Genomic DNA, 280,047 nt, shown 5'->3' with positions numbered 1-280,047 from the left:
TGTGTGTATTTATGTCAAGACCGGCTCACAAGTACGCTAAACCAAACAAAGCACCGTTCCCTCCTTCCTCCTTTCGGTATCAAGACTTTTGCTTCTGCCTCTGCATAGTTCCCGACAACTGACAAGGTGGTTTGCACAAGCTGTGGTATTCACTTCCTCTTGAGTTGGGGAGATTAAAGTGGAAACTCTTGTTTTACAAAACCAGCACAGTGTGTTTCTCTTTATTTGTGCAGGCATGCATGAGTGCATCTGGGTGTTAGAGTTAATTATATGGAATTCCCCGAGCTGCCGGACACGGGAGAGGGCCCCAAAATGTAGGTCAAGAGGCACACACACTGCTTCCCTTGTTACATAATCAAACATACACACAGTTGTGTAGCTCCCATACAAAATGAAACACCTCTAATCTCCGGTCTTTATGTTTTATCAGGTGTGGTGGTAAAATGACTGTGGCGACTCTCTGCAGTGATTGGCTGAATACTGCAGGTAATCGCCTGGCCTGGATTACCTTGTAAGGACAGGTACACCGTCAAATCCCTCCTTCCGTGTAGCTCCTCCTCCTCCATATTTATTTTGCCATGACTCTCTCCCTCGCTCTCTTTTTTTTTTTTTTACATTCCTCTAATTTACTCTGCTCATTTTATTCGCTTGCAACCCCCCCTGCTGTTTTTTTACACACTCTTCTCTCATAAAGAGGGCTATTAGGACAATAAGAGGAGGGGAGAAAGGACAAAAGAGAGACTGAAGGTCCGCCTTTCTTGGCTTATCTGATTGTAAATTGATAACCTGGAACATACCAAGCGTCGTAGCAAGTTATACAAGGATTAGGAGACATATTGTGTGTGTGTATGTAAAAGAAAACAGTGTGTCACCATATGCCTCACGTTTTTTTTCCTGCTTTGTTTTTCCTCCCGTTTCTTTGGTAACAGAAGTAAAAGTGGGTCAGTCAGTGTTTTTACATGTAAAAGTTGGGCTGGTGCCGGGTTTTCATGTACACAATAAAAAACGTTTCTTGAATTGTGCATTCAAAAAAACACTTATACAAACTCTGATCATAGGATTTTTTATGAATTATTCAAGTTGAAATGGCACACATAAGCCCAGCTGGTGTTGTTCATTATAAGTCGGCCAAGCGGTGGGAATGATGGTGTTTTTATGAATTAAAGTTATACTTTATTTGACTTGTAACAGAGTCCATACAAGTGGGTGCTACATGACTTTAACTATAAATGTAACTGTTGGTTCCAGACTTGACCATTATAAGTGAATTTCCGCAAAGAAGGCTTTCTTATTTACAAATGGAATATTTTCATAGTTAGAGCACAGAAAATCTGTTTACAACCTTCTAAATACGGTTTTAACATTGTTAGAGCCCTCTAGACATGAAACAACACCCCCAGAGTCACCTTTACACTCATATTCCCCAACATAGTAGACATAATAAGAAAAAAAGAGAAATATATAAAAGTAATGCTACTAAATGTGTTGCGGTTGTGTGAATGGAGGGTGGACAGGAAGTGATGTCAAGGGTTCAGAGTTGAGTTTTAGCCGGGCGGGGGTTACGGCCACAACAGTAGCCTGTGTTGGGGATTATTGTGCCTGTTGTGAGATCATTGAAACTTGCAATCATACGGTAGTTTGTTGCTGCGGCCATCAAGTCTGGTGCTCGTGTGTCTCACCAAACTTTCCAGTAACAGTACCGACAACAAGTGACCATTGTGGAATACTACATATCATCTTTGAATGCGTCTTCTGAATGCCTTATATTTGTATTTTACTTCAGGTAGCCATTTTTATGCTTGGAATGACTTAATTTAGGCAAAAATATGTAACATGTGCTTAAATATGCATATTTTTTGACTAACAACAGGCCATCTCTAAATACAAAACAGCATGATTTATTAATTCATACAGTATATTTTTGAAAACACGAGATAGAGCGAAGCCGCAAAATTCGAAGCACCAAGTGGTGAGGGACGACTGTACATCATAGTATCTCACAAATGTCACATTTCACCAAGCATTTGTTTGACAGTATACCTTTTCAAGGGATAATACTATAGAAATGAAACTTGGATATACTTAAGAGTAGTCAGCGTACAGCTTGAATAGCAGTAAAGCTTTACTATCCACTGAAAGTGACTCAACACACAGCCATTATTGTCTAAATAGTTGAGAAGGCTCAAGTGCTGCTGGCAGTGGTGAGCTGCGGTTAAGGGTGACATTGTGAAGCAGAGCATGATTGCGTATTGTCCCTTGAGAAGATATAGTTCAATTTTTGCTGCGTTGTCTGTTTTTACTGCATTTATAAGGCCGCCACTTTCCGCTCTTAAAGTGATTGCGCGTCCCATACTTTTTCTTTTAACAGCGTGTGTGTTGGCAGATGGTGCGTGTCCGTCACACACATGCTCTTTTACCATTAAAAGGTTCACAGTCATCAATTATTCACACCAGCAGAACAAAAGAACACTTTCAAATCAATGAACTTGGAGCCTAAACAACAAAAATGTTGCATACGTGTTGAAATGATTGCTTATTGGTAAGGATTTGTCAGTAATTTGCATACATGCATGTCTCCCATCAAGTCGTTGAGAGGTTCCAAAGGGGGTCTTTGGAATAAGACGCTGGCACAGCCCCCCAGCTGCTGCTTAGGTTCTTAAAGGGAGCTCTCTTTGTCGCACAAGGGCGCACAATTAGCATCTTTATTACCCGGAAAGAGAAACACGGATTAGATGAATGGAATATGCAGGGGCAGAGAGGATGTGTCCATTCCAAACTGGTAATGACCTTCACCAACACCTGCCAGTATGTGTCTACTCACAGATGTGGCGTGAAATCCATTCTCCACACAGACGCTGGAAGCGGTGCAGTTTGCAGTTGTCGCCAGTAGGTGGCAGGCTGGGGCTCCCGGAGGCTGCTTGGAAGAAAAAGGAAAAGCATGCAAGTCATTAACTCTCATGCAGACAAGCACGTGCCCATTGTTAAGTTGGAGTATATGCAAATAACTGCACTGCATCATACTGGCAGGTGTTCCTATATTAAATTAATACCTACTGTATCTGACGCTGTCATTCAAAATTATTTTATTTGTAAAAGCAGAATACACATGAAATTACATAAAACACTGAATATGATTTTCCTTTTATGTGCTGTGCAGATGTTTCCAAATCCAGCAATGAAAGGAAGCAGCAACAGGGTGCACAAGACGAGCAAGGAAACAGGGAAGGAAGCGGGAATATTCATGCCGAGCACCGCCGTGTTCAATCATGCGGAGAGGATGTGATGTCACAAGCAGGAAGTAAGGTATTTTTAGCGGCATCCTGATCATGTTTCAGAAGTAGCAGTGTTTGTTTGCCTTTGGGACCTTTGGAGGAAAAGCAGTGTCGCATTTCACCTGCAAAATGCTCACTCATCATGCGCACAAAAAATGTGTGTGTGTAAACACATGACAAACACACACACACTGATGATCACGCACGGCCTCGTGTCCGACTCATGCCTCACGTCTCTGGTGACTGACCTACATCTCGCTGTCAGCTGCAGGCCACGGCAGCCGTGCACACTTCATAATGTGTTAAACAGAGGGGAACAGCCATGTAGTGGCTGCCTTGCTTGTTGCCATGACAATAAGCCTAAACTGGGGGCACTGCCAAAGCACACATATACATGCATGGGCACGCATAGCTACATGGTGATCTTTGACCTGACTGCTGTCGGGGAGTGAGTGTTGAGGTGACACAGTTGCTCGGGCTTCCAGCTCTTTGTTAGAGGAGAGCAGGCCTGCAGCTGTGTGTGCACACACTCGCAAGCTGAACGCACATTCCTTTGTGATTACACTCTGACCAACACGCTTGTATGGCCACCACAATTTTAATCAAGTTTTTACGAGGACTATTTACCACATTTCTCTGTTGAAAGTTATATACATACTTCAGTCGTCCCACACGGTGAAGCAGCAAAATAAGTTAAATTCTCAAATTTGTTGATAATAGCAAACAGAGCAGATACTGCAGGCCTTAGTAGTTAAAGATCAGCATCAAATTGTGCTGCTATAGATACTAGGCTGGAAGATTACTGCAGAAACAGCATTATAAGCACTACTGTCAATGGAATCACCACTCTGTATTATTGCATTATGCATTCACTGATAAATTACATTAATAAGTAAAAAAAAAGCCCTTTTTAATGTTTGGTGGGGAAAAACTTCATCTGGATCTGCACCTGAATGAAATAAAATTATTTTAGACCCTTCTAGGCTCAAATCTCCATTGTTCTGCTCACTAATGGAAAAAAATTGCATTGAAAAAAGGTGGGAATTTGAGATTCATCTTCAATAAAATGCAATAAGATGATATAGAGTAAACTAGTACAGGTAGCTACATCGCTGATCACGTCACACATTTGCCCCGCCACTTGTTGCCAGGCAGAATTTGTGGAGCACGGTCGTTTTTGTTTGTTTTTAAAACAAACCGGATGCTGATATTGGCATGGACAATGACTCAAAAAAACACTTTTTTCAAACCAATCTCTGCGTCACCCCAGACCACTGGTATATATGTGAGTGACAGGAAGAAAAGCTGTGACTCACTTGGCAGGGTGTCTGCAGCTTTCAACCAGGCAAATGTAAGACTTTATTTTAAGACTAGAATGAATACAATTTTAGACCCATTTCACATCCATTCTGGCAAAAAAAGTGCAACAAACATGAAGGGAAATCAGAATTCGACCAGCTGGTTGTCTGAAGTTTATGAATGTTTTTGAAATAAAAGTAACGTTAATACATTTGAAGACATTTTATGAGATTTTCAGAGAATTGTAAACATTTTCCGTCCTTACATTAAAATGATTGGATTTTAGACTTTTTAAGGCCTGCTAGGGACGCTTTTTCAGATTTATTTCTAAGGGGAAAACATTGTCTTATATTCAGGTCTTTAGTGTATGCTTTGTGTTAAATGGCCTATTTTATTGTTGACAGGCAGTGAACAAGACAGCTGCCAACTTGGTCATGGTCTGACATGGAACTGGTGCCCCTAGTTAGTCGCTCCCGGTCATAAAATGTCTGGTTCCATTTCAAACGGTCTGACGGCTGCCCAGATTGATTTCTATGTTAAAGAATGTCTCTCTATCTTCTCGCTTTTGCGGAAACATGAGCCTTCCAACATCAGGGCGGGAAGAGAGGCCAAGTGGTGCCATGAAATGAGTCAATACAATCAATAGAAACACCAACTGTGATCAGGGATTATCTTGGAAAAACTCAGTTCATCGTCTCTGCAATCCTTGCTTTCAGCCGTTATTTCCATCTCAGATGTATTTTTTTTTATTGTCCTACATTTTCCATACGGTTATTAGAGACGATACTAAGATTACCAAGCACAGAAAACCCAATGATCTGCGTTGGCAGACACTGTAAGACACAATGGTTGGAATCTAAGTTGTGACTGCTGCAGGCTCAGCGGTGTGTGCGTGTGAGGAAAGAGGATGCTGCCTGCTCAGCTTTCCTCCCCTGCTGCAGTGCTGCGCCCTCTATGGGTGTTGTAAGCACTGCAAGTCCGCTCGTGTTTTTGTGCTGCTTAATCACTGCAGCAGGCCAGCTGCCCGGGTTTTGGGCTGCAGCATCTCTAGTCTGCACAGCATTTCACCACAATAACAGCTACACCAAACACTAAGCCTTCCCAAAGACACTTTTGATTGACACTGTCAGAATAGCCTTGATTTCACAATATGTGCAGTATATTATTGTGGTTGTAGTTTGCAGTAGTGTAGAACTGCGCTATCATCTCACAGAACTGGCTATGAAGCATGTGTTGAAGTTTAAAACAAACAATATGGACAAAAGACGCACCCTGAATCTGTATTATTGTATGCTTCCAACCCTGCGGTATATACCGATATGGGGAGGGCTCTTTCCTGTCCCAGCATAACCCAAGCAAGGTCCATGAAGGCATGCTGGGATGATTACAGTATGTTGTGTAGAGCCGTGTGACCTCTGTTGAAAAAACAACAAAAACATGCAGACTCTCCAATATCTTGGTGAAAGTCTTACCCAAAGGGCGGAGGATGCAATGAGGGGACCAACCTTATCTTTGCTCCCATCCTTGGACTGTAAAGACCAGCTGTCCTAATACTTTTACCCATGCAGAGTTTGATTTATATGAGTCATTTTGGAACGAGACAGCAGCCTTCATCGGAATTTCCTCTTGGTTTGCGTGTAATCCTCTGGATAGAGGGGGGAGAATTCTTTTATGGTTTGTTCCTTGGCCCGTATTCCACTGAAGTCCAGTTCCAGATTCAATAAAAAGCGGTTTAACCAAAAAATAGCACTACAGCCCTGGAAAATGAACGACTGGTTGTTGACATGGAATTAATCTTTGTGTTTCTCCTGATGGTTAATATCGACAATGTAAAGCGGTCCTCTGCATAGTAACAAGGATCTCAGTCCTGCGCTGGCAGCACATCTGTACTTTCACTTGGACACAAATAAGGCTACTTCTTTTGCACGTGCGTTCCACTGCACGCTCCTGCTCCGAGAAGATGCCCGCAGTGATCTGTTTGGCCTCTTTGTTTTGACAGAGCCAGATCTCTGCTGCTGCCTCTGCCTCTATGTGCGTGCTGAACGCCATGAATAGAGCTTTTTGTGTGTGGGTGCGCACACACCCAATGCTCACGGCTTGAGAGTTCAATCTGACCAGCGAGTGGAGATGATGATATTATTATAAGAGGCTGGAAAACAGTTTGAAATGCTAACAATCCTTTGCACGCTAAATGGTTAAGCACCATTGCATCTCTGAGCCTTGTGGGGTACACCTTGTGGTCAGGCGGTGCCCTTAAAGGTGCTTTTTTGTACCTTGAGACTTTTACTGCAGATTTAAATCTAGTGCTTATAAGCCTAGCTTTTCCTGAATCATACCTAAAGGCCTAAACCAGTGCTTGTCAACTGGCAATGTGGGGGCCAAATTCGGCCCTCCGATGACATCATATCGGTTCACAAATTCAGTTCAAAACTTGGGTGCAAGATTTTTTTTTTGCAGCAGAGTCCTAAAAATACCAGAGCACGCCTGTGAAATGGATCTTTGACTCGTTTTTGGGGGGTTTTTTTGCAGCCGGTCCTTAAAAATAGCAGAGTCCTCCTTTGACTAACCTTTTTTGCAGTACAACCTTAAAAGCAGCAGAGCACTCCTCTCATATACTGTAGAGGATCTTTGAGTGTGTTTTTGCAGTAAGTACTTCATAACAGCAGAGTGCTCTAGTCATACAGATGATCTTTGACTAGCCTGTTGGTGGTAAGTCCTTAAAAACAGCAGAGCACTGCAATCATACAGTATATAAGATCTCTGACTTGCGTTTTTTCCCAATACGTAGCAGAGAGCTCGACATGCATTATAGGCACAATAAGAATATTAGTGAAGGGGTCCTTAGCTTTCTGACAATGTGGTCCTCAGAACAATTCCTTTGAAACGCTCTGGCCTAGACTGCAGTGCAGTTACATATTCATGTAGTATTTCATATCACGTATATCAGTATTTTGCTTTGGGCAACGGGAGACTTTGATGAAAAGTATAAGTGCAGAAGGAGAGTTGACAGTTCCGCTGCAGTTCTCCAACGACCACGGGGGGGGGGGGGGGGGGGGGGGGTGTCCTCTGTGACGTCACTGATGCTTATATAGGCTGCAGCTGTGGCGGCGGGATCGCGCTGATGAGGCAGGCAGAGGACCGGCGGCGCGCGCTCCCTAAACAAAGAGAAGCACGCTTGGCATCAGAGCATCCCACCCTTTCACGTCCACGTCCTTTATAGAACCGCCCCCCCCCCCGGCCCAAACCTCGAACCCCCCTCTCACACGGAACCGGTCCGAGGCCCGCTCGCACGCAGAACCACCATGACAAGTAACGGTGCCACCAACGGAACCAGCGACATGCTGCAGATCCAGTTCGGCCTCATCAACTGCGGGAACAAATACCTCACGGCGGAGATGTTCGGCTTCAAAATCAACGCCTCTGCCACCAGCATGAAAAAGAAGCAGATCTGGACCCTGGAGCAGAGCGGCGACGACGCCAGCGGGAATGTGTTCTTCCTCAAGTCACATCTGGGTCGCTACATCGCCACGGACAAGGACGGCAACGTGACCGGGGACAGCGAGACTGCAGGCCCCGAGTGCCGCTTCATCATCACGGCGCACGACGACGGCCGCTGGTCCCTGCAGTCCGAAACCTTCGGGCGCTACCTGGGCGGCACCGAGGACAGGATCATTTGCTTCGCCCAGACGGCGTCCGTGGCGGAGAAATGGAGCGTGCACATCGCCATGCATCCGCAGGTGAACATCTTCAGCCTGACGCGCAAGCGGTACGCGCACCTGAGCTCCAAGGTGGACGAGATCGCCATCGACAGGGACGTGCCTTGGGGTGTGGACTCCATGATTACGCTGGTGTTCCGAGAGCAGCGCTACCACCTGCAGACCTCCGACAACCGCTTCCTTAGGAACGACGGCGCCCTGGTGGCCACCACGGACAAGAGCACCGGCTACACGCTGGAGTTCAGATCCGGGAAGGTGGCGTTCAGGGACTGCGGCGGCAAGTATCTGGCGCCGTCCGGGCCCTCCGGCACCATGAAGTCCGGCAAGAGCGCCCGCGTGGGCAAGGATGAGCTCTTCCAGCTCGAGCAGAGCCACCCGCAGGTGGTCCTCACTGCTGCCAACGAGAGGAACGTCTCCACCCGACAAGGTGGGTGCATGTTTTCTGGTGCTACCGTGCTGGTATGTTAATATGATAACGTGATGGCATGTGCTGCAACACATGCTCATCCCTGGAAGACACTACCACTACACACACACACACAAAACAATGTAAACCACCCTATTGTGCATCATAAACCCCACTAAGCTCATAGCAAGAGTCCATATTCTGTGCAGAGGAGGATGTATAGTTCTCCAATTTTCCGGTAGACTGCAGTGGAAAGGATCCAACAAAGCATCCTTTAGGCCTGCATGTGCCCGCATTGACATGTAAACCAGCCTTGAAGTAAGAAGCCCACTCGCTGTTTGATTGCTTCAACGTTTACACCACAATGAAGGAAGATCTTTCAGGCCTATGCTGCACATGCAAAGCCAGATCCGTCTTTTGGGTCCAATCATAAACGCACAACAAAAAAAACTAACATTGAAATACATGAACACTGCTTGTAGGAACACACCTGACCCAGGTTAGATGAGTGTGATGGTTGGTATCAGACAAAAGCTCCTTCCTCCCTCCTCCATCACACCTCTTGCATATTTTCCCCTCATCCTGTCCCTCCCCCATCCTCTTCCTGCCATCAGGCATGCCTGCTGTGGGTTAAATGTCATTACCACGTGGTTACCAAATCCCCACTTAAATCAGCTCCAAAACAATTAACTTAATAGCACTATAAAATCTGTATTTAGTGCGTGGTCACATGATCTTTGTGAGGATACAGTCCTCACTCTTGTGGTTTGGCTTCTCTTCTCTTCCTTTTTTTTTTTTTTTTTTTTTTTTTTTCCTTTTCAGGTCCTATCTCCCCATGACACTCTAAGCCCCGTTGTGTTTACTTGTCAATGGATCTTTTATTTATCCGCTTTTTTTTTTTTTAAACCACATCGGCAGTTTCTCTGAAAGCGGCGTCCACCACAAAATGGAGGGTGGAAACTGTTAGATGCATAAAACCTCCTAGCACAGCTGTACGAGCTACAATGCTAACATTACAGTCACATTTTAATGGGCTATCATGCTATGTTGGACTGTTTGCTGGAGGAAAAATCCAAATAATCAAACTTATAGTTCATGAACAGTTGGTAGGCTTTATTTTAAGATCTGTAGTGGAGCCTGCCTTTTTTATTTATGAATTTTTTAAAATAAAACAAAGCTGTCTCGTTTTTGAAGTTGTGGGCGTATACACTGGGCGGGCTTCAGACAAAGGATTTATTTCCTTCAAATCAGGAAAATCCGCAACTTCAAAAGTGGCTTTCTTCACTCGAGTGGCGTAAACGAGTGAAGGCGATGATGGATAGTTCTCCTGTTTGGTGCTCATAGAGGCCCTAAGGAGACACTTTACTGTTAGAACATTTTGCATTATAGGGGACTTTTTAATTTATATAAAAAAAAAAAATGTTTTCAGACTGACAGCTGCTCATAGTGGACCACAGCCAAGATGGCGGTGGAAGTGGCCTCTGGCTTCCATTAGCGGAAGCGGGTGGTTTTGATGTTGGTCCAAAAGCTTCTCAGTGCTATCACAACTGTTGATTTTTGTGCTGCTGATCAAGTTCACACCCTTTTTAAGGCAGAAAATCCAGTTGAGCCTCAATTTATTAAGCGTGCCAGAAGTGCCCAAGTGTGAATGTTGGCCTTTGTCGAGCTTCTACCCATCATTTCTATCACCATTTGTCATGGCTATCCCTCTTTTAAATGACACAATTTCTCTTATGTAGTTGATTTGCAGTTAACAATTACAAACAAAACAATATGCTTTCGAAAGAGTGCGGTAATACATTTGCATCACAAAAAAGCCTACTCAAAAAAAATCCGACTTCACAATCTCTCGGCGTTACTTTCTCTCCCATCGTATCACTGCGCACTGTCGCCTGCCCATTGTGTATGTGTTTCTCAGCGGTCTTCATCTGTGCATGTAAACACTGGAACACATACACAGCTATGGACAGGCGGCAGCACGCAGTGATAAGACGGGACAGAAAGTAACGCTGAGCAATTGTGAGGTCTGATTTTTTTTTTTTTTTTTTTACTGGAGGCATTTTTCTGATGCAAATGTATTACTCTTTAGAACGCATACTGTTTTGAGAAGTCAAACGCTTTACCGAAGTGGCCCCACCAACTAACCAGAACTGTGTTGCTCATTACCGAAATCCGACCACAACTCTGCTCAAGTGTACGTCACTGTTGATGCCCTACACTGCTGATGGGGATGTCAAACAACTTCATGTCCAAAAATCCCAACTATCCCTTTAATGGAAAAGTGACACTGTATGAGAACATTATGGCACTGGGGCATTTTCTTAAGACAAGACAATGTCTCGCATACAGCAGTCACACAAATGAGACAAGTTCCGATAAGATGTTGGTGTTTTGTTTTGTTTTTTTTTTTTTTTTTTTTTTTTTTGAGGTCACTGTTGGGGCTGCTGGCTCACCATGTCTGTAGTTCATCCCAAATGTGTTTGATGGGGTTGAGGTCACGGTTCTCTGCAGATTTTTCCACACCAAAATCCTTCAAGCATCCCTTTATGGACCCTGAAACATAAAAAGGGGCCTTGGTAAGCTGAAGAATGAAGATTCAAACGGGAACAAGAGGTCTAGTCCAACTCCTGATTAATTCACGTAATCTATTTTAAAAGCGTCTGTGTACCTGTGTCCAATATCGCGCGCGCGTGTGTATAGGTGTAATGGCAGAGCCTGTATTTCACTATTACTTTTGTGTGCATGTTGACTGCAACCCAGCTGTTTCCTGTCATTAGTGCTTGTGTCCCATCCATCCTTGCAATGCAGATGGTCCCAAATTCCCAGAGAGGCCGTTTATGGACTGGGATGTTGTGATTTGAGTCCGTTAGCCTGCAGTTCAGTGGCTTTTCAGAGTGCCAAGACGGCAGGCCGAGAGCATCTTTCAAGAGGTCATCATTTCCTGTGTACGTCTGCGTTATGTGACCGCTGACTGGTCGTCTTGGCCTCTGGCTCCACTTGAGCATTAACAGGGAGAGGTCAGCTTTTGTAATCTGGGAATATATTTGGTCACATTGCAGTGCATTTATAAAGTTCCCCTGCTATGCAAAGTTTAGACTTTATTAGGGGTGTAACAGTCGTTGTGGTGAAGGTGAAAGCTTCTCTACACGTCTTAAAGCAAAGACTGGATCTCTGCCAACTACAGTCGTCCCTCGTTTATCGCGGCTAGTTGGTTCTAATTTCTGCGAGTTAGGATTCAATATTAACAAATGGAATATTTTCATAGATAGCACATAGAAAACCTGTGACTTTGTAAATATGGGTATTAACATTATTAGAGCCCTGTAGACATGAAATAACACCCCATAGTCACTTTTACACTCATGTTATGCTTTTACATCAGTGCAGGGACATCAGACAGCTGCTGCTAGCATAGCAAGCTACCGAGCTAACTAGTTAGCCTCTCCAATGAACAAAGAAGCCAAAAACTTACTGCTTCCACACAGAATGAGAGGAGAACCTTTTTGTCGCTCGGTCTCAGCCGTGGCATATCCGTCTCGACCGTGGCATGTCGGCTGGTCTCTGCTGGCTCAGTAGCCAGTCCGCATGCAGTGTGAAAGGTAATGTAACCTAACGTCATGTCTCATAACATTACTGATGCCTGGTGACCACAATACTACATAGAACTTGTCTTTCAATATTTTTGACTGACAAACCATACCATAGTCAACCACGAAACAGCGATCATTCATTCATTCATTAAAAAAAACAACACAATATAGTGAGGGAGTGACATTCAAACCGTGGCATTGCAATTCATGATTGAGATGTATTATTAGATATTACACTCATTTGCTTTATCACCTCTAAGACTAAGCTAAAGTGTACAGTGTCTATGTGGAGTGTCTCCTAGTTGTCAAACGGGAGTTAAGCATGTTTTTTAAAAAGTCAACGGTTGCCTTCTGGCTGGCAAACAAAAGGAAGATTTGCTTGGGGGCGATATTTGCTAACTGGGTTTAAAGGGTGGGCTGTGTCTGTTTGGTTTGGAACATGTATGCCCTGAGGTCATGTGGTCCAGGAGGTCAATGCATCCAGTCTACATAAAATGCCAAATGGGAGAGATGATGGAATGATGATGAATTGAGCCTGAGACTGTAATTAGATTGTTACTCATTTAACAGTACAGTGTACTTTCTATTGGGGTGGTTGTTCAGTGACGTAGCACTGCACATCATCATACCGACAGCTGTTTTTACATTTTGTCTTTCTGGTGTGGTTAACCATAATATTAGATCTATCATCGACAGTGCACACCCAAGTCAGGTTTGCTTTGCTGTGTGTTGTGAGGAGGCCATGGGCAGCTGTGGATCCGGGTGTGGTTTGCCAAAAGAGCCCTGACACCACTTCTGTGTCCGTCATCACCTCCCACTGCAGGACACACGTTGGACGATAAACTATGTCCAGGCACAGAAAAGAAGGGTGGTGTTCCCCAACTGTGTGTGTGTGTGTGTGTGTGTGTGTGTGTGTGTCGGTAAGCATCGGTTTGGCTTCCAGTCTGCAGAAATGCCCTTCACACTCTACATGGATAAAAAAATCAATTTCCTTTTTTTGTCATTTGGCTGCAGAAGTGTCAAGCATTACATGCTTCCTTCAGCTTGTTTTTTTTTTTTTTTTTTAAGGCAGGACTAGCTGGTCTCAAAACAAAAGGCCGACGATCTGGTGTCTCCCCATTTGTGCCCCAGCTGTCCGCCTCCTCAGTCAGGCCGGCTGAACAATGGCAGACACACACTGGCGATGGAACTGGGTACAATCGTGTGTGTTCACAGCAGACCTTTGGTGCTGGCTCACATTAAACTGCTGCCAACAATCTGTGCCGGCCTTCATCAGATGGGATGAGTTGGGTGGGGTGGACAGAAAGATGGCAGAGGGTGTTTTCTGTGTGTGAGTGTGTGTGTGTGTGTGTGTGGTTTGGGAGGGTTCTGCATGTGTGGTCACTTTTGGTGTGGTGTGCAGATCTGTTCCTGCTTCCTTCGGTGTATACTTGTGATCAGTGTACACGTATCTGGGTTTTGCGCGCACACACACTCACTGATATCTGCAGCCATGGACTCCATGGGTCATGGCTTTGTTTCCACTGGCGTCGCTCTTATGTTTTGTCTATGTTAGTGTTGTATATTTCACAGCGTGTATTTTCCTTGTGATATAACCTTTTTTTTTCAGGGCTTCTTTGTGTGTGTGTGTTTGGAAAAACGACAATTTTCCCACACCCCAAACACACCATCCCACTTTAGCTTAGGCCACAGTTGAATGTTGAATTTAGTGTGGTGTGTTTTAGGAAAAATGTGCTAACTTTACTTGGGAATCGTGGAAAATTGGACAAAGTGCTGTGTGTATGAATTAATTTGTACATTAGTTTATTTGCATTTTAGTTTTAAGATTCTGTCAATGAGAGCTCAGTTCCTTGACTTAGGAGCAACTGAACGTTTTTGCAGTTGGGCAAATTTTGGGACTCGGCTCATTTGCTGTATAGAAGATATACTGTACTCCCGCTCTTCACCCTCGGGACCGATTTTGGTCTCATTGACTCCCGTTGTAATCAAATTTAACGTTGGAAAAATATGCTCCAAAATAATAATGCAATTGTTGACCTACTCAAGACTGGATTTTTGGAAAATATGGTAGAATTTTTTTGGGGGGGGGGGGGGGGGGGGGTGATGTGTGTGTGTGTGGGGGGGGGGGGGGAACTACTGCTATATCTCACTTTTATGAGATGGAAGTGTAACTTAAAGAGGCAAAAAGGGTTAATAGCACTGCTCTAGTCATATAGAGGATCTTTGATCCTCAATGCACTCAGACTGATGTGCTCGTCCCATCTACTGTAGCTGTCCCTCATGTTTGAAGCACCGCTTTTTTTTTTTTTTTTTTTTTTTACCTCCGCTTTATGGATTAAACCCTCTCAAGTTGTACACAAGACACAAATCTTGTCCTTTGCCGCACTGATGGGTGCTTTAAATACACGCACCCGCTAATATATGAGGTCTCCTCTGCTACTGTGCTGACTGCGTCGGCCCTACCAGGAAACTGTGAGGATTAGAGCGTAGTGTCTTGACTTAAAGGTGGAGGATGGTAGATTTTTTTTTCCTTCCTCTCCTCCCTGCTTCAACCCCTCTTTGTCTGTTGTTGCTAGTTCTCATCTTCTCTGCGCATGTGGTTTCCATTAAGCCCCCTTATGTTTTCCCTCTCAATCATCCGTGCGTGTGTGTGTGTGTGTGTGCGCGCGCGTGTGTGTGCATTCCCACATATCTGCAGAAACTCAATATGTTGGCAGAGGCCAGAGGTCTCAAGTTTTGGAGTTGATTTTAGAGTGTGCCCGACCAACGAGGAGTAATGTGTCACGCTCCCATTTTCAATTCTTTTTTCTCCTAAAACCAAAATGAGAGCAGTTATTCTTCAGCGTTTGCTACCTTACATAACTCAGCAGATGCCTGCCTGGTTCCTTTCGCATAGGGAGCTTCAAGGCAGTTTTTCATTAGGCGGGGCCGTATAAAATGTATTTCATATTTTAAGCACTATATCTCTCTCCCTGTCCTTTTTCTGCTGGAATAAATGATTTAGCGACACTAATTTGCCCAGAGATGAAGATAAATAGTACATCAGTTTAGTTTAAAGCACCACTCTTGTGGGCCGCAGCTCTTTTTTTTTTTTTTTTAATACTGGCCCAGGGCATATTTAAAAATATGAAAAATTGACGAAAAATTGGCAAAAACGCCGAAAAACATAGTGACCAAAAGTTGAAACGTTGATGCTAATAACACAAAAGTGACATGTTTTCTTCTAATATTTATAACTTCTTAGCATACTGGATCTGTTTTAGCCTGTGTTACAAAATAAATATCAAAATGCCGACCCTGAATTTGCCGATTTAGACAGCCATGCGCTCATAATGACACACTGCAGCATTCCACTTAGTTTAGAGCCGCAACAACTGATGACTGAGATCATCACTCATCAAGTCAGTCGACAGCTATTTAATGTCCGTAAATGCAACTCATGTTCTTGCCTGTGCTATTTGCTTGCTACGCTGCCACGGGGCAGCTTCTGGGTGACTTTGTCAAGCTTGAGCGGGAGGGCAAGGACATCGAGTGCGGACTTGTCCGTCCGACACACAGCTGCAGATATCTGCTGACGAGCACGCCATAGAGAGGGCAGTGTCCCACCGCTGCAGCTCACGTTGTGTTGTAAACAGTCGCCTTTGAATACGACATATTTGAGAAGTTCGAGTTGAAAGAAATTCAGCAGTTTGGGTCGGCGCTTGCCATTGAGGGGGTGATGGTGGGTCCCGCAGCCAAACCGGTTGAGAACCAACGCTCTAATTTCAGCCTTTCAAATGTGAATATTTTTAAATTTCCATAGTCATCCGTGAAAGCAGACCTATTATCTTTTGTGTTTTAGGCTAAACAAGATATTCACATGCAAGCTTTGACTTTGGGAATCTTTTTGTCTCTTTTGGTCCATGTTATGGACCAAACCACTAACTGTTGGTGTTTGGTTCATATTGATTTGGTCTGTCTAGGGCCTAACCGATTACTGGAATAATCAAAACGACAAGTTTAAGATTAATAGACAAAAAAAAACATTAGTTGCAGCCCTTGTTTAGGTTAAACTCTTAAAAATGACCCCAAGTGAGGCCGTTTGGGGTTGAAATGAGGTTCCTGGACATCTGCGGGTCCAGCATGACTTTCTTGTTTTGTTCTGTATGACCTGTCATTCCAATGTATTCAGCGTGGCCTGATAGCCAGTGGTAGGCTCGTAGAGGAGAACGATGGCAAAAAGAAGCGCTTGGAGCTTGCAGGCGGGTGTCATGCATGGAAAGCGGTGAGGAAAGCGAGCACATGATTACATTGGCTTGTACTCAAACACACATTTCTTTCTGCACTCAATTACACAACACTGTCCATGTTTCTCTCTCTCAATCAGGCCCGCAGGCTAACGGTCAACTATGACCTCATCATGCACAATAGCATGCATTGTGCTCTATGAACTGTGTGTGTGTGTGTGTGTGTGTGTGTGTGTGTGTGTGTGTGTGTGTGTACAGTTGTGTATGGTCCTGTCGACTGACATTGTTTACTTCTCTGTAGCTCTTTGTGGGACTGCTGTGGTGTTAATGAGGTCAGGAGTTGTGTACATTCATGGTGGAGTGTATGCAGTGTGTACGTGGAATCCTTCACTAATCCAAGCTGTCTGATGTTGCTCATTTAGAACGTCTGATCCTGACCAGACAATTAGTCTGTGTGTGTGTGTGTGTGTGTGTGTGTGTCTGAATCTTCCCCATTTTGCAGCCTTTGCATTGTAGCTGACCCCTTCTAAAAATCCGTCCCTCCCCCACTGTATCCCCAGGTATGGACCTGTCTGCCAATCAGGACGAGGAAGGTGACCAGGAAGTCTTCCAAGTGGAGATCTGCCGTGAGAACAGGAAGTGTGCTTTCCGGACCGCCGCTGGGAAGTACTGGACCCTCACTGCCAACGGAGGCCTGCAGTGCACCGCCTCCTCCAAGTACGTCTTGTCACACCTGTTTCACTCTGTCACAACCCCCCCAGCATAAGGATAACGGGGAACCTCCATCGCTGATGGCTATTTGATCCTTTTAGAGTGTGTTTGTGTTTATGAGGTGGGGGTCCAATGTCATGCCTGGGCGCAGGGGTCAAGGCTTTGGCATGTTGTGGGAGAGTGAATGCATTTGTGCGCCAGCTCAACCTGTGCAGAGTGATTTTCTTTCATGTCCAGCCAGAATGCTGGCTCTTAACCCTTAACCCTTGACCTTTGGGCGAGTGCCTTCTGGGGTCTTCTACTTGGGGTTCTAGAAAGGAATTAGGAGTAGGTGATTTTTGAAATTTGAAAGACGAGTCGTGTGTAGTATTCTGGTCACTACTAGACGTCAGTAATGTTACATTGATGAGACATGACCTGAATTAAATCAGCCATGGATGAAGAGTCCCACATGACAAGGTTCTCCCATTTGCTGTGGAAGTGGTACATTTTTGGCTTCTTAATTTGCCTTTCTTCCCCACTCAATTCCAAACCTATGAAGTTGAGAATTAATAAATTGCCTTTTTTTTTTTTTTGTAATAATAAATAAATAAATAAATTGTCCTCCCGGTGGAACTGGAGGTGGTGGCTGGAGACCGGGAAGTCTGGTCTTCCCTACTGAGACTGCTGCCCCCATGACCCGTACACGGAAAAGCAGAAGAAAACGGATGGATGGGTAAATAAATTGGAGGCTAACTAGTTAGTTCGGCAGATTGCTATGCTAAAAGCAGCGGCCGTCTCTTGTGCCACTTCAGAGATCCATTAGCCTGCGCATAGTCTGTGCGCAATGTGATGTAAACAAAGCTAGCAGTATTGTCTGAGTGTACGTCAGATTGTTAGACTGGCTGTCCTGGATATCAGTCAAGTGACAAACACCATAGTGGGGCGGGGGGGATGATGGCCAATCTTTTTTTTAATGCCATGTGATCGACCCACATTACGTTGAAGACACTTTCCCAATGCTAACGATGAGTTATTTGTCTACTATATTCAGCAATACGAGTATAAAGGTGACTATAGGTGTTATTTGTCTACAGGGGCTCTAATGTTAAAAACCAGGAGGTCATAAACAGATTTTCTATGCGCCAACTATGAAAATATTCCATGTATTAATTTAGAACCCTGTTTTTAAATGTTAATTCCGTGAGAGGGCGCTCTATGCTGGAAGCATGAAGAATTCAATGGGTTCAGTGATGTGGAATGAGATCGGGAGCTTGGTGAACTGGCTTACTGGTAACTTGCTTGTTGGACTCGCTGGCTTGTTTTTATTAAGCCTATTCAGCCTCCCAGGCATGTTCTTTATGCTATAGTGTTGCTGAATCACTGCTAATGTGTCCTATTGTCCAGTGCGACCAATCTTTACGGTACTAATCTTTATGTTGGGAAACCATTGGGAATACATTAGATTTTAGTGTCAATCAGCAAATGGCTTATATCAGCTTCACAATGCGAGTAACATTGCCCCTCATTTCTTAATGGTTGCATTAATCAGGCATACGCAGACATCCTGTATCTGAAGTGAAACAGCATTCCACAACAGATGGTGTTCGACCTTTTGAGGTTCCATTACTTACCTCTCCAAGGTGTTGTCATCTTGAGATAAGACAAAAGAGACAACCGCCTCCCCGCAGCCACATTCCATCAATGCACTCGCCAGCTTTTGTTCTCTTGTTGCCGTCCACACTTGGACCACAATTTCCTCTCTTGTGTTGCATCTCTGAGAGGAAAACACACACAGTGAGTGTTTAAGTTGCTTCAGGTACGTGAATCCCTCGTGCGCGACTTGAGCCACTGAGCCCAAGTGGAGGGGAAATGAAATCAGATGCTTGATTCAACTCCATAATCTTGTCCCTGCGTGCGTGTGTGTGTGTGTGTGTGTGTGTGTACGCTTGCCGCTCATGCAGGTGCCACATGAACGCTTCCTTTTTAAAAAAAAAAAAAAAAAAAAAAAATTTAAATGGTCTCTTTGTAGGTCAGCTAATTGCTACTTCGACATTGAGTGGCGTGGGAAGAGGCTGACTCTGCGGGCCGCCAACGGGAAATACGTCGCCGCCAAGAAAAACGGCCAGCTCGCAGCTACCATCGACTCCGCCGGTCAGTTTGAGTCCTTCATGCAGTGATTTCCAATACACAGTGCAGGAATAACATCCTGGATTCTTGTCGTTTCCATTAGTTTTTTTTTTTTTTTTGTACACATGATCCACTTATCCCTAAATTGAAATACCTTGCACGTGTAGCGCATGAATTTGTCCATTAGCGCTTTACATCATTGCAGAGCACAGATGTTGGCTGAAGAAGGACGGACCATTGACTCTACAAGACCAGATCAGAAGATGCGCTAGATTTGAATAAAGCAGAATTTGATGCTGAGAGATGACTGACAAAAAGTGTTGTTGGCTATTCTTAGGTGTTTAACAATATTTTATTTGATTGCTATTAATAATTGTATTTTTTGTTTTATTTATTTATTTAATCTAAAAAATGATTCCTTTAAAAATATTGATTGTGGTCGTAGCAGGCTGTGGTGTAAAACCACATATGCTTTCTATTCTTTACCAACTAAGGTCCTCAAAGCAGTATTTAATACAAACACCTACAATGAAGTGTTCATTTACCCGTCGCAGGCGAGTCTGAGGAGTTCATCATGAAGCTCATCAACCGTCCCATCATCGTGCTGCGCGGCGAGCACGGCTTCATCGGCTGCAGGAAGGTGACTGGGACCCTGGACTCCAACCGCTCCTCCTACGACTACTTCACGCTGGAGTTCAGAGATGGCGCCTACAGCCTGCAAGGTCGGTGTGGCTCACGGTGACCTCCGTACTGTATGTGCATGTCAGCAGTAGTCGGAGCGCAGTACAGCACACTTGTTGGATCAGCTGCAGGCATAAAAGGGATTACATCTGTTATACAGTGGGATACGCAGTATGGATGGGCTCTAAAAAGGAGGATTTGATTTGGTTAATTATCGCCACCAAAGAGGGATATGTTTTTTGTTTTTTTTTAAATTACCTTTCGTTTGTTAGCAGGATTATGCAAATGACTTACTTTTTAGCGAGGCGGGGCATGGTGCCAAGAAGAACCCTAAAATGCTGGTCCTCAATCCACTTGAGTGAGATTATTTTTATACAGTGCAACGTTTTAGATTCAGTTTGTGCAGATTCGCACAATATCAATCAAATGCCTCAACGGTTTGGAACAGCGGTACTGCTAAGGCTGATGAACAGCTGCATGTCTTGAAATGGGAGAACGGACTGGGGGGGGAAAGACAAGTTAGTAACATCAACTAGAATAAAACAAATTTTTTTTTTTTTTTCAAATTCTGACCAAAAATCTCCAAATTTGCAGGGGTGGCAACGCTGAATTGCAAATGTGAGGGCACCCACTGTAGAGGATTATGCCGTTTTTTATTTTCAGGTGGAGGGAACACTTTTATATGGTGACTCAAAGTCACTAAATATATAACTTAATTTCTTCCTAAACATGTTTTTGGGTCCATCCGTTGTTTGTAGTGTAGTAGCTTTAAAGGAGAATCACATAAGACTTTTATTTGACAAACATTTACAGCAGGGGTCACCAACGTGGTGCCAGGTAGCCCCCACGACCACATGAGGTGCCCGCAAGCCTGCTTTTCATTCAGGTGTTCAGTTAATAATGAAAGAACAGTAGATGAAATGCATTGTGAAATACAACATGTGAGTTGTGGACACCAGCATTTTGTTCATGTTCTGGTAAAACAAGCATATTCACTTTGTTTGGGTTTAAAATAAGCTCTGAAAATAAATGTTACAAAAATGAGTTAGTAAAAGTAGCTCTCACAAGGAAAAACCTTGGTGACCCCTGATTTACAGTCTAAGGCAGGGGGAATGGACATTGAAAATACAGTAACAATATAATTATTTTTTCATATATTTTTTCTAAAGAAATAAATGCTTTTTAATCTATATTTGCAGCAAATGTAATAATAATCTACCAAACACTACTACTGCATACGAGTATCATTTGCAAGTATGCATTTGTTGCCGCAGTCAGGAAGTCGCTACCGCCACCGGGACGTGCAATGTGCCAGCCCGGTCTGTCGTTGAGCCGTGCAAAATGTTTTTATTGTGGGTCATCTGTTGAAGTGAAATGTACATTTAAATGTCTAATTAGCTGCCCTATTTGTAGATGTTCCAAATCGGCATGCTAATCGCTAGCGCGTATATGGGGTTTCCATTGCAAATTAGCATCGAGCTAGCGCATTAGTTTGAATGCATTTGCATTTGCGTTTGTTGAATGTCAAAGATAAATTGCAGCTCCTGTAAGTCATAATTGAGATGCTTTGTTTTCTGCATGTCCTGTTTTCATAGTAAAAGCTATGACGTGGAACTCCACTGGAGACTTCCGGTGATGTCGCAAGTAGATTATGACGTATAACGGAGAAGCTGGTGTGTTCAGTTTGGTTTGCTGTCTTGTCTGCAGACTCCACCGGTAAATACTGGATGGTCGGGAACGAGCAGGCCGTGGTGAGCAGCAGCGACACGCCCGTCGACTTCCTTTTTGAGTTCTGCGACTACAACAAGCTGGCCGTGCGCCACGCCGCCGATGGCAAGTACCTCCGCGGCGACCACGCCGGCGTGCTGAAGGCCAACGCCGACGACCTGGAGACGGCCACACTGTGGGAATACTGAGGGGAAAGAAGCGGTGGGTGGGTGGGCGGGGGGTAGATGCACAACAGCACCACCCACCATCACCCCGTCGACCTTATACACCTTATGTGGCGTCTTGTATGACTTCATATGTTGAACTGCACAGAGAGGATGGTTCGTTCTCTGCCTCCCTATCCTTCCTTCCTATCCCTCCCTTTCCCAGCTGCCAACCTTTATGTTGCCATAGTTACAGGGCTGTGCACTTTTCCTCCACCCCCCAACCACCTCGCTCACACTTTGGCTCGCTGCTCGACCCCCACCCCGTCCCCAGTTATCGCTCACTCCCTTGTCGCCTTAGCACCGACTGGACTTCTTCTCCTCTTTCTGCTGGTGTCTCTTGTATATTGATTGGTGTTCTGATGGCGTTCTACTTGATCCCCAAAAACCACACTTGTCACCTGCTTCCAGGAGGCGGCTCAAGTGGAAACCAATCTGGAAGCGTCTATGAAAACCAGATTTCTGTTGATGACATGTAAACTAGCTTCCTGTGTTGTCCTCTTGCCGTGTTCCGATTGGTCGGTGGGGAGATTGCTTGCTTGTTTGGGACCAAACGGGATGTAGGCAGTCAATGCCCCTACCCCCGCCTATTGTCCCCTGAACAGTTACATTTAAAAAAAACAAACAATTTTGGGCTTGGAAGGATGTAAATCTGTCAAAAGTCCGAGGCACAGACATTATTATCATGGCGAAGTACAAGTATGAAGTAGGAAAGCCTAAAAATGAGTTTTTCTGAAAGCTGCTTTTTGGATGAGTTGAGCCAACATGAGTGTCGTGATTATGTATGTAGACCAAGCCTTGTGATTAAACTGGATTCAACCACCGTGTCATCTCACACAAAGCTGATACAACTGGAACATGGTGCTACTAAAGTGTGTGTGTGTGTGTGTGTGCTGTTCGGACCAACTGATGGTTAGGGTTTTTTTTTTTCTGTCCAGCCAAACCCAGTGAAGCATCTCACCCTTCACAAAAGCACTTGAGAGCCTTGTCAATAACCAAATCTGCTGCTTCTTGACTTATTTTCCGTTAACTCGTCATATCTGCCTTTTAAAACGAGATACGACGACATATTGTTTGTTTTATTGGCTCGTCAGTGAAGAAGCGGATCGGGAAAAACAAGGAGCGGTTCCCTGATGATTAGCAGCTTTTTCTGTTGTACAGTCTTGACTGTCCGCCTGCTTTCCCCCATCAGCACCTCCTTGGTTTCAAATCATTACAGTGCTATGAAATAACACGTGATTGTAGCCAGCTCTCTCTTTTTTTTTTTTTTTTTTTTGTTAAAGGTTGAGAATCTCAAATAACCGAATGGTTATCCATGGAGACGGCGTCTCCATGGATAACCACCACCCAGGCTTGGACAAACGGATGTGGAATGGCAAACGTGTGGTAATGACTGTGCCTTACGCTTACGTTTTGGGCAGTAAGATAATGGATGAAAAAAAAAAATTAAAGGTTAAAATCCACATCTTTGCTTTGTATAACTGGAACTTCCTTTTGTATAATTTTTTGTATAATTTGTTTGATATTGTGGATTCATCTCTTTCTCTCTCTTGTGCCATTGGTTCACCTGAAATCCAACAACCAATAAAACTGGGATTTGGAACAATGTGTGTGTGTGTGTTTTAATTGTAATTGCATATTGTAATCAATCTAAACAGTCCCTTAATTAAAATGTCCCAATACACAATATCACTAGAAAAGCACTTGGAGAGCGCAGACCTCCGCCAGGCGCCTACATTGACTTTATCTTCCCTGACCATGAAAACGTACCATTCGTAATCAGATTCATTATGATTGTTCAGTAGTTATTCAACAAAAATGTCATTTTCTGAAATGGCGGTTTTCTTCTGTCTATAGCTCCACAGCTTTTAAAGATGCAGCAAATCCATTGGCACACTCCACCGTGTCTTGGTTATAGATTACGGTGTTTGTTCACTTCTCCCATGTCCCATTTCCCACAATTCCTGAAAATTTCATCCAAATCCGTTGTGAACTTTTCAGGTTATTTTGAACACAAATAGATGCCGGCAAAAACATAACTTCCTTAGCGGAGGTAATAAATGAAGATGAAATACTACTCACTCTTTGATGGCAAAGTTTAAGAGGAGCATCCTTGACTCTTCTTGAAGGCGAGATCTTTTTTCCGTCACACCAAATGTGCCAAAAAGTTACCTAGCGTCGTTAATCCATTCCAGGAAGCCAAAAATGTTAACACAAAACACGTTTTTATAGTTTTACATGCAAAAACACTAAATGCATATACATGAGGAATGAAAAGGAATAAATGAGCACACGTATTTCATTCCTCTGACTGTTCCTCTGTACTGTAGCCGTTTTGTATCCTTGTTCAAACATATTGCTCCTGTCGTATTTTCCTCCTTCCTTCCTCCCTCCGTAATGGCGGCCTACAGCCGCACCTACTTGTTCCTTTTCTGCGTCCTGGGTGCGACCGCAGGTGCCTTTGACGACATTGTGGGTGTTGTCGGGGATAAAACATCAAACAATTGTGTAAATTTGGCAAGCCGAACGCATTCTGTACTGCACAGGACAGCATGGAGGCGATTGATTGACAATGGGCTACAGTCCCTTAGCCAACCAGGATGCAGAACACAATGCGTGGATTCTCCCTTAGCCAATCAGGACGCAGAACACAATACACTTTCATAAAACGTAAACATATCGTAAAAAAAGTCTGCGACTCAGCGAGTCCATGAAAGGTGAACCGCGATGTAGCGAGGGAACACTATTACGAGTTTTTTCACGTAAATTTCCGACTTTATTCTCAAAATCTCAGATGATTATTTGTTTTCAATGTGGCCCTACTGCTGTGTGGTAAACGTGTAATTGTGAAAACTATAAACATTGTTTGCACAATCTATTCCTTCAAAACACCATTGGTAACATATGCTAGCCGGCGGTGGTGGTCTTATATTTTGTGGCTTGAAAGAAATGTCATTTCATTTCACTCAGGGCATTTCAGTTCAGATGTTCCCCGGAAAAAAGCGATGATGGGATTTTTGTGTAAATAATCGACATAATTAACGATTCCTGGCGTAATCGCACCGCAAAAGATTTCCGACCGCATGGACCTGCGCTATGTTCTGCCCCAGCAACACACATGTGGCAACGCGCTACTTTTTTCCCTGTCTTCTGAATAGCGCCTTTGTGTTGAAAGATGAACCCAGCACGCACGCACACACACACACACACACACACACCAGTCATGATGGTAATGTAATGATGCCGCCTCCAGAGCAGGTCTCTAATCCATTTCCCTCCCATCAGCTCACAGATCCCTGAGGGACACCCGACATGGCAAAACAAAGACACACCACCTCTTCTGGCTGCCTGCTTTTTCTACACCCCCCCCCCCATCTCCTCTACATTCTCCCTCCCTTCCTCCAAACTTTGCCTGAAAAGATGAGTCACAGCAAAATATGACCCAGTTTGTGGCTAAAGTGGACTCGTCCCTCCCGCGATGGGGGAGGGCGTTGGGAAGCTTTCTGCGAAATGGCCGCCATCTCCACCACCCCCCGTCCGCCCAAACTCATCCCCCTTGTCACCATGGCAACACCAGCTTGAGCCTGTTGTCCGTCTGGAGCAAAAAGACGAGAGGAGGCATGGCAACAGATGAGTAGTCGTCACATCCACCAAAACAATGTTCAGTGAGGTGTGGGAGACACTTATAGTCGTTATATAGTCGATAAAATATCAACTTGCTTTGCTCTCCAGTAGCAGGGCAGGCAGGCAGTAGGTCAGTGGGTCAGCCACTAATCTCTTCAGGGGGTGGAATGAATCCCACAATTCCCAAATCAATGAATTAAATGCCCTATTTAAAGGAGAAACACAAATTCTATTCACAGAGAGGAAATAGCGGCAGTCAGCGTCAGCATTGTTTCCCCTCCATAGAAGAGTGTGTTTTTACTGTCATTGATGCAAAACAATGCTTCAGCTCACAAGTCATGAAAAAAGGCACATTACAGTACAGCAAATACTGCAGACTATTTAAGACACGTGGTTTTTGTGTTTAGTAATTGTCTTTTTGGTTAGAGAATATGTTTATTTTTCATGCAATGTCTTTTGCAGCGTCGAGCGCCAAACGAATAATTCTTTCATCCGTCATCTTTTTGACAGTTTCGATGATTTTTTTTTTATGAAATGTGAAGCATTAGGCGTTACTTTTAAGAAAAGTACAGTGAAAAAATACGTGACAACATATTTCAATCTACTAATTTAATTTCTATTACCTTACACTCTTCTGCACTCCGTATGTATGCTGGTGGCCCCGTCTCCACCCACCCAGACAAAGAGACTATATGACTGACAAAAGGGCTCGCTCCATTCATGCCGTTGTTCTGTGGAACAAACATGCCAAGGTGATGAAAGCAATGCACAGAGTGAACTCTCTTCCTGCCTTTTTGGAGCCGGACAATGAGGAAAACAGACACGCATGCTCGTGGCAATATATTGAGGCTGGCAAAATCAATCATTATTTTCATCTGCAACATGACGTGGATCATAAGCATTCACCGCTGTTTTGCCTTGTTTTCAACTATTTCATGTCTTTATGCAACACACCACGCACACTCACATTTAGAGCTAATCGTTTGAACGACGTTCACGGTTATTGGCCTCCATTCCTGTTGACCTGGGCTTTGGTGTAACATATTCCCTTTCTGGTTTGTACGATAATTGTTTTCTGTGCCAAATACAATAACTGGATACATTTGGTGGCATAATGGACCCAAAAGCTAAGATGAGGCCACAGGCTGAGGCAAAAAAAAAAAAAAAGAAGATTAATTCAAAATGCATTCACAATACAGGAGGTAATGAATAACAGGAAGCATTAGAATAGCAGCACAAACATTTACACAACAATGAGCCAAGAAAGATGGGAACTAAGTACACTAACAACGGGAGGAAGGCGAAAACGTGGCGGACAACGGGTGAAAACAATAATTCAATATTAAACAGCACACAAACTAGAAAAAAACCAAAGAGCAAACCCTTACAATATCACTATGACATAATAATATATGTATACATAAGTCTTCTTGAGGCATACACGTGATGACTATACCTTTAAATTACAGCAGTTGACATCCTACTAGCATCTTTGGCATCTTGCACCTCCCATGCTACGTTAGCATTAGCATCAGTGCTAATGTTCACGTTCGAGCTGTTTATAGTGCTTGTACGAATTTCTAAAGCACACTAAAATTAGAAAATGTTTTTTTTTTATGATAAGGCGTTACAAGACAGACATTTATGTTCGCTTTTTAGCACTTACCATATTCTGACCATGTCTTTGTTGGTCAGCTGCCGCTGACTACACTTCTCAACTGTGGGGGGAGCCCTCGAGCAAAGTGTGTATTAGCCCTGTATAAGAGGACCATTAAAATACTTTAACATTTAAAATTGCAAATATTTTATTATATTTTAACATAAAATTATAATTATATTGATAATGATTATCAATATAACTTACTTCATTAATTATGTGCTATTATTTATATTTCATAATTGTAATAATACAGAATACGAAATATTTATGTATGTACTATGCACACACATTTTTTTTACTATTAAATATCACTTATATTGTAGCTTCATTAGTATCATTCGCTTTCTTTTCTGATTGGCTGAGAGAAATCACATGATTCTACTGCATTTAGAATTAAATGACATGGTTTATGGACGGCTAAAACTAGACTGTTATTGTTACAATGATGAAAAGACAATAAACTATCATTTTGACAAAGTGAACCTGAGACATGTTTACAGTAACAGGAAGTCAATTTCACGTTCAAGTGAATTAAAGAGACAGTCCTGTTTAACTTCATTTTAAAATGTAATTCAATTCCACCTTAAGCGGTAGCCTGTATCCGACCAGCAGTCCAAATGACATACATAAATAAATATGTATCACATGGGCTCCAAAAAAATGCATAATATGAGTGAAAAACGCAAACAAACATTGTTTGGGGCGGGGGCAGGGGCGCAGCTGTGAAAGCGCACACACTCTTTAAAAACACACGTTGACTCCTACAACATACACAAACAATAACACACACACAATGTGTGCAGCAGGAATAGTCTGGGGAACACACGCTGCCAGACACCACATGTCCCTGTGGACACACACACACACACACACACACACGTACACACACTGATGTGAATGGTGTGAAGGGCACGTCACATGAGGTGTTATACAATATACATAAAAGTCAAGGGAAGTTGGAGCAGGGCGACAGGAAGTGTCACGTCTGCCTGATAGATTGTATATTTGTACATGGCACCACTCTTCTATCATCACGCATTTATTCACGCTGTGTGCGTGTGTGTGCAGAGTTTTGAATAGGAGACTGTGACGTCACCATCGACCTTCCACTTGGTGTTATGTCTCCAATCACTAAAGGTCAGTGCACGTGGTCAATACACATACTTATTTTATTTTATAGAAGAACGTGGGCTCTCATCCAGTCAGGGATCCAAACTGATGAGTCATTGGAACGGATTTCACCCATTTATTCTGGAAAATGGATGATAATGGAAAACGTACACTGGAATATGTGGAAATAATATCAGATATTATGTTAATGACATTTAATTTAAATTCAATATGCTAATTATTATATATTTTAAATGAAATTAATGTTAATGAGAGTAGCCTTAAATTTCCTATTTGTATTCCATTATTCTTATTACATATATATATATATACACACACATATGTCAATGACATTTAATGTTAATAAATTAAATATACAAGCTTTTTTCAAATTAAATGATGAAATGTTAATGACATTATTAAATATATTTTTCTTTCATTTCCAAAGCATTTTATTATTATTAGTATATATTAAGAAGGATCAATTATAATTACTATTACTAAGAATAATCAAATTAATAAATTAATGAAAAAAAACAATTTGGAAATTGTTTTATTTCCAAGATTATTTTATTATTCTGATTATATGAATAGGAATGATAAGATACAAATCATTACTAATAAAATGTATTAATAAGAATAATCAAATAAAAAAAGGGAAATTAGGATCAATTAGGACATTTGTGTTTAGAATGATCCTATAAACGAGAAAGTGAATGATCTCTCCAACGTGCCAATTCTTTGGGCTTTGAACGAGGTAAGACATGAGCAGATAATGCCGTTCTAATACTCCTTTAAGACTAATCCCGAGAATAGCGGTATAATGGGATTAATCAAATGCTGATTTGTGCAAAAAATCATGATTAAAATGTGTAGTTTGGAACGGAAGAAAAAGCAAAATAGAAAAAGGCACAAACCTTATATAGTGCCAATTATACAGTATAACTGCATGGCTGTTATGTAATGTCATCCGTTTAACAGCATATCAATCCTTGTTGTTTGTGCTAAACTGTGCGGCATTTGACCCTTCGAAAAAAAAGTGCTTCTGAAATATCATGTGATGAGATCACATGCACAGCCAGGAAATGGTATGTAATGATTTGTTTCATTTGAGTATTTTTTTTAAATTTTTTACAGCTGATCAAAGGAGACTTTAGCGTACTGTACCTAAGAAGCGTCTCCTCTAGCAGCCATGACTAAATCCATGAGGATGCCCTGGGCTACAAGCAGCTTTACTCTGCTGCTTGTATTGTCTCCATGCGAACACAGGACGCTAAAGTGATTAGTCACACTCGTAGCACACTTGCTTGAACAAAGCAACCCACTCTGAGGCTGTCGCTAATCCATGATTGGTTTAAAGCATCCTCCCTTGTCATGTGATTGGGGGCTCACTTATCATGAGTCAGCTCTTCCACCAGGGAGATTGAGAACATGAACAAAACAAAAATTTATTAGAAAAGGGCATGGCTTCGCACACGTTTCATAAACGTACAGAAGGGAATGCTCAACTCTTTGCAGTACAGAAAACATCCGCAATAACAACAGTACTAACAACTGTTTCTAAGTCTCTTAACTTGCTCTTTTTTTTTGTTTGAAAGGAAGGGGGCAAAAGGGCGAAAAGAGGGAGAGCCCCCCCCATTCAGTGTGAGAAGGCCAGGTGTTTCTTCATGTGAACGAGTGATCATGTGTGACATGAGAGCTAAATATCATTAGAAAACAACATAGGATGCGAAGGACAGCTCTGAAACAGCCCCGTGTGTGTGTGTGTGTGTGTGTGTGTGTGTGTGTTAAAAGCGTCTGTAGTAGCGGTGGGCGGGCCCGTAGTGCATGGGCAGGTCCATCATCTCCATGTTCCGCGGCTGAGGAGGGTTGCCGTGGCGATTGTTATTGTGATGGTGGTGGTGATGATGATGATGGTAGTGTTGGTCGTTGTTGTTATTCAAAGGCGGGATGTGCGGCAGGGGCGGCACGTAAGGCGCCGGGGGTATAAACAGGGGCAGAGCTTGGAAAGGGCCTTGCGGGGGCACAAAGAGAGGAGCCTGTACCGCTTGGGGGTGAGGGGGCACCAGGGGCGGCGGAGGCGGGTTTTCGGGGGGCGGACCCACACGTGGACGCTTGGCCTCTTTGACGGGGGCCTCTACAGGAGGGCCCAGCCTCTTACCCAAATTATCTGAGGGAGGGGGGAAAAAGGAAAAGTTGAGTTGGGCCGCAGTGCCTACAAGAGGCAAATGAAATGAATGGGAAAAATGATGACCTGCAAACTTCTTATTCAGCTGCACTTCTCCTTCCTTCTGGATCTCCTGAATGATGCGCTCGTCATCTTTCTGCAGGAACACACACACAAACTGCCAGTTAGCCAGGTGGTTTCATGTAGTCTTTTTTAGTTGTTTTATATGTTGATCTATTCCAGGAGTCTTTATAGTTTGAATGCGTTCTTTTGGAATAAGTGCGGTAAAAAGGTCTGCAGCTCCGGAGAAGTATCGGGGGTGGGGTGGGGTGGGGGTGCTAATTGCTGCTTGTGGTTGCCAGAGGTACAGTAGCCAGGTCACTGTGGGCTTTCACAGGGCCAGATGGTTGGGGTCGAAAGCGTGTCCTGAGCATATTTTAGATGCTGGGAGCGGATGGGCACTAACTGAAGGTATTTTGGTTTGTAGTTGGGGTCGTGTTGTGTGTGTGTGTGTGTGTGTACCGTGGGATCCGTCCACAAGGAACACTTGCGGCAATGGCGACAGGGGGCGCCCGGGGAACGGGCGTGCTGGCAGAAGTGGTTGTATCCAGTGATGGGCTCACGGCAGAGGTAGCACATGAAGCTCCCACAGCGGCACGACATGCGGTTGCAGCCCTCTGACTTGACCAGGCCCGTGCCACACTTGACACACTTCCTGACACGGGCGGCCGTCATGCGCTCCTCACTGAAGAACAAGAAAGGGTAGTGGGCTTACTGGTTATTGGGTTAAGTTAGTTGAAAGGAATTATAACATTTATAACCATACAGCATTTTGCACCAGCAGAGGGGGTGCAACTGATTCATGCACAGCAAAATTGCTGCCTAAATAAGCTGCAGTAGACTAGAAAACACAAACTTATACAGCAGGAAAGCAAAGCTTGGTGCCGGAAACATTTTGCACCAGCAGAGAGGCTGCAACTGACTTAAGCTCAATTGTTTTCTGCCTAAACGGGCAGTTTTGGAATACAAAACAGGAAAGGGGGAGAACAAAACACTTTATACCAGCAGTAAAGGATTCAGTCCCAAATAGTCTGCTGCCTAAACAGGCTGTAGTAGAAGCAGAAACAGAAGATATCCAACAGGAGAACAAAGTCTGATGCTGAAAACGCAGGTACAATAGATTCAGGCCCAACTAGTTTGCTGCCTAAATAGGCTGCAGTGACATACAAAACACACAAAGTTGTACAGCAGGAGAGCAAAGTTTGGGCTTCAGACTCTGCTGTCTTTCCATTGTTTCAACCAAGGCAGTAAAGGCCTAATTTTTCAGTGTAATGACATTTGAATAATCAGGTCAATGCACTGATCTATCCAGCAGGCCACTTCCTGTCTCTGTCAGCACCAGGAAGTAGGAAGATGTGTTCAGTGGCTCCAAACAGGAAGTATTGGCCTAGCAGGCTCGCAGGAAGCAGCCGGCCTCTTTGCTTCCCAGAGGGTTGTCCGGGGAAACCAGAGCACAACATCCTCTCCGGTGTATGATGATGAAGAGTGGAAAGACAGCCCAGATATTTTTCTGTGCACATTATGGACTTACAAGAGCACCCTCATGCGGATCTCGTCTCTCTCCAGGACTTGCTCGCAGGTCTTCCCTGCATGAAGCTTCCATTGCACGTGACATTTCCGACAGCTTTCCTACACACAAGACAATCGTTTGGTTAGAATCTCCCAGAAACGTTTATTCGTTTGTTGTCAAATCAGAGAAATAGACGCGCCTGCACTGCAGACACAGCAAGGTGTGGCCCTGCGTGCATGTGTGTGTGTGTGTGTGTGTGTGTTGCTCTTGACTGACTGCCTGGTTGCCTAGAAACTGTGAATCCATCCTGTGAGCTTCAGCTAACACACGTATAGCGTTGTCTCACACACACACACACACACACACACACACACACACACACACACACACGCTGCAGCTCGTGTTAATCCTCAACTAAGTGGACGCTGCATCAATATTTGAGTCATCACTCATCTAACATTGAAGATTGGCCAGGAGCAGGAAGAGGAGGAGGGGCGGGCATGGCAGTGGGATCGCAGAGTTGCGTGCATGTGGTCTTTCACACAAGGTCAGACAGAGGATAAAGAAAATGGCAGATTTAGATGAAGAGAAGAGACTGGTGGAAGTCCACTGGTTCACCCTTTATGAGCCAGTTTCATGCGGAAGCCCCCTTTTTGGGTTGGAAAAGACATTTGAATGGGCTTTTCGTGAAGGAAGAATGCTTTAAGATTTTGAGACATTTTGCACATTACGTACAGGCAACATAAAAAAGGTGACAGTGTGCAGAAATGGGCCTTCATGCCACAAGAAGCCGACAAAGCGAGAGTGTGGTGAACCACCGCCCCCTACCGTTCACCACTGGTGACTTGCTCTACCCCTGCCCTCAACACACACATACTGTAGGAAATAACTCTTCTTTTACTATCCACATCCCTTCTTTCTAGCCTCAGCTTGTGCTCCTCCCTTGCATCCCTTCCCTCCTGTGCTAACCTGTCATTACACGCCACCCCCCTGGGGTTGCTTCATTCATAGCATGCCTCTCTTCCTCCATTTCTTTTGTCTCGGGGCTGCAGCATTCACATTCCCTTATAAGGCGGTACGAGCCCTTTTGCAGAGGCTCCGACAAGGGGTGGGGGCCGCATTGTGTTGCGTTTTCGGGTGGGAGGTGCCTTTTGCTGCCGTCGAGAATAACCGCCGACATGACGCTAGATTTGAAGAGTTAAGCACAATATTAAGCACGCAGATGACTTTCCACTGGCCTGCCATGGAGGACTCATAATGCACGCCAGGAACAAGCATGTTCTGATATTCTCATATTTAACCACATGTGGAATACATTAGCGTGTGAGGGATGTAGGAGGAGGAGAATGTGGGTCATACTTGATGTGAACCACATTTGAAATGGAGGAGGAAGTGCTTTCAGCCAATAAGCAGACAGTGTGAGGGGCGTGGAGAGAACAGCATGCCAATGAGGCGGCATGGGGGGGGGGGGAGTAGAGTGGTGGGTGGGCTTATGGAAGTGTGTCAATTACATAATAAGGCCCCGCCCTCGTCATATATGTATTGATTCAAAAACTGGGAAAGTACTTAATAAAACATACATTTATTTTACATATCCGAAGAGAAAGACGGACCCTAACTTTGTTCTTCAAAGCTCAATTTGTTCCTTTTAGACAAACCGTATGAGGTTGACATGATGGCGTCTTAATAGCTGATCAAAATTTGCAGCCGTTGCGTGCACAAGCACTGAGGGTGTCTGCATTAGCGTGAAATAAAATGCAGCTGTGTGCATGTGCCCACGCTGTACACTCACAAAGAGCTCCACATAGAGGCTCGTTGGCGGAATTGCATGAGAATGAACTGACTCCAGTTCAATTTGATTACATTTTGATTGATGTAGTGTTTGTTCAGCTTCTTGTAAATATATTCATGGGGGGGGTAAGTTCCTCCCTTTGGCACTCACGTCCGCCACACATCCGTGACACTGCTGACCTTATCACCGTCAAGACTAACTTAAAAACTCACTTGTTCCGCACTGCCTTTAACAGATAACACTTTAAACTAGGGACGCTCTGATCTGGGTTTTATGCTGCCGACTCCGATACCGATCACTCAGGACTGAAATCGTCTGATACCGCTATCGATCACATAGATTAATGATACATTTTTCTATTTATTTATGATGAGTGCTATTGGCCAGGGTTAACGTATAAAGGCAAAAAGTCAGGACAATTCCAAGGATACTTGAATTCTCTCAGAATTCCTGGCTGCACCCCTGCTACTGGCTATCTGATATGAAAACCGGAACCATAAAATCACCTTAATTTACACAAAAACATATCAGACTTCCTTTTTCAAGGGAACTTATATCACCAGTGAAACTTCCAGAGGATGAGACGCCTTCTTTAAGAAGACTTGGGATGTGAGAGTACACTGGTGGAGCTCCTGCAGGACTTCCGGGTACGTGAGAGAGCACGCGGTGAACCCGGTGTCTTCCACCGCGGTGGAAGGCCGGTCATCTTGTCCCACGAATTCAATTAATTTTGGGGTTATTAGTTTAGCCTTTTGACTTTCACGCACATACGGGCGAGTGTCCGCGTGGCTGCCTTAGCTGGTGTTTGACTGATGATCACACCGTGAGCCTCGAAAACTCACCATACTACGTCAAGTGTTTGTTGTTCGTATATAAAACTGAAGCTTTTTAACGTGCTACCCCCGCAAGATAGTTTTCGTGGCATGTGTTGGCAGGTAAGTTCAGACAAGATCGTTTTGGTTTTGACAAGCCTGCTCACTGTGAAGGAAAAAAGCGGGAGGAGGAAGCTGCCCAAGATGTTAGTTAGGGCAAGACACTACACTGCACAAAGGGATCACTGCGGCTTCCAATAGTACTAGCCACAGGTGATCGGCATTGAAAGGCATTTGTTTTTTTGTTTTCACTTTCTACTGTTATTTTTGTATTTTGTAAATAGGTGTATTTGTTTGCTTTTACCATGTAAACCATCTGAGTTTTTGAAAAGTGCTTGATAAATAAAACGTATTTTTCTTAATACTACTACTATTATTATTATTATTATTATTAATATAACTATATTGATGTCAAATCTTATTTGACCTGAATTACACTTGAAATTTGCCAAGACTGGTGTGTGAAATTTAACATACGAAACTCCCTTTGTCCAAAAGCTAGTGAGTAATGGAGTGTTGAGTGTTGAGTCAAACATTGCAATTCTGGAAGGTCAGAGACATCTGCACACATATGGGAGGACTGTGTGTGTATTTGGCATTGTTTCATCCCGATAAAGGAGATTTCTAGACTAATTCATTTTGTTTTGCCCCCCCTTTCCCAGCATTCCTCAGACAGTGGGAGGAGACACAGTGATAAGAGGTGGTGGCCGCTCCAGGAGGGGCCATTTGCTCCCCCACATCAGTCCCTCCTCTCAAACATCATGCTTGACCTCCTCACCCAGCACCCAGCATGATTCCTGCTGGTCCACACACTGTAAGGCTACACCATTCGCTCACAATGGAAACAACAAATTGATGATGAGCTCCAACTGAATTTGGACCTCAATTATTGTAAACACATCACGGAAGTGCAGGACTGACCTTGCGGCAGCGAGGGTTGGGGCAGCTGAAGAGAGACATTTCTTTGTCCAGCAAGGCCGGGAAGTTACAAGAGGGACATCTGGGTGAGGGGTGAAAGTGTCAGCATGTTACTAGAAGCACTCAAAAGCATGTATATAATAAAAAAAAATAGAACATCCACTCTTCTAGTTAACAACACAGTTGTACTCCAAATTCCTTTGTGGCAATAAACCAACCAATGAAAATGTAACTAGCTCAGCACATCTAATACTACATACGGTCAGTCATTTTCTTGAATTGGCCATCTATTGAAAGTTTGTACAGCCATGGCCAAAAATGTGGCGAGTGGCTTAAATCTTGGGCTTCAATTTCTGTGATCCCCGGAAAAATTGTTGTTATTAAGTAAATAAAGCACATCAATGAAGTCAGTCCCAAAATGTTGGCCATTTTTGGCCAGAATGTATAGTCATGGCCAACCATGACTATACATTCTGCAAACAAAGTGTAGCTCCTACACTCAATATTCATGTAACTAAAAAAAGGAACACCCTTGCATACCACGCATGCATTAAGTTAAAGGAAAAACTGCACTTTCTAAATGTTTTTCCCCATCAATGTAACATTACTGACACCTAGTGACCAGTGTAGAATACTACATATCATTGCAACGTCTTTGAATGCGTCTTCTGAATGCCTTGTATTTGTAATTGGTTCATTCAGCCATTTTTATGCTTGAAAATGCTTAATTTAGGCAACAAACACGTATAATTTGCTTAAACATGCATATTTTTAACAAATAATGGGTCGTAGTCAAGCAATAAACAGCATGATTGATTAATTTATATATTTTTGAAAAATCGTGGAGCGAAGCTGCAAAATTCAAAGCGCAAAGTGGTGAGGTATTACTGTACATCTCAAGTGGAGCTGTGCGATATATTACATTTGTGTTTGGGTCCACACACATCGTATTTCCTATACTGCATCTATTAGAGCTCGAGCCCATGAACACGCGACGACCAACCACTTCACTCTTACCTCACTAGTTCATCAGCGCAGGTGGCCGCAATGGCCTCCTCCGCCTGCCTCTCGTAATATTTGCAAAGGATGTTCTCTGGCAGGACCTTCTCCAGTTCGGCCACCGGGTAGGAGCACGTGCAGCCCGCCTCCATGCAGCTCAGCTGTGACTGCAAAACGTGCAAACAGAAGTACATGCTGTCACCAAATTCCTAAATTAAAGTTGATTTTCTGGACACAATACCGGTGGTCCTCTATTTTAACCACTTTGTTGTATATATTTGGGTAAAGTGGACTCTGCCAACTATTGCTTCATTGAGTGCACTGCTACTTTCAAACAAAAACAACAACATGTCATACCTTCCCGGTGCCAAACACAGCCTCCTGAGCATATTTGACGAGGCACTCTTTACAGAACAGGTGTCCGTCTGAACACTGCGTCATTTTCTCAAAGGCAAACTCCCCATAGCAGCAGCCGCACTCTATCAGCTGACCATCCTGGATGAAAAAAAGAAGAAGCTTGAATTCAGGAATTTTCATACGTCCCAAGAAATGCCTGAAAAATCCTGTGGCTCATGATTTGGAGAGTGAAATAAACCTACCTTCTTATATTCATCTTCATTGACTTGCAGTGCGAGAAGGAAATCCTCATGCTGCAAAGACAAAGGAGTCATTTGATGACCTCGACGCTCCTCGCTTGGAAACAAATGAGTGTCAGTGAGCACAGTGCACCTCTGCCCATTCCTTGGCCTTCTGCTGAAAGAACATGACCTCCTTTTTTAAAGAATCCTCCAGATTGCTGTACGTCCTGCAGTAGCGGCGGTCATTCTCCAAGAAGTACATCCTCTTGTCAAATTTCAGCTGGCCTGCAGCACAGCGGGGGATGACACATTAAAGCACACTTCTTAAATTCTGTGGTCTACACTCAACACAAGTAGAAATCCTGATGTTGTCCCCACGGTGTATCTCAGAAGAGCTCTTCAACCAAAGTAGCTGACGCTTTATGAGTGGAGAGGCGTGCATGTGTACTCATAAAAGTCTTTTTTTTTTTTTTTTTTAACTATCCTCTCACCGTGTTCAAAATGGAAATCAATGAAGCAGCGCTCATATGATGATCCTTTCCGTCGTCTCTTTCCTGAGGGGTCGCCTGAATCTTGCCACTTCTTCACTGCTTCAAATAAGGCCTGGTGGGAGACGTTAAGTGGAATCATGAATCATGATTCAATGGAATCATAATCATTTTATTAAAAACTGCCATTAGTTTCTTAAATTAGCCTAAAATGGCAAAGTTACACAAACTTATATTCCTAATATTCTTAACAAAGAAACATATTTGTCCACCAGAGGGTGCTATTTTTCCCGAGTCAAAGCAAGCAGCAAAATTCCATACCTTTTACAGTTTTTAAAAGCGTGCCTTGCTATAGACGTGAGTGTGAAGTGTGTGCGAGTGGTTTTTTTTTTCTTTATTTACCGTATTTTCCGGACAATTAGCCGCACTTTTTATTCAGCGTTTGCCTGGTCCTGCGACTTGTACTCCGGAGCGACTTTATTACTATAACTTGCCTTTCAAGATGAAATGTTTGTTCTTGGTCTCTGATTTTAGAACATAAATTTCCCCCCCAAAAATGTGACTTATAGCCCACTGCGATTTATATATGTTTTTTTTCCTTCTTCAGTGTGTATTTTGGGCTGCAGCGACTCATAGTCCAGAAAATACGGTAGTTTTTTTTTTTGTTTAGTTTTTTTTATCTGGTGTTATGCAAAAAAATAATGCCTTAAAATCAATGTTGCTGCCAGTCATTAACAGATGACAAGGCCTAATATTAACAATAATAAAAATAAGCATATTTTGTTAACAAAACTGATTTATGTAAATATTCAGTCGCAGGGCATATATAGACAAACAACCTTTCATGCTCACTTTCATACCTGGACAATTTTAGCGTTGCCAATTAACCTGAAATGCATATATTTGGAATGTGGGACGGAATCTGACTACCCGGAGAAAACCCACGCACGCAAGAGGAGAACATGCAAACTCCACACAGAGATGTCCAACAGAGATTCAAACCCAGACCTTCCAGATCTCCTGACTGTGTGACCAGCATGCTAACCACTAGGCCACCTTGCAGCCTTGCAGAAGTAGTTTTTAATGAGTTACGCGTTAGAAGTGGGGAAAAAAAGTTTTTGGAAAGCTGGTATTTTTTGTCATTAGGACCTTGAGTGTGATGTTTTTGTATCTGACGAGGGAAAATAAATGCATGAAAATCATTGCTGTTGTCCATCACCACCCCATAATAAGCATACCATATACTCCTTCAAAGTGACCGAGTTGTAAACAGTTTTGAAATATTTAAAAACTCCAAAATATAATATTTGATATTTTTCAATTTTTGACTTGTTTACAGTCAGGGAAAAAAAAATCCAACTACAGTATTTTTACACTCGTTTTTAAGAAGGTGCCATTTTTTGTCATTAGGGACAACCAGGATGTTTGAAGGACTATTTATATTACAAAATATGTGAAGTAAAACAGAAGTTTAAAACAAGGTCAAGGATAGGCCAGGCCATCTTACGGGTAATAAAAAAAAACTCAGATTAAGTATTGCATAAAAATAGAAAAATTGTCAAAAAGTTCAGTATTATAAACTACTGGTTCACGCTTGAAAAAACATCCTGATCCTTGAATTGGTCTTTTAGTCGGAATTGAACTCATGATATCAAATTACTGTTTATTTATAAGAGGTAAAGGAACAAGAGTGTCTGTGAATGAACGTCAGTACCTTGCGTGTGATTGCATAATGTCCCTTCAGGACACTGAGAGCCCATTTGATGTCCTGACAGCTGATCATCCGGAAATCCGCCATGAGCAAGTCTGCTGCCTGCATCATGACCACTGGACCCACAGTTCCCAGCATGGTGTAATCAAACAGGTCCTCTGTTAACTGAAAAGGCCCATAAGAGGTTACTGTCTAAACATATTAACAGGGTGTGACTTAAGTGCTTGAAAAGTATGTGTTACTTCTGTGTCAGTGTCTCCAGACTCCAGTAGGATGCTGGTGGGCGCTATTGCACCTGCCGCAGCCTCCGTCTTTGGGTACTCTGGGTTCTCCAACAGCAGGTTACATATACTACAAATATAGCAGAGGAAAGGTGTAGGTAAACAAGACGTGCACAGTTACTTAGGTGCCCTGATTGGTCTGTCTGATAGTGCTAGTATTAAGATGAATATGGTAAAGGATTGTTTGCTTAACAAAGTTACAATTGCAAAAAAACACACAAACCATCATGAAATAAAACCAGTGACAATGTTCTCCTAAACGGGTGTTTAGGATATTAAGACAGCAGGAAATCAATCCAAAAAAGATGCTTCTCACGCATTCAAATCTTTCAGGTTATTAGTTTGGATGAGTTCTGCTACATAGGCTTCTTGGACGTCTGGGAAGAGATCCAACTTGAGAGAGAAAGACAGAGAGAAAAAGCAAAACATAAAAGCACAGCACATGTGGAGAATTGCGAAAACAATGAAAGAGGTGCACATTACTACTTACGACACCAGCGATGAGGGTCCTGACGTGGAGTTGCATCTCCGGCCTCTCTCGTGGCACAGAGGGACCGGGTCTTGCATCTTCTATTGTGGGAATGTCCTCTGGAACAGGAGGGACCGCAACCAGACCAGGGGCTGGGTTGATCCTTTCTGGGTTTGGGCCTGCAGTTTCTATTCTGTTGTGGGGACCTGAAGATGCGGGAGCTGGAAGAGCAGGAGGATTGAAGTTCGTGTGGGCGCTGGAGGCGCCACCTTGTGGCCAGGGATTGAAACCAGCCTTCCCGGCTGCCTGACTCCCTAACATGATCCGATGACCTACCACTGGAGGTCCCAGTCTCTCTGGGGCCGCAGCTATTAGCACAGCAGAGTGAATTGCCATCTGAGGGCCCTGGGGGGGCTGGACTAGAGTCTGGGTCGGGGCCTGGGCGAGGGGTTTGGGTTCAATCTGAATAAGATTGCCCTGCGTGGGATATAAGACGGGCTGCGTCCTGACTGTGGGCCGGCTCTGCTGCTGAGCCTGCGTTATCAGAGCGGAGGCCCGGATGCTGGGTTGTTGTGGAAGGATGAAGAGGTTCATGCTCTTCACCTGAACAGGCTGGGGCACTAACGCTGTGTTCCTACTTGGCTGAAGCTCTGTAGATGTGCTGGGCCGGGGCTGCGTCTGTGAGGGACCCTGTGCAGATGAAGTACTTGCCTGAGGATTGTCTTGCATGCTGGTAAAAGCCTTGTCTTGATTCACTGTGGAGGAGCCAGGCAGTGTTTTTCCAACTGTGAGGCTAGAAGTACTTGGCTGGGGCTCATCCACTGGATGTCCCGCAGAGCCCTCCAGTGCAGGTCCAGATGTGCTAGGCTCAACTTGTGCTTGTGCATGTCCTCCAAATGTGACAGCTGGTAGGGAGGTAGATTGAGCTTTGCCCTCCGCCTTTACCTCTAACAGTTTAACATCGTTTTGCTGCTGTGTTGCGCCCTCCTTCTTGACTGCCGTGTGGAAGGCAGCATCTCTGGAGGTAGAGGGGAGCGGGCCTGGGTCTCCCTTCGGTGCTCCAGAAGCTGCACTACGTTGACCACCAACTTCAATGAGGTTTCGCGACGCCCCGCTCCACTTCGCTGCCGGCCGTATAACAAGTCGGCGTGCGGGAACTCGCTGCTACAGGGACAAAGCGGAGATTGTGTCATCACACGGCACCGCTTAATGTGCCTCGCATCCTCTTTGTTCCAGCTATGTGCCGTCTGTCTGGATGTGGTGCTGAGAATGCACGCTGGAGGATCCCTACCGTGACTGGCTGAAATCATGGCTCAAAATACATTCAGGAAAAATACAGGCGGTCCTCACGTTACGACGCAGGAAACTACAACTAGTGATGTGCATGCGGCGGATGAATACGATTAGATGTGGTTCTTTTTCATTAACTCTTGCCCTTCATGACGTCTCCCAAGCGTAAAGCATACTCTTCCGGTGGCAATGGGTCAAACAAAAAGAAAGTGCAAGTGAAAAGTGAAGCAAAATTCAATATCGTAAAATGCTCAGAAAGCGGGGAAATGACGACCAATATTGGCCAGTGGTTCCCAAAGTTTTTACAGTCGCATCCCCTTTCACACATTTGACCTGAAGCCATGCACCCCCACTCCTGGACACATAAAAAACATAAACCTACTTTATCTTAATTATCTTAGAATATTGAACATAGTTAATTGGGTAATTCATTTTAGAGTAATTCCAGGTAAAAAATGTGTATCTCACATGAGCACTAATACATTTTTTATCCCAGTTTGATGTTGGCATCCGTCCATTTGAATGGACTTTTTTTTTGTCTATTCACGATGGCTACGGTTTAAGTCTGCATAATATTTGAATAAAAAAATTGAAGGGGAAAGTTTAACAATCATAATAAAGCAGTATCCAAAGTACAAAAACACATACAACCAACGATAAAGCCTCATTTTAGGGGAATGGCCACGCACGGTGACAGGTTTTCACCGCTGCGCTGTGCGGAGATTGGAACACCAATATAAATGAGCTCTTCAAGATGAAACACTCTTAATGCACAAAATAATCATCAAACCTACTTACTGTATTTGTTCACATGACGCACACAGCGCAATGAACAACTTCAAGATCAGTCTCCTTTCTGCTCCGTACTCCCGTTACAATTGGTGTACCCCTGGAGATACGTGTACCAAACTTTGGGAAACTAGGGGCTAAACTGTTCGACTCACGCGACCATCAAGATGGTATGCTATGTGAAAGGATCTGCTCCGATAAAATGTGACAGTGGTAACTAAGCAGCGTAGTGGTCTCTTTATTGACATTTCCCCCTCTCGATTAGCCTGTCTCTCCCTCCGTCGCAACGCCCCTTCCAGATGATGTGTGGAAGCGTGCAGGCCAGTCGTTGACCAGTGAGAGCCACGACTAGCGATAGTGCTAATAACACAAGAAGATGGAGACTCTCTTCCTTTGTTTCCCGGTGAAATACGTAAACCAGGGGTGTCCAAAGTGCAGGCCAGGGCCATTTGCGCACCACCGCTCGTTTTTGTACGTGCCCGTGGCACATTGTAAAAATAAAATAAACACAAGCAAAAATGGAAATAATACAGCAAAAAGGTATAATGTAAGAAGAAAATGCAGAAATGCTGATACTAAAAACTAATGTATAACATGTCTAAATAAATGTGTACATTTTTTTTTTTACCATTTAAAAAAAATTTACACACACATGCGTCATGGCCAATTGCGCAAATTAGATGATGACATCATCTGGAGCGGTGGTTCTCAACTGGTTTGCCTGCGGGACCCACCATCACCCCTCAATGACGAGCGGCAAAAGAAATTGCGGAAATGTTTTCACCTCACGTCTCAAATATCTTATATTTCAAGGGACTGTTTGCAACACAGCATGAGCTGCTGCAGTGACACTCTGCCCTCTCTTCACGGCACGTTCTTCTCCAGCAGGTATCTGCAGCTGTGTGTCGACGAAAGGCAAGTTATGTCCCACTCGACATCCTTTACAAAGTCGCCCATAAACAAGCATGCACCTCGTGGTGCCGCCGTGAGTGACTAGCACAGACATCGGGTCATTACATGATATATTTTTTGCCCACTGAAAACAGCTCTGCAACCCACTTTTTGAGAACCAATGATGTCGATCCCCCAACAACCCTCCGCCACATATACATTGCAGTCCTGTAGGAACGACTTATATAGTGTCTTTCTTACCTCCAGTATGCTGACATCATCTTCGGCGGCAGCGTCTGGCACTAAAACCGGACTGACAGGTACCAAAGGCACAGGCTCCTCATCAGAGTCATCGGAAATGGTGATCAGCTCTCTCTGACGGCCTCTGGTGCCTTCAAATCAAACGCATTGATATGTGTTCAAACAGCTAAATAAACCAAATCTGTTTTTTTATAATAATAATAATTTTTGCAGTCAGCCTCCTCTCAGAAAATGCCCTACACTTTGTTGGTATTGTTTGAATCTACCTTGGCTTCGGTGGACGTTGAAGCTTGCCAGGAGAATAACATCGTCATCGCTGCACCCATCTGCCATGATGATACACAACTCACCAGCCCCCCAGATCGGCTTGCAGAGGTCACTGTTTAGTTGACACCATCTGACCCAGTAAAACATACAGTACCATTAAAAATAAAATAATCCAGTGATTATTCTATAAAGTGGCTAGCCTTTGGAATAGCACCACTACTCATCATTTTAGATCAAATAATTTCAAATGCTTACAGACAGCTGATGAATCCTTCAGAGAAAGCACACATCTCATTTAAATGGAATTATTAAGACTAGTGTTGCTTGGACAAAAACTCCGCAAGACCAAGCAGCCCGAACACATGTTCAGCAATGCTCCATTATCACTACCCCTCTGAAAGGTTGATCTTAAAAACGAAACCACAAAGATGGTGAAGTACTAAATCAAATCGTTGATCACAGTGTTGACAGTAGCGCTACCGTTCTATTACCAGAGCGCATAGCAAGCCGTCGTTAAATTCAAACATGATTTTAAAAAGTAACTGATCATTTCCGAGTATATATAAACTGAAAGAAAAAATGCGAGGGTGGCCGCGAAGCTAACGTTGATTAGCACGGCTAGCTAGCCAGCTAGCCAGCAGGTTAACTTGTTAGGGGGACTTCTGATTTAGTCGCCAGTGCCTAAAACCAGGCATATTTAACATGGGATCAATGTTTTGGACAGAAATACGCCAGAAGATTGACAATACCGTTGCTTTTTGTTGGAGTGCCCGTACAAAGCGTCTTCTTTGTGAACTGATACGAGCTTCCGCGAAGAACCAAACAAGCTGCCAAAACAAGAGCATAGGCAGGTTCGTGACGTCATGCGCACAAAGCCTGTGTCACGCTCGCGGCGCGTTGGGAAATGTAGTTCTTCGCATTGACATGTAGTTGTCCGCATTTAAACGTGCTTCTGCCTCTCACGTCTTTTTACACGGTCTGCTGAATTCTTATGTTCCAAAATGACTTTAATCAGTGGTCCTCAACTGGTGGGTCGGCTCCGGAAAAGTGGATCGTGGATCCATTCTGGGTGACATTAACATTTGTAATATACAAGCAATGTTTGCGATGTCTGACTTGTTTTGGGGGTTTTTTTACTTGAAATTGAGCAATAATTTAGTCATCTGTGGTCATTCCTGTCTAGTATAGATTCATTGCACAGTTGTAAGTGAAATATGTGATGTTGTGGTCTCATTTAGTACAATTTTAAAATTTCTGCATTATTTGTGTGCATGCAGTTATGTTCTTCCCCATTTTCTTGACAAAATGACTTCAAAAATTCCTCTAAAATGCACGTTGAACATGTAATTCCGGGCATTCAAAAGATGACATTGGCGATTTTACAAAACTAATACATCTGCGGGCCGCACGGTGGTCTAGTGGTTAGCATGTTGGCCAACACAGTAACAGCTTGGAGTAACAGCTGGGTTCGATTCTCCCCTGGGCATTTCTGTGTGGAGTTTGCATGTTCTCCCCGTGTGCGCGTGGGTTTTCTCCGGGTACTCCGGCTTCCTCCCACATTCCAAAAACATGCAGGTGAGGTTAATTGGCGACTCGAAATTGTCCATAGGTGTGAATGGTTGTTTGTCTATATGTGCCCTGCCATTGGCTGGCGACCAGTCCAGAGTGTACCCCGCCTGTCGCCCGAAGTCAGCTGGGATAGGCTCCAGCATGCGCCCGCGACCCTAATGAGGAAGAAGCGGTATAGAAAATGGATGGATGGATGGAAATACATCTGCTTTTATTACATTAATCAGTGGTCCTTTAAGTCAAACCGACTTAAATAAAAGTAGTAATAAAAAATGACTTAAAAGTGTAGAAAACGACTAAAAATAAATACAAATAAAAATAACTTCAATAAATACATAAAAGAAAACAACTATTTAAAAATGACTTGAATAACAGTGTAAAAAATAATTAAAAACAAATAAAAACTAAAACAACAAAAAAATCACTTAAATAAAAGTGAGTAAATGACCACTGGAAAATGTGGGTCACAGGTTGAGACCAGTTGAGAACCCCTGCTTTAAATGACTAATTTCAAGGACTTTGTTTCTGGTCGAAATCATATCCATGTAACCCTAAACAATGAATATATCTGAGGTTAACAGGGGTCGTGCAAGCGAGTCCATCCGTGTGTTTAATAGGTGAACACAACATACATGCGATTGCTATTTGTTTGCATTGCATTGAGGATGGACCATGTAAAAATACATTTAAAACATGCGCATGTAAATACTTACCATTTTTAAGTGTGACAGGATAGGTACCTATTTCTAGATTAATATAACCCATCTACCGTATTTCTATACCGGGAGACAAGAGGGGTACGCCGTGGACTCGTTGCCAGCCAATCACAGGGCACATATGGGGATATGGGAGGAAGCTGGACACATTTTCCAACCCAAAACTCACGACTGCTAGCCTTTCTTAAATAGCTGTTCATTTAAAAACCTGTAATAAATAAATGAATCATGCAAATGCAAGGATTTTTATTTTCAATTTAATTTTTTAATATAATCTTATTTACACTGTATTTTTCATAAATGTTTTAGTACATAGTGAGTTTCAATAGTCTTGCATCCATTACACAGTGAACTCAGAACCTAAAAAAAATGCAGATTGAAATGATACTGCTTAACAGTCTTCAATCTCAAAAGGAAAGCCCGTTATTTTTCCACGTTTCTCATTCAAGAGTGTGTTTTGATTTCATTCACATCCGTGGAGGACTAATAACGATAAAGAGCGTTTGTTCATTCATGGCTGCTTTGAGGTTAATGCTTACTGGACAAAAGAGGAACCATTCAGGCTGTGGAGAAAAAAAAAGAAACAGATTGACAGAGAAACGCTGGGGTTGCCAAAAAGGCAACATTAGTAAAGTTTAAATTGAAGCATGAGCATAAGGCTTGAGATTTTATTCTATGCGTCACATAAAAATTCCTTCACCTCAGCTCATGTTGAAAAATAACCGTGACCTCTCCGTGGCGGGAAAGTTGAAAATCGGGGCTTTGCAAGGTTGATCCCTTGTACCTCAAACATAACATGGCAGGCATTCAAGACACAAATAGTTCACATACACTCACAAGAATATTTGCATCATTATGTACGTAAAAAAAAAAAAAAAAAGTCAAGAAATGAATCAAAAACCACTTTGTGGATTACTTGAATTGGAAGTGAATTGACCTGTTAACTCTGGGAGAGGGGATGAACAGATTAGTGTGAGCTCTTTGCAGAGCATATAGCAGCTTGGTCAGTAATCACTTAGTAATAAATAATAAAAACATGGATCAGAGTGGTCGCAGGTACAAAAACGGCAGAGACAAAAAGTAATCAGAGAGGAGCAGGCTCATTTGTTCCTTTTTTGTTTTGTTTTTTTTTACAGCGTAACCATGCCACGCTCATCCGCTCTCACATGCGCGCGTACGCAGACACATTCGGAACAACGCGACAGTGGTCAAAAGTGAACGCAGGAGTACACACAAGTCAGTCAGTCAGCCTCCGCCTTGTTCTCCACCCACACATCATCGCACCGTGTCTGTTTGCAGACTCATACAGTAAGATTGTCCACTAGTTGGCTGTAGACATTCTGAGGAGTTGACATCATAGCTTGTTAAAATCAAACGATAAAAATGCTTCTTCAAAACATTTGAAAAATTGTTTTAAAATATTTTTTGTTTTTTTCCCCTCCTCTCTCTCTTCTCATTTGACTTCCTTGCTGTGCTTCCTCTGTCACTCCCACCGGTTGGGTCGGCGACGGGACGTCTGTGTTCGTGTCGTGCTTGGCCGCCCTCCATAAGCTGTGCATACTCCACGTTCGGTGCATGAGTGTGTACGTCTCAAAAAAAGTCAAAAGAGTTGAATGCAAGTGCAAGCACAAGTGTGGACTGGATTTTTTTTGTTTTTTTTGGTCGCGGTGGTCTTTTCACTCCACAGCAAAGCCACAGGTCTCCTCCACAGCCGTCAGCAGTTTCTCGTAAAGTTTCTCGTAAGACTCGTAGGGGGGGATGTCTATTCTGTTAAAACTAGAGACAGGGAGGAAGGGTTAGTGATACTAAGCTGGACCCCTTCTGCAAATACAGTGTGAATGTGTCGTTACCACGTGTGCGCCTTGGGCAGGTTGTCAGTGTTGGCATCTATCAAATGAATGGTGAAAAGTCTTGGTCCTGCAGAACCTGTAGAGCCTTACACAAATACATTCTAGTTATCACTGCTCTACTCTGCTACACAGAACAACATTCCAAGTATTGTAATTAGCACTTATCGTGCTTACAGTGAAAGTGTTTTGTTTACATCACTGAAATATGTATCAAGACATAACGGTATAACACGTGGCACCTTGATGTGGAACAGCCAAAGTCGAACGCCCCAAAAGCCCCCGCCACTTCGGGCTTTGAATTTAGTGGCTTCACTCTGTCACGGTTCTTCAAAAATGCATTAATTAATTAACATTCATTGCAGGCTTGAATGACCTAACAGGCACAATAATCCCTAAAACGGGCAGCTGTTGCAGCTGTAACCCATGCCAAGCTAAAACTCCACTCTGAAACCAGATGTTACTTCCTGTCAGCCCCCCCACTCAGTTCCCCTAGCACCGGAACACGTTTACAGCAACTCACATGAGCTTGAGTTTTATTTATTCTTAAATGGCTCATTTTCCCTTAATATGCGACTATAGGGGTGTTATTTCATGTCTGGAGGGCTCTAATAATGTTAAAAAACTAAACTGTGTTTAGAAGGTCTTGAACATGTTTTCTCGGCTCCAACTAGAAAAATATTCAACTTATAAATAAGGACTCCACATGTTTTGCATTTTCTTTGGTCTTTTTTGTGTTTCTTGTGATGCTAAAGAGGGAAAGTGTGATGATAACCATAGATCCAGACACGGAGCTCACTGCAACATGGGAAAGACTCTTCCCGCTTCGCACAATATGAGCAATGGTTGTCTTGCTGCTACTTGTGTGACAGTTATGTTACTTTACACACTGTCTGTCCATTTAATACAAGGTTTTATGAAGCTGGTAATTAGAGCCCAGCACAAAATGATTCATGTCACATGATTTGATCTGTGAATCTGTTTAGACACCAAATAAACCGACATCACAGAATGGGTTCTGTCCAAATTTGGGTGTTCCACTTCATATTATCGTAGGATGCGTAATCTTTTCAATACTACATGAGAATGTTGGATATTTGAGAAAAGGATGTGTGTGTGTGTGTGTGTGTGTGTGAGTGTGTGTGTGTGGCCTATTGAACCAGTGCATGACCCACCCTGCAGTGCTTTGAAGCCTTGTAACGGCACCCTGGTGGAGCCTGTGACAAACTGCAGAAGGCGTCCTCTCCTCTCCTCGCTGAAGGCCTCCACTGCCTGCCAGAACCACCGCACCACGTTGCTCTCGCTTGTGCAGTGCTTCAGGCGCGTGTTGCTCTTCCAGTCGACCAGGTCGATCTTTCCCAATCCGCCGATGATCAACTGGATTGCACGCAGCAGGGAGAAGAGGGGAAAAGCATATGCGAGGTCATTATACATATAAATGAGGAGGAGTGGAAGTTGCTGCCTTTGTTGTACCTCCAGCTCTTTATGGTCGAAAGGCTTGAGGAGATGCTGGGGGATCAGCTCACTGAATCCCTTCTGGAGAGCCAGAAACTGGGCTTCAATTCCACGCATAAACCTCCAGTTCACATAAAGCCTAAGGAGAACAACAAACATCCATTTTACTACGCACAGCTCTTTCTACTGCGCCTCATGATCACCTTCATTGACAGACGCATGTCCTACTTTCATTACCTCACGTATTCCTTCTTGTTCTCCTCAGTCACAGGGATGTTACGACCATTAGGTTTGAGTTCATGCTGGAGGAACTTCCCAAAGGCGTTATGCTCCACGCAGAATGTGTGGTCCAGGACTGAGGTGATGTCGTTCTCTCTGCACACAAAGTAATGATGGCAATTAGCATTAGCGGAGTAACAACGTACAGTGCATCCGGATTCACAGGGATTCACTTTTTCTACATTTTGTTATGCGACAGCCTTATTTGAAAAAGGCACACATTCTTTTATTCCTCCTCAAAATTCTGCACGCAACAGCCCATAATATAAAAATATTTTTTTTAAGTTCGCAAATTTACTATAAATAAATACAAAATCAGGGGTACATAAGTATTCATAACCTTTGTTCAAAAGTTTGTTGATGCCATTTCCAAACATTAAAAAAATGAAAATACAGTCAAACCTGTCTTAGTGGCCACCTTTATAGAACGGCCACCTGCCTATAGCAGCCACTGAAAAATCCCCCGCAGCAAATTTACATGTTATAGACCCTGTGTATAGCAGTCACCTGTCCAGCGCGGCCAGCGGCCACCCATTTTGTCTCCCTTGGTCAATATCTGACCGCATATAGCGGCCAAATTACCAACTCAAGTAGAAGCTTCATGCACGAAAAAGTTTCGTTTTTCAATCAATGAAGCCGTCGTGTGTAGACTTTAATTACTGAGTCCTAGCTCAGTCACAATCATTCACAAGATCCACACAAACTGTCAGTTGTTCCACATAAAAAAACGTCTTCTTTTGAGCTTGCTATTTCCTGGTCAAACATGTAATTTTGAGAGCATTTGCACCAAAACATTACCAAAACAAAGTAGGCTGGGAACAGGACGTGCTCCCAGCGAAGCTACAATAAAAAAAACATACGCGAGCATGCATGCGGCAGCGGGAGTAAAACTGAGTTGGGTTGGACTTAATTGAAGTACTTTAGAATGTACTCACGTTATTTTTGATCAATCCTCATCCACAAATCCATCAAAGTCCTCATCTTCTGTATTGGACACAAACAAAGCCATCTTCTTTTCCGTTCGCTACTCGTCTGTTAACTTGTCAGTGTTATTCAGCTCCGAAGCAAAGAAGGAAACTTCTCCTGTTGCTTCTGCCAACTTTATTTATTGAACGCGGCCACCAGACAGCAGCTCAGAACACACACACATCTCTAAGCATCGTCTCTCCTTCCTGCTTGCCCACAAGGCAAAGGTTAAACAAGCCCCACTACGTAGCTGTCCAGGCAATGCCTGTAAGAAATGACACCGTTTATTTCCTGGTGTGCACTGGTCAATACTGTAATGCCGCTTGTTGTGGGGAAGGAGAGACTCACGTCGCCGATGCACTTTAATGGCTTTATTAACAGCGGAGAACACTGCAGGACTTTACATCCTCGCCAACATAAACACACTTCCCAACTCTCTCCAAACTCACAGCTAGCGCTGAGCCTAGCTCTCCTGCTCGGGACGCCCACAGTCACTTCCCGTCACTTCCTGATGAACTAAAGCTGTAATGACACTCTGCCGTATAAAAAGTAAAATATTAAAAACAAGCGTAAGACATTACTAGCACAGCTTTGTTCTGTGGGTGGTGGATATATTCTATCAGTTATTATTAAGCCTCTAGCATCCTTTTAGTAAGTAAAAACCTTGGCTATGATTGCACTACATTGTCATGTAGACCTACAAAGTACACTTGGAAGAACAAGAGGTGAATAAATGTATTGCAACTGATGTGAAACTGATGAGGGGTAGGATTAAATAAGCTTTGCTTCTTCCTACTCCTTTTTGGACATGCAAAATTGTGAATTGTACTATGTGATGTGCTACTGTTTGACTCATGCATGTTCAGGATTAAAACCATGAACCATGAACCATGATAATGACAAGCCTAGTAGTGCTGTACAACTTTTATCTGCAGTGCCCTCTACTGGTCAACATTATTATTATTATTTTCCCCTTTTTTTTCTTTTTTTCCCCTCTACTGGTCAACATTCAAACTGGACGTCAACCTGTCTATAGAGGCCACCTGTCTATAGCGGCCACTTTTGCAGACTCCCTCTAGTGGCCACTATAGACAAGTTTGACTGTATGTCATTATGGTGTGTAAAATGTTGCGAAGAAAAACAAGTGTTGAGTAATCCCTCACCACGGTTTTTCAAAAATATATGAATCAGTCAGAAAATATGCATATATAAGCAAATTATATATATTTTGCCTAAATGAAGCATTTTCAAGCATAAGAATGTCTAAATGTAATAAAATAAAGATATATGACATTCAGAAGACCCATTTAAAGACTGTAAGGGTATGTAGTGTTCTACACTGGTCACTAGGTGTCAGTAATGTTACTGTAATGTAATGTAAGACTTGATTGCTAAAACAACAGGCTTTTATTGCAAGTTTGAATGACCTCACAGCAGGCACAACAGTCCCTAACAGGCTACTGTTGCAGCCGTAACCCACGCCAAGCTACAACTCAACGCCAAACCCCCAACGTCACTTCCTGTCCGACCCTTCCTGTCAACTCCCCTAACACCAAAACATGAGCACAAGTCTTATTTATGTCTTAAATGGCTTATTTTCCCTTATTATGTCTCCTATATTGGATAATATGAGCGTTAAGGTGACTATAGGGTGTTATTTCATGTGTAGAGGGCTCTAATAATGTTAAAAACACATTTAGAAGGTCTTAATCAGGTTTTCTATGCTGTAACTATGAAAATACTGGATTTATAAATAAGAAATCCTACTCCCGGAAATTCACTTGTCATGGTCGGGTCTGGAACCAACTAACGGCGATAAATGAGAGATTCCATTTTGGAATAACGCTGCAGCATGACAAAATGTGAAAAAAGATTCACTGTACACATTAAATATATGTTTCGGTGCCTTTACTTACAATATCCAGACGAGACTCTTGTGCAGTTCTGGGTCGGTGGTCTCCAGGTCATTGAGCTGAATGGGTTTGCCCAGCAGCTGTTTGTAGAAGGGCAGCGTGAAACTCCCGTTGATGTAGTGACCATGAAAAACTGCCAGCCCCATTACACGGCCCACAAAGTGGAAATATGATAGGTGATCCTGAAATATGGGCCGACACATATACAGCGTGCGAGTTTTAAATACTCTCACCTTAGTAGGGTGAACTACAAAGTGCTTTATGTGAGTACTTACAGGGTTAATGGAGGAGTCAGGGTTGATTTGTAATGTGTAGATATTGTCTGTGGAGTACTGGAACAGGCCGTAATAGGGGTTCAGCATTTCATGACACAGCAGGTACAGCCACTCCCTTTAGAGAACCACCACAATGTTAATAAAAACTAAGAAAAAAAACCACACAAAAATCAAGCAAGTCTCCGTGCTTTTTTTTTTTTTTTTTGTAAAAAAGGTATCATTTCTGCTAAATATGCCCATAAAAAAGCATAAGGATTTTTCCCCCTCATTTGTAACTGTTGCATGAAGTAATATAGATATAAAATAAATAAATAGTGTGAAAAATAGACAAACACCTGGCTACACCACCATAGTCCAGGCCCTCCTCTCCTCTGAACTTCACCATCAGACGCTTCTTCAGGTCTTTTGGCCTCATCTTCATTATTTGCCGATACGACTCCTGAAGCAACACACATGCACCACCCTTTATTGCAACTAAAACATTTTAGATCAGTGTTTCCCAGGTTCTGTGAATGACAAAAGTGTGTCATTTGAGTTACAGTCAATAAGATGCCCACAGAGGAGTTTATAATGCGCAAGTACGTGTACACAGCATGTTTGTTCATGCACAAGCACAGGTGTGCAATGTAGATGTGTCACATAATTAACGATCCTGCCAATTATTGAGAACAGTCGGAGAATGACACGAAATAAGCAAAGTTGCAGCAATACAGTACTGCATTATGAAGTGATGGCAGATGCAAACATTCTGAAGCAAGGATAACTTCAGCAGAGTTTGCGTCCAGGCCAGTGGAGGACACCGGAAGGAAGGACAGGTATTTAGAAAGTCATAGCACTGGCACTGTCTGAATGCACGGTAATCAACGCGGTGCATGTGCGCCCCATCACTAACTAAAGAAGCCCAACGGCGCCCACCTCAAAGATCTCCTCACGAGACACCTCGATGCGACAGTGTCCTGCTTGGGGCTGCTGCAGGGAGAGCTCGTGGCGGAGCAGCTTCAGTTTGTGGACCAAATCTCTCTCGTAGCGTGCCGCCACGTCCCCGTCTCCACCGACACTGCCACCCACTCCTCCACCTCCGCCCTCTTCAACCCCCACATCCATCTGGGGCGGTTGGGAGGATTCCTTCACTTGGGATTGCTGGCTGTTAGGTGGGAAGATGCGGAAGAGGACACAACATGGCCAGGTTAAAAAGGCATAAAAGTGTACATAGATATATACATTGAATTACCGGATTTTCCACACTTTTCGTTTTTGGTGAACTTGCTTGTTGGACTCGCTGGCTTGTTATGTCAATTGCTGCGTTACGTTAACATACCGGACACGTATTCAAGCCTGTTGTTCTGTGTGCTAATGTTGAATAACTTGTCTGTTCTTGGTCTTCAATTTCTAAATAAATGCGACTTGTAGCCCAGTGCAACTTATAGTCAGGAAAATGGACATGTGCACCAGTTAGATCAACTCTCAGGCCACATTTCCATAAAATCACACATTTAGTAGGTCATGTTCAGATCCAGTCTGCATTGGAGCAGTGAGATTAACAACAGATTAGTGTTAAAACTACAGATTTTTTCCCCATGTGTTGGGGGTGTCTGTGAACCAGGTGCAGTCTGAGCCTTGCTATGGGGGGATTTGCAGAAGTATTAAGAGCACATGTGCATTCTGGTACCTGATGATGGTGTGTAGACGCGGGTCTGTGAACTGTGTGGTTCTGTTGTTGTGGTCCACAAAGTATATCCGTCCCGACACTGTGCTTCGGACCTCCCAGCCCACTGGCAACGGGCCAAGCTCCTCACAGCTTACGCTGGCCAGGTCCCTGCACCAGTAACAAGGAATCACACATGCGTCCAAACATCATTTCGGCCTTCAACCTTCCATACTCTTTTTTCTTATCTTTTATACTGACCTTATCCCAGGGATTGATATTTCTCTTTGTATTATATTTTTGTTCATTTTTCTTCTCTTCCAGAGTTACATACTGTACTGACCTACTGTCTTTTACTCCATGAGCTTTATGTAGGGTTCATCTAATGTTACGGAGTTACACAACTGATATTCATACCGTGGTATCCGAGGGTCGTGCCAGGTGCTGACACCCGTCTGTGTGTGTAGGAAGTACACCTGGCCCTGAACTGTTGTTCGTTGCTCTGTTTAAACAGAAACAAACAAGAGAATATTGTGAGTGGAAAAGTCACCTGGTTGTAGAGTGACATGAGATAGGACTTTAACTGACCATATCCTTCTGGCAGGTCCGGGGGTTGGTGCCCGTGAGGTCTGTTCTGAGGGGTGTGGCCATGGCCTCTGGAATCCTGCCCTCGGATTCGCTGGTTCTGAAGGCGGCTCTCTTGACTGGGTGAGTCGAGACGGCAGTTTCCGCCACCCGCAGCGCCAGTGGGGTCGGAGTAAGGCAGCGGTTCTTCACTAAAACATCCCTCTAACACAGGACTACACACACACACACACACACACTTTTAATTACGTGTCACATCCTGCAAAATAGCAAAGGGGGGAATGTATGACACACACACAAAAAAAAAAACTGGCTCACATCACATTTAATCAAAGATGTGCTTGAATAAAATACAGTAATCACTCATTTATTGTGGTGATTGGTTCCACACCAATCAATCTCTATTCAGAAATTGAATAGAAAACCTGTTTACGACCTAAATAGTGTTTTTAACATTAGAGCCCTCTAGACATAAAATAACACCCTATAGTCACTTTTAGTACCCAATACAGTAGACATTATAAGAGAACATAAGACATATGAGACATGCTGTAAATAGGATTCATGCTCATGTGTGTTGCTGTAAACGTGTTACGATGCTGAGGTGGACAGGAAGTGACGCCGGGGGTTCAGAGTTGAGTTTTATCTTGCTGTACCGTGGGTTACGGCAGTAGCCCGTGGTAAGGATTATTGTGGCTATTGTGAGATCATTCAAACCCGCAATAAAAGATTTTTGTTCCGGTGATCAGGTCTGGTGCTTGGGTGTCTCACAGAACATTACAGTAGCATTACCGTGTAGAATACTACATATCATCACAGCATCTTTGAATGAACACATTAAGGCTTAAATTACCATGAACTAATAAATGGGAACATTTTCTAAAAAATAAAAAATAATATTTGTACTCCAGTGTATCCTGGAATTTATATATATTTTCCACCATAAATGTCACTTTTTGATGTTGGGAGCATAAATGTCTAGTGACACACTCACCCGTCATTTTCCAACAGACCTCTACAGTCCACCACTGGTCCTCCGCTACCTATGCGGTCTCGTGTCTGCAGGCTCACTGGGAAATTACACATGTGATGTAAAGGTCAGACCATTAAAATCAATGTTTTGGGGTGACTGTACACACACAGTCAGAGAGACACACCAAGCGTGTTTGTGTCCAGCCTTACCTACAATCTGCCCCCGCACTGCGTCACTGTCTGAGGGGTTCAGTTTACATAGATCTAGCCGCTGGTCTGGAGGGAGACCCCCCCCCCCCAAAAAAGGTACACCTTGTATGTTTTCTTGCTTTCTTTAAACAAATGTGTGCATTATCAGAATCATCAAGAGGTGAGAGAGCGTCTTACATCCTGTGTCTTTTAGTCTGCTGATGGCATTTGAAAGAAGTCTAATGCACCCCAAGAAGCCTGCCCCCTGCCGTTTATGGATCTTCTTGTGATTCCATATACTGATGGTAATTGAGTCTGCCTTGCCGATGTAGCTGAAAAAAAAAACAACACACAACAAGAAAAAGAAAAAAAGAAAAACAAAACATCAACGTCATTAAATTGTGTCATACACCAAAAAAGCAACATGCCAATATTAGCATCATAACTTCAGCATGTTCATGGAAGCGTGACACTGATTCAGACATTTGTCAACTGCAGGCCCAATACCCATGACTGACTAGTGACATAGTGGCAGAGGATCACGTGTTTTGCTAAGCAGAACTAGTAGGAGTGAAAGGGGTGATGGAAACTTACAGGTCATAGTGCTGATTCCATTTGGGGTCCAGTGTGCTCTTGACTGTGTCTGTTGAGTGGCATTGACCTGATCCGTCTACCACAACCTTGGCAAAAGGATCGGGCAGGCCTGCACGCACACAATTCAGAAGTGAGCGCATTAACCAAAACAAAACAAAACATAGTTGCAGAGAAGATGTACTTCAAAGAATTTACCGTAATGACCCAAATATAAGACGACACTGAATGTTTTTGGGAAAAATACATAGTTTTTTTTCGCATCAGGTTTTCAATTACGGTCAAATAACATCTGGTAGATAGCTGTAGTATATATTTATTAGTGGTTACTTGTTTGATGACTATGCTTCACTGATCACCATTATCTCAAAAAATGGCATCACTCATAATTTGTCGTTTGCCAACTTGTCCGACCTTTGAGACAAATTTCTTCAAGCTGGTCTCCAGGTCATTGGTGTCTGTGTGACGACTCCAACTACCTTGTGGAGAAGCCGTTTGGCAGCATCTGTTGGTTTGCAACTGCCCGATAAGGTCAGCTGACCAATAGTAATGACCGATATTGGCATAAAAATGAGATATCATTCATATCGTTTTTACACATTGCTAACGCGCAGGCTACGGGATCACTGCAGGGACACAAGGGTCAGCAACGGCTGCATAGCATGCTAACGAGCTAGCCTCCAATTTATTTATTCTAAACTTAAGAAAGGCTTTTAAATGGAGTGGGGAAGAAAGACAAGGTAAGAAGTCAAAGACGTACCACTTCCACAAGGAATAGGATGAGAACGTCAGTCTATCGAGTCGGCCGTGCCATGGCTGACCACACGCAGTGTGATGGTAATGTAATGTAATGTCACGTCTCATCAATGTTTTGTGTCATTGCTGACACCTAGTGGGCAGAATACTATGTATAACCTGTATTTGAATATTTTTAATAGTAAACCACAAAACAGTGACCATTTATTATTTAATAATTTAAAAAAAACACTAATAGTGAGGGAGCGATATTCGAACCGCGATGTAGCGAGGGATGACTGTATCTGTAAAGAGGCAATATCGAGCATCTCTAAAGGCGGTCCATCTTTTTCCCCAGACTTTTTTCTGTTTTATATTCAGGTCAGAATGGCAATTTAATCGTCTCATCTCGACACATGAGCGAGCATAGCAAAAGTCGACGCAAAACAAAAGAGCAACTTACGAAAGAAGTCTTTCTTTGCGAGGTTCTTGGCACATAATACTGTGGGGGGGGAAACAGAACATAAGGAACATGGTGTGCACAGACAATTGCAAATGATTTTATAATACGTAGGTTGCCACAATGCATGCTGCTACTTATAAAAGAATGAATGTTAAAACCTAATGTAGGGTAAGTTATGCGGCATGAACAGAGCAAAGACATGCATGGCCACCCACAGTGAGAGTGGGAGAACGCATTCATTTAAATCATATACTGTACCAAGTCATTCTTTTTCATATGAGACAGTTGTTGGCAGATGAACTGCTGCTCTATTAACTGGACCATGCCATGGGGGGATTGGTGGTGATGACGTGGCACGCAGCAATCTCATCACCTATTGATTGACAGGCTGGTACTGATTGATTTGTTACACCCGCAATGGTATCCCGGCTCTGTGTTCCAAATAAAAATGTGGACTGGTTTGGTTTTGGCCCAGACGGCCGTTGAGGAAGTCAGTCAGTCTGCCACAGGTTTCGGATGTGGCGACTGTGGTGGCAGAGATATGTCTGCTGTGTCCTCATCTACTTCCTGTGAATAAGCCGTGGAGAATGGCGACGAGATGTCCTTCCCTTTTCCCTTGACTCACACATTCCACAGTGAGACATCACCGCTGGAGAAGCACAACTATGAGACGGATAGAATCACATTTCTTTATCACTCCCGGATCCGCTCGCATACTTCCTCTGTCAGTGCTTTACTACCCCCACCGCCCCCTTTTACTCTTCTGGCCAGAAACAAGAGAACGGCACTCTTTCTTTTTTTAAGTCTTTTGTCCAGTTCTTTCATGGCACTGAATGTGTCACAGCATTTCTCAGCATTTCAGGAAATTCCTCGTTCTGCCAAGGTCATGCCTGGTGAAGACACACACACACACACACACACACATACACACACACACACAGCAGCGGCTCAGCTGGTTCTCCACTTCCCCACTGCTGCTTTTCCTTTTTGGCATTTAAGCCTACTCTTTTTTTAGAGAACCTGAGAACCGGAGGAAGCCCACAAGAGAATTCTTTTCATCCGGTCTTGGGGGAACGAGCACAAACAGCACAGGATTGAAAAAGTGAGCTGCTGCTGTCTCGAGGAACTCCAAAGTCACTGCATGCTTTTTAAAAAAAAGAGTAATAGATTCCCATCTCCTGGGTTTTACACTTAAAGCCTTCAAAAGGTCTTTCATACAGCTACTTTTTAGGGCACAATGACAGTCACCTCAGACTGAACCACAAATGATAAAATTAAGAAATTTAGTCACGATTATTTTCTTAGTTGTTTAATGAGGGAATCGAATAGACCCTATACAGACCAAATCAATGTGAAGCAAACACAAACAGTTCGTGGTTTGGTCCGAAACAGAGCGGAAAAGAGACAAAAATGTTGCATTAATGACGCTAACCGAGGCTCCAGCTGGCAGACACATGAGCAAACATCTTATCAACTTGATGTACTCCCTAGCACCCAAACTCATGCTAATAAATAGCTTTATTGTCATTGTCACAAGAGCATTACAACCAGGGCTGGGCGATTTTGGCAAAAATGCACAGCCACCCACATACACAAAAATGATATTTTATCAGCTGCCAAATAAGCACAATCAGCTTCTCAAACTCCATGTGTGTTTGTGCATATGCTGCAAGCTCAGGCAGAGCCGTGAGAGGATTAAAAGGTGCTTATGTCGCCTGCCAAACATTGTCTCCCTTTTCCTCGCTCTCCAGCTCCGTTGTGGGATTTATTCTATTATTCTTTCACACTCTTGATGTCGAAGCATGTTTTCAGTGTCTTTACCGCTCATCTCTCCCCTTTTCGATCGCTTGTCTTGTGAGTGTCCCGTGTCGCCAGCTGCCCGGATGCAGCCGAGCGCTGGCTGATATAGCAAATCGGTGCTCAATCCAAATAGTTGGCATCAAAACTCGAGCAGCACGTGTTCCCTGAGCAAGCAAATCAACATTGGGCCGACAATGTTTTGCACGGTAAGCCTACAAACCTCATTCTATGAGAGACAAACAACCCTTTGTAATACTTCTGAACAACCTTCACTCCTTTTCATATTTAAAGAAATATCATGACCGTGGAGAACGTCCTGCATTCTCAGGGCATTCAATCGATTGCCACTGGACTGTTGAGATGTTTCGCAGTCCAGTTGCTATCGATTGACTGCGCTGAGACTACAATGACCTGGATGAATGAGCATATTCACAGGCATGTTGCTATGTAATTATGGCAACTAGTTGTATTGATTAGTTGGTTTATTACACGGACAACAATTCGCTTTTCGATTGCGTTACTAATTGAAGGGCTGGCTCGTCATCTTGCTCCGCCATCTGAGGCTGCAACTTCAAGCTTGTTTACGTCAAGGACAATAGCATTCAAGGTCTGTTGCCTCCCTTTTTGCAGGCTTTAGAAGCACCTGTTAGCTCTTTCCGGCAGCCATAGTCAAACAAATATGTTAAATGCAGTGGAGAAAAAAACTCATCATGGATTCTTAGGAATTTGTTTGCATACACACGCCATCTCCCGCTGCTGCTCGCCCCGCCTGTTCTTATCAGTGAGAAAGCTGTGAAGACCCGTGGTTAGAAGACTAATCCCTCAATGCAACTATTGGTGTCACTGTAACACAACATGGCGAACCCCAGGGATGTGATACAGTACTTCTTGAAACATTTTTTTTTAAGTAAAACGTATACAGTGATTTTAACGCCTACATCTGGTGGTGTCTTTGATCTTATAAGGCAAACGTGTCTGAACCCTGATGGTTCCCTTGAAGAACTGTAAAACACCCATATGGGCTTTTGTGCTGGAAAGTATCAAAGCAGGTTTAAGCAAAGAGAGAGGAGAAACCCCCAGAATGCAGAAAGAATGCTACAGGGGTCATGGATTCTGTATGCTGTTACAAGAAGACTAACTGAGGACAATATTTTAAGAAGGTAGGACCACCACGGGGACAAAAGCAAAGAGATGTTCTCTTTTTTTCTTACCATTTCATTTAATTATTGGATTTAATCTTGTCCTTGCGGGTGTGTGCGTTTTTGAAGGATAGCTCCGGCGACAAACTGAGATAAATGTCCAAACATGGTACTTGTTGAGCAGAACATGCAGGAAAAAAAAACAAACTTATCACCAATCACCGTACAGCGGACTTACAAGGCTGTCACCAGACAGCAGCGATTATACAGTATGTTATGCAACTATCACAAAATGCATGAATATTTCATCTTCCACAGTTACTGAGTCTCAAACATTAAAGAACATATTGTGTTGGTTGCAAAACCACATCATAAACATGTCATTTACACAGCCGTCAGCCTAGTACCAACAGGAAACGAGCATCTTTTGCAGATGAGCAGATAATTCCAAGAAACAGTATGTTTCTTGTATGTCACTTCTCCCACTGCAATTGGTTTGTCATTCTCAAAAAACACCCTACAAAAACAGATAAGGCACGATTGGTGCCCACATGAGGGCCGTCACAAGGACAAACCCTACATACAATCGCCCAAAACATGACATTAAAGGCCACTGAACATCAACTCTCTGTGACAGGGGGTGACGGGGAGGAATTATTCATGAATGGATAATGTCAACCTTGCAATATGGGGGCATTACTCCATCCTCCCTTGTTTGGAAAAAAATGCTGGGAGGTTTCCATTTCCTACATGTGTGCCCACAATTTAGTAGAATACTACTGTATGCAGCATTGCTTGTGGATCAACTCACTGTAGCCACAAGGAGATACACAACGCCACACTCCTGCTACTTAAATATGTCCATAATAAAGCAAGGGTGGCCAGGTCTTTGAGTGGGTCTCTGCCACGGGCACACGAGCCTTTCTAATGTAGGCCAAACACCCCCCCTGCCTGACAGACTCAACAGAAAAACACATTGACCGGCCAGACAGCATTATACTCCTATTGGCTCTTGGCACATTCCTCAACCAATTAGAATTCCTTCCATACCTGTAGGGGTGGGGCAAAGTCAGGGGCCAATAACCTTTGTTTGCAATCAAGCACAACTAATGAGTGTCTGGGTTTTTACACACACTCGCTTGCTCTGCTTTCTATCGTTGGGGCTGACTTGGCTGCTAATGCAAAACACCATAACACATTACCAGTGCCATTCAGCCACATTGTTATACTCAATTTAACGTCACCAACACATTCTGCGCATTTTCTCCTTGGTAGTCTGTCAGATAGCAATTACTGTCCTTGGCTGGTCTTCATTATTGTTAAAACTCTTTGCTTTGGGGTCATTAAAATGTCATCAACCCAGATCTCATTTAGGGCCGGGAATGCTGTGTATTAAGATGCTGGAGTGAAAGAATCCAGATGCAGTGGTCCATTCCGCCAATGGATGCTCTGTCAGTCATACTACACCACCAAAAACACACAAGAAACCTCACATAGCACAAGAAATATGACACTGATTTGTGAATTGTCAGACGTAGGATGTGATGGTTGTGTTAGATCTGTTTGTGCCAAAAAAAACAGCCAAAGATTCAAAACAAGCTTTCACTGAACACATTTAACACTACATTTACTGCGGCCGCAACGATTAATCAATGATTAATCCATTATCCAATTAATCGACAACTATTTTTGATATTCCATTAGTAATCTCAAACGTGAATTTTTTTTTACCTTTGTGTTTTAGGCAAACCAATATGCATCAGCTTTGATTTTGGAAAACAGTGATGCACATTTTTGCCTCTTTTCAGATGAGTTGCGTCCCAAACCACTGACTATTTGTGTCTGGTTCATACTGATTTGGTCCGTATAGGGCAGCGGGGTCCAAAATGTGCCCCGGGGGCCATTTACGGCTGTTTTTTTAATTAGCCATTGGCACGTTCTAAAAACACAATCCATCCATCCATTTTCTATGCCGCTTATCCTCACTAGGGTTGCGGGTATGCTGGAGCCTATCCCAGCTGACTCTGGGCGAGAGGCGGTGTACACCGTGGACTCATCGCCAGCCAATCGCAGGGCACATATAGACGAACAACCAGAGAACATGCCAACTCCACAACGGAGATTCAAACCCAGGTCTTCCTGATCTCCTGACTGTGTGGCCAACATGCTAACCATGCTAGTCCTAAAAATAAACATTAAAAAAAGAAAATTAAAAAATTCGAAATAGAGTAAAGTCATAACATTAACAGAAAAAAATGAACAAAGTTGAAATATTAAAATGAAAAAAGTTATATGTGAAACAAAAAAAGGTTTCACATTTTTGAACATTACTTTGGAAAAATTTATAATAGTATTAGAATATTATTAATATTATATTATTAATAAAGTCAAGCTATCATGAGAATAATGTAACAGGAGAACGTTAAAATAGTTGTAATAAATAAAAAAACAAAAAAGTGAAAAACACGTATATGAATATGCTTTGTGTATCCTTTCACACAAAGTTGAGATGGAGACTGTTTTTTCTCTAAATATAAAAAAATGTCTCCGCTTATCTACATGGATAGGTTTATAAAACGCAAAAGTGCCCCCACGCCCATCCTTTGATTTTCAGTATGCAGCCCTTGGTGGAAAAACTTTGGACCCTCCCCCCCGGTCTAGGGCCTAACTGATTACTCGATTAATCGAAATGACAAGCTTCGGATTAATCAACTAAAAGAGAATAATTGTTCATTGCAAGCCCCAGTTGTCTGGTTGCAGTAGTGTGCTGCTGCATGAGAAGAGTTAAAAGATGAGAATGAACACTTCTCCTTCCTTGGGTCACAGTTAAGCTGGAGCCTATCCCAGCTGACTTTGAGAGGCTATGCACACGGAAACATTTTCAAGCCAAAATGGCAAAGCATTTTCATGTTTCGGCCTTTCATCCACACGGAAACGGCGTTCTGGGTGATCTGAAAAGGTTGGGGTTTTTTTTTAAAACAGCTTGTCGTTTTCCGTGTAGACGTGCAACCTGCTTGCTTCATACGATGACGACACCGACCCGTCGCCAGCACGTGACCAGAAGTGAGCTTTGACGACAAGCATACATTATATCTGAATATTTCGACTGGCATGACTCACCCCGGTCGACATTCTCCTGATATTTTGTTGTATCACACGCCAAAATGACTTGCAGATGTAATTAAGTAATTTGTCGTAAGCCTAAACAAGCCTTGGAAAGCAGAACATGATGGACTTACGCGCATGCGTTCTTTCTTCTTCTATAGTTTGGTGTGCCACGTGGGTCCGACTTTGTGTCTGTTCACGGCGCCACACGTAGGTATGCCTAGTGTATTACATCGTTGTCATGTGTAAATGCAACTATTTACTTATCCGACAGAGTGGACGCCAATTTTTTTAACCCGCCGGAACATTTAAAAATCTCAGGGACCTTTCTGTGTGAACAGAGCGTGAACGAGAGCTGATCACCAGCCAATGCCAGAACACATACATTCACACCTATGGTGGTTTACAGCCTCCCATTAGCCTAACATGCACCCACGCATGCAAGGGAAGAATGTGCAAGCATCACAGAGATGTCCCACCAGAGGTTTGAACCTGGTTCTGCAAACTGTGAGACTGACGTACTAGACCACCACATTTTGGTTTCATTTAACCATGTACCTAAAGATGAGTCCAGTGTGTGTATGCACTCATTAAACCTGCAAGTCAGCTTAATTCTTCCGTGTGATTGCTCAGTTTAGCATCAGATGACCAAGACGCCTGGCCCTGGGCACAGAGAGACATTTCCATTTGAATAGAAGCCCCTGGGAGTCCAGTGGGGTCACACTGGCTACAGTGAGAACCTATTGTTCCAGCTGTGTATCAAGAAAGAGACTCCTTTATGTCCTACACAAGTGCTCCAATCCCAAAACAACCTTTAAATGCTCGAGCTGAGCACCCAAAACACAAAAAATATGAATAAGGATAACGTTAGACTTAAATAGTGGGTGCTAAAGCTGATTTAGCAGGAGGATGCCAGTTAATTATTCTGGTGGGAAAAGCAAACGTGTCCAAATCAAGCAAGAGACAGACGTTATCTCTTTTAAAACGACTGTTGTCGTTACCCGTTTATTTAAAGTAAATGTGTTCTAATAGTGGTTGGGTAGACCCCCTGATGGGCGTAGCTAGCCAGAATTAGCGGTCAACGTTAACTGGTGAGAGCTAACGCCGACTGGCTAGCGTTAATAATTCATAGTGTATTCATGCTTTTCAAGCGTCTGTTTCCAATGACCCCCGCGGCTAAGAATAGGCTATTGTCTTGGCCGTAAGCTCCACAGGACGGCGAAGTGTGTCTGCTTTAGTGGACTGCTTTCTTGACTGCCCCCTCGGCAATTTGGCTAGCATTCCCGCTAACAAGCTAGCACTTGTGCTGCTGTGTCTGCCACACAAAAACCGGATGTTTGGGCAAATAGCAGCCATTCAAAGGCACTTTGTGATGTCCTGTTAGGTTCGCTTGACATAGATAATTAACAGCAGTGCACCCAAAGTTCCCCCCAAAAAACATGCAGCGTGCGGTTTCGTTCCGTCTCCGATTTTTTTTTTTACCTGTCAGTCGGATTTTGATGCTGGACCCGTTCCTTCGAGTCCCAGGATTCGACATCACTCCGTGAAAAACGATCCCGCAAACTTCCTCTTCGGCTCTCCCGAAAGAGACCTTTTCACGACTCGGTAGGATGGCGAACGCCTTCAGATTGCAAACACGCCGTTTGTTTTTCGGTTCTTCATGGATGCAAATGTGTTATTTCATCGCAAAGTCCTGCGGTTCTTCGAGATCCCACAACACCGGAGAACATTTTCGGGCAGGCTCAAGCACGTAATGACGTCATAATCTTAACTGTACAGTCGTACGCGCTCGTGTCCGGCCAGCGTGGGCGTGCCCGTGGAAGTGTGGCTTGCACAGTAAAAAAAAAAAAGTAAGACTACAGTATTCCTCTTATTGTTTATTTAAAGTGAAAATAAAGAGTCTCTTTACATTTCTGTTATTGTCAGTAATTTGTTCATGTTTAAAATTAAACCGAATAACCAGAGTAGAACCTCATCTCTATGGTGAATGCAAAGAATAGTATGTACATTATATCCTCTTATTGTTTATGTACAGTACAAATAAATAGCTTACCTTTGTAAGCATTAAATACATGATCAAAATACGAGATTTTTTTTTTTTAACTAAAACTTCCCTTTTAGCAGTTTCACTCACTCTTCTTTATCTGGATCGCAAATAAATGTACAGTCTATCAAAATCAATATTGCTTAATCTCGGCCATAATGTTTAAGGATACTGCGCAATTATTGCAATTATTCACCATGTACCACGTGTATTTTCTAACAAAGCAAACATAATAATATAAAAAACATTTTAAAGTTTGACTCTTCATAGTCAAGTATGTGTGAAATCTTCACTCAACCTTTTTTACTGTCCCGTAAATCAGGGGTTCTCAACCGGTCATCTTTTTAAACAAAAATACATTCAATTAGATGTGCAAAATGTATTTCAGAGCACAACATTATGAGGTGGAATGTGAATGGAATAAAATAATAGTAAATTAATATTTGTATATACCAAGGGAAATATATTTTCAAAATATTTGTGTTTCAAAATTAAAAAAATGACTTCAGACTATCAGAAAATTACATTAATGTAATTTTAAATGACATTTAACTTTTTAAAACATTTTAAAATAAAAAAATATTTAGAAAATCTGTTATTTTAAAATACAAATATTTAAAATTACATTCAATATTTTAAAGTATTTTCTGATTGTCTGAAGTGTATTTTTCTACGACCCGCTTTTGGGTGCCAACCCACCTGTTGAGAAACCCTGCTGTAAATGCCCAAAAGCAAGTCATCACAGATTTTTTCCCCAGTTATTCACACAATTGACATCATTTATGCGCATAGCCTCTGGCTGCATCGAAGTCCCATAAACACATGACGCTCATGATCTGTAATCATATGATGTCTTTCAAATGTTTGTCAGGAACTCAAGTGCTAGATGTGCATGGATCGGGCTGTTGGGATTTGGCTCACAGGCCGCCCTGGAGTTGGTTCGACTGCACACAGTATTAGCTGGTGGAACAATGGAGCCTCTGATTAGACTGTTTTCAGGCCACAGGATTCAGTAAATCCACATAAGCAGGGGGCCGGACACAAGTAATGCTCACATTCAAATAACAAACATGCAGCTGCATTCTCGACCTTTGCGTTCGCTCATAAAGTAGAATCAGAGTTTCCTTATCTTTCTCACACGGACTCTTCATCCCAGCCCAATTGCTCTGCATCTGTCCTCCTTCCATTTTTCCACGTCAACACCCCACAGGTGGCTGTGGTGATGCATCATGTACAGCTGTTTTTATGCAATGATGAGCGTGTTTGTGTGAATGTGTATGTTATTCAAAGAGACAACCAATGCTCGGCCCGCCGAGACCAACTGAGTGTGCTCACAACGGCTTAAATGATTCCAATCACATAGACAAGTGTAATTGCTCCTCCGGGGATGTGAACTCCCAAATGATTAGGGAAAATATCTCAATGCTAGCGCAGAACAAATAGAAATAGCATATATGAGAGGGGGAAAAGTCGTGGGAAAAACAGATACACATTAGGTAAGAATGGCTGACAATGAACAAAATGATGAATGAGTACATTTCTATAGTGTTACAAATACGAAAATATATATTTTTAATATAATAATTTAAAAATGACTAAACATGTTTTTAATAAATACGAATTTATATATATATATATATATTTTCCCTTATTTATTACTCATAAAGTGCTCTTCAATTCATTACTGCAAGAATGACATAATTCAATTTAGTCTGCATTGTATATGGAACTATTAAATGTATGCTAAATATAAATGACCCGTTTTTTGGGGGGGGGGGGTTTAGGATGGCTGATTCATGGAGTGTACCTTGTGGCTGAGAGGAGACAAGATGGTATTTGAGTGGTGGAGAAGATGGATATGGAGTGAGTGATGCCCTTCCAAGGAAACCCCTAAATGGACGGAGGAGGCAGATGAAGAATTCCCAGATCCCGCGCTGTCAGTGGTCAGAACAGGCCGATCAGAAGGATGACACCACTGGGTGATGGCTGGTTTTAGAGTCGTGACCATATCGGGCAGGAGAGACCCTCATATATAATAGCCTGACCTCGACAACGCCCCAAAGTTCTCCTGAGCTGCCTCCTGCTTTGGTGAGTATATGCTGGAGTTGGACTTTTATTTAGGAAGGATGTCTTTTCTCTAACGTCTGGTATGAATTTTCCAGCCACAGTCAAAAGGTGAGTGAGCTGGTCAGCAGCAGCCATGCCGGGTGCGTACAAAGGGGAATGCGGGGACGACGTGGACCCCATGCCCTTCTTGGCCCCCTCAGACAAGGAGCGCATGGATGCCATGAATAAGCCATATGACATCAAGCGCTCCTGCTGGGTCAAAGATGAGAAGGAGGCTTTCGTCGCTGGGGAGATTCAGTCCGAAGATGGGGACAAAGTCACCATCAAGACGGCCAAGAACACTGTAAGAGTTAAAGTGATAAACTTTTGTGGTGTTACAAGAAGTATACTATATCGCGTTTCAAAATAACTAAATAAATAAATGATTACTGTTTTGTGGTTGACTATGGCCTATTATTAGTCAAATATGTCATGAAATGTCACAAATCATGTTTTTTTTTTTTGGTGTCTCCTATCAGATGGTGACAATAAAGAAGGATGACATTCAGCAGATGAATCCTCCCAAATTCTTCCAAGCCAGCGACATGTCCAACCTCACTTTCCTCAATGAGGCCAGCGTCTTGGAAAACTTGCGCAGCCGCTACGTGAACATGAGGATCTATGTAAGCCACAATAGCAGAAGCAGACAATACCACATTCATTGTGACACAACTTTAATGCTGAATGTTCCCCATGAATTGCATAAGCGACCACACGGAGCCTGGATTGGTGCTGACTTTGCATGTGTAAAAGGTCATTTTAATGCACCCCGTCCCCTCTTTCTAGACCTACTCTGGCCTCTTCTGTGTCACCATCAACCCATACAAATGGCTGCCCATCTATGGCGCTAAAGTGGCCCAGATGTACAAGGGAAAGAAACGCAGTGAAGTTCCCCCTCATCTCTTCTCCATCTCTGACAATGCCTACCACGACATGATGCTGGGTGAGCAACACAATACACTCTTTTTTTTTTTATTATGTATTTGAGGCTAACTGGTTATCTTGCTAGTTTTTGGCTTCTGACTTGGTCCTTCTTCCCCGCTCCGTTTGAAACCCTTCCGTAAGTTTAGAAGAAACAATTTTGAGGCTAACTGGTTATCTCGCTAGCTAGCGGCTGTCACGAGTCCCTGCAGCATAACAGTTGTGCAAGGCGGTGTAAACAATGAATAACTGCAGTGTAATGGTGACTATAGGGGTGTTATTTCATGTCTACAGAGCTCTAATAATATTAAAAACTGTAAAAAAAATCCTATATCGTGGAATTTCATTTATCGCGGCCGGGTGTGGAACCAATTAACAGCACTAAACTTTATTGATAGACTGCACATAGTTGTTTTTTTGCAATTGATGCTATGCTCAACTACACAGCAGATAAAGGACAAGGAGAATTGGCAGGAGCAGACAAACTCACTTTGCAACAACTTTTTTTCAACATGGCAGCCTCTGCTTCACATAAGAATTCTATGATTTTTGAATTACCCCTTTGGGGTGACTTGCAGGAATGTCATTACATGGCTCTTTGTGGACAGAAGTAGTGGGGAAGGTGTGTTGGGGGGGGGCTCAGATGTGTGTAATCAGCGTGTCGTGTAATGATTTGTTAAGGGAGCAGCCAAATACTTGGAGGCCATTATGTGGCATCGAGGGAGAGCTGGCAGCTGTTTGCGTTGTTCACACTGCTGACAGAGAGCACAAACAAACCTCTGATGGGCTCACAGAGACATCAGCAGTCTAAATTCTCACAGTGTCTCTGCTTGTCTGCTCTTCTGCCCTCCATGTGGCCTCTCATCCCCCAGAGCATGAGAACCAGTCCATGCTGATCACGTAAGAACTTCCTTTTTATCCCCAAGTGAAATATCCTTGTAAGAACAGCATCGTCTGCATCCCTCGCCACTTTGATATTTCCTCTCCAGCGGAGAATCCGGTGCTGGCAAGACTGAGAACACCAAGAAGGTCATCCAGTACTTTGCCAATGTTGGAGCATCAGGAAGCAAAGCGCCTGACTCCAAGGCAAGTGTGTCTTTTTTCTTCGGCCGCAACACAGGGACATCTTTTAAAGTCACAATTCCTTGTGGGTGGTGACAGGAAGTGTCTGCGGGGTGTCTGCACGGCTCCTTCACGCCACACTGACTCACTGTAATGCCTCATAAGGAACTAAGTTCTTTTACTAGAACAGTGTGACCAGGTGCATGTGATTCCTTCAAGGTTTTTGGTTTTGGCTTCAGCTTGTAATTTCAGTGTAGTGATTCACGCTGGCAACTCTCATTTAAGCTAACACGCAACTGGCCAGTGTGTTTAGTACTAAGCTGGCACTGGCATATAGAAAGGAAGTCTGCAAATGTTTTCACTGCTCTAAGTGGTCAAAGTCCACGACTTTTCTGCTTCCCATGGATGATTTTTTTGTGCCAAAATGATATACTGTATATATATTTCATTTCAATAGAAAATCACTTTTGAAGTTTTCCATTGATTATTTATCTTAAATAATTATATTGAAACAGTTTTCAAAGTTGTTTCATGATAGATTTAAGTATTTCATGGCCTTTTTAATAATCAGTCATTTTTATATTTATCAATGGGATTTTTATATATTTACTGACATTTCAATTATTCATTACTTTATTTGATTAAATAAAAAAAAAAGTTATTTATTTCAGGACTTATTTGCCCTGGCGGTGTAAATGGTACACACCCAGTCACTGAAGATGCTCAAAGGCTGCGTAAAAAGGAGAGTTGCGTCAGAAAGGGCATCCGGCGTAAAAACGTAGCCAAGTCGAACCAACAAGACAAGCTAAAAGGGGGAAAAAAGATGTACTTATTTATTTAATGCATTGACAGGTGTCAATGCCAATGCACCGCGCATTAATACGATCTGTCAAAGTGACCAATCCAAGTGGTGGGAGGCGGGATCAGTGATCTGATTGGATGTTTGAACTGCAATAAGCCCTACCCAGGCACTCTTTTTTCTTTTTAATTTGTATTTGTTACTAATTGTTATGCTTTTGCCTCCCTGAGTTTCACATGTCCAGAGACTTCAGAAACAAATAAACCTGAAAAAAGTGTTTTCCTTGTTTATATTAAAATATGATTCAGATTTTGAGTTTATATCACGAAAGATAAGCTAATTATTCCAACACAGCAAGAACAAATATGTGGTTAGTATTATTATTCCTGCTTAGATTTCAGGTACTGCATTGTTTGTCTTTCTTTGCAACAAATTTTTACTTTAATATTGAGATGCAGCCGAAAGAGTTGTGGTTAAAGCACACAAAGATCATCTCTGCTGTCTTCTCAGGGCTCTCTGGAGGACCAGATCATTCAGGCTAACCCGGTGCTGGAGGCATTTGGCAACGCCAAGACCATCAGAAACAACAACTCCTCGCGCTTTGTATGTAATCCGATGATTCTTAATATGCAACGCTGATGCAAATGTGTCTAAAAGAAGCAATCTATGTGATAATAATGTATACTTGGTTGTTTGTTTTAGGGAAAGTTCATCCGCATCCACTTTGGCCCGACAGCTAAGCTGGCTGGTGCCGACATTGAGACCTGTGAGTGCGTTTTGGGACTTTCCTCTTGCTGCTGCATTGAAATACTGAAGATATGACTGCTTTGTGTGTTTGTGTGCATCAGATCTGTTGGAGAAATCCAGAGTGATTTCCCAGCAGGCCGCTGAGAGAGGATACCACATCTTCTACCAACTCTTGTCTGCAAGGAAGCCAGAACTCATAGGTGGGGCTGTTTCTCGTGTCTCTTTTTTTTTTTTTAAGACACGGATAGACTGTTCTATTTTATGAACATGTCATTGTCTTTCAGAGGCTCTGCTGCTGAGTCCAGACCCCAAACAATATGCGTGGGTATGTCAGGGAGTGACTGTGGTGGACAACATGGATGATGGCGAGGAGCTGCAGCTTACTGATGTGAGCAGTGACTCATAGCTTTTGCGTGTGAACGAGTGAAGTACTGGGCTATTTTCTCCTTTTGACTTCCGTAATCTTTGCGTGTCTCCTGTTTGCAGGAGGCATTTGATGTCCTCGGCTTCACTCCTGAGGAGAAGATGAGCATCTACAAGCTGACTGGAGGCATAATGCACTTTGGTAACATGAAGTTCAAGCAGAAGCCCAGAGAAGAACAAGCTGATGTGGAAACCACTGAAGGTACAAAGCCCCTCACCCTAACTCTTACTCATTTGTACACGTATCTCATACAGTACATTCTCATCCACCTCTTCTCGCTCCCTCAAGTGGCTGACAAAGTCTCCCACCTCATGGCCATCAACTCTGGCGAGCTGCAGAAGGGCATTACACGCCCCCGGGTCAAAGTTGGCAACGAGTTTGTAACCAAAGGTAGAGTGCCAAAGGATCTGGAGCTGCAACATTGAATTAGCATAAAGTACAATAGATGTTCCGGTCTAAATTGTCCATAGGTGTGAATGTGAAGGTGAGTGGTTGTTTGTCTATAAGTGCGCTGCAACTGGCTGGCGACCAGTCCAGAGTGCGCCCCGCCTCTCGCCCGAAGACAGCTGGGATAGGCTCCAGCGTACCTGCGGTCCTAGTGAGGACAAGCCGTGTAGATGCATGGATGGATGGACGGACAACACAAGGTCAATTTATAAACGTGAGCAGTCTGATTAACGGTCAATGTGGCTCAACATGTTACAAAACAAAGTCAAACATACAAATACGGTACAATGATTAAAAAAAAATCATTTTTAATTGTATTTTAGTTTAACTAACAAAATGAGATGTGAAAAATATTACGTAAATAACTGTCTTTTAAAATTTTGCTTTGACAAATAATTCATTTTTTTGTTGTATTGATCAGGCTTAATGGCACTAATCTAACTGTGTAATAGATTACCAATATTCTAAATAATTGCAATATATTATTCACAATATATTTATTTTATTTTATTTCATTTTGTTTCATTTTATTGGAAGACCCATTTAACTCATTCAATACTAAAGACGTAGCTATACACAAAAGAGGTGGTGACGCAAGTACACGATAAAGGAGGTCACTTTTCAAGCAGTTTTAAGCCATAAAAACAGCCACAAGGTGGCAGAAGTGCATTTGATAAGAGCTCAGCGTGGATCATTTGCATGTATTAACGCTCTAGACAGCAAGGAGGAAGCGAGACAGGGTGGAGTGTAGCGTGCAGAAGGTTACGCATTGTAGGGACATTTTAACAAATGTACACGCACAAATGTGAAAATAGTAAATAGTTCATGGTGTTATATTTGTAAATAAGTTGTTATGTTGATATAAAATCACCCTGTTTGTGTTGTTAAGGTTGTCGTATAATTGTTTAGATATTGGAGCTGTCACAAAAGCAAAACAATTGTGTCAAAGTGAAAGCTATGCTTGAAATGTATCTTTTCACAAAAAGCAGGTTTTCCTTCATTTTTTTCTTGGGAACTGATATTTTCCTGAAACTTACCTATGTTCTACTGCTGATGACTAAAGAATGGAAAAAGGTAGAAATATACTTTTTTTCTGGTGAAAGACGAGACTAGTCTTTGTTTTGGTAGGTTCCATGTTTAAATAGCCATGGAACACATTATTTTGTGTGCCTTGAAAAATGTAATTTTGAAAGATGGCTGGCATTGAATGAGTTAATAATGGTATCATTAAGAACGAACCAGTTCAAAATCCCTGTGATTTTGTTTACTGCACCTACACAAGGTCAAAACCAGGACCAGTGCGTGTACTCCATCGGTGCGCTGGCTAAAGCCATCTATGACCGCATGTTCAAGTGGATGGTGACCCGCATCAATAAGACTCTGGACACCAAGATGCAGCGTCAGTACTTCATAGGAGTTCTGGACATTGCCGGATTTGAGATCTTTGAGGTAGAAGGTCACGCTCACCTTTGTTTCTTGAACCTACCTCTCTTATTGTTGCCTCTGTTGTCTCCAGTTTAACAGTTTTGAGCAGCTGTGCATCAACTTCACCAATGAGAAACTCCAGCAGTTCTTCAACCACCACATGTTTGTGCTGGAGCAGGAGGAGTACAAAAAGGAGGGCATCGACTGGGTCTTCATTGACTTCGGCTTAGACCTGCAGGCCTGCATCGACCTGCTGGAGAAGGTAGCCCCCACGGACGGTGTCGCGTTGCACGCATGCTTGTCACGTCTTTCATTTGTGTGTTTCTCTGTTGTCACCAGCCCATGGGGATCTTCTCCATCCTGGAGGAGCAGTGTGTGTTCCCGAAGGCAACAGACATGACCTTCAAAGCAGCGCTCTATGACAACCACCTGGGCAAGTCCTCCAACTTCCTGAAACCCAAAGGGGGGAAGAAAGGACCAGAGGCCCACTTTGAATTAGTGCACTATGCCGGCACAGTGAGTCATGCATATCGCACAGTATAGTATTGAGTATTACAGTACAGCCCATCGCAAGTGTAACAAAAACACATACACACTTATTGCAGTTAGGACGTGTGCACCTCTCACAGGTGGGCTACAGCACCACTGGCTGGCTGGAGAAGAACAAAGACCCTCTCAATGAGACGGTGGTGGGACTCTTCCAGAAATCCTCCATGTCGCTGCTGGCTCTGCTCTTCAAAGAAGAGGAGTCAGCCGCAGGAGTCAAGAAACAAAAGAAAGGCTCTTCCTTCCAGACTGTCTCCAACTTCTACAGGGTAACTAATGGATTTATGACACTGGTTAACAACCACTGGGGGTTTCATTCAATCTGCTGCATTTAGTTACACCACAACATCACACTGATAAGCAACAACAGTGGCTTTTTTTCCTTAGAATGTAACGTTATTGAGCTTTTCAGTAGGTAAAAGTGAAAGTGCACAATGTGTCATAACGTGCTCCTCTGCGTCATTTGTGGGGAAACAGGAACAGCTGAACAAGCTAATGAGCACCCTGAGAAGCACTGCTCCCCACTTTGTCCGCTGCATCGTGCCCAATGAGTTCAAGAAGTCAGGTCAGTGAGTGTGATGGATCATTTATTATATCAGTAGGACATGTGTAATGTTGCACGACAATTCCCTGGTGTACAGGCGTGACAGACAACTACCTGATCCTGCACCAGTTAGCCTGTAACGGCGTGCTGGAGGGCATCCGCATCTGCAGGAAGGGGTTCCCCAACCGGCTGCAGTATCCAGAATTCAAGCAGAGGTAGCTTAACATGGCAAGAATTAGTAATCATTTACACACTGACACGTCATTGTGTTAATAACCTCCAGGTATTACATCCTCAACCCCAACGTCATCCCTAAGGGATTTGTAGACAACAAAAAGGCATCTGAGCTCATCCTGACTTCGATTGGCCTGGACAGCATGGAGTACCGCATCGGCCACAGCAAGGTACAGTACATCACTTTTGCGGTAAATTACTTTCAGGGCAAAATAATTACATCAGGGGTGTCCCAAGTGCGGCCCGGAGGCCATTTGCAGCCCACGGCCTTTTTTTATTGGCCCTTTGACTTTACAAGAATGAAGTCAAATTATTAAGACAAAAAGTTGTAATCAACAAGAAAAAGTTATAATTTTACGCAAACAACGTTGTAATATAATGAGAAAAAAAAATGTCATTTTGGTAGCATAAAGGTGAAATATTTTTTTAAAAAGACGTTTTAGTCATATTACTACGAAAGAAAACAATGACTCAAGTTGTCATTTTTGTAAAATTAGGTTGCGGAAAAAGGTCAAATCAAAAATCTAAATATCATGGGAATAAAGTCATAATTACTAGAAGCAATTTACAAGAAGAAAGTTGAAATTGTTGGAAAATTAAAAGAAAAAAACAACAACAGCAGAAATGTAAAAAAAAACCAAACTGTTATTTTATGGGAATAAAGTCAAAATATTACGAGAAAAAAGTTGTGTTCGAATGAGAAAAAGACACAATTTTACGAGAATAAATTCATAATATTATGAGGAAAAATAATTTCATTTTGGTAGCATACACTTGAAATAGTAAAGAAAAAATATGTTATTAAAAAAAAAAAGCTGTAATATTATGAGAAAGAAAAAAAATAAAGTCCTAATTTGGGGAAATTTAGGTTGGGGAAAAAAGCTATAATATAGGAATTAGATATATATAAATATATAGAAGATATATAAATATTATGGGAATAAAGTCCTAATAAAATTGATGAAGATTATTTAAGAAGAAAGCTAAAATATTTGGAAAATTCAAATAAAAACAACAGCAAAAATGGGGAAAAAGCAAAGATGGACGTTGATACTAACAGTAGGCGTTGTCACCGACTGTATATCACAAAGCTGAGATGCAGTTTTTCCTTGTACTTCTTAGCATCGCATAACATAGCTTCATAGCTTCAAGCATATCTACATGTTGCTTTACAAAATATCAACATGGCATAGTTGCATCCTTTCATTTTTCACCATGTGGCCCTGGCTGGAAGAAATGTGGACACCCCTGTATTCTCAAGGGAAAATATGATAGACGTGAAACTTGATTATACTTTAGAGTAGGCAGTGTACAGCCTGTATCGCAGTATAGCTTTTGAAATCACTTTTGTGCATCTCATTTGTCCCCCCCCCCCAGGTGTTCTTTCGTGCAGGCGTCCTGGCAAAGCTGGAGGACATGCGTGACGAGCGCCTGGTAAAGATTATGACCATGTTCCAGGCTCGTCTCAGAGGGACTCTGATGAGGATTGAGTTTAAGAAGATGGTGGACAGACGGTCCGTGTGTCTATCATGCGCTTGTATAACGTGTCCGCATTCCGTGCTTATGGCGGCTCTTATGTGATGCAGCATTGCTCTGATGGCCATCCAACGCAACGTGAGGAAGTTCCTTCAGTTGCGCTTCTGGGGCTGGTGGAAACTCTACACCAAGGTACAGTAAGACAATGTCAGCACAAGAACTGTGCCACCATCACACGCGTGTGGGAAGCGCCTTGAACGCCTTCTGTCTTGCTTCCACCACACAAGCCAGCTCCAAAGCAGGAAGCTAGGCTGTAGTTATGGGGCCAGATGACTCCACGTGCATAAAGGTTAATTATGCATTGATATCTAAAATTCATGTGGTGTCCAATCATCACAATCGTTATCACTGACATGAATGTGCTGTGAGTGCAAGGTTTTATTTTTATTTGGTTTTTATTTGCTATTTTTCATAAACTTTATGATAATAAGATTTCCCATCTTCAGGATCAGGGTCGGCTGCTGATGCGCTGTATTTGGAACATTGGATAATATCGTCTTCAGCCACGAGATCGGGCCGATCCGGTTGCCGTATCACGTTCGTAGCTCTGGGCCGCACTCCAAACATGGCAGGTGCGGTAATGCGCCTCAAAACTGGTCACCACTCGACATGTCCGCGGTGTACCGTGGTGAAGTTAGTTTCACATTGGACGTCGGACATTCACTCCGTGGCTACAGCGGTAGTTCCCCCTCACTGTGCCCGGACTGCTGCGTCATTGTGCGGGCAGCTCGCACGCAGTGGCGGAGCTACGTGGTGGCCAATGTTGGCCAGCTAAGCATTTCAGGCATCCACTTATTGCCACCCCCATGTGAGTAATGGTCTCACCTTGTCTACCCCAATGAAAAATGTCCGGCTCCGCCACTGCTGCTCTCACCGCTGGTTGTTTATTCTAGGGACCGTCAATAAATGACGATTACACTGAAGAGTTTCTTTAAAAAACACAAATTGATCTATAACCATGTAAAATGATTAGTCCTGCCCCAAAAGTATGTTGCATGCCCATTTTTTACAATTATCCTTTATTGGATGGACTTTTTTATTGGATGGCTCTTTTGTTGGATTGGGGACCTAACTCACAGAGGCTTGTTCCAAAAGCCAAACAATATTGTTGGCCATGCTGTGTAACAAAAAAGTAAATTCAGCAATACTTTAGCTGCATTATTTTTAATGCTTTTCAGAGCTGTTTTCATAAAATGGATCGGGACATCCCTAATGTTAAGCGGGTTTTGAGTGCACCTCAACGTTCAATTTTGACTTCCTTGTCAGGTTTTTGGTCAGCAGAGAAAGTGTCACATGATACCTTAAATGCTGTCATTACAGCTGGGATTGCAAAGAGGATGCGGCGTTAATTGGGATAATAATAAGAAGAAGAATTGCAAGCTCATTATACTGTATATAACTTATTATATATAACAAGTGCATTTTGTAAACTTGAATAATGATTTGGAGTGCATGAGAAAGTGGAAAGGAAGCAGTAGCTCGCTTGTGTGTTTTGCGTAACGCACCAAGCGGCGACAGAACCAATGGCATCATGCCATCAAGGTGCTGACCCCCTCACGATACTCCAAGTGCAGCTACTGCCATCATGTGGAGTTCATACAAACCAGGAGGTTTTTGTTGTTTTTTTTAACCTGACCGCCTTGGCTCACGCAGGTGAAGCCTCTCCTGATGGTCGCCCGCCAGGAGGAGATCTTCAAGGAGAAAGAGGAAGAGCTGCGCGTGGCAGTGGAGAAGGTCAAAGAGATGGAGGGCAAGGTCAAAGACCTGGAAGGGAAGATGTTCACTCTGTCAAAAGAAAAGAACGACCTCGCCTTAGCGTTGGCTGCTGTGAGTGGATACGCTCCGAGTTCTGTACACAATATGGACAAAAGTCTTCTGGCGTGTTTCAGTTCTTTTTGAGGGGGCATTTTAGCATGATGGGATGTGCTAGGTGTCCCATTACTTTTCTCCATATAGTTCTTTAAGGCGACTTTGCATTGTGATGTTCCACCTGGTCGGCCAACAGGAGCAGGACACGCTGGGTGATGCAGAGGAGCGCTGCACTCAAATGATGCACCAAAAGGTGCACCTGGAGGAGTCAGTGCAGGTAACACGTTACACATTATAGGGCAAAAATCATTTCTATCACGCAAAAACTAAATCATATGGTTAAAAATGCATCCTCAGGATCTGCGAGAGCGCCTGGAAGAAGAAGAAGGCAACGCAGCCTCCCTCCACGCCCAGAGGAGACAGCTGGAGGGAGAGCTGAATGAGCTGAAGAGCGACCTGGAGTCTCTGGAGTCCACACTGACCAAGACCGAGAAGGAGAAACAGGTACGAGAACCAGTGGTGGAAGTGTGGGTGGAAGTGCAGCTGCCCGGAGCAAAGAATGAACATGCGGATTAGTTGATGAATTCTGTCTTTTGTTTAGGGTTTGGACCTAAAGGTTCGAACGATGACAGGAGATCTGAACCAGCGAGATGACCACATAGCCAAACTTCAGAAGGAAAAGAGAGCTCTGGAGGAACTGCAACAGGTGGACGAACACTAGTGTTGTGAACAATAAACAGATGCGAGAAATGCAGCTGCATCGGTAGCAGCCTCCTGGATTGCAAAGAGTCAGCCATAAATACTTTGATTAATCGATTGTAGAGACATGCACCAGGTATCGCAAGACTAGCAACCGGTTGACAGTCTGTTTCTTAAACAACGAGAGAGCCTGGGCTGCCGGCGAAAGGATTGTCTCGCATGCTCCGTAGCTCAGCATGACTGAAGTCCAGAATGGATCTAAATAGCATTAGCAGCACTAGCATTAGCAGCACTAGCAATAGCAGCGCGCTAGCTAGTGACCGGGAAAGATTTTCAACACGTCAGCATATCATACGTACATTATAGCAATCTCATTTATTTGTTATGTATTGTGTAAAACTAAAACAGGAATGACATCAAGTTAAAAAGCAGACCAACCATCAACCCGTACGAGCCTGGAGTTTGTTTTTCAGCGGTGCACCGAGCAAAAATGCACATTAGCACTCAATAAGGTAATCAAATCTTACCTTTATGCATTCCCACATAGTATCAGCATTTGGGACAAAGGTGAGGTGAATGAAAACCGGGGAAAATACAGTATAGTAGTCTGTATCTGTGCAGCACGGGAGAAAGGTAGATGATGCGTTCAAGGACCGTCGGACAAATCGGGCCAAGCCGCCACTCTCATTAAACATGCCAAACCTGTGGGGTTTCTAACTGCATATGATTTTGTTGAATAAATAATGGCCCACATTTCCAAAATCGATATCCCTTTGCATAAAATTTGAGGTAGTTATTTAGAAATATTACATTTTTAATTTATCATTGCACCTGAACGTCTCCCTGCCTTACAACATGCTTGGGGATATGATGTGCTTTTTTAAAAAAAGAAAAACATTTGAAAATACTGTAAGGATGTCACTTTTACAAAATTGGCTTCTTAATTTTATAATCGATCTTTATAATTTCTATAACCTTCTTGGGTACTGACTAATGCGAAGGGCTACAAGATACACACTTCTGAAATAGCCAATTTGCTCAATTCACCTTTAACTATATGTTATTACTAACAATTAATGATATTATCTACCCTACTGCAATGATTATTAAGCTACCAGTTAGCAACATAACATCTCAGCTATCAGCAGTACACTAAGCACATTCCTATAGCACGCTAACAATATACGTAATGTGGCACATTTGGTGCAAAACAAAGCTGGCAGACGTTTCCGGAATTAGTGGCAATGCTAACGAGGCTAACTTAGCTCAGCTGTTAGCGACCTGCTCGGCTGCTGGATGCCTAAGGCACACAATACAATACCACAACAAGGTGCAAGCATCGTCTAGCGTTGAATGAATGAGAAATAACCAGGTTGCTCACGTTTACAGACGCACACTGTCAGTTGAACATCAAAAACAAGGACGGGTGTTACGCACTGATCTAAAAAAAAGACTGGATCGAGCTTCTATTGTTTTATTTTTGAAGCCAATGGAAATTTGCGGCGGCCATCTTGGTGAGACCACTTTGCTGTGAGACAACAGTATGGCAACGCACTTGTAAAACTTCGATTGATCGTATAGCCACCAAAATCAACTGTTAAAGGTTATAACTACTCAGATTTATACGCTTTTGTGTCATTTATCAAGCTAGTAAGATGTATTTTAGCTTCGAGACGGACGAAAAATTGGCTGTGTGGCAGCCTGCAAACATTGTTTACGTACGGAATTTAAAGTCTATCTTTGTCTAATTATTTTCCTACGGTAAACCATTATTTTTTTTTAATCTCAGGATAAGGTTAAGGCAGGAAGAAAGCAGAAATTTTGTCACATGTCTTCTATCTTTGCGTGAATCATGTGTGGTATCAGAATTAATGTAACTTGGTAGTTGTGGTAGCTTTTAAAAAAGCTGTTTTTTGGTACAAAAAGACATTAGATAAGTGCAAATACTCAAAGCCTACTGTAAAAAACTGCATAGAAATAATTTTATCATTGATTGCTAGGCTAGGCACCAAAAAAAGGCCTAGTTGTTACAGGAAGGTGTAACTAGAAAATTCTTGCAAAACCACCCATCAAAGTTCATACTTTTTTCAAAGCAAAGCCGTTCAAGTAGTGGCACATATATCAGGTCAAAAAAAGGTGCCAAGTAAAAGTACTTACGAGTGGAAGGTTCTTGGGAAGTGCTTTTTAAGTTGTGTTTCCTCATCCTCGCTTCCTTCACTGGCACTCCTGATGTTTTTGATGATTTTTCACTAATTCTGCGTTCGTATACCAGCACAATCACAAAGCTGTGGCGCGTAAGGTGGTCTCACCAAGATGGCAGCGATCGAAAAAATCTGGCTTCAAATTTTGGCGCGTGAAAACAATAGGTTGCTCGATCCAGTCTTTTTTTTTTAGATCAGTGGTGTTACGACAACAACTCCCAAAGCTGCACGGCTGCCATGATGCATTCAGGTGCCCATCTAGCAAATGGGAGCTGCGTTTAATCACATGTTAACTTGAAGGAACAAGAGAGAATGGCCACTACTAAAACAGTCTTTTTGTACAATTTTTAAAGTGTTTTTCATTGTCATTTCCAGTTTACGTGTAAGTGTGATTTAAACAAGAATAGCAACCCCACAAAAAATTAGATGCGGCTCACTGGTAAGTGGCGCTGTTTGATCTATTAATCATTTTTTATTAATCATCATCTATTAATCTATTGATCTATCAATCATACACTTTTTTGTCACGAGGAACAAATGTTTTTATTTATTTTTGACAAATTCATAATTCATTATGTTCATTCAACGCAACCAAGACAGCTTGAAGAATTGTAAAAACATGTCCACAGGATCTCTTAAGGGTGTTAACGTGATGATCTGTTTGACACAAATCACATCTCATGGTGGGCATTAACAAGGAAGTAATATACAGTGTGTGCTTTTAATTTACTGTTCGTTTGGTCAGAAAACCCTGGATGATCTCCAAACGGAAGAAGACAAGGTCAACCATCTCACCAAGACCAACGGCAAGCTCAACAGCCAAGTGAATGAGGTGCGTAAGCTTTGCCACATCATCACAATTGCAGAAGCAACTTTGTGTGTGTGTGTGTGTGTGTGCGTGTGCAGCTGGAGGACAGTTGGGAGCAGGAGAAGAGGATCAGAGCGGAGGTGGAGAAAGCCAGGAGGAAGGCGGAGGGAGACCTAAAGATGACCATAGAGAACCTCAATGAGATGGAGAACGCTAAGGTCGACCTGGAGGAGGTCATCAAAAAGTGAGAGCCGCACAAAAGTTTAAAAAAACAAAAAACAGCGTGGTTTTGCTTCCGGAGATGCTGATTGCTGCGTGTGTTCACGTAGGAGAGACTTTGAGATCAACAACATAAACTCCAAGCTGGAGGACGAGCAAGCCCTCAGCTCCATGCTCGGCCGGAAGCTCAAAGAGCACCAGGTTGGAAAAATACCTTTCTGACAAAAGGAATCTTTTTATTTTTCAGACTTTTTTCTGGGCAAAAAATACCATCCTGTATTCAGGTGTGTGTAAAACTTCAAGGGTATTCTTTTGTGTCTTTCAGGGCCGCATTGAGGAGCTGGAGGAAGAACTGGAGGCCGAAAGAGCCATGAGAGCCAAGGTTGGATCAGCGAGAGGCGACGTGCAAACAGAAATCACACTGACTGACTAAAATGTGTGTTCTCTCACAGGTGGAGAAGCAAAGAGCAGAGCTGTCACGTGATCTGGATGACCTCAGTGATAGGCTAGAAGAGGCGGGCGGGGCCACTGTCGCCCAGGTGACGTTCGACTGAAACTTGCTGACAGCAGAAGCTCCACAACCTCACCGTGTGCGCTCCACCCTCAGATCGAGCAGAACAGGAAGCGGGAGGCGGACCTGCTGAAGCTGAGGCGGGAGCTGGAGGAAGCCGCTCTCCAGTCGGAGGCGACAGCGGCGGCGCTGAGGAAGAAGCACTCGGACGCCATGGCGGAGCTCGGCGAGCAGCTGGAGAACCTGACCAGACTGAAGGTCAAGCTGGAGAAGGACAAGCAGAGCATGAAGGCTGAGATTGAAGATCTCAACGCCACCATGGAGGCCACTCAAAAGGCCAAGGTGCACTTTGGGATGCCGTCGCTGAAGGTGCGCATGAAACAGCGCCTGGCTTTACCTTCATGTGCTTGCAGATGAACGCTGAGGTCCACTCCCACAAGCTGGAGGACAACCTGACTGAGGCCAACGCTCGCCTGGCTGAGATGGAGCGCGCTCAGACGGAGCTCAGCACTGCTAAAATCCATCTGACTGGTATACACACACACACACACACACACACACACACACACACACACACACACGCACACTTGCTTACAATGGTGGAATGATTTTTATTTCTGTTCATGCAGCGGAGAATAACGATCTGAGCAGGGAGCTGGAGGACGTGCAGAGCAAGTTGACCCAGGCGAGCAGGCTGAAGGCCTCGCTCACCTTGCAGGTGGATGAGCTCAAGAGGCAGGTGGATGAGGAAAACAAGGTATGGAGGCACAACATGATCCCTGTGAATGACAGTAAGAATTACGTCACGCGATGCTCCTCCTGCAGGGACGTAACACAGCCGTGGTGGCCTTGGCGAACGCCCGCCATGACCTCTCGCTGCTGAAGGAGCAGCTGGAGGAGGAGTCAGAGGCCCGCGGAGAGATGCAGCGCCTTGTGTCCAAACTTAACGCCGACGTCACCTCCTGGAGGAGCAAGTACGAGACAGACGCCATTCATCGCACCGAGGAGCTTGAAGAGACCAAGTAGGTTCAGCAGCCACCGTTAAGGGTGGATATTTTGCTCACTTTTTTGCAATATTTTAACCTGACCAAACCTTACTAATTCTGTCTCTCCTGCAGGCGTAAACTTGCAGCGCGTCTCCAGGAGGCCGAGGAAGCAGCAGAGGCGGCCCAGGCCCGAGCGGCCAGCTTAGAAAAGGTCAAGCAGAGGCTGCAGGGAGAAGTGGAGGACCTCACCATAGATCTAGAGAAGGTGAACACACACAAATCGATGTCTGTAATGTGCTCAAGGACTTCCGGCGGTCTGTGTATGTGTGAAAGATGACGGTCGATACCGATCAATCGTGTAACGGCGCCCTCTGTCTCCAGTGCAACGCAGCCGCCGCCGCTCTGGATAAGAAGCAACGAGTTTTTGACAAGCTGGCGGCTGAGTGGAGCTGCAAGAACGAGGAGCTCCAACTGGAGCTGGAAAGCAGTCAGAAGGAGAGCCGCTCTTACATGACGGAGCTCTACAAGCTGAAGACGGCCTACGAGGAGAGCCAGGATCAGATAGAGACCGTCCGCAAGGACAACAAAACCCTCTCAGGTGCCTTCTGTTTGTACCAAGTGGTGCAGTCGCTTATTGGCTCAAGGTTTTTTTTACCATTTTTTTTATCCCTTCCCAGAGGAGATCAAGGAGCTGGTGGACCAGCTTGGAGAAGGAGGCCGCAGCTTCCATGAGATGCAAAAGGCTAAGAAGAAACTGGAAGTGGAAAAGGAAGAGCTGCAGATGGCTTTGGAGGAGGCTGAAACTTCACTGGAGGTAAAAAAATAAAAATAAAAATGAAATGAAATGTTGAACAGGACCTCACCCTCGCAAGTCGGAGGGCGCGTGCATTCCGTTTCCTGTTGCCACTGAGTGGCACTGAGACAAATTCAGGAAGTGCCCTGTGTGTCGCTTCAAGGTGTTGTCGTCATCATACGTACCAGGTATGATGAAGATCTGACGTTGTGGAGCTGAGTTATTAACGTTTACAATTTTGTGGCTAATTGTCTGATTGATCATCAAAATTTGTTGCCCTGCCCCGCCCACATTTTACGGAACAGCCTAAAATCCTTCGTGCTATAACATCGCCCATCAGTCTAGTATCCGGGATTTTCATTTGGGCTCATTTGGTCAAATGGCCGAGGACTGGTCTGTTGAAACGCAACCACCTGTTTGCGTCCTAAAAAGCAAAATGGCCGACTTCCCGTTTATTTTGAAATATGACTTCTTGAGACTTTTTTGTGCGTCCTGTCATGGTTGACGTCTCCACTGAACGTCAATAATAAACATTCTCACCGGGCCTAATGACGTCAAAATGGTGACTTAGGAAGGGTTTTTGTGGGTTCCAGGTGGAGGAAGGCAAGCTGGTACGTGTGCAGCTGGAGTTGGCTCAAGTCAAGGCTGACATCGACCGCAGGATCCACGAGAAGGAGGAAGAGTTTGAAGTGACCAGGTCACAAGTCGTCATCGACAGACGTTCTCACAGCATCAAGAACTTGACTGAAGCGGATGTTTTTTTGGGCTCTTTTGTTTGTACTTTTCAGAAAGAACCACGCCCGGGCAGTGGAGTCCCTGCAGGCCAGCCTGGAGGCAGAGGCCAAAGGCCGTGCCGAAGCCCTGCGGATGAAGAAGAAGATGGAAGGCGACTTGAATGAGATGGAGATCCAGCTGGAGCACGCCAACAGGAACAACGCCGAGCTGGTCAAAACCCTCAAGAAGCTGCAGCAGCAGATCAAAGTAGGCTTTGGAAGGACTACAAACAAAATGTCAGCTTCCCAAAAACTACTGTAAAAATATCTTATATTCATATTTCTTCCACTTTAAATTAATTTGTATTTTAAAACTACTTCAAGCTTGAACATACATGTCAAATAATATTCATATTTTTGTGATTTTAACCCGTTTCAGGCCATTATGGCGACATAGCGCCACTGTTTTTCTACTGAAACAACAATAATTACGCATGCAACAGTACAACAATAAAGCACACACTTTTTTTCAGCTACAATATTAAAAAACACATTTAATTTATTGATTATCACCAACAAAACAGCTCGATTTATAGACTAAAATTAATTACTTATAAACTGTGTGATTCAGACAATGTTTTTTCTCTAGTATTCATATGTTTGTCCTCAATGTTTTAGATGTACTTTTTAAAAAATGTATTTATTATGTGTTTAAATGCATTTTTATATTTACTTTAATTTGCTTTCCAATTATTGTAACTTATTCCTTTTTATTATTAATGATTAATTCCTGTTTTTTCCTTTTTGCTTAACACGCCTTGCAGAAAACGGGTGAGGCATTTTGCTGCATGCTTTGAATGGGAACAAAGTGGCGCCATCTGGTGGACAAAAAGTTGGAAGCCAGTAGTTCAGATAACTTAAAGGAATGCATTTAGATAAATCAAATGAAAAATGTCATTTTTAATGCAAGAATAAAACGCAACACACATAAACACACACTTTTTTAAACATTGAACAACATTAAGAACCACGTTTCATTTATTAATTATCACCAATAAACTATTGCCTAGTTTATATAGAGAAATTAATTACTTTTAATAAATTATTTACCTAATAATTATTGACAATGCACTGTATTCCTATTTTAACACTTGATTAAATTTTAATTATTTTATTTCTATTTTTACATTATTCCGTGACACTGCACATGGTTTACACACACAGGAAGTGAACAACATGTCAGTGACAGAAATGCAGAAAATGGGTGAGGCCAGACATTTTATTAAAAGATTTCAATAGGAAAAATGTGGCGCCATCTGGTGGACAATTATTAAAAAAAAATGTTAAGCCAGTACAGTATATGAATATATCCAAATAACATAAAGGAATGCATTAGTTTCTGTTTATGTAAATCACATTTAAAAATGTCATTTTCAATGGCTGCCAATGACAAATCTAATGTTTTTTTTAAGTTCAAGTTCAACCAGCACTCATTCAACACGGCCAAAACGGCGTGAAAACAAGGAAAACTAAATGTCACAAAATGCCCCAAGGATTAAACCTTAATGAGTTTTGTCCTTGAAGGACCTGCAGGTGCAGATGGACGAAGACGCACGTCTCCATGACGAGCTGAGGGAGAAGTACAGCCTCCAGGAGCGCCGCCTATGCCTCACGCAAGCCGAGATGGAGGAGCTGAGAGCGGGGCTGGAGGCGTCAGAGAGGGCCCGGAAACTAATCGAGCAGGAGCTGGTGGACACCACGGAGAGGTTCAACGAGATCAACATGCAGGTCAGTGGACTCTAATCAAGCGTATTATCATTGTCTTTATAGTTTAACTTAATCAAATCTAGTTGATTGGTGAGCTATTCATTTTTCTCCTACGGGTTCAGCTGTGGCTGTAGGCAACCCCCCCATACCCGTCAACCGTCCCGTTTTCACAGGGGAACTACCGTATCTTACTGTTTTTATGATAATGGCAGTATGAATTATCATGAGTGGTCAGCATCCGGCAGCTTTATCTACCTCTGCATGCGCTTTAAAATGATATTTCCCACCTTCACACTTGGTCAAGTGCAGCAATTCATTTGTTGCTTTGTTTACTTGTCCTTTTTTCATATTGTTTCTATTGAATCTAACGAGATTGAATTATTTTGTGTCTCAGAACCAGAGTCTGACCATCCTGAAGAGAAAACTCGAAGCCGACCTCGCCCGACTCTCCAGTGAGAACGAGGAGCTCATCTCAGAGTTCCGTGCAGCCGACGAGCGAGCCAAGAAGGCCGTGACCGACGTAAGCTTCATCAAGTTCAAACTACAAATGCGACGTTTGTTCACGTGTCTGTCGGCCACCAGGCGACGCGATTGTGCGAGGAGCTTCGCCAAGAGCAAGAACGGAACTCCCACCTGGAGAAGGTAAAGAAGAACCAAGAGCAGAACCTGAGAGACCTCATGCTAAAGCTGGAGGAAGCTGAGCAGCAGGCTCTTAAGGCGGGAAAACGCACCATCCAGAAACTGGAAACAAGGGTGAGACGTCCTACACGCACACACACTCCCATTACACCCTTGCACTGACGCACACTCTTGCTTCATCTCAAGGTCAAGGAGCTGGAGAACGAGCTGGACCAGGAGCAGAAGCGCCACGTCGAGACGGTGAAAGTTCTTCGCAAGGGAGAACGTCGGCTCAAGGAGCTGATCTTCCAGACGGAGGAGGACCACAAGACCAATCAGCGGATGCAGGAGCTGGTGGAGAAACTTCAGAACAAGCTCAAGAGCTACAAACGACAGATTGAGGACGCTGTGAGTAGCAGGAGGAATCAGGGAACCCTCTTTGGTAACTTAGGAGGAGGGCGCTTGAAATGGATCCAGCGATATACCCATATAAAATACATAAAAAAAATAAAAAAAACATTAAAAATTTGGGCTGTCAAATAATTAATTTTAATCTGATTAAAGACAGTTTTCAAATTAATAAATCATGATTAATCACCATTTGGAACTACAGTATGTCTGAAATATGGCCATTTGTACAGAAATATTACTGTCAGGATATATATTTGTATGTATTACCAATTCCAAATGAACTGAAATTTTAAATCAAGCTAAAAGACAAGTGTCTGAACATCTATTTACTTAACATATATCTTTAATAGTTGCCGAACATTTAAATCACACTTAAACCGCGTTATTGTGAGCAGCAAGGGGTTGCGTTCAAAGAGACCACGGAATTTACGGTGACTTCACGTTTTAACTGTATTTTCGGGGGTTCCCGAGTATACATCAATGCAGCAAAATATACGTCGATATTAAGAGTTACGAAGTGACCACATATTGTTTTTTATTGTCCTTCTGTTTATTTAGAGCACGCATAAACGCACAGTAATGATTTTTTTCGACGTTCGGACTGTCACTGAATGCACCTCGCACGAGTGTGGTGAAAATACGGAAGTGTTGTGAGACGTGTTTGCGAGTTTGAGAAAAGAAAAAGAAATGAATCCAGCTTTGAGGCAATAATGAAATATAACAAATAAGGGAATAAGTGTTGGTATTGTAATGACTGTTAAGTCCATTATTTATGGTTCATGCGTTGTGTTCATGTGTGTGTTGCAATAAAATGTGTTCCGGTGCTAGAGGTAATTAAAAGGGCGGTGGACAGGAAGTGACGTCAGGTTGTGGTTTCCAGTAGCCTGTGTGTAGCACTTATCTGTATTGTATATCTGGATAGCTTATTGGCGATGACTTGTGAAGCCAGATTGCCACCTGCAAGAAACTCTTCTCGGACAAGCTTTTGCATTTGTGGTGAACTTCTTTTATTAATTCGGATTGGACACAAATTTTGCCTTAAGATGCCTGCATGTGCAGCTATTAACTGCACAAATCGCCAGTAAATATGATTAAAACGTAGATTTATGATTGATCATTTAAGGGTTTTGCACTGTCGATCTCTAAGATATTTTCGATCGTGTAAAATTGCTCTGATTAAATGTATGTCCAGAATTGATACGTTTATATAGCTCTATCATAGCTAAGAGGAAATGTACGTACTTTTTTGTTATACGATGATATATGTATTTCTTTAAGGGACGAAGGTTGCGTTACTTGAAGGAATGGGAGAATCTCAGTGCTTCCATGATGTTTACCAGGCATTGTATACAGTGCAGTTAGCAAGCCAGTTTGCATACAATTGACCCGGCATGACCCTTCATTTGGATAAACAACCTTTTTTTTGTTTGCTGCTGAATGACTGACGTAAAAGGATTCATTCATATGATATGTTCTGGAAAATAATATTACTGAACATGCATACCGGTATGTTTGAGATTGCAAACAACGTATTGTCTTACCCAAAGCATGTGGTTTTGTTTCAGTGTTGTTGTGTTTTTCTGTGTGTGTGTGTGTGTGTGTGTGTGTTTATGGTTATTACACATTATGGTTATCACATATTATTCCTGTGGTTTTTGTTCAAATATGTTTCTATATCAGAAAATAGCTTATTTCTATTTCATAACACAAACAAAAAAAATCTGAAAAAAATCAGCAAAATGTTAAATGATTTTAAAACTTGTCCAAAGTCACTCTCTTTTATGATTCATATTTTGTACAGACGAGAGCATAGTGAATTGTATGAAAGTAAGAATAAAAGTAAAGGATCATGACCATGGATTTTAGTGGAAAAAAGGGATGGGATATGCAGTTCAAATGAAAATCTCTTTCTAGAGGAGTAAAACTATCATTGCTATAGGGGAGTGCTGAGCCAGGGTGCACAGTAGAATTTTGTCCCAAAGGCAATGAGAATTGGAAGGGGAAAAAGTACATTTAATATAGCCAAAAGATAGAGAATAACGTATCAAATCGTTTTTAAGGGACGAAGGTTGCGTTACTTGAAGGAATGGGAGAATCTCCCCGCTTTTTAATGTCAAATATAGATGTTGTGCGAGCCTCTTCATCTGCTTTGTACACTATGTACGCTGTGCCAATGTAGTTGACATGTGAATGGTAAGATGGCGTCTATTTGGCTTCAGCGGCTTGCACGGGCGGGTGCAACGTATGAGCTATCCAGATATATTATACAGATCAGTGGGTGTGTTGGGATAATTGTGCCTGTAGCAGAGATTTCATAAACTATATATTATATTCAATAAAAGCCTGTTGTTCTGGAGATCAAGTTAAGTACTACTAATGTTGTACAACAACAACTCTTATATAATAATAGTACTTTTATGTGCTCTACAACTAATGCTGATAATGAAGAACATCATGAGATAAAACCACGAATGCAAATATCATGACGATATGATGATTCTGCAGGAGGAGCAGGCCAACAGCAGCCTGTCCAAATACAGGAAGACGGTCCACGAGCTGGACGATGCCGAGGAACGTGCGGAAATGGCCGAGATGGCCCTCAACAAAATGAGGACCAGGAACCGAGCGTCGACCACCAAGGGATTCACCTCGGTGGAGATCGTTCAGGTCACCAAGCCGACTGGTGGGCGACCGGAAGAGTAGAGGCACACACACACACACACACACACCTCTGGCAGGTAGGCATTTACACATGCGGATGAAATGAACATATGACGCTAATAGAAGATGCCCTAATCTTGTCTTTTTTTGTCTCCACAGAGCGACACACACTTTTTCATCCCTCCATGAGTCATGATGGAACAGATCCTCAAGTCTTAAATGATGAAGTCTTTAACGTCACAAGAGTCTTAATCAGTGTAGAGTTAGATGAGTAAAATGTGCTTGTCATGTCAGTGTTGTCATTTATGTACACTATATGGACAATCTTTGGTCCAAATATCAGGGGCGGATGTAGCTTTTTTGAAAAGGGGGGGTGTGGTGGAGGCCGTAGGCCGAGGCGCTGGAAATGGAGCGGGCGGTCTGCGGGCCCTCCCCCAGAAATTTTTTTTAAACTAGACCTCATTTCCTGCAATCTGGTGATATGTGAGGCCAATTTTATGTCCTTAATTTTAAGAGTTTGTTGTTATTGCCCAAACTGATATCAAGGATACATGCTGACCCTATCCTGCATGCCGGCAGCTTACCAGCTACCACTACACAGTGCAGCGTGTACTAAGCCATACACATGTACAGCCAGCCTAGAACAGCGTAGCATCCTCCTGGCCCAAAAAGCAGACCACAAAATATTCCCTGGGGCTCCCCTCCCCTGCTCCCCCAGCCGGCCTAGCTCTGGGGTCAGTTGACTGACTGTGGCCTGGGGTGATCTGTCTTGGTACTAGTAGCAGTACTAATAAATCAACGTGTACCAGTTTAGAGATACATGTACCTTCACTGGGACTGGGTGACTGGAATCCAAGATGGTTTATCATTTTATTAGCTTTTATTGTGGCAAAAAAAATCGTGGGTGCCTCAAAACGGAGGGGGGGTGTACACCCCCATCTAAATCCGCGCCTGATAGTGTACATCATACATGTTTGGAACTTATGTTGCTTTAATAGCCACTCTTTGTTCTAGATAACTGCACCTCACATGGTTGTTAAAAATGTCCCTGTACTGTATATAGTTAGTGAGTTTTTTTTTTTTTAATATAGCGTCATCTCAGGCATGGTCATGGACGGAGGAAAGGGTGACAGCTGTACTCTCACGTCAACGACAGAGAGCCCACCTGTGTGTCGCCCCTGTTACTGTTAAGTGTGTCAAAGTCTTAATAAACTACTTGCAAGTTGTCGGTTTCCAGGTTTTGTTGCGAGGAAAAAAGAGGCGGGGATTATTTCCAATGTGCCAAAGAACAGGCACAGGAAGCTAAATGGTCAGTAAGAGTCGTGGTTGCTTATGCTCGGGAAAACACTGCCCCCTAGCGTTTTGTTAGAGAATTGCAAGTCCCGAGCTCAGTCTATTATTGCGACGTCTCAAAGGCATTCGCCACTAGATCGCTGTATAAACTTTATTAATCCCCTAGAACGGGAAATGAATTTGTCTAAACATAAAAAATACACACAAATGTAAAACACCGATATAAATATACTGTGCTTCTTAAAAGAGTTAAAAACGCGGGAGACACACTACTATCAACAGACGGTAATTAAGGATAAAGATGTTCTTATAGCCTCTACCCGGACGTTGTAAGGATGACGAGAAGGTGGTCGATCAACAATCTCTTTATTGCATAAAAACAAAACAGACTACTATCGACAAGCTCAACTGTCCTCCTCCGTAGCCACACACATGCAGGACGCGTGACGTTCAGAGACGCTCGGAAATCAGACACATTACTGTCAGGTCGCTGATTCACCGAAAGAGACATTAAAAAGTCATCTCGTGTAGTGGTCTTAATATCGAAATGGAAAGGCTGCTAGTGCTTTGGCTTTTACTTTTTAAAAATTTCTGTTTCATTTAATTCCTGTATTTTGTTAACTGTGATGTACAAACTATATAACAAGAAAAAGGCCACACCAATCTCAATCATACATCAACATTAACTTTATTTTCAATGTAGTTTCAAATGAACGTTTCACATTTTTATACAAAATCATTAGAAAACGCCTAAAACTCCCAAATCCCCCCTAGTTGATCCTTGTTGCGTGGTTTCAGTCACCAAAAAGGATCACTGGGAATCACATACACATAACATCATGGACCAGCGGATCAAATCATTGTCCAACCTAGACTGTATCGTGAGAACCATAAACTTGCCATAATATGAAATGTACAGACGGGATTGCTGCAGTTCTAAGCTAATCCTGCATAACAGAATGATCACCACCCATAAAATGTCTTCAGTGTATGGACACAGTACCATGGCAACATCATGCAGGTTTGCTTATGCATGACAAAGCATTGCGTGTAAAAGTCTGTGTAGTTTGAGAAAGAGCTGTAATATCAAACGTTAAGGTTGACCAATGATAGAAGACCTGGGGAAAGGAGCGAGGGTGCCCGATGAGGTAAAGTAGAGGAAAAATAAAGTCAGCTAAATATGCTGTTTGCAGCGCACACACACACACACCTCTGCCTCACTTTGTGAGGGTCACAAAAGCGAGTTCACACCCTCGATTAAGATCAGACACAAAAGAAAATGGATTTTATTAAGCCAATGCAGAGCGATCTCACACAGATGAAACCATGATAGGAGGGCAAAGAGGCACTTGCACAATCATTTCTCTTTTTACACTGTGTGTGTTTGTGTGTGTCTTCTATAGAGACACAGCTACATTTCTATTTTGATCCAAAGTCCAACACACACGCTCGCAGACACTTTTTGTTGGAGCGGTTGGCACATGTACATGCAAAGCATCAGTTTGGCCTGCACAGACTAAACAGAGGAAGGAGCACAAGGAGGAGGGGAGGAAGTTAAAATGTGGAGGCGTATGTACGTGGAGAGACACACGGCACAGAACAACAAAAAAAACTTCCCTCTCTGATCCTGCCGCCTCCTCCCCTCGTGTCACTTGTTTAGAGCAGCGCCAGAGGAGCCCCTCTGATTGGTGGGCGCAGCCGTCCATTTGGTCAGTCAGTTTCCAGGATAAGCGGCGGCTGCTCGTTCTCCTCCTCCAAGCGTAAGTTGCTGAGGTCTTCTTCAAGCCCCGCCCCACCTACGGCGCCCTGCTCTTCACAGTAACCTGAGATGAGAAGGTTCAACAATCTACCGTCACCATTTTTTGGGGACTTTCTAATACCGAATGTTAGTGACTCCATTTGAAGTGTTTTTTTTTTTGTTTTTTTTTTTAATCGAGGAACCTTTAAGGTAAAAAAAAACAACAACAAAAAATGCCACCCCAGTTTAACTCCAAGACTTTTGATATATACAGTAGGTCGCAGGACCAGTCAAACTTGAAAAAAGGTGCAACTTCTACTCGGGAAGATATGATAGTTGAAACTTTATTGAAGTATGTAACTGTATTTCCTGTTCTATGGTTCTCATCACATATTTTCTGACCTGTACTTTCCGGGGTGACATCACAAAAAGCAAAACACACTTGTATAATGACCAAGATTAGATTTGCTGTGATGCGTTTTGGTTGAACTCCAAGCTGTGCCACTTTTGGGGCGTTTTCAACTTTGCATGTTCCACTGTACTGAGGAATATTTTTTTAAAAAGCCGCTCATGAACTTGTGACATACCTTTCGTGACAGCAGCACTGTAGGTCTGGGCCACCAGCGGGCGATCATGTGACCCCTGCTCCAGGATCTCATTGGATGGTTCTGCACTGCCGTCTAACCTGAGGTCAACAGCAGGGGGTTCGGTTACAACGTCACTCAGTATAATAGCAACACCTTGACGGGATGTGGTATAAGCTCAATAGTAAACAAGTGTCCATGTACAAGTCGTACTTTTAAACGTGTGTGTGCGTGCGTTACCTGTGCTGCTTCATGAGCGTGCATTCTCCTCCTTCTTGCGGATCCAAGTTGTAGAGATACAGGTAGCCATCGGCTGCTGCAACCAGCAACCTGGGAATCTTCTGAATCCTAATCAAAAAACAAAAAAGACTGTCAATAACATAAAAAAATATATATATATATACTGTATATTTATCTGTAGCAAAAATGAGTGATATAAACTTGCGTGTGCAGAGAAAACACTTGCATTGCCAAAGCGCAGATGTTCTTATGTCCACAAAAGGGCAGGCGTACTGTGGCAAAGGCTCGCCCCTGCGTGAACATCTCCGTGACCTGGGAGGGCAGGTAGGTGGTGGACGCCATGAGCACCTTGCCCAGGTACCCCCCCCATGTGGTGGGCTCCTCTGCTGGCCTGCACACATACGCAATATGCGATGTCTGACGTGAAACATCGGTCAGTTTGTTTTCACAAATTAAGTAAAACAGACTGAAAATCATACGTGCGTATTTAGTTAGTCCGTGGCTGAAGCTGCAGCTACCATCTCCAAGCTAGACGCATGTGGTGTCTAAAATATGACACTGCTCAATCCACACAGGTATCATATAATTATAGTTGCCCATTATTTACAGACACATAGCCTGCAAGGTAGCAGCTGCATATTAGAAAGTATTCTGCAGCGAAAAGAGTCCCGTATGCTCTGTATCTTTCCATTTGCGTGCCTACCTGGGGTCAGTTGGGGGCCTAGTGTACAGTATATCTCAGCGGTGATACTTACACGTACTTCTCCTTCTGTGTTTCTAGTTTGAAGATGTGAACCGTCTCCGTGTTGCTGGAGGCTGACAGGTACAAGCCCTCCATGCTGAAGGCCAAGGAGCAGATGCTCACACACCTACGATGAGGACGGACGCGCACGTATGGAATAGGAGATGTAAACACGCAGACACAGCATCATGTTTGTTTGTGTTGCCGTTCATTCAATCAATCACCTCTTGACCCCTCGTCGAAACTCAAAGAGCTTCTGTCCTTCCGGGATGGAGAAAACACGGATGACTGTGCCCTGGAAGGAAAAAAGAAGTTGAAGCCAATGCAACAAGACTGAATTTAGTCAGGCGGACTAAAAGAAATAGCAGCAGAGGCCCTTGTTATTGTCTTTACCTTCTCTGAAGCCGTGGCTAGTTTGGTTCCGCTGGCATCAAAAGCAAGAGCTGCTAATGGGCTGTCGTGGGCTGGAATCATGTTTGCGGCTCGCTGGAACACACACACGCGCGCGCACACACACGCGTACGCACAAGTGAGGGGTGTGCTGCATCAGAGCAAAAGTTGCAGCACAGTCACGGCGAGCTCTCTTTTCCCTTTATCAGTATCTAACTACTACATTGACCCAAACGTAAGACTGTTTTTTTTACTTAGACCTGCTCTGCATGGGTAAGGCTCCTGAACACACCACCAACCCTTCCGAGCACACCTGCAATGCTGTACAGTAAGCCCTCGTTTATCGCGGTTAAATGGTTCCAAACCCGAATGTCCTCGAAGTGGGATTCCTTACATATATATATATATATATATATACATATATATATATATACATATATATATATATATATACATATATATATATATATACACACACATATATATATATATACACACACATATATATATATATATATATATATATATATATATATAATTCCATAGTTGGAGGATAGAAAACCTGTTTACGACCTTCTCACTATGGTTCTTAACATTATTAGAGCCCTCTAGACATGAAGTAACACCCCTATAGTCAGCTTTACACTCCTAATACCCAATATGGTAGACATAATCCCAGAAAACGAGCCATTTAGGACATAAATAAGACTTGTGCTTGTTGCTGTAAAAGCGTTCCCGGACAGGTAGTGACACTGGGGGTTCTGAGTTGAGTTTTAGCTTGGTGTGGGTTACGGCCGCGGCCTGTTGTGAGACCATTCAAACCCGCAATAAAATCCTGTTGTTTTCGACAACCAAGTCTGGTGCTTGTGTGTCTCAGTGAATATTACTGATACCTCCTGATCAGTGTAGAACACTACATGTTTTCACATCTTTCAAAGGGTCTTCTGACTGCCTTTTATTTGTATTTCACTTCATTTAGCCAGTTTTATGCTTGAAAATGCTTCATTTAGGCAAACAATATGTAACACTTGCTTATATATGTATTTTTTTCAGCTGTATTCAACCACAAAACAGCGTGATTTATTATATTGTTACATTTCATCATATTTATATACACTACTAGTCAAAAGTTTCAGAACACCCCAATTTTTCCTGTTATTTATTGAAATTCCAATAAATAGCTTGAAAGGGTACTAAGGTAAGTGGTGAAGTGAAAACTTTTGACTGGTAGTGTGTATTTTTTGAAAAACGTCATCAGAGTGAAGCTGTGAAATTCGAGGCGCCAAGTGGCAAAGGATTACCGTAATTGCTGATGAATAACAATTAAAAAAAAAAAAAAAAACGTTGTCAATATTTCGAAATGAGCTGGCATGTCAGGGGCCGTCCACACTGAAACGTTTTTCGTTTTAGCCTTTCATCCACACGGAAACTGTGTTTTTTGGAAACCGTTTGCAGAGCGAGAAAACCTGATAACGGCGGCTTGCCATTTCCATGCAGACAAGCAAACCGCTGCTTTCTGAAAACGATGACGTCACCCGCCGCTGCCACAGGACCACGAGTGACAAGCCAGCAAGTGTCAACTTCGACTGGCACGGCTCACCCCACTTATACACCAGAAGTATTTCCACTTTGTCGTAGGTCGAGGCAAACTGGCCAAAACTTACACGCTCCTTTCCTTTCTTCTTCTATAGTCTCGGTGTCACACGGTTCCGTCTGTGTCTGTTTAGAGCGCCACACGTGGCTGTGCCTCGTGTAGTACATCCTTTTTGCCCAGTGATTTATTCTCGTCTGGATGCAACTAGTGTATTTACTAATCCGGCACATTGTGGATGCACATTTTTTTCAACCAGCCTAAAAAAAATCAAAAAATCCCAGGAACGTTTCCGTGCGGGCCGGGCCTAGGTGTGACTGTTTCTGCAAACCAACAATTGACACCAAACAACCTCTCCCCAAGCGAGTCAAAGCTTTTCTTCCCGTCACTCACGCCGGTGACTAGGAGAGATGCAGCGGCGCAACACGACACACACGTGAGAAAAAGTGTCTCAAAGGTTGGGAATGTGAGCAAATGAGACAGGAGGGGCTATGATGCTAATTCTAACATGGTGATCAATGACAGCGGAGTCATCAAACAACTGTCGAGCCGTTAAAGAATATGATATCTTTCACTGGTATGTCGTCTCATATTCAGGTCACTACGCCAACTCGCACGGTTGAAATAACGTGACGGTTGCATGCATGCTCAGGGTGATAAAACATTCTTTAAAAGAAGTGAAACCTTTGCCAAAAGGGGTGTGTTGTTTTTGCGTCCACCTACCAGGTTGACTGTATCAAACACTTGCACTTCTCCTATCATGGCACTGCCAGGGTACGCCAGGTAACAGTTGTCATTGCTAATGGAGAGGGCACACAACCCTGCAGGCGGGAGACGCACAAACACAAAATGAAGTCATCAGGAAAAAAAAAACAAAAAACATTATTGTTTGCATTATAGCTCCTGCATGACATCTTATCAGATGATGTTCCTAATGTTGTGGCCAAGGAGCGCATGTTGATGTGCTGCTTGTGATAATCTCACCCGAAGGGTTGGGTGGAGTCTCTCTGATTGTATGCAGCACTTTCATGTCCCGAATATTATGAATGTAAAGTGACTCCTCCAGACAAACTATCAGCCTCTGTAGGAGGAAACCACAACACATTTAACACAAAATCAGCTGGTTGTTTCTTTAAAACATGTTTGGGAACACATTGTTAGTTGAACCAAGCTAAAGGTGTGGAGTCCTGGTCCTCCTCACCTGTCTGTTGAGTTTAACAGCCAGTATCGTGTTGGAGTAGGAGTAGTTGCAGATTTCAGTTCCCTTCTTGAAGTGACAGACTTTGAGCTTCCTGGGGGCCTTCAGGCTGACGATGGCCACCAGGCTGCTGGAGAACAGACGCTCCACAATGCACACATCCTCTGTGTCTGCTGCAGGACACAAACAAACACATCTCATCCGTTTTCCATCGCTTTTTTTAATGGACAGGAGTTCATACTATATATCATATATATATATATATTATACAGTATATGAGCATTGTTGTGTAATGCAAGAAGCTGGCCGCTTAAGGAAGTGCTGACTAAATATAACCCTAAGTAGAGATATTATTAACGCAGAACAAGCAGCTGTACTGTATATATGACAAAGGTTAGACAGCAAAATGATCCTGTGTAAAGAAGTAATACTCACTACATTCATATATCTGCTCCAGTTTGTCCACAGAGGACAGGGAGAAAAACTTGTATCCTGTTTTGGTGCCAACAGCTAAGGACCTTTGAAATCAACACAAATACAAACATAAGTATATTTGCTGCGCCACCCATTTGTGTCAAACTGGGCTCAGCATGTCGATGCAACAACCACAAAAATTGAGGTTAGAATGTAAAGTTCAAGTAATCATACATAAATTCCACAATCCACGAATCCACTTATGCACATTTTGTAATAACAACAGAACTCTGAGCCACATTTATCGGCAGCTGACATTTACCTAGTATACCTCTTCTGGTTCATGTGGCTAAAGTTAGCGTGTGAGGGCGTAGCATCAGGTCAGCCTAGCATCTAGTTGCTACTGGCAGTCAATCTAAAACTAGCCATTAGGATTAGATATCTAACAAAATCCGTGTATTGGTTTTGGTATTCCGAGACAACACACCCAGGATGTGGCTCATTAAGCCATGTCAGCCTGTCAAGTGAGCAGAAAGGCCCTCAAAATGTAAGGTAATGCTAGCTAGCATGGCAGCACAGGCCATCGGAGCACTGCGGAGCACTTCTCCCGGCTCAGCCCACCATCCGCTCGGCCGTGTCTTACGTGTTGTCCTGGTTAAAGTTGGCGAAGAGGAGCTGGCTTCCGCCAGTATCCCCGCTCTGACTGGCCAAGTTCATGAGCCCGGCACCATCGATTTATACAACTCCGGGTCGATTGAAGCGGCCGGGCTGGTAATAGTATGTGTGTTGAGGCCAGACGTGCTTTAGAGCTTCAGGGATCCATAGCTAACACCGCTAACAAGACTGTTGTTGTTTTTCATTGGGGTTGCTGCTTTACCCTTCTGCGCATGCTCCAAAAACGAAGCGTGGAGCACTCTTAAAGAGACAGGAACACATTCGTTGAAAAAAGTTGAAAATGCATGAATAGATGGCATGTCTTTGAAGTGGACAACGGTATCTAGTGCCAATTCTTGAATCCATCATCTTTGATGTTCTGACGAAAGGAACAAATACATGAATGAGATGACACTGAGTACACTTATTTTGGCATCTTATCATTGGACATGCTACACTGTAATTTGATTATCCATAACCCATACAGAATGTATTATATTGTGTTGACTCATCTTGAATCGTGTTATAGTTTGCATGCACCCATTTACTGTATCCTCTTTCAGGTGAGGACATACTTGCATCTGCATGAATTTAACACACACATATCGTAGATTGTATACATGCAAATTTGGCCACTGTGTGAGGATTTTATCAGTGTGCACAGCCAGAAGTAAATGTGTAACATGATTTGTTTGAAGTTTGCATAGTGGGGCCTGTTCCGTCCCACAAAGAGATTCTGTTTGTTGTTGGATAATATTTAATTTTCCACAACTGTCTGCATGTTTTAAAAGCGCCTGTTCACCTCATTGGACACATTTTTGGTTGATCCACGCAGATGGTGGACTTTGAAACGTCAAATGGTCCAAAACTTGGATGATTTGAAACTAACCAAACATTTTTTGGACAAAATATGCCTTGAAAGTCAGACTAGACAAAGCAGAGACGTCACAAAATCATCCCAAAAATGACCGTGCAGGCTGAATAAGATGACTGGTGTTCATGGATGTCATTCACTGCTGTCTGGTATTCACGTAGATGTTTGTAGTGCACGCACGTACACACGCTGTGAATCACTGTGTGGTTATGATAGTCGATAGATTCAGTGAGAGCTAAGTTAGCAGCTAAACTTTGCCAAGGCAGACGGTGCCTTTATTAAGTTTACAGTAGGGGTGTACAAAGTGCAGCTCGGGGGCCATTTGCAGCCAGCGGCTGTTTTTTTTTTATTGGCCTGTGGCACATTGTAAAAATGTAATCTAACAAGAAAACAAAACCAAAAAAACCCCAGCAAAAATGGAAAAATCAGCAGCAATTTTACAAGAATTAAGTCCTTTTTTTAAAATCTAATGATAAAAAGTTGTAATTTTACTGGAACAATAACATAATGTTATGAGGAAAAATAGAAAAGAATTTTCATGGAACAAAGTTGAAATATTACAAAAAAAGTTTGTTTAAAGTTGTAATATTATGAGAAACAAACAAAACAAAATAATGTTGTCGTTTTTGGAAAATTAAGCTGGGGAATGCAATGTGTAATTTGTAATATGTAAATGTGAATTTCTCTTGGAGATGAATGAAGTATCTATCTGGAATCAAGTCACAATATTACAAGAAGAAAATTTACAAAGGCAAAGATGGAAAATGTAAGAAAAAACGTCCCAGCAAAAATGGAAAAGTCCAAAAGAAAAAAAGTTGCAGTTTTAGGGTCGCGGGGGCATGCTGGAGTCTATCCCAGCTGACTTCAGGCGAGAGGCGGGGTACACCCTGGACTGGTCGCCAGCCAATGGCAGGGCACATATAGACAACCATTCACGCTCACATTCACACCTATGGACAATTTAGGGTCCAAAACAAAGCGCATAAAGAAAAACATAAGAATCAAATATGAAACACAAGCACAAATACAATTTTCAAGGTGAAATACACTTTTTATACATTGCAAAAGACGTGTGAATCCCCTGCAATAACAATAAAACGCCACTCGGTGACACTAGGTTTCTGCAAACTCCTCCCTGCATCAGGCATCTATATGGATGAGTCGTTTTACTTTATTTTAGTTGCATTATGCAGCGGTTAACCTCTTTTTACACTTGCATTGCCAGTTAAGGACGGCAAAACGTGACTTAAAACGTAACAAGCACTTTTTACGAAGAGAAAACACTTTGAAATGAGAGCAATTTGTAAGTCAACCGGCTTTGGAGATACCACTGCACATAGCGCTTATCCGGCATTTGCAGTGTTTCCTCTGCAAATATTGACAGCTAAAATACGGTAAAAGTTGAGGGAGGGGACACTAGTTGTGTCGTGGGGAGGGCTTGTGGTTGGCTGTTGTGTTATCATCAGCCAGGAGAGGGGAGGAGGGATTACAAGCCCAGTCCTGCGGAGTGGAACATCCTGCAAACACATCTCTCCCACTCACAACTCATCCCCGTTCCCACAGACATGCGTCCACTCGCACGATGATGGAAAGTTGTGTGAAAGTCCAACCGTTGTTGTGTTACTGGATATAACCTGCAAGTTGTTGTCGGCCCGGCTGGACTTATGTGTTTATGTTTGAGCGCACGGCGGCGGGACATCCGGAATGGAGAACCCGTAGGCAGAGACACAAGATGGACTTGAAGGGGACTGCATTCGGAAGGTAAAGGAATCGTCTTAGTGTTTTTTAAATTGTTGATCTAGTTGGATTTGGAGGTTTTCACGGGTAGCAATTCCGGTGCATGCGAGCGCACGGAGGATGTGTTATTGATTGATACTATGTGCGCGCGTGTGTGCGCGTGAGAGGCAATGACTGCATTTCAAACAATAGTTTCTTCTGAAACTTTCTCAGTGCATGTTCTTTGCTTTCAAACTGCCGTTTAAACATTGTACATTTTTTTCATTCATCGTTTTTCTGTCCTGCTTGTCATTAGGGTTAGTGTACTGTGAGCTGGAGCCTACCCCAGCCAACTTTGGAAAGTTTTTCCAGCAAAAAATTGAAGGAAGCACCAATCCAGTACACACTACCTGGCCAAAGCAAAAGATCGCACACTCTCCTTTGGCTTTAATTATGGCATGCATTCGCTGTGGCTTCTACATTGTCTTAATGTTTTAAAAAAATTACGTTTAATAAAATTATGGCTCAAAATGACTTCTTTTTCCAACCAAGAAATATAAGAGCACCACCACCGGTTAGCTTATGTTACCAACAGTGGTTTCAATGAACAGAATGAACAAAACAATGACAATCTTGTTCACCATTATGAGTTAAACTGCATACAAATTGGCGCAAAATTCTCCCTTCTGAACTACGACCTTATCGTGGTGGAGGATTTTGCGTGTCCCGATGACCCTACGAGCTAAGTTGTCAGGGGCTCTTATGCCCCTGGTAGGGTCACCCATTGTAAAGAGGTCCTGGGGGAGGGACCAGACAAAGAGTGGCTAAACAGGCTCCACTCTGGAGCCAGGCCCGGAGGTGCGGCATGGTGGCGAGCGTCTAGTGGAAATTGCAGGAGGTCGTTGTCACAAACGACACTAAAGTCATCACACAGCAACTTACCACTCCAAAGTTATTCCTCATAAATATCCAAACATGTACCAATACAAGTTTAAAATGAAATATTTTAAAGTTTTCCCATAAAGCATTGCGTCTGAGCAAAGCATTCCTTGAGGCTGCAGTGATCGGTTTGGGCTTTGGGCTCTGGGCTCCAGCTCCTCTGGCGGCCACAGGCAGCATTGCAGTGCCATCCACCATTTTCTTTGGTTGGTACGCTCCTCCAATAAAATGGTTTTCTGAAACGAAATGCATTATGGGAAAACTTTACCGCAACACGTGTGGCTTGTGCACCGGTGCGGCTTACATACTGTATGTACAAATCTGTTTTTTCCTCTAAATTTAGTGGGTGCGGCTCATACACCGTAATATCTACTAATATACCTCATTAATAATCAATGAATTTTATTTTTAGACTATGCAGAGGGCCAGTAAAAACAAGCCGTGAGCCAAAAATGGTCCCCACGCCACAGTTTGGACATCCCTGCCCTGGACTGGTCACTGGTCAGCCACAGGGCACATATAGACATTATTAGTACATGTGATATATAATAACTAGGCTGGACTGGAGACAAGCGTGCATGGGGAGATGGTGATCATCGTGAGAACCATGCAGAGTTTGAGTCCCAGAGGTGATGAACTTTAGCATTACTGGAAAAAGGAATAGTCCTGAACACACACTAAAACACACACTTCTCATCCTCTTAAAGGCAACTGAGACTATTAATTGGAATGTGCAGAAATAAGCACACACACACACACCTGTGGGCTTGCAGAGTACATGCTGTGTGTGCACAGGCAAAGGGACAGTGTGTGCCCAAGCCAGAGAAAGAGAATAGTGGCCCTGCTGATGATGATGACAACAATGTCTCCTCTGATCAGGGTCTTTCCCTTCCCTTCGGTCCAACTACACAAACACACACACAGTTCTGTCCTAAGCAATTAGGACGACATCACAATGCAGCACTCAGGTCCATTAACAGCCTTGCAGACAAGCTTAGTGGGAAATTTCAAGGCCATACATTCGTTTTCTTTAGCCAGGTGCAGCTGATGATACTGTTTCATGTTTGCTTTTTTCATTCAAGTGGAACTATACACACTCGTGTGGCAACAAGTGTAAGGAGACAGGAAGTGCAGCAAAGTCTCAAGGAAACGTCCTACGAGAGAGGACTTTAGCCGGTGATGTTATGCTCCACTGTTATAGCACAGAAAGTTATGCCAGCATGGATGTGCTCATTAAGCAACACAGCTGACCCACACCAATGCACCTGTGGCCTGGCCTTCATAGCGTTCGCTGTGTGCGTGTTTATCTTGCAGCATTAAGTGCGGTTTTGTAACATCTCCAGATGTGTGTGGGTTTTTTTATCCCGGGAAACTGGGATTGAGAATTCATTTGGGATTAAATTGCACACATGCATGCATGGTAAGACATTGGCATCACTGTATGCATGAACGATGCGGTACAAGACTATGCAATACATTTCATTTAATAATGCAAAAAGCCAGGGTCACCATACAAAACAAGTAAAAACAAGAAAAATGGCTATAAATGCAAGGATTAATGAAGATCAAACTGAATCAAATTAACAGCCTGCATCATTTGAAAAAAATCTAGATTCAGTGCAAAAGGCCATGTGCTTGATTAATGTTATCATGAACGATCTGGAATAGTATGGATTAGAGTTTTTTTTTTCCAGTGTAGATTTGCAAGTTTCATTTTACTCTTTCTGGGGCACCGATGGAAATGCTTAATAAAAGTACAAATTAAATAAATAATTGCATAGAATATAATTAATAAATCATCTGCAATAATATGAAATAATAAATACTAGAATTTATAAAACATGATCATAAAACATATAAATAAACAATATAAATAAATAACCCCCATTTAAAATGTATTTCATACAGTATGTTGGGAAACTTGCACCATGAAAAAAAAAAAAAATCCAATTTAGTGCACAAGCACATGTGCTTGATTAAGGACGTCACAAATTGTCTAAAATAGTTTGGATTTGCTACCTTTTTTTGGTATTTTTGTTAGATTTGCAAGTTTCATTGAACTCTACTTGGATTACTGTATCATAACGTAACGTAATATAACACAACACAGCACGACATAACATAACAGTAAATTAGAAAAAAATCTAATAAATAAAATAATAAAACCTCAATCGACAGGCCGCACGGTGGTCGAGTGGTTCGCATGTTGGCCACACAGTCAGGAGATCCCCCGTGCGTGCGAGGGTTTTCTCCGGGTACTCCAGTTTCCTCCCACATTCCAAAAACATGCATGTTAGGTTAATTGGCGACTCTAAATTGTCCATAGGTATGAATGTGAGTGTGAATGGTTGTTGGTCTATATGTGCCCTGCCATTGGCTGGCCACCAGTCCAGGGTGTACCCCGCCTCTCGCCCGAAGTCAGCTGAGATAGGCTCCAGCATACCCCCACGACCGTAATTAGGATAAGCGGCAGAGACTCACATAGCTAATAGTTTTGACTATTAGATTACCACCGCATTCTTCTGATTATTATTCTCATATTGTGTAGTATAAAAATATGGAGTACTGGGTCTGTCTTTTTTGTTTTGTTTTGTTTCTTCAAACGCCACAGTGGTTACCATACATGGTCCTTTGCCTTTTGAAAGACTTTATGTCTTCCAGGACATGAGTAGTTTACTGGAGCCATGTTGTGCTACTAAAGACAGTGACATCACCAGTGACCATGGCAACACGGTTTCCAAAGTAACTTTGGGGCACGCTACACTAAAAAATCTCACAACGTGATGTGGATTAGCAGCATTTAAAACCTTCAAGAATGAGCCTAACACACACACAGGCCCATGCACAGGTTTTCAGTGCAAAGTATTACAGTAATTCAAGACGTCATCACTGCTGACCAACACCAAACTCTTGTGTCGTCAGGTTCATGAACTGCAGGGTGCCGGCAAACAAGAGATACCAGCCGACTGAATACGAACATGCTGCCAACTGTGCCACACACGGGGTGAGCCACATACAAAACAAATACATCACATACTGTGCATGAGTTGTGGAATTTGACTACAGCGGTATTATATCCCCTCTTGGCAGTGCTGAGGGATGGTCAGTTCAGTAAAAGCCCAGAAAAAGAAGATGCAGAAGATTGAGGCAGAATAGCGAGCATTTGGGGCTCTCTGATAGGGACACTGGGATATATAATCCCTGATTCGGCCTGTAGCGTTGCCTAATCTGCTGTAATCCCTGAACGCTTCGGCCCCTCGGTGAGAGTGAGAGTGAATGAAAACGGTCAAAGCGAGCGAGCAGGGAGCAAAGCTTGGTCACGCTGCTTGTTAAGCCTTGTACGTACCACAGTGAAAGGCGAGTTCGGCAAGCAGAGACATGCATGCTCACCTTGTGTAAAAGCCTGGGATCACTCAGCAGAGGCTGCGGCTGTGCAAGGAGGAGGGCAGGAATGTTAACAATGTCAGGAAAGCATTTAAAGACGGCCGAGGGGCAAACACAGAAATATTCCCACATCGGGCATGGGGAGAAAGTCAGCCAACAACAACAAGAAAGTATTTTTAAAATGTCTAAAGTGTTGATAAGATTAAAAAAACATCACTTACGTCAACACTCAAGTGAAATACAGTGTGTGTCTTTCGGTATTTTACATGTACAGCGTTCCCTCGCTCCATCGCGATTCACCTTCGCAGACTCTCTGTTTTGCGGATTTTTTAAAAGTACAATTTTTTTTTAACAATTAATGAACGTTGTCACAGGCCGAGCCTGGCCCTTTAAGAAGAAGTGCAATGTGGGTTTACAGCCTTAAAACATATAGAATAATTGTAGAAAAAAAATACAGTTGCCTACTTCGCGGATTTCACGCATTGGGTGCTATTTTGGGAACCTATCCCCCGCGATAAACGAGGGAACACTGTAATATAGAGAAATGACAGAAAGTTTATTTTGTACAAATAGAAAGTCAACAGAAAAATGTCTGGTGTCTTTAAAGTTCTGGATCCTACCAAGCCTTGTGGGTGGGTCTGTGCTGCATTTCCTGTCCGTGGACCAATGGCATTGTGTTGCCGCCTGGCTCTACGGGAGCGGACTCACGGGCCTGTTTGTCACCTCAACGCTCTTCCATGCTGTTGCCTGGAAAATCAGCCACCTCAGGTGTGTGTGTTTACCACAAAAAAGGTTGGCAGATGTGCATGTGTGTGTTCGTTAGATTGCTAATTATGGCAAAGCTGGAGGTGTCAAGATGAACAACAGATGTGACCTGGTTATAAAGATACTGCGAATGAAATCATATGCACAACACATCACGTGTCTGGGCTGAGAAGAAAACAATGTTTACTACAACAACATCTCCTATTACTACTACTACTACTACTACTACTACTACTACTACTACTATAGTATAATCCAGAATAGAGAGTCCTCTATTCTTTTCATGTAGCGATTATGAAGGATTGAGTGGATTATTTGCGTGAATGCTGAAAGACATGCATTCCGATGATATTCACTGTTCTTATTCTTCCGCTCGTTTGAACATTACATAATAGCACAACCACCTCTCGATGGATTTAAACTCACCCAAAGCTCGTGTGTTACAGTCACACACCATTCCTGAGTGAATTGCAATTAAAATATAGTTGGACAGGCTATATTTTTTTAATGATCGCTAACATTAGTAGCTAAACTTTGCCTAATCGCTATCATTTTGTCATCAGTTTGTCATCCCTCACATTTCAGCAACCGTTCTCCTCCAGGTACAATACTATAGAAATGAAAAGTGAATATACTCTAAAGCAGGGGTGTCCGAAGTGCGGCGCGGGGGTCATTCATATTCGAAAAATGTAATTTCATAAAAAAATATAAAAACTCCTAACACATAAAACGCTGTATTCTAAAGAGAAAAAATGTCACAATTTTGAGTTTGACCCATCATCCACAATCCTTATGGAAACATGAACACACGTCTTCCTCTTTTCTGTGCCTTCTAAAGCTATAAAAACAGCTAAAAAGAGGCAGCTACGAATGCACGTAATGGGACGCACCTGTTCCGCCTATAAAGTCTTCTGAAAAAAACTCCAAAAAGTGCCAACAATGCTCCATCTGCATAATGTGACCTGCATATAAACCAAGCTACAGTGACATTACTATAATTATTGTTATTAACATTGTTGTGCCGAAGAACTACTTTACTGGCATAGTGACAACTCGCCACACCGCTTACAATTTGGGGGGAAAAAGTTATAATTTGACGGGAATAAATTCAATATATTATGGGAATAGAGTCATAATATTATCAGAAGAAAATTGGCAAAGAATTGGCTGGCGACCAGTCCAGGGTGTACCTTGCCTCTCGCCCGAAGTCAGCTGGGATAGGTTCCAGCATACCCCCGCCACCCTAGTGAGGACAAACGGCATAGAAAATGGATGGAATTTACAAAGATATTTTTTTCCTATAATAAATATAACTTCCTAGCATATACACATGTTTGGTTTACAAAATATCAAAGTGGCCGTTGCGCCCTATGCGGCCCTCAGTGGAAAAACACCCGTGCTTTAGAGTAATCAGTTACGATCCACTGAAAATGAGTCAAGGCACGATTATTATTGGCTAAGTAGCTGGCAACAATGAGGATTCCAGTAGTAACTCGTCCAGCTCTGCTGAATTTTTTGCCCAAGATGACTAAAGGTGTCATTATGCTACAGCGTCGTCACTACGGCGTCTTGATCCCGTTATAGCTCGCTTGCAATTTGGGTGGACCCTCTGTTGTGTGATGCTTGTTTTATTCAGAAAAGAGCCGTTTACCGTTTATTTCCTTGTGCAGAAAGGTGGAGCAGCGTTTCCACATGTGCGACCGAATGGCCATCTACTTCTTCATTGCGGCCTCTTACTCTCCCTGGTAGGTCTGTTGATGAGACAACCTGACATGACAGGGCAGTGTGATGGCCCACCGAGGTCACAGCGGAGGCATTGTGACGTGTGTGTCTGTCGTCAGGTTGATGCTGAGGGAACTGGGTCCTTGGGCGTGTCACATGCGCTGGCTAATCTGGGTCATGGCTGCTTTAGGGTCCGTCTATGTCTTCTTCTTCCACGAGAGGTAACATTGTGTCATTTTGGCACAGTATGTGTGGCTGAAACCGAACGCCTGTTCGCAGGAGTTTACGGCAAAACACACTTAGAAACAATTGAGTAACAGAAGCGTTGTACTTTCATGCTGTATGCTTGCAGGTTCAAGCTGGTAGAGTTGCTGGGCTATGTAGCCATGGGAGCTGTTCCTGCTCTGGTCATCCTGTCTATGGTAAGACGTTGGAAGCATTGTCTTCAAAAAAAGAAATAAAGACTTGTCCTGTTACCGCAGCAGGCTTCCTGTCATTGTGCAGCAATCAGAGCCTGTCAGAATTTAAGCAACAGTTTTGTTTGTTTTAATGTGTAAAAATGACTTTTGATTGACACTGACAGTGAGACATACATTTAATATGTATATACTGGATATATGTATATATGTATGTATATAGATATATATATATACATACATATATATATACATATATACAGGATATATATAAAAATATTATAAATAAAATATGATTTTATCATATTTTATATTTGTATTATATAAATATATTATTATATGATATATATTTTTAGATGATTATAGAAATAAAAAGTAAATAACACAATTTAATACTATATATATATATATATATATATATATATATATATATATATATATGTAATCTAATTATATTTTTATTATATTGTATTATAAAATAATATATTTATTATATTATAATAATAATAAAATAAAACATTAAAAATTATATATATATATATATATATATATATATATATATATACACACACACACATATATAGTGTATACAGTATGTGTGTATGTGTATGCATGTGGTTTGGTTTGGTTTTGGTTTGGTTTAGTTTAGTTTATTTGAACATGAAGGTTACAATGGAATACATCTCGTGAATCATTCTTTGACAGTTCCACATGTCCAAAAGGAGTAGGAAGAAGCAAAGCTTATTTAATCCTACCCCCCATCCATTCTACATCTAGTACAGTACATGTTGTTCACTTCCTGCATTCCATGTCGTGTTTTCTGTGATAGTCAGGATAATACATAATAGATAATGGTAAGACAGCCCCCCCCCCCCCCAAAAAAAAAAAAAAAAAAAATTAAATATATATATACATATACATAAATAATAATAATAATAATAATTAATAAATAAATAAATAAATATTTTTTTTCCTTTTTTTTATAAACAAAAAAAACAAAAACATAACAAACCTGACAGAACAATCAAGACTCTTCTGCCTTGTATTTAGCAAACATCAACTGCTTGTATTGTTTTTTGAATTTGCGTGTGTACTGTATAAATAATTTTTTTTAATTATATAAAAAATAGTAATATATTATTGTTTTATTATTATATTTTATTAATGTTATATGATATGTTATATTATTATAATTTGTTGTTATAAATATTATATAATGTGTATTTAAAAATATAATGTAGTATATATATTTTTATATTATTATTCAATATAATAAATATAAAGCGTCATATAATATTAATTAATGAATAGTAAATTGAAAAATATACAAATATAATTATATTGTTTTTTATATTGTATTATTATATGCCAACAATACATATATGTACATATACATATATGTGTGTGTATATATATTTTTTTAATAATAAAATTGTGGTTGTACTTTGCAGTGGTGTTCAACTGGCTACTGAGAGCTGTACCTAATATTTTGGCTCTGTCATGTAGCTGAATAAGCAATTAAAATACCTCTTAGTAGCGTCTGTTAAAACACAGCATTATCTTAGTAGAGGCAGATTTTTTTCAGTCGATATTTTTACCAGCTCGATTGTGCAGCTGTATCTAAACAAGTGTCACGGTGTGTATGTTTTTCAACCTGCCATGCATACATGTTGAAGGTGGACCACGCAGGTGTGTGTGAACTCGCCATGGGAGGAGTCTTCTACGCGGTGGGTGTGGTCTTCTTCAAGAGCGACGGCCTGGTACCGTTTGCCCACGCCATTTGGCATCTTTTCGTGGCAGCCGGAGCGGGCATTCACTACTACGCCATCTGGAGGTACCTCTACTTGCCCAGGCCTCTTCAGGAGACCTCCAGGTGATGAAGACCTGCCTCTCGTGCTGAGAGCACCCATCCCATCCTAAGTTACAGGAAGACACAGTTGGTACAGTTCCACATCACAGGGCACTCCCTGTAGGCCAGAAGATAAACCACGAACCCAAAGTAGTCCCAGTGAGTTTAAAATGAACTCTAATTTTGCCTCTGTAATCATTTCAGGAGGACTAATCATACTATGATCATCATAGGTTGAGTAGTTATTTTGCTTCATTCATTTGCATGTTCAGAAGAACATGGCCATACAAACGGACCCAAATATAAGATTATATAAGCCTTTTTTTCCCCGTAGAAAAAAGAATGAAAAATACCAGTTTTTCTTATATTCATGGGCTAGACACTGTACATACCAACAGGTGGCGCCAAATGACTTTCCCCCAAGTAAATGTGTTCTTTTCTTCCTGTCACACACACACACACCAGTAACCTGGAGCGATGCAGCTGTGACAGAGACTTGCTGGGGGAAAAAAAAGTGTCTCAAAAATTTGGCAGGTCAACAAACAACAGAGGAGGAGTTACGATGATAATTTTAAGATAATGGTCGTCAATGAGTCGTCAGGCATCTGTCCCACGAAGAAATATGATAGGAGGGTCTGCCTTAGGGTCATCTGCAGCAAGTTAAATAGAGTTGTGACACCGACCTCATCCATCTTTTTTTCTTTTAAAGATAAGCCTTCTTTGAAAAGGTTGAACAAATCTTAACATATTTAGTATACCTTCCAATAACAATGTGCCAAAATGTATAGCTGCTGTGTATTTTGAAGGTTTGTTCATTTTGAAGAGCTGAATAACATATCAAAATGCTGAATACACACACACACACCAAACACTTCAAATATTACGACACGGACTGTATGCAATTCTCAGTTGTCGACAAATGTACTGTTTCTCTCAACTTAAGCAATTAAAATGAGTGCAGTGAGTGTCAAGGTCATGTACAATCCAATTAAAGTAAAGATGGAGCGTTCAAAGAGGAGTTCTTGTTGCTGTGGATCAAGTGTAACATATTTTGGTCAAAGCTGTATGCACTTTCTATTTCCCAAACTCCTCTAGATGTTGATATACAAACATGCCACTTATTTTCTTACTGGCCATAGACTGTATTTTTTTCAGATGATCTATTTTGTACATTTTTATTTCTGATAAATCACATGAATAAAGAAGAGATAATATATATTACACTGATTGGCGAGTGTCTTTTGTGATTGTTCATCACAGTGAAGGGTATGTATTTACAAAACGTGCAACCAGTTTGTATGCAAGTGATGTTTCGCTTATACGCCCGTGTAGGCAGACGGAGAAGCGGGTGTGTGTTGCACGTGCGACGTGTGTGCCTGCGTGAGTCTGGTGAGTGCTCGCAGTTGCAGCGGCATGGCCACGTTGGTGTCTCGGTGCCACTGGGGCGTGGTGATGTGCGGGGGCGGGTTCAGGACGCTCTGAGCCACGCCGGGCGTCTTCAGCAGCGAGCACAGCTCCTCCCCGAGGGTCACTATGGAAACAAGGTCCTCTTCGTCGGTGCACCAAGAAACGGCGCTGCCTCTGGGTACGTTTCTCAGCTTGGAGAGGAAGAGAGAGACCCTGCCAGAGACACATAGAAACATGAGAGATGGCTGCACTAAATAAACGGAAAGTATAACAGCCACCTGGGGATGAGGTCATGTGATCGTGATGCCAGCTTAGCCAAGGCGTTCATTAGGGTGGTGATGACCCGAGGGGCGGGGCAGCCTCCTCCCGGGGGCGAGGCAGATGACGTGATCTCAAACAGCACTGCCTCCAGCGCCTCAAAACAGGAAGTGATGAGCCTCACCGAGCAGCGGGAGTCATATGACGCAGACAGGTACTCCCCAAGCACCCACACCTACAAGACAGATGCATTGAGGAGGGGGTGTGACTGTTTTTTTACTGGACCTAAAATACACAACATGGGCAAAAGTATTGGGACAACTTGCCGTAACACCTGCAGGAAGTGAAAATGAAAGACAGCAACAATGGCTTCCACTTTTTGGGAAGATGTTGACCATGGGTGTCCAAAGTGCGGCTTTGGGGCCATTTGCGGCCCATGGCTGTTTTGTTTTTTTTATTGGCCCACACATTTTAAAAATAAACAAGAAAACTTTCTTTTTTTTTAAATGGAAAAATATGTAATTTTTACAAGAAAAAAGCCAAAATATAAATATATTAATAATCATAATAATAAAAGAAAAAAAATTAAGTCGGAATCTCATGGGAAACAACAAACAACAAAATAAAATTGTAATTTTGGGAAAATTATGTTGGGGAAAAAGTTATATAATTATAGGAATAAATTCAAAATATTATGGGAATAAAATCATAATATTACAAGAAGAAAATTTCCAAATATAAACTTGGAATATTATGAGGAAAAGTCATGTCATTTTAGTAGTCAAAAACAAGTGTGATCTTCTTCTTTCTAATTACCACATGCGTGTAGATCTCTTCTTTGCCGTATACGTTGGATGTGGCTCCTGCCAAGTCCAGCAGCTCGTGCGATTGGTCCAGAACCAGAGAAGGGTGGAGTTTGCACAGCTTTAGCAGCTGGCGGCTGAACACCCTGCCGAGACAGTGTGTCTGTGTTAAAACTGAAGTAAAACTTTGCTTTCATAGTGTGTGTGAGGTGTACCTGTGTATCTCCTTGATGTATTCAGGGATGTTGAGAAGGAGGCTGCTTCTCTCCAGCAGAGCCAGGATCACTTGTCCTAAAAGTGTTTTATCAGCCACCTGCAAAAAAGACCCATTAGTGATGTTAAAGTGACCCCACATTTAAATATCAGAATGAATGAAAAACAAAAGCAACAGGGGTTTTCAAAGTGTGAGGCGTCAGAAGACTTCAGGCAAAGCACATGAAGAAAAAAATGCAAAGCTGGGGTGAGCCGAAAACTCCATCCTTATTACATTGTCTGAATGGGGGCTTACTGTGCTGCACTTGGAAACCCCCTGACCTTGAACATTCCTCACCGTGATGACCGTATTGAAGAAAATGTGCAACAGAACAGGGACGGCCTGGGCACACTGAACGACTCTCGGCCAATCAGCAGCCTCGGACAGCAGCTCGAGGAGCGTGCTTAGTCGGTCAATTGTGTCACCTGTGCAAAAGGTACATTTGTGTTAGCGATGCTTTATCATTTATACTAATAAAACCACAGTCGTACTTTGTGATTACCTGAGCCTGCTTCACCGCGAAGTAGAAAGAGGAACAGCCCTCGGAAAGATGGATTCCGGAATGCATCCATTGATGCCAGGCTGCGCCCTCCTGACTCGGAAATGGGCAGACACGCTGACCTGGCACAAGTGCACAAAGTTGACTCTACACTAAGTTCTTTTTTGAACAATTGGTTGATACCAGTGTGTCATATGTTCACCTGAGCTGCAACAGCAGAGTAGCAGAGAGACAGGGCAGGTCCAGCAAAGTGTGCAGCAGCTCCAAAGCAGTTCCACATGTCACCAGAGAGGGCAGCAGATCAACAAAGTCATCCACCACTGCAGGGCTGTCCCAGGCTAAGAACTGCAGTTACAGACACACGGCAACAAATGCTGGAAAATAAGTGTGAATCCACAAAAAAGTAGATGGAGCAGCGTTTCTCTCCTTTTCACCTTGAGCAGGTTTGGGAAATAGCACGTGTAGTGGGGAACACGGATCTGCACACTCTCGAGGTTTAGCCGAAGAAAGCGCAGGAGCTCGTGTGCCAGGAAAGGGTCGTTGAAGAGCTCGGCGGGGAAGCGACCAAACACCAGTTTCCACACGGCCCCACAGTCTACGGCGGCCATCTCGCCTAAACGGTACAAGAAAACGATTGACCAAGGCAGTAAGCACACAGTTGATGTGGCTAATTTATGGTTAAAAACTACATTTCCCATGATGCTTAGACTGCAGCTTCATGAATGCACGAGTGAAGTGGAAGGTATTATCAAGTCCTATGCAGCGATATCTGACAAATCTTAAGTAACTTTGATCAAGTGCAGAATTACTAGAGCTTCTGTTTGGGCTGCTCGGACCGCCAACCGTCCCCTATCACCAACGGGTTTCGAAAGGCTGGACTGAATGAAGAGGGTGGCTCAAGCTAAATGGCTAGACAACAAAGAGCGACAACAAAAGAGAGAGAGAGAGACTGACAAAGTGTGTGAGGAAGGAATTATGAGGCTGTTCAATTGTGATGCTGAAGAAGATGAGTTGAGTGGTTTTAGTTCCCAGGAGGATGAAGAGAAGGAGGAGGATGGCGATGAATGACTTTTCTGTTAGGCTACTGTGTAACTAGTCATCTTACACTCACTGGTACATGTTACAACACACTGTTTGGAAAAAAAGCATTTATTTAATCAAAAGTTTATAAAAATCTTTCTGTGTACTAAATATCCAATGTTATGACGTGGACACCTGTGGCTTATAGACAGGTACGGCCTATATATGTACAACTCTTTTTTTCTTTTAATTTAGTGGGTGCGGCTTATATACCGGTGTGCTCTATAGTCCGAGAATGACGGTAAGCCATCTGTCCTGCACGCAGTGGTTATGCAGATATGATTCTAATGTGCTTATACATACCGTGATTGAGGTAAAACTGCGCTACAGGCAGCAGGACTCTGGCAAATGACAAGTCTGAGCTGAGACGACCAAAGAGCGCCTTAATGCACGGGAACGCCCGGTAGACCATGGAGGCATCCTCGACACACACGCAGTCCAGGATACACACCGCCTCCACCAGACACTGACAGAGGAACATACACAAACCCTTACACTGTAAATGTTGCTTTGTCACCCAACAATCACAGAGCAACACAACATTTGTCAACGCCCCATTTCGTTTACTGAAAATGTTAGCTTTTTTAGTGGCAAGTTTGATAATTCAAGCATTAACACAGTATCTCACAAAGGTGAGTTCATCTCTCACATTTCTGCAAACATTTTGATTACAGTTTATCCTCTCAAGAGACACTACCTGGGTGTTGAGTCATTTTCGGTGGCAAGTCAGCTGCACACCGACTACTCTAACTTCCATCCAAGTTGAATTTCTATAGTAATGTCACTTGTGAAGATAAAATAAAATGTGAAGAGTGTACTCGCTCTTGTGAGAAACTTTACATAAGCTTGTCTTGTTTTGAAGATTGTTGTTGGTGCCAAAGAGTAAGGTAGTCTCCCTGTCTCAACATCTCCCACGCAACCCTGCAGTGTGAGAGAAAAAGAAATATGAGCTTACAGCTTTCTGTAGATCTGTATCTGTCCTTTTCTGGGCCTCTGAGACACAGGAAGGAATAACACATTACAGTTTGTCCACACATAACACAAGCACAGACATTGGTCTTCACATACTGCGATCGCTTTGTTCGATGAGGCGCTGGCAGTACTGGAAAGCCTTCTCTCTCAGGCGCTCCTTGGGAGGCAGCAAGCGGCTGGAGGAGGAAGTGGCGGACACCATGGAAACCACGGATCCGTCTATCTCCGACCTATCATCTGCAACATCGCAGGTCAAAGATTGACATTTCCGATTTGATTTATAAAATGCAACAGCGCAACAAACAACCACTTTATGCTGCAAATTTCATGGCTTCACTATATCACGGGTTTTCAAAAATACATGAATTCATAAATCATGCTGTTTCATGGCTGAATACAACCTGTTGTTAGTCAAAAAATATGCTGATTTAAGAAAATGTTACATATTTTTGCCTAAATTAACCATTTTTAAGCATTAATGGCTAAATGAACTAAAATACCAATCGAAGGCATTTGAAAGACACACTCAAAGACGTTGTGATGATATGTAGTATTCCACACTGGTCACTAGGTGTCAGTAATGTTACCATAACGTTGAGTGAGACACACAAGCACCAGACTTGACCGCCGGAACACCAGGCTTTCGTTGCAGGTTTGAATGATCTCACAACGGGGGCTTTTGTTGCAGCCGTAACCCACACCAAGGTAAAACTCAATTCTGAACCCCCGACATCACTTCCTGTCAAACCACTCAGCTCCCCTAGCACCAGAACACATTTACAGCAACACTAATGGCTAATTTTCTCTTATTACGTCTATTATATTGGGTAATATGAGTGTACAGGTGACTATAGGGGTGGTATTTTATGTCTACGAGGCTCTAATAATGTTAAAAATTGCATTTAGAAGGTCGTAAAAAGGTTTTCTGTGGTCTGACTACAAAAATATTCCATTTATAAATAAGGAATCCTACTTTGCAGAAACTCACTTATCACGGTCGGGTCTGGAACCAATAAACCACAATAAACGAGGGATTTCTGTACATAAAGTGAAGCTGTTACAGTTGTTTAACTTCAGGGAAATTGTAAGCAACCACAAAAAAATAAGCTCTTTTACGCTGTGATGCTGAGAGTTCTGCAATAAGAAGCTTGTTGAAAGACATTAGGATGCATTTTCAAGGGTTGTTTTAGCCATCAACAGATTAGCTGGGCCTCAAGTAGAAACAAATGGGGAGGGAAAGAAAGAAAAGAAAGATCTTCAAGAGTACGTCACATTACAGATTGGATTAGTGAAGAAACATGAATAAAGATGGTTAAGACTAAAGTTACAGAATTTCTGGTTAGCTCGTGCTTCATTTCAAGTGTGGTATTAATGATCATACAAAGTGGCTTTAGGCATTTTTAGTTGATTCCTCTTCTGAGGTGCACATGCGTAGGTGGGTGGTGGCTGTCAAATTCACTTCTTACCATTAGAAAAGGAATGAGAGAGGGACAGACTTAGCTGTAACCTGTTTGCTGGAGACGATAAAAAACACAAAGTCAAGTAATTTGTGGTATTTGCTTAGCTCGAGGGTGCAGTACAGATATGTCATATGTCTAAAGGCATTTTTGGAAACCAGGGTGGTCTTTTTTTTTAGCTGTTTAACCTGAATGGCTTTGAATGAATGGTGTGCTCTTACCCGTGTCTGCTATGGAGTCACTGGACACAGAGTGGAAGGTGAGAAGCCAATGGCGCAGCATGGAAAAGGAGTAAACGTTCATCCACTGGTCGTCAGTAAAACCTTGACCAACACACAGCACTGTGAAGAAATCTCCTGACACCGTCCCATCCAGCTCCGCAATCGGCAGCGGCTGATGGAACACAAAGTTACCACTTCATAAAGCGCCCGCTTTCTATTTAAAATAATGTCTGTCAAGTGTGTACCTGACGTGACCTGTGTCCTGTGAAAAATCCTCCTGAGGAAGCACCGCCCCCTTGCATGGTGCTCGCATAGCGCAGCCAATCGACAAGCTTTTTACTCAGGAGGGTCACATGATCTGCGGTGAGACATAGCCACTCACACAAGTAAACAAAAACTGGATTTGTGTGCTTAATAGGAGCCTTTTTATCGTTGCAGAGTCATGTGATTGTTACCTTCAGTGAGGCAATCGGGGCTGTGCGAGAGGATAGTGTTGACAATTGGCAGGGTGTGCGTGAGTGAATGATTTGGTGCTTCTGAGGGTCGGTTTTCCAGTCCGCGTAGGAACTGAGCGCATAGAGATGACAGATCATCTCGGGATCCAGCCTGCATGGAGCAGAATGTGGACAAACATAAAGTCAGTCTGGGAAAGGGAAATCATAATCTTATCCAACTTTAACGAGACTAAATGAATGATAGTGACCAAGCTTTGAAAATCCTTAAGTAATTCACGCAGCCGAATATTAAATAAACACACCTGAGCTAGCAGGAGGGCAGCAGTGTGGCTATTCTGTTGACTGTTGCTGTCCTGGCTGTAGTTCGCTTCCTCGCCAGCGAGGGGCAGCGTCTCCCTGAGCACAGCTGAGCTCAACACCTGAAGCTGCTCCACAGGTGAAGAAAGGAGCAGTCTCAGCCTTTTCTGAAGGTCTGGGGGCAACCTTTGGTGCATAAAAAAATAATTGATTTATCAAGCTCATGTCGAGGGTACTTTGAAGAACAAGATAGCGGATGACGTTGATGGAAAGAAATGGAGGTGGACGGAAGGATGCCAGAAGACGGGTGTAGTGTGAGGTGCTGCGGTTTACAATACTGTATAGCTGGAGGCTAAACATGGCAGTGAGGAGAAGTTTTGCCCTCACGTCCTGGTATACTTGGTGGCAGAAAGGATGAGGTGCAGCCTTTGCAAACAGTCAACAGTCTCATGGCCGAGTTCTTTCCCTTGGAGCAACTTGATTAATCTGCTGTAAAACTTCTCCAGCTCAGACTCTTGGATCTCCCTGAAAAAGGTGCCATAATAAACCAATCACAAGTTATGTAGCGCAGCAGAGGAAGATGTCAGGCTACTGTTTTAGCTTAAACATCGATACTCAGTATCGGTTTATTCATTACTCAGTTTATTATCATAAAATAGTCATTATTATCCATGTATTTAGATTTGTAGAAGATGTGTATGTAAAAACGTGGTAATTTCCTTTCCTTACCTTGCTTGTTTGATTAAGCTTTCTGAGCCGTGAGTGTACATGTTGGCTACGACAGCCCAGCTAGCTATGAGCTAACCGGAAAATAAACAGTGCAGCCCTGAATCATGTCCTGACTGAATTCACGTGACGCGTCTTTGTTCCGCTTTCAGTTTAATAATAGGGCGCAAAAGGATGGTCACTGAAACACTGAAAATCAACTGAAAACCGCAACTAAAGAAATTATAATCTTTTCCACAGTTTCATGTTCTGCTGGTAGTCATACTTGTTATACCCACAAGACTCTATACTTCTCCAAACAACAAACATTGTTTAATTTAACAGCTGCATCCAAATAATGAATCAAAATACCAAATAATACAATAAAAATAAGAACAATTAAAAACACTATTACGACCATTCTCACCTAATGTATTATTGTGTGTTATTATTGTGGAACATACTTCTTAATAATCAATTTGAAAAAATCAAAAATCAGGCTGCAATGACCAGTTGCTGTAAGAGTTTTTCGTCTGGTGTATAATGTATAAAATATTTTCAATTACTTTGGCTACTAACAATAAGTACTGAACTGCTGAAAAACAATTCTGGAAACATATTAATTCATGTCATAAATGTCTAATATAATCGTATAATCAATACATTTCACATAAAATCATAATACTATTACACCCTCCTTAGTAGTGAGCATATAATAGTAAGAATGTTCAGTTTCATAACGTCTCATTTCATAACTCTCTCTCTCTCTCTCTCTCTCTCTCTCTCTCTCTCTCTCTCTCTCTCTCTCTCTCTCTCTCTCTCTCGCTCTCCTCTCTCTCACTCAGTCATTAAAAGTCGGGCACCCGCTCTCTTCAGGACAGTTTTGGACAAATGCTGAGACTCAAACGACTTTGTGTGTATTTTCTGGGTGGTGAAAGAGGATAGTTCCACTTTAGAAGACAATAAAAACACACACCGGCACGCCTTTGCCTTGCTTTGAGTTGTCTGCGACTGTGCTGACTGCTTATCATCCACATCTCAGGTAAGCGCACCTTCATTTGTCTCCATGTTATATAGTTTAAGGGCGCGATATATTGCCTTGACATGAGGCTGGATGAGTGTAAATTGCCAAACCTCTTTGCGGAATCCACTGTTATCATCTGGCGTGACATGTGATTAAAAAACACACACCTCACTCCCTTGATTTGTAACTTTATTATGGGATTTTTCTCTGATTTTTGCTGGTACGTTGCTCGTGCGTGGAGAATGCTATAAGACCGGTAACGCAGCTAAAGTCATTATCAACAAGGACTTTAGAATTTCAAGCCCTCGGTGCAGAAGACTGCACCGGGGAACGACAGAAGGGCTGCTTTTCAATCATTTCTACAAAGCTAAAGAAAGACTTCTTTCTTTACTATTTTTATTATTTTGTGTATAATGTCAATGCAAAGTTAGCCCATATGTTAATGCTAGTGAAAAATCGTTTATATGACGGTCGCACTATTCTGTTTTTAAGGATCGACTACAAAAATGCTAGTCCAAGATTATCTGTATCACTAGTTTTCAAATGGGGGTACTTGAAGACACACCAGGTGGTACTTGTTTGTTGTTCATAAGTTGACACTTTTACAAAGGAATGAAGAGTACAGCACGTTTACGGTGTGTTCATTGTAACGGAGAGAGACAAAATGTGCAAAAAAAAAAAAACCTCCAGATAAAACAATATTAAATAAACTCGATAGATTTATTTGCCTTTGCAATGAAGAAACAAGGGCCGCACGGTGGTCTAGTGGTTAGCACGTTGGCCAATACATGAACAGCCTGGAGATCGGGAAGACCTGGGTTCGATTCTCCCCTGGGCATTTCTGTGTGGAGTTTGCATGTTCTCCCTGTGTGTGCGTGGGTTTTCTCCGGGTACTCCGGCTTCCTCCCACATTCCCAAAAACATGCAGGTGAGGTTAATTGGTGACTCTAAATTGTCCATAGGTATGAATGTGAGTGTGAATGATTGTTTGTCTATATGTGCCCTGCGATTGGCTGGCGACCAGTCCAGGGTGTAACCCGCCTGTCGCCCGAAGTCAGCTGGGATAGGCTCCAGCATGCCCCCGCGACCCTAATGAGGATGAAGCGGTATAGAAAATGGATGGATGGATGGATGAAGAAACAATTTTATTAGAATATGAAAAAGGGCAATTCAACTTGTTAGCTGCTGTATGTCTGCAATTAAGTTCATTATTTATTTGTTTACAAATGAAGTTATTTCATTTGTATTTTTATTTCCAAAAGTTTCAAACAAGGCCACTACAGATGATGAGCACTTTTTGGGCAGTAATAAATGAGTCGTTTTTGTTTTTTGTTTTTTTTTTACCCAAAAATGCTTTTCTCTACTTGGGAGGTACTTGGCTATAAAAAAAAAATACTCCACAGTGCGTACTTCACTGAAAAATGTTGTTTTTTAGGACTACATATAATATATATACGTTTTAGGGTAATTGAACAAAGACAGTTATTTGTAGTAAATAAAGTAGAAGTTTTGGACCAATTAAGCGAAATTGGATAATTTCCTTTCACCATGGTTGGGAAGCACTGCACTATATGACAGGAGAGCTGTGCTGTTTTTAGGAATCTATGAAAAAATCTATCCCAAAACAAAAGATCTTCTATATGACAGGAGTTGTCTGCTGTTTTTTTAGTAATCTACTACAAAAACACTAGTCAAAGATCCTGTATATGACAGGAGCTCCCTCATGTTTTTTTTTTCTAACTGCAAAAGTGGCAAGCAAAGATCTTCTATATACCAGGAGGGCTCTGTTGTTTCTGGAACATTCTGTAAAAAAGAATTCGAGTGACAGATCTTCCATATGATAGGAGTTTTCTGCTGTTTTTTAGTAATTCTGCTACAAAAATGCTAGTGCACGAGGAGCGATCTGATTTTTTGAAGGATTTACTGCAAAAACGCAAGTAAAAGATCATATACAGTAGACGACTAGAGGGCCCTGCTGGTTTTTAGGACGACTGCAAAAGCGCTAAGCAGAGATCTTTTATGTACTGTACCAGGAGTGCTTTGATATTTTTTGGATTCTACTGCAAAAAATGCCGGTCAAAGATCCTCCAAATGACAGGAGTGCTCTGCTCCTGTTAGAAATATAGTGTAAAAAAAATGTAGTCAAAGATACGCCAGGCGTTTTCTGCTGTTTTTAGAAACCTGCTGCAAAAACGTCTCCTGAGTTGCTGAGTATGAGTTGGATTTTGACCCACGGGTTGCCAGTTGAATTGGCTGCAGTATAGCCTGAAAAGAGTTGGGCATGTACTGCGCGTGAACTTTAGTTCCGCATTTTCTCTCTTGCACTCAGCTGTCACGACATGCGCTGCTCCTGCACCGTCTAAAGCAGGGGTGGGCAAAGTATTTGACTCGCTGGCCACATCGGGTTAAAATATTTGGCAGAGGGACCGTCTTTATATGTAGGTGGCCATCACACAGAACGACATACCTGCTCACGGTGCAACGCGACAAAAACACAACACATTCACAGCAAGTTAACGCATCACATACATCAACTGCTACTACTATGTGATTGATAAACAACAACTAAGCGCTAATCGTAACACGTAACTTAAAACTGTTATTTCCAAATGCCCGCAAGGCTTGCTGGGTAGTCCAGCTGCAACAACAATGTGAAATATGAACAAAAAAACTTTGCCTATCGAGAGTGTGTTAACTCCTCCTCGTTTACTTCTCTGACGACCTCCTCAACATATTTTGCAATCAAGCAAAAATCCGACAAACACGGCAAGTACCACAAGCTACCCAGCATGCCTTGCGGCGGGAGTATAAGGGTGTTTTTTTGGCATGGGTATCGTGCGTAGATATTTATTTGTATGCCCACATGGCGCAGTAGGTTGGTTACTTTGTGTGTCGTGTTGCGTTGTGTCATGGGTCACTTTTTTGCACAAGCTACAGATTGCATCTGACCCCTCTGGCAACTCAAGCATGCCACAGTAGCACTGCAAGTCATGTTGCTGGCTGCCGGTGGGCCAGATTAAGACGTGTGGCGGGCCTGATGTGCCCCGCGTGCCGCAGTTTGCCCACCCCGATCTTACGACATCCAGAAACAGAAGGAGCCTTATTTATTGTAATGCAATAGTATGCTTTTTATTGTAGCTGTGGTGATATTATGGTGGTACTTGTCGGCAGTGGTGTGAGACTTTACTGCGTCACTTCGTAATATCATATTTTGGAAACAACTACAAAAACTTTGACAATGATAGGAAACTTTATGAAGGCTATGATATGAAAAGTCTATTTTTGACTTGTATTTCCTGTCGATGTTAGCTTAGTAATTCTTGCATCGCTGCAGAGTGAAATAATCAATGTGACCTGTGAAAAGTGACCTGACGGCCTTGGCCTTTCTGAAATGATGCAGCCATTGCTCTCGTCTCCTCCTTTTGGATTCCACACACGGAACCAACGTATCCGATTTCTTAAGGCTTGGGTAATTGTGCCTGCACAATGGAGTCTTTATGATGGTTTGCACACACCTGAACCATTTACATCTGCGCCATCAGTCAAATTCCAGGCCGGCATATACTGGATAGTACTGTATGACCCAGTTTCAACAGAGGCTGTAGTGAACGCTCATCTGCTGAAAATGCACTTAAAGGAAGAATTGTCACACATTCTATGCACTTGTTATTCATGTGTAACCGCTGACTGCTTCACAGTCTAGCTTTGCAATCATCTGCCAAACAAACGGCACAGTAAAACACACAAAACAGCACAGCAAGCGTGTGTCTGGGCTCTCTGTTTAGTCAGAAAAAAATATCCAGAGCTTAACCTTTCACTCACGCTACATAGCCATGCATTCTGCAGCTATACTCTTATATATACACTTCACACCGGTGAACATCCAGGGAGCGGACATAGAGTTGGTAGACAGCTACAAATTCCTGGGTGTTCACCTTACCAACAAACTGGACTGGTCCGTCAACACCCACGCCCTTTCCAAGAAGGGCCAGAGTCGCCTCCACCTGCTGAGGAGACTGAGGTCCTTTGGTGTGTGCAGGACTCTTTTACGGACCTTTTATGACTCTGTGGTGGCCTCAGCCATCTTCTATGCTGTGGGCTGCTGGAGAGGAGGCAGCACGGACAGGGACAGAAGCAGGATCAATAGACTGATCAGGAGAGCGAGCTCTGTCCTGGACGGTCCTCTGGACTCCGTGGAGGAAGTGGGGGAGAGAAGGATGTTGGCTAAGCTGACATCCATCATGGACAACACCTCTCACCCGCTACATGACACTGTGGGTTCCCTTAGCAGCTCCTTCAGCAGCAGACTGTTACACCCACGGTGTAAGAAGGAGAGGTTCCGCAGGTCCTTCATACCGACCGCTGTCAGGCTCTACAACACCTGCACCACCTGAACCATGTTGTAGTCACTATGTATTCTTTACTTGCGTATCTTGCTTGCTGCTGTAACAGGTGAATTTCCCTGCTGTGGGATTAATAAAGTACTACTACTACTACTACTACTACTATATCAGGGGTTTTCAAAGCGTGGAACGGTGACCCTCCCCCTCAGGGAATGTAATATAGTTGGGGCATACCCCCCACTCCCCAAAAAACAGATTTTCTGAATAATAGAGAATAGTGTGTGGATTTACTCTCTCACTTGTAGGAACTAAAAAAACCCCGATTCATTTTGTCTTGAGACATAACTGAAGCCAGCTCAGCAGGCTTGAGAAAGAAGTTTTTCTTTATTTTTCTCAAGCTGCTGTGGATTCCCTGAAGTGTTCTGGCCCTCACACTTTGACAACCGCTGTTTTATGTGATGGACAGGAAGATTGGTATATTTTTTGGCATGCTGAAGGCGTATTAGTATGTATATTTATAAATATTGTGTATATATAATTTATATTACTTATAATAATAATAATAATAATGCATCTATTTAAAAGGATCAATTTTTATTATGATTGACTATGATCTTTTTTCTTTTTTTCTTTTGTTCCTTTGATGCCAAAACTGCATTTTTGTCATTGGAATTACATATCATAGTGTTTTTTGTTTTGTTTTTATAAAAATAAAATAAGTTCAAATAAAATAAAATAAAATCCATTGTTATCCATTTAGTATTTTATTTTCTTTAGTTGGATTTTATTTTATTGGAATTACAAATAATAGGTGTTTTTAAAATAATAAAATTAAATAGTATTTCAGTATCAGTATTTTATTTTAAAATAAATGCATTTTTATTTATGTTACTTTATTTTATTTTGTTTTATTTTAACTTATTTTATTTTATTGGAATCACAAATAATAGGTGTTTTTAAAATAATAAAATTAAATAGCATTTCAGTATCAGTATTTTTATTTTATTTTAAAATAAATGCATTTTTATTTATGTTACTTTATTTTATTTGGTTTTATTTTAACTTATTTTATTTTATTGGAATTACAAGTCATAGGCGTTTTATTAAAATAACAAAATAAAACAAAACGTTATCTGTATTTTATTTTATTTTAAAATAACTGCATTGTTATCCATATTGTATTTTATTTTATTTGGTTGGATTTTATCAGCTGGCTCCAGCTCACCTGTGACTCTAATAAAGATAAGTAGGAGGAAATTATGAATGAATGGAATGATTTTAAAGGAAGTGACTTGTAATAATATCACTTCAGCACAATAGATATTATATATAACTCTATGGGTGACAATTTATGATCAGTACCCCTTCCTGCTCACGGTTGCCAAAAAAAACCAAGTACGTCACGTCCATTTACAAAAACAAAAAAACAGAGAAAAATCAAGACAAGTTGATAGGTTAGATTAAATGTGCAGGGAAGATGTTTTAGTGGGGGAGGTGCAACCCGGACCCGCCAGCCAATCACAGGGTACAAATAGACAAACAATCATTCACACTCACATTCGTACAGTCTCCAATTCACCTAACATGCATATTTTGGGAGGAAGACCGAGTAAAACCCACGCATGCAAACTCCACACAGAGATACGAACCCAGAGCTTCCAGATCTCCTGACCGTGTGGCCAACATGCAACCACGAGGCCACCGTGCGGCCCACCACATAGAGTAATCAGAAAAGTGCAAATATTTTATTTGTGGCGCCCCCTGTAGAGTGTGCTCAGAATGCTTTGAAAGACATGCTAGCATACATGTAACACAGACATTCAACTTCTGACGGCGCTCTGTGCTGCAAGCTCGGTGTATCTGCGATCAACTACTCTGGTTTAGGTTGCATTGTGAAGCACAGACCCACATTCATACCATGCTGAAAATGTTGGAAAATGTGAAAAATGTTGGCAATTTCAATAAAATTCAACGCAAGGTCATTTATTTTTTGTATAGAAAAAATATCGAACGATAACACATACGTATCGAACTGAACCGAACCGTGAATTTTGTGTATCGTTGCACCCCTCACAGACATCCCCAAAGTTTCATAACCGTTGGACGAATGGCGAGTGACAGGTGGGCAATTAGTTGCTAAGTCTCGCCCATGCCTCTGCTAAGACATTTTGGTTGATGGCGTCCATGTGTTTTAACCAATCTTGCCCAAATTTGACAGACACGTGCTTGTCAGTTCCCTAAATGGCTGTACCAAATTTGGTGGTGATTCACCAAAACACCCTAAAGTTGCAGCGGGTGTTTTGTTGAGTGCAGTGAGAAATTCAAGTCAGTCTGATTAATGGGGTCAAACTTTGGGGGTTTAATGACACAGCATCCCCATGTGGTGCATCTATCAGGAAAACAACTGCACGGGCAACGAAGCAGGGGCGGCCAAATCCACACAACCAGTACATCCTGTGATGGGGTGTCCCGACAGTTTTCACATGACGCCGATGGTTGCTGCAACAAGACACGTGACAGTCTCGCACTGTCTGGCACACGGGGAAAAAAGGGTGAATTCAAATTTGCTCAACCTTTCCTCAATCTTGCGTGAGCCCTTAAAAATGCAGTGTAAAGCTGTGAGGGTGGGAATGCGCTCGCAATACAGACAAGATGGTATGAAAGTGAAACACACTCCTGTGTCAAAAAGAAGTGAAAGAAGCTGCCACGCACATCTGGTTTTACAAGGGGAAGCAACGATGAGCTTTCTCAACAACAATCTCTTAAATAAGAGAAGAGGAAGCATATGTGCGTTTTTTTGTAGATGAGTGCGTATGAGTGTGTGTGTGTTGGACTGTGCTCTTGTGGTTTTGTGATCTGCATTGAACCCTGGCAGCTCACACTCATATAACACCTTTATGGGCTGACTGTGTTATTACCGTCTCCTCTCAGGCTCTGCATTTTTGATACAATTCATCAATGTTTGGCATCTCCTGTAGGACTACAGCTGACCTCCGCCATAACAATCAAAGATCTGCTTGTAAGAAAAACTGATGCGATTTAACATAGCTGTATTCCAAAATGATGAATGCACCGGTTGTATGCAAACACGAGTGTTTACGTGCAGAGGAATAGATCAGATAGCCTGTATTTGTTTAACTGCACAGCTACGACATGCAAATGCAGGAGATGGGCTGCCACGGTGTGTATTTGTTTGTGTGCTTGTGTGAGAGAGTGAAACGCTGGGTTGGAAAACGTGACGACAGAGCGTAGGCCTGTCAGGACAACAAAGTTGGATAGACGATAATTGTCCTGCAAAATATTGCAGATAAACAATATCATTGTCAACGCTGTTTTGAGACCATATTTTCATTAATGTAATAAGATATGGCATCATAATGCGAGTGCACCGTATCAAAAACAATAAACTTTCATTTCTCAAGAGTATTTAACATCGTAATTGGAATGTCAAGAGCTGTTAAATCAAATAAATTAAACAAACAAAACAAAAAAAGACCCCAATGAAAATAAAATAGGTTCTCGGTCTCTTTTAGCAAAAATCGCACTTAAATAAAAATTACGATCACAACCAGAAACAAGCAAAAATAAACCTCAGTAAAGAAAAAAAGAAACACTCCAATAAAAACCACACACGACAATAAAAACAATGGAGCATCGAGTGTCTGAATTAATGAAGTTACAGCGGTGATGCCTGCTGTTGTGTAGCGTCACACGGGGCACAGCAGGACGCGGCGGGACACAGCGGGGGCCAGCTAATGCCAGGACTGCTTCACGTATGCGGGAAGCGGCGGTGACAATGCATACCCATGCGGGAACAATGCGCGTCGCGTGTGCTATTGTCGTGCACTAGACGTAAACGCTGCTTGACGAGGTGTCAAAAAAAAGTCGTCTGGGTATTTCTATCTGTTGTATTTCTGTCTAAAATTGTATTTTATTTCAGCAAGCAGGAAGTGTTTCATCTCTGTAACAGAGCTGTGTTTAGTCACTGCTTTATGGTAACGCTCAAGAACAAATACGCTAGTCTTACATAACAGTTATTCTTTACTTGAATATTCCACAAACTAATAGCTGCATGTGTTTTTTAAATTATTGATTGTCTGGTAGTTTGTCAAATTCTGACTCCAGACAGGTCATTGCTTTTCATCCGGACGTTTCAATAAACGTTACTGAAATTGCGTGACTCACGCTGATCTCCCTTTTGTTATGTCCTGATCGGCGGCGTAACCCTTGTGACATAATGACACCACACGGCTCCCCAGGATGGTGGAAAACGAATCTGGTGTAGAGCCTGTTCAAAGCCAACACCGGTTCAACTCCAGCTCTGAAGAAAATCTGCACCAGCACCAAAGTTTGCTGCAGTGGAAAAGGGATAGGAGTGAATCCTCTCGTCATCCAGCCTGTTTGGTCGAGAGAGAGAGAGAAGAGGAAAACAAACATGCTTGCACGTGTCAATATATCGAGGCCAGCAAAATGATTGCAAATATGCATCCTTTATCCAGTTAAAAGTTGGACATCCGTGTTTAGCCACAGGATACATGAGTTATTTGTCATGGGCACCGCTGAGGACTACAAAAAGGCCAGATATAACCTGAGGAGGTCCATACGAGAGGCCAAAAGACAGTACAGACAGAAGCTGGAGGGCTACTATTCCACCTCAGACCCTCGGCGCATGTGGGCGGGGCTCCAGCACATCACAGACTATCGACAGCAGAGTAGCGTAGCCACGTCCAGCCAAACCACACTTCCTGATGAGTTGAATGAGTTCTATGCCCGCTTTGACACCCAAACTCCTGATGAGCAGAGAGGGTGGCTGAACCTGGGGAGCACACAGGACTCACCTCTCATGGTGACATCAGCTGATGTGCGCAGGGTTCTGAACAAAACAAACCCACGAAAAGCAGCAGGGCCAGACAACATCTCAGGACGTGCACTTCGGGTTTGCTCATCAGAGCTAGCTGATGTGCTTGCTGACATATTTAACCTGTCGCTTGCACAAGCATCTGTACCGACCTGCTTTAAGTCCACCACCATAGTGCCCGTACCCAAGAAGAGCAACGTGACCTGCTTGAATGACTATCGCCCTATAGCACTCACTCCTATTGTTATGAAGTGCTTTGAAAGAATAGTCATGACCCACATCAAAAAGAGCATCCCGGCGGCAACTGTGGACCCTCTACAGTTTGCATATCGCCAGAACCGGTCCACGGATGATGCAGTCAACACTGCCATCCACACAGCCCTTTCTCACCTACAGGGCCAGGACACATACGTCAGAATGCTATTTATAGACTATAGCTCTGCTTTTAATACGGTCAGCCCCCACAAACTCACAAATAAGCTCCTCACACTTGGCCTGTCACCCTCCCTCTGTAACTGGGTGTTTAACTTTCTAACAGGCAGGCCCCAGTCAGTCAGAGTCCACAATCGCACATCCAGCTCAAGAATTGTGAGCACTGGGACCCCACAGGGGTGTGTGCTGAGTCCGCTCCTCTACACGCTCTTCACCTACGATTGCGTGGCCTCCCAGAACAACACCAGCATCATTAAATTTGCAGATGACACGACAGTCATCGGACTGATCACTGGTGGTGTTGAAACATCATACAGAAGAGAGGTGGCGGACCTCATAGCTTGGTGTCGTGATAACAATCTCCTTCTCAATACAGATAAGACTAAAGAGATGATCATCGACCCAAGAACAAGGGAAAAGGAGCCGCACACACATCAGCGAGGACCTCACCTGGTCTCACAACACCCAACAAATTCTGAAGAAGTCCCAAAGGAGACTGTACTTCCTGAGAAGACTGAGGAAATTTGGCATGTCCACCACAATCCTGAGTTGCTTCTACAGATGCACTATGGAAAGTGTCCTTACCGCCTCCATCACTGTTTGGTACGGTAACTGTACAACACGTGATAGGAAGGCACTCCAGCGGGTGATCAAGACCTCACAGAACATTGTTGGGGCAGCCCTCCCCTCACTGCAAGACATTTATAAATCTAGAGTCCTACGAAGAACACACAACCTCATCAAGGACAGTACACATCCACAACACTCATTATTCACACTCCTACCGTCAGGCAGACGCTACAGGAGTTTGAAGTCCAGGACCACAAGGCTGACAAACAGCTTTTACCCACAGGCCATCAGGCTCCTCAACGAAGCACTCGCACACGCCGCACGCAACACACGCACACACTCATAGCACTTTATTTATTTATTTATTTATTTATTTATTTATTTGTATTAATGTCTCTTCTGTTGTTGTTGCTTAATTTATTGGTATATATGTTTATGTGTTTATGTTTCTTATGTTCTTATTCTTTCATTTGTTTTCTTTCTTTTCTTGGGAGAATGAACAGAATAAGATTTTCATTGCATAGTATAACTGCTGTTGTACTATGCACATGACAATAAAACTCTCTTGAATCTTGAATCTTGAATCTTATGTAGTCATTGCCTTTGCCAGGGAAGTTCATCGCTAAGCTTGTTGTGTGCTAATTTGTTTTACTGTAAGTCACACCCTTTTTTCCTGCTTTTATTGTCTTCATACAAAGACGGTAACTGTCTATTGTCACACTAAGTGATTGGACAAACCAGTCTGCAAAACACTAACAGTGAACTACGTTCCTGCTGTACTTAAAGGCACTGTAGATGCCAATGTTCTTGTTATCTACTTTAAGTCTTCATCTAACAAGGGATTACATCCAGTAGCACAGAAACAATGATGTGTGTCTCATGAGGAGTGTAAAGCAACGTCTCCTCTGCTATTGTTGGTGTTATGTGTGTATATACATTGGGGCTGCATGTCTCACAGCTGGCCTGGGAATGCCTTGGCATCCTCCCAGTGGAACTGAAAGGTGGCTGGAGACCGGGAAGTCTGGACTTCCCTACCGAGACTGCTGCCCCTGCGACCCGGACCCGAATAAGCGGATGGATGGAATTTTCATTTATGAATGATTAGTATACATCCAGTTATCATCCTCCTTAATAAAGTCCTCTGAAATGCACTTTGGCTGTGGAATTTTGTGTATTAATATTTAAATTTGTACTTTGTTTGACTTAAATAAAAGTGGATCATGACTTAATGACTATTGGAAAATGCGGCTTTTTGTTTCAGACCATTTGAAAACCCCTGCTCTATAGGACAGGAGCGCTCTGCTGTTTTTAAGAACCAGTTACAAAAATGGTAATCAGAGGTCCTCTGTATGACGCAAAAGATCTGCTGTTTTTCAGCATCTAATGCAAAACTGCTGGTCAAAGATCTTCAATGTAAGAGGAAAGCTTTGCTGTTTTTCAGGACATGCTGCAAAAATGCAACTGATTGCAACTTATTAAAAAAAACCAACAATATACATAAAATAAAAAAATAGATAATTAAAAATAAACAAATTAAAATAAATTTTAAAATGGAAAAAATAGACCTTTTATATTACACACGAGCTTTGCTGTTTTTGGGAATTTGGCATTTGCTGGGTGAGTAAAATGTTGAGTCATCTCAACAGTCACCTTGAATCACCATGCAATTTATTTACTCTTCCCTGTTTTGTTTTGTTTTGTTTTTGAAATCTTCATTCATTTGTCTTGTGCAAGCACGTTGAATTGTTTTCACTTAACATTGGAGAAATCTATTGAATGAAAAATGTTTTATGCAGGATTCAGGCTGCATGAGATGGAAAACGGCACACCCGGGACACTTGACGACGTCAAGGCGCTGTGGGAGAACGTGGAGTGCAAACGCTATGAAATTTGCCGCATCATCTCTCCGGCCAAGCTCACGCCGTACCTTCGCCAGTGCAAAGTGCTGGACGAGCAGGATGAAGACGAGATTCTCAACTCCCTGCTGCTGGTCTCCAAAGCTAATCGCACAAGTATGTTGCCAGATAGCACACTTTGCTCGTTCTTCATCAGGTTCTAAGGAGATTAGGGAGCTCTTGTGAAATTTGATGAGACGCACATCTCCCACCAGGTCGTCTTCTGGACATCCTACACTCGCAGGGGGAGCGGGGCTACGTGGTTTTTCTGGAGAGCTTGGAATTTTACTACCCGGAACTCTACAAACAGGTCACGGGGAAGAACCCCACACGTCGCTTCTCCACCATCGTAGGTGAGGCAAACTCGCACTTCCTCTACTTGAGGTTCACTGAGGCCACATAAAACTTTCACTTTCACTTTGAAATGTGTCAAAAATACATATTTTCCACCTTGATTTCAGATTTTAATTAAATAAAAGGTTGCGCTGACGCTTCTCCAACAAAGCGTGTGTGCAAATGTACCCTTAATCTGGCACTCTCATCACTTACTACAGCATTAAGAGGGATCTGTGTATTCCATACAATTGAAAACCACAGCCACGTTTTTCTCTGGTGTGCTTGGTTGCAGTGGAGGAGGGTCACGAAGGTCTGACTCAGTTTCTAATGAATGAGGTGATGAAGCTGCAGCAGCAGTCGAAGGAGAAGACCCTGCAGCACGTGGAGCTCAGCAGGAAGAACTGCACCCTGGAGGATGAGCAGAAGAAGCTACGACTTGTGAACCAGGAACTTCAGACCTTGCAACAAAGTAAAAACAAACTACACTAAGTCCCCAACTAACGAACACAATTGGTTCCAGACGACCGTTCTTATGTTGAATCGTTCTTAAGTAGGGGAAAAGGTAATATTACCAATGATATAGGTACCACATGTACGTGTATACATATATAGTATATGTGTATGTATGTAAATATGATTTTGGATGCAGTAGTAATATTAAACGAGGATAATTAATGAAAAAAACAATAATAAAAGTGATATAATAATAGGTAATAATAAACGTTATTTACCTTTGAAGAGGAGTCGCCGAGCATACGTCGTCGTGGAGGAGTTGGAGGAGGAGATATTGAAAAAAAGGACAAATCGTTGTCGTCGTTAGACTAAAAGAGGTAGTGTTCTGTGGGTGGTGTAGAATTAAGCAGGCCTATTAACTCTTCATAAACTTTAATCACATGCTCTGTCCGGGTTGTACAATTTAGCTTTACACTGTATCTCCCCAGCGTCTAACTCTTCCTCTGTTGGTCTCATTAGCTCTAAGGCTGCATTAGCAGTGTCACAGTGCCCTCTACTGGTCAAGCATGTGCAGTAGCAGTAGAAATACTGATCGAGCGACTACAAGGCAAAATAAAATAAAATATAAACCAGTCGGCTTGTGTTCGTATCCGCGAGTGTTCGCTAGTCGGGTGTTCGTAAGTTGGGGACCTAGTGTATTCTATCCATGCATTTCAAATCATTTATAGTGTATTGGGAGCATGTTGGCTAAAATCTAGCCTTGATGCTGCCATTTAGACAGTTTAAAAGTGCTTTGAGTAAGCCCTGTACTGCAGAGAGTGTCCAAAGTGCGGCCCGGGGGCCAGTTGTGGCACGTGGCTATATATGTATTGGCCCGGAGCACATACTAAAAATATTATTTAACAAGAAAAGAATCAAAAATGGAAAAATCTGCAGTAATTTTCCAAGAATAAGGTCAAAATATTATATATTAAGAGAAGAAAGTTGGTTGTAATTGAATGAGAAAAAGTGGAAATTTTACGAGAACAACATTGTAATATTATGAGGACAAATTATGTTGAAATATTAAAGAAAAAATATTATGAGAAACAAACAATACAACAAATAAAATGGTCATTTTTGGAAAGTTAGGTTCTGGAAAACGTCACTGTTACAAGAATAAAGTCAAAATATTATAGGAATAAAGGCATAATATCACAAGAGGAAAGTTGAAATAGTTGGGAAATGTAAAAAACAAAAACAAAACAATAGTAGAAATGGAAAAAAAACAGCTGTAATTTTACAACAATAAAGTCAAAATATTCAGAGAATTTTTTTATTTTAACAAGAAAAAAGTAGCAATTTTATGAGCAGAAACTCAAATAATATTACAAGGACAAATCATGCCATTTTGGTAGCATGGAGTCGAAATATTAAAGAAAAAATATGTTATTTTTTTAAAAGTCGGAATGTTATGAGAAACAAACATAACAAAAAAGTTGTCGTTAGTTTGCGGAAAAGTTACCATGTTACAAGAATAATGTCAAAATATTATTGGAATAAATCAATACGAACGTTTGTTAATAGTAATTAATAAACCAATACGAATTACGAGCAAAACAATTTACAAGAAGAAAGTTTGGACAATAAAAAAAACCCAGCAGCAACAGAAATGGAAAAAATGGCTGTAATTTTATGAGAATTAAAACAAAATATTATGAGGAAAAATGTTTTACTATGTTTAGCAGCATATAGTTGAAATATTAAAGAAAAACCTTTTTTTAAAAGTTGTAATACTATGAGAAATAAACAAAACAAGATAAAGTTGTCATTTTTGGAAAATTAGGTTGGGGTATTAAGTTATAATATTATGGTAATAAACTCAAAATATGATGGGAACAAAGTCATAATATTCTGAAAAGAAAATTTACAAAGATTATTGAAGGAGAAAGTTGAAATATTTGGAAAGTTAACAAAAAAATCAACTGCAAAAATGGGACTCAAAAGAGCAAAGTTCATACTACTAATAGGCTTTTACACCTACTGTATATCACAAAGCTGGGATGCTTTTCATTTTTCAGTATGGGGCCCTCTCTGGAAAATGTTTGGTTGGCAGAGCTCCAGGTTTTATTTTAAGACGTGTAGCGACGCCTGTGAGAGACTAGCTGGAGATGATAGATTTTTCTCACATTTTGAGGTCATAACCAGGCTCTAGGGACACATGTTACTGTTAGAACAGCATTAAAAAGTCCATTTTGCATCATAGTGAACCTTAAATGTAATATGGGGCTCACCAGTGCAGTATGTGTGGGTCTGCAGGGTACAACAAGACGAAAGAGGAGAGAAACACCTACAGTGACGAGCTGCTGAGAGTCAAGGATGAGAACTACAAACTGGCCATGAGGTACGCTGCGCTCAGCGAAGAGAAGAACATGGCAGTGATGAGGAGCAGAGACCTGCAGCTGGAGGTACTGATGGAAACGAGAGGCAATTATGCTCCTTTTTACGTTTGTTTTTTACAGTTCTGCATGTCAACAGGAAGTATGCATACAAAGTCACACTATAATGAACAATACAACACCCATTGCACCCCGGGAAGTAAGTTTTAAAGGTTGGAGTTAAAGTTTAAAAAAAGAAGAAATTTCCGTGCGTCATCTGCGGCCAGAAGTTGTGATTGGCTCAAATGTGCGGGGAAGTTGCGGGGATCGGACAAAGTTGCGAGGCCGCACTTGCCTCCCGGACGCCTCCCTGCTGGCAGCGCCTTGGTGTCCTCCCGGTGGTACTGGAAGGGGTGGGCGGGGACCGGGAAGTCTGGTCTGTGATCGTAACGTCGCAAAAGCCTGCAGTTTCTGATTGATTCCACATCAATAGATTGTGCAAGTGTACATTTGTGCTGCATTTGTGATTTATAAATGAAATGTATCATTTAAATAGTACACTAATGGGCTTTGTCACCTACTGTGGTGTTATAAAGTGTTTGCTTCCTGATGTCTTATTTTTGTGACACTTAAATGTTTCAGATCATCGAACAAGTTTAAATTAGTCAATGACAACACAACTCAACACAAAATGCAGTTTTTAAATGAAACTTTTTATCATTAAGGGAGAAAAAAAATCCAAAGCAACATGGCCCCGTGTGGAAAAAGGGATTGCCTGCGAAAAACCTAATAACTGGTCGGGCCACCCTTAGCAGCAACAACTGCAATCAAGCGTTTGCGATAACTTGCAATGAGTCTCTTACAGCGCTGGGGAGGAATTTTGGCCCATCATCTTTGCAGAATTGTTGTCATTCAGCCACATTGGTGGGTTTTCCTTTTTAAGGTCATGCCACAGCATATCGACAGGATTCAGGTCAGGACTTTGACTAGGCCACTTCAAAGTCTTTATTTTGTTTTCCTTCAGCCATTCAGAGGTGGACTTGCTGGTGTGTTTTGGATCATTGTCCTGCTGCAGAACCCAAGTTGCTTTCAGCTTGAGGTCACCAACAGATGGCCGGACATTCTCCTTCAGCAGAATTCATGCTTCCATTTATGACAGCAAGTTTTCCAGGTCCTGAAGCAGCAAAACAGCCCAGACCGTCACACTACCACCACCATATTTTACTGTTGTTATGATGTTCTTTCCCTGAAATGCGGCATTACTTTTACACCAGATATAATGGGACACACACCTTCCAAAATGTTTGCCTCATCAGACCACAGAGTATTTTCCCAGAGGTCTTGGGGATCATCAGTTGTTTTCTGGCAAAATGGAGACGAGCCTTAATGTTGTTTTTGTTCAGCCGTGGTTTTGGTCTTGGAACTCTGCCAAGCAGGCCGTTTTTGGACACCCCGGTCTCGCCGTTTATCCTGTGTCCTCTCTGTTTGTTTGTGCAGATTGATCAGCTAAAGCACCGGCTAAACAAGATGGAGGAAGAGTGCAAGATGGAGCGCAAGCAAAGTCTCAAGCTGAAGAACGACATCGAGAATCGGCCCAAGAGGGAGCAGATCTTTGAGCTCGAGCGGGAGAACGAGATACTCAAGATCAAGATACAGGAGCTCCAGTCCATCATCCAGGTGTGTGCTGTAGCATCTTCAAAGGGCCTCCAGTTGGTTATGGAAGGTTAACCAAGTACTCCCCCCCCCCCAATGCTCAGCCCGGACCTGTGTACGCATCGGACAAAGACATCCTCGACATTTTGGAACACGACAGACAGGAAGCGCTCGAAGACAGACAAGACCTGGTCAACCACCTCTACAACCTCCACGAGGAAGTCAGACAAGCAGAGGAACTACGAGACAAGGTAACGCACGCTCAACACTGTCAAAAAAGGAGATAAGGTCTACATTTGTGTGCTATCTGGGTAATAAATACTTGGCACAACTCCATCTACTTCCAGGTTAGACACTGAAAAAAGATGAAGTCTATGCAAAATGAAATAGAGGGATAGATATACAGGGCTACATTAATATTGTGCCTGAAATGAAGGCAATATTCACACCAACCTGGAGACTTGTATTTACACACAATATGGACCACATGACCATAACATTTTACAAATAGCAATAGATATTTTTCATAAATTCACTAAAAAATAAATAAAAAATAAATAAAATTAAATAAAAAATGTTGAATAAATATGAATTAAAAAATGTGAATTTATAACCGGGTAAATCCAAATTATTTCTGGATTTCTGGGGTGTAAGCCTGTTTAGGTTTCAGTTTTTGCTGTGTAGAGGCTGACAGCATTTAAATTTAAAATAAAGAAATACATACATTAAATAAAATAAGTAAATAAATATTAATTAATTAAATGCATTTTTATAATGAATTAATTAAATGGAATAAATATCCATTGAAAAATATGAATTTATAATTGGTAAATTCAAATTGTTTCTCGAATTGATCTAGATTGCACTTCATGTAGCAATGCAGCATAAACATATAATGGAAAACCACGTAATATCTTAAAAATATCAATTGATAATTGTAATAAATTTAATTAAAAAATACATCAATAAAATTAAGTTTGGGATTTCTGGAACGATTTGTAATCCTGTTTAGATTTCAGTTTTTTTCAGTGTGGAGGCTGACAATAGCTTAAATTCAATTTTAAAATAAATAAAGTAAATCAAATAAATAAATACATTCATCCATCTATCTTTCTCCGCTTATCCGAGGTCGAGTCGCGGGGTCAGCAGCCTGGGCTTCACTCTCTCTGGCTACTCCCCGGCGGATCTCGAGGCGTTCCCAGGCCGGTTGAGAGACACAGTCTCTCCAACGTGTCCTGGGTCTTCCCGGAGGCCCCCTATCGGTTGGACGTGTCCCAGGCACCTCCCCAGGGAGGCGTCTGGGAAGCATCCTGACCAGATGCCCAAGCCACCTCATCTGGCCCCTCTCGAGCGGAGGAGCAGCGGTTCAACTCCGAGTTTCTCCCGGATGACAGTGCTTCTCACCTTATCTCTAAGGGAAAGCCCAGCCACCCTACGGCGAAAACACAATATTATATTAATACTGTATCAACAAAAAAATATCAATTTCCATCCATCCATGCATTTTCAATGCCGCTTATCCTCACTTGGGTCATAATTGGTAAATCCAAATTGCCTGTGGATTTGGTTTAGATTGCACATTACCTAGCATAAACATGTCATGGAAAACTACATAACTTTACTTCCTTTTAGCTTTTTTGGTAATATCATGGTTATTTACACCCTGTTGTGATGTTGTATGTGTGTGTGTGTGTGTGTGTGTAGTACCTGGAGGAAAAAGAGGATCTGGAGCTCAAGTGCTCCACACTACAGAAAGACTGTCAGATGTACCGCAACCGCATGGACACCATCACCATGCAGCTAAAGGAAGTGGAAAAAGAAAGAGACCAGGTGACCCACAAACACAAGTTCATACCCTCAATGTACAGCGAGTGATACGGTGTATTTTCTGCCATGCATGCAAAGGCCTTCCGGGGCAGAGACGAGGCCCAGCACCAGTTCTCGCAGAGTCTGATTGACAAGGACAAGTATCGCAAACAGATTCGAGAGTTGGAGGAGAAGAGCGACGAGCTCCACATCGAGATGGTGCGGAAAGAAGCCAGGCTGGGCACGCTGGAGTCTCGCCTAAGACGCCTCTCCAAGGACATCGCCTTGGATCAGGTTTGACAATAAAGATTTACAGTAAATTCCGGTGTGTAAGTCGCACTTGTTACATTTAGAGGAAAAAACAGATTTGTACATAAATACGCCGCACATGTCCACGTCAGAAAATGGCATACTGTGGCCCGCACGAGTCCGTGAGGACCAGGCAGCTTCTTTATTTTACAGGAGCCAATCATGAGCTATGGAAAAACTCGCAACCAGCTTGGAAATTGCAGAAGGTCGTTACTTCAAACAGTAAACGTTACACGTTACAAAGAACTGTAAACTCAACACAAAGCAACTTAACACTCAAAAGGTATACATAAGAAATATACAAACATGCACCAAGTTTAAGTTTTTTAAAAGTTTTCATTTAAAAGCATTTCATTGGCGGACAAGCGGCATAGAAAATGGATGTATGGATGGCGCTGCAATGCTGCTACTTTCCACCAGAGGGAGCCAGAGGAGACCAGAGGGAGGCTGACATCATTGCAGTGCCCTGGCAGGCACCAATGAATGCTTTGCTCAGATGTAAACACGAAAAGAGTTGGGTTTTTTTTCATTTTAAACTTATATTGGTACATGTTTGTATATTTTTAGGTATGCCTTTTGAGTGTTAAGTTGCTGCGTGATGAGTTTAGTGTTTTTTGTAAGATGACACCGTGAGTCAGACTGTTATATTGAGTCATGACCTCCTGCAATTCCCTCCTCCAAAGGGTTGACCAGCTCGTTGTGAGTGCACTGATAGCTTGTGATTGGCTCCTGCCAAAGAAAGAGCTACGGTTTCCTCACTGACTTGCAAGCAGCACAGTATTTAAACAATATGTAGTAGTTCTAAAGTAAAGGAGATGTCAGGGGATTAGAACTTAGCCATAAATTAGCCGCACCGCTGTATAAGCTGCAGGGTTCAAAGTTTAAGAAAAAAGTAGCGGCTCATACACGGGAAATTCCGGTACTTTTATTGTCCTTCTGCAAAATAGTTCAGGATTTTTTTTCCCCCTCAGAGCCTGCCAAGGGACTTACCCCCAACTGTCTTCTGCCAAGGGGATCTTAAACCTGCTCAGGGCCAGTCGGAATGGTCCAGTGATGAGTCACCAGAGGAGAGGATTTTACCTGAGGAGTCCCGCCTCAGACGGCGACCCAATCTCAAAGCAGTTCAGCCACCGTCCACCACTTGCATTTTTATACTTGATTAGGGAACGCTGCATCACACTTATAAATATGTGCTCTCATCAAGATTCTGCCATTAAAATGTCTAAAAACATGTTTTATGTCTTTCAGAACAGAACCAAGTCTCCCAGCTGGGTACCCAAAGAGCATCCAGTTAACACGGAGGCTTCTCATCCTGCGGGTAACACGCAGTTAACTTGTATGTGGTCACATTATAACATTTATCTGACAATGTATGGTCTATTTGTCCACCATTTCCTGCTTTGATAGCCAACGGCAGAGATCTTCTTGTGATCATACCAAATGTGCATGCCCACACCAGCTCCCTCCCTCCTTCACCCAGTCTGCCCGCCGTGTCCCCCACGTATTCCCCCAGCTTGCCTCCCGCCCTCACCTCGTCCTCCTCGCCCCTCCATCATCACTCCATGGCAGAGCAGGCCAACAGGCCAACCATGGTGAAGACTGCCCCACCCCTACAAGTGATACTATGCAGTTCTTTTGGTCACGTGATGTTTTACTTTGCCCTTATCGCCAGCTGCGTTACCGTAACGACAGCATCCTATCCACGAAGCCTGAGCCCCCCGAGAAGGCATCTCTGTACCGCAGGGAGAGGGAGAAAGAGAACGACTTCCAGCCCCGCAGGTAGCTCTTGTTGCTACGCACACTCACTTCTTTATGTACACAGTGGAACCTTGGTTAGCATCATTCATTTGTTCCAGAAAGTGTGACTCTAACCGAGACGGACGATAACCGAATCAATTTTTCCCGTAAGAAATCATGTAAATCCTATTAATCCCTTCCGGGAAGCCAAAAATGTTAACACAAAACACGCTTTTATTTATTTATTTTTTAAATTGTTTTAGAATCACAGTAATCCCTTGTTTATCGTGGTGAGTTTCAAGTGTATTTCTGCAAAGTGGGATTCCTTCTTCATAAATGGAATATTTTCGTAGTTACAGTACAGAAAACCTGTTTAAGACATTTTAAATACGGTTTTTAACATTATTAGAGCCCTCGAGACGTGAAATAACACACCCATGGTTACCTTTACACACCCAGTGTAGTAGACAACAACAGAAATTGAGACATATTAGACATAAATAAGATGTAACACATACTCACACTTTAGCAATGGAAGACTTCCTGGTTTTATTCTAAGCAGCTATGTCCTGCAGTGCCTGTTGTTTCCTCAATGTAACATTACTGACACCTAGCGCCTAGTGTGGAATACTACATACTACGTCTTTGAATGTGTCTTCTGAATGTCTTATATTTTATTTGTATTATTGTTTATTTAGCAAATGTTTATGCTTAATTTAGGCCAAGAATACATTAAATTCAATTAAATATGTATATTTTTGACTAATAATAGGCCATAGTCAGCCATGAAACAGCGATCATTTATTAATCTATTTATTTTGAAAAACTGCGATCGAGTGAAGCTGCAAAATTCAAACTGCAAAGTGACAAGGAATGATTGTGTAGTTTTACATGCAGAAAACAATTTGAAACGCAAATAAATACATACAAATGATGAATGAAAGGGATAAATCAACATTTAAGGTTACTTTTGCCTTCACTGAAGACGTGATTCTTGGCGCGACTGCTCCCAAAGACACGATGTGGCAGCGAGATCAACACCTTCCTCTTGCCATGAGTTATATCTTGAATTCAATAGTGTTTAACCCAAAAATGGAGCCAAAGAAAGTAGCAGTTGCCAGCATTTGATAGAGCAGGCGAGAAACACTATTGAATTCAAGAAATACTGTAACAATATGTAACTATCATAGATCAAATACGGTACCCCTATTATGGGAAAAAAATGTGCTTTTTTCCAGCCTCTCGGACTTTGACAGCGACACCATGGAAATGGAATTTGGTAAAATCTACAATTTCCCACTCTAAAAGATGGTGTTTGCATCTTAAGCTGAGTGCTTTTCTTTGGAATCTGTGGTCGTAAGATGAAGTGCAGCGTGGCCCACCTTCTGTCCACTCATCGTCCTCATCCCATCAGTCAGAAGGCATGGACACTTACGACATGGAGCAAGTCAACAGCATCTTGAGGAAACTTTCCCTGGAGAGGTGCGTGACACGCACACGAGCGCTCACGTGACTGCAAGTCAAGCCTCCGCTGTTCATGTTTGTCTGTGAGCACAGGCCATTTCGTCCGTCTCTGTCCTCTCTGTCTGGTACCAACCCCACCCTGAAGCCAGTTCAGGAGTTTACGTTGCTTGGCGACAACCTGCTGAAGGACATCACTCTTGTCGGCGGCAACAAAACTGGCATTTTCATCTCATCCGTCCAGCCGGGCTCCTTGGCTGAGAAGACCGGGTTACGAGAGGGTCACCACCTTTTGTTGGTAAGATAGTCTGAGAAAAGAATAGGGGTGCAACGATATTGGGAAAATTCGGTTCTATTCAATACTTTAGTCTCACGGTTTGATATTTTTTGATACAAAAAAGAAACATTCACGGCTATTTTAACTTGTATTGTATTTTTAAAAATACCTGCCTCATTTTCTGCTCTAAAAAACCTAAAAGTTAGAACCAGTTAGACCAGTTAGACAAAAACAGCACCCTGAAAAAATAAAATGAAATAAAATAAAATAATTCACAATTCAATTCAACATGGAATTGCTCATAATAGTATTTCAGTCACACTACGGAGTGTTAATTATAAAATAAACGAATAAAATAACAATTATGACAATACAGCTGAAGTCAAGGCAACACATAAAAAAACTTAAGCAATAAGAATATCTTTCAATTCATTTTAAAATAATGGCAATAATGACAAGTAAGTGTAGAAAAACACATTTCCGTAATGGAGTTCTGTAATGCAATGTACACATCACTACTGATTGCTTCCGCCTATTTCGCAGGGACTTTGATATCAGCTGACTGATGTGAAGTTTGTGACTTGAGTTACAGTATCGTTTGATTCCTAGTGGTTATTGAATGGAGACTACTGTATAGATCGGTTCAATGCAGATGTTGTTTTGTTTCACTAAGTTTAATGACTGGCTTATCAGCTTGAAGGGCGCGTACGAGGGGAGAACCAGAGCATTTCATTGGAAATCAGCACCCAGGAGGAAGCCCACTGGATACTGCAACACTGCTCTGGACCAATCAGGCTTCACTATCGTGCCAACTTTGACTGTAAGGGTCTATACAGTCTACATCACAGTTGAACATGGAGCTTTTATGCATAAATAAATGTGTTTACTGTTTTTGCACTCCAGCGTATCGTCGTCTCCAGAGGGACCTTGCAGAAGGCACGCGGTTTTCTGGCGACTCCTTCTACATACGGGTGAACCTGAACATCTGCAGCCAGTCGGACAGCTGCTCTCTCAGTGTGGGATGTGATGAGGTGATGCATGTTCTGGACACAAGGCACCAGGGCCTATGTGAGTGGCTGTGCACCCGCGTGGACCCCTACAGCGGCTGCGACCTGCAAGACAGTGGGACTCTGCCTTGCAATTCACGGTATGAGTCAGTGGAGGAGTCTGTGGGGTTTTTCCCGCCTTTGTGACGCTAAGCATACATTTCACAGTTGATCGGGGGTCTTAAACTTGCTGCACAAGATCATATTTTCTGGCCCCCTACTTGACATCAAGTATTATTAGTGTAAACACAGTTAAGGCAACTTCTTCCACTATGGGTCACCCACAAAATTTAGAGGAAAAAACAGATTTGTTCATATAGAAGCCACACGTGTCCACGTCATAAAATGACATATTGTGGTGCGCACGTGTCCGTGAGGAACAGGCAGCCAATCATAAGCTATGAAAAACCTCAAGACGAACTCGTCAACCCTTTGGAAATTGCAGGAGGTCATTACTCAATATAATAGTCTGACTCGCGGTTTCATCTTACAAACAACATTAAACTCATCACACAGTAACTTAACACCCAAAAGGTACCAGGGAAATATACATTACATGTACCAATACGAGTTTAAAACAACAAACATCTACCCATAATGCATTACTGCCAGAAGAGCAGTTCATTGGAGGACAAGCAACATACAGTACAGTAGATGCCTAGCTCTGCAATGCTGCCTCTGTCCACCAGAGGAGCCCAGAGCACAGAGCCCAGAGGGAGGCTGACGTCGTTGCAGCGCCCCAATGAATGCGTTGCTCAGATGCAATGCCTTATGGGAAAACTTTAAAATGTTGTGTTTTTTTCATTTTAAACTTGTATTGGTACATGTTTGCATATTTCTGAGACATACCTTTGGAGTGTTAAGTTACAATGTGATAAATTTAGTGTTCTCAGTAACTGTTCTCAGAGAGTCAAGACTGGTATGTTGTTATACCGTTATACATAATGACCTCCTGCAATTTCCAATGGGTTGACAAGCTCGTCGTGAGTACACTGACAGCTTGTGATTGGTTTTCTAATTCTGATGTAAAGGCGATGTTACGACATTAGAACTTAGCCATAAATTAGCTGTAGGGTTCAAAGTTTAAGAAAAAAGTAGCAGGTTAAACACCATAAATTACAGTAACTTAACTCTAAACACATACTTTTAGTAACTTTTTACAAAACAAGTACCGCAAAGCATGGCGGGAAGCCTCAAACACTCCCAGCATTGGAGTTGATGCCGGCTCCCAGCATGCCTTTTGAGCCTTAAATGAATTTGTCTGCCTTTCAGGAGGGCGTTTACAAATGTGCCTGAAGCACGCTCATGCATTTTCATACCTGAGCTCCACAATGTGTTGGCGGCGGCTCTATGAAACTATTCATATATTTGAGTGTCCGTGTGAATCCAGGGCCCAGCAGCTGCTCTTAGTCAAGATTCAGAAGCTGATGTGTCGAGGGGGGAAAGAAGAGAATGAAATGCAGCGGAACATGAGGGTAAAACTATTATTTTTCAGCTTTTTTTCCACTGTTCATGAAGAGTACAGCTGGCCAAACAAATGAAACATACACGAGTAACCTACATTTGAAGATAGTCATCCCAGAAATGTAAAATACCGTCAGTGTGTATGACATCATTGCATACTCTCAGCTACATTGTGTACATTGTTGTGCCTGTCTAGAGTAATTTGCAGCCAGAGGAAGCCGTCCCCTCTACTGACCCCAAAGCCAGCCCACGCATGTCGAGAGCCAGCATCTTCCTCTCACAGATCCTGCAGGTAATCCACTGCACATCTACTGCATGAACATAACATATGCAGTACTGTTTATTATAAACCAGTCAACCTAATATATTGACTTTATTATCGTAACATTATAATTTTTTCCGCAACCTGATTTTCCAAAAACTCCAACTTTATTTTGTTTTGTTTGTTTCTCATAATATTACGACTTTCACAAACAATGTCTTTATTATTTAATGACATTATTTTTTCTCATGATATTACGACCTATTCTCATAAATTACGATTTATTCTCGTCAGATTACAACTTTTTGAACTTTATTCTTGTAAAATGACTGCTGAGTTTTCCACTTTTGCTCTTCTTGTTTTGTTTTTTTCCATTTTTTTTATTAAATTACAATGTGCCACACACGGCCCCCAGGCCACACTTTGGACACCCCTGCTCTGTGTTATGATGTTAAAGTCTTCAAATAACAACATTGTTAAAGACTGTATCCTTTGAATATGCTGTATATGTGTAATATGTGTGACGGTAATGTGTTTTTGTAGTTTGTCAGCAGGACAGATAATAAATACAAGCGGCTGAACAGCAACGAGCGTGTGAGGATCGTAACTCCGGGCGGCACAACACTCCCCAGACAAGGCTTAGACGCTCTCAAACCTGAAGGTCAGTGCAAAGTGATGCAAGGGGAGCAAACCCCCCAGCAGGTAGTGCATGAAACCAATGGAGAAACTCTGAGAGCATTTCATTGGTACGGCTGTGGAATTCTGCAAGGACTGCAGAGGTTTTTTGGCTTGTGATCAAGAGTGAGAGTCCTGCAGGAGTTACTGGTGTAGATGTTAGCATCTGACGGATTTAACAGGAAAGATAACTGTGAGAAGGTTGTAAATATAGCGGAATGACAAGCCACCCACGCATGTGAGAGTTGTACGATGAAGCTCATTTAAACTCCCACGTGTATGGTGGCTCTTGTGTAAGCTTTTGGCACCTGATCAGGCATTTGTTTTGTACTCCCAAGACCTGATGCAACATGCCTCCGCCGACACAGATTGGAATTCTTGACACAGGTCTACAGTATCTTCAATCGGAAAAGCTGCCAAGATGCACGGTGTTGCAATGACCTCTATCTACATACAACCTTGTCTATTTTTTGATCGTTAAGTAATGTGTCATTCATATGAAACTGGATTGATTTTCTGTCACGGCTTGACAGGAACCAGAAGAGGGCGCAATTCTTTCAGACCCAGCTGGTTTGCTGTGTAAACGGGCTGCTGCAAAACAAAGAGAATACCCTTAGAGAATAAAGTTTGGCCCCTTTTGGAAGCATACAATCACAAAAGTAGTTGCATTTTGCTAGACTGCAGGTGGAAAGGGAGTAAAATGAGGTTATCTTCTTAGTTAACCTGCATTTTTGACTACGGTGATCCCTAATTTATCACGGTTAATTGGTTCCAGTAGTAGGATTCCTTATTCATAAATCAAATATTTTCATAGTTAGAGCATAGAAAACCTGTTTATGACATTCTAAATATGGTTTTAACATTATTAGAGCCCTCCAGACGTGAAGGCACCTTTACACCCCTATTATCCAATATAGTAGACATAATAAAATAAGACATTTAAGACATAAATGAGACTCATGCACATATGTGTTCCGGTGCTTGTGGAGCTGCGTAGGGAGCGAACAAGAAGTGACGTCGGGGTTTGTGACCGCTTCTGGTTAGGCATCTGGTTGCAATACTTGATGCGGACCAGCCTCACCCACACTTTACCTCCTGAGTTTGAGAGTCTCCAATCAACCAATCATGCATGTTTTGGGACTGTGCGAAGAACATGCCTTTAAAATACTCATCTGGGACTAAAATCCTTTGTAATACATTTCTGTCCTTCCTGATAATGTGTATCAGTCTAACTTCTCATTTCATATGTGCTGCCTTGCCTGGAATTAGACACCACGGATCCAGACGGGGATATGAGCAGGAGTTTGAACCTGACCCCTTACAGTCACGTCGCCCCCCAGCGCACTCAAAGGAGAAGACCAGTCCTCTTCACCCCCTCTGCTTTAGCCAAAACACTTTCACAGAAATTAGTCAGCATGGGTGGCGTCTTGGATTTCAGCATCTGCAAACCAGGTCAGTCAGTGATGGGGATATGTTTGAAGCTGTTGACAGTGAATGAAAAAGTAGAAAAGAGCAAAGGATGCTATAGATTAGGATTTATTGACGTGTAGGGATTATTTCTGACATCACACATTTACCGGACTGCTCCCTGGTTCCACAGTTTTGTGCGGTTGTCTCAAGATAGAAACTTTCTGTTCCTCCTGCTTGTGTCTCCTTGTCAACCGTTCTCAGGAATGTCTCTTCTTCGTTGTAGACGTTTTAACCAAAGACGAGTTTCAGCAGAAACAGAGCGTGGATTCCTGCGCTTACTTCAAAGAAAAACGTGCCTCTTTTGAGTGCATTACCAGAGAGAACATAGAGGCCATCACCGCAAAGGTTGTGTGTTTACAAAAGAGGCCAGTCATCATTACTGTTTGTTTTCAAGCAACTGTTCACCCCCCCTTTCCCCCCCTTGTTAGGGAAAACACTGTCTGCTGGAGGCAGAACTTAGCTGTGTCAAAAATCTTTTGAGGAGGGAAATTTACCCAATCATCATCCATGTGAAGATCTGTGAAAGAAATGTCAAGAAGCTGCGGTAGGCAACAAGTCATATATATATATTTTTTAATCTTTTCCTCCAAAAATATGACTATTCTCATAACATTGCATATTTTCATGGTGGCCCGATACTAATAATGTGTGATTTTCCAACACATATCTGTGGATGTGTGAGTAGAATTTATTTTCTGTCCCTGGCATAGGAGATACGTCTCATTCCCCCCTGTGCTCGTATCCTCCAGAAGCCCATAGAGTAAGCTTGCTGTGTTTGTGTAGATAATTTAAGCACAGCGTTTGCATGTACACATCTGCAATAAAAAGGGTCTTCGTGTACTATGTCTGCATGTGCTTCAGACCTTACAACACTTACCACAACAGAGCTGTTTCCTTCCTGTTTCCTGTCCACACAGGAAGTTACCACTGCGGGTGGAGTCAGAGGATGAGTTTCTGAGGTCGTGCAGGGCAAAAGAGAAGGAGCTCGAGGGCATTCCCTGCCTCTACGCCAGCCTGGAGCCGGACACCTGGGCAGGGACAGACGACCTTGTCAGGGTTGTCAAGGAGAGGATATTTGAGGAGCAGAAGAAGACTGTCTGGGTGGAGCAGGACCTCCTGTAGACACTTTTTACCCTGCTCCCTCTGGACGGTACAAAATATGTAATTGAACCACAATTGACAAGACGTTTACATGCAATGTATATAATGCTAAAACAATAAATCCATCATATGTTTTCTACATTTGTATGTTTTTGTTATCATGAAAAAATTAAAAATTATGATTTTGGGAAATAATTTAGGGGAAAGCGTATTTTTGTGCTGCCCTCTAGTGGCCATTCTGATAGGTACAACATTTAAAATAGTTACGAATTAGGTTCTTAATCAAAGCTTTCTGAGACCTCGGCAAAAATATCACTTGCATTTTTCCTATTAAATAATTGTCTTGTGTGGAAAAAAAATGCCACAATATTTTTTTGTCAGAGAGTTTGTTTACCCTTGTTTACCTCTCCCCTAATCACTACTTTATCATGGTGGAGTGATTTGAGTGCCCGAGTGATTCTAGGTGCTCTGGGAGCTAAATATCCCTGGTAGGGACCACACCTCGCCCGAATGTGGGACACTGGGTCCCTATCTAGGGGCTTGCAGGCGAGTATTGTCAGGCCTTCACCCATGGGCCCCGGCTTGGCCAGGATATTCAAGATCCACAGCGGGGAAATTCACTTGTTTCTTTGATTCAAGAGTTTTATTGTCATATGCACAGTAAAACAGGTAGTTCTGCTATGCAATGAAATTCTTATTCTGTTCATTCTCCCAAAAAAAGAAAGAAAACACAACAAAATGAATAACAACATAAGAAACATAAATACCAATAAATTAAGCAACAACAACAGAAGAGACATGAATACCAATGAATGAATAAATCAATCAATAAATAAAGTGCTATGAGTGTGTGTGTGTGTGTTGCGTGCGGCGTGTGTGAGTGCTTCGTTGAGAAGCCTGATGGCCTGTGGGTAAAAGCTGTTTGCCAGCCTTGTGGTCCTGGACTTCAAACTCCTGTAGCGTCTGCCTGACGGTAGGAGTGTGAATAATGAGTGTTGTGGATGTGTGCTGTCCTTGATGAGGTTGTGTGTTCTTCGTAGGACTCTAGTTTTATAAATGTCTTGCAGTGAGGGGAGGGCTGCCCCAACAATGTTCTGTGAGGTCTTGATCACCCGCTGGAGTGCCTTCCTATCACGTGTTGTACAGTTACCGTACCAAACAGTGATGGAGGCGGTAAGGACACTTTCCATAGTGCATCTGTAGAAGCAACTCAGGATTGTGGTGGACATGCCAAATTTCCTCAGTCTTCTCAGGAAGTACAGTCTCCTTTGGGACTTCTTTATAATTTGTTGGGTGTTGTGAGACCAGGTGAGGTCCTCGCTGATGTGTGTGCCAAGGAACTTGAAGGTTTTCACCCTCTCCACCTCAGTCTCATCAATAAACAGGGGTTTATGCGGCTCCTTCTCCCTTGTTCTTGGGTCGATGATCATCTCTTTAGTCTTATCTGTATTGAGAAGGAGATTGCTATCACGACACCAAGCTATGAGGTCCGCCACCTCTCTTCTGTATGATGTTTCAACACCACCAGTGATCAGGCCGATGACTGTAGTGTCATCCGCAAATTTAATGACGCTGGTGTTGTTCTGGGAGGCCACGCAATCATAGGCGAAGGGCGTGAAGAGGAACAGACTCAGCACACACCCCTGTGGGGTCCCAGTGCTCACAATTCTTGAGCTGGATGTGCGATTGTGGACTCTGACTGACTGGGGTCTGCCTGTGAGAAAGTTAAACACCCAGTTACAGAGGGAGGGTGACAGGCCAAGTGTGAGGAGCTTATTTGTGAGTTTGTGGGGGCTGACTGTATTAAAAGCAGAGCTATAGTCTATAAATAGCATTCTGACATATGTGTCCTGGCCCTGTAGGTGAGAAAGGGCTGTGTGGATGGCAGTGTTGACTGCATCATCAGAGGACCGGTTCTGGCAGTATGCAAACTGTAGAGGGTCCACAGTGGCCGGGATGCTCTTTTTGATGTGGGTCATGACTTTCCTTTCAAAGCACTTCATTACAATAGGAGTGAGTGCTTTTGGGCGATAGTCATTCAAACAGGTCACATTGCTCTTCTTGGGTATGGGCACTATGGTGGTGGACTTAGAGTCAGAGTGGGTGGCATTCCGTGCCTCCGTTCCTGAGGTGGACGATCTGAGCTGTGGTGGCAAGGTGGGCAGTTAAGACAGCAACCCCCAAACACGGTGGTGGACAGGGGAGGTTAAGTTGAGCCGTCAAGCTGAAGAAGGAGCCTTACCGAGCATGGAGTCCACTGCTTGGAGTAAGGCTCTGACCATTGCCCAGTCTTTTTTCTTTTGTTTTTGGCCCCCCTCTTTTCATTTTGTCACAGGATCTACCAATGCCTCCTTTAAGTGGTACTTACAGAAGAGAGGTGGCGGACCTCATAGCTTGGTGTCATGATAACAATCTCCTTCTCAATACAGATAAGACTAAAGAGATGATCATCGACCCAAGAACAAGGGAAAAGGAGCCACATAGACCCCTGATTATTGATGAGACTGAGGTGGAGAGGGTGAAAACCTTCAAGTTCCTTGGCACACACATCAGCGAGGACCTCACCTGGTATCACAACACTCAACAAATTATGAAGAAGTCCCAAAGGAGACTGTACTTCCTGAGAAGACTGAGGAAATTTGGCATGTCTACCACAATCCTGAGTTGCTTCTACAGATGCACTATGGAAAGTGTCCTTACCGCCTCCATCACTGTTTGGTACGGTAACTGTACAACACATGATAGGAAGGCACTCCAGCGGATGGTCAAGACCTCACAGAACATTGTTGGGGCAGCCCTCCCCTCACTGCAAGACATTTATAAAACTAGAGTCCTACGAAGAACACACAACCTCATCAAGGACAGCACACATCCACAACACTCATTATTCACACTCCTACCGTCAGGCAGACGCTACAGGAGTTTGAAGTCCAGGACCACAAGGCTGGCAAACAGCTTTTACCCACAGGCCATCAGGCTCCTCAACAAAGCACTTGCACACGCCGCACGCAACACACACAAACACTCATAGCACTTTATTTATTTATTTATTTGTATTATTTACTTGTATTAATGTCTCTTCTGTTGTTGTTGCTTAATTTATTGGTATTTATGTTTATGTTTCTTATGTTCTTATTCTTTCTTGTGTTTTCTTTCTTTTCTTGGGAGAATGAACAGAATAAGATTTTCATTGCATGGTATAACTGCTGTTTTACCATGCACATGACAATAAAACTCTCTTGAATCTTGAATCTCTTGAATCTTGAATAGTCCATACGAGCCACGTTCTTGGTCATAAATGTCACCTGTACGCATTCCTGCAAGGGTGCTGCTTGCCACTAGACAAGGCAGGCAACTGTTTGGTGCCGCAGCCCAGTTGGGGGCCCCCCATGGGATAACAAACTTTGAACTTCTACAGCAACAGCGCTAGGGAAAGAGACTACCTGTGAATTTTTGTCTATAGGGCCCCAACAGACTAGAGAAATGCCTCTGCTTTCCTGTAGGGCCTCCCAAAATCTAAACACATACACTATGACATTTTCATGACTAGTTGTTTCTAACTAAATGAACAAGGTATTACGAGCATAATGAGCTGTTACACTAAGTCCCCTACTAACGAACATCCGACGTGCGAACATTCGGAGATACGAACACAAGCCGACTGGTCTATTTTTTCATGTGTTTTGCCTTATACGTAAGTCCATATTTATATTACATGCTTGACTGGCAAACCCATATTTATACTTCTACATGCTTGACCAGCAGAGGGCACTGTGACACTGCTAATGGGACAAGCAGATACAGGGAGACAAGGAAGAGGAGCGAGGAAGGCTAAGAGTTTTATGATACAACCCTGACAGAGCGTGTGATTAAAGTTCATGAAGAGTTAATAGGCCTGCTTAATTCTACACCACCCACAGAACACTACCTCTTTTAGAAGAGTCTAACGATGACGACGACGACTTGTCCTTTTGTCAATAACTCCTCCTCCTCCTCCACCACAACGACGTATGCTCGACCACTCCTCTTCAAAGGTAAATAACATTTATTATTACGTATTATTATATCATTATTATTATTATTGTTTTTTTCATTAATTATCCTTGTTTAATATTACTACTGCATCCAAACACATATTTACATACATACGCATATACTGTATATGTATACACGTACATGTAGTACCTATATCCATCCATCCATTTTCTATACCGCTTATCCTCACTAGGGTCGTGGGGGCATGCTGGAGCCTATCCCAGGTGACTTCGGGCGACAGGCGGGGTACACCCTGGACTGGTTAGTACTTATATAATTGGTTATATTACCTTTTACCCGACTTAAGAACAATTCGACTTAAGAACGGTCGTCTGGAACCAATTGTGTTCGTTAGTTGGGGACTTAGTGTATACTGTTTTAACGAACACATGTATTGGTTATAAAATATGTCATTTTTTGATTAATGAATCAATGTACTGTATGCATTACTGATTAGGTATTATACTGATTACTTTCCTAGTGCTTACAATAATTATGCCAGAGGTATTGATTATGTATTAAGAAACTGCATAAATCACATAGAATATAGAATTGGAGCGCATACATCCAATTATATTGCCACATTTTTTGTATATTTCTTTCTTGAGGCCAAGCTGTTTTTCAGGTATAAGCAGGTTATTTTGAGCTCATCTCAATTGACCCAGAAATGTGAAATCTCGCGATACTTGCTGAACTCTCGCTGCATCTCGGAGGAGGGAAAAACACAAGCGGAGAAGACCCGCTGGCATCGCAGGCGCGTCAGCGTTGCTACATAAACGATGATTAGCATATTTGCATGCAATATTTCCCCCGAAAGAACATTCTAAAGCTGTGTCACCGAGCAGAGGGATGAGAAGGACAGAATGGATGGCGCTTCATTGAACGGGGGAAGTCGTGGACAAGAGACGAAGGCAAAAAGTAAGCGGTATTTGGCTAGCAAATGTACTGTGCTGGAATTAGAATACTAAAATAGGGCACTCTTCTAAGCCAAATATTTTAAAAAATGTGTTGTGAAAAAAATACCAGTTAGTATCAAGAAGAATGTTAACAACGACAAGTCTGACTTTGTTTTTGTTTCAAATATATGGAAAAAAGTTGAACATACAAAATTTGGCGAATCTGCGTTGTTGAAATTCAAAAAAATATATATTTTGGAAGAATATGAGAGAACCTGTAGGTCGCGGTTACGTTGTTTAACTTAAAATCTTTATCTTTAACGACGACTTTGAAGATTCGTTGACTTCATTAGAATGACATTAAATGTATAAAACCTAAGTGTCTAGTGGAACAGGGAGGGCTTTCACCGCCTGCCAGATAAGGTGGATGTCCCTCAGTTTCTTATCATAGACATTGAATGACATGAGTTCTTTAAATTGGGTATATAGCTAATTCAACAAACGTACATCTGTAGAGTTGTAGGGTTAGTTTGCCTTGTATGACAATTCCCCTGAAAATATGTTAATTTAAAGCTTCAGGTACAATAGTGGAATATATCCCATCTGGCAACACTGCCTGTCATAGGAGTTCTGGGACAGACAGGCAGGGAGCATAATTATTAGGCAAGTCAGTATTTTGGCCATATTCTCATTTTTATGCATATTTTCCAACTCCATGTTGAATAACCTTAAATGGCTATTGGATTTAAACCTACCAGGTGATAAGATTGTGTGTACTGAGGGAGGGTGTGTGTGGTCTTAGGAGAGCAACACCCTTAATGAGGTGTGCACAATTATTAGGCCACTTCTTTTCCTCTGGCAAAATGGTCCAGAAAAGAGATTTAACAGAAAAATCTACAGTACGTCTTTTAGAGGGATGTAGCACTCTTGAAATTGCCAAGATATTAGGACATGATCACAGAACCATCAAACGTTTTGTTGCAAATGCCCAAAAGGTTCGCTAGAAAGATATTTGAGAAAAATCAAATGTGAAACTACCAGGAACCCATTATCCTCGAGTGCTGTCATACTCCGGAACTTTAATCTACCTGGGATGTCCAGACGTACATGTTGTTCAGTGCTCAGAGACATGGCCAAGGTAAGACAGGCTGAAACCCGACCACCACTGACAACGTTGAAAGATTTTTCAAAGGTTTTATGAGCTGATGAGATGAGAGTGACTCTTGACGGACCATCAGCAATCAACTTCATCAAATGCGAACAGAGCTCCACTCTGACTCAGACGCTAGCAAGGTGGAGGTGGGGTACTGCTTTGGGCTGGAATTGTTGAAGATGAGCTTGTTGGGCCTTTTCGGGTTGAAGAAGGACTCAAACTCAACTCCCAAACCGGTTTTTGACAGTTTCTAGAAGACACACAGTGGTACAGGAAAAAGTCTACATCTTTTAAGACAACCATGTTTTCTATGCAAGGCAATGCGCCATCTCATACATCAAAGTACTCCACTGCTTGGCTTGCTAATAAAGGTGTTCCAGATTTGAAAAAATAATGACGTGACCCCCTTCCTTACCTGACCTAAACCCTATTGAGACCTTGTGGGCCCTTCTTAAATGTAAGATTTACAGTTGAGGAAAACAGTCCACCTCTCTAAGCAGTGTCTGGGGGGCTTTGGTTGCTGCTGCATAAAAAGTTAATGGTCAAGTGATCAAGAAACTGACAGACTCACTGATTCACAGATTAGTTTTTGGAAATATCAGTATTGGTGTTGTTTGTTTATCATTCTAACTTCATAAGATGAAAATAAAAAAGTGAGATGGGAATATTTTTGTTTTTGACTTAAATATTCCAGTTTGGGCTTTGTTAACATTTTGGATGGACTGTTCATCAAAAGTGCAACTCGCTTAATAACTGTGCACGCACAGTCGTGATGAGAAAGACATTTGTGCTTGCAGCTCCCGATGTGGTGGATGTGATGTCAGTTATAGTGGCGCGTGAGGAGAGCGGTGGTGTAGACTGCAGCGGTGGTGTAATGAATTTCCCAGTCAAAGCAGCGCTCAGGAAATGATATGACGACTGTTGCATGAGAGCTCCACATTTAGAAGGATGCCGGAGTGGAAAAGTGACGCCCTGCGACTTTTTACAGAAAAACTGGAGAAGGAATTGAATTGAAGAAACCACAATCCAGGCACAGGGGTTATTGCGCCTTTTACTTGAGAACTTTTTCCTCAAACCCGAGTAACAATTACAACGCTAGCATTCTGGAATGTGCATTGGAGTGGGAGGTAAGTCGTGTGAAAAGATGACATATTCATACGCTGTCATTTAGCGAAGGTGCTTTGGCAGCACAAGAAATTCATGATCACCTGGCAACATTTTGGATGAGCGTGTCGTTAATGTTTCCTTCTCTTGGCTGTGTGTTGTCTTTTTGCAGGTGGCTTCATGGAGCAGAGGTGAGAATTTCATCCATGGCAGCACGATAAGCGCAGCCTCCATCTGACGCCATGGTGAGAGAGGGCCTTGGCTCTGTTGCCATGGTGACCCTGTAGCAGGAGCTCGGTAACTAAGATCTGTTGCCTTGGTGACACCATAAAAAGACCCAAGCGACTGTTTCAATCTGTTGCCATATCGAGGCCCTTCAAAGGGAAACACTGAGCCTGTAGCATCCACAACCTCATCTTGCACGCCAATTTGTCACCATGGGAACCTCCAGGATGTTTCGCATTTTTGTAGTCCTGGGCTCTGCCTTCATGATTCTTCTGATCATCCTCTACTGGGACGATGTCGGAGCGTCCCATCCATATTTGCACACCCCTTTCTCGCCGGGTCCCAAAATTGCACATCCTGCTCCAGGGCAGCAACAGCAGCAGCAGCAGCAGCAGAAGCAGCCACCTCAAACCCCCCGAACACCGTCCTTCCTGTCCGACATCGATGCCTTTGTCAACCAGTTCTTAGAGCCGGGAACTGGTGAACCTACAGACCCCGTGCTGGCAGAAACAAGCAACCAATCAGAGAAGGCAGAAGAACGATATATACCAAAGCAGGAGTGGAAAGTTCATCAGATGCCAGTGGCACCAGAGCTTCGCCAGAGACAAGTAAATATTTGTTAAAATTATTTTTATTTGTTATTATCATTGTAATTATTGTTGCTGGGAATAGTAGCTACTAGGGGTGCACGATCATTATGGGACCGATAATTATTGGGCTGATATCAGGTCACATTGGGGTCATGTTATTAAAAGTAAGAACTACAGTGTTCCCTCGCTCTATCGTGGTTCACCTTTCGCGGATTCGCTGTTTTGCTGATTTTTTTTTTAGTGTTTCTTTTTTTTCTATTACAGCGTATGAACGCAGCTTGCTTGGTTGCTTGTAAGTGAATCTTCCGTTCATCTGCAGCAATATGTTTTAACAAGGATACAAAAACGCTACGAAAAGGTCACCTGAGTGAAATATGCGTGAAGGACTTAATCATTTCTTGTATTGATCATTAAACAAGAGAGAAATGTGAGAAAATGTTATTGCCTGTCTGAGAAAAGTGTATAAAGTGTATGGTGAGGGCTTTTACAACCCTAAAACATATACAGTATAATCATTATATATATATATATATATATATATATATATATATATATATATATATATATATATATATATATATATATATATATATATATATATATAAAAAGAAGTTGGCTACTTCGCATTTCACTTATTGCGGGCTATTTTAGGAACCTATCCCCTGCGATAAACGAGGGAACACTGTATTATTCTGTAGCATTGTTTTATTTACTTGCAATACACTTGACTTCCGGTTAACATAAACAGGAGCACCGGAAGAGGTTACTTGAGGAGGTTTGCGCCAACGACAGCATGCTGTTTCCTGGCAAAAAACGTTCATTTGATGACATTCCCAACAAGGAGCTGGATCATCTGATAGTTGATGACAGGCATGGTATTATCTACTGCTATGTTCCTAAGGTACACAAACTTCTGGAGTTTTACTGTGTTGACATTAAAACAACAATTTCCCTGAACTTCAAGCTGACTTTTAAAATGCCGTCCCCTCAGGTGGCTTGCAGTAACTGGAAACGGATCATGATCATTCTCAGTGAGAGCCTGCTCCACGACGGCCTTCCCCCAAGAGACCCTCTGTCTATCTCCAACGACCAGGCCCACGACAGCAGCATGCACTTCACATTCAACAAGTTCTGGAAGCGATACGGCAAGTTTTCCAGGCACCTTATGAAGGTCTGTTAAGCCTTTTAGTCATACTATTTGTTTATTGCTTTTGGTTTGGACGTTTAAAGATGTGTAATATGGTGCCCACTATTGCTTTATTCTGATTTTCTCTACTATAAAAGCTACATTTGCATATTGACGTGAATATAAGACGACCCTGTATACTATATAAGCCAACCCTTCTTTTTATAGACCAGTTTTTGGAAAAAAATCTGACAAAAGCAAAGAATAACTGTGTCACACACTTTTTTTCCCCAGTGGTGTGTCTCTCCTGGTTACGAGTGTGTGTGAGTGATAGGAAGAAAAGCTTAGACTTGTTTTCTACCTTTTGTTTGCACGTCTAAATCTTTAGATCAGGGGTTCACCGATCCATCCCTTCCAATTCAATCCCAATACCGGAATCTGGATGCCGTTATCGACACAATTCTGATACCAGAGCTCTTTTAGCTTTAACATGCACCCACGTCAAAAGAATATCAGCAAATATAGATGCAAGAATATCAGTGAACGTTGCTGCCTCCGCGCGTTCACCACTTCACAGTTTGGGCAACACAGAACGTTTGACATTGCGCGTATTTTCCGGGCCGCTATCATTCTTCGTTATCATTCTTGTTGATTCTTGTTGATTTTACAGTATTCGGCTCCGTTTGCTGATATTCTTTTAGCTACGTTGGCTGAAAACATTAAAGCACAGACGTGGCTCATGGATCGGAAATCTCCACAGGTGGTATCGGAAATTTTGCGATGCGTGAATTACCCTGGTATCGGAACCTCATCCCAACTTTAAACCCCAAAAAAGACTTTTCAATGTCTTCATGACTTGCTATGAATGTCTTATAACAAATATATGTTGCTTTGTTTGGAAGGTCAAGCTGAAGAAGTACACAAAGTTCCTTTTCGTGCGAGACCCCTTTGTGCGTCTCATATCCGCCTACCGGAATAAATTAGAGGTGGGCAACGAGGACTTCTATCGCAAATTTGCTCAGGTCATCCTGCGACGCTACGCCAACCAACCAACTCCACCTTCCTCTTTGGACGAGGCGCGTGCTGCGGGTCTCCATCCATCCTTCTCCCACTTCATCCAGTATCTCCTGGACCCCCAGACAGAGAAGGACATGCCCTTTAACGAGCACTGGCGGCAGGTGTACCGCCTTTGCCATCCCTGCCAGATTCAGTATGACTTTGTGGGCCACTTGGAGACAGCCGAGGAAGACGCTGAGCACTTATTACGCCTGCTGCGTGTGGACAATGTGGTGGAGTTCCCCACCTCGCACAGGAACGTCACATCCAGCAGCTTGGAAACCGAATGGTTCAGCACCGTGCCCCTCGAGGCGCGGAGGGAACTTTACAAGCTCTACGAACCCGACTTCAGGCTTTTTGGCTATGACAGACCGGACTCAATCCTCAATGAGTGACTCACACACACTTAATTTAACAAATATTTTTTCTTCCACAGAAGCACACAAATAAGCTCAAGCCAATTATCCGTTCTTGACCTTTAATGGAAGATTTACAATCACACAAAGCACACGTGTGAGACAGCTGAGATTAACAGGTGTCATTTTACACCTCCAGTGAGTGTGCTGCACTCCCAGATGTCACGTCTGATTGGCTGCTAACAGTTACACCCATGCTGGCTTTGTAGCAGGAGGCTGCCAGCTGGCCATTCAGATGACTTTTTAATGTTGCTGCACTACAGTGGTAGTTTTACACACGTATTTATTCATTTATTTCACACCGTGCAATGTTTTCCTTGCAAGCATGAAAGGTTTTAACTGGTGATGATGGACTTAACCTTACTTTACAAGACCTTGTCATGATCCATTCTATCGGCCTTCAGCATGTAAAGTAATCCCTCTTTGCGCTTCAAACTTTGCGGCTTCACTCTCACGATTTTTCAAAAATCGATTCATTAAAAAATCATTTCGTGGTTGAATAGGGCCTAGTTATGAGAAAATATGTATATTTAAGAACATTTTTCTTATCTTTGCTTAAATTAAGCATTTTCAAGCATAAAAATGGCTAAATGAACTAAAATAGGCATTCAAAGATGTGATGACATGTAGTATTGTCACTGGTCACTAGGTGTCAGTACTGTTACTGTAATGTGCGGTGAGACACACAAGCAACAGTCGTGATGGCTGGAACAACAGGCTTTTATTGTAGGTTTGAATGAGCTCACTAACACGGGCTTCTGTTGCGGCTGTAACCCACGCCAAGCTAAAACTCAACCTTGAACCCCCGATGCCACTGCCTGTCCACTCCCCCACTCAGCTCCTCGAGCACCGTAACACATTTACAGTCTTATTTGTGTCTGCAATGGCTTATTTTCTCTGATTATGTCTTATATATTGGGTAATATGAGTGTAAAGGTGACTATTGGGGTGTTATTTCATGTCTAGAGGGCTCTCATATTGTAAAAAAAAAAAAACTTATTTAGAAGGTTGTTAACAGGTTTTCTATGCTCTCAAAAATATTCCATTTATAAATAAGGAATCTGACTTGCGGAAATTCCCTTAACACGGTCGGGTCTGGAACCAGATAACCATGATAAGCAAGGGATTACTGTCGTCGACCAATGTAGAATTTCTGTCACTTAGCAGCTTGCTTTGACGACACAAACTAAACTACATTGTAGCATCATGTTAAAAATGTAAAAAATGTTTCATCTTGTCTTTTGCTCATCTCGTTAAAATTCCAGCGGAAGAAGGAACAGGTGAAAACTTGGAGGCATTTTCCAAAGGGAATATTTTCTGTTTTTAATGTTGGTTGTGCCAACCCTGGAGGCTGCAACAATGCCAAAAGTTGGAACTTGACAGTTTGTGGTTCTATAGGCTTGAACATGGATCTGACATGAACAAAATAGTGCCTTCGGTTGCAAACGTTTACACGTTGAAAGTATTTTTGTAGAGGGAATTACACAATACAGTTGAAGCTGTATGACGCCACACGTCTATTTGATATTCTAAGCCGATCTGAGATGCACCGCAGTCAGGAAAACCCTTCTGTGGAGATGTCTAACCGTTTTGGACCTCGTGTGACGATTCGGTGAGTTCTGTATGCTTCTTTAAAGTGACTTGTTCTGCGCAACTAATAATTGTTATGCAGGAATTCTGTGTGTGTGTGTGTGTGGTTTGTACTGTTGATGATGTTGATGACACCTTATATTCCACTTTTTAAGATGTGCATTCTCATACGTTGTCTCACATGCCTTTTGTTTTTATACAATGTAAGCTATTTGTTTTTAATTGGATATTCTGTTGATTCTTGTTTCTTTTACAGTGCATGTGTGATTGTCCCACGTGACATTTTTTTTTTCAAAAATAAAATAAGAAGAGAAAAATATAAACCCAAAAGCTGGAATATAGTTTAGTGTGCTTTAAATTGTTTTCAGTTGGTCTCGCGGCTTTGTGTGTACAATTGTTTTGTGGTCACTGCCCTCTGGTGGTTGAAGCGAGCAAGTACACGGATGTGCTGCCAATTACGTATGTATTTAACATCCAAATACGCCATCTAGAGGATGTTGCCGGTTAGACACGTTAAAAAATGAAACCAATATTCACGTGTTGAAACTTGCATGCAATATTAACTTAAAACTATTTATAAACTTATCCAATGTTTAAAAAGACCGCAACATCACATTACTCTGTGCTTGCTTTGATGAGGTATCCATTGAATGTGATATAAACGTCCACATCATCGCTGTAAATGGCATTCTCCCGTTCCCTCTTGTACAGGCGGATCCACACCTCATCACCGAGGCCCAAGTCCAGCATCAGGCTCTGGCTCTGCATGATGGAGCGGTCGCTGGGCTGGGCGTACACTATGGCCTGCTCGGCCTCGTTTCGCATGATGTGCAGGTACGTCTCCTTGAAGTTCCACGTGTGAATGTTGACGTTGAAGAAATAGATGCCGGGCGTGTGACAGATGAACTTGCCGCCGAACATGTTGAAGTGGTCGTCCAGGTTTACGAAAACGGTGTCGAATATCAGCGTCTGATAGGCCTCCAGACTGTGGAGGGACTTGCGACGGCCCACAGAAAAAGCAGCGTAATTAACTTTGCAGGGGTCTCCCGGAAGGCCGGCCTGGCCCTTTGAGCCTTTTTCGCCCATGGGGCCGACAGGTCCTGGAGGGCCTTCCTGTCCGGTTTTACCCGGTGTCCCTCTTTCACCGCGGTCTCCTTTGTCACCTGGATCACATTTTCATGTACAGTTGTGACCACAACAATAGGGTTGACGTCAGGCAATCAGACTGATCAGCTAACCTGTAAATAACGCCCCTAGTGGCTGTAAGCGATATAGCAAGCTTGACAATGCAGGAAACCGAATAGATTTGATGCACTTGGTACCTTTGAGGATGGTCATGTTGATGTAGGCGCGGACCTCGGGCACCCGGCTGTACGCTCCCTTTGGGGACGGAGCTGGGCTGCCCTCTGTTGGTGGAAGGTGATCACAGCAGCGTCTGCATGGTACAGGGGGGCCGTCGGAAGGGGGCGCCTGTGCCACCAGGTGGGCGAAGGACAGGGTGAGGAGGACTCCAAACATTGTGTTTCACCTACAGAAAATAAACGTAAATCTTAGCCCGTAATGGGATCTGGGGACATTTTGTGGCTTTCAGTGTTTTTAATGATTATTTTGGCTGCGTTAAGTTAATATAGGTTGCATTTTCCAGAGGATATTCATTATCAAAACATTTAAAAATTGTCATCTCTTCCTTGAATGACCCTTATTTTTTTGTTTTAGACACTGAATTTACGTAACTGATTTTTTTTTCATTTTTTAAATATGAAATTATGCCGACAATTTTTATTGAATAAAAATTCATGTTTTTTTTTCAAATTTAGTTTATTAAACTACAGTGTTTAAAAATACCGTTTTTCGAAATTCACTTTATAAAAATTCAGTGCAAATAAACTGAATGTTTAAAAACTCACTGACACACTTCCGTTTTCGGAAACACTTGTGTCACGTGGCTACAGGTGTTCCACCTCATTTGCTGGCTATAAGCGAAATTTTAAAACATTGCATTTTGATAAAACCGAGATTCAAAACACACATTTTGCTTACATATTTTAATTTAATGACATTTTCTGCATAATTTCATGTAAAAATAAATAAAGTTCAATCATAAAAAATCCATTCATCTATTTTCTGTACCGCTTGTCCTCACTAGGGTGGCAGGTATGCTGGAGCCTATCCCAGCTGTCTAAAATGGCAATTTAAAAAAAACCAATGAATTAACCTTTATATAAAATGACAATGCTACATAAAAACGGACACATTCATATATGTCCTCACTCATTTCACCCTACCCCGAAACTGCTGTAAAAATACATACAAATTTTTGTCACATGTAAAATAACATATATGTATTTTTAAAACATATTTAAACTGTCTAACAACATTGTTTTTATTCATAATATTACAACTAACATGTTTTTTTTTTCCAGTCATTTCTTGTAATTTCTTTCTTGGAATTATGACCTTATTCTCATAATATTTTGACTTTATTCTTGTAAAATTAATTTTTTTCCCCATTAACATTATAACTTTTTGCACAACCAAATTTTCCAAAAATTACAACCTTTTTTTGGGCTGTTTTGTTTGTTTTTCATAAAATTACGACTTAAAAAAAAAAAAAGAAAAAGCTTTCTTTACTCTGTCAACTTTATGCTACAATAATGACATAATTTTTCCTGCATAATTTTTTAATATTTTGACTTTATTATTGTAAAATTACTGCAGGTTTTTCCCAATTTTCCTGGGTTTTTATTGTTTGTTTTATTTTTAGAATGTGTCCCAGCCCAATAAAAAAACTCCCACGAGGTGCCAATGGCACCCGTGCTGCACTTTGGACAGACCTGCGTTCCGGCTGGGCCTTAAGGAGCCGCAGAATGACAGTTGAGAGATTGTGAACTTGGTGTCCAGGCAGTGGGGGTTTATCAGGGTACTTTTGCACAATGACACCAGTGGGCATTCCCCACACTAACCCTCCTAAACCTCACTCTCATCTGAGTCACGGCACCAATGTAACCCGCTTGGTTCAGCCAGCCCGCGTTCCGCAGGGGTCTGCAGAATGGGAGTCGAGAGCGCTAGCCGTCAAGATAAAAGCCTTAACGTGTCAGGGAGTGAGGTTTACCAATGTGCTTTTGCATAACTGCACCAGCTGGCATCGGTTACAGTGATACACATCCATATCATACTTATAGTACGTATTTGAGTACACATGATGGCTTCTGCAGACAAGAAGAGCAGCTGTTCCGAAAATGAGATCATCACGGTTCTTGATATTTGTTCCCACCGCAATGAAAAAGAGATGCCGGACATTGAGCCAGTAAAAACACTTGAGAAATCCCCTAAAAGAAGAAGAATCAACAGGATTGTGTGCAGGATGAAAAGAAGAAATCCTTGCAGATGTCCGTGTCCTCACTGTGGAATTTTTACGGCTTCGTAACGGGAGGAAGATGTCCTTGCGGTCTTGCGGTGCCAAGAGATGCCGTTGTGCAAGGTCACATGGTTCAGCAGTGTAATACAATGTAAAAAATGGTCTCAGAGGAATTAAAAACAAATAGTTTGGAAGCCTGGACATCAAAAATGTATTATTTATGTGCATTTGACTGTACAGAAGCTAAGCAGACTAGTGTTTTAGAGGCACACTTGTGGCTGTAGGCCCGCTTCTCAAGCCTACTGTAAAGTGGGACACTGTGTACTGCAAGCGCTTATATGGCCGGGGATTATTAAAAAAAAAAACAAACACAACTGCAAGGGGGAAAAAAAGCATGCAACAATTTAAAGTCACAGTGCAAGAAATGCTGACTAGACCAGAATCCCGTCCCAATGAAATTCCAATGGATGCACATTCCTGCAGACCAACCTCAGAGAAATGCTGCTAAGCACACAAACAAGCATTGTAGCGGAATGCGTGCTCGTATCTTGCCACATATTTGCCTCTTCTGCAGGGGAATATCACAATATGGAACCTTCCTTTATGGTGTTCCCTGGCCAAGGATGTTACATAACCCCACGTGTTGAGCTATATAAAGCAGTGGATTTTTTTTGTGTAAATGCTGCTATGGTTTCAGCCCAAAAGGATTATGACTACATATAAGTTCTATTCTATTACTGTCGTCTTGAGCTTGATGACATCACTCATGCACTGCAGTGAAAACTGTGTTTGTCACTGATTCCCTTTTAATGTGTTAAAGTTAGCATTTGAAGGTGAAGCATCCATAATTGCTCTTTATGAGTGAATGGGTCTCACCTTGTTCAGATTTTTTGCAGCCGCTTCAGTCTGTCAAGAGGGGGAAATAACGGAGAGCCTCCCTTCCTCCGTGTGCATGCGTGTGAGAGACTTTTTAAAAAAATGTTTCCTTCTGTTATCCCAGTAGCCTACTTCACCAGCCTCTGTTTATTTGGGAAGGAACGTTAAGGCCTGCCCCTTCCTCCTCATCATCATCATGATATGCAAAATGGAAGAGTCGAAAGCCGACTGGAAAGTGTCAAAACACGTGTGAGCAAGGAAGTGATAAGCTTGGGAAAGGTAAGTGGAGTGTATGTTTTTGTTGCAGTTTTAGCTGAACACGTGCACTTTCTTTATGTCCGTTTCCTGTCCGCTGAGGGAATTCCTCACAGAATTTTCGTCCAGCTGCAGCTGCAAACACACACACACACACACACACACACAGACACCTACACACACATACACACACACACACACACACACACACACACACTGCCTTACACAGACCCACTCCCACCCGACATGCTCACATACAGTGATGGAAAATTGACCACCATTTTTGGATGCTCAAAAGTCAGAACCCCAACACATGTTTTATCACCGGGTAGGTCTTGATCAGGCGAAGTGTGCTGTTTGCAGTGTGTAGCATTTTGCTTATCCAGGGCGACATGATTTACGGACAAGGTTGAAAACAAGCCACTTGATTAGGAACCCCGCCTTCGGCCCATACCGTGCGAAGAACCCCAACGCATTTCATGTCACCAGAAGGGCCTCGATGAGGTGAAGCGGGCCATTTCTAGTTTGTAACATTTGGCGTAACCGTGGCGAAATAATTGACGAGCATGCTTGAAAACGGACCACTTGATTAGGACCCCCACCTTGAGCCCATACTGCGCAAAGTACTCCAGCATATCACCGGATAGGTCTTGATGAGGGGAAGTTTACTATTTATAGTTTATAACATTTTACGTAGCCGTGGCAACGAAATTGACGAACAAAGTTGAAAACGGCCACTTGATTAGGAACCCACCCTTCAGGCCACGCCAAGAGAAGAACCCCCACTCTTTTCGTTGTGCAGTTATTTTTTATTAACTTCTTTCCTCACTTGTGTGCAAAGTACTGTAAGACTGTTTGTCTTCTGTTGCCTTGTCAAGTGTTTTCAATGTTTCTTTAGCTTTTTCTTTGGCTTTTTTGACATCATAGCATACGGTGGTTTTACATGTACAACACATCCATCCATCCATCCATTTTCAATGCCGCTTTATCATCATTAGGGTATGCTGGAGCCTATCCCAGCTGACTTCGGCCGAGAGGTGGGGTACACTCTGGACTGCTCGCCAGCCAATCGCAGGGCACTGTATAACACATGTAAGCTAATGTTAATGTTGGCCATTACACCAAGTGACCTCAGGCTCTCCCGACTCTTGTTCCTTCGTTACTTCTCAAATTGGTTTGACTGATTCCATGTTTAATGTAATCTTTTCATCGATCAACGCTTATTCGTGTTGACGTAGCGCCACGACCTTCACTGTGGGCCTGCCTGCAGAGCAATGCAGCCAGTCATGCTTCTTGCTAGCTGTTAGCTGTTACTGTAAAAGTCACAGCTACACACACCGGGCCGTAGGTTAGCGACAGGTAGCAGGCCCATTCAAAATTTCCACAGGAATTTTTGTCTAGTTTTGACACGATCACCACTGCAGTTTCCTCGCTGACACTCTTAGCTGCGTGTGTGAAATGAACGTATGGTGCCGTCCGTGTCAGCATTAAATGTCAAACCACACGCAAATACACACGCTGCACACGGCGCCGGCACCACCTGACAGGACACGTAAACACTCAATGCTATAGACGCTCACGCGTGTATGCACGTGGTCTTCAGCCCCACTTTCCACACAGCGACACAGGAAGTCACAGGGTGACCCCATTTTTTTTTCTTTATTGTTTGTTTTGGTCTCAACATACTGAGAACACTGGAAATGTACTGCATGAGTGCAGACAATAGCTGAAAGACACGAGATGGAATCAACACAATTAGAATCAGTGGCATCAGCGCGTGACGTCATTTATTCGGTGGTACAAGCAAGTGACAGCATCAAGCAGTACATCTTTTACTTTGGCGTTTTCATAGCCTTAAACGTTGTCTGACATGAGATAAGTGAGCGATAGGAGACTTCCTATGGCTCAAATAAAAGCACAGCTCACGTGTTGCGTACCTCCCAATTACAATGCACAAACATAATCCGAATGATGAGCAGCTGACAACCCCTGCTGACACAAAAACAGTACAGTCGTCCCTCGTTTATCGCGGCCAATTGGTTCCAGACCCGGCCGTGATCAGTGAATTTCCACAAAGTAGGAGTCCTTTTTGTAGTTAGAGCATAGGAAAACTGTTTACGACCTTCTAAATATGTTTTTTAACATTATTAGAGCCCCCTAGACATAAAATAACACCCCTGTAAAGTCACCTTTACACTGCTATTACCCAATATAGTAGACATAATAAGAGAAAATAAGGTATTTAAGACATTAATCAGACTCCTGGTCCTGTGTGTTGCTGTGAATGTGTTCCGGTGGTAGGGGAGATGAGTGGGGAGCAGACAGGAAGTGACTTTCGGGGCTCAGAGTTGAGTTTTAGCTTGCCGTTGTGAGATCATTCAAACCTGCAATTAAAGTTGTCCTGGCGATCAGACCTGGTGCTTGTGAGTCTCAGCGAACATTACGGTAACATTACTGACACCTAGTGACCAGTGTAGATTACTCTACTCTAGATTACAAGGTCTTTGAATGCGTCTTCTGAATGCCTTACATTTCTGTTTTTGTTTATTTAGCCATTTTTATGCTTGAAAGTGCTTAATTTAGGCCAAACATACATTACATTTGCTTAAATATGCATATTTTGGACTAATAGGCGGCATTCAACTGTGAAACAGATGATTTATTGCTATTTTTGGGGAAAAACGCGATACGAGTGAAATTCAAAGCGCCAAGCACTGCTCTCCTTATCCCCCCACCACACCCCCCACCCACATTTTCTAGTATATCTTGGTTTTCAGCAGCAACAAGGATATTTTTGCTTGCACAGAGTTCAGATAGATGCATTGCTGGAAGTAGTTTGTATCTCTTGGAGGATGAAATAACCCGCTTTGTTGGATTCCACTGGCATGGAGGAAGACCTGTACATTGCACTAGCAACAGCCCAGCCTGCAGCGCCAACATAAGCAGCAAGCATTGGCGTTTGCATATGAGCGTTATCTGGTGATATCTGACACAGAGAAGGAGGAGAGGAGGGGCTGCTTATCTGGACAGGAATATTGAGAGGAAGGCTTAGGTTGGAGGAGCTGAGGTGGTCCTCCTCTCCAGTCGCATCCCATCTCTGTTCTTTGACGTCCACATCTTCCTTTCCGAGGCAGAAGCCTGAATCCGGGCTTTGTGTGCCACTCTTCAAGCTCTCGCATCTCGGGGACTCATCGGTCAAGGCAGGGCACGGGTGGAGAGAGAGGTGAAGGTGTTGGGCCTTGTGCAGAACGTGGGCCTCGTCCTTGTAGGTGAAGTTGGCGGGTTTGGGATTGGTTTGAAGGGAGCTGCCGGAGGAGCTCGACACAAAGTAGTCCAAGTTAGAGAAGCATGATGAAGCAGAGGAGGAGTTCTCTACGAGCCTGTTTGGGTGCAGCGGGCTCGGAGGTGGTGGGACACAGGTGGAGCTGGAGGTGAAAGGACTCGTATCGCAGCTCTCACACACCTCCACTGGGGAGATGTGGTCGAGAGGCTGGGTAGCGTCCGAGATTTCAGCAGCATAATGAGGATTCAGCCATTTCTGGAGATAAAAAGAGCCAGACTCATTAGAAGATTCTGTGTTTGTCCAGCTAGTAACTGTTCTGCTGTTACATTCATATTAGTTGTTTATGTAGTCTTTACCTTCAGATTTCCACTGTGGACAGAGTGAAGCGTTTGAAAGTATTTGGAAGGATTGGGTACTGGTTTTGCTTTGAGGAGCCTGAAATCGTAAAAGAACAAATAGTTACAACACACTTTATTGGGTAAAAGTGCACTAGTTCCCTGCCTTTTACGAAGATATTAATCCTCAGCTTTTATTGACACGGTGGAAACATGTGCTTTAAAAGTCAAGCAGTCACACCATCATCACGTGAGACGGCAACACATTTTGTCAAAGAGCACTGATGTAAACCAGGAAATTGACCTTATTGTGACATGGCTGCTCAGTACGCCATGAGTGACACAATTAATTCAATATTAATCACATTTCTGAAGTAGATGCTATGTTACTATACATAAGAGTGGATTCATTGTAGTGTCGCTCTGCAAAACACCTTCCTGTTGCCTCTCAGCAAATTCATTCACATATTATTTTCAAAGGGATGAATAGTTTTGAAATTAGAACTTGGAAGTCAATCAGCATCATCGAATGGATTGTGTTTGATTTTACAGATCCCACTGCCTTTTTCTTCAAAGTTTAAAATAAATACCCTATTTTTTGGACTATAAATCACACTTTTTTCATAGTTTGGCTGTTACTGCGACTTACATGTAAAAATAATAATAATAATTGAACATGTGCTACCTTGAAGTTAAAGTGGGGTTGTGGTTGTTTTTTTTGTTGTTTTTGGCAACATTCATTGAGTTGAGCTTGTGATGCAGTTAGGCACACAAATTGAATGATGCAGAGCACACCGGTTGCTTTTTGTGACAAAATACTTTCTAATCCGCTTCTGCCTTGGTGACTGTATGTCTGTCAGTAATGTGCAACTACAATTATTAGGGATGTCCGATATTGGCTTTTTTGCCGATATTCAGTATGCTGATATTGTCCAACTCTCAATTTCCAACCGATACCAATATATGTAACATCACACCTGTCGTGGAAAGACTGGACTGGACTGGACTGGACTGGACTGGACTGGACTGGACTTATAACTGCACACGGGGCTTCAACGTCTATTAACTCCTAAACATTGCAAAGAAACAGTGTTGCTCAGATTGAAGTTACAGATGTCCACCATCTCCTGGTGTAAATTAGTAACTACATGAGACATCATATTAGCCTCAAATTCAACAATGTTGCAATTTTGCAACTTTGCCGCTTAAATGGCTATATCAGCTTTCATTGTAGGGGAAAAAAAACGATACCAATATTAAATTTTTACACCAATAACAGGCCGATATTATCGGACATCATTAATAATTATGTTTGTATGAAATGTTGGATTTGAGACACCAGTGTTGTTTAATTAGGACACTAATTATGTCTCGCTTGGAAACTGTAGCTGCTGCGACAGCCGCTGACGAACTAAATACACACGTATGATTTTCAGTCTATTTTAATACGTTTGTGTGTTCAAAAATGAACTTTTGGTGTTAAAATGCGGCTGTTTGATACATTTCCACACTTGGTGTCATGTCACGTACTAAACAAGTCTTGTTTGAGAACATTCTGTCATTTATTAACAGGCTTGTTTTTATTGTATCCAACTTTATTTTACTTTTTTCGTCTTCTGTAGCTTTAACTTGTCTCCTTGTTGGTGTAAACATTGGCCCCCTCCGTCTGGCTTTGTCTTCTTTTCTTGTGAACTTAATGTTCTTAGGAGCGGCGTCATGACACAAAAAAAGCTCGCTCTGACGGTAGCTCCATCATAGTGCGACTTACATACGGGATGTTTTTTTTCCTTGTCCTGATATATTTTTTGCCTGATGCGACTTATGCGCCAGAAAATACGCTGGATTTAAAATTGCAAACACACACTTTACTCACCTCTTGCTGACAATACTTTTGTAAACGGCCAGCATCACGACAATGAAGACAGCCGAGATGATGCAAACGGTGAATATTAAAAAAGTTGGATCCAGACCCCAACCTGAAATAAGTGCCACATGAATGAACAGGTCAAAAACTGGAGTAAAAAAAAAAGAAAAGGTACTGTAATCCATCTCCATTTACTTTACTACAAAGTTAGGTTTCACTCAGCACCATTTTTCCAGTCCTAATCTACAATGATTTTAGTAGGTTCCCTCTGTACCTGACCTTGATTTTCTGATTCTGTCACCCACGATGTGGTTGGACTCCACTCACTCCACTGGCTTCCTTCTCTGTTGGCTGGCTTGACTCTCACCCGAACCTGATACTCGCCTTTCAGCTGCCAAGCAGGGATCCTTACTTGTGCTTCGCTGGTGGACCACATGTGGGCCTTCTGGTTGCACACACACACGATTATATGTGTTGCCAGTTAGTTGAATTTCATCTATGAGGAGTTGAATACACTACTAGCACTCTGTATGATAATGCCCATGCACGCATGGGCCACTGCAGTACTCTACATTATGATGAGGTACTGTATAGTACGAGGGCTGGATCAAAAATGCCTTTAACTCAAAAAGCACTCAGAAAGCAATCAGAACTTTTTACTCCTCTTTGTTGTGACTTGGACTTCTGTATAAGTCCCGCCTTCCTTGCCTTGCCAGAAACTGTTGGTGTAACATTGGATGCAGCATCGATCATGATCACACTAGGGATGGGGCCAAACCGATCGGTGCTGGTGTCGGCTTTTGATATTTCCAAGACCCCACCGTGATAGGTGAATTACCTTCCTTATTCATAAATGGAATATTTTCATAGTAAGAGGACAGAAAACCTGTTTACAACCACCTTAATACGGGTTTTAACATTATTAGAGCCCTCTTGACATGAGATAACACCCCTATAGTCACCTTTCCACTCGTATTACCCAATATAGTCAACATAAAAGAAGAACATAAGACATAATATAGACCAGGGGTCACCAACGTTTTTCCTTGTGAGAGCTACTTTTACAAAATGAAAATGGCCAAGAGCTACTCATTTTCGTAACATTTATTTTCAGATCCTATTTTAAACCCAAACAAAGCGAATATGCTTGTTTTACCAGAACATGAACAAAATGCTGGTGTCCACAACTCACATGTTGTATTTCAGAATGCATTTCTTTCTACTGTTCTTTCATTATTAACTGAAAACCTGAATGAAAAGCAGGCTTGCGGGCACCTCATGTGGTCATGAGGGGCTACCTGGTGCCCGCAGGCACCACGTTGGTGACCCCTGATATAGACTCTCACATGTTAGCATTGGGAAAGTTTCTTGTTGCTCTTTTATTACTTCTTGTTCTGTACAGTACTTCCTGCGGTGGCTATTGCCTCATCAATGTAACATTACTGACACCTAGTGGCCAGTGTAGAATGCTACATATCATCACAGCATGTCTTTGAATTCATTTAGCCATTTTTATGCTTGAAAATACTTCATTTAGACTAAAAACACATAAAATGTACTTAAATATGCATGTTTTGACTAATAATAGGCCGTATTCAAACACGAAACGGCAATGATTTAATTTGTATATTTTTGAAAAACCACGACAGACTGAAGCTGTGAAATTCAAAGCGCAAAGTAGATCAATGTAGTATTAAGGCAAACAGAGTTTTGCTATCGCAATAGTATTGATATTGGCAGATATTCAAATTTAGGTATTGCGATCAGATTGGAAGTAAAAAAAAAAACAGAATCAGGTGTAAATTAAAGAAAAAAATAAAACAGGAGAAATGGGGATAATAGCGTAAAAAGGCACAATGTAAAGACAAAACAAAACATATGTTGAGCATTTTTACAAAATAAAAAACCAACAAAAATATATATATACTACTCAAAAAAATTAGAGGAACACTTGGAAAACACATCAGATCTAAACTGGGGGGAAATGATGTTGAATATGTTTCCTGATAATAAGTGGGTGATGTATTAGTAACAAAATGATGCCACATCATTTGATAGAAATGAAAATGATCACCCTATAGAGGGGGGAAATCAAAGACACCCCAAAAATGAAAGTGAAAAAATGATGCAGCACACTGGTCCATTTAGCTAAAATGTCATTGTAACAACTCAAAATGATTCTCAGTAGTTTGTGTGGCCCCCACGTGCTTGTACGCATGCCTGACAACGTGGGGGCATGCTCCTAATGAGACTACGGATGGTGTCCTGGGGGATCTCCTCCCAGATCTGGACCAGGGCATGTTCAGCGCAGCTCTTAAGGCAGAGGGAGTGAGGTTTACCAACGTACACAGCCTCAGGCTGGCATCCGTTACGTACAGTGTGTGTGTGTGTGTATATATATATATATATATATATATATATATATATATATATATATATATATATATATATATATATATATATATATATACACACAGTAAATATCCAAGCATTATTCGAGTTTGTACAGCACTGGTGACAGAACATGTGCACACACTCGCCTTCAACTTCGGGCCACTTTGTTGGATGTGGACTTGGTAGTCGAATACGTTCAGGAACTCAGAGAGGGGGCTGCTGGGACCCCACCAAATCACGGTGTCGTTGTCAGCGCGGGTGACGTTAGGGAGGCCTGGGGGGTGCATTTGAACTGAACACACACACACACACGCATCTTTTAGCTTGTTCTGGTAGTAAACGTGTAAAACAAAAGACCAAATAAAAGCTATACGCACTGTGGCTTGTGATTAGGTAGTCTTTGAGGCTCAACACCACCAGCCTGTCACACGTCAGACTGATGTTGGGCATCTTTTCAAAGGGGGTGAACTTCTGTGAACGCCCGTTGAGACATGCAGTAGCAAATTGGTGTTTTAAAATGTGAGGCTGTCTTTGCATGACTTACGTTACTTTCAAAGACAAAACTGCATCCTGGAGGTGAGCTAGCACGCTCTTTCACCCTGCAGCTCCGGCTAGCAACAACACAAAAATCCCCATAATTAAAAAAGATATGTATATACTGTATATTACGGGGATTTTTACCACATCCATGTTCTCACCTGATTATGCTTGCACGTGTCACCCCGTCCTTCCTGAATTGCATTTTCTTGTGGCCTGTGATCCAACAGTCTCGGCTGGGATCCGCTGAAGAACTGTCCCATGTGCAAGTGACATTGTCGATGAAGTCATTCACGCAGGAGAGCCCTGAGTTTCACAGACGAAACAAAGATTAAAATGCTGTCTCGTTGCACATTGCAGACGGCAAAAACGGAGTTCCATTCGTTCCGCAATGCTGGTTGACTTCCAAACTCTATAAGAAATTATGTAAAGTGAATTAATTTGTTCCAGCTCAAACAAAAAGCAAAAGCAGAGTGATCCCTCGCCACCAAACGGCGTTCCTCACGGCTTCACTCTGTTCCGGTTTTTCATAAATACATAAATTCATAAAACATCACTATTTTGTGGTTGAATGTGGCTTATTGTTAGGCAGAAATATGCATAATTAGGTATTTTTGCCGAAACTAAGCATTTTCAAGCATAGAAATGACCAAATGAGCTAAAATAAAAATACAAGGCTTTCAGAAAACACATTGTAAAACGTAATGATATGTAGTATTGTACACTGATCACTGAGGAGACAATAGCCACCGCAGGAAGTACTGTACAAAACAGGAAGTGAAAAAAAAAGAAAAATCAGGAACTTTCCCAATGCGAACATGTGTAACACTTATTATGATGTCTTGCGTATGTCTTATGTCTCTTATTATGCCTACTATATTTGGTAATATGAGTGTAAAGGTGACTATAGGGGTGTTATTTAATGTCTAGAGGGCTCTAAATGAGGGATTACTGTAACATTAACATTAACTGTCATACAACTGTATGAATTAGTAGGTAATATATATTAGTAGTATTTAATCCCTTGTTTATCGTGGTTTGGCTATGGACCCAACGGTGACCCCTGTTCATGAAGCTCAAAGTGGCAAGGGATTCATGTAGTTGTGTTCAGCTCATGAAAGATGGTGGCAAAAAAACAAGCATTGCGTTTATGCTGTATTTTTGTTGATACCCGAAAGAAAGTATGCAAACATCCAAAAGCACCTCTATTCAAAGGTCAATGACGAATCATCTCTTACTCAGAGCAAGTGAAAAACACCTTGAGTCTGCTAATGTTCCTGTCACGTGTGCCAAAGATGTCACGTACAACGAAATGAGCTTGCACCTTGCAAGGTCGCCTCACAGTCCAGAGCGTGCAGTGAAAACAGAGCGGCCAGGATGAGACGGAGCTGGACCGTCCCCATCATCGCCGCTGGGGTCAGACTGAGAAGGATCACATGGAGTTGTTGTTAGGATCACAACATGCAAATCACGACAGTTAAAGAAGGAGTAAGGAATTAGTTCTCCCCTTACACTCGAATAATGTAGCTGATGCTTCAATAAACGTAGAGTAGAACCTCATTTAGCGTGTTTTGCGCCTCCGTTTGCGTACATTGGAGCGTGTCTTGTCGCGCTATGAATACACTGCTGAGTCCAACTGAGTTCTTAATGTGTTTTTGTCACAGAACGTCCTTCTCAGCAGCCTGTGAGCTCGCTAATACATGGAAACAGGAACGGGGGGGTCAGCTTCGTCGCCCGTCTATGATGTTATCAGCGTTCGACTCTGTAGTTCTTTGCAAACTAACACAGTTACACCACAAGCCTCACAAATGTCAATGCAAAACAGGTTTTTATACACGTTTTTACGGAATAACGGATAAACAAACATTGAAGGTTGCTTTTACCTTCACTGAAGACGTGATTGCTGCCAAAGACGGCGACGTGACAACGAGATCAACACCGCCGCCACCAATTATTTCTTGAATCCAGTTGTATTTCTCGCCTTCTTGATGGAAATACTGGCTCCTTTTGGGGTTATTTTGCAGCCATGCTCAAAAGAAAAGCAGGGACTTGAGCTGAGAAACACGACCGAATTCGACACCACCGTGTTGATCTTGCTGCCACATCGTGTCTCTGGCAACAATCACGTCCTCAGTGAAGGTAAAAGTAACCTTAAATGTTCGTTTATCTATTAGAGGTGTCACAAGACGAGGCGATACACGAGATTGGTTACACGAGACAGGACGAGATTTTAACATTACTTTTGAGGGAAAGTACAGTAAGTAAACCTAAAAAAAATATATGACAATAACATGAAGTGAACTCATTATTCATTCATTCACTCCTCGGTCACACACTGGTGGTGGTATCCTACATCTGTAGCCACAGCTGCCCTGGGGTAGCCTGACAGAAAGGCAACTGCCAATTCACGCTTATTCATTCATTCACATTCATGCACCAGTGTGGGCAATGCTGGAGGCAAGGTGGGTGAAGTGTTGGGCCTTCTGGAACGGATGAATGATGCTAACCAAGGTTCCACTGTACACAAATGTAGCAGTAAAGGTTGTTTCGTCCTTATCGGAGGTGAATGCTGTCATGTAAAGCTAAAACTTCTACGTTTCGCCGCTTGAAGTGTCTTCTTCTAAGGGTTTAATGTCCCGTTGTCCTCCCGCGGAGTCACACGTTGGCGACAACGCCTGCTTATAAAACGGCAGAAAGATCATGACACGCAAGTGAGTCATTCCAAGTATAGCGCTATGTGATGCGGCGGTCTCGTGATTGAATTGCAAATTAACAGAAAAGACCACCAGTTGTGTGCAAAGAAGGAGAACATAAGATAAAACAAAGGTGTGGAATACGTGTGGTGAAAAATGCGATACTGTACCTGACTTGGTTGGCTTAGAGAAGGCAGCAGTGCGTCCCGATGAGGACACACATTGTCCTCCACTCTGCTGGACTATGGTAGATTTCCCCTTCTTTGGTTTCTTACTGTCCCTCTTTTGTCTCAAACGCTCTCATTCTCTCTCTCTCTCTCTCTCTCTCTTTCTCTCTTTCTTGCACTCATTCTGTGGCCCGTTCTTTGAGGCGCCCGCTGACATTTTCCACCTTCAACCACAGCTTCTGTCACAGGAAGCCCTGTGATGGTGCGAGAGTGGTGACGGCCTGCGGGGCGGGTAGGGAAGGTGAGCAACCCCCGCCACCTGCCACGAACCCGCCAACCCTCCCAATCACGACTTTACTACGCGCTTTTAAAAATATCAACTAGACTGGAAAGAGTACGACGTATAGAGAACACCACATCCTGTTTCAATGGCGTTGTTTGAGAGAGACGTTCACGATGTCCTCTGAAGTGGTTCAAGTCAATGAAAGCCGGTTAAAAGACATCCAAGTGATAAGCGAGAGCGCACACGGACCACATTAAATTTAGAAACGCAGAGCTATTTAAGAAGCCGCCCCAGACGAGCGGTAAAAGACAACATGGAAGCACCGCTGGAGGTGATTATGCAAAAGAGTGGGAATGACTTGTGAGATGCCCCAGGGATCAGTCCCTCGACACCTTCTGTTCACTTTTCATGATGCATTGTTTACGAGCGCCGATGTTATTGACCGTAATTGTTCAGATGTGCCTCACACATAGATTCTCTCTGAGTAAACCCAACCATGAGCCAATAGTTCAGGGATATAGTCAAATATAGTTGTCATATTTTGAGAAAAAACATTTTAGCTTATAAAATTAAGTTTTTGTTTTTTTAAAATATGTCTTATTTCCCAACTCACATAAATAAACAATCATAAACTAAAGTTGGGTTTTTATCGAGGGAGAAAAGCATAATCTTGCGAGTATAGTTATCATATTTTGAGGTCTTATTTCCCAAATCACATGCATAAACAATCCTAAACTCAAGTTGTTTTTTTTCCAGGGAAAAATGCATACTTGTACGTTTACAAATGGGGAAAAAAAAATTTGGTTGTAAAAAAAAATGTGGGGTTTTTTGTTTTGTTTTGGTTTTTTTGACAAAGTCTTTTTTCCCAAGTCACATAAATAAACCATCCTAAACTAAAGTATTTTTTCAGAAAAAAAAAATATATATATATAAGCATACCAATATAGTTATATTTTGAGAAAAAAAAAAACATTTTTGAGGTTGTAAAATTAAGTTGTTGTTGATTTTATTATTATTATTTTTTTTAAGAAGTCTTATTTCCTGAGTCACATAAATAAACAATCCTAAACTAAAGTAAGTATTTTTTTCACAAAAAAATGCATAAGCTTATGAATATACAGGTAGTTATTATACAGTATTTTCCAAAAAAATGTTTAGGTTGTAATCTGTATACTTTAGATATTCTTCAAAGAAGGCATATTTCTCAAGTCATATCAATAAATATTCATAAACAAAAGTATTTTTTCAGGAAAAAATACTGAAGCTTATGACTATAGTTGAAGTGTTTTGAAATGGTCCTAAAATGACAAGAATAAAGTCAAAATCATTTTCCTGAGACAAAGTTTTGAAAAAGAAAAATGACAGTTGTGATGTTATGAGAATGTAGCGTTCATATTTTTATCCAAAAAAGTTTGTATGAAGTTATAAAATTACAAGAAAAACATTTTTTTTGTAAAGTAAATAATCTTATGAAAATAAAGTCTTATTTTGTCAAGAAAAATGTGTCATCTTATCTTAATATCAAAATTTCCAAATGAAAAATACTAAAGCCTACTGTACATTTACAGCATAAATTCTAGTATTTGCTCCATGAAATTGTATTAATTTATTCCCAAAAGTCTATTATCTGCATTGATTCCAGTATGTGTATGTTACATTTTTTATAGTAATAGTAATCATATAATAAAGTAATATTTTCTTAAGGAAAAAGTGAAAAAAGTTGTATTGTTGTGAATGTAGTCTTAAAGGTATTTTTTGTTGAAGGTTACAGTATTACTTGAATAAAACTGTATTTTTTTTTTCAAGAAAAAAAAGTCAAAATGTCGGGGAAAATAAGTCTTATTTTTCCCCAGAAAATAAAAACATCTTAGAATCTTAGAATAAAGTTGTATTTTTAGAATGTCGAAATGATTAATTTCTAAATCATTTTTGATTGTTATTCTATTTTTAACAATAATACAATTCATGTGAAATTTGATGAACAGTATAGCACATTTAAAACGACCCCAGTGCTGTACAGAAATAAAGTCAAGTTAGCTAAGCTAGAAAAAAAGGCAAGTAGAAGAAAGAAGAGGACAATTAAAAAAACGAATGTCTCGGGTTCAACGAAAAGCTGTTGTGCGATTACAGGCAGCGCTTAAAAACCGCAAAATAGTCACGTGTGCAACCAATTGCAACTTGTTTCTGACGCCTGCAGTCGACCTGAATGTTGTACAAGTCCCCCCACGCAGTCACTGAGGTGTCAGCGAGCCGAGGGTGGGAAACGGAGGGTGAGAGGTTGAGGAGGAAGATGAGCGCACAGTGCGATGCAACACCCTTCGGGCCGGCCGTGCCTCAGGGTCACAGAAGATGGTGGTGGAGTGTGTGTGCGCTCCAAGTGAAGAGCGCAAAGACTGCTCCAGACAGACGCCTGGAGGTGTCTTACAGTCTCAGTGTAACGTTATGCCAACGTAATGTTAGCATAAGCATGTTGTAATGTGTCATCCCATCAGAAACGGTGAACAAAGGCCGCATCCAACCAGAAGACAATGCAAATGGAGGGGAAATCCATAGTGTCTTGCATTCATTTAGCTTGTTATTTGACTGAAAATCCCCACCCGCACACCCCGGTGGGGTTCACAGCGTCATTGTCTACAAAGAATCAGCTTTACTGAACGTTTATGACTTGGCAGCAGAAGCAGCGGCTTCAGACAAAGCTTCAGTGGTTGCGTTAAAACCGCCTCCATGCTAGTGCCTAAACACATCACACACACATGAAAAGACTTCTAAGTAGCAGTCGCATTTGAGTTTAATCCACATTTGAAAAGAAAAGAAGATGCGTGATGTTTTAACATGATAAGGGAGAGTTGGGATTTTTTGACATGAAGTTGTATGGCATCCCCATCAGCAGTGTCGTGCATCGGCGGTGACTTACCCCCCACTTCGTCCCGTGAGCACAGTTCTGGGTGGATTTCGGCGATGACGAACGTAGTTCTGGTTAGTTTCATACACAACAATGAGTTTATTTTGAACGTGCATACAAGTTACATTGAAATACATCACAGAGTGCAATTCACAGTTCCACATGTCCAAAAAGGAGTAGGAAGAAGCAAGGCTTATTTAATCATATCCCCCCCATCTGTTTCATATCAATTACAATGCATTTGTACACTTCCTGTATTTTAAATGTACTCTTTGCCAATTTTAAATACATAGGATATATAATATAATATAACAATGTGGTAGAATAGGAGTCATTATGAGTGTAAAGGTGACTATAGGGGTGTTATTCCATGTATAGAAGCCTCTAATAATGTTAATAACCATATTTAGGAGGTCGTAAAGTGGTTTCCAATGATGTAACTATGAAAATATTCCATTTATAAATAAGGAATCCTTCTTCACGGACATTCACTGACCACGGTCACGTCCGGAACCAAATAACCACGATAAAGGAGGGATTGCGTTATTATCTCATGTATGCTGTACTGTGCAAACGTTTGAAGACACCACCAATGTTATTCAGCTAACACAGTAAAACAGTAGATAGAAGGACTTTGTGTGTGGGCGGGGGTGGGCGGGGGCCACATGGACCACATTTGTGCTAACAATTCAGCCTTGGTCAAGGTCTGATTTCTACCAAGCGACGTTCTAGTTATATGTGGTCATTAAAATATTACTAAAACAACATCAAACATCTAATGATACCATAACAGCAGTGGTGGGCGGTCAGAGCCAGCAAAGCCTTCTCTGCTGGCCTAAACACTATCAGAAGCACTGACCTGCTGACCTACTGTACATTTACAGCATAAATTCTAGTATTTGCTCCATGAAATTGTATTAATTTATTCCCAAAAGTCTATTATCTGCATTGATTCCAGTATGTGTATGTTACATTTTTGTTGTCCAATCAGATGTCAGCTTCTATGTGTTGCCATACCAGTGTAATCTGCCCAGGGCCTTCACAATCAGGAGTGCTGTTTCTGTCACCGATCTGATATCAGATTCACCGCTTGCCGTGTTATTGGATGAAAGTTGATTCCGGACTGCTCCAGATGATGTTGTAGTGTAGAGGTTTGTAGTTTAAAGTTGTTTTCGAGACGATGCTTTCCGAGATAAAAGACATATTCGTTCTGTAATTCCGTGAAGCCGCTCATTGTTATGTTGGTGTACGGTTTGTATAATTGCAACGTGGTGGCGGCGGTGTGAAGAGGTGGATTACGTCATTGAAGGCCCAGCTATGAAATGCAATCTGTCGCCACATTGAGTCATTTTCAAGCACCCCGCTTTTCCATTTCTGTCAGCAATTTGTTTGTTGAGTTTTTGGTTCAAAATGTTTCTCTCTGTCCACTCCACTGGCGATGCGCATGGACGGGGGGAGACAGAAAGGATACAAATCAGAACACGTGCATGTAATGTGACGACACGCGGGCTTTAATAGATCCTTTCCACGTGCTCTAGATGCACTTATTTTTTTGAATGCACCCAACACATTCTCTGTTGTAGATTACATAATTCACGGCTACAAAAAGAAGGCATGTGTCACAACTTTCCACACATGCCAAGTTAAAGCATAAAGGGATAGAGAGGATATGTTTCTTTCTGCACTCAAAGGCGAGACATTTTCTCCTATCATATGGTTACTATTCATGCAAAGCCTATTTTTAATTACCCTAACCAAGTCATTCTGCCAAAAATAAACCTCAGGCATCTTTTTGACACACCATAAAAACATGATTATTGATAACGTCCGGACTATTCAGCCTTGGCTTTGATATAGTAGGACTTTCGTAAAGCAGGACCCAAGACTCAGGCTGGCACGTAACGCTATGATGATCCATAATTTCAAATGATAGAACGTAGGGGTTTCGTAGAGCAGAAAGACGCCACTAACCTATTTCATCTGTTTTGTGGCCAAACCACAGATGCGGGTCTGGAGGCCAGGCCACCAGTGAGCGGCCCGTGTAAGAGTCCTTGGTGACAGATGTCCACGCTGGCGACACACCTAAAGATGACATTTAGGATGTTAAGTCTGGAAGAAAATGGAAAATAGAAGAAAAAATCCACATTGAGTTTCAGGTGGCTAATGCTCGATGGATTTTTTTTTTCCCCCTTAATGTTCGCAGAGGCCGCACGGTGGGCTAGTGGTTAGCATGTTGGCCATGCAGTCACAGTCAGGAGATTGGGAAGACCTGGGTTCGAGTCTCATGTTCCCCCCGTGTGTGCGCACATTCCAAAAACATGCATGTTAGGTTCACTGGCGACCATAGGTATGAATGTGAATGCTTGTTTGTCTATATGTGCCCTGCCATTGGCTGGCAACCAGTCCAGGGTGTACCCTGCCTGTTGCCTGAAATCAGCTGTGATAGGCTCCAGCATACCCGCACGACACAAAAGAGGAGAAGCGGTATAGAAAATGGATGGATGGATGGATGGATGGATGGATCCATAATTATCGGCCAATAATTATCGTGCTCCCCTATTAAACAGGGCTGCATGTGACCAACTCCACCAGTAGATGGTGCACTTGTTAAACAATGCTGGCCTTTGAGGAAGAAAAAGCCAAACTGGACCAGCAAGGACTCATTGATTTTCTGTTTGTATTATAAATTGACAGGATCTTCTAGTTTTAATTTGTTTTTATCATAATAAACAATAAAAAAACTTCTCCTTATTGCCGCTAGAGGGCGTGTGAGGTGAGATCAGTTTGTTACACAAACGACTGGTCAACATAATATAAAGTTTAATAATAAAGTATAATAATAAAGTCGTACATTTACGAGAAAAAAGTCTTAATATTCCGAGAATAAAGTCATAAATTTATGAGAACAAAGTTGTAAAATTTATGAGGAAAAACGTTGTAAATTTACGAGACAAAAGGTTGTGATAGTACGAGAAAAGTTGTAAATTTACAAGAACAAAGTCCTAAATTTACAAGGAAATTTACATGAATAAAGCTGTAAATTTCTGAGAATAAAGTCGTAAATTTACGACTTTACTCTTGTAAATGTATTACTTTTTAATATGAATAGACAGAATTCGTATGAATTATGCCTTCTTTCTAGCTTGTAAAAAATATTCCAATATGAACACATTATGTAACAAATACATAGAAATAGAAAGTTATTATGGAATTTAGGTCCATTAAAACAGGCTTTCAGTGGGTTTTTGAAAAATCTAAACATCAAACACACTGCGTGTGTGTGTGTTACATCGATGCTGGGTCGAGGACATGAAGGCACAGGAGGTTCCTAACATCACTACAGGCTGGATGTTCATACACACCAGGAAATATGTCGGTCCGCAGCAGATGAGCCAGCCTGTGATGGCTGTCAGGATGTGTCAGGGACGATGCTGGATCTGCATAGTGAGGCGACACCAGTGGTGGCACCGCTGGTATTTTTACTGGTGTCATCAACAGCACAAATTCAGCAACACGCGCCCAAAAAAAAAAAAGTTTTTCTTCTGCCTCCAAGCTGTGTTTATCTTCAGTCCAAGGCCCGGTAAGGTCATTGTGACATACTAAACCACACCAGATGCAAGGCGAAGCAAAAGGTGTTACATTTCTTGCAAATATCACACACTTGACACCGGAGAACATTACATCAGGTTTCAACCTCGGACTGAAAACAAAACATTGCAAAAAAAAAAAAAAAGCAAAAAAACCCTGCAGATCAGCAAAAAAGAGCTATGCAAAAAAAAATAAATAAATAAAACACTGTCAACCAGGACACACTGAGAAAAACACCACAGGCGCTCATTGACTATTGTTCTTTTATTCAAGTTTATTTCACAATAGCACGCAATTTGTGTTCTGCGTTATAATACCACACACAAATGTCAACAGGCTAAAACAATATAAAACATAACTTCCACAATTGTCTTTATTTATAATATGTACATGCGCTCGTTTATCTAGAGGCGAAAACTCTCTGGCTTTTTGCTCGTTCCCATTTACATGAATTGAAACTGACTGGATAAAGCAAAGTGGTGGCCTACCTGCCTCTTTTTCTAACTAACGCTTGCCCCCCCCGCCCCTTTTTTCTTTGCTGGACGGCGTTGGGGTTATCTTTTACATGCCACCTATGAAATAATACTGAAACGTGGATTCTTGTTGGAGTGGGTGGTCCTGTCTGTCACCTGTGTGTGTCTCCCTGGTAGGCCGGGGCGGGGAGGAGGCCGGTGTAGTCTGATCTACGCGGGTGCAAACTTCTTGGCCTGGGCCCTGACCCGCTTCTCATAGTCCATCCGGTTCTGACTGGAATTAAAACACAACAGTACTTTAATCCCGAATAATGGTTGTACAACAATAGTTTTGGGGGGGAATGATCAAGCAGGACATCTTTAAGCCAGTACAGTAATACTTCACTACTTTGTGCTTTTCGGTTGTTTCCTGGTTGAATACAGCCTATTATTAGTCCACAAATATGCATATTTAAGCAAATTGTACATATTTTTGCCTAAATTAAGCATTTTCAAGCATAAAAAAGCTAAATGAAATAAAATACAAATATGTGGCATTCTGAAGACGCTGTGATGATATGTAGTATTCTACCCTGGTCACTAGGTGGCAGTAATGTTACTGTAATGTTCGGTGAGACACTCAAGCACAAGAGTTTACCGCCTGAATGATCTCACAACAGGCACAAAACAGGCTAAAACTCAACTCTGATGTCACTTCCTGTCCACCCCCCACGCAAATCCTCTAGCAACAGAACACATTTGCAGCAACACACAGGAGCACAAGTCCTATTTGTTTCATTAGTTTTAACATTGGCAGCTCTACCATGCTGGGTGTTGCATGTTAACGTTAGCATGTTAATGTTTGCATTGTGGCATTTTAGCTGTTTCCATTTACAGACTTATCTAAACACTTAGTGCTATCATGCTCATTCCGTGCAGCTTGGCCTCTTTGGCTTTGACACTCGCACCTTTCCTGATCATTTCTGTTTTTTTCTCCCTTCGTCTGTTAATTCAGCTCACGCATTCACACATAATGTCTACTGACAGTGCATACCTCTAGTTATGTCTACTAAACTGGTTAATACGAGTGAATAGGCGTGCTATTTCATGTCTAGAGGGCACTAATTGTGTTTAAAAACATATCCAGAAGGTCGTAAACAGGTTTTCTATGCTGTTAACTACAAAAATATTCGATTTTGCGGTAATTCACTTATCACAGCCGGGTCTGGAACCAATTCATTGTGATAAACGAGGGATTACGGTATTCCAACAGTCATCGCTAAAGTGGACTCATACCAGTAAATTGTGTAAGCCTCTGCTTGTGCTGGGTCTTGAATGTTGGGCTCATTCAGCAGCTCCTGGATTCCCAACAGGATCTGAAAACACAGCATGTGATCAAAGTAATCAGCGTGAGCGCCAGTTTGCAGCCTTATGTAACGACTCAGCGGCACAGAACAAAATGTAAAAACACACGGCATCTAACACCAACACTGCACTGAACATGAAAAAGACTGACGGGTGAATGATGCTAATAATAAACAAATGGACAAACCTGTTTGATGGTGATGGCAGGCCTCCAATCTTTGTCCTCCTCCAGGATGGACAGACACACGGTGCCAGATGGGTAGACATTTGGATGGAATATTGGTGGCTCAAACTTGCCTGATGGGTGGAAAAACACACACAATGTCAAAGAAAGTTTCCCCAAATATAATCAAAACATTTCTGAACATATAGTTATCACTCATCAATTGGTTGATAAGTAAATTAACGCACAATCGATTATTTAGAGCATAGAAAACCAGTTTACGGCCTTCTAAATACGGGTGGTTTTTAACATTATTAGAGCCCTCTAAACATGAAATAACACCCCTATAGTCACCTTTACACTCCTATTACCCAATATAGTCGACACAATCAGAAAAAAACAATCCACTTTCAACATAAATAAGACTCGTGCTCGTGTGTGTTGCTGGGTGGCGGACAGGAAGTGACGTCGGGGGTTCAGAGTTTTAGCTTGCCGTGGGTTACGGCCGCAACAGTAGCACGTCTTAGAGATTATTGTGCCTGTTGTGAGATCTTTCAAACCTACAATAAAAGCCTGTTGTTCCGGCGATCAAGTCTGGTGCTTGTGCGTCTCACCGAACATTACAGTAACATGACTGCCACCTACTGGCCAGTGTAGAGTACGACATATCTTTGCATCTTTGAATGCCTCATATTTGTATTTTAGTTCATTTTGCCAATTTTATGCTTGAAAATGCGTCATTTAGGCAAAAAAAATCTTAAATATGCATTTTTTTAAATTAATAATAGGCGATATCCAACCATGAATCCGTATGATTTATTAATATACAGTGTTTTTTAAAAACCCGTGATAAGAGTGACGCCTCAAAATTCGAAGCGGCGAGGGATTACGGTATATCGTCACTAGGAACAATATTATACAAATGAAACTTGGATACACTATAGTTATAGTAGTAGTAGTAGTAGTAGTAGTAGTAGTAGTGGTGTAGAACATGACTCCACACGCAGCCATTATTGTCTAAATCGCTGTAATCTTGACGCTACATCCAAGCTTCATTTCTGTAGTCCATTTGAGAAGATATAACGGTTGCTTCACTGTAGTGAGATACTGTAACATAGACAGAGATGCTTGAGATTCTTGTGACATTGTGCTGTACGCTGTCATGTCATGAGGCAGCTTAGTGTGGTGCCAGCGGGACTCACATTTGGGCGGCGAGGAGGGGTAGTCATCTTTGAAGAGCATTCTTAGTTTATACAGTCCTCCCTCCCACAAGGTCTGACAAACAAGGCAGAAATGTCTACTTCAGTCAAAACAAAACAAAATGCCAGCAAAACACAGTGATGCTAATGATTGTACAAATACACCAGCCAATAGCTAAAGGGCCAATGCTCTTATCAGCCTCGATAGTCGTGCCTGTCTGCCCTCCGGCAAACATCTTTTGCTTGCTGGCAGCCATGTTTTTCTACCAATCTTGCTCAAATTTTACACACGTGTTTTTCAGTCCATGATACACACCCAAAGTTCCAGTGTGTTTTGCAGAGCGTATGCAGCAACGTCCAAATACTCCAAACACAGACATGAGCCAAAAACATACAAACTCCGTAAAAGAAAGGCAATGGAGGAATGCTGCAAATGACAAAAAGACACAGAAACGCCCAAAACAACTGCATGCATACTTGCAGCATTTCTTTCATGCAGCTGTTTTGGGCAATTGCAGCATGTTTCTTCTGCATCCGTTTTTGACCCTGAAACGTTTATGCGATTGCAGCATTTCCCTGCTGCAACTGTGTGGTTTTTGGATTATTTCTGTGTTTGGACGTTGCTGCGCCTTTGCCCCTGCTGTGTGAGAAATTTCAAGTCAATCCGAATTTATGGAGTCCAACTTTGGCGCCACCATGTGGTGTATTTGTCAGAAAAATAATAGCACAGGTGATAGAAGCGCCATGATATCAACAAAACATACGACTCCTTACTCCTTTCTTTCCAGGAATGGCACACTCCCAGTTCATCAGATTCATGGTTCCATCAGGATTCTTGGTAGGTACAGCCACAAACCCCTGTGTGAAGGAGAACTATTTCAATACCTACACATGGTCATGTATGACGAAAGCATTACAGAAAGGTGTCGTAAAGCCGCTACTTACAAACGGGTGGTCTTTCCTCCAGGCTTTGCGCTCCTGGGACAGTCTGCTTAGAGCAATGCCAGACATTTCTGCTCATTTACCCTTCCTCTATGTGGAAAAATAAAAACAACTGAATTAATAATTACATCTACATTAAAGACGGGGCGTTTTCCCATCAAATGACACGTAAGCAAATGGCGACTCGTCGGACGCGTACTTGTTACAGAGACAGATAAGACAGGGTTAATTTAACCGTTATATTGACTTGACGGTGGACACATCCACACATTCCTCCTTACCAGTTTAAATGTAAAACGATGTCTCCCTTCAAACGAAACCCGCGCGTTATTGTTGGGGGCGAATATCAAAATGTCTGAGTTTGTTACGATTCAGCTGTGTGGCGGCGACCGAAGAAAACACCCTCGTCGTTACAAGTAAAAAAAACACAAATAATGGATCACTAGGGACGTAAATGACCACACCGATTAAACCTCACTTGGTTTAACATTCCTCTGACAATCTAAAACGAATATAGTGATGTTCCTGTTGTCAGAGTTTTCATATATTGCGAAAAATAATCAGTCTCGGATTCTCGTTAGGGTGGCTAGCATTTGGCGAAAAAAGAGGACCCCAATTTGTTTATTTCGGGAGGACCTTCAGGCAGTTTGTTGGACAGCCCACAGACGTACGTCCAAGGCTGTCGGCCATCTTTGTTGTGGCGCGGGACTGACCAGTCAAGACTTCAGAATTAGTCACTTTATAAGACAATTATTTATCCACAGGAGTGAATTATTTCATAAAAAAGTTTTTTTGCAATTGCCCGATTCATTTTGTGAGTGCATTCTAATGGGGATTTTTTTTAATCAGCTGTATTTGATCAATTGCTGCACTATTATCATAGTCTGTACAGTTTATTTTTTATTTTGTTTGAGTACTTGGTCATCTTGTCATACACCCGAACGATAGCTCAGGAAGACGTCTGAGCTATCTAATGAATAATAAAAGGAATACGAGGAAAAGAAGCCCATTTAACCCCCTCCCCCCCAATAATTCCAACGGCTCAGTTTTATTAAAATGGAAAACTTTTTGAAGAGAACTCAGCCACTGACTTGCGTCCTCACAGGTATTTGGAATTTCCTTTAATTACATAAACTGCTATATACAGTCTGTTTGCCATTTACAATATTTTGCAATTCAGTGTCCCATAATGCATCCCAAAAAAAGCTGAATACTTACTTTTCTGCTTAATGAATCAATGACACATGAGCCTGCCAAAGTTTACATGGAATCATATAAGAAAGCAGAAAAATAATGCATTTCAGTTTGTAAAATACAGCTCTGTTTATTAAAAATAAGTACTCTTTGTTTTTGTGAGCATTTATTCTCATTTCTGAAATGCTGTCTGAAATAGTGTTGCAACCTGCAGTCATTAACTCTGCAAAGATGATTAATCATTTACTGCTACAAAGCACTAACGTGGCTTAAAAGTGCAAATGTTTCCTTCACTTGAAACAAACATATTTTTTGGTACCACAAGAAGACATCCTAGTCTGATCTAGTGGGCTGCCCTCACATCTTCTTTCCCTCTCCCTCTGAGATGACATGCTCAGGAGACGCCCTTTTAAACCACTCAGCCCAGGAGCCGTCATAAACGCACACCCCCGGGTGGCCCAGAAGGTGAGCGGCCAGAACGACAAGGCATGCCGTGACGCCAGAACCGCAGGTGGCCCAAAGCGGCTGGTCCAGTTTCACCCCAGCCTCCTTGAACAGTGTGGACAAGTCGTCATTGGCCAGATATTTTCCAGAGGCATCCAGGAAGGACGTGAATGGCATGTTGACTGCACCCGGGAAGTGGCCTGGCAAGGTGCCTGTAAAAAAAACAACAAAATCATCAACAATAATAAATACAAATGCAATTGAAATATACGGTATGTTTTTTTTAATAATATATGTGATTGATTTTAAAATCTATCATCTAACTAAACAGTTATATATCCTAGAATGAAAAAGCCTGCTCACCCTCTCTGGGCTCCGGTTCGATTCCCCTGAACCTTCCCGCAGACCTGGCGTCCACTACCTGCACCTGCTTGGTCCTGATGTTCTCCAGCATGTTCTCATAAGTCTTCACCCACGCGGGGTTCGTGGTCACCTGGAAGTCCCTGCGCTCCGGCTTCACCTGTTCCGACGTCACCGGCCGACCTTCGGCTTGCCAGTTCTTCATACCCCCGTCCAGCACCGACACCAAGCTGTGGCCGAACAGCCGGAACATCCACCAGACGCGGGGGGCGCTGTACGAGCCGAAGCCGTTGGTGTCGTACACCACCACATGAGTGTCGTTGCCGATACCCAGCTCGCCCACGTAGCGTGAAAAGTGGCTGGCTGTGGGCAACATGTGGTCGTACGGCGAAGTCCGGTCGCTACACTCGTCTATATCAAAGAACGAGGAGCCCGGTATGTGCTTCTCAGTGAACTCCGCTTTCGGGTCTCTTTTGGTAACGGGTAGGTACCATGATGAGTCCAGGACCCGAATTTTAGAGCCGACCAGGCCGTTTTTGATGGCGTCTGCTAGCCATTGGGCTGAGACCACAGCGCGAGCCTGTGCCGCCATGACAGTATGCAAAGCAATTATACAAGGTGACCACCAGAGGGGGCCGGAGAGGCGTGGGCCTGTAAAAACTGGTGGAAAGTAAGAAAATGACCCGAATATAAGACGACCATAAACATAAAACGACCCCTAGTTTTCAAGGCCCTTTTTGAGAAAAAAATGCAAATGGTGAGTATTGATAGGTTATTTTCTAGGTATTTAGGGCATACACATTCATACAATGTATGTATACAGACTTGGGCATGATTCCTAGGGGTGGGTGATACTGCAAATTTTAGTATCGAACCGATACCAAGCAAATACAATATTGCCAGTGCTGTACTGCATTGCCAATGCTATCCTGATACTGGTACTTTTCATGTGAAATTTTCCAAGATCATTGAATCATTCTGTGCTCCATTTTTGCATCGTGAAGATCAGCGATGGGATGCATGAGGTACCTAATTAACGACATGTTCACTGTGTAACACATTCACGTGCAAGCGAATCACGTGAACACGTAAAGTGGAAAAGGGAGGAAACAAGAAGCGAGAGACAGGGAGAGGAGGTTGGTACGAGAATTTAAATTGCTTAATAAGAGTCACTGCTTGTCCATTATAGACAAACCCGTGTTTTTGTAGTCCAACCAAGTTTTCTCCCATTGACTGTTCTTCCATCATTCCAACGGGCTTGACCTACAAGGAATTTTGACATTGAGGTGAGTAAATTTAGATGTTCAATTAATTATAGATGCTCATTTTTCATTGGTAAAATAATTGCAATGTAAATAAATTAAATACCATGTAACAACAAATGTATACTTTAAGTGAGTACAACAGCAGCAATCTGACAGTGTATTGTTTTACGAGTAATACGTCTAGATAAAACAAGACAAGCTTTGAAAGTCTCTACGATGAAGAATAATGACCAATGAGGTTATTTGTTTCCACATGAAAATATATAATTTTACTATATAGTTTACTGCTAATAGTGAAAAATGTCAGAATGTCAGTTTTATTGTCAGCCGAAAAGACAGTTGGGGTAGGTTCTAGCATACTCGCGACCCTATCATCCAACACCCATTCACAGCCATGGACAATTCAGTGTCTTCAAGTATCCTAACATACAGGTTTTTAGACATTGGGCGAAGAGAAAAGTGGGGGGGGAGAAAATATAAGCTTTAAAACTATCACGATTATTGCTGTCACTGCTGATGTCGTTATTGAGCAATTGGGTCACAAGACGTGTCCTTGCTGCATGTTTGAAGAAATCCAGTAATCGGGAGCAAAGTGATTAATGAGCAGCAGCGAAGACATGTATCAGCAGTCCCTCTGAGCAAGAATGAAATGAATCTGATAAGATCCAAACTCATTTAAATGTAAGGAATAGGGCACCATGTGACAGGAATGCAAGGGCAAATTAGAAGCAGCACATGTAATGTGATGTTGCCTCTTGTTTTGTATTGCTTTGTCCTACAAGCAGCATGGAGGAAGAGTTGAAACCACCTGCAAACTGACATGCTTCCAATAGACTTATGGCTACATAGTTATGATTATCATGATCTATTTCTTTATTTTATGTGTAATTGTTGCATATTTACTACTACACAGCCACCTCAGGCCTTTCTTGTACAGGATCTCACAAAAGTGAGTACACCCCCATTTGTATCACAGTATATCTTCTCAAGGGACAGTACTTTTTAGACATGAAACTGGATATACTTTAGAGTAGTCAGTGTACAGCTTATAGAGCAGTATAGATGTATTATCCACGGAAAATGAGTCAACACGCAGCCATGATTGCCCAAATAACTGGCAACACAAGTGACTGGCAATATAATTGTGTTTTGCCCACAACCACGCATGGTGGTGCTATAGCGTCATGTTCTGGGGCTGCATGAGTGCTGCTGGCCTTTGGGAGCTGCGGTTTATTGAGGAAAATATGAATTTCAACATGCAATGTCCCATTCCGAAGCAAAGCATGACCCCCTGCCTCGGGAAACTGAATATGTTGGTTATATCTGACGATTCTATTTATTTATAGATTCTAGTTGGAGTTATTCTGTAAATGAAGACAAGGTTTGTAAGCAGGACTGCTGGCAGTCAAATGATAAATCACAAAAAACTGCTTCTTCAATCTTATTGTGGTCGTCAGCCATGTTTTTTGTTTACGTTTAACTTGAATATTTTGACGTCAGACCTCATCCAAATAAGCACATTTCCACTTCCCTCCAGTGTTCTACATTTTAACAGGATGACTCTTCTCGACTACCCTGTTCCGGAGCTGGACGCGACCTTGCAGGAAGTGTGCCGCGTCCTCCAGCTCACTCTGAGCCCTGATCTTTACGCCGAGTTCAAAAGCACACTGGAGAAGCAGAGGGCGCTTCTTTTAGAGGCTCAGCAGAAATTAGCATCCAGAGCTTCAGGCCAAGAGAATTGGGTGACCGAGCAGTTCAAGCGATGCCTGCTGTCTTGCGCTGACCCCCTGCCAACCTCCACCGCCCTCCCGGTTGTTCTTCTTCCATCCAAAACAAAGGGATGCACCCAGTTAGCGAGGGCAGCCGCTCTGCTTTGGGCAGCAGCACAGTTGTACAGTGAGCCAATGATGCTGGAGGGTGACGTGCCCATGGAGAAAACCCAGCAATCTGAGCTTTTTGCTGCCACACGAATTCCTGGCAAGAGTGGAGATGAAATTAAGGTATGGATGAATCACAATATGTCTGCTAAATATTTATAGATATTAATTCATCCCCCGGATTTTCCTTCACCAGGTCTACCCTGATAGCATCCATGCCATCATTGCTTGCGTTGGAGGAGTGTTCCCAGTTGACATACTGCAGCGCTCCACCACTGGTGGACCATTATCTGCTCGGTCCGTCTCGGACATCTACAACGAGCTGGCTAAAGTAGCGGAGCAGCCCAGCACAGGAAAGAAGAACGATCCCTCGACCATTTGTAGCCTGTCTGCTTTGGAACGCAAGTCCTGGGCTGCGATTAGGGAAGAGATCATGGGGAAAGGAGGAGCTGCGGCAGCGTCACTGGAGCTTATGGAGAGCGCCGTGCTGACATTAAGTCTGGAGGACTGCAGTGCGCCTTCTGAATTGGCTGACATCCTCATTGCAGTGAGGTTGGGGGGAGAAGGGGACGGTCGCTGCTTGAGATACTATGATAAGGTAGGGAGGCCCCAACACTTCAGTCATCAGGTTACAATGTTAGATTCCAGCTTTTATTTCAAATGCTGAGATGAGAAGTTGACTGAAGCACACCAGCTAGATACTAACCTGACATACTGTATTGCTTTATTCCCGGTGGCGGAACGGTACGCTTCTGCCTTACACGGCAGAGGGCATGGGGTCGATTCCCGGCTAGGGTTGCTCCAGGAAACGCATCCAGCATAAAAACTAAGTCAAAACCATTTATGCCATTGGCTAACCAAAAGTACAAAAAAAAACCCAAAAACTCACATCCACCAGTGATCTGGAGACATGCAGACCTGCTGGAAAAAAGGATCTCAAAGGTTGGGCAAGTTAAGTCAAATCTTTATTATTCTATGTTCTATCCATTTCCCAATATCATTTATTTTAACAAAGGCATTTGCAAAGGAACAGCATACATGATATTATACCCAACCTCAAAGGGTGATGCCAAAAACAAACAAACAAAAAATAGGTATCAGGTATTGTATATCATACTATATGGGCCGCTAGTTGATTATTTAAGTACGCTGATCTTCCTCATGTCTCTTTTGGCAGGTGCTGAATCTGGTGGTGTTCAAGGACTGCACAGCGGGACTCGTTTTTGAGCACTGCGCTGTGGACGGGATGGTGGCTGGCCTTGTAACCAGCCGTGTGTACCAACTGTCTGAATCAGCTGACTTAAACCTGGTCCATACTGACACACATCACGTGAAAGGATCTGTTCACCCAGCTCCCCTTTCGTTTTCCTTGCCAGGGCTGAGCAACACCAAGCCCCACCCTGATTTAAAATCCAAAAACCCAGTTGTCACTTTTGATGTGTCATCTTATCCAGATGTGTTCTCAACTCTCAAAAGCCAACGAGGCCTCTATGATGCTTGGATCAACTTCTCTTTACAACTTTCCCTGAAGCAGACCCTTGGGGAATCCGCTGTCACTCACATGCTCGTCACTCCTACCCATATGCGGCACTACAAGCATGGTCGTTGCGACCCCACTTACTCAGCCACCATGCAGTCTCGTAAGCTCGTGGGTGTCTTGGCAGCTAGCATTCGCCCAGACAACACCATCCAATACACACATAGCCTCCTAAATTTATTCCATGTTGCCTTTTTGGAGCACAAGGCTCTCATCAAAAACACCAAAACTGGACATGGTGTAGGTCCCCACTTAGCTGCCCTTCGTCGAGCTTTACCGCAGGACAATCCCTTGAAAAAGTTTCTGGACCCCTTTGGATGTCCGTCTGTGTACCTCACTGGTACTGACTGGATGGAGGGAGTGGAGTGTGGTGTTGGTAACGTTTATGCCCAAGATCAGCTAGCAGTAACCTACCTTGGAAAAAGGGACAAGGTTCGGGTTGTACTTAGTGGGAAAGGGAGCTTTGCTCTGGCACTGGACAAGCTGCAGGAAAAACTCAAGGAGAACTTGAAGTCAGTGATGCTTTTAGCGCTTAGATATGCAATCGCATGTCAAATGGGAGCTCTGGAGTGTCTCCTCAAACAGAACCAAACAAAGACAGTAAATTGCGACGTAAATCGCTGTCCAAAGAGCGCGGGAGACAACAGGACGCCTGCCGACTCCACCTCAGACGAGAGTCACGACTATACGTTGGTGATACATGGCGGTGCTGGAGAGGGGATGATGCTGAACACACAAGTGATACATGTCATTGAGTTTGCTCTGCAAACAGCTTTAATCCTTGGATCCCAAGTGCTTCAGGAAGCTGGACAAAGCCTGGACGCAGTTCAGAGGTCAGTAGAAGCTCTGGAAGACTGCTTTCTCTTTAATGCAGGTAAAGGCTCTGTATTCAACAGAGAAGGCAAAAACGAAATGGAGGCAACCATCATAGATGGCAAGCAAATGAGGTCTGGAGCTGTTGCTTGTGTGCAAACTGTAAAGAACCCAGTAAAAGCAGCAAGATGCGTCATGGAAAAAAGCTCACATTCCCTCATTGTGGGAGAGGGCGCTGAGGAGTTCCTGCAAGGCTTGGAGGAGAAGGCGCAACCTGTCACTCCTGACTATTTCTACACAGATATCCGTAACAGAGAGCTAGCTGCGAAGCTCTGTGATGCAAATCCTTCAAAAAACAATCATCCTCAGACAGTTGGAGCTGTGGCATTAGATTGTTGGCATGGATTGGCTGCTGCATCGTCAACAGGTGGGTTAGTGGGGAAGCTGAAGGGGCGAGTTGGTGATACAGCAGTAGTTGGGGCAGGGATATATGCCGATAAGACATTAGCTATTTCCTGTTCTGGAGATGGAGATGTGTTTCTGAGGCATACAGTTGCACAGAAAATCGCCAGCCTCTACCATCACAAAGGCTACAGCCTGAGGCAGGCATGTAGAGAGGTGATGACAGAAAACCTAAAAGATGTCTGTGCAGGAGTCATTGCTGTGGACACCAAAGGGGATGCTGTTATTGAAACAAACGCTGCTGTGATGTTTGTGGCCTCGATCATAGGAGGGATATCAAGAGTTGAGGTGCTTCGGCCCCTAAAGAATGTCTCTGACGTGATTTGGGAAACAGATGAGTTGGTGGCACACCTCAATCCCAACCCTTGGACCCCTGGGTCGACTATTTTGACTCGAAAGACGCTCAGCGGGGCACATAACATCTTCCATTTGGCTGAACCTGATTTTGTGGCTCTGCTAAATGGTGCAAAATCTGTATCCGATGTTCTATGTGGGCAACTGGGAGTGCAGCGTTGTGCTTTGGTTTTCTATCCCAACCTCAGTCAGGCAGCACAAATCAGACTGCTCCCTCTTCATGGCATAGTGCCGAAGTGGCAGCCTCATCTTGCCACTCAAGAGGAATTTCACTCTTACGACCCTGGATACTGTTCATCTAAAAGTGGTCCTCGTTGGGATGATGAAGCACTAGCCAAAGTTCAAGCCCAGATCAGGAAAGGACTACCAACAACGAATGCACCCTGTAACTTTGAATTTTTGGGCGATCTCTCTAACAAGAACCTTTTCAGTCGGATTGTAAAAGGCGAGGAAAAACAGTGGAGAGTATGGGAAGACAGTCAACATGTTGCCTTCCTAACACCATACCCAAACACTCCCGGGATTACTGTTGTGGTGCCACGCAAACCACTGCCCAGTGACATCTTGAAGCTGGAGGAAGCTGACTATAGAGGGCTGATCTTGGCCACCTATAAAGTCGCCCAACTGCTGGAGGAGGGAATGGGAGCTCAAGGTGTTGCACTGATCTTTGAGGGCTTCGAGATCGACTACGCTCACGCCAAGCTGATTCCTCTGTTACCTTCCCCTGAAGGCCCAACGCTTGCTAGACTACAAGCAGAATTCTTCCCAAAGTACCCTGGCTATGTGTCATCCCTTGATGGTCCAGCTGCTGACCCAGGTGACCTCAAAAGGCTCTACTCCAAAGTCACTCAGTGCCGAGCTCCACAATCCTGGGAAGACCCTCAGTTGCACTCCACGCTTGCAATCACCAGCCAGTGGTATCGCAATCTATTCCAGATACAGAACACTCTTTTCCACAGCACGGTGGAATATTTTAGCAATTCCTGCCACTACTCCTATGCTCTGACGCCTCTCACTACAGACACGATCTCCTCCCCGATGGGCCTCGGGTCTGACTCAGAACCTGTTTCCGTTCACCTCTTGGGTCAAGACATCTATCTGGCTGACTCCATGCAATTTGTGCTTGAATACTTCCTCCGCTTCCAGGAGAACCTGCAGGGTACCTACTACATCTCTCCCAGCTTTAGAGGAGAAGATCCCGATTCCACACACTTGAACCAATTCTACCATGTGGAGTGTGAGCTGTTAGGAGACATGGACCGTGCCATTTCCATCGCAGAGGGATATTTGGCTCATCTGACTAGGTCAATGCTCAAGAGACACTCTGAGATAATCCTCCACACTGCAGGGACCCTCACACATGTCACATCCATGCTAAGTAAGTTGGAAGGAGAAACCCCGCTACCACGTGTTTCTCTTGACCAGGCCATTCCAATGATGCCTTCTGCTGATTGCTTGGAGTGGGTACAAGACGGTCAGCCCCAGCTTGGCAGGAAGCTTACGCGAAAAGGAGAGCGGGTGTTGATAGAAAAATATGGCGGCGCTGTTTGGCTGACAGAGATGGACCATCTAGCGGTTCCCTTCTACCAGGCTTACGTGGAGGGCAGTGGGCGGTGCAAAGCCAAGGCCGCAGACCTTCTGCTGGGCTTGGGCGAGACCGTGGGTCTCGGTGAGCGTCATTCCACCCCTGCATTGGTGCAGGAGGCCCTCAGGCACCATGGAGTGCCGCAGCAGTCCTACAAATGGTACACTGACATGCGGCAGGTGAAGCCACTCCTTACCAGTGGGTGGGGGATGGGCACAGAGCGATACCTGTGTTGGCTGCTTCAGCATGATGACATCAGAGATATACAGATTATTCCAAGAATCAAAGGAATGAAGTACATGCCCTGATTTTCAGTACTTACACCTGACTAAAGACAAATACACTGCCCTGCGCTGTGATTGTATAATCTTATTTATTTCCAAACATGTCTTTCTGTTTCAATGGCAACAACATCACCTTATTCTTCTAAATATGTGCAACATACCCACATGCAACCCCCATCATCAGTTCATTGAATGGTTTAATTGGTTATTATTTAATATTTAATCACAGCATAAATTGTATCAATAAAATATCATTTTTGGACGCTGATGTAACTACTGCATTTTTTAAAATTAATCTTGTCCTATTTGTTTCTTACTAACATTTAACGTGTAGGTGTAGTGTTTTAATATTGTTTCCAGTAAATAACAATTTCATTATTATTTTTTTAACCAATGAAAGCTGTTCTCTGATCATGGTAGCATCGTTTTGTATAATTGTGGATACAACTTGGACGGCAGCCATTTTGACTGAATAAATACTGTACGGTACATACAAAATAAAAAACTTGTTTCTCCCAGGTCCATTTTGTGAGTTCTATGCTGTTTTTGTATACATGACCCACATATGCAATTAGTTGATATGCTCTCGGAGTATTTAATAAATCAAAACTATACCTAAATAACAAATTATACGTGAGAACGCTATTATCGTATTATATTTATGACCTACGTTCTGAAATTATTACATTTTAGTTACATGAATTATGTTACGGAAATGTATACCCCCATTTTTTAAGTTGTGACCCGGAAGTAGAATGCCACGTCTACTGTTTGTTTCCGGTTGTGACTGTGGAATCTTGACCCCCGGCTTTGAGGAGGACTGTTGATCTTTCCGATAATCTTCGGTCTAATTTCAACACGTGAGTTCATGGTGTGTGTTTGCTGTGTGTGATATATATAGATGTTATTATCCACATCGTCCTATTTGGTGTTTTTAACTTGTACGTTTTGCCAGTCAGGCTAGCTTAGAATAAGTAAGGTCAGCGCCTGGCTAGCGTCAGTTCGAGTAGTATGCTAACAGGCAAGTCACAAGAGTGACTTTCCTTCCAGTCAGCCATTTTCTCTTGTCAAATTAACCTATGGTGTTTACCTTGATGTGGTCACTGTGAGTTTCGACACTCGACAATTGTCTCATAGGCTAACAGGCGGCTCCATTCATGTTGGGTGGGCAGGGTTGCTAACGTTAGCAGCAGCCTCTGGGAGCTGAAGAGCTGCCTGATATTTCCAACGTGTGTCAGCCATCTCGTCTGTAGTTATGTGGTGTTTATATGATACTATAAGGTACTGTCCATTATATACATGGTAAAATTAAATGTTGATGTACAGTATTTCACCTTGCTACATTTCAGTAACGATTTTTCGGACTGAATAGTTATGATTGTGTGTTGCCAACAGTCATGCATGGTGGTGGTAGCGTCATGGTCTACGTCTGCATGAGTTCTGCCGGTACTAGTATGAGTTGCGGTTTACAGAGATGTAATCATTGTTTGCGAGACCCAGTATTTTGTCATCTTCAAGCTTCATCACTCCATCCTATTTTGGTTCCCTCTCTTTGCCAGGTGCCAGGGTCCCACCCCTCTCCAAGTGTGGTCCCTCATGGGCGGCTGGTCTAGCAGTGCCGTGCTGGGGCTGTACAGGGCGCTGCTCCGTGCAGGGCGTTACCTTCAGTACACCGACCGCAACTACTACCGCCGCGCTGTGGCGCGCGAGTTTCGCCGCTGCCAAACCCTGACGGCACCCGAAGACAAGGAGGCGGCTCTGAAGAGGGGCCAGTTCTTCCTCAGTAGCCGTCTGGGTGGGCTTATGTAGGGGGGTGTTGTTATCTGGAGGTGAGGTAAAGGTCATCTGCAAGTATCTCTCCCAGGTGGGTCTTCTAATACTCTACTACCTGCCGCTAGTGATAGTAATAAATATAGTTGTTGAGGGTATATAATAGTTTATTAATTTAAAATATTTCATGTATTGTTTAAATAGGTCAATAATAACATGAAGTCATTTGTGAATCAGCAAAAAATGCACCTTAATGGGTTGTTTTTTTTCCATTATTATAACGCAGGATGGCAGGCGTGAATGGAGACCGGAAAGGGAAGAAAGATGACAACGGCATCGGCACCGCCATCGACTTCATGCTTTCTAATGCGAAGCTTGTTTTGGGCGTCGGCGGAGCAGCCATGCTTGGCATCGCAACGCTGGCTGTCAAAAGAGTACGTGAGAGCCGACGGCTGCTCTGTCACATTAGTAACCAATAGGAGTGTTTTTTTCCAGCCATATTTTCTCATTGTGACTTTATTAAAATTAATGTTAAAGTCTTGTCTCGTGATTCGGGTGTCTTGTGACACCCCTACAAGCCAAGGTGAGAAGTAATGCTCTTGTGTCATGCAGATGTACGACCGTGCCATCAGCGCTCCGACCAGCCCCACCAAGATGGAGCAAAAAGGAAAGCGAAGCTGGGAGGAGCCCGCCTGGGTGGGCTCGTCACCTCGGGTCCTGAACCACGACATGAAGGCCACCGTTAGCAGGTCCCTCCAGTGCCTGCCCACCTCCTCAAATTCCTTTGAATCAGGTGCGTGCAGTAAAGTAGTGTTGACGTACGATGAAATATGCTCAATATTTTAACCATTTTGTTGCCGCTGTTTTTTGTTTTTGGTGACAGACATGCAATTGGGAGGATTCTTGTTCTTTGTTCACAGTGGGTGTTTGTGATTCAGTCACCAGGATAGCAGAATTAGATTAGAATTGATGTCTAAATATGTTTAGTGTCTGTAGAGACTACACACCAACTACGCTCTTATCGCTCCTCAGACTGTATGCGGAGGGCTGTGGGTCGAGCGGCCGCCAAAGGCAGTGGCGCCACTCAGTCAGACCTGCTGCGTGCTCGGATGCGTCTGTCCCTGCAAGAGCGGCTGTGGGAGTTCTACCAGAACAACGTGGACATCCCCAGCGAGGAGCAGGCTGTGGCCCGGAGGGCAGCGCTGGACATCTGCGCTGAGCTCCGAGTGTTTCTCCACGCCAAACTGCCCGACATGCCTCTCAGAGAGATGTACCTGAGTGGCAGCCTCTACGATGACCTACAGGTGAGATTTTAATGTCTTTTTGTTCTTGTTTTGCTTTAGCTCGTTGATTCAAACACAACTCATCCATCACCAAGGTGGTGATGGCGGACCACGCCCAGCTCATGGTGCCTCTAATTCTGGATAAGAACCTGTGGTCATCCATCCCCGGGGAGGACACCATCATGAATGTTCCAGGTTTCTGGCTGGTCCGCAGGGAGAATTTGGAATATTTCCCACGGAACAGCAGCTACTGGGACCGCTGCATGGTTGGCGGTTACCTCTCCCCTAAATCCGTCCTGGACGTCTTTGACAAGCTTGTGGGTTCCGTCAACTGGCCGGCTATTGGCAGCGTCCTGGACTACGTCATTCGTCCCGTGGTCCCTTCAGAGACGCTCACCCTGGAGGTGCAGTACGAGCACGACAGAAAGCTTTACGTGGACTTCCTTCCGTTACTCGTGATGGAGGACGGGACCTCTCTGATTGCCAAACCGCATCGGCTGGCCGCCGAGCGCCACCAGAACCTGTGGCGGCAGAGCTTCCGCGTGGCTGAGACGGCGCGGCTCAGGGCCCTGGATCAAGAAGATGGAGGCTACCGATGCGCTTGCCTCAAGGTGGCCAAGGCTGTGTGCAAGCTCAACCCCACCCTCAACCGGCTCAATGCCAGCCAGCTCACCAATGCCATCTTGCTGCTGAGTGAAAAACAAAACGACTGGACCCACGAGGCCCTGGCGGACAACTTCCTGCAGCTGCTGAAGGAGCTGGTGGGTCACTTGGAGGCGGGCCGACTGCCCTGCGTCCTCAACCCAAAGGTGAACTTATTCTGCGAGCTGACCGAGCAGGAAGTGGATGAGCTGGGATACACGCTGTACTGTACGCTCTCGGAGCCGGAGTCGCTTCTGAGGACTGCGGAGACGCAGCTACCACATCCATCTTAGATTTCATTGAAACTTGATCAACATCTGACAACGTGTCCAGGCGATGTCACTTGGTGTCAAGATGTCATTGACTCTCGACGTGAAGCCGGTGTTCCGGTGTTCCAATCATCGTTTTTAATCCCACCATGCAAGTGTGATGGTGTCTTGCACTGTTGCCATTCTATTAATGAAGTTAGTGTTTGGCCAAATCATATACAATTATCTTGCTGAGTTAGATCTCAGCTCTTTTTAAACTGGTCAAGACATGGAATGTAATGTTGATTGTCTGTATGTCAACACAAAAGCCAATAAAATGCTGATAAATCCGTGCTTTCACCTGAAGAAGCTGAGAAAAGTGACTTGTTTTGCCAGTTTTCTTAGTTCAGTGCGGAAGGAAAGGGTTTTGCAAGAAAACTTCATTAATATGGTGGCCACATTCAAGACAAACACACGAGGAAAGGTGAAGCGTTTCAGGTGACGCCAGTTGAGTATCTGCGCTGGCCGCTGAAACGAGAACAAAACAGCAGCAGCGTTTTCTCGCCCCTTTGGCATGACCACAAACTATTCCCTCGTGACTGGAGACACAGAGCTGCTCTTTGTTTCACTCTCTCCTCTACTTCCACCGCACATACACTTTACTAGATTCCAAAATCCCGTGATGAAGGTCTGCAATCGATTGTGTTTTTGACATTTGAGGAAGTGAGAGCGTCACCTGGTGTTTCCTTGTTCCAATCAATCTTTACTTTCACGGTAGCTCGTACACATTCTGGTATCTTGACTTTGTGGCATGCCTTGGTTCGCCTAAACTAGGGGTGTCCAAAGTGTGGCCCGGGGGCCATTTGTAGCCTGGGCTGCAGCTGTTTTGTGTTTTATGGCGCTCGGCACATTGGAAACAGAGAATTTGACAGGAAAACAACAGAAAATATGGAAGAAAAGCACAATCATTTTATGAGAATCAAATCAAAATATTAGGAAAATCTAATTAGAATGATACAAGAAAAAAAAGTCATTTTTGAAGAATAAAGTTGTAATATGAGGGGGGAAAATGAAAGCAAAGAGTTGAAACGAAGAAAAGGACTTTTTATTTTGTTTGTACTGTGAGAAAAAACAAAACTAAAATGTGCTGGGGTAAACACAATCCTAACAAAACACAAACGTTTCAGTCAAAGCCGCTTCCAGACTCCGCCAACTGCGACTTGATGTCCCTTGTTTGAAATACTGGTCCAAAGTATTCTCATGCTTGTTGTCACGTGTAGCCTTAGGGGTTCAATTCCATTGCACATTTGGTTTAAATCTTCTCAAGTAAGTCAATATTTTTGTATTTATTGTAGTAACGTGCACATCATCAGGTGCTTTGTTTCGGATAGTCGGGTTTATTTTACGTCTTGATGCGCATGTAAAGTCTTCCTTTGCAGACCGAGACTGAGTTGTCGTCACTGTGCCACATTTGTTCTCTTCATGTTGAGCGAAACCTAAAAGTAGATGACTACCTCTGTCTGCCGCGTGGGTTCATTTGTACGAGACATATGCCGTCTTGCATGCTGTGCTTTATACCCCGCCTCCCCCAGCTTTATTTTATTTGAATTTCCACTTAGGAAATGTAAATAAATGCGACGAGTGACTTTATTTTGTCTTGATTTCTTTTCAGTTGTATTCACACACACGGAGGGAATGTGCACTCCAGTAAGAACCAGCAGGGTTTTTTTAATTTACTGAAATCATTAAGACTCAAGAAGTCAGATAATAAAACAGCCTAAGATCATTTTTCAACTCTGACCGTACCTTTGCTTTATATTCAAATATCTGACATGCATTTGTTCTAAAAAAAAAATTAGAATCTTTGGTTCATAATGCAGTAATGCCTCACCACTTTGCTGTTTTTCAAACTTCTATTAATAAATCATGCTATTTCGTGGTTGAAGGCTGCCTATTATTAGTCAAAAATTACAACTGTACATATTTTTTGCATAAATTAAGTATTTAAGAATAAAAATGGCTACATGACCTGAAATACAAATACAGGCCTTTCAGAAGACTCAGACGTGATGATGTGTAGTGTTCTACACTGGTCACTGGGTGTCAGTGATGTTACTGTAATGTTCGGTGAGACGCACAAGCATCGGACTTGATGGCCACAGGAACAACAGGCGTTTATTGCAGGTTTGAACGATCTCACAACAGGCGCAGTAATCCCTAACAGGAGCTACTGTTGCGGCCGCAAGCCATGCCGCACTAAACTCAACTCTGAACCCATGACGTCACTTCCTGTCCGCCCCTCACACAGATTCGGGTGAATCCTATAACGCGGTCTGGTCTGGAACCAATTAACCGCTATTAAACGAGGGACGACTGTATATGATTACGAGGCTTATTTATGTCTTAAATGGCTGTTGTGTCTACTCTTTTGGATAACAGGAGTGTAAAAGGTGACATGTGGGGATGTTATTTCATGTCTAGAGGGCTCTGATAATGTTGAAAACTGTATTTTGAAGGCCGTAACCAGCTGTCCTATGCTCTAACTACAAAAATACTCCATTTATGAATAAGGAATCCTATTTTTCGGAAATTCACTTATCACGGTCGGGTCTGGAACCAATTAACCGTGATAAACGAGGGATTATTGTAACTCGTTAACTCTGATTCGGTTTTGCATGTAAACCTCAATTTTACAACCAAAAGTATGACAAAAAAAGATTGTGAAGTGGTACTACTTGGCCAGTGCAAAGCCCACACGATCAGCACTCCTGTCAAAGACCGTGTAGTACTTTCTGATGAAGACATCTCCCAGGATCCACAGAGGTCCTGCAGGGGGCGGGATGTCCATGGCCATGAAGCCTGAGAGGCAGATTGATGTTCCCATCTGCGACTCCTGCAGCAGCGGGGAAGAGTTAGAAAAGCAAGACGTTTGGCGTTTTGGCACAAAACGATACCTTCATGACATAATCCTCCCCGGTCAGGTTGAACATCTTCCCTCCTACGTTGAAGGAGATGACGGGAAGGGAGTCAATCTTCTTGCAGTCGATCCAGTACTGAGGAGGAAGAACGAAGAGGGCATCAGGTGTCGGAAGCATAAAACGAGCGCAACATCCACACCTCTCCCATCAGCAGGGGCAGAGCTCCGATGGTCTTCTGCAGTGCTCGGATTTCTTCCGCGGGGCCGACGATCAAAGAAGTCCCCGTGTCGACGATGGCCTGGCAGCCAGCTTTGCAGACTGTCAGTTGGGTGCCCACGTCGACTCTGTGGGGTGGGGGGACAAAGGAACACACTTTTGACTAAAAAGGTCCTCGTAGCGATGAAGGAAAATGTGTTCTCACTCATTCATCTCAATCTGCCAGTAGGCCTTGCGTGTGACGTTGACATAATGCAGGTCTCCGGTGTAGTACTGTGGGTCGCTCCCACCGAGCACCAGCTCTCCCCCCACTGCTGCTGCAGGGTCTCTAGGAGGCAGACAGAGGTGTCACGCACCCGCGTCAGGAGCGGTCAGAGACCCTGACTGACATTACTTGCTTATGTAGAAGGAGAAGACGTTTTGCGGCAGCAGCTTGCCCGCCATCGCCGTGTCAAACACCGGGGTGACGTTGGCGACCGATATGGAGGGGTAGGCCATGCCCAGGACCCCATCAAAACGGGCCACGGCAAACGTGATGCCCGGCTGCTTCACGGCTTCGCCAAACTGCTGGCCAGGCACGGACAAGCCCGCTATCTGTAGGCGCAGGCGGGGGAAGGGGGTGATGACTCGACAAAATGGTGGAATGTAGTCAAACAAAAGGAGCGCCAACTCACAGAGATCGTGTCGTCGCTGATAAAGCCCGACAGGCTGCCTCTGCCGTATCGGATGGAGAACTCTGTTCCGTTCTGAACGTACGTGCTCGACTTCTTTGAGTTGTAGCGATGATGGACCCCTGATCACAGATGGAGATCCGAACGTGATAAACACCATCTAAAGCAATCCAACACGCTGTTTCGGTATGAAAGGCGGGTCGGGGTACTCACAGCAGGCGACATCGAGGAAGGAGCAGTGAATGGACGGCACCCAGAGGTTGGAGGAGCCGGTGTCAAACAGCACTGTGAAGTCCTGAGGCGGGGAGCCGATGCTGATGGCGCCAAAGTACTGGGCCTCAAGACACGACGCGACACAACACAACACTGTTAATCTTCAGTACCTGCAGTTTTCACACGTTTACCTCTTTCAGGTGTGAGCAGCGGTGACGCATCGCATCCAAGGGGTGGCCACAGGGGTTATTTGCAGCCTGTTTTGTTATTGAAAAATATATTTTAACAAGAAAACTTGAAAAATCAGCGCTCATTTTACGAGAATAATGTCAAAATATTAAAAAAAAAACACGAGAAAAAGTCGTCATTTTGCGAGAATAACATATGAGGAAAAATAACGTCCTTTTAGTAACATCAAGTTGAAATATTAAAGAGGAAAGACATTGTTTTAAAACTTGTAGTGTTATGAGAAACAAACAAAACAACAAAGTTGTCGTTTTTGGAAAATGAGGCTGCATAAGAGAAGAAAAGTCCAAATATGAAGAGTGTAAACTCATAAGGCCGAGAAGAGAAGTTGCAGAGTTGGACAATTCAACAGGAAAACAACAGCAGATGCTGGAAAAACAGCTGGAATTTTATGAGAATTAAGTCAAAATATGACAAAACTAGGAGTGTTATAAGACACTCATGAGACGAGACTTTAGCATAAAAAAATACAAAAAATATAGGACAAAATATTGCAGTCTACTAATTTAATTTGTAGTATGTTACCTTGCTAGGCTACACTCTGTGTGTTTATAGCGGCCCCACCCACACAGACAAAGACTGTATGACTGAGAAGAGGGCTCACTCCATTCATACCGTTGTTCTGTGGAACAAATCCACCAAGGTGCTGAAACCAATGCACAGAGTGAACTCGCTTCCCGCCAGACACGCCAGCACATGGCAACATATGGAGGCAGAGTTGGTTTTCCTTTATTGTGTGATGAATTCATTTCGTGGCGTCCTAAACCCAGTGCCCACCAGACGCTTTTTTTTTTCTGAACGAAAAATCATGTTTTAGATCTTGTGACACGGGATCTTGTGACACCCCGAGAAAAAAGGTCATGCTGTAATGAGGGAAAAAAAAGCTGCGATAGTAAACTCTTAAGATTATGAGGAACAATAATAATATATTGAATAATTATTTTACATTGAAAGGATTTTTAAAGTTGTATTATTACAAGAAACAAAACGTAATAAAGTTGTAATTTTTGGGGGGGAAAAGTCATATTATGAGAAGAAAATTTAAATGTTTGGAAAATAAAAAACAGCAAAAACGGGTAAAAAAGAGACGTAAATTAATCCTAATATGTTTTTTCACCTTTATCACAAAGCCGAGATGCAGTTTTTTATCTTATCAAAGAGGCCCTTGCATCATTTTTCGGTTTGGACACCCCTGTTCTAGACGGCCTATCCTGTTTAGGTCACGGGGAGCTGACTTGAGGCAAAAGGCTACACCGTGGAGCGGTTGACAGTTAATCACAAGGAGCATCGAGCATTCCAACTATCATATTGTAAGTCCTCTTGGGGATGCCTCGTCTATCTTTGTTGGCATGAATCATCAAAGTCCCCTCTCACGCCCTCGCAGGAGGGCCCCGCCCACTATTTAAGAAGCTGGGGAACCAAGCTACGCCTCTGGCTGTTGGGCCAAATCACGACTGTGAAACAGGTGTGACAACATTTTACAATACGGGACAATATGTGTACTTAATAGCAACTGGTTGATCAGACACTCGGGATGTCTCAATTACCTGCAGGCGAGATGAGATGACAGTGTGGAGTACAGTACTCACATCCATGAAGTTAGTCAGTCTCTCCACGGGTAGTTGTGGCGAGGGGGCGCTGTCAGGAGCTCCAGATGACTTCGCCAAGGCCCGAATTTGATCCAGAGACATTCCATTATCGCTAATGAGGCGACGGAGGCTCCTCGTCTTCTTCAGGGGAACCCTGAAATAAGAGACGCTATTAAAATGCCGCTATTTTTGTTGCTTTATTAGGTCAAATAAGTAAACGAATTTGCAATACGTGATGGTGATTGGCACAATAAGCCAAAGAAATAAAACAAAAATAAAATGTTGTAAAATGTATGTAGATTTACACAAAACATCTCCCGATAAAGTGCATTTACCGTATAATGGCGATGCTGTGCGCTACCAGCAGCACCCCAACTGTGCAGAAAATCCCCAGTCGTGTCATTTTCTGCCCTTGAAGAAAATTACAACACCGCTTTTGGTGTTTGCCGGTGCTAACTGACGCCCGAAAAGAAACCACTAGATTAACTGACGCATTTGTGTCTAAACGCTTTCGCCATTGTCCGGTGTGACTCGGAAATCTTCGACCAGAGGCGACAATTGGCCGAAAGTAATATGGCGGCTGTTCTTGTTGGCTGAGGCGAACGTCAATCATCCAGTTTATGCGCAGCAACGCTCGTGCTTGACTGGTCACGAGTGATGATATGACTTTCGCGTGATAAGGCACGCATGGAAATACTTTTGAAACACGGCAGACCAAATATTGATTTACGATACAATACATATTTGTTAGATATGCTTGGTGTTTATGGCCACCGACTGCCCCCTACTTTGTTGTTTTAGCATGAAAGCCCGGAATCCAAAAGAACTACATTTCCCATAATGTATACAGACTTCCTGGAATGCAGAAGAACTACACTTCCGGCGATGTAAGATGAACGTACGTTCCCCCATTATGCACTCCATTCCACTTTCAATTTTTCGGGTTATTTCAAGCTGTTAAGCAAAAAATATATACAAAATAATAAAAACACTTTAAAGATATAATTTTAATCTGTCATACCTCCACTCTGTGTCTAGTTGAAGAACACTTTTTAGACCACAAAAGTGGCAGGCATAGCAGGATAAAGATCTGTATCCTATAATGTAAATACTTTTGCTAACAACATAAATTAAAGTCAATTTTGCACATCATTCAATACAGAAATGACAATGGAGAGTAATAACAAACACATATTACACAAGGGGAATGCAACAAGATTACAGAACACACGCTTACCTTTCCTGTCCAACAAGTTCAAGTCAAATAAATTCCTTACTACTAAATTATGACAATATGGGACTGCAGCGTCTCAGTCTGTCAGGAGAGGTGGTTTTCAAAGTGTGGCCTCTCCTACTTCGCCAAAAAACGGATTTCTGGAGCATATGTTGCGAAATATTTGAATCACCCAAACCTCTTTGCTATTGCTCACTCAATAAAAATCAATGCAATTTGCCCTTAAACATAACTAAAGTTAAAGAATAGTTTTGAATAGTTTTTTTTTAAGCTACTGTGCTTCCACTGGAGTCTTCTGGGCCTTCACGCACTTGTGTTAGGACTTGACTGAAGGCTCAAATCAAAAAATCAAGAAAACATGGAGTGACCCAGACAATTTCTCCTTGTCGATGAATTTAAAAAGCGACATTCATGTTGCTAAGAGACAAAAGCAGGTTCAAATGTGAGCTTGTAAAGCATACATGCTGTAATGTCATCTTTCTCTGCTTGGGTCTGGGCTTGAGATGATTATCAAAGAGATCCGCCCACCTGTTTTTTGTCTCCCTTATGACTCTGTGTAGGTATTTACACTTCACCACTCCAGACAGTGCGAAGGAACAACAACACAGAGGCTTGCAGCCAACTGCATCACCTTTGACTTATACCGGATCCACAATCGAGGGTACAATGTAATGTCTGATGACGATGACGGTAAGCATAAACTCTCCATTTTATTGCATAGCAAATGCATGTTTTGTGGATATGAATGTTTTTTTGCATGAGTTTTTTAGTCCTGTGTTTTCCTGTCGTGAACAGGACTACTCTACCATTCTAGTTAACTGTGAAACATAAATTGCAGCAGGAGTAATTTATAGAGACTACAAGGTGGACTTGATGTAAAGTAGACGAGCTACTGTTCTACAAGCCTGTGATGTAAGCAGCTCAGGCTTGCTTGGGTGGCTTTGCTCGCTCAAAAACCACTAGCTAGTGATTACAAACAGACAGAATCATTTTAAGAATAAAAGAAATACAGTATTTTATTATTGCATGCAAATATAAAACATAAATACAACAACTGTGCGCATACAGAAATTGATTTTGGAAAAATGGCAATGATTCAAATTGCTTTATTACACCAGCTCAAACACTCAGACGTCAAATAAAGTCAGAGCGAAAATGCCACATATACACGCGGTTCTCGCATGTGGAAATTCTTCAAATAGAGATTTCGGAAAGCATCATTATTAAGTTAGTCCATCCTAAAAGGACAAGGTTCAAGAAACAACCAAAAAAAAGCAGAGAAAGCTGAACTTGTACTTGAACTCGCATGAGCACCCTCCACGCAGCGATGAAGGACACATACAAGAATGTATTCATGGAGACGGACTTGGTGAAAGAACGCAGACGGACATGTTAGAAGTGTTATTTTCATCTGCTACCTTGATTACGTCTGACGCGAAAGATAAGCTTTCATCGCTGTCCGATCGCTACATGAATCCTTCGCCGCGTCGCGCTTCCAGTTCCGCGGCTTCACTCTATTGCAGTTTGTCAAAAATCTATTAATTAATAAATGATGCTGTTTCATGGTTGTTATTAGTCAAAACGTATGTGAAATGTACACATTTTCTGCCTAAATTGAGCATTTTCAAGCATGAAAATTGCAAAATGAACTAAAATACAAATATAAGGCATTCACAAGATGCATTCAAAGACGCTGTGATGATATGTAGTGTTCTACACCGGTCAGTTGGTGTCACTTATGTCACTGTAATGTTTGGTGAGACACACAAGCACCAGAGTTGATCGCCAGAACAACAGGCTTTTATTTGCAAGTTTGAATGATCTCACAACAGGCACAATAATCCCTAACACGGGCTACTGGTGCAGCCGTGACCCATGCAAACATAAGATTCAACTCTGGACCCTCGACGCCACTTCCTGTCCGCCACCCACTCAGCTCCCCGAGCACCTGAACACATTTACAGCAACACACAGGAGCACAAGTCTTATTTATGTCTTAATTTCTCTTATTATGTCTACTATATTGGGTAAAAGAAGGGTAAAGATGACTATAGGGGTGCTATTTCATGTCTAGCGGGTTCTAACCATGTCAAAATCCATATTTAGACTGTTGTAAACAGGTTTTCTATGCTGTAACCACAAAATATTTTACTACTTTGCAGAAATTCACATATCATGGTGTGTGACCAATTAACCGTGATAAACGAGGGATTACTGTACTTCATGTCTTTATGCAACACACCTTGCACACTCACACAATAGTAGCAAATCATTTCAATGGCATTCCCTGTTATTTGAAGGAATCTGCTGACTATTGTACAAAGATACCGTGGCTGTATTGAAATGTTTACCCCCCGACTCTGAACACGTGGTTGCAACCCAGAAGTTCTTTATGACACATCGTGTTTGCGAGCATAATTTCAGCACAAATAGTTTTGGAATAGCCTCCTTTTTAGGGGTGCATGAAACACAAATACAGTACGCCATTTACTGAAGTTGTACTGTAAATGCTCGTATACTTGTGAATTCTAGTCTATGCTACGAGTTGGTCTCTACTGGTTTTGCAGCATTTTTAAACATAATGCAGTCTGGCCGTGACACTGATAAGACAGCCAGAGGCATTTTTTTGTGACAGAACCTTTGCAGGTGTACAGGTGCAGAACTTCACAGCATCGTGCATGCCTTTATGTACTTTATGTACCATGTATGTACTGTGTATGTGTACTGTGGACTTATTCATGTTCAATGAAACACGAGTCAGGTTGATCGAGCCATTAAAAAGTAGAAACAAGCTCACGTCCTCTCGGGTCTTTTCGAGGGTTTTTGTTCATGAGCGAGCTGCATGTGCTTGTAGATGACAACTGAAGGAACGCGTGTACAGCGCACTGAACAGAGAGACATGAGCTGATGCCGCTGACAAGAGCGGAGTACCTGGGTGTGACGGCGCTAAAATGTTTCCATCGCTCAGCAACAGAAATTCCATAACCGCGTTTTGTAATTTGCGAGTTTTTGCGTGACTGAAAAGTGATGAGTGCTATCGCGTCGCCACTGATCCCCTGCATTCAAACTGAACTTGAAACATTCGAGGTAGACCACAGATAAAAAAGACAAAAAACATGCCGTGCGATGTTGCATGCTGTAATTGTTCCAGTATTGGTGGTAAAGTCACGCATGGATGAATGATGCCATATTTTGTTTACTGCCCAAGCTGGATTCCGCAAGCTGTAACGTCCAAGCCATCCAAAGCCCAGCCTGACATGATGAAGTCCTCCATGATTACACCTTCCTCACCTGCGCCAGTGGTAATATCAATGTTTATTTGTGGTATTGTAGTCTTTTATAAAACTGTTGTTTGTGAATAGTCCATTACGTGTGCTTTATACCAAGAATTTGTCCCATTTTTCACCAGGATGCCCTGTTGGAGTTTAAAATAAAGCCTGTACCTCCTCCAAGGTTAAGAAACAGCAACAACACGTATGAATCCAGCTACGCTGTGGTGAGTTTCTACAGATAATTAATTGATAAATCGGAAAGGTTCCCGATACTGGTATGGATTCTTATATGGAATGAATCCAACTTGATCTGATCTAAACTATGCTGTGTTGATAAGAAATGCAATGTTACATTTCACTTTACAGTAACACAGCAACATGTCTTTCATCATCCAAATGGAAATGTGCCTAAACATACTGCAGGGGCGCTTCACGCTTCAAACTCCATGGCTTCAAACTTCATGGCTTCACTGTATCGCCTTTTTTCTAAAGTACATTCATGAATAAATCATGCTGTTTCGTGGGTGAATACGCCCTATTAGTAGTTTAAAACATATGCATACCATATTTAAGCAAATGTGACATATTTTTGCAGAAATTTTCAAGCACAAAAATGGATAAATGAGCTAAAATCCAAATATAAGGCATTCAGAGGACGCATTCAAAGTCATTGTGATGATATGTAGTACTCTACACTGGTCACTCGTCATGTTATTGTCATTTTCAGTCAATAACAGGCTTTTATGGCAGGTTTGACGATCTCACAACAGGCACAGAAATCCCAAACACGGGCTACTGTTGCGGCCGTAACCCAGGCCAAGATAAAACGCAACTCTGAACGTCACTTCCTGTCTGCCCTCCACTCAGCTCCCCGAGCACCAGGACACATTTACAGCAACACACAGGAGCACGAGTCTTATTTTCTCTTATTATGTCTACAATATTGCCTAGTAAGAGTGGAAAGGGGACTGCAGTGTTGCTATTTCATGTCAAGAGGTCTCTAATAATGTTAAAAAGTGTTTTCTACGCTCCAATTATGAAAATATTTGATTTATGAACAGCGGAAATGCACTTATCATGGCCAGGTCTGGATAAACGAGGGATCACAGCATTGTTATCTGCAGTACCAAGCTCTGTTTCACTTGGTATTGTATCGGTTAATATGTTTGGCAGATAGTAATTCAAAAGACTTATGAGAGCCTTTGATTTTTTATGTTTCACTGTCTTTTTGTTAGGCTTCCCAAAACATCTACGCCGATGACGGGAAGAAGCTTCATTATGTTCCGCGACCAGAGCCACCTGTGAAGGTAGAGACGACATGTTTGGTAGAGACGACATACGGTTTGTTTGGTGAAGTTCTAGCCGAACCCGGGCCCAAGACCCCTGAGAGATGGGTCTCAGTCCTCTGGTGCGGTTCGATACACTTGAGCTCAACTGTGAACGCTACGCTGACCAAAGACAAAAAACCAGTGTCAACATTATAGTAATACATCGTTTATCACGGTAATCGATTATTTCTGTAGTTAGAGCATAGAAAACCTGTTTATACATTCTAAATACATTTTTTAACATTATTTTAGAGCCCTCTAGGCATGCAATGACACCCCTTTAGTGAACTTTACACGCCTAGTACCCAATATAGTAAAGATCATAAGAGAAAACAAGACATTTAAGACATAAATAAGACTTGTGTTCGCTGCTGTAAATGTGTTCCAATGCTGGGGGAGCTCAGTGGGGGCCAGACAGGAAGTGACGTCGGGGGTTCAGAGTTGAGATTTAGTTTGGTGTGGGTTACAGCCGCAACAGTAGCCCGTGTTAGGGATTATTGTGCCTGTTGTGAGACCGTTCAAACCTGCAATAAAAGCCTGTTGTTCTGGCGATCAAGGGCCTGGTGCTTGTGTGTCTCACTCAACTTTACAGTAACATCATTGGCCGCTAATGCGTCGTCTCAATGCCTTATATTTGTCCATCCATCCATCCATTTTCTATACCGCTTCATCCTCATTAGGGTTGCGGGGTCATGCTGGAGCCTATCCCAGCTGACTTCGGGCGACAGGCGGGGTACACCCTGGACTGGTCGCCAGCCAATGGCAGGGCACATATAGACAAACAACCATTCACACTCACATTCATACCTATGGACAATTTAGAGTCGTCAATTAACCTAACATGCATGTTTTTGGGAATGTGGGAGGAAGCCGGAGTGCCCGGAGAAAACCCACACGCACAAAGGGAGAACATGCAAACTTCACACAGGAATGCCCAAGGGAGAATCGAACCCAGGTCTTCCCGATCTCCAGGCTGTTCCTGTATGGGCCAACGTGCTAGCCACTAGACCACCGTGCGGCCTTATATTTGTATTTTAGTCAATTTACCCATTTTTATGCTACAAAATGCATAAAAGTATATTTTACAAGCTTTTTGTGAAGTTTTTACTCCGCTGCTTTTGGTCGCATAACATGCTAAGCAAATGGACTCAAACGCGCATCCACAGATCCCCGCTAAATGAGGGTTGAGAGCGCCTGCCACAGCTAAAAGGCCGAGTTGTCAACTTGATGTCCAGCATGACTTGTAAGGCGTCAGGGTAGAGAGCTGTACCAACCACACGGCTGGCATCCGTGACGTGCGCACCTAGTAACGAACCACATGCTTGAAAGCAGCCTAAAAAATCTTAACCACCATTTTCTCCAGCCTCTTCCCAGAAAACAGCTGCCTCTTCCACCCCGACCTCCAGTTCCCAACGTTTATTACAACCAGAAATCTGAGGTATGAGCAGACTGTATTTCAGTGATGCCCTAAGCTTTGCTAACATTATATGGGAAACAATTCAAGTGATTGTATGTGCATGCCAGGTTGCAGATACCGGTCAACCTGCGCCTGCAACTCACTCGACTCCGCTGAGGCAAACTTCCCTGCCAGCCGTATCTAGCGTGAGTGAAAGAAACCCTTGCCTCCGCCGACGTCGCGGCTATTGTTCTCTTGACACCCACAGCACACGATGAGAAAGGAGTGCATTGTCTCTGCGACAAAGCATTGGAATGAATGCTCCCTAACGCCATTTTTGTTGAATTTCAGCCGGCTAAAACCGATTCACCAGCAAATGGGCCTCGACCGAGACTGTCGTCGGCTCCTGTGAACAAAACCGTTTTGCCGGTATGTGAGTTGCAACATCAGCAGTAGCGATAGAAGCGGAAGTTTATTATTATGTGTTTTTTATTGTGTGTTTCATGGTCGTTATGCGCTGATGCTTTATGTTAATAATTCATAAGGGACACTTTCGTGACTTTATTAGTTGGAAGGCAGGCATAAGCTTGCTGTGTCATCCCGGGCCTAGCGTGCTGTAGAGCCGGTGGTCACATGTTAATTTTTCAAAATAGGGATCGATTTTGGCTCGAAATGTGCAAAAAAATCTGAGGACAAAAAGCAGGGTTGTGCAAGTGACCGAACTGAGAAGTAGACAAAGTGAATTCTCTCAGATTCATCATTGCTTGTTTTTCCACCCATAGACCATAGTTTTCATGTTGTTTACACTTCTAAATGGAGTCTGCACAGGCAAAACCTATCCTACTCAGTCTGAAACTTGAAAAACAAATGTGAAAGGGCATACGTGACATTGCTTGCATATTGACCAAATGTCTAATTATAACTCCCATTACAATATAATTATATATCATTAACATCATGGTTATTACAACTATTATTACTATTATTACTTTTGCATGTGAGACATACAAATCCTTTTTTCTAACTAAAGACACAAATCATTTTAGTTTTGTTGTCCCCAGACCAGACCACCCCCACCCATTCATAGTCCACCTCCACCACCTTCCATAACGCCACTGATGGAGCCGCTGTACATGGACATAGAGGAAGCTGAGTACCTGGTTATTCTACCATCAGAAGATGATGTCACAGTGAGAAAGACTGTACACACACACACACACACACACACACACACACAGCTCTGATACAATGATTTATTTGCAATTTCAGGTGCAGGAAACAGGAGCGTACGACCAAATAAATTCTTATCAACAATATTATGAAATCACAGAAGAAAAAGAGGTAAGGTTACCTAACAAAATACTGATACTAATCACAATGTCACTATTATTTTATTGTAATTGGTTAAATGTGTACTTTAGATTTCATACAAATCACTGAGTAATTCATACAATTGTCAGATTTGATCAAATCTGAAAACGCCACTGGATTTAACACTTTGAATCTCCTACTGTCAATGACATAATCCACATGAAGAACTCATGTTGTGTGCGTTATGTTGTCTTTCACAGGACATCATGGAGCTGGTCAAATGGATGAGACGAGTATCAAGTATGTATACAATCGAAAATATTGATAAGTGTACACTTAGGCCCACATTTATTCATACCCTGGCCACGTTTTGAGTTAAGTTTTTATTCGGTGAAATAACAACACACATACATTTATTACAGCCGATGGTAAAAATGAAACATTGGTTGGTTCATATCGGTATCAGCGCGTGTGTGTGACGTCATCCCGATGTCAACAAGCTTGCTAGCTGAGATAGCATGCCCGCGGTCTGGAATTATTTCCATGTTTCGCCGTTTGACTGTAGATATGTGTAAGCGACGGTCTTATTAAGATGTCCGCTGACGTTGTGCAAGCTCAACACGACGAAAGGACGGCAGCCATGAAGCTCGGGAGACACTTTTTTTATTAGCAAGCGTCGTCGCACTGTCACTACACAGCCGTCAAGAGACCAAACAAAGAAGAGACAGAACGAGACATTTCCGGCTTTCACAATAAAACGCAGAGCGTTTGTCAGACGGTATTTGACAAAATAAGGGGGAAGTAAGGCGTCTTTCTTTAATTGGTCATGAATGTTTTAATGACTTTTGTTGAGACACAATGTTAACAAAATAAATTAATAGGATACTTCTTCTATAACTTGTATATTTGCTGTATTTGTCTTATTTTGTACAAACTATTTTGTAAAAAAAAAAAAAAAAAAAACAATGAAAATGATTTTGTGTCATAGCCATTCAAGAAATAAAAAAAGACATTTAACACAAAATGTGGTCATGGGATAACAGTAATTTTTCCTAGTTTAAAAAAAGAAAAACCCACACAAACACAGTAATAATGCGGTCACACTCTAACTGTGCTGCTTTTTTTGACAGCAACTGCTTACATGACTCCATCGGTGTTTGGACTCAATATAGAGCAGGAAAAAAGGTAACATCAGGAAATTTTAATATAAATTTTAATAAAAAAAAAGAAGAACTACAACTGAAGCCTCCTTGTCTTTTTTCCCTTGCAGATCGTTTCATCAGAGAGCCATGAATATGAAGCAGGCCCTTCGTCTCTACGACGCTCTGATGACTCGGCGAAGTCAACGTCTGCAGGACTATATTTCAGAGTTCACTTCCATCTCGCAACTCCTGGACAAAGAGGAGAAGAAGGTGAAAAATATGGGCATTGCGGGAGGCACCACGGGGGCAGTGGGCGGCATGGCTGCAGTGGTGGGGATCGCCTTGGCACCCGTCACCATGGGAGCCTCACTGGTCGCCACAGCGGTTGGTGTCGGAATGGTGGGGGCAGCAGGTGGCATGGGTGCCCGTGCCGCTAAGTCCAACAAGGAGATTAACGATCAAACAAAAATTGAGAAGCTTGCCTGCGATTACACGATTCATGTTGCCGACGTAGAACAGTGCCTGGATTTTATCCTCTCTGAGATGAATGAGCTGCAAAGGTACGACCTTGTGAGGTTACAGCAAGCCGGAGCCCTGCCGGACGCGCTGGCGTTGGCCCGCAAGTCACAGTCGGTGAGGAATAACATCAACAACGGTAGAGATTCTTCTTACATGAATAGAATGTCTTCAGAGAGACTGCTACAGGGCTTTATTGCGGAAATGGATCAGTATTATAAAGAAAAAGGCGGACATAAAAGGTTGAGGAAGTCCAACAAGAGCAGACTTTCTGGCAGAGTTCAACTGCTGACTCGAAATCTGCAGGAGGAGCTCGATTATCTCACTGACATGTGGAAATGCTTTGTTGTGATACAGTAAATACTAGCACTTTATATTTTGTACGGCTAGTATTAAAAGCCACAGTCAGCTTTTGTTGAAGAATATGTGTACAATTATGTCACCTAATGTCTGTCAATGTCCAGTACTCATTTGCAGCTTATCTACAATTTATAAATACAGTTGTGCGGTTCATAAAAGTGGATCAGTTGACTAACAAACACCACTGTGGTGTTTCTTTGTCTTTCTTTCTTCCGCATTGGAATAAATGTATTTACACTCCTGAACAAAATCTTCCAAATCAACCAGATTCCAAATAGAGCACATGTGTCAATCGAGGACCGAGACGCCGCTGGTACTGGTTTTCTCTCCAACCAGTTTCGCCAGCAGGTGATTTAATTGATGTGCTCTAATTCCCTCAAATCGAAGGAGGTGTTGATCGTTAAAATCACCTGCTTTAGTGACCAGCTGGAAAGAAAAACTGTTGTGTCTCGGCACGGGTGGCACAAGTTTGACACCCCTGAAAAAGAGCATCAAAATGCCAAAGGTCGCCAATTTGATTTTAAGTTTAAGACTTTGAAAAGCTTTGAAAAGTCCAAATATGTGCTAAGACTGGCTTCAGTGTCACTTTTTGTCAGACGTTCATGTGACCTTGAGATGACAGGCAAAAACGCTTTCCATCTTTGAACGAGGTAGGACTGCTGAACTGCTCAAGCAAAGCCAGTTGCAATATTTCTGCACTGTTTATTTATTCTGTATTATTTATTTTACTTATGCATTATTATTATTATTGTTATTGCACAGTTTAGTTGTACATGTGTAATACTGCCTGTCTACTCTATAGTTATTATAATATAATTTTTTAACATTTATACAGTGAAACCTCTGTTAGTGTATGTCCTGGTTAACATGTGTTTCGGTTACTGTAACATGAAAAAATGTACGCCAAAATTTTGCATACATTTTCCGGTTATGCTTCTTGGTGTTAATTAATACACTGTGAGTCCAACTGTGTTCTTAATGTATTTTTTTTTAATCACAACACGTCCTTGGTAGCATCTTATTAGCTTGCCTATACATGGAAACAGGAAGCGGAAGTGAAAGTCAGCTGCGTCGCCTGTCTATGATGTCATCAGCACGTGTTCTTAAAAAAAGCGTGTTTTTATGGTTTTACATGCAGAAAACAATTATAAATTTCAATCGTATTAAATTCTCACCTTCTTTATCAAAATGCTGCCACTTGCAACTTTCTTTGGGTCATTTGGGGTTATTTTGCAGCCGTAATCAAAAGTAAAGCAGATACTTAATGTGAGAGTTCTTGAATTGAAGAAATAATTCCTAGTAAAACAGGAAGGTGGTGCCCTTGTTGATCTCGCTCCCAACACATCATCACGTCCTTAATAATTTCTCGCTTTCATTCATCATATGTAGGCTATTTATATGCATTTCAATTTGTTTCTGGGCGTAAAGCTATCATTTTAAAATGATAAAAAAAACGTGTTAAAACATAAAAAAAACATTTTCCTTTATGGAACGGATTAATTGGCTTTACATTATTTCTCCTGAGAAATAAAGATTTAAATAAATAATTAGCATGCTTCTAAATCGCAAGTCAACATGTCTAAAACGGGATAAGTTAAGCTTCCGACTCCATTTTGGACATGTTGAATTGTGCAAGTGAATTGAATTGAAGCTCAATTTTTCATCCCTTTTAAATTCCTGATGATGCTATGTTTACAATCCATCAGTGGAAAATACGGATATTTATTTTTAGTGTATTTTTAGAAACGCGTGTGGAAAAACAGATCCTGGCGGAGTGATCGTCAACTCTGCGGAAGGGTACAGTAAGCCGCAACGCGAACTGCTTAACATCCCAGCGCCCCCGCCAGCGCCATTTTGCCTGTCACAGGAACAGAACAACAACCGCATTCCAGGACACCGGGCTTTTGCCGAAATGGCAGTGTGAACGTGTGCAGCGACCTTGCAGCCTCCAACAAAACAGTGCATCCAACCAGTGCACTGAGTCACTTCTAATTCAGCGAAAATGTCGTAAGTATACATTTAATTTATTCGTTAAAAGTCAGTTGGGCTTAGCGACGTATTATTAATTTTAAACATGCGGGATTAAAAAAATATTAGCTAGGAGTAAATACAGAACTGTATTCGCAAAATGTCAAACACAAAGGATTAACGTGTTGACGTAACGCGTGGAAGTCATCCGCATGGCGTGTTTAAATGTTGCCTTAATAGCCCCTCATAGTTAACTCACATTTGCCTTGTATAACCGTTTTAGTGTATATTCCTAAGCGTTTTGAGGTGCTGTTGAAATGACCTCTGCTTAATGGCAACGTGGCAGTCGAACAAGGCGGTTTCCTCTTGTCAAAATGGCACCGTGGTGTGGCCGCCATTGGGGGAGGGGAACTCTTTGACCTTTTTTATGGAGGCGTAATTACGTCACAGTCACAAGACCAAGTGGAAACACGTGACGTGCAGTTTTCTCTTTGTCCTCACGGGGGCATTGTTGAGCCATGTTAGTTGTCTACAAGCAGAGCGAAAGTCATTTTCTGTCTGTCCTTTTTTTTTTTTTTTAATAAGTAAAAATGATAACTTTACCGCATTTATTTGCCCCTCTATTCTCAGGTCCCACGTGGAAACCCTCAGCACTGCTGCACGCGACAGCATAAAAGAGTTTGGTGGCCTCAGAGCACTGTCACGCACTCCATTTGTGACCAACAACAGTCACTATGACCATGATGATGACAAACTCACAGTTTGGCCTGGAAGACATGGAGGCCCTACTATGGGAGCCTTCCTTTCCCATGGCTGACGCCGTGGGCTCGGTTGCGCTTCACTCTGACCTAGAGGACCATCACAAAGGAGGACCAACCTCTGTGGATGGAATGGCAGCCCCAGTGTCACCTTTTAACTCTTCATCTCAGTCTTCTTCCGCTTCTCCCCCAACCTTCTATTCTCCCCCACACTCCCCGCCGGTTGTCCAAGGGAAATCTGGGATTTCATCTGACGTGCTCCCCTGGTTGGCCAACCCTGGTCAGTTGAGAGATGCCGAGGTGGTTTCAGGCGATAGAAAAGGTAATATTGTGACACTCAAAATATTCCCAGGCGTTATTGTGTAAGTTTATCCTTTGAAGCTGCATCAAAGTAAGGAAGAAATCCATTTCTAATGTGCCTTTTTTCCTTTCTTTTTAAAAACCCTCAGATGATGTGTTTGGTGAGCTGAAGTGGATGGCTGAAAGGGTGGATCTGAGCGACTTTGACCTGGATTCTCTGATAGGCTCCTGCAGCCCAGACGACGAGTCTCCCAGCGACCCGGATGACTTCCTGGCCTCCCTTGAGCTTGACTCGCTCCCGCTCCCAGCTCTTTCAAGTCTCGCCTCTACTTCTTCACCAGATATTCCTCACGCCCCCGCTGATTCACTTGTTAACACACCAGAGCCTGCGTCCCACAATGAGTGTGGTGTTCCCTCCACTGCCGCATCTATTCCAGAGCCTCAAGGGGAGTTTGAAATCAAATCAGAGCCAAGCGCCGCTGCCTCCCCTGCTTACACCCTGGACCTGGGCAGCGAAGTGGATGTCCCCATGAGTGAGACGAACCCAACGGCAGCAGCGGTGGTTCCTCAGGTTCAGAGGGTTGTGATTTCCCTTTCACCTACCAGGATTGTCCTTGTGCTAGCTCCGAAAGATGACGCAGGGATCCCCACCTCTGCATCCACCGGGTGCGACACTAATCATTCCTCCCTTCCTCCGCGGTCCTCCAGAAGCCGCCCATACCCTGACCCTAAGCGAAAAGAAAGCCTGTCTTTGTCCACAGTCAAAGTCAAGTCATTCCCAAGTTCATGTGCAGATGAAAGAGCATCCTCAAAGGCGCCAAAGAACAAGAAACAGAAGAAGATGGAGCAGAATAAGACGGCAGCGACTCGGTACCGGCAGAAGAAGAGGGCCGAGCAGGATGCCCTGTTGACGGAGCACACGGTGCTGGAGAGGAAGAACGTGGAGCTGAAAGAGAAGGCGGAATCTATGGCCAGAGAGATTGAGTACCTCAAGGAGCTCATGGAGGAAGTCCGTGTGGCAAGATTAAAGAGCGGCCCCTAGTGTTGAGCACTGAAGATGTAGGCGTGTCACGGAGAGTTGGAGCAATTTCTGCTCAGTTGTTTTCATCTGTTGCAAACGTAATCTGTACTATGTCATTTGTGCACATTATATCCTGGTTTTGAGTATCTCATTTCTAACATTGCTTTTATCTTTAGAATATATGTTAAGACTAGCAAGCACAGCTAACATTGCTCTTACCTTTTAGAACGTATGTAAGACTAGCAAGCACAGCGCAAATGAACATCCTTTGCATGTTTCTCCATTGACTCTGGGCCTTGTACATTCGAGTTGGTCCTTTTTATTTAATGTTTTAAATATGTACTGATAAATGAACATGAATAAGGTTTTAATAAAGAAGACATTAAATTCCGTATGTATTTTGTGTTGTCTTTCAAGTAAAACATATGTCCCAGATGGTGGAAGCCATTTTAAAGCGGGAACTGCTTTCAGCACAAGCTTGGGTGTAATTTGTAGAGGTCGTCCCATAGTAAGATTTGCTTCCTTGAATGAAACTGACCATATACCAACAGCGTACATTTGATGTTGCAACAAACCCATCTATGAGTGGCAACCCCAGGATGACATTCTGTGATGAGCTGCCAGATAGCGATCGTGTGTAAGATGCACATGACTGAACTTTCACACTCTTCATAAAGCTGATGCAGGTGCTGGCCTCTGCAGAGCTTAAATAATACCATGAAAAAATGTGTACATTCAGCTTCTAACCGGTCCTGGTTGTGCATGCTTGAACTGAACCGGTCCCATTTACTTTAGAGCAATCCATATTTGGTAATGAGCCAAGATCAGAGATGGTGCAGAGCTCCATGAAAGGAAAACTTGGCTGTGGTCTTTCAAGTAGAAAATGCCTTTGTCGTGGGGTGACATGCACACAGGACATAAATAAAAGCAAACATTCTCACGTCCATGATCAATACTCTTGATTATTAAGTACGCTGGCTAATTGTACAATAATACAAAAATGGAGATTCAGGTCTTATTTCTTCATTTTAGAGGGAAAAAAATGCGAAATTATTTTTTTTAAATGTAATTTTACATTTATTTAAAACAATATATATATAAAAATCTCAAGTATATTGACCAATTGGTTGCTAATACAAAAATTGAGATTTGGGTCTTATTTCTCTATTTCAGAGGGAAAAAAACGCAAATTTATTTACAGTATTTTTATTTAAAATATTTTTTAAAAATAAAATAAAACAAATAAAATCAACTTATTTATACGTCATTTAATATTTCATTTTTGTCATTTTAAATTTCTTTCAGTATTTCTCTTTTTATGTTATGATTTTCTGATGTATTTCTTTTTAAAGCATACCCCTTTTATTGAAAGTTCTTTTTTTCTGTATGTATTTAAAATCGTCCATAAAAAGGACACAATATATTTTTGGAAGAATATCAAACCAATGAGATGAATGCCAAATATACACAACAATATCTCCATATCTTTTATTTTTGTTTTATGACAATGAACAAAGTGCTGATGATGTAATCACCATTGAGAGGGACGACACAGCAAGTCACGTCACTTTTGGGTTACAGTGAACTTACATAGTGCAAAAAATGCTTCTCTAAAAGCGACATTATAACATACCTTACACGGTGAATACAATATAACCATGGCGGAACTCTCCCCATCGAAAGGAACGATTGAAACATCCACATGATCAAACTGTTAAGTCATGCTTCGTAAGTGCAGCGCTAGGCTACGGAACTAGATGGGAGCACAGGGCCACTAAAGCATGGAGGGGCTGTTTGCTACAGGATTAAATTCAAATAACATTTTACAGCACGACAGAGGTCACCTTTGACGCATGTAAAAGTAGCTCTCTCATGTTTGTCTTAAATATGCTTGCAGCTGTCAAAGTACAGGGGCGTGGAGTCATACCAGATATTCAAGCAGAGGGATAAGAAGGTGAGAGGTTTGTTCATCCATTTTCTAGGCACTCATTTATTTATCTGCATGCAGTGTCCTAACATGCCTCAGATGGATAGATATACAGTATATAGATCTTGGTAAATTTCTAAAGCAGATTTCTTCACGATGTAGAAAAAAGTCGGTAGCCCTACTTGAGCTCCAGTGATTCATGAGGTTATGTGGTTTCTGTAGCATGCCAAAGCTTACAGCAAGGCTGTACTCCCACGATCACGCTTTTGATGCTGAGGCACATACAGCGGAATTGAACTTGTCCACATGAGCACAAACAGCCGAGGGGAGCCAGCTTGGGCCGAGTCCATGTTGCCTACACATCCTCTCCGTAGTGTTTCACAAGAGTCTCTCTTGTGCATGAGAACCGGCGCACGCGACTGCATTTACGACTCAGTTTCTTTCCTGGCTCATCGTGGTTATGCCAGCACACGGGAATGCCACCATAAGGTCTTGTGGTTGCTGCAAACTAAAGCACGTTTAGGGTGCGTTCATGCTTGTCGTGTTTGGTTCGGTTAAAACAAACTGGTGCTATTTGCTATGTGGACCAAATGAGAGCAAAAAGTCTCGTAGTTGCTGCAGACTAAAACCCTCGGCTCGGTTAAAACGAACTCTGGTGCTCTGCAAGTTTGGTTCGATCGGTCGAGTGTGAACGCGATCACCCGAACCCTGGTGCGGTTTGGTTCAACTGAACTCAAGTATGAATGCTACACAGACCAAAGACATGGACTAGCGTTAAAATGACAGCAAGGTCAGTCTTCTGGTTGCTGCAAACTAAAACCCTTGGTTTGGTTAAAATGAGCTCTGGTGCTCTGCCAGTTTGCTTCATCTGGTCATTTGTGAACGCAGTCGTCCGAACCCTTGTGTCGTTCTGTTCACTTGAACTCAAATATGAACGCAACACATACCAAAGTGTAAAAATGACAGCAAAAAGTCAGCCTTCTAATTGCTGCAAACAAAAGCCTCTGGCTTGGTTAACAAACTCTGGTGCGCTGCGAATGTGGTTCGTTCGGTCAAGTGGGAACACGATCACCCAAACCCTGGGGCGGGTCTTCTAGTTTCTGCAAACTAAAGTTTGGGGGTGCGTTCTTGTTTGTCATGTTTGGTTCGGTTAAAACGAACTCTGGTGCTCTGCAAGCATGGTTTGTTTGGTCAAGTGTAAACGCGATCACCTGAGCCCTGATGCGGTTCAGTTCACTTGAACTCAAACATGAACGCTACACGGACCAAAGACATGCACCAGTGTTAAAATGACAGCAAAAAGTCAGGTTTTTTGTTGCTGAAAACAAATCCTTTGGTTCGGTTAAAACAAACTCTGGTGCTCTGGGAGTTTGGTTGGTTCGGTTGGTTCTGGTGGACCAACATGCTTAAATGCTCTTGCTTCTTTTCAGCCTTTCTTTGGACTGCGTTGCTATCGGAGAAGTGGTCAATGATCTCACAACTGAAAAGGTTTTCAAATTGTATGTAAAAATAGGATCTATATATTTGGTTACAGCGCTGGACTCTATCATCAATACGGAAGATGGAGCAAGAGTCCAGAATGAAAGTCCGCAGAGCCTATATAGCAGCTCTACAAAGTGAAAGTTAAGTTTGTGTAGAAGTGAGAGCTAAGCTTGTGTGAGTGAGAAAAATGCATCTATTGTGTGTTTCCCGGAATTCTTCCATCAGTCACATGTACGTGTTGTGCAACTCTGTGCTATGTGAGTGTGTGTCTCATGAAGGCCTTATTAAATCTAACAGCACCAAACCACAAGCGTGAACGCAGCCTCAGATTTACCACGTGACCCACGCCCGCAGCTTTTCAGTCAATGTGCCGGGTTTGGCCCCAGAGAGATCACTTGGACCCTGTCTCCCCGAGTGGAAATATTCATGAAGGAAGCTTATTTGGAAATTTGTAATATCACTCAAGATTCATAGTTCCCGTAACACGACAGATTAGGTTTCCTGTGGGAAGGCAAACAAACACTGGCAAGTGCAGTCGATTCCAGCAGACGTTATTCATCCATTGGCACGGCGCCCGTGTTTTAATGGGGCGTTCCAGCGTTGCTCTTTCCAAAGCCTTTTCTCTCGAGCTTTTGATTCGCGGGAATCAACGAGTGTAAAAATGACAAGAAATGTGCCAAACACACTGAAACATTCCCTTCATTTGTCCTGAACGACAACAAGCTGCCTGCTCCTGATAATGTCATCTTAAACAAATCCCTTCATGTTATTCAACGGATTAGACTTATGATAAGTCTGAACAGCGAGGAGTAAGCCTTTCTGTACATATAATCACAAACAGCTCCAACCGCTCACCGATACCTTCTATTTCCTACAACAGTCGAGAAGCAACATCTCGATGAGGCTAAAGGTACATGAGGTTATGTTTGGGCCTACTGGATACTCAAGAATAACAGTAAACACGCACACACACACACGCACACGCACAGAGAGGGCCACTTTGCTTTCTTCACCTTCATCACTGCAGCTGGCATCCTCGACAGTCGTCCTCGGGCTCAGTGTTGTCGGACGAGTAAGAGCTCTCCTCGCTCACTGTCAAATGCAACACAAATCTTGTTATGCAATGTTGATGACAAGGCACAAACACGCACGGCTGAGTGCGTCAAAAAGATAAAGGGAGGGTGGAGGGGACGCTTTTCACGCCGCATCACATCTTCACACGCACACTTTTGTGTCGGAGTGGGATTCATTTAGCAATATGTCTACTTTTTTGTAGATTTTGTATCTTCCGTGTAGATAAATAGGTCACCAAAATACAAATACAACAACATATTGTTCACTGCCATGGCTGCAGACAACCACAATGTGCTGACTTGTTTGTTTATTTTTGTACAGAAGTACATCAAAGCGCAACGTCATGAGGTGGAATTGCTCCACCTAGCGGTGAAGCTGGTAAATTGCACTTTATAGTATTAACAACCATTACTCTGGTTCGGCGTTATTTTTCCGGACAGAATTTTTTTCACGCCCCCTCGATCAGATTTATTGATGTGTCTGTACAAACCACTGTATGAGTTGCTGGCACCTGCATCTTTCATTTTATGAGTGGTCCCTACTGCCCCTCACGTACCCCCCAATGTGGTCCCGCCCTACTATTTGAGGAGCACTGTGTGACGCAGTGTAGTTGTACACCACTGAAAACTACAATCACAATAATTAACACATTGTTACATTCGTAAGACAAGGTTGGAGATGACCACAATGTACTGTAATCCCTCGTTTATCGCGGTTAATTGGTTGCGAGGATTCCTTATTTATAAATATATATACATAGTTTTGTAGTTAGACCGTACAAAACCTGTTTGCAACCTTCTAAATATGTTTTTTTTTTTTTTTACATTATTAGAGCCCTCTAGACATGAAATAACACCCCTATGGTCACCTTTACACTCCTATTACCCAATATAGTAGACATCATAAGAGAAAATAAGACATAAATTAGACCTCCTATAGACTCACACATCGTTAACACTGGGAGAGTGCTCACACTTGTTGTTCTTTTTTAACTTCCTGTTTCCTGTGGTGGCTATTGTCCCGTCAATGTAACATTACTGACACCTAGTGACCAGTGTAGAATACTACATATCATTGTATTGTATTGTATGTACTTTATTTATCCCACAGCGGGGAAATTTACTTGTTACAGCAGCAAGACAAGTAAAGAGAACAGTGTAAAGAAAGCATCATCATGTCTTTGAATGCATCTTCTGAATGCCTTATTTGTATTTTAGGTCACTTGGCCATTTTTTCATTTTAAATGCTTAATCTAAGCCAAAAAATTGCTTAAATATGTGTTTTTTTGACGAACAACAATAACTAATAAATGATTTATTCATGAATAAACCGTGATAGAGTGAAGCCACGAAATTCGACTCCCAAAGTGTTACCTAGTGGTGAAGCTGGTAAAGTAAAGTTTCATCAACTTTTTTTAATCCGCAAAAATGTCATAATATGGAATAATAAGGAATGCCATTTTTTGAGGCCAAAATTATGATCATGAATCCTGGTGGGGTAAATTGAGTCAAAATATTAGAAACACTTAGTATCAGTATGATGCACATATACTGTACTTCTCTGACAGTGTCAATCAAAAGTCAGCAGTATTAAATGTGTCCATTTTTGATTGAGCTTCTGTATGGGGTGTCTGGTGTGTAGAGGTGACATGAAAATAGCAAGACTTACACCACTCGGTCTGCACAGGAAGGAAGGCCTTGTCACCGTTCTCCCTGATCATCTCCTCAATCTTATCCAGAAGGTTTGAGACGCTCCTGTCCTTGCCGGGTGTCTTACTGTCCAAGACGTGGTAATAGTTCCCACAGTACTCAAGCAGTCTCTGCAGCTCCCGCCCCCCTCTTAGTATGTGCTCCTCAATAGGCGTGCGGCCCAGCCAGTCGCCGCAACTGAACAGTACCATGGTGTGGAGGCAGGCGCCGTCACCAAACAGAGTCTCAATGTGGGACAGAAGCGTTCTCCTCTTCCTGGCGGTGAGGGAGGACACCACCGGGAGAACCAGCAGCAGCGTGTGGGGTCCGGGTCGCAGGAGGGCAGCGCCACGCTGCGACTCCTGACGGATGCGTTTTGGTGTGCGCCGCACTGAGAACCAGTCCCAGCCCGGGGTGTCCACGATGGTGACCCGGCGACCGGATACAAGCGCCTGCCTCCGGAGGCAGAGGTCTGTCTCCTGGCCTGACTCGAAGTACCGACGACCCAGGATGGAGTTCCCCACTGAGCTTTTTCCAACACCCTTCCAGCCCAACAACAGCAACCTGAGTTCTGCCCACAAAGGTACAGAAACGAGAGAACACTGAAGAAGGAACCCAGAGTGCAGACATCCACAAGGGCTTACATTATTCTCACCAGCACCATGACTAGGATCTACGATCTGAGGATCTACGCCTCCTAAATACACCACAAACAGCTTCCCGGTACCTCTTGGGGGTCCTCCAATCATCTGCTCTCTCTGTCTAGCGTGCTCCTCCATCCTCATCCTCTCCTCCTCCAGGGCTCTCCTCGCCTGCTCCTCCTCTAGCAAGATCAACTCGTTCACCTCAAAGTACCAGCCTGCACAAACATGATCTCTCGCATGAATACAGGAGATGCACCGTGGATTTAAGAACATTACTTCCCATATCAACAAACCTTGGTTGTCGGTGATCATTTCCTCCACCTTTTCCATCAGCTCCGGTACCTGCGTGTTGTCCTCCGTGTCTTTCCAGCTGTTGTCGAAGGCATGGTACCTGCAGGTAGAACATCAGCTCAACACCAATGGCCCTCGGCGTATTCCAAAAATAAAATAAATAAATTATTAATGAGATATATTATTAGATAGTTAGGGCTGCAACTTCAGTTACAACAATTAATCTTCGATTAATCGATTATCCAATTCATCGACAGCTATTTTAGTAAACGATTAACCGCTTTTTCATTTAAAAATGTAAATATCCTCTGATTTCAGCCTCTCAAAAATGATATCATTTAATTTCCTAAGTCATGCCAGGGCAGCTACGGCTGCAACTAACAATGATTTTCTTAGTCAATTAATCTGAAGGTTGTTTCGATTAATCGCGTAATCGGCTAGGCCCGTCGACGGACTAAATCAATTTGAACCAAACACAAACAGTTAGTGGTTTGGACCGCAACATATTACAAAAAAAAAAGAAAAAATCTAGATGCCTGTTTTCCAAAGTCAAAGCTGATGTGTGTGAATATCTTGTTTTGCTTAAAACACAAAGATAATAGCTCTGCTTTCATGCATGACTCGATTTGGCATTTTTTTTTAATAAAAAAAAAATGCCAAATTGAGTATCAAAATACTTTTCAATAGTTCCAAAAAAGTCAATTAATTGGATAATCGATTAATCATTGATTAATCATTGCAGCTCTACACTAATTTGCTTTGTCACCTCTAAGACCAAGCTAAGATGTGGATGTTTTGTTTGAAAAGCTAGCATAAATGGACTTACATTGGATTGTGTCCCGCCTCTGTTACGGCTCTGACACTACACTGAGGTACTGTAGGTGAAAATCGGCGGATTGCCACAGTTTCCCCATGAATTCCGTGCCATTTATACATAAGATTTAGGCAGAAAAAAACATCTTTTACAGGTATAAGACTACAATGTAGTGTACCTGCTTCCACATCTCTCCACCAGCCACTGCAGGCTCTCTCCAGTGTTTGCGATGTGCTCCTCAATGAAGACCCCCTTCTGCAACTTGTCCACCCCAGTGAAGAGCACCATGGAGTATCTCCAGGTTCCTCCCCCCAAGGCCCCCAGCTGCTCCTCCGCAGCCCTCCTCTCGGTGTCTGTGAAAGGCTGAGTGACGGAAACGACCAGCAGGATGGCATGAGGGCCGGGAGGGCACAGGATGGCGCCCATGCAGGGCCCCTCGCTGTCCAGGCTAGGCGGGGGCCTCGGCAGGCTCTCCGACTCCGCACCCGTGTTCCCGTTATCGTCCGCTTCGGTTTCGTCCTCCACGTCGCTGGGGATGACCCATGGGGGCGTGTCAACCACCGTGACCCGACGGCCGAAGATCTCCGTCTGACCCACGTTGCTATGAGTGGTCTCTGTCTTGGCGTCAAAGACCTCCTCACCGAGGATGGTGTTGGCTGATGAGGTCTTACCAGATTTTGGCCCCCCGAGGATGAGCAGCCGGCGTTCAGGTGGGTGGCGGCCCCTTGGGTCCCCTGTTGAAACTAAGGAATGTCAGTTGTTTGGACCACAGTTATTCAACTACACAACAGCATGAAGAACATACCTGGGAGGCTAAATAGGCTAAATTAACATAACAAGTCAGCGAGTCCAACAAGCACATTACACGATAAGCAAGTTCACCAAGCTCCCGATCTCATTCCACATCACTGAATCCACTCAAGAGAATGAACAGAACAAGAATTTCATTGCATAGTATAACTGCTGTTTTACTGTGCATATGACAATAAAACTCTTGAATCTTGAGTTCATAGTTGTGTTTTAGCTTGGTATTGCGTCATTTAAACCTGCAATAAAAGCCTGTTGATGTTGTGAGGTCTGGTGCTTGTGTGTCTCACCGAACATTACAGTAACATTACTGACACCTAGTGACCAGTGTAGAACACTACATATATCACATCTCTGAATGCGTCTTCTGAATGCCTTATATTTGTACTTTAGTTCATTCAGACATTTTTATGCTTGAAAATACTTCATTTCGGCAAAAATATGTAAAATCAGATGAAATATGCTTATTTTTGACTAAAATGAGGCCATATTCAGCTACAAAAAAAGTATGATTTATTCATACATTTTTTTAAAAACTGTGATGAAGTGAGGGACGACGAGGGACGACTTTGATATTTAAGTTGCAGGACCAGCCAAACTTCTAAAAAATATGACTTTTTTTTACTTTTTGCTCGGGAAAATACAGTACTTGCATTGTAGACGATACAAATAGATTTAGAAACCCTTCTGGCTAAACACAGAAAAGTCATGGTCCACGTCTGACATGAATATCATGAACATCATTTCATTATTTGGTCATTCAGAATGAAAATAAACAGTAATTCAAGTACATAAGTCTTCGGCTCTGTGGCGATCTACCTGTTGGAGACTCCTGGTTAAGACCGTACAGGACGCTCAAGCTGAGAACACATTGGCTCTTTTGAGTGGAGATCTTTCTTCCTACAACATCTTGTCCCTCATCAGAGCTCCTTTGCTACTTCAGAACCCTTCTCCTTTACTGACTCACCCTTCCCTCCTTATCCTATGTCCCAGCATGCCTCCCTTTTGTTTGCTTCCATCCAAAAATGAATATGGGTCAGAGAGGACGACCCTTGGACACGCTCCAGGGAGCACACCACATACACAAACATGGTTTTCCAAATAAGAAGTTACAAGGCAGAGAAACAAGCTGTGATTAAACGACCGCACGGAACAACGTGTATGTTCCGCTGTCTCTGCAGGGGTGATAAAAAGGGGGCGTAATACGGGGAGGAGAGTGAGGTTTATTGAGTCATCTTGTTCCTCGCAGCTGCTGCTGCCGCTGACACTCTCCATGTGAGCTGCTGAACACATGGGGACGAAAGCAACAGTTTCACGGCATTGAGGATGACAGTGGCGCTAAGAACTTCCACCTTCAGTACAATGAGGGTGCACCAAAGGGATGAAAACACACTTACCAGTGTCAGAGGCAGAGGACACAGCAGCCATCTTGTGTGTAGAACCTCTGGCGTTCTCCTCCTCTGCCCCCCTCCTCCTTCTCCTTCTCGCCTCCACGTTGGATTCCTCTTGTCGACCTCTTCAGGGAGAGGAGCGAGTAGTGCCTGCGATGGATCCTGAGTGGGGTGCAGAAGGCTGGCAGTTCAATTCCTCTCTGACCCTCATTCTACTGCAGCGTAGCTCGCTCTCTGTGGTCTACCCCTGCCTCTCCTCCTCTGCCATTCAACACCCCCCCCCCCCTTTTTTTTGGCAATCTTTTAACCCTTCACCCCACTATTTTCTCTCAATTTCACCCTCTTCTGTGCACTCCTTTTGCCTCATTTATCTAGCTGAGCAGCAATCCATCCGTGCAGCAGCACTAACAAGATGTCTCATCATTTCTGATGGCAAAATGAGAGAACGCTGTTGCTCAGCAGCAGCAGCAGCTTCAGTGGGCACAGGATGCAGACTGCAGCCAGGAGGACAGACGGATAGATAGAGAAAGAGAAGAAGGGAGGGAGGGAGGAAGGAGCAAGAAAACACTATTTACAGCTGGATGTATCTTGCAGCTGCCCGCATCAGGCACTGACACAACTTGCAGACACGGATGACGTGGGCAGCATGAATAAATCCTAACTGATGTAAAATGCATGCGCTGCCACATGTTACATAACACATAAAAGCGTCTAAACATAGCAAATTATGTTATCTGCATTGACAGCAATGCACCGTTGGCGTGAATTATTTCTGAGGGGGCGAAAGACGATTTTTACACTAAAGAGAATTAAAAATAATTAAAAAAAAATGTTTAAACTAAGGTTGTGACGTCGCCAGAATGTTAGGAAGTGTCTTTTCAGCGTGCAGGCGTCGGGCTTGTATGGTGTTGATATTAGGGCGGTTCATGTTTGGAACAGCTTGGCTACTAAAACTAAAAGCAAAGTTAAAGTGTGTCCAAAACCGTACCTGTCCATAGTTAAATTTGAAAATAAGGGAGATTTTCCGGCTTTTCCTGCGTTACGCCGATGGTGCCCGAGTGTTGCCGAGCGGACCGGAAGCTGTGCTGCTCCGGCAGTACCGGAAACGATTTTTTCTTCATGAAAGTTAAAATACGGGAAAAACAGGAGGTGCCAGGAAAGAATGTCAACATACGGAAGTTTCCAGGGGAAAACAGTAGATTGACAGTTATATTCCACAGCACCCAGCCGTATAAGAAGAAAAGTAAATACACGTTGCCGTATCTCGCTACGGATGTCAGAAATCAAGCGCCGTATGCAGATTACAAGTGTCGTAAAAACGCATGAGAAACTGGTAAAATAGCGCGTTGCCGGCGACTTTCGCTTTGTCGGGAGGCTAACGTGTTCAGGTACTACAGTGTGCCAAGGGGACGATACAACATCACTCCAGCTAAGAATCATGGCAGGAGCTGACGAATTCTTGAAGTACCGTTCCCCGCTGGTGTCAAGGTATGCCAGCAAGGAAATGGCTTACAACTTCAGTGACAAGAAGAAATTCACAACTTGGAGAAAGCTGTGGATCTACCTTGCTAAGGCTGAAAAGGTTTGGCTAATAATAATATGTAGTCGTATACTTACCCTTGTCCAGCTTTATACGTATTAATGTTTCGACCTTCAAGATGGCAGATCAAGTTCCCTGCTCTAAATATAGTTTAAACTGACACGGACAGCTACTACCACACAAACACTCTTATTCATATTGTCTTCATCTAGAATTTATACTGTTAAAAACTTTTCACAGTAAGCTCTATTGAATTTAAACACAAGATTAAATTGTATTGTTATCACGTGTTAATACACTCTGACGCCAGTGTAACGGATGACGTCTCATTGTTCATATTAGCGCACATATTAGCTCGCATGTAAATCCTCTTTGCGAAGTATCAACATCACAGTGCAAACAAGTGAAAATCTAACCAAGAACCTGAAATTCATGTAGAAAGTGTTTTTTTTTTTTTTACTAAAAGACCTAAGATTATGAATTTATTTCCAGTATGAGCCAGTTTAAGAAACATGTGCTGTTTACAAGGAACATATGGCAGAAGTATCTTGCTAGGAACCACAGTGTCTGATATCATTTACTTTGAATTAATCCATTTATTATTATTTAATGAAAACAGCAGTGTTTGACGTCAGGTGTCCTGAAGTCATTAATTTCTATCAATTTGATGAAAATCATAGTGTCTGATATGATATCACTTATCCTGAATTCAGTCATATATTGCTATTTAATTAAAGCCACAGTGTCTGATATCACTTTTCCTTTAGTTGATAATTTCTAACTATTTATTGAAAACCAGTGTCTGATATCATTTGTCTCAAATCCATTCATTTATTACAATTTCATTAAAAACTCAGTGTTGATATCATTTATTCCAAAATCATTAATTTGTTACTATTTAATGAAAACCACAGTGTCTGATATCATTTGTCTCAAATTCATTCATTTATTACTATGTCATGAAATCCACAGTGTCTGATATCTTTTATCTTGAATTGGTTCCCTATATGGTGCTTCTTTACATGAACATACTTTGACGCTGCGCACTATTGGCCTGCATGACCTCTGCCTGTGTGCCACCACTAGTGTCAAGGGTCATTAAACAGCTGCTGATAGTTTCAGCTGATGGCTGCTCGTTTAAAACCGTCTATTAGTCATCTTATCAGTGAGTACAATAGGTAGTTTTTGCAACATGAAGGTGGACAGACGCTCGCTCACATGCATCGCCCCACATGACCCATTGCGCTGATTAGTTGCAGTTTTAAGGTGTCCTGCAGGGGTTTGGTTTTATTGCTTGTGCTCAGCGAGCACGGCTGGAGCAGGCTGCTGTGTGGTTTCCGTGTAAAAATGGCGTGGCGAGAATGCATCAGTAACTGTATACAGCAGCTTGCCGCTCTAAATGGTGCGGCCAAACTTTGTTGACCTATTTCTTGCCGTGAGATTAAGTGGTTCTGTCTGCTCGGCTTCGGCCCGGAGACGTCTTGACCTTTAAACAGGCCCAAGCTGGACGTAGTAATACGCGGCGCCAAGTTTCGCCAGTTAATCTATTTTATCGTCCCATCACATGGCTCTTCTAACCAAGGTTCCAATCTAATCAGGATGCTGTCACACGAGGACGTCACATGTCTTGTTGCACAGCTGTACTGTTTTTAAAGAAAGGTTGTTTTTTTTCCCCCCACAGAAATCATTTTTTTCAAAGTAAATACACAGCTCAAAAGGAATAAACTCAAAATTAGGGCTGTTAAATGATTAAAAACGGAATCAGATCAATCACAGTTTTCAATTTAATTAATCATGAATAATCACCATTTGCAACCATGTCTGAAATGGGCTCCTTTTTAAAGGATTTTATTAAGAGAAAGATAATTGACATATATAAATATGTATGTGTATGTATTAACAGCTCCAAATGAACAGAATACACGTCAGAAAATGTATTTGCCTAACGCTAGTCTCTTTTTAATAGAAGCATAAATGCAGCAAATAGTACTTCCGCATTAGGTTACAAAGTGATAAGAAAAATACCCACTTGTTTTTTTTAGACCGCAGATACACGCAAAAGAAAGATGTTGCTATAATGTTCAGGTTTCGGAGTGTAAGTGAATGCACCACGTGTGAATGAGGAAGTGGTGTTCCAAGTTGTGAACGGAGAGACGTGTATTCACTTTGGAAATGCATGTATTGTGTTCGAATTCCACTGATGTTGGTATGTTCAGGTCAGAATGAAGTTATAAAAGAGCGCCAGACTCTGTGAGGAGACTACACTGTGCCGCCGCCTGTTTATTTTGTATTTCTATAACGTTAGTATCCCATTAAGAGAACCGACTCCGCTGGGATTCGGTGAATTACGCCCTCTGATGGCTGCTGCCAAGTAGTGAAATCCATTATGCCTCCCAATTCTTCAGCAGTGCCTCACTGACACACAAACGTTGAGCTGGAGTTCAAACAGTTACAAAAATGAATTCAATCAGTATAAATATGAATGACAAACATCAAATCAAATCTTCTACTTCCCCCTCAGGCTTTGGGTGTGCCCATTACAGACGAACAGATCGTGGAGATGGAGAGTCACGCCGAGGACATCGACTTCGCCATGGCAGCGGAGGAGGAGCGTAAGCTCAGGCATGACGTCATGGCTCACGTGCACACCTTCGCGCACTGCTGCCCCGCCGCCGCCCCCATCATCCACCTGGGAGCCACCTCCTGCTACGTGGGAGACAACACGGTAGCGAACACTTTTATACACACTATCTAGAAAAAAGATGAGGAAATAAATCCTCCTCTCTTCATATTATGTCAGAGAGCACCGTGTGTTCATACTAAGTTGCTCTGCTACCCCAGGATCTGATTATGCTGCGTGATGGATTCGACATTCTCTTACCCAAGGTGAGGCTCAGCTGCAAACATGTGCACCCATCCAGGCAATTCAATCAGCAGAATTAATTAACAGCTTTTAATTGGCGTGTCTCAGATGTTTCGTCGTTATCAAAGCAGAACATACTTTAAAGTTATGCCTGTGGGATTGTTTTGTTTATAATTTACAGCTAGCCAGAGTCATCGACAGGCTGGCGAACTTTGCAGAGAAATATTCGGACCTTCCCACGCTTGGCTTCACGCACTACCAGTAAGTCTGTTCCTTGTCACTCCTCACCGTGCTCCACCGTCTTATTTCTAAACTCCGCCTCACCTTTCTTGCCCGCAGGCCGGCCCAGTTGACCACGGTCGGGAAGCGAGCGTGCTTGTGGCTGCAGGACTTGGCCATGGATATGAGAAACCTTCAGCGAGCACATGATGACCTGCGTTTCCGTGGGGTTAAAGGGACCACCGGCACTCAAGCCAGTTTCCTGCAGCTCTTTCATGGAGACCATGACAAGGTAAAAATATCAATCGAAACGCATGAAATTTTGTAGTGTATATCTCATACTCTTTCTGCCACCAGGTAGAAGACCTGGACAGGCTGGTTACTGAGATGGCCGGCTTCAAAAAGTAAGTTCACTTACTAGGTATGGCAGCACAATCTAATTAGAGCTAATACAAATGCTTCATCAAAAGTTCTGCCATTACAAAGACAAGTGGAATAGGACTCAGCAGATAATAAAATCATTAAAACGGTGATTTATTTATAATCTTTGCTCCGTAGAGCTTACCTGGTGACTGGACAAACATATAGCCGTAAAGTGGACATTGACAGTCTGTCCAGCCTTGCCAGTCTAGGAGCCACAGTCCACAAAGTGAGACTCGTAGAATAATGTCGCCCCCTAGCGGCGTCTCGACGTCTGAGCACCCATCCGTTTTTCCCACTGCAGATTTGTACCGACATCCGCCTGCTGGCCAACCTGAAGGAGATTGAGGAGCCTTTTGAGAAAGAACAGATTGGTGCATGCACTCACCAGAACCACAACCAATTCAGTAACTAATAACTCGTTTGGATCTGATACAAAACACATCACAACCTCTCTCGCCTTCACAGGTTCTAGTGCCATGCCGTACAAGAGGAACCCCATGCGAGCCGAGCGTTGCTGCAGCCTTGCCCGACACCTAGTGGCGCTGATGACCGACCCGCTGCAGACGGCTTCTGTACAGTGGCTGGAGAGGACGCTGGATGACAGTGCCAACAGGTCAGCCTCTGGAGACTTGCATGAGAAACCTCTTGTGATAAATACTACATGTATGTGTGCGGAGCCTCGACATTCACTCATCTGAGAAGGTATTTTGGAGTTGGAGTTTAATCAGCATCTTCTGGAAAGAATACAGTATTCCTTAAAAGTCACAAACCATCATCAAAGCTTTTCACTCCCATAGCACAATCAGACATGATTTAATTTTGGGGAAAAATGTTTTCAGAGTATTTATATTATGTTTGTTAGCTATTTATCGTGTTAATACACTTAGATTCAGTCTAATAGCTCAGTGCATTGTGAGTCTAATAGCTTCTCTTCGCAGCGTTGCGCAACCACATGCCACATGCAGATTTATGGTCATTCTTAACTGGCTCTGCAATATATAGGAGGATCTCCCTGCCAGAATCCTTTCTCACCGCTGACATCATCCTGAGCACTCTGCAGAACATCACTGAAGGCCTGGTCGTCTACCCCAAAGTCATTGAAAGACACATCCGCCATGAGCTGCCCTTCATGGCCACAGAGAACATCATCATGGCCATGGTGAAGGCTGGAGGCAACAGACAGGTACAGCATCCCTGACATCACTTATCGTGTAGAGAAACCTTTTCTTCACGCACCGATTGTCAATCTTCTGCATAGGACTGCCACGAGAAGATCCGCGTCCTCTCCCAGCAGGCGGCAGCTGTCGTCAAGCAGGAGGGCGGCGACAACGACCTGCTGGCAAGGGTCCAGGCCGACCCTTACTTCGCTCCCATTTTGGGACAACTGGATGCCCTACTGGACCCTAAGACCTTTATCGGCCGTGCTCCCCAGCAGGTACTACTAGGAACTACAACTTCCATTTTATGATACTATTGTCCAGTCTCTGTAATGATGATTGTCCTCCAGGTGGCCAGATTCCTGTCAGAGGAGGTGCGCCCTCTGCTGGAGCCTTACAACTCCAAAATGGATGTTAAGATCGAGCTTGAGCTCTAACGCACTCAAACACCCAGGCTGTGTCTCAAATGGAATGCTTCCGTCAGTGCACTTCAGTATATGTACTATGTACGCTTCGTACTGCGTGCCCGTGCAGGGCTGTGCCAAATCCATTACGGTCATGGTGCTCTTCCCGGAAATGACGACGGCACTGTTCATCCGTTTCCACTTCTTCTTCTCTCCTTTTTAGTTGTGAAGTGCAACCACTTGAATTGGCCCCACCTCTTCCTCTATGCCACCAACATAGCCACGATTTGTGGTGGCACCCTCAGCGTTTGGGGCATTTAGCACCGAGGGCGCACTGCCTTTTGTCCTACTTGTCACACGCACACTTTTGCACTCAAAATTCCGTGGAAGCGTGCGATTTGAGACACAAGCCACTCGGAAAAGTAACACAGCGGTTAAGACAACTTGTTAGCTTTTAACATAAAGAGAAGATCATGACTGAGTTGTTTCTCTAGCGATGCCTGCTGTTTTTAAATGCAAATAAAATAGGGAATTATTTTGGTGACGTAATGGTGTGAACATGAGATTCACCATTAAACTTGATCAATATGACCCCTCGGAGTTGTCTTCTGTCGTGTTTGGAACAAGGACGCGAGGTATGATGTTGCTTTCCAAAACGTGGAGTTGTCATAATCATTCCAAAAAAAGAATAAAAATAAATGACACAAATAAACAAATGAAATCTACTCATAAATAAGTCAATTAATAAATGGATGAAATTATGAATATTGACATGCCTTCTGATGAATCATTGAAAATCCTGCGATTACACAAAATGACATCTTAAGATAATTGTTTTAAAGCCCACACCAATGAAATACCATCTCCTAAAGCTGATACTATGAATTTATTATCATTCCATTCCATTTTTGTGTAGTACTGCGGGGAACATGAATGGGGCATGGATGCTTTTTAACACATGGTGGCACTATATGACTACTATAACTCAGCAAGTCTTTTATTTACTCATTTATTTATGTATTTAATATGAATGTTAGAATTTTATTATCTATACTTATTTCATATTAATATTTAAAAAACACATTTTTATAAAAGTGTCACTATTTCACTAACTTAGCAAATGTTTTATTTATTTAGTTAATATTGATGTTTTTATTTTTCTTATATATATTTAATATTAATATTTTAAGTAATAATTTTTAATTATTTTTAAAATAATTTTTAAAAACATACATTTTACAGTGAATTTTGTATATTAACATTTTATGATATGCATCATCTGCGTACACATGGACCCCTGCAACTCATTCCTCATTATGACTAATTTTGATGAGATTGTTTTATGTGCAGAATACAAAATAAAGTCATAATTGGTGGTCTGTCAACACATAGATGACTATCAGGGCAGCTATCTATCTATCTATCTATCTATCTATCTATCTATCTATCTATCTATCTATCTATCTATCTATCTATCTATCTATCTATCTATCTATCTATCTATCTATCTATCTATCTATCAGCTGGCTGTTACAATAGATGAAGGGGGGGAAAAGGCGCCCTTGCGACATACTGTAACTACACAATATACTGTACATCATAGAACCATTGGTCTAATTCAGGGGCATCCAAAGTGCGGCCCGGGGGCCATTTGAAGACCACGGCCACAGGAGTGAAATATGAGTGAGTGACTTCATAATTTCTTGTGTTGGATCATTAAAATGAAAACAAAGGTTTGAACTGTTTAAATAAGTGAGTGTTTAAAAAGAGAGAAACGTTATTGTTGGCTACTTTGCGGATTTCACTTTTTGTGGGCTATTTTAGGAAACGATCCCTGCAATAAACGAGGGACCCCTATTTCACTTTCAATTGGAAAGGCAAAAGTCCTGCTGAGCTTCTTTGAAAAGTCTACTGTTCACACTGTTGGCGTGGTATGGCGTGTCGCGTCTGCTGGCCTGTCTGAGGCGTGGAGGAACGCAATGAAGGTAACCTTTGTGGATTTTCTGCATATTGCTATCTTTATACTTGTAGGAGGCTAACTGTTTACGTCTTGTTTTTCCACTGAGCTGCTGCTGCATACATACACCACATAAAGTCGGCCACTTCGAGATTGCACATACAGTATTGCGGGCTATTTTGGGACCCCGTCCCCTGCGATAAACGAGGGAACATTGTATACTGATGCCATTTTCAATCCACTTGGCGGTGAAGCTTAAGCTACTTGGCCCCTAGTGTGCCGCTACATCCTGGCAGCATTCTTTCACATACTCCACGCTGCGTGATGACCACAGGGGGGGATTTGACAAACGGGCACGGCCTGGAGTTCGATGGGAATTTCTCAAGAGCTGCCTGTTAACCAGTGTTTGTAAAATGCAAGCTTGATACGTCTGCAACCCTCTTTTTTGATGGTGTCGATAGTCAAAAAAGGGTGTTGTTCTATCTGACCAAGGGCTGTTAAAAGGACAAAATGTGCTTAAATTATACAGCTGCTCATGCACAGGAATTCAGAGGGAGTCCACTGGTGCCAAAACACTCCAACCCTGCTGTTTTCATTATTGAGAAGAAAAGGCCTCTGATAAAGTAAAGAAAACTCATAAAATCACCAGTAGCAATGTGCAAAGGCTGGGAGGCCCCTGATGTAAATGTCAGTGAAAGGTCTGGATCCTGTGTGCAGAACATGCTTTATGTGACGGCCGCCTTGTTGCTTTTGACTTGGATTCAGAGGTGGGGGGGTAATATAGTTGACCTGATATCTATGCCGATACACTACTCTAATCTGTCCTAACACCCGCTTGACCAGAAACAAAAGCAACGGTCCTATCAGGCGGCGATTTGCCTCCAAGTCTGCCACTAAGCTGCACCCGAACGCACCACACCGCACATGCCACCTGGAAAGAGCTACGAAGAAGCGGCATCAGCCAAACTTGAAGGCTTACAGAGGATGAGGAGGTCAGATGTGGGGGGGTACCTGCAGAATAGAGATCGGGTTTTCCACAAGTGAAAGTATTAGATGGAGAGGCCAGACAGAGAGCGCTGACATCTGAAGCAAGTCCTCGGGCGGGGATGGACTGAGAGCTCAGAGGAGAGAAAAGGAAGAAGGGGAAAAAAGAAGAGTGGGCACCAGCAGCCGTGATCTCACCCTCCGCTCCCCTCCTCGCGGCGGCTGCTTCCAGAAAGATGCCCTTTTGCTGAAAAATGCCAAGCGCACCGCATTCCACGGAGCCACACAAAGGCCCGCCCTCGTCTCGGCTGCTCAGGCGCAATCAGACAAGGGATAATTATATCATTAGGCGGCCGGCTGCTGCAGACAGGGACCGTCTGATATTATGTTATGTTATCGGACAATGAAGGGAGTCGTGTGTGTGGGGTGGGGGGACGTCGGGGGGGTCCCTCTGTGGCACTTATGGCTAACAGATTGACATGATAGTGACTAACGAGGCTATGGATTGACCTTTAGCCTTTGGTGATAAGGGCTTGTATTGTAGTGATTTAAACGTGTGTGCGTGTGTTGGGATGCATGAGGAGGAGGTGAGGGGGTTCGGCGCTCCAATAACTACGGGGGTTTTCACAGCGTGGCACTCCCCTCAGAGAATACAGAAAAATGCTGTGATAAACGGATGTGAAATCTCCCTTCTTGCTGTCGACATAATTGGAGGTAGCTTAGCAGGTTTAACAAAGCAGTTTTTCTTTATTTTTCTCAACCTCATGATGTTAGTTCCAGTTCCTCACACTGGAAACCCTGAACAATTTTAAAGTAGCCATAAGAAAAAGTAGTCAGTGTATATATATACTTGTATATATATATTTTGGGGTACTGGGCTCCATCTACAGTCAGTAAAAAGAAGTGCAGGGCTATCCTTTTTTTTTTCTTCTTCATTACAGACTTTTTTTTCCTTCTTTTTCCTTAAAGAAGGCGTCTCATCCTCTGGAAGTTTCACCACCAAAATGTATAATTAAGCCACGTGATCGGTATTTGAGTCCTGGATGATTGGAATCGGCAGCATAAAACCCTCATCCGAGCATCCCTACTGTGTAGTGCAGCGTATGCATTGCTTCCATCCAGGCTGCAGAGACTCCTATGGTCATTGTGGAGAATGCATTTAGCTTCCCTGAAGAGAATGGAGAACCAGTATCCCTCCCGCTTGGCCAGCACCCAGCAATCTCCCCTTGCGTCGCGGCCTTGGCTTTGGGTGTGTCTCCACTCACACGGGACACCACAGAATAGACTATTGTTGATGGTGTAAGAACCACAGCCAAGGGAAGACGGAGGGGCACTGGAGGTGGTGGGAGACTGGAGGTGTTGGTGCAGGAGTGAGATGAGCTTTTAACGAGACTACTCATTAAGTGCGACTCCCCCTCCTACTTGATGCTGGGTTTTAGACAGTTTTAAAAGTGCTGTTAGCAGCTTGAATGCTAATTGTCCACTGTCTCCAAGAAGCGCTATTGGGCACCTTATTCACTTTTTGACACTAACTCAGGATGTATTTTAAGATTTGTAGCGAAGCCTGCTTTTTAAAAATGTTCAATTTTTTCCCTCTTCCTCTGTGAAGTGGTGAGCATATACATGAGCCGGGCTCATCTAGCTAGAGGTGGCATCACGTCCATAAGGAAGGATGTTTTTCCTTTTATGACCCAAAGCTCGCAACGGACCCTTTTCGATTGATTTTTCTCACATTTGCTAGTTATAAACAGGCTCTAGGGACACATTTTAGCAGAGGTGTCAGCAAGTCGGTGTTTTGAAAGTCTCGAGTCAAGTCTCAAATATGTACGTGCAAGTCCAAGTGGACTGATTGGCCGTTGTTAAATGCATTCAGTGAGGCAGATTGAAAGGGAAAACACGTTGTCAAGCTGGAAATGACATAATAACCATCACGTTACTTAAATACTTTGAACGGGGACACATTTTACTTCACACACTGAAAATCTCATATATTCAAGTCATCGGATTAAAGTCCAAGTCATTAATGTCTAAGTCCAACTCGAGTCCAAGTCTCAAGACTGGAGATATTAGCCAGGACTGGAGTCCTCTGCATATTACAATTATAACCAGCTGTCAAATGGTTAAAAATTGTAATTAAATGAATCTAACTTTTCAAATGAATCCTGATTAATCACCGTTTGCCGCTATGTGTGAAGTATGCCCATTTTTGCAGTATTTGATGTAGAAAAAGATAAATGACAGGACACAGTTATATACAGTATATTTGCATGTATATAACAGCTCCAAATGAACTCAAAATTTAAATCGAGCTAAAAGATAGCACACGTGTCTGAAAGTGTATTTGCCCAACGCTAGTTTCTTTAATAGTAGCAGAACATTTGAATCGCAATTTAATTGCATTATGAGATATGAAAGGTTGCCTTCAAAGACACCACGTAAATTGAAAGTTGTATTTTGAGTGTACAGTCGCTGGGATTCTGCCATTTCCGAGCATACTTAAACGCGGCAGTTTGCACTTCCGCAGTAAGTGTTACGTTAGTCAGTGATATGAATACCCACTTACTGTTTTTCTTTGTCTTTTCTGTGTATTTAGATCACGCATACGTTGTTTGGCTTTTCGGAGTGTCAGTGAATGCATGTCGCCGTTTAGTGACCACGAGGAAGTGTGGTTCCCAGGACTAGCTGACGAGAGACGTTTGGGTTGGAGATGCATATACGGTGCTGGAATAGCACTGCTGTTGTGTTCAGGTCAGGATAAAGTTATTAAAGCGACTCTGTGGGGACACTATGTGCCTCTGCCGTCATAACAGAGATGTGGCTTGACATGTTGCGCATGCGTTAATGAAGCTCAACATTTTAACGTAATGAAATAAATCAGGTACCGCCGTTAACACGCTATATTTGACAGCCCTAATTATATCCTCATGAAAAAGTCAATTTTGCATGATAACATACTATAAGTATCTCTCTAATAGTAGCAAAGACAAATGGTTGCAATAAAAAATCCATCCAGTATGTTGGCTCCCGTTGCAAAACTATATTTGGACTTCAGAGGCTTTTTTTTAAGACTGTGAGAAATGACCGTCCAAATAAAAATGGCTGCCATTACCAGTGATTTCTGTTTATAATGGTGCTGTTTTTAGAGCCTGGCGACGTGTTCTCAAGTGGAGCTGCCCTTGCCTCTCTGGAGGCTAGGATCGCTTGGAGCGCTTTCAGAAATGGGAAAATAGTTGGCAGAGGTGAGGCCTAATAGCATGGAACCGCAATGGAAAATAAACTAACGCTTTGATTTTGAAGACGTGCCATCTTTTCTGTCTTTCCTGCTGCTTTACGTTATCTTTCTCTCCAAATATGGATGCTGATGATTTTCTTTTTCTCCCAGTGGTGACGTCATCGGAGTGCAGAAGCAATCATGCGTGGATTGGAGCGTGACAGTTTTGCCCAACTCAAGTAAGTGACATTTTTTATTGTTATTTATTTTTTACATTTTTTAATTGCAGTAAAAATTGAGGCAAAAATGATACTAGCTTCTTTTCTCCAGGTAGCAGCTGTCAATCATCATCTTGCATCAGCTGAAAACTGTTGGCATTGAAGTGAAGTGTTTTTTGATGAAAGATAATCACACTTGCTTCATGGAAGAGGTCAAATGAATTCTGCAACCTGCAACCTCCTTGACATTATAGAGGTAAGTCCCTCCTATATAGTACATCATCTTGAATGCTAACAATGGCATGGTACTACACCGTCTAATGCTTGCTTTCCAAGAGCGCTCTCTCCTTTCTAATGCATTGACCTTGATCTGAGAGCGCATGCAGTTTGTGTGTCATGACAGAAAATACATGCAGGGATTATGTAAGAGTCATGACATTTTGCTCTGCTGTGTTCCTTGATCGCTTCAAAGAGCAGTCAGAACACGTTGGCGCCGCTCCAGTGCTCGGATACTGTATCAAAGACTCGATTACAATGGAAACTCTTAAAGTATAATCAAAAATATCATGTAAATTTCTTTAAATTATATTTTTTTATTCATTTATTGTGCATATATTCGAAGTATTTATTTCTCCTTTTTAATATTTATTATTTTTCTATATGCAATTTTTATTTACAGTGTTTTCCATATAGAGCTAAGTCTCCTGTCGTCTACAAAAGCCAATAACCACTGGTGTTTGTAATCAGCCTCACCTGCCTGAAGTTGCCCCACCACCCCACCCCCCTGACCACGCAAAACTCAGGTCAAATGATCGTTCGTGCTGTTTTGTGCCGACAAAACGGTTGTTTGTGCTGTTTTTACAGATTATTTCATTGTTCAAAATTCACCACCTCATTTTCTCCAAATTAAACAAAAATAGTTGCAATCGTTTGTGCTGTTTTGTGCCGTTAAAATGGTCGTTTGTGCTGTTTTAATTTTTGATTTATTACAAATTATTTTATCGGTCAGTCAAAGTTAACCCCTCCCATTTTCTCCAAATGAAACAAACAGTCGCAATCGTTTTGTGCAAATCAAATGACCGTTTCTGCTGTCATTTTTGAGTTATTAAAAAACTATTAACGTCTATAAGCAGCTGTGGCTGTTGGTTATCTCCACAACATGGCAGTAGCTGCATTTGAAGTACAATAAGTGGCTCTGCATGCGCTTTAAAATGTTGGTTGTGCTACTCAGCTGTCGGTGAGAAATTCGTGCATGTTACATTTGCGTGTTGTTCAGAATGAACGCATCAGCGTGATTAATGCTGCCTGCTCCTCACCGCAATTACAACATTGGTTTCGTTGTCCAGCATAGAAGTTCATTTTAATTACTGCTTTGCAGAAGTACACAAAAAGTATGTATTTTAAACCCTTTGGAAAGGTGGGCACAGACCAAGGAACGTGGCATGCCATCCAATTTTGTTGATTAGATTATTATTAGACATTTTCCTGAATTTGCAAGTACTACTTTGTTTAGAAAGTACAGTTGCACTGCAGCATTGGAGCTCTGAACCTGCACATCTTATCCAAGGCTGCGCCTGGGACACTTGACGTCAAAGAAGTTCCCTCCAAAAAAAAAAAAAAAAAAAAGAAGTCAACTTTTTCCTGTGTCCTCTCCAAGCTGGCCTGCATTTTCATATTTCATCGGTATTTCCGGATGGCTCCCACAGATGCAAAATAAAGGCCATCAGAGTAATGATTCTAATGTTGAACAATAATAACGGGGGGGAACTGAATGAAAGCCTGGAGAGGCTTGTTGACCTTTCGGAGCTAAACTGGTCCTGGCTTCTGTCTGTGCACCGCTGAGCCCATTGTGTTCTCAGACCTTATCATTGTGTTGCAGTTTCCTCTCCCTGCTGTGCGAGTGCACATGTGTGGGAGAGCCGCCGTATGACTTGATGCATGTACGAGTGTCCTGTCCTTGGATGAGTGCTCCAGGCTATTAAGATGAATTGAAAATGAATGGGAATGTCATCAAATACTGCATTGCTGCTTGTACTTTTTTCAGCCCAAAGATGGTCCTGACGTTGTTGGGTTTTTCCGCAACAACTGACAAATACAGTTTGCTCGTGCTGCAAAGTAGAGGGTTTGTCCACTACTCCGTGCATATTGGAACGTCGTGTATTTAACAAACCACACGTCACCATTTTTGTCATCGTTTGACAGGTCCTACGACCTATAGTCAGGCGTGACTAGGCGTGTCATAATTCATTTATAATACGTGAAAAAACTCATGAGATAATGTGGAAAGACTCCCCACAATGTCATTTTGACCAGTAAGATCATGAATTCCCAGCTGGCATGCATGGATGTTTTTTAAATGTTCCAAATATTTCAACTTTCTTCTTAAATCATTGTGAATTTTGATTTCATAATATGTATTTACTTTATTCCCATAATATTTTGACTTTATTCCCATAATATAACTTTTTTTTAAAATTTTGTTTGTCATAATATTACAACTTTTAAAAAAATTAAATTTTTTCTTTAAAATTTCAGTGCTACTAAAAGGACATTATTTTTCCTGATAACGTTACAAGTTTATTCTCGTAAAATTGGGACTTTTTTTTCTTAGAATATTTTTTTCCACACAATATTTTGACTTTATTCTTGTAAAATTACAGCTGTTCCATTTCTGCTTTTTATTTAAAATTTTCAAACTATTTCAACTTGCTTCTTGTAAATGTTCTTGTAATTATGACTTCATTCCCATGATATTTTCACGCTATTGCTGACTCTATAACATAACTTTTTATGCAACCTAATGTTCCTAAAATTACAACTAGTTTCGTTTGTTTCTCCTAATATTATGACTTTAAAAAACGTCTATTTTCTTTAATATTTCAACTTTATGCTACCAAAATGACTTATTTATTTTTCCTCATAATGTTATTCTGCTAAAAATACAACTTTTTTTTTTTGCTCTTAATATTGACTTTGTTCTTGTAAAATTACTGCTGATTTTTCCATTTTTGCTGTTTTTTTTTTTTTTGGTTTTCTTTTTAAATTATATTTGTAGAATGTGCTGTGGGCCGCACTTTGGACACCCCCACTTTAACTGTACTGAAAGCAGCAAATCTGTAAAGTAGCTGATGATCGCCACGGTCCTTAAAGCTTGACTCACAAATTTGCGGCTGTAATTCCATACAGGATATGAGGGGAAAGAACAGAAAGAGAATTTTCAAAAAGGTTGGCTCCTTTTTGACCAGCTCCTTTGACTGGTGTAGGAGAAACACGTCCTATGATGTCACCGTCAGCTTTGTTCTTCCAGACAATACACCCACACCGCTGGGCTTCCCCGGCCCCGGCAACAGGGGGAGCTCTTGTGTCCTGGTGGCATGTGTCCGCCGTGACTCATCGCCTCCTTTCTCCCACGCGTGACACACACACACACACACACACACACACACACACACACACACACACACACATGTTTAAACAGTCATCCTGTCCGCCACTGCAGCGGCACACATACACAATGCATGACGGGGTTTACAGTGAAGTATAGGAACAATAGGGACATGGGCCACATGGAGGATGTGCGGGTGGATTGTTGTCCCGGGCAACTGATATTCCAACACAGCTCCTCTGACCCTGGCACTGTAACGCATGGGCCCGATTGAATCAATGGCGGTATTGATGCACATGGAGAGAGTGAGACAACAGACTGAAATGAGAGCAGCGCAGCGAGCCAGCGTGTGCGATTATATTGCTGTTGCTATGTTTAATTTCCTGCAACACATATAAATATTTGGATTTTTTTTAGACATGCAACTGTTGAGACTGCATGTGGCATGCCACGCTGATATGAAGTCATTTTGTACACGGACCTCTAGAAATCATGGTGGCCTGCAGGTACAACATGATGAGCCAAAAGCAATAGAATGTACTGGCAGAAGAACTACTCAGGAAGTTGATGTTTATATGAGGATTATTTGATTACTATTTGAACATTCATTCTCAAAATATTACCTCTGATTTTTATTCTTATTTTTACCATTTTAATAATTTTGTATTTTTTCATTATAATTTTTTATTTTAATTATCCCTTTAGGTGTATCTATATTTTAAATATTACCTGTAATTTAATTTTTATTATTTTTTATTCTACAGAGCCCTTTTGGTGCATCTGTATTTGAACATTAATTCTAGAAACATTACCTCAGATTTTTAATTTTATAATGTACTGATCTCTTTTGGCCTACCTACTGTAGATTTAAACATTAATTAATTTTGGAAACATTAGCTTTAATTTTATTTGGCTCTTTTGATGTACAAATATTAATAACATTAACTTTTCTCATGAAAATAACAATCATCAAATATGTCAAATATAGCTTTTATAATATATATCAATAAACACACACTAATATTTACAATGATTAATTGGCTTGAAAAATGCTAATATCTGCTCTGTGAAACTGGCAGTAAAATTACTATATCATAAAAAAAGCACTAAAATGAAATATAACTTTATCACAGGGAAGGAACCAGTCTTGTGCCCACTCAAACCTAAAGGTCGCAAAGTTCCTCCGTTCTCATTAAATTTGATGCTGTATTTCTCAGTCCTGTTGCCTCACACATGCACGGTGACATCCTGACAGTGGGTGAGGATAAACTTTTCCATACGACGGTCCGGGTCCGTTGCCGATCTCTACAATAAACTACCTTTGGCCATCAAAGCTATCCTACTATTGTTCCTCCATACACAGGAAGCAAGGTTTGTTGTGTTATTGTTGGATGAGCGAGAACGACGAAGCCAGTGTGTGTAGGATGTAACGTGTGTGTGTCTGGTTGCGATATATGCATATAGTGTGTGTAATGGGTATGGAAACCTCGGATTTCTGTACCTGAGTCAGAGCGGAAGAGAAGCTTGCCGTGCAGGAAAACACCTGGGATGCGAGGGAGAACAAACAAACCCAGAGGAGGGAAGAGGAAGAAGAGGGAGAGGAGCGGCAGGATGGGGAGGGGACTGGACAGCGAGCCAGAGAGGCAGAGCAGCTGTCGAAGCCTTCGCCAGAGTCCAGGAACAAGAACGAGGGAGGGAATGTTCCGGTTTGTACGTCAGCGAAGCGTCAGTGTGCTGGTTTGTGGATTCATATCACATCTGTTCCAAATGATCCATCAGCGTCTGTTTACAGTCTTGGCTACAAGTCATCAGTCCCTATGAGTGACATACGTGGTATGGTATGGTTTTATGTCTCTGTGCCCCATCAAAAATAAGAGACCTCATTCTCTAATTGGCGTCAAATGTCATCATTTGTCCCATCTGTCCTTTGACCAGTGCCTTTACGTAGTAACAGACGTACAAGCATGCTATTGTGGCCGATGACAAACACAGAAAAGACGTTTTTGCACGGCGGTCTTAACAATGTGTCATTATTTCATCGAGAAATGCAGACCAACTCCTCCTAAAGTGGCGCACATGGAAAGTCTGGCCTGTTGTCCAGACATCACATCCTTGACACGGTTCCCCACTCAGCTGCCATGCACCCTTCCCACTCTGTCTCTGCGCATGGCATTGTTTTCAGACACAATTTTCATTGTATGCGCTGTAGGAGGGGGAAATCACTGCCACGACCGACGCCAAGCAGGCTCGCACTCGACGACCTTCATCAGCTCAGCCAGTGGCATCTTTATTGCCTGCGCCGCTCCTCTTTCTACCCCCTCCCTCCTTGCCCCATTCACGTCTTCTGGGAGGTAAAAGCTTGGGTTTCCCCGTTTCCACTCTCTCTATCTGTTTAACAAGTTGCACCGTGCTCTCACCCTCTCATTAGCGGCGCTCCTCTCATTTCCTCTCCTCCCCCTGTAAACCATTAGGTTCTTTCATTCAACAGGCTCCCCCCGCCTCCTTGCCTGGCACGTAGTTCTAATACATACAGGTAGGTCCAGAAGTTGTAGATCTTGAGCCTTTCAGCTTTTATTTCTGGATGGGATGTACAACTTAGAACACAGTTGTCCAGACTTTTTCCACCGAGGGCCGCATTCTGAAAAATCAAAAGATGTGGGGGCCACTTTTCCATTTTCTATACCAACCCATGTCGAGATGCGAAGACGTTTTTTTATATTTATAGAAAAAAAACAGCCCGCATCTCAGCTTTGTGTTGTCTTTGACAAAGTGTACTAATAGTCGGGTGTCACGGAACAAACGGTGCTGAAACCAATGCACAGAGTGAACCCTCTTCCTGCCCGTTTTTACCGTTGTACCGTTTTTCTTGTAAAATTATGCCTTTATTGTTATACTTTGACTTTATTATTGGAATATTATAACTTTTATTTACCGTAAATTTCCTAAAATTTCAACTTTATTTTTTGTTTTGTTTCTCGTAATTTTTTTAATTCTCATATTATGACTTGGAATATTTTAGTCTTTAAGATTTCAACTTCATGCTATTTTTTTAGTCACTATTATGACTTTATTCTCCCAATATTTTCTCTTTATTCTCATAAAATTACTCTTTTTTTCTATTGTTTTTTGTAGTTTTCTTGTTTAATTGCATTTTTAGAATGGCCCAAGGGCCAATTACAAAAATGGCTGCGGGCCGTAAATGGCTCCCGGGCCACACTTTGGACTCCCCAGACTAAGAAGATAGCACCTTTCGTTTGAACCTACCCATTTTTCATGTGAGCAACAGTATTGGAACATTACTTACTATAGCAATAAATAGCATTGAATATCTACGCTCAGTTTCAGATTGGGTAGCATAGGTTTTACCCTTGCAGACTGCATTTAGAGGTGAAAACAACATGAAAGCCAGACAGCTGTCTATGGGTGAAAAACAAGCGATTGTGACTCTCAGTGTGTTTAAATTGTATGATTATACTCTCTGCACACGATTGCTGCGAGACTGATACGACGGCACCCTAAACTTTCAGTGACTTGAGACTTTTTAAAGGCAAATTCTTCTCTTGTGCTTGTTTCCCTGCTTTGTACGCACAGCTCGAATGAGCCCCCACTGTAATAAGCAGGTATATTGGAGACATTTAAGGCATTTTGCTTTCTTTGTCTTTGTCTGAACAAGTTGTATCACAGTCAGCGCGCTGCTCATGAAGCTTTGAATAATAATGAATAATGTGAATGAAAAGAGATGCATGTGTGTTTGCATTTACAGGATATACTCTAGGTGTGTATTTGTACACAGGCATGCTTATGCAGCTCTTGGGGCGATGCAGGTGTGCACATTCTCCGTGCAGAAGCCTTCCAACAATCCTGCAAGGAGGACTTGACATAATTTATGGCGCAAGGAGGCGTTTCAAGTTTGAACTCACAGCTGCACAGCCGAGCACCAAAGAAAAAACTCAAGGGAGTCACATTAATTACTTCTGACGTTGCATTTCATGACTTTTCATCATGTTTAATCTCCTTTTAACAGCCCTAACAAAGTCTCGGGGAAAGACAGAGGTGATAAAGGTGATGGGTAGTGTCCCCTGACTTGTGGGCAAACAGGTGCTTAACATGGAAGCATTATGACATCACGCTGACTTATGACTAGTCTTATTTCATATTCTACTGGTAAAGGGCAAATTTAGCCAATGAAGTACATATCAGTAAATTACAATAGTTCAAATGGCCAGTCCATCCATCACAGTGAAGGTTTCAAGCTGCAATACAGGTGTAATAACAGTCAGCACTGAAGTAGAGAAACCAAACTTACCCCGACCATAACCTTTGCTCGACATTGGACATTGGGAAATATACTATCCCATATATCCTCCAGCAGCAAATCCAAATAAAGTACAAGTATAAATAGAGCGGCTATAGAAAAAAGGACTTTAACATGCAACCAGGCTGCAACTCAGATGTATTTGCTGATCAGAAATAACCAGCTTAGCCACGGTGGCACCATCGAGCAATCAAAGCCAAATCCTAAATTTAGCTGAGTTAGTTTGTTTCTGTCTGGATGGAGTCTAACCACTTTTTTCATCGCAACTTTCTGCAGCAGGGTCTTCTTTGACGCTGAACTGAGATCTGCCGTGTTAAGTTGTTTTGGCAGTTGTTGCCTGACCAAAATGTTTTAGTATGAAATACATAATTACCCTGCTGTGAAGTCCTTATAACGCAGATGTATGCTATTGTTTAATACGCTTGCCTTGGTTGTCCATAGACTGTTGAGTTTGTATTTACCCCCCAGTGTGCTTGGAAAGAACCTTTTAGAAACCACAAGCAATAGGATGTACAGGAAGCAGAACTAGTGAGGTTTACACAAAATCAAAGCAGTTTTATGTTTTGCATTGTGTTCCCTTACTGCACCAAAAATGAACCGAACCATGACCTTAAAAGCGAACTGTCATTATGTTGGAGTTACATCCCGGATGTATACAAATATCTCGTCACTGTGCGCTTCAATGTCGTGGTTTCGCTCTGTCATGGTTTTTCAAAAATAAAGTCATCATGCTTTTTTGTGGTTGAATATTATTAGTCAAAAAATGAGCATATTTAAGCAAATTGTATGTATTTTTTTGCCTTAATGAAGCATTTTCAAGTATAAAAATGGCTAAATGAACTAAAATATAAAGATAAAGCATTTGGAAGATGCATTTAAAGATGTTGCACCAGACTTGCACCAAATCGCTGGAGCAAAAGGCTTTTATTGCAGGTTTGAATGATCTCACAACAGGCACAATAAACACGGGCTACTGTCGCGGCCATAACCCACGCCAACATCAGTTCCTGTCTGTGCCCCAGTCAGCTCCCCCTGCACCAGAACACATTTACAGCAACACACATGAGCGCCAGGCTATTCATGTCTTATTTTCTCTCATTATGTCTACTATATCGGGTAATACGAGCATAAAGGGCTCTGTAGGGGTGTTAGTTCATGTCTAGAGGGCTCCTATAATGTTAAAAACAGTATTTAGAAGGTGGTATGCAGGTTTTCTATGCTCTAACTACGAACTACTTAGTGGAAATTGACTTATCACGGTCCGGCCTGGAATCGATTAACCACAATGAACGAGGGATTACTGTATATGAAATGTGCTTACTTGTACATGCGTCCTCAATTTTGAGAGGAATACCAGATGACGGAGCATGTCACACTCAGGACAACGTCATCAGGAAGCAAGGCTGTAAACAGGAATAACAGGGAGGAGGTTCAGCCAAGACAGAAACAAGCTGACAATTTTAGCACAACGTTTATAAATACTCACCTGTAATCCTGTTTAACTGCCCAACCTATCTCCTGTGCTCGTTTTCCTTTTTTGGTGTGTTCCACAACCTAAACTTTTACTGGAAACATCCAGAGTCTCCATACAACTTTTCTTAAAATACAGTGGAAGGTTTAATGAAGTGTATAAAGCTTCAGTGCAGGCGGTAAATGTAGCCTTATTTAACCCTACTGGACAAGTTGGGACACACAAGTGCGAGCGCATGCTGAGGCGTGTGCACACTTGAATGACTTTGTAAATTCCTCCTCCCATTCATGACTTCAATTTATTGTCCCCATTTAGGCTGTGATTATATGGTACAGTAGGAAGAAAATGACTTGGCAAGGTCCGGTGAATAAATGCGCTCCGGCTGCCTGTGAGACAGCATGGCTTGGGCAGGCTGGCAGAGTAATACACTGCAGCAGGCATTCCTCACAGAGGTGTTTGTACTCCTCCCCGTGGTATGTTTGCGGCTCCAAGATGATGTTTCTTCTCATGTCACCATGAGGTTCCCATTTGTGGCTTTGGGTTAAAAAACTCAATACATGTTTTAGAAACTTTAGGCTTTTGAAATAGTTGGCTTTGTCCAGCATAGACAAGACAGCAAATTTCACGTTAAAAACTCATTTTAGCTTAATGGCTGGCAGCCAGTGTGTGGCTACGCGGATGTATGTTGGTAAATCTCACTCCCTGACCACTGAAAGAGTGGCTCTGGATGTCAAGTTGACAGGCCAGGCTTTTAGATCGATGGCTAGCTCTCTCACTTTCTCACTCTCACTTTCTAAATTCTGAAATTTCTAAATTTTTAACATCACTAGAGCCCTGTAGAGGAGAAATAACACCCCTATAGTCACCTTTACACTTCTATTATCCATTGTTTACAATGCATTGTACAACTTCTTATGCTGCAGGGAATCAAGACAGCTGCTAGCTAGCAAGCTAACAAGCTAGTGAGCCAACCACTTAGCCTTAAATTTATTTCTTCTAAACTTAAGAGGACAAAACTTCCACTTCCACCTCCCACTTCCACACGAAATGGGGGAGTAGTTGTTTTCACTCTATCATGTCGGACATGCCATGGCTGACTACATGCAGTGTTAGGTAATGTAATGTAAGGTCACGTCTCATCATTTTTTGCCTAATTACTGCCTATGGTGAGGGAGTGATGATTGAACCGCAGTATTGCGAGGGACGACTGCACTGTGATTGGCCCGCCCATGCAAAGACGTTTTGCTTGATGGCGGCCACGTTTTTCAACCAATCTTGCTCAAATTTTACACACAGGTGCTTGTCAGTGCCCTAAAGGCGAGTGCCAAATTCTGGGCTGCTGCGTCTAAACACCCTGAAGTCACAGAGGGTTTTTTGTAGAGTGCATTGAGATCTGAGAGCAATTGTAAGACTGATCCGACTTATCAAACTTTGGGGTTTAAGAACAGCGCCACCATGTGTTGTATTTGTCAGAAAAATGATAGCACAAGCAACACAGTATAAGTGAATTTTTTAATACATTTTCACCTTTTTGTGTGACACACAGCTGAGACACACAAATACATTGCATTATCCTGAAATATGCCCTTTGGACCGCAATTGTTCCTTCTACCCTTTTCGACTCTGTCTTTTGATTCCAGCAATGACTTTTGCACATCTCCACGTCTCCTTCTCCTCTCTGTGTCTTGCGTTCCTTTTTCTGAATGTCGCTCTCTAGAGAGCATTCCAACAATTCTTCACCGTCAGTCTCTCACGCTCTCATTTGGACTCATCTGTTGGCTGATGCTGACAGATCCTTGCTGACGTGAAGGCCGCGTCTGCTGCTGTAAGTCACATGTCACATGGGCCGCTCATTCCAGTTCACTTCACCCGACTTTTTATATGGAGAACGCTAATTAATGCTATTAGGAATCTCATACATCTTCTCTATTCTGACGTTCCCATATTTGATGACTGCGATGTTGTTAATGCTTCCTGCCTTACTTAACAGACTGAATACTTTATTCTTCGTAGTATATGACAAAAGACTCTTGGATGTCCCTTTTGCACTCATCACTGATTTCATGTATGAGGCTCTACAATGGTCATGCATGGAAATGCATTTATTTCAACTCACTAGTCTGTCTTCAACAATATTTCATACCTCTTAGCTTGAACTACTAAATTAGATCACGTTTTTGCTTTTTTTTGTCTAGAACAGTAATCCCTCGTCTACCACAATGAATCGGTTCCAGACCTGACTCCGGCAAGAAAACTGTCGCAAAGTAGGCTTCCTTATTTATAACTGTAATATTTTCATAATTAGAGCACAGAAAACCTGTTTACCACCTTCCAAATATGTTTTTTACACTATTAGAGCCCTCTCGACGTGAAATAACAACCCTATAGTCACCTTTACGCGCCTATTACACAATGTAGTAGACATAATAAGATAAAATAAGACGAGATATATATTCACACGTTAGCACGTTGCTTGGAAGAATTCTTTGTTCCTTTTTCACATTCTGCTTCATTTAGCTATTACTATGCTTGAAAATGTGTAATTTAGGCAAAAAATACATACAGTTTGCTTAAATATGCATGTTTTTTTATACTAATAATAGCCCGTACTCTGTATACATATATATATATATATTTCAAAAAGCCAGGATCGAGTGAAGCCGTGAAATTTCTGTGTAATTTGTGGTTTCTACGTATTACATTTCAGCAATCATCTTCACAGGGACAATACTAATATATTTGTGTCATAGGACACCCGCATACCCCCCCTTTCCTGTGACCACAGGTGCTCCTCAGGGTTGTGTTTTAAGTCATCATTCATTCATTTAACATGAATTTCCATTGATGTACCTATCCACCAAGTTTTCTTTCTCTCTCCATCCACTTCTCTCCTCTCTGACTGTTTGCACAAAATCAAATACAAGGTGTACCCCGCCCCAAAATCAACTGAGAGAGGCTCCAGCTCACCCATGACCCTGAATAGGATAATGAATGATTAACATTCAGTTATTAACATTTAATAATTAATAGGCAACAAAGGGCAGCTTTTGTCAAGTCTTCGAAATAGATTATAGTAGGAAAAAAAACTACTGCTCAGTTTTCTGTGTCCACATTATCTAAAAAAACCCAACAACATTGGCCTCAGGTGTCTGCACCTGTAGCCATGCCGGTTCTGTCTTTTGATCCAATGCAACAACATTCCTGCCCTTGGAATTAAGAAACCTGAGTCGGGGTGAGCGGTCCTGAGCGAGGCTGGAGGGGGCCGACCTGCTTCGTCCATTCGGTCGACATGATCCTCTCTTATCTCCAGAGCACGTGCGGATGAGAGTCTATCTCCACAGCTAATGGCGGGTTAACTGGCTGCCGTTCACCTACTAACACGCTAGCGCGCCAGTGCTTTGTACGAGACAACTACACTACATTCCTGTTTTTCATCTCCAACATCAGACTTGGGAGGGGAAGTCGACTGTGTCAAATTAACCACCGAAGTCTTCCAGCCGACAGCGGGAAAAAACGCACAAAATCAAATGCCATCATTGTTCAATTGAAGATTGGTTCAGGGTGCTGCGACCTTCTCCGGATCTTTGAAAACCTCTTAAATATTTGGGCGAGTGCTGTCATTTCTCACTCACTCGGTAAGCATAGAGGGGCCTCTGTCTTCCAAAGCGATTGTCAGCTTGCGACAGTGTTTGTGTCAGCCAATGATGGGGGGGCGGGATGATCTTCATGTGCACTTTCATTGAGTCTTTGTGTGAACACATGAATGTACAGTATATACGGAATTGTGCATGTAGGGGCACACTAGAACACAATTACTGCCCTTCTAAGTACTAAGTACTTCTAAGACTGCTGCTACTACTACTACTACTACTACTACTAATAATAATAATAACTGTAAAACTTATACAGGTATGTTCCCAAACTCAAATTCTTAGGGTGAAAGTTTGGGTTTTCTTCCCAGACCTTAACAAAGTGGTGACACATCCAAAAAAATAACTTGCACCTTCATATAAGCTGCGGTTGTTTAGAGATGGTCCCAAAAGAACACTCCCAAATTGTACAAATTCTGCTTCCTAAGGCTGGGTTATACTTTCTGCACAAACGAGCCACACGGAAATCCACTCGAGAGGCCGTGTGTGACTTTATACTCCATGTGGCATCTGCTGCCAAACTGCGGGGGGCAGTATATCGAAAGCACACGTCTACCACGGTACTAAACTAGAGCGGCTGAAGTTTGCCATTGTTTACTCGACTTCCAACATGGCGACACATGACTTCTTGAAGAAGAGCAATTGTGTTGTATTTATTTGAAATTGTGGACGTTCTGGAACCTTCAGCACCACTCATTAAATAATTTAGGTAACTGTGTACCGTAATTTTTGGTGTTTAAGCCGGTACTTTTTTCCTATGCTTTCAACCCTGCGGCTTGTACGGTGATGTGGCTAATTTATGGCTAAAAATTACATTCCCGTTGATGGTTAGAGTGCAGCTTCAGGAAGTAGTGATGTGGATGCTAATATCCAGTCTTATGCAGCGATTACAGATCTTAAGTAAGTTTGATCAAATGTAGAATTACTAGAGCTTGTGCTTGGACCACCCACCCACTAGCACCAATGAGTTTCAAAAGGCTGGTCTACTGCGTGGTGAAGAGGATAGCTCAAGCTACGACGTAGACACCTCTTTTTTTCTCTTTGAAGCTACTGGATGAGGCTAAAATACCGGTACACTCTATATAAAGTATGGTATATACCGTGTGTGTGTGTATACATTGTATTTTTGGTGTATGCCAAAAATTTACGAAAACATTTTGCTGCAGTTTGCATACATTTTTCGGTTAGCGTACCATACAGGTATAGCGCTTCTTGTGTTATTACTATAATGAGCGAATCCAACTGTGTAGCGTATTTTTTTCACAAGATGCCCCTGTTAGTATGGAAACTGGAAGTCATTTGCCCCCAGCTCCGTCGATATGACGTCACCAGGGGTTGACTCTGTTGTTCTTATAGCAAGTCCCTGCTCTTGCTATTGCTCACGGGCTACAAAACAACCCACAATGGCGCCAAGGAAATTTGCAAGTGCCAGCACTTTGATAAAGAAGGTGAGATAAACCATTGAATTCAATAATTAGCTCATCGCAAATCACGGAGGTGGTGTCCGTGTGGATCTCGCTGCCTCATTGTGTCTTTGGCAACAATCAAGTCTTCGATCATGATTTTAGGACGGCGGGCGATTGTTTCGTGTGGTTGACTCACAGACTCCAGGTACTTCCTTCCAAAATCACAGACTTTAAAGTGTGATTGTTTTACATTCCCAGTAAGTTTATGCGTGCTTCTAGTGTTGCATACTATCACGATGCTGCTGGCCTTAGCCCATCTACAGTATGGCTCAGTGTAAATTTAGCTCCATAGCTCATACGGTTTCCTTCGTTGAGTCTTGCTAGACAAACAATGGCATCCTATTATTCAGCCAAGCAAGATTTGCCTGGAAGAAACCAGTGTGTGCCGTACATGTTGACTCTTTAAGAAAGTCTAACGATGTTGTCCTGCAGCTCGGCACTTTGACTGGCGTTCTATTTTCAGGCCTGTCTGGCTCGACTGATTTCAACTTGCAGAGTCACCGTCATTGTTTAAAAAATGTTCCCTAAACACGAGTGACTAGCAAAAGGTTATGACTCTTAGAATAACTGCTGTGATATTTACAGACACCTTTATGTTCCTCATAGGCTGGCTGCTGAGGTCATCGGTCCCCAGCAATAGAAGACATGTAGCAGTAAGATACAGTATTATCAAACAGCTTAAAGCAGGCTGTGACGTTGGGGTTTCAGAGTTGAGTTTTAGCTTGATGTGGGTCACGGCCGCAACAGAAGCCTGTGTTAGGGATTATTGACGGCTTTGAGATCATTCAAACCTGCAGTAAAAGCCTGTTGTTCCGGCAATCAAGTCTGTGTCTGTGTGTCTCACCAAACATTACAGTAAAATTACTGACACCTAGTGACCAGTGTAGAATACAACATATCATCGCAACGGCTTTGAACGGGTCTTCTGCATGCCTTATATTTCTATTTTAGTTTATTGAATATTTTTTAAAACTTGAACAAACATTATGTCACATTCGCTTAAATATGCATCTTTTTTGACAAATAAAAGGTTGGATTCAACCACAAAACAACATGATCTATTCATTCATATACCTTGTACTGTATTTTTGTAGGAAGCCCCGAAATTCAAAGCACGCAGGGTGTGTGAAGTTTCTTGCCATCAAGGCCACCTCGAACGAAGGCTTTCTGTGAGTTATGACTTAAAGGCCTGGTCATCCATCTAAGGTGACGTTTCAGCTTTCTCAGTGCACTGTCAGTCATTCTCAAATTTGACAAGTGTTTCAGGGGGAGAAAGTTAAAAAGACATTTTGGGCATAAAATCAGGATATCCCCAACTCTTATTTTAGACTCTTAAGACGAGCCTGCGTAGTAAGTTCAGTCACTTTCTTCAACCTCTCATCATGCTGTTGCGTGGTTTTGTGTCCTATTATTAGTCCAGCATATGCATATTTAAGCAGATGTTACATATTTTTGCTTAAATTAAGCATTTTCAAGCATAAAAATGGCTAAATTAGCTAAAATACAAATATGAAGCATTCAGAAGACTCATTTAAAGTCCTGATGATATGTAGTATTCTACACTGTTCACTAGGTGTCAGTAATGTTGCTGTACTGTTTGGTTAGACACACAAGCACCAAACTTGATCGCCGGAACAACAGGCTTTTATTGCAGGTTTGAATGATCTCACAACAAGCACAGCAATCCCTAACACGGGTTACTGTTGCAGCCGTAACCCAGGCCAATCTAAAACTCAACTCTGAACCCCCCATGTCACTTCCTGTGTGCCTCCCCCCACTCTGCTCCCCTAGCACAGGAACACATGTACAGCAACACACATGATCACTTGAGTCTTTTTTTATGTCTTAGTTCTCTTATTATGTCTACTATATTGGGTAATACGAGTGTATACTGCAGGTGGCTATAGGGGTGTTATTTAATGTCTAGAGGGCTCTAATGATGTTAAAAGCCGTATTTAGAAGGTCCTAAACAGGTTTTCTATGCTCTAACTATGAAAATATTCAATTTATAAATGAAGAATCCTACTTTCTATAAACTGCGATAAATGAGGGATTACTTTAAAGAGGTCAAAAAGGATCCTGGAGATGTGCTGCAAGGAGATGACATTTCTACAACTTGAGCTAACTGTAATGAGCAACATCATACCTTTCGTTGAAAAGAGCAAGTAAGTTTAACGACTATTTACACTGCTCTTACATTTAACTTTTATTTGCGGCTGATTTTCACTCAGCTTTCTGTTGAGTGTTGCTCTGCATCGCCTACTTATTTGGGGATATCATATGCAGTGGAACCTTTTTAGCGTCATTATTAGGGTCATTTAAGCATTTCCATGCTAACTCGCTGTTAACAGGGACGTTTCGTGACAAAAATACGTTACAGACACGGCTGGACTCACGCAGTGTATTAATAACACAACATATTGTACGCTAACCAGGAAAGGTACGCAAGCCGAGGCAACATTTTGGCTAATTTCCACTGTCCGGTGTTATGATGCGTTGGTGCGGTTGCCTCACTCATGACGAGAGTTGTCAGGCAGAGACCCATCCCTCAGATGGTTTTGGTCACCCTGTCTGGTACTGGACTGCGTTCACACCAAACGAACATCCAGAGAAAGGACTCTAACTTTAACCGGACCAAATGAATATTCTGTTGTTATTATATTGCTAAAACACCAATCATATTTGCAGGAAGAGCTCTATAATGATTCAGGAAATATTGCACCAAGTGCTCATTGCCAGGGTCTTTGTACTATTGTGCATTATGATGAGCCATTCCCGAGGCAGGGGGCGGGAGAGAAAGACCAACAGCAGAGTCTTGGAAAGTCTGCTCTTGTCCTCACACACCAGCGCCACCTCCTTCTCTGCTGCCTCCTCAGGACGCTCCTGAAGTGAGCCGCACTGCTGGTAAACCTCCTGGGATGAACCAGGACCCAAAAGGACCGGGGGAAAATACTGGATAACTATTAAGCCACTTTCAGTTTTGATATATTTAGAATTATTACTTGGATTTGAAATTGCTTGATCACGTTGGATTGTGTTTGGGGCTTTATTGGACGTGGTGGTGCGCACGAGTGTGACGCACAGCGCAGATTGAAGCTGGTCTCATCGCATATTAGTGGATTTATTTAAAATAAAAAAGACAAAAAAAATAGTGGCTACTGACTGACCACCACTTCTCCGGCATCTTCATCGTGCGAAGACCGGACCGCTTGAGGCGCGCTCGGCACACCGCAGGGAGAGCCGCCGTCCCCCACCCCCTGAGCGCACACCGCCGAGGACCGCGGGCCTCCGGAGCCTCCATAAATGCCCGGCCCGTCGCAGAGGCTCCAGGCTGGGCAGCAAGATGAGCTCCACCGTGCAGCTGCTGCTCGCATTACTGGCGACGTGTGTGCGATTTGGCGTGGCCGAGGTGAGTTTGCGCCACAACTTTCGGACACCTCGCTGGCCAATTGATTAGGTACACCTGCACCGTTAGACGCGCACTGCATCATAGAGAAATGGGTTCTAACATTGTGGTCACCTTTTTAGCTCCACGAAAGGACCAAAATGTTATAAAATGCCTGTGAAGGCACTACAGGGGTACATAATGTTGTGGCCAGTAACTCTGTATTTAATATTTAATAACATAAATGAAGCAAATTTATAGTTAAAAACAATTATTCTTGAATGAACATATATTTAACACTATAGGAAGCCACCCTATGTGGACATATGATAATTACCTTCATGCAGGGGAATTTTCTAAATAACCCAGAGCACCTGCTTCATAATAAAAGTCTTCCTTCTTAAGAAAGGAGGGGAACGCTTATTTCAGCCATGAACTGTCTCTATAGGAAGATTGCCCAAGGGTAGGCACATGCAGGCGTCGTCCTCTGTGGGTGAATCTATAAGGCTTGTCATGATAGGCTCTTTGAATGCAGCACATGCTTCTATTGTGCACGCTCCAGATGTTAAACAATCATAAATTAGTAGAGCAGCATTATGCAGACTGTAACGTCAGAGGAAAGTGTGTTTGTATTTTAGCAAGGAGAAGTGAAATAAGTCACTTTTAACAGGACAACGATGCACGGTACAGCAGATGATGAGCTCCTGCCCTGTGACTGCTGTGTCACCTGATGCTACAGTACGCATATGTCCGCATAACACCATGAGGATGTTGGATCATGCTAAAATAAAACAAGCAGGATGCATTGCGCTGAGGTCACACAGGAAGTCCGTTAAAAGCAAGCTGAATAGGATTGACCCTGCTCTACACATTGGAGGAAAACATTGTAAATGACAATGGTTGTGGGTTGTGCTTAGAATGCTTTGGAAGATATGCTACCATACATGTAGTGTAGATATCCTCAACGTTTTATAACCATTAGACAAGTGGTCAATGACTTATGGGCAAGTAGTTGTTAGGTGCCGCCTGTTTTGCGTTAATACGGCGACCATGTTTTCCGATGAATCTTGCTCAAATTGTTGGCAGAGCTGCAACGACTCGTTGATTAAATAAATGAGCAAAAAGCTTTGATTATTCGTTTAGTGAGGGTATCAAACAAAAAACGCTAAAATGCAGACTGCACAGGAACTGAACGGAACTTAAAATATGCAAAAATTGCGGAGAGTGGCTCAAACAAAAACAGTGACAAGGGGGATAGAGAGGAAAGGGTCAGAAGGAAACGACAGAAGCTGTCAAAAGTTACGGATCATTTCAACCTCCAAAAGACAGACAACGTGGTGCAATGTTTGCACTGTCAGACAACGGTACTGCATCCATGCTGCAGCACATTACCACAAACCACCCTGCGTGCGTATTTACACAGCAAACAACCTAAAAGTCTATTTTGGCAGCCCTTAATCTTTGCTGTGTCTGCCGAGAAAAATTCTGGCCTTTGGACACGTGCAAATGTTGATAAAATGATAAAATGTTTTATCCGATTACTAAATTCATCAATCAAAATAATTGATTGATTACTGAAATAATCGATAGCTGCAGCCCTACATTTTATCGACGTGTACTTCTGAGTCCCCTAAAGGTGTGTACTGAATTTTGTCGTGATTCTGCTAAACAACCTAAAGTTACAGACGGTGTTTTGCACATTTTGACAAATTTTGTGTACAACGGTTCAGTAGTAGAACAGTTAGCTCACACCAGTGGTTCTCAGAATTATTTTTTATTGATTCATCTATCGGTACAAACCACTGTGTGAATAATCTTGAAGAAATGTAAGGATAGTATTTTATAGTAATCCCTCATTTATCACTGTTAATTGGTTCCAGACCCGTCCGTGATAAGTGAAGTCTGATTCATTATTTAGAAATCTAATATTTTGTTTGTCAGAGCAAAGAAAACCTGTTAACAACCTTCTAAATGCCTTTTTTTAAACAATATTACAGCCCTCTAGACATGAAATAACACTCCTATAGGCACCTTTTCACTTGCATTACCCAATATAGTAGACATAATAAGAGAAAATAAGACATAAATATGAGTCATTCTGTTGCGTGTTGCTGTAACTGTGTTCCACTCGCACAGACAGGAAGTGACGTTGGGGGTTCAGAGTTGAGTTTTAGCTTGGCGTGGGTTACGCCTCCAACGGTACCTCGTGTTCGGGATTATTGTGCCTGTCGTGAGATCATTCAAACCTGCAAGTCTGGTGCTTGTGTGTCTCACCGACCATTACAGTAACATTGCTGACGCCGAGTGACCGGTGTAGAATACAACATATCCCAGCGTCTTTGAATGCGACCTCTGAATGCCTTATGTTTGTATTTTAGTTCATTTAGCCATTTTCATGCTTGAAAATGCTTAATTTTTGCTGAAATATGCACATTTGACCAATAAGCTGTATTCAACCACATGATAGCATCATTCCTTAATGAATATATTTTGAAGGGCAAAATGATGAAGGGTTACTGTATTCAAATTTCGGATTTCTGGCAGTTGAACTACTTGGGGGTCAAAAACCATTTAAAAATGTCACAGGACTGATATATGTGTGAGCCTCATCTACACATACCGGATGCTATTAGCTGTCATTTTATCAGGAATATTTCAAGCAAAAGGGGAAATACTGAAACCTTGGGGCTAAAAACAGCTTTATGAAAGCACCCGTGAACAAATGGCTCAATTGCCTTCCAGACTGCCATAAAAGTGAAACCTAACATATACTGTATGATGTATGGCTAGCAAGCCCTGACACCCATCTCTCATTTTTATGTCTTCTGTAGGCAGCACATTTAAAAGGAAAACTCCACTCTGACAGGCAGGCTGAGTGAAAGTTTAAAAAGGACTTTGATGTATACAAGCGGGAAATCCCAGAGTTGGACTTTTTAAAGTTGGAATAAGACAGACTTCAAACACGTCTATTATCATAAAAACGGCTCGGAGTCACACACGGTGAGTGTTTGAATGGTGAACCCGCGCTCAATAATGGAACTTTTATTGGTTTCAACAAGGGACCGCCACAGAACAAACCACGTGTACTCACGAACCGGCCACTTGTACAAACGAATAGCGCTCAGGTATGATTGACCGTGGTATTAATTGAGCAATATGTGTATTATTGTAGTTTGCAGTGGTGTAGAACTGCACTGTATGACATTGAGAGCTTTTTTTTTTTAGGGTAAACAAAGACTCGAAGGAATAGAAACCTAGAAATACATCGTAACAATCCAGAGATACCACATAATGTGTCTTCTGGGGGCTGTGATTACATCAGAGCAACCTGATTGGACATGTAGCACTGTTGGATATTATTACACTTTTACATTCAGTCCAGCAACGTAGTCTAATAGCTTCTCGTAGAAGGCCTTCTTGACACACGCACACTCACATAGCACAATCACAGTTGCGCAACACTAACATATGACTAATGGAAAAATACTGGGAGAGGAGGCATTGTTCTCACTCTCACACAAGCTTAACTTTGACTTTCGCACAAACGTAACTTTTACTTACTAGAGGGGCGCGGCAGCTGCTTTATTTGCTCTGTACGTCCTTCTTTCTGGCCTCTTCATCAATCTTCCTTGGCCAGGGCTCTAACCAAATATATTGCTCATATTTTGAACTTTTTAAATGAAAGAAACTAAAGAAAAGAAATGTCTTTTACAGGGCATTCAGTAATTATTCATCACTGGACTAACAGTCAAGACAAACTTTATTCCAATCTACAAAAGGAACAAATGCATGTCACTCTTATGTGACGTATTCCACTTGTCCTGCTCTCTGGTGCAGCTTCAGTGTTGGCAGCCATTCGTCCGCCCCCCCACCCTAATTATATACGATTAAATGCTCCCACTCCTCCCCTGCAGACGTACCTGGCATTCCTCAAGGTGTCCAGTGGACAGTCTGGAGCGGCAGGCTTGTTTCAGATACGCGGCTATTGGATTCTGTCACATTTGGGAGCCGTTTACATCGGCGGTTCTGAACTGGTTTGGCTGCGGGACCCACCATCACCCCTCAATGACAAGCAGAAATATTTCAAGTTGAACTTCTCAAATGTCTTATATTTAAAGCAAAATGGCACTTTTGGGGGGAATTTTGCCCATCATCCACAGTCCTTATGTGAGACATGAACACACGTCTTTCTCCTTTCTGTGCGTTCTAAAGATATAAAAACAGCTAAAAAGAGGCAGGTAAGTAATGCACTTAATGGGACACACCTATCCTGCCTAGAAAGCCCGCTAATAAAACACCTCCAACAAGGTTTTATGGTTTTCTATCCATGCTGTGAGCATGTAGTAACAGGTACATTCATAATAACATGAAATACTTATATATAATACAGTATTTTGCTGTATTTTGGTCATTTTAAGCATTACTGGAACTTCCTTCCTGGGCACATTGATTTCACATAGCAACATAGAAAGCAAGGCTACACCTAGCGTTAACTTTTCCAAACTCAAAAACAAAAACACAGCAGCAGTGGCGGCAGCTCCAATATGTAGTGTTAGCTTTCGGTAGTGGCCTGAGGCATCTTGAGCGAGGCGCTGACGCGCTGTGAGCGAGTGTGTGGTGAAGCTAGTCGCTAGCTGGCTAGCAGCTAGCCGGTGTGGTGTGGCGACATGTCACTACGCCATTAACTTAGTTCTTTGGCGTAACAATGTTAATAAAAATAATTAAAATATTGCTGTAGCTTGATTAATTTGCAGGTCACATTATGCAAATGAAGCTTTGTTGGCGGTTTTTGGAGGGTTTTGTAGGCGGAATTGGTGCGTCCCATCACATGCATTCTTAGCAGCCTCTTTTTAGCTGTTTTTACATCTTTAGAATCCACAGAAAAGAGAAAGACGTGTGTTCATGTCTGTGGATGAAGCGCAAAATTCCAATAAAAGTGCAGTTTTCCTTTAAAGGGAGTGTTTTCAACACAGCGTGAGATATTGTCTGTGTCTTTATGGGGTGCTCTTCTTCAGCAGATATCTGCAGCTGTGTGTTGTGTGCTCAAGCTTGACAAAGTCACCTGTAAACATGGCACACAGCAAATAGCACAGACAACAACACGAGGTGCTTTCGCGGACATTGGGTCATTCCATTTTTTTGACCCACTGACTCAAAAGTGAGAATCGTTGGTTTACGTGACTCTAAAACCGCAAACATTTGAAAACGGGTGGCATAAAGTTCCATTTCTGGTTCTGTGGGTATCATCACATTTTTCCCTCACTGGTATGTTCCCTGGAGTGTGGCAGCATTCCAAACAGTCAGTAATTTTGATGCTCACTGAGCTGAAGTCTCACGCCTGTTGCTGAAGTTTGGCAAGATCTCTGTCTCCTGTCACATTCTGAATTGTACATCTTCAACCGTGTTGCATTGTACAAAGTGTTGGAGGTGCGTTTGGACTCGTTATCAAGTTGGAAAACTACCATGCGGCCCAGTTTCCCAAAGGAAGGGATCATAATGTCAGCGTACATGTTGGAATTCATGCTTTCATTCATGCAGCCCCAGACCATGACACTGCAATAAGTATGCACGGCTTTTGGCACGACGCATTTATCTTGGTACTCACTTGTATTCAAGTTTAACTTGTATTTGTTGCCTTCGTGTTCTGCATGTCTACTGCGTGTACGGTATACTGTTCCTCTATAGTTATCATGAAAAAGTATATTTTTCTTTTTAGAATCTACCCAAAGTGTTTATTCAATAGTTCCTGCTTAGAAATACATTTCATGACAGGAGGCAGGACTGTGAGAAGTAGGGCCCGTGTCCTATAATTAACATCACACACAATTATCCAAGCAGGCAGGTTTGCTCTGTTGGCAAGGAAAGGAAATAATGACCGCTCCTTAGGGGCATCTGCAGCTTGACAAAAGAGATGTGAGCGGAATTACAGCAGGCATTTCCCTGCTGGACTGTTTGAGACGCGGAAAAGGCAAACAACACTGCAGGAAAAGGCGTGTAGTTGTATGGGCTCGGTCAGAATACCTGCTCATGCATGGATGGCTGGTTCCTTTGGCTGAAACCTCATTAAAGACCACAGATTTGGGATGGACACACTGGAGGGACACGTATACAGGACACCTTGGAAACGTACTCTAACCAAATACATTTTTCCCATAACAAATAATGTAAATCCAATTAATCCATTCCAGAAAGCCAAAAATGTTAGCACAAACCACTTAAAAAAATAGTTTTACAATTATAGTTTTACATGCAGAAAACACCACAAAATGCATTTGAATGATAAATGAAGGGGATAAATGTACCTTTAATGTCACCTTCAGCTTGTTTGAAGACTTCTTGAAAAAGACGGCGATGTGGCCACCTTCGTGTTTTGCCATGAGTTATGTCTTCAATTCAAGAATGTTTTTCACCTCAAATCTCTGCTTTTCTTTTGATCACGGCTGCAAAATAACCCAAAACGGAGCAAAAGAAAGTTGCAAATGTGAGCATTTTGATAAAGAAGGTGAGAAACACTATTGAATTCAAGAAATAAGTCAACAATCACGTCTTCAGTGAAGGTAAAAGTAACCTTAAGTGTTTCTGTATCCCTTTCATTCGTCATTTATATGCATTTTGGATTGTTTTATGTGTGTAAAACTAGAACTGTACAACTGTAATACGTGTTTTGTGTTAACATTTTGGAGACCTGTGGCGTAACTGTGCTAGTTAGCAAAAAAATTGCACAGTTAAGCAGTGATGACATCATAGATAGGCTGCTAACAAGGGCGTTTTGTGATAAAAATACATTAAGAACACAGTTAGACTCACGCAGCGTATGAATAACACGCTTACTGGAAAATGTACACAAACCGAGGCAAAATTTTGCCATAAATTATCCATGTTAACTGAAAAACCCGCCTAAGCGCGGCATATGCTAGCCGAGCCTCGACTGTACTTGAAATCGGTTGAGTGAAATGTGTTTTCATTACAAATTTGTTGCAAATCATAAAATACGTAAGCACTGGGCTAGACACAAGCTTTGGGTTTGTCTTAGGGTCTTTGCAGAATGCAGGGATGTTCACATGTTTCAGTGTTTGTATTAAATTCCACTCATTTTTTAGAGAGCATTTGAACCAGCGTTTTGCTAAAGCATTGCACGTTTGCTTTTGATTCTCTTCCAACTTATCCACCCATCCAGAGTTTCTCCTCCAGATCATTTTCAAAGCGAATGGAGCGAATCCCTTGCATTTCAACCAATGCGAGGAAGCATCGCCACCCGTGTCTTATCCTTGTCCATTTGAACCCGTCTTTTATTCATCCATTATCCCTCCTTTTTGACATGCGCCTGCCTCCCTTCTCTTCTCCTCACCATATCACTCCTTCCCCCACTTCCTGGCTCCTTCCTGACTCCTTTGACCCCTAAATGTTAGCAGATGAGAAGACACAACGCCAATAGTCATTCACCCCGCTCTTAGTGACCATTGTGTGTCCGCTTTGGTTAATACTCACCCCCTCTCCCTCCTCACCCACCATCGCCACCCCTATCGCCCATTAATGACTTGGGGGGGTTAAACCCACTGTGGGCTTGTGATTGAAATGCAGTGTCTTGCTCACATTTGGCAGTTAAAGGATTAATTCAGTGTTGTTTTAACATTTACTCTGTGGGAACAAATCAACAATCAATCAACTCGTGCACTATCCCCGTAGAGGGCACTCAGAAGTTAAACGAAAAATACACATTTATTTGAATATATTGCAACGCTTTTTTATGATTTTAACAACACAAACCTTATGGGTTCCATTACTTACAGTATGTTTCAGCTGAACCTCACCGGTACGGCCTCTTACAGACTCTATGAAGTCATTGGCCGGTCTACATGTCACTCATTGCAAGCAACACCAGTGGGCTGGTTACATTTCTCTTTAGATCACGCCTCACTGGGCCATTTATACTGTAGACGCTTACGTACGCCTGTATGTATTTTTCAGGGGGATCCGCTTCCTGCAGCCCTGGTGGAGCTGGTTAGAAACAGTCCCATCTCCTCCATTGAGGACCTTCAGCTGCTTCTACTCACTGATTCCGTAGGTAAAGAACGCCTCATTGCAGTTGAACCCCTCATGCACACATCTGAGCGAGTTCAGGAGATTATTGATGTCTTTAACCGCCACCAACGAGTTAACTCCCAACTTTTCATTTCAACAGTATGAAATTATATTTTGTATCAACACTTATAAAAATGGCATTTGGCTGTTTATTTATGAACATTCGTGGGGCCTGCATGATGCTATGCGGTTTTAAAAGTGTGGCATGGGGGCCAATTGTGGCCCTCGGCTGTTTTTTTTATTGGCCTGCAGCACATTCAAAGTAAAAATATTAAGAGAAAAAAGCTGAAATTTTACGTGAATAATATATTATAGTACATAGTACAATAATATATTGTAGTACTTCACTATACGAGATACTTTAAGACACAGTCTGTGGCGCAGTGTTTGAATTTGAAACTTTATAACCTGTATTTCTGCCAAAAAATTTAGGCTATCTTGCACAAGCTAGCTAGCAAACTAGCTTTGCCTCTGAGGCCACTGAGTACGGTGGCCTTTAGGGGACAAAAGACACCCCACACCTTCTTTGTCGCATGTCCTGTTCCTCTTTCGATGACACATTTATGCTAGACTAATATCTTAAAGAGCGCATGCAAAAGGAAACACGCCAAAGAGGAAACTATAGACAAAAAATGGCAGCGTAGTCGTGTTTTAGGATGTTTTCATCAATCTGTGTGTTTATGCTTTGTCTCAGATGAGGAGGAGGGAAACTCGGCAGCAAATGGGGGTCACAGACTACCAAGAAGCCTCGGTAAGCAGCCCCCACCCGCCTCCTCCTTTTCAACATGTGTCACTTGTGTGAAAGATTGTTTTCTATTGCCCCCGCTATCGGAATATATTACACAGCCTCACTTTTCTCATATGCCGACCTGTCCAAAAACAAAAAGAGTAGTAAGAAAAGTCACGCGTGATCATGCGTGCATGTGCATGTCGTGATAAATATACACACGCGTGATACTGTCACTACAAGGCTTGGAGTGCTGGCATGGAGGATTCCTGATTTTCCTCATGAATGAAGACATCCTCCATCTTCATTAGGCCGCCTCTCCGGGGCTTGATGAATGTGACAAGTATGGTCTTAGTGACACGCTAAAATCCTTCCCATTAACCTTTTTAGTTTGGCAATCAATGATAAAGCAGATGTCTGAAGTGGTCGGCATCGGCCTACAACAGCTGGAGCAACGTGAAGGATTCCCTCGAGCATGGAAGCACATGTGCAATAACAGGGATGGCAACTCTCTCATTGACAACAAACTCAATGTTGGCTTACTTGCAGTCTTTTTGCGACCTCAAAAAATTGCAATTTGAGATTTCATTCTGTCAGCGAGCAGTCAGTGTGCTTCTTGGACTGTAACTTTGGGCAATCGTTGCACGCAGTGCCTGTTGCATTTCTCGTCTGTTAAGACTCTATACAGTCATTGGTTGGTCTACATGTCAGTCATTAAATGCAATACCAGTGATTTGTTGCATTTCTCTTTAAACGATGCTTGAAATGATGTCTTGGACTGCAGAGACTCCCTGGCTGGTCTACACCAATTTACAGTCTAGCATACAGCAGCACATAGCAACCGGATTTTGTTTATTTTTGTAATATTTAATTATTACTCTTGAATATTTAATTTGAATATTTCCTTTAAGATTAAATAACTTATTTAATATTAATTCATTCATATTTCCTATGTGATTATACTAATATCCTATTTAAGAGTTGGTATCGCTGTCAGATTTTTACCAAATTTGTGTTGTAAGCTTTGCAGGATAAGAAAATTCAAATAGCGTCCTCACCATCCAAGGGAACACCAGTTTCAGCTACCGTTCAGATTTTGCATATGACAAATGTGCCAGCAATCATGCTCATGTAACGGCCGATGCTTCTCTTTAGCCTTTATGCCCGCTTCTTCGGACCACATCGCCATCGTAGTCAATGATCACGTGCTGGACTCATCAGTGAGGAAAGCACTTAGAATGAAAGTACACAGAATCTATATAGCAGACACATGTTGCAGCAACTCTGCTTGTGCTATGTGAGTGTGTGTGTGTGTGTGTGTGTGTGTCAAGAAGGCCATCAGACTGAATCTACAGGTGTAATAATAATATCTAACACTCACAATCTTCACTGTGTCATTCCTCAGTTGCCCAGCCGGCGCAGCAAGCTGTGTGTAAAGTTCGCACCGAGGTGGTGGAGGTCACCAGGGCCATGTTAGACCGGAGCAATGCTAACTTCCTGTTATGGCCGCCATGTGTTGAGGTGCAGCGCTGCTCCGGCTGCTGCAACACCAAAAGCCTGCAGTGCGTCCCTGTTGTCACACACACCAGATACCTGCAGGTGAGCAACCGCACACCGACATGTGCGAGATGCCAAGGGTGCCCAAAGGTTTTCCACTGAGGGCCGCACACTGAAAAACCAAAGCATCCGGGAGCAACCCATGGAGATACTGTATGCGAAGACGTGATAGATATTCCAAGCAGGGGTGCCCAAACTTTTTCCAGCAAGGGCCGCATATGGAAAAATCAAGTTTTTATTTTGTAAAAACCACAGATGTTTTCTATGTATTTCAAGCCAGCGTTGTGTTATCGATGACAAAGTGGACTATCATTCATTCTTAGTACCAACATTTAGAACCGTTTCTGTGCAGTGCAGTACAATAAAAGACATGCTGGACCCCGGGGCCGAACGTGGGACAATCCTCATTTCAAGAAAATACATTCTGTATTTCAGCTTTGTGTTCTAGGTGACAAAGCAAAAGGGGCAAAAGGGCGTTAAAAAAATCAAATGTGTTATCATTTAGGTTGATGTATTTTTCCATTATTGATGCTTTTCTGTCTTTCTTTTTGTGATGTTTTTTTTCCTCTTTTTTCAAGCCTAATTTTTCAAAAGTCACAACTTTTTTGTGTTGTTTCTCATAATTACGACTTATGACTTAAAAAATATATTTCAACTTAATGCTACAATTTTTTTTTACTCATAATAATATTTTTGTAAAATGTTTTTTCCTCATAAGAGTACAACTTTTTTCTCTAAGCCTCCTGATATTTCAAATTTATCCTCGCAAAATCATTTCCCTTTTTTCTGTTTTTGCTGGGTTTTTTTTCCAGTTTTCTTGTTCAATTGTATTTTTCGAATGTAGTGTACCAAGGGCCAATAAAAACCAGCCGCACTGTGGGCACCCCTGCAATATACTGTATCCAACGCTAAGATGTGAGGCCATGTGAGGTTCATTGTGTTCAATCTTGCAGGTGATGAAGATCGAGTACATGAATAAAAGACCTATCTACGCCAAAGCGGTGGTGTCGGTTGTCGACCACGTCGAGTGTCGATGTCAGCCTGCTCCACGACCGCCGGTGCTGAAGAGAAAGTCGTCTCGCCGACATCACGGCCACAAGGACCAGCATCGAAACCAGACTGTAAGCCAAGGACGTGGGCAGGTATGCTACACCACCTGTTGTAGAGGACATCACTGAGTACTCCACATAACTGTTGAATTTCACCGTCAAGGTCAAGGTGCACTCCAAGGATGAGCTGCATCAGTGGGATGAGCTGAAACGGAACCAGGGTTCTCTACTGGTGGACCTCTTGGAACAACACTGGAGCCCCAGAGGAGACACCTTCACTCAGCCTGGAGAAGGTTACAGCATCGCAGGAGGGGAATCATCACTGCCCGAAGAGGTTCTCTTTGGCCCGCATTGGACGCATAACTCCACGGGGTTCATTGAGAGTAAGACCCAAGATAGGGGGACGAATGAAAGCGACAAGACTCTATCTCCAGTGGATCATGTTGGCTTGAATCAAACATTGGACGGTGGTAACGGACTGGGGCTCAGCAGCAATGAGGGAACCAAGGGTCAAGGTACTCAAACACACAATGAAGAAAAACACCCACACTCCAACCATGTGACTCAGAAACCTCAAGTTTCCAAGTGGAGTCCTGTCGGGGAAACCATCGCGAGGTTCGGGAGCAGGTCGAGACCCACCAAAGAACCCAACCCAGAGCCTCGGGAAGCGACCGTGCGCAGAGACAACAAGACACCGGAGGAGGTGAAAATATTGCAGATTGCGGAGAAAACGTTAAAGGAGGAGAGAAAAGAGCTGCTCCTCCTGCACAAGAGGTTGGACCAAGAGAAGGAGGTGCTGAAACAACAGCAAAAGAAGCGAGAGGAGGAGGATGGACGCCTCCGGAGTAGACATCGGCATCTGCCAACGAGCTCACCTCGGCCAGGTAAAAGGCTGTGTCCTTTGTTTGAAACGTGTCTTACTACATTTGCGTAATGGGATATGGCTAAAAGTAATGAAAATGGTCAAATACAGTAATCCCTCGCCCCTTTGTGCAGTGAATTTCACCGCTTCGCTCCATCATGGTCTTTCACAAATATATAAATTACTAAACCATCTCCGTGTTGTGGTTGAATATGGCCTCTTATTAGTAAAAATGTGTGTATATATAAACACATTTTCGCTTTTTTTGTCTAAATTAAGCATTTTCAAGCTTTAAAATAGCTAAATGAACTAAAGTACAAATAAAAGGTGTTCAGAAGAGTCATTCAAAGATGTTATGATGAGATGTGGTATTCTACACTGGCCACAAGGTGTCAGTAATGTTATATTGATGAGACAATAGCCACCGCAGGAAGTACTGTACAGAACAGGAAGCAAAAAAGAACCACAGCGAGGAACTCTCCCAAAGCTAACGCGTGAGTCTATGTTATGTCTTATTATATTACTATATTGGGTAAGAGGAGTGTAAACTGTGCTGTAGGGGTGTTATTTCATGTCTGGAGGGCTCTAATAATGTTAAAAAACGTATTTAGAAAGTCGTAAACAGGTATAACTACAAAAGTGTTTGATTAAAATAAGGAAATACACTTATTAGGGTCAGTTCTGGAACTGTAAAGGATTACTGTATCACCAATCACTAGTTGTTGTAGACTAAATCCACAGCGCCTCTGCTGGTTGCAGCCAAGAACTGCACTTAATTTTTTTTTTTACCTCAATGGCTTGAAGACACAATTCCAGAAAATGAAAATGGTTTAACGTCTAACTGATGAATACACCCAACCCAGCTTCATATCCAGATGGCAGTGTTGTTTCCAATCACATTGACCAAAAAATGACAAAAAACGGCCATAATAACCATGCTTGGCCAGTAGTTGGCGATGCTACTTTATAAAGAATCGTTGCGTATGTAACAACAAAACTGTGGTCAGCCATTGCTGATTTATTTGTGACACAGTTGACACACGCCGTCACCGAACACGCACGCTCATTTTCCTAGTTTTCAGCGAGGACACGTCCACTTTCAGGCCCGTCTGTCCTGTAAACGTACGGCTTGAACACGTTTAGCGGTCCCTCAGTCATCCGTTATCCCTTCCGTCCCACAGAGACAACACCGGGGGCCGTCAAACAGCATTCGCCAGCACCAGCAGGGCCCAGACTTCCAGCGCATGCCAAGAAAAGGATGAGAAAGAATCGCAAACGGATAAGCAAGGCCGCTATGAGAGCGATGCTAATGTAATCCAGGTGAGTCGACAGAATATTTATATGTTCCAGTACTTCCAGTATTTTCCAAACCATGTTTGAAAACAAATAGAATAAAAAGCATAATATGATAACGAGAACAATTTCTGCAGAATTTTTTTATGGGCTTGCCTGCTGCTTACCTCCATCCCAGTGTTGTATCCTTGCAGGGTGCTAGCATGTCACATACACAGTTGCACTGAATGTTACATAGTATAAAGAAGTCAAATAAGTATGAGGAATAACAGATAAAAAAAATAGAAAGAATAAAATATTGATAATATAAATGAATAAAAATAAAAAGACCTTATGTCTTTTCTCAAACATAAAAATCACTGAGTATGTATTGTCATATTTCTAGTCCAGGTTTCAATAAAAGCATTCGTCCTCTGAGAAGCCATAACTACGCCAGGATGAAGTGAGAAGAAAGGAGGAGATGGAATATCAACAAAAAGGACGACACTTTTTTTTTTAGCAAAAGTTGCAAGCAGGCGCCCAAAGCCTTGGAAAGAATGTTTGCCGAACTTCCTGCCTGCGTGCAGAACTGGAGAAAGCAGTGCAACTTCTCTACACGGACCCTTGTCGTGACATCAGGAGGGACAAACTGCACTTATACAGCATCAATAAAGACTTGTAAATACGGCCAAATGCAGTTTTGTAGCCCCCTGTAGCGATGGTATGAGAGAAGGGCCGTAAACAAGATCTCATTTATTTACCACTGATGACTTATTTGCCATATTTCATTCCGTCTGACACTTTGCAAACACTGGAATTCAACCGACAAGTCAGAGCAAAGGTGAGGAGGTGACCATGTTAGGCCCCATTTCTTATTTATTGACCCCCACTACTACTAAGCGTTCTTCCCCGATACTGAAACCAATGTAACAACGTCATGCAACTGTTTAGTTGATTTTCTTCAGTGTCATGTCGTGTTGGTTTTGCATGTCAAGTGTGTGTTTACGCCCATCCTCGTATTTCAGACTGACGTCTTTTTGGTTGAACCAATCGCATTCCTAATATAATATCAAAAAAAAGTTTCATGTTTTAAGTGTTGTTGATTTGTTAGGAAATGAGTCAGGTTCACGTCCCCATGAGTGATGGCAGGAACAAACACTGTTGTTTGTTTTCTCTGCTTGAACTACCAGCAACTTAAGTTATTGAAAAACATGTATGTCCTTTTTCTGTCAACTTACACCTGATTCTGTCTGTTTTTATGATGACTTTTGAGGGGGAAAAAACTAATGATATTTTCTTAAGGTAAAAGAAAAACAAAAAAAAGGCTTACGTGCTGAACATAGTGTTGTTTGTCCTTTTTCACGACATCATGAATAATAATAGTCCACATTGCCAACATTTACATGCCCTTAAAGATTTATTTCAATCTTTTGTTTCCAGAGTGGAATAATAATAATAATACAATGCATGCGCATTCCTTTTCCGGTTGCCACCGGAAGTGTCGTCTTCATCGTATGCACCAATCATGATGAAGATGCGACCTTGGAGAACTGAGTTATTCATGTTTACTGTTTAGTGGCGAATTGTCTGATTGCTGCCAAGCCCCGCCCACATCTTATGAATGGCTCCATTGGTCAAAGTGCCTAGGACTAGTTAGTTGAAATACAACCGCTGGTTTTCGGCCAAAATGGCCCCCGGAAACAAAAATGGCTGACTTCCGGTTCGTTTTGGAACACGGGTCCTTGAGACTTGTTTTGTCCTGTGCATCCCGTCATGACTGACGTCGCCACCACATTCTGGGAAACCAGGTGGCAGGGGCCAATTCTTTGGAAGTTCGAAGGGGGCGCTGCTGAGTGAGTTTTGGGGACGCCGAAATATCACATTTTTCAGCAACACTGACCCGTTTGCACATTTTGGTGAGTGTCAGAGTTAAGTTTTCGCTTGGCGTGGTTTGCGGCCGCAGCAGTGGGCCGTGTTAGGGATTATACGGAGCACAGAAAAGCGGTTTATAAAAACGTTTTTTTAACGTTATTAGAGCCCTCTGGACATGAAATAACACCCCTATAGTTACTTATTACCTGATATAGTAGACTTCATAAGAGAAAATAAGACATAAATAGAGCACATGTTAGCATTGGGAGAGTTCCTTGCTGTTTTTTCTGTCCAGTACTTTCTATGGTGTATACATTACTGACACCTAGTGGCCAGTGTAGAATACTACATATCACAAAGTCTCAGACGCGTCCGCTAAATGCCTTGTGTTTGTATTTTAGTTGATTTAGCCATTTTTATGCTTGAAAATGCTTAATTTAGGCCGAAAATACGTACAATTTGCTTAAAAATGCATATTTTTTTGGCGAATGGTCAACCACGAAACAACATGATTTATGAATATATTTGGAAACACCGTGATAGACGGTTGTGTAATAGATGGAGCATTTGTGTTTGTATAATCAATCCCAAAGGAATTATGGAAATGACGTCATACCCATGATGAACGCATGCCTGTCGCCCATCGAACCGCAGCTGTCCAACTTATATCAAACGTTCACACCTGCTGCGAACATGAAGCATACGTGATTGCACAACGAGCCAGGAGTAGCGTGTACGCCAACTCTGGCACACGCTCTCCTTCAGCTTAGTTTTCCCCCACTTCACCCACTCGGCAGCCACAAGCGATGTCGTTGAACTGTCACCACCCGCTCCCGTTTCATCTGAAAGGAATCATGCAGATGATGCTGATGTGTCGCCTCTTCCACCTTCCCTTGTTGCCCCACCGTCCATCTCACACGCACGCAACACTGCCAAACAGCAGAGCGTCTCCAAATTCATCACAGAGGTGGGATAAACCAGGGCCGCCCTTGCCTGGCACCCCCGCTGACTTCAAACGGGAGGTGGGAGGAGGAGAAT

At 42.5% G+C, this 280,047-nt stretch overlaps 22 protein-coding genes and 1 long non-coding RNA gene across 42 annotated transcripts; 12 read left to right on the top strand and 11 right to left on the bottom strand.

Moving 5' to 3' along the window:
* Positions 1-1,136: 1,136 nt before the first annotated feature.
* LOC129171042 (uncharacterized) lies at positions 1,137-20,230 on the bottom strand. The gene is made up of 5 exons (XR_008566726.1): positions 19,875-20,230; positions 18,834-18,976; positions 11,147-11,246; positions 2,822-2,914; positions 1,137-2,700 (listed from the first exon to the last, which is right to left on the bottom strand). It is a non-coding gene; the product is annotated as an uncharacterized LOC129171042 (long non-coding RNA).
* fscn1a (fascin actin-bundling protein 1a) lies at positions 7,693-23,549 on the top strand. Of its 2 annotated transcripts, XM_054759343.1 has the most exons (6): positions 7,693-7,780; positions 7,851-8,714; positions 17,070-17,226; positions 19,232-19,353; positions 19,884-20,051; positions 21,718-23,549. In XM_054759343.1, exons 1-6 carry the CDS (start codon positions 7,693-7,695, stop codon positions 21,924-21,926), a joined length of 1,608 nt encoding a protein of 535 aa, XP_054615318.1. In that variant the 3' UTR covers positions 21,927-23,549. The 2 variants fall into 2 exon arrangements, with proteins under 2 accessions (XP_054615318.1, XP_054615317.1); XM_054759342.1 differs by having other exon boundaries at positions 7,719-8,714.
* A 6,218-nt stretch (positions 23,550-29,767) lies between these two features.
* On the bottom strand, positions 29,768-44,541 carry rnf216 (ring finger protein 216). The gene is made up of 17 exons (XM_054759341.1): positions 44,428-44,541; positions 43,678-43,808; positions 43,412-43,542; positions 40,202-41,344; positions 40,028-40,104; positions 39,673-39,781; positions 39,434-39,595; positions 37,723-37,834; positions 37,383-37,516; positions 37,253-37,303; positions 37,011-37,148; positions 36,672-36,820; positions 35,658-35,736; positions 32,094-32,191; positions 31,025-31,247; positions 30,590-30,659; positions 29,768-30,505 (listed from the first exon to the last, which is right to left on the bottom strand). Exons 2-17 carry the CDS (start codon positions 43,742-43,744, stop codon positions 30,123-30,125), a joined length of 3,126 nt encoding a protein of 1,041 aa, XP_054615316.1. The 5' UTR covers positions 43,745-43,808; positions 44,428-44,541; the 3' UTR covers positions 29,768-30,122.
* A 1,682-nt stretch (positions 44,542-46,223) lies between these two features.
* Positions 46,224-65,694, bottom strand: smurf1 (SMAD specific E3 ubiquitin protein ligase 1). 2 transcript variants are annotated; one of them, XM_054760492.1, is made up of 18 exons: positions 65,405-65,694; positions 57,879-57,917; positions 56,684-56,792; positions 56,288-56,421; positions 56,111-56,176; positions 55,923-55,998; positions 54,932-55,143; positions 54,761-54,845; positions 54,368-54,514; positions 53,614-53,842; positions 53,034-53,137; positions 52,699-52,813; positions 52,427-52,605; positions 49,503-49,640; positions 49,284-49,404; positions 48,986-49,187; positions 47,814-47,898; positions 46,224-47,739 (listed from the first exon to the last, which is right to left on the bottom strand). In XM_054760492.1, exons 1-18 carry the CDS (start codon positions 65,457-65,459, stop codon positions 47,640-47,642), a joined length of 2,196 nt encoding a protein of 731 aa, XP_054616467.1. In that variant the 5' UTR covers positions 65,460-65,694; the 3' UTR covers positions 46,224-47,639. The 2 variants fall into 2 exon arrangements, with proteins under 2 accessions (XP_054616467.1, XP_054616468.1); XM_054760493.1 differs by having other exon boundaries at positions 47,814-47,889.
* A 2,121-nt stretch (positions 65,695-67,815) lies between these two features.
* On the top strand, positions 67,816-92,170 carry LOC129171636 (myosin-16-like). Of its 2 annotated transcripts, XM_054760490.1 has the most exons (45): positions 67,816-68,054; positions 68,129-68,376; positions 68,552-68,695; positions 68,859-69,015; positions 69,866-69,893; positions 69,983-70,079; positions 71,365-71,457; positions 71,557-71,620; positions 71,703-71,801; positions 71,886-71,989; positions 72,088-72,226; positions 72,314-72,415; positions 73,755-73,921; positions 73,989-74,159; positions 74,237-74,413; positions 74,527-74,712; positions 74,921-75,008; positions 75,085-75,202; positions 75,271-75,391; positions 76,599-76,735; positions 76,808-76,889; positions 78,411-78,584; positions 78,763-78,843; positions 78,924-79,070; positions 79,168-79,272; positions 82,212-82,298; positions 82,373-82,518; positions 82,604-82,694; positions 82,819-82,875; positions 82,946-83,032; positions 83,101-83,346; positions 83,418-83,535; positions 83,634-83,761; positions 83,830-84,026; positions 84,123-84,255; positions 84,372-84,588; positions 84,668-84,804; positions 85,377-85,480; positions 85,572-85,764; positions 87,081-87,284; positions 87,658-87,783; positions 87,846-88,016; positions 88,089-88,289; positions 90,798-91,030; positions 91,113-92,170. In XM_054760490.1, the coding sequence occupies exons 2-44, from the start codon at positions 68,167-68,169 to the stop codon at positions 90,993-90,995; spliced, it is 5,832 nt and encodes a 1,943-aa protein (XP_054616465.1). In that variant the 5' UTR covers positions 67,816-68,054; positions 68,129-68,166; the 3' UTR covers positions 90,996-91,030; positions 91,113-92,170. The 2 variants fall into 2 exon arrangements, with proteins under 2 accessions (XP_054616465.1, XP_054616466.1); XM_054760491.1 differs by lacking the exons at positions 67,816-68,054; positions 68,129-68,376; positions 68,552-68,695; ... (7 more) ...; positions 72,088-72,226; positions 72,314-72,415 and adding an exon at positions 72,476-72,686.
* Positions 92,171-93,503: 1,333 nt separating this feature from the next.
* wipi2 (WD repeat domain, phosphoinositide interacting 2) lies at positions 93,504-100,024 on the bottom strand. 3 transcript variants are annotated; one of them, XM_054760660.1, is made up of 12 exons: positions 99,787-100,024; positions 99,165-99,247; positions 98,733-98,902; positions 98,516-98,612; positions 98,255-98,352; positions 95,944-96,036; positions 95,775-95,845; positions 95,564-95,677; positions 95,035-95,199; positions 94,809-94,916; positions 94,572-94,669; positions 93,504-94,069 (listed from the first exon to the last, which is right to left on the bottom strand). In XM_054760660.1, exons 1-12 carry the CDS (start codon positions 99,858-99,860, stop codon positions 93,957-93,959), a joined length of 1,284 nt encoding a protein of 427 aa, XP_054616635.1. In that variant the 5' UTR covers positions 99,861-100,024; the 3' UTR covers positions 93,504-93,956. The 3 variants fall into 3 exon arrangements, with proteins under 3 accessions (XP_054616635.1, XP_054616636.1, XP_054616637.1); XM_054760661.1 differs by having other exon boundaries at positions 95,570-95,677; XM_054760662.1 differs by lacking the exon at positions 99,787-100,024 and adding an exon at positions 99,466-99,769.
* A 2,123-nt stretch (positions 100,025-102,147) lies between these two features.
* Positions 102,148-112,683, top strand: mmd2a (monocyte to macrophage differentiation-associated 2a). Its single transcript, XM_054759507.1, has 7 exons — positions 102,148-102,432; positions 106,249-106,330; positions 107,318-107,478; positions 109,146-109,220; positions 109,317-109,418; positions 109,550-109,619; positions 111,290-112,683. Exons 1-7 carry the CDS (start codon positions 102,344-102,346, stop codon positions 111,488-111,490), a joined length of 780 nt encoding a protein of 259 aa, XP_054615482.1. The 5' UTR covers positions 102,148-102,343; the 3' UTR covers positions 111,491-112,683.
* Positions 110,711-120,000, bottom strand: ap5z1 (adaptor related protein complex 5 subunit zeta 1). Of its 2 annotated transcripts, XM_054759504.1 has the most exons (18): positions 119,894-120,000; positions 119,552-119,689; positions 119,170-119,350; positions 118,868-119,018; positions 118,658-118,770; positions 118,413-118,584; positions 118,201-118,248; positions 116,831-116,971; positions 116,718-116,755; positions 116,066-116,228; positions 115,117-115,295; positions 114,885-115,027; positions 114,686-114,804; positions 114,481-114,608; positions 114,146-114,243; positions 113,944-114,076; positions 113,148-113,362; positions 110,711-113,082 (listed from the first exon to the last, which is right to left on the bottom strand). In XM_054759504.1, the coding sequence occupies exons 1-18, from the start codon at positions 119,932-119,934 to the stop codon at positions 112,779-112,781; spliced, it is 2,505 nt and encodes an 834-aa protein (XP_054615479.1). In that variant the 5' UTR covers positions 119,935-120,000; the 3' UTR covers positions 110,711-112,778. The 2 variants fall into 2 exon arrangements, with proteins under 2 accessions (XP_054615479.1, XP_054615480.1); XM_054759505.1 differs by lacking the exon at positions 118,201-118,248 and having other exon boundaries at positions 110,712-113,082.
* card11 (caspase recruitment domain family, member 11) lies at positions 119,301-149,550 on the top strand. Of its 2 annotated transcripts, XM_054759503.1 has the most exons (27): positions 119,301-119,698; positions 120,715-120,911; positions 132,893-133,108; positions 133,207-133,344; positions 133,620-133,796; positions 136,079-136,227; positions 137,635-137,814; positions 137,895-138,041; positions 139,495-139,620; positions 139,696-139,890; positions 140,877-141,026; positions 141,154-141,223; positions 141,313-141,497; positions 141,578-141,684; positions 142,881-142,921; positions 143,004-143,124; positions 143,200-143,401; positions 144,074-144,200; positions 144,284-144,527; positions 145,817-145,901; positions 146,087-146,182; positions 146,696-146,813; positions 148,097-148,279; positions 148,521-148,642; positions 148,726-148,841; positions 149,008-149,057; positions 149,215-149,360. In XM_054759503.1, exons 3-26 carry the CDS (start codon positions 132,910-132,912, stop codon positions 149,054-149,056), a joined length of 3,327 nt encoding a protein of 1,108 aa, XP_054615478.1. In that variant the 5' UTR covers positions 119,301-119,698; positions 120,715-120,911; positions 132,893-132,909; the 3' UTR covers position 149,057; positions 149,215-149,360. The 2 variants fall into 2 exon arrangements, with proteins under 2 accessions (XP_054615478.1, XP_054615477.1); XM_054759502.1 differs by lacking the exon at positions 149,008-149,057 and having other exon boundaries at positions 149,215-149,550.
* A 4,595-nt stretch (positions 149,551-154,145) lies between these two features.
* Positions 154,146-161,918, top strand: chst12a (carbohydrate (chondroitin 4) sulfotransferase 12a). Its single transcript, XM_054760483.1, has 5 exons — positions 154,146-154,351; positions 156,759-157,419; positions 158,150-158,302; positions 158,393-158,572; positions 159,430-161,918. Exons 2-5 carry the CDS (start codon positions 157,024-157,026, stop codon positions 159,976-159,978), a joined length of 1,278 nt encoding a protein of 425 aa, XP_054616458.1. The 5' UTR covers positions 154,146-154,351; positions 156,759-157,023; the 3' UTR covers positions 159,979-161,918.
* Positions 161,661-165,984, bottom strand: c1qtnf6a (C1q and TNF related 6a). Its single transcript, XM_054760484.1, has 3 exons — positions 165,824-165,984; positions 162,912-163,117; positions 161,661-162,752 (listed from the first exon to the last, which is right to left on the bottom strand). The coding sequence occupies exons 2-3, from the start codon at positions 163,105-163,107 to the stop codon at positions 162,205-162,207; spliced, it is 744 nt and encodes a 247-aa protein (XP_054616459.1). The 5' UTR covers positions 163,108-163,117; positions 165,824-165,984; the 3' UTR covers positions 161,661-162,204.
* A 1,849-nt stretch (positions 165,985-167,833) lies between these two features.
* Positions 167,834-177,603, bottom strand: il2rb (interleukin 2 receptor, beta). 3 transcript variants are annotated; one of them, XM_054760757.1, is made up of 10 exons: positions 177,355-177,603; positions 175,798-175,913; positions 174,653-174,797; positions 174,499-174,565; positions 174,332-174,425; positions 174,101-174,246; positions 171,840-172,002; positions 171,570-171,672; positions 169,718-169,796; positions 167,834-169,616 (listed from the first exon to the last, which is right to left on the bottom strand). In XM_054760757.1, the coding sequence occupies exons 2-10, from the start codon at positions 175,895-175,897 to the stop codon at positions 168,888-168,890; spliced, it is 1,626 nt and encodes a 541-aa protein (XP_054616732.1). In that variant the 5' UTR covers positions 175,898-175,913; positions 177,355-177,603; the 3' UTR covers positions 167,834-168,887. The 3 variants fall into 3 exon arrangements, with proteins under 3 accessions (XP_054616732.1, XP_054616730.1, XP_054616733.1); XM_054760755.1 differs by having other exon boundaries at positions 171,840-172,005; positions 177,355-177,601; XM_054760758.1 differs by having other exon boundaries at positions 171,840-172,005; positions 175,816-175,913; positions 177,355-177,601.
* Positions 177,604-184,370: 6,767 nt separating this feature from the next.
* LOC129171684 (SUMO-conjugating enzyme UBC9-like) lies at positions 184,371-188,850 on the bottom strand. Its single transcript, XM_054760585.1, has 7 exons — positions 188,527-188,850; positions 188,249-188,335; positions 188,078-188,161; positions 187,307-187,379; positions 186,129-186,238; positions 185,873-185,952; positions 184,371-184,871 (listed from the first exon to the last, which is right to left on the bottom strand). The coding sequence occupies exons 2-7, from the start codon at positions 188,312-188,314 to the stop codon at positions 184,808-184,810; spliced, it is 477 nt and encodes a 158-aa protein (XP_054616560.1). The 5' UTR covers positions 188,315-188,335; positions 188,527-188,850; the 3' UTR covers positions 184,371-184,807.
* A 547-nt stretch (positions 188,851-189,397) lies between these two features.
* Positions 189,398-190,868, bottom strand: mpst (mercaptopyruvate sulfurtransferase). The gene is made up of 2 exons (XM_054760584.1): positions 190,247-190,868; positions 189,398-190,095 (listed from the first exon to the last, which is right to left on the bottom strand). Exons 1-2 carry the CDS (start codon positions 190,833-190,835, stop codon positions 189,797-189,799), a joined length of 888 nt encoding a protein of 295 aa, XP_054616559.1. The 5' UTR covers positions 190,836-190,868; the 3' UTR covers positions 189,398-189,796.
* Positions 190,869-191,061: 193 nt separating this feature from the next.
* On the top strand, positions 191,062-199,095 carry si:ch211-256m1.8 (uncharacterized). Its single transcript, XM_054760396.1, has 4 exons — positions 191,062-191,529; positions 193,046-193,508; positions 193,582-193,983; positions 194,563-199,095. The coding sequence occupies exons 2-4, from the start codon at positions 193,065-193,067 to the stop codon at positions 198,442-198,444; spliced, it is 4,728 nt and encodes a 1,575-aa protein (XP_054616371.1). The 5' UTR covers positions 191,062-191,529; positions 193,046-193,064; the 3' UTR covers positions 198,445-199,095.
* Positions 199,096-199,167: 72 nt separating this feature from the next.
* On the top strand, positions 199,168-200,229 carry LOC129171621 (MIEF1 upstream open reading frame protein-like). Of its 2 annotated transcripts, none has more exons than XM_054760468.1 (2): positions 199,168-199,280; positions 199,980-200,229. In XM_054760468.1, exon 2 carries the CDS (start codon positions 200,017-200,019, stop codon positions 200,227-200,229), a length of 213 nt encoding a protein of 70 aa, XP_054616443.1. In that variant the 5' UTR covers positions 199,168-199,280; positions 199,980-200,016. The 2 variants fall into 2 exon arrangements, with proteins under 2 accessions (XP_054616443.1, XP_054616444.1); XM_054760469.1 differs by having other exon boundaries at positions 199,201-199,291.
* Positions 200,230-200,477: 248 nt separating this feature from the next.
* On the top strand, positions 200,478-204,013 carry mief1 (mitochondrial elongation factor 1). The gene is made up of 4 exons (XM_054760444.1): positions 200,478-200,624; positions 200,803-200,983; positions 201,223-201,494; positions 201,569-204,013. The coding sequence occupies exons 1-4, from the start codon at positions 200,478-200,480 to the stop codon at positions 202,406-202,408; spliced, it is 1,440 nt and encodes a 479-aa protein (XP_054616419.1). The 3' UTR covers positions 202,409-204,013.
* On the bottom strand, positions 203,447-208,779 carry napsa (napsin A aspartic peptidase). Its single transcript, XM_054760445.1, has 9 exons — positions 208,552-208,779; positions 208,217-208,370; positions 206,382-206,505; positions 206,172-206,290; positions 205,892-206,091; positions 205,703-205,825; positions 205,481-205,625; positions 205,318-205,416; positions 203,447-205,256 (listed from the first exon to the last, which is right to left on the bottom strand). The coding sequence occupies exons 1-9, from the start codon at positions 208,617-208,619 to the stop codon at positions 205,095-205,097; spliced, it is 1,194 nt and encodes a 397-aa protein (XP_054616420.1). The 5' UTR covers positions 208,620-208,779; the 3' UTR covers positions 203,447-205,094.
* Positions 208,780-210,010: 1,231 nt separating this feature from the next.
* LOC129171598 (uncharacterized) lies at positions 210,011-220,478 on the top strand. Its single transcript, XM_054760429.1, has 12 exons — positions 210,011-210,140; positions 212,659-212,752; positions 212,860-212,946; positions 213,958-214,029; positions 215,414-215,488; positions 215,575-215,652; positions 215,798-215,875; positions 216,508-216,636; positions 216,716-216,787; positions 217,018-217,057; positions 217,888-217,942; positions 218,028-220,478. Exons 2-12 carry the CDS (start codon positions 212,708-212,710, stop codon positions 218,773-218,775), a joined length of 1,479 nt encoding a protein of 492 aa, XP_054616404.1. The 5' UTR covers positions 210,011-210,140; positions 212,659-212,707; the 3' UTR covers positions 218,776-220,478.
* Positions 217,773-234,172, bottom strand: si:dkey-110g7.8 (GTPase IMAP family member 6). 6 transcript variants are annotated; one of them, XM_054760434.1, is made up of 7 exons: positions 232,947-233,535; positions 230,921-231,485; positions 229,931-230,028; positions 229,721-229,852; positions 228,974-229,564; positions 227,245-227,323; positions 217,773-218,148 (listed from the first exon to the last, which is right to left on the bottom strand). In XM_054760434.1, the coding sequence occupies exons 1-6, from the start codon at positions 232,975-232,977 to the stop codon at positions 227,250-227,252; spliced, it is 1,491 nt and encodes a 496-aa protein (XP_054616409.1). In that variant the 5' UTR covers positions 232,978-233,535; the 3' UTR covers positions 217,773-218,148; positions 227,245-227,249. The 6 variants fall into 6 exon arrangements, with proteins under 6 accessions (XP_054616409.1, XP_054616406.1, XP_054616408.1 ...); XM_054760431.1 differs by lacking the exon at positions 217,773-218,148 and adding an exon at positions 233,929-234,172 and having other exon boundaries at positions 226,679-227,323; positions 232,947-233,434; XM_054760433.1 differs by lacking the exon at positions 217,773-218,148 and adding an exon at positions 233,929-234,172 and having other exon boundaries at positions 226,679-227,323; positions 232,947-233,102.
* On the top strand, positions 220,618-223,212 carry atf4b (activating transcription factor 4b). The gene is made up of 3 exons (XM_054760446.1): positions 220,618-220,782; positions 221,374-221,823; positions 221,951-223,212. The coding sequence occupies exons 2-3, from the start codon at positions 221,478-221,480 to the stop codon at positions 222,841-222,843; spliced, it is 1,239 nt and encodes a 412-aa protein (XP_054616421.1). The 5' UTR covers positions 220,618-220,782; positions 221,374-221,477; the 3' UTR covers positions 222,844-223,212.
* Positions 234,069-240,214, top strand: adsl (adenylosuccinate lyase). Its single transcript, XM_054760443.1, has 12 exons — positions 234,069-234,522; positions 237,002-237,205; positions 237,322-237,366; positions 237,525-237,604; positions 237,683-237,854; positions 237,920-237,966; positions 238,121-238,211; positions 238,287-238,356; positions 238,451-238,598; positions 238,988-239,168; positions 239,244-239,420; positions 239,493-240,214. The coding sequence occupies exons 1-12, from the start codon at positions 234,379-234,381 to the stop codon at positions 239,577-239,579; spliced, it is 1,446 nt and encodes a 481-aa protein (XP_054616418.1). The 5' UTR covers positions 234,069-234,378; the 3' UTR covers positions 239,580-240,214.
* Positions 240,215-244,979: 4,765 nt separating this feature from the next.
* Positions 244,980-279,436, top strand: pdgfbb (platelet-derived growth factor beta polypeptide b). 5 transcript variants are annotated; one of them, XM_054760439.1, is made up of 12 exons: positions 244,980-245,010; positions 245,081-245,235; positions 245,631-245,726; positions 245,870-245,937; positions 246,029-246,172; positions 271,557-271,653; positions 272,365-272,421; positions 273,803-273,996; positions 274,908-275,096; positions 275,167-275,887; positions 277,047-277,185; positions 277,544-279,433. In XM_054760439.1, the coding sequence occupies exons 5-11, from the start codon at positions 246,134-246,136 to the stop codon at positions 277,178-277,180; spliced, it is 1,431 nt and encodes a 476-aa protein (XP_054616414.1). In that variant the 5' UTR covers positions 244,980-245,010; positions 245,081-245,235; positions 245,631-245,726; positions 245,870-245,937; positions 246,029-246,133; the 3' UTR covers positions 277,181-277,185; positions 277,544-279,433. The 5 variants fall into 5 exon arrangements, with proteins under 5 accessions (XP_054616414.1, XP_054616413.1, XP_054616415.1 ...); XM_054760438.1 differs by lacking the exon at positions 244,980-245,010 and having other exon boundaries at positions 245,021-245,235; XM_054760440.1 differs by lacking the exons at positions 244,980-245,010; positions 245,081-245,235; positions 245,631-245,726; positions 245,870-245,937 and having other exon boundaries at positions 246,126-246,172; positions 271,557-271,649.
* Positions 279,437-280,047: the final 611 nt, after the last annotated feature.

This window comes from Dunckerocampus dactyliophorus, chromosome 18 (genome assembly GCF_027744805.1).
Source record: "Dunckerocampus dactyliophorus isolate RoL2022-P2 chromosome 18, RoL_Ddac_1.1, whole genome shotgun sequence".
Lineage (NCBI taxonomy): Eukaryota > Metazoa > Chordata > Actinopteri > Syngnathiformes > Syngnathidae > Dunckerocampus > Dunckerocampus dactyliophorus.
This window is presented reverse-complemented; position numbering and strand designations above follow the sequence as displayed.

What these genes read in the sequence shown, in the direction of transcription:
- fscn1a (XM_054759343.1), top strand. Translation starts at nt 7,693, where the DNA reads ATGAGGCAGGCAGAGGACCGGCGGCGCGCGCTCCCTAAACAAAGAGAA. An exon ending in TCCCACCCTTTCACGTCCAC is followed by an intron (nt 7,781 to 7,850) that starts GTCCTTTATAGA and finishes AACCGGTCCGAG; the next exon opens with GCCCGCTCGCACGCAGAACC. An exon ending in TGGCGCCTACAGCCTGCAAG is followed by an intron (nt 20,052 to 21,717) that starts GTCGGTGTGGCT and finishes TCTTGTCTGCAG; the next exon opens with ACTCCACCGGTAAATACTGG.
- rnf216 (XM_054759341.1), bottom strand. Translation starts at nt 43,744, where the DNA reads ATGGCAGATGGGTGCAGCGATGACGATGTTATTCTCCTGGCAAGCTTC. An exon ending in AGGCCAAGGAATGGGCAGAG is followed by an intron (nt 37,304 to 37,382) that starts GTGCACTGTGCT and finishes TTGTCTTTGCAG; the next exon opens with CATGAGGATTTCCTTCTCGC. An exon ending in ATCCGCATGAGGGTGCTCTT is followed by an intron (nt 31,248 to 32,093) that starts GTAAGTCCATAA and finishes CTTGTTCTTCAG; the next exon opens with TGAGGAGCGCATGACGGCCG.
- smurf1 (XM_054760492.1), bottom strand. Translation starts at nt 65,459, where the DNA reads ATGTCGAATCCTGGGACTCGAAGGAACGGGTCCAGCATCAAAATCCGA. An exon ending in CTGACTCCTCCATTAACCCT is followed by an intron (nt 52,606 to 52,698) that starts GTAAGTACTCAC and finishes CCCATATTTCAG; the next exon opens with GATCACCTATCATATTTCCA. An exon ending in AAGAGTCTCGTCTGGATATT is followed by an intron (nt 49,641 to 52,426) that starts GTAAGTAAAGGC and finishes CTTTGTGTGCAG; the next exon opens with AGAGAACGACATCACCTCAG.
- LOC129171636 (XM_054760490.1), top strand. Translation starts at nt 68,167, where the DNA reads ATGCCGGGTGCGTACAAAGGGGAATGCGGGGACGACGTGGACCCCATG. An exon ending in TATCCAGAATTCAAGCAGAG is followed by an intron (nt 75,203 to 75,270) that starts GTAGCTTAACAT and finishes AATAACCTCCAG; the next exon opens with GTATTACATCCTCAACCCCA. An exon ending in AGGCTGAAACTTCACTGGAG is followed by an intron (nt 84,805 to 85,376) that starts GTAAAAAAATAA and finishes TGTGGGTTCCAG; the next exon opens with GTGGAGGAAGGCAAGCTGGT.
- wipi2 (XM_054760660.1), bottom strand. Translation starts at nt 99,860, where the DNA reads ATGAACTTGGCCAGTCAGAGCGGGGATACTGGCGGAAGCCAGCTCCTC. An exon ending in TGTTTGATACAGTCAACCTG is followed by an intron (nt 96,037 to 98,254) that starts GTAGGTGGACGC and finishes TGTGTGTTCCAG; the next exon opens with CGAGCCGCAAACATGATTCC. An exon ending in ACGCTCATGAAGCAGCACAG is followed by an intron (nt 94,670 to 94,808) that starts GTAACGCACGCA and finishes TGTTGACCTCAG; the next exon opens with GTTAGACGGCAGTGCAGAAC.
- mmd2a (XM_054759507.1), top strand. Translation starts at nt 102,344, where the DNA reads ATGTTTGAGCGCACGGCGGCGGGACATCCGGAATGGAGAACCCGTAGG. An exon ending in TGGAAAATCAGCCACCTCAG is followed by an intron (nt 107,479 to 109,145) that starts GTGTGTGTGTTT and finishes TTCCTTGTGCAG; the next exon opens with AAAGGTGGAGCAGCGTTTCC. An exon ending in GTCTTCTTCTTCCACGAGAG is followed by an intron (nt 109,419 to 109,549) that starts GTAACATTGTGT and finishes GTATGCTTGCAG; the next exon opens with GTTCAAGCTGGTAGAGTTGC.
- ap5z1 (XM_054759504.1), bottom strand. Translation starts at nt 119,934, where the DNA reads ATGTACACTCACGGCTCAGAAAGCTTAATCAAACAAGCAAG. An exon ending in GCAGTTTTACCTCAATCACG is followed by an intron (nt 115,296 to 116,065) that starts GTATGTATAAGC and finishes TGTACCGTTTAG; the next exon opens with GCGAGATGGCCGCCGTAGAC. An exon ending in ATTTCCCAAACCTGCTCAAG is followed by an intron (nt 115,028 to 115,116) that starts GTGAAAAGGAGA and finishes CTGTAACTGCAG; the next exon opens with TTCTTAGCCTGGGACAGCCC.
- card11 (XM_054759502.1), top strand. Translation starts at nt 132,910, where the DNA reads ATGGAAAACGGCACACCCGGGACACTTGACGACGTCAAGGCGCTGTGG. An exon ending in AAATGCAGCGGAACATGAGG is followed by an intron (nt 145,902 to 146,086) that starts GTAAAACTATTA and finishes GTGCCTGTCTAG; the next exon opens with AGTAATTTGCAGCCAGAGGA. An exon ending in AGACGCTCTCAAACCTGAAG is followed by an intron (nt 146,814 to 148,096) that starts GTCAGTGCAAAG and finishes GCCTGGAATTAG; the next exon opens with ACACCACGGATCCAGACGGG.
- chst12a (XM_054760483.1), top strand. Translation starts at nt 157,024, where the DNA reads ATGGGAACCTCCAGGATGTTTCGCATTTTTGTAGTCCTGGGCTCTGCC. An exon ending in TCTACTGCTATGTTCCTAAG is followed by an intron (nt 158,303 to 158,392) that starts GTACACAAACTT and finishes CCGTCCCCTCAG; the next exon opens with GTGGCTTGCAGTAACTGGAA. An exon ending in TTTCCAGGCACCTTATGAAG is followed by an intron (nt 158,573 to 159,429) that starts GTCTGTTAAGCC and finishes TTTGTTTGGAAG; the next exon opens with GTCAAGCTGAAGAAGTACAC.
- c1qtnf6a (XM_054760484.1), bottom strand. Translation starts at nt 163,107, where the DNA reads ATGTTTGGAGTCCTCCTCACCCTGTCCTTCGCCCACCTGGTGGCACAG. An exon ending in CAACATGACCATCCTCAAAG is followed by an intron (nt 162,753 to 162,911) that starts GTACCAAGTGCA and finishes AATGTGATCCAG; the next exon opens with GTGACAAAGGAGACCGCGGT.
- il2rb (XM_054760755.1), bottom strand. Translation starts at nt 175,897, where the DNA reads ATGATGGGGACGGTCCAGCTCCGTCTCATCCTGGCCGCTCTGTTTTCA. An exon ending in GTTTTGTCTTTGAAAGTAAC is followed by an intron (nt 174,426 to 174,498) that starts GTAAGTCATGCA and finishes GGGCGTTCACAG; the next exon opens with AAGTTCACCCCCTTTGAAAA. An exon ending in AAAGTGGCCCGAAGTTGAAG is followed by an intron (nt 172,006 to 174,100) that starts GCGAGTGTGTGC and finishes GTGTGCAACCAG; the next exon opens with AAGGCCCACATGTGGTCCAC.
- LOC129171684 (XM_054760585.1), bottom strand. Translation starts at nt 188,314, where the DNA reads ATGTCTGGCATTGCTCTAAGCAGACTGTCCCAGGAGCGCAAAGCCTGG. An exon ending in CCATTCCTGGAAAGAAAGGA is followed by an intron (nt 187,380 to 188,077) that starts GTAAGGAGTCGT and finishes CTTGTTTGTCAG; the next exon opens with ACCTTGTGGGAGGGAGGACT. An exon ending in CTGCCATCACCATCAAACAG is followed by an intron (nt 185,953 to 186,128) that starts GTTTGTCCATTT and finishes CTGTGTTTTCAG; the next exon opens with ATCCTGTTGGGAATCCAGGA.
- mpst (XM_054760584.1), bottom strand. Translation starts at nt 190,835, where the DNA reads ATGGCGGCACAGGCTCGCGCTGTGGTCTCAGCCCAATGGCTAGCAGAC. An exon ending in CGAACCGGAGCCCAGAGAGG is followed by an intron (nt 190,096 to 190,246) that starts GTGAGCAGGCTT and finishes TTTTTTTTACAG; the next exon opens with GCACCTTGCCAGGCCACTTC.
- si:ch211-256m1.8 (XM_054760396.1), top strand. Translation starts at nt 193,065, where the DNA reads ATGACTCTTCTCGACTACCCTGTTCCGGAGCTGGACGCGACCTTGCAG. An exon ending in AGAGTGGAGATGAAATTAAG is followed by an intron (nt 193,509 to 193,581) that starts GTATGGATGAAT and finishes TTCCTTCACCAG; the next exon opens with GTCTACCCTGATAGCATCCA. An exon ending in GCTTGAGATACTATGATAAG is followed by an intron (nt 193,984 to 194,562) that starts GTAGGGAGGCCC and finishes CTCTTTTGGCAG; the next exon opens with GTGCTGAATCTGGTGGTGTT.
- LOC129171621 (XM_054760468.1), top strand. Translation starts at nt 200,017, where the DNA reads ATGGGCGGCTGGTCTAGCAGTGCCGTGCTGGGGCTGTACAGGGCGCTG.
- mief1 (XM_054760444.1), top strand. Translation starts at nt 200,478, where the DNA reads ATGGCAGGCGTGAATGGAGACCGGAAAGGGAAGAAAGATGACAACGGC. An exon ending in CAACGCTGGCTGTCAAAAGA is followed by an intron (nt 200,625 to 200,802) that starts GTACGTGAGAGC and finishes TGTGTCATGCAG; the next exon opens with ATGTACGACCGTGCCATCAG. An exon ending in GCCTCTACGATGACCTACAG is followed by an intron (nt 201,495 to 201,568) that starts GTGAGATTTTAA and finishes TCCATCACCAAG; the next exon opens with GTGGTGATGGCGGACCACGC.
- napsa (XM_054760445.1), bottom strand. Translation starts at nt 208,619, where the DNA reads ATGACACGACTGGGGATTTTCTGCACAGTTGGGGTGCTGCTGGTAGCG. An exon ending in CTTCCTCGATGTCGCCTGCT is followed by an intron (nt 206,291 to 206,381) that starts GTGAGTACCCCG and finishes ATCTGTGATCAG; the next exon opens with GGGTCCATCATCGCTACAAC. An exon ending in TTCTCCTTCTACATAAGCAA is followed by an intron (nt 205,826 to 205,891) that starts GTAATGTCAGTC and finishes TCTGCCTCCTAG; the next exon opens with AGACCCTGCAGCAGCAGTGG.
- LOC129171598 (XM_054760429.1), top strand. Translation starts at nt 212,708, where the DNA reads ATGATGAAGTCCTCCATGATTACACCTTCCTCACCTGCGCCAGTG. An exon ending in ATGAATCCAGCTACGCTGTG is followed by an intron (nt 212,947 to 213,957) that starts GTGAGTTTCTAC and finishes TCTTTTTGTTAG; the next exon opens with GCTTCCCAAAACATCTACGC. An exon ending in AAATCACAGAAGAAAAAGAG is followed by an intron (nt 216,788 to 217,017) that starts GTAAGGTTACCT and finishes TGTCTTTCACAG; the next exon opens with GACATCATGGAGCTGGTCAA.
- atf4b (XM_054760446.1), top strand. Translation starts at nt 221,478, where the DNA reads ATGACCATGATGATGACAAACTCACAGTTTGGCCTGGAAGACATGGAG. An exon ending in GGTTTCAGGCGATAGAAAAG is followed by an intron (nt 221,824 to 221,950) that starts GTAATATTGTGA and finishes AAAAACCCTCAG; the next exon opens with ATGATGTGTTTGGTGAGCTG.
- si:dkey-110g7.8 (XM_054760431.1), bottom strand. Translation starts at nt 232,977, where the DNA reads ATGGCTGCTGTGTCCTCTGCCTCTGACACTG. An exon ending in GTCCTCTGCCTCTGACACTG is followed by an intron (nt 231,486 to 232,946) that starts GTAAGTGTGTTT and finishes GACATTCCTTAG; the next exon opens with TTTCAACAGGGGACCCAAGG. An exon ending in TCCTGTGCAGACCGAGTGGT is followed by an intron (nt 227,324 to 228,973) that starts GTAAGTCTTGCT and finishes TGCATTTGACAG; the next exon opens with TGAGCGAGGAGAGCTCTTAC.
- adsl (XM_054760443.1), top strand. Translation starts at nt 234,379, where the DNA reads ATGGCAGGAGCTGACGAATTCTTGAAGTACCGTTCCCCGCTGGTGTCA. An exon ending in TTTTGAGAAAGAACAGATTG is followed by an intron (nt 238,357 to 238,450) that starts GTGCATGCACTC and finishes TCGCCTTCACAG; the next exon opens with GTTCTAGTGCCATGCCGTAC. An exon ending in AGGCTGGAGGCAACAGACAG is followed by an intron (nt 239,169 to 239,243) that starts GTACAGCATCCC and finishes TCTTCTGCATAG; the next exon opens with GACTGCCACGAGAAGATCCG.
- pdgfbb (XM_054760437.1), top strand. Translation starts at nt 263,547, where the DNA reads ATGAGCTCCACCGTGCAGCTGCTGCTCGCATTACTGGCGACGTGTGTG. An exon ending in CAGACTACCAAGAAGCCTCG is followed by an intron (nt 272,422 to 273,802) that starts GTAAGCAGCCCC and finishes GTCATTCCTCAG; the next exon opens with TTGCCCAGCCGGCGCAGCAA. An exon ending in TAAGCCAAGGACGTGGGCAG is followed by an intron (nt 275,097 to 275,166) that starts GTATGCTACACC and finishes TTCACCGTCAAG; the next exon opens with GTCAAGGTGCACTCCAAGGA.